This window comes from Lepus europaeus, chromosome 19, assembly GCF_033115175.1.
Source record: "Lepus europaeus isolate LE1 chromosome 19, mLepTim1.pri, whole genome shotgun sequence".
Taxonomy (NCBI): Eukaryota; Metazoa; Chordata; class Mammalia; order Lagomorpha; family Leporidae; genus Lepus; species Lepus europaeus.
In genome coordinates this window covers 62,713,032-63,001,389 of record NC_084845.1, presented here as the reverse complement: position 1 = coordinate 63,001,389, position 288,358 = coordinate 62,713,032, and the positions used below count along the sequence as shown (strand labels likewise).

General features: G+C 45.5%; 1 protein-coding gene and 1 long non-coding RNA gene across 3 annotated transcripts; one reads left to right on the top strand and one right to left on the bottom strand.

The window, feature by feature from the left end:
• The first annotated feature begins 107,894 nt into the window (after window positions 1–107,894).
• On the top strand, window positions 107,895–262,431 carry ADAMTS18 (ADAM metallopeptidase with thrombospondin type 1 motif 18). Of its 2 annotated transcripts, XM_062176570.1 has the most exons (23): window positions 107,895–107,984; window positions 108,084–108,180; window positions 110,943–111,259; window positions 176,233–176,521; window positions 178,879–179,072; window positions 179,320–179,403; window positions 181,244–181,403; window positions 183,794–183,899; window positions 187,105–187,242; window positions 189,494–189,647; window positions 208,368–208,463; window positions 213,749–213,897; window positions 219,863–220,035; window positions 223,459–223,589; window positions 224,666–224,789; window positions 225,468–225,712; window positions 244,941–245,082; window positions 248,054–248,180; window positions 250,825–251,029; window positions 254,067–254,249; window positions 255,902–256,114; window positions 257,709–257,856; window positions 262,316–262,431. In XM_062176570.1, exons 1-23 carry the CDS (start codon window positions 107,895–107,897, stop codon window positions 262,429–262,431), a joined length of 3,681 nt encoding a protein of 1,226 aa, XP_062032554.1. The 2 variants fall into 2 exon arrangements, with proteins under 2 accessions (XP_062032554.1, XP_062032555.1); XM_062176571.1 differs by lacking the exons at window positions 107,895–107,984; window positions 108,084–108,180; window positions 110,943–111,259 and having other exon boundaries at window positions 176,258–176,525.
• LOC133748049 (uncharacterized) lies at window positions 258,440–262,477 on the bottom strand. The gene is made up of 4 exons (XR_009864432.1): window positions 262,261–262,477; window positions 261,627–261,688; window positions 259,783–259,920; window positions 258,440–258,511 (listed from the first exon to the last, which is right to left on the bottom strand). It is a non-coding gene; the product is annotated as an uncharacterized LOC133748049 (long non-coding RNA).
• Between the last annotated feature and the right edge of the window lie 25,881 nt (window positions 262,478–288,358).

Sequence of the window (288,358 nt, the reverse complement as noted above, 5' to 3'; positions counted from 1 at the left end):
GCTGGGGAGACAGGCTCTTGCTTGAGGCATGTTTATCAATTTAAAAATACTTCAGATGCTTTTCGATGCTGCTTATTCTGGTTCAGCGATCAGGGGGAATGCGTGGGGGAGGGGTGGCGTTTCATCCCCTCTGCGAGAGGGAGCAGCTCCTCCGCGGGGCTGCTTGGAAGGCGCTCACTCCCCACGGCCACAGCAACACTGGAGAGCCGTGTCCGGTCTGGCCTGGTGGGTCTTCATCCCATGTTCTGTATATGCCATAAATGCACACTGTGAAATGTCGACACCTCTCTAAGCAAGCAGATGGCTGTAGTTCTTCTTTTCCAATGCGTAGGGGAGGAGGAATGCCAGGACGACCCTCAGAGCCGGGGCTAGGAGTTCATGCCTCCGTGGTGGGCAGCACATTCCTCTTTTTCACTGCTTTTTAGAGACCTCAGGAGCCGCCTGTTTGCTCCCAGTGCTCACGAAGTCGGTGGAGAGTGGAGTTGAAAGCAAGTGTATTTTGGCACAACGCGGTTTGAAGTCCATGCCTGTGAGGATTGTTCAAAAAGTTCTTGCAACATGTGTATCATGAAAAAAAAAAATGGATGGTTTCCAATTATTTTGGCACCAAAATAAACTTAACTTACAAATAGATCATTTGACAGGCAGAGAGAGAGAGAGAGAGAGAGAGAGAGAGAGAGAATCTTTTATCTATTGGTTCACTCTGCAAATGGCCAAAGCCAGGGACCAGGAACTCCCTCCTGGCCTCCCCCATGGGTGGCAGGGACCCAAATACTTGAGCCCTCATCCACTACCTTCCCAGCCAGGGAGCTGGATCAGAAGGGGAGTCGTTATATCTTAATGTTAGCCATCGCAAAGCACACCGGACACCGAGTAAGGGAAAGGGTTTATTGGGGAACACCCTACAGAATGGAGTGAAGGGGCGTCAAAGGAAAAAGAGAGAAAGAGAGTGTAAGAGAGAGAGAGAGACATGAGCCAAGAGAGAGGAGAGAGCGCAGGCGAGAAGAACCAGGAGAGCATGTGTTCAGGAACAGGCCCTGTTAAAACTTCACCTGAGGGCGGGCAGGGAAGCAGGAGTAGCCAATCCCATTAGGATGGGGGTGGAGCCTGGCTCAGGTAGCTGGGCAATGCAGCCACCTGGCTAAAACTGCCCCAGTTTCCTAACAGGAATGGCTGGCACTGAACAAGTGCTTTGATATGGGATGCTGGCATGGCAAGTGGGAGCTTAACCCACTGCACCACAACTCCAACCCCCCCCCCCAAACCTAATGTTCAAGTTCATTCTTTTTTTTTTTTTTTTTAAGATTTTATTTATTTGAGAGTTAGAGTTACAGACAGTGAGAGGGAGAGACAGAAAGGTCTTCTTTCCATTGGTTCACACCCCAAATGGCCGCAATGGCTGGAGCTGCACCAATCCAGAGCCAGGAGCTTCTTCCAGTCTCCCACGTGGGTGCAGGGGCCCAAGGACTTGAGCCATCTTCTGCTTTCCCAGGCCATGGCAGAGAGCTGGATCGGAAAAGGAGCAGCCGGGAGTAGAACTGGCTCCCATATGGGATGCTGGCACCACAGGTGGAGGATTAACCTACTGCGTCACTGCACCGGCCCCTCAAGTTCATTCTTTTCCCGTGAACTTTTTGCTTGGATATCTCTGGCTTATTGATGTTTTTTTTTTTTTTTTTTACAAAATGAAGGAATTTCCTATTTCTGTGCCATATCCAGCATTATACAGTGCAGTGTTCTTCAGAGTATGTCCATGAGGCAGGTGCATGGAAACCCTATGGGAACCTTGTGGAAAATGTCGATTCCTGGACTCTAAATTCGACTCCCAGGTGGGACCAAAGACGAGCCCCACGATTGGTGCAAATTCTCACTGAAGCCTGAGAACGGCTGCACAGGGCAGCAGAGGCAGGACGTAGAGTCAGTTGTGTGGTTTCAGTTCTGGGGCTTTCTAGGTTGGTGATCTCAGCAAATCCAAGCCTCGGCTCTGAAACGGGAGGCTTCTCACGCCTCCTGGTTGCTCCCTCCTCGGGGGTGCTAGGAGGAAGTGCAGGTATGAGCCTGCTCTTGCCGGGCAGTGAGGCTTCTCAGCTCTCAATACGCAGGAGGGGGAAGTCTGTGTCAGGCTAGCGGGTACCGCAGGCTCAGTGCTCCGCATCTGGTGGCAGGAAGCTTGGACGTAACTTTACACAGCTGGACGTCATACTGCGGGGTCGGGATAAGCCCTGGAGGACTTGTGCTACAAGAAAAGGATTAACACGAAACAAGCAAAGCCAGGAGGAATGGTCAGCAGCGCAGGCTGCGAACCAGTCTCTCTCAGCCCCAGCACCACTGATGCTCAGGCCCCACAGCGATGTGTGGTAGAAGTTGTCCTGAGTATGGTGGGACGGTGTCCAGCAGTGTCCCTGCCATCACTGCTAGATGCCAATAGCACCAAAAACGCCTTTGGGCATTGCCAGATGTCTTTGGGGAGAAGAACTGGCCCCTGCTACAGCACCTGCTCAGTTGTTGTTAAGACCTCCCGGAGAAAATATGTATGAAAAGTGTGGCAGAATTCTTGGTTCTGTGTTATGTATGTTTGTGTGTTCCTGAATCTTGGAGATCTGTCACACTTTAAAAACCTGAAAAAAAAAAACTCTTTTTTTCTCCTTTGTGCAGAAAAGGGCTTTTCAAAATTTGCTAATTCTTTTAACTTCAGGTCAGAAGCCATGAGTCACAGATATTTTGGGGGATGGCCCACGGGTGTGATCTGAGCTGAATCAGAGATAAGAGAATACTTTAGAAAGTTCGTGGAAAAAATACCATTACAAGATAAGCTTATTTTTAAGTAAAAACTTTATGGAACCCGTGCATACAAGGAGTCTTCAAAAAGTTCCTGAAAATACCTATCATGCAACGTTATGCATGGATATCAAAATTGTTACACTAGAACACCTTGCGATTTCATTTTACCATGAACTTGTTGAAGCCCCCAGGACCGTATAACGGCTGACACCTGATACTCCATGCAATATAACTCAGACTTAGCCAGATTCAGTTACACAAGCCCCTGAATGAAAGTTGCAGTGTGCTGGGGCTGGGTTTTAGCTCCTGAACAATTTCTTCTAAATTGCACAGAAAATTCTCCTCCCCCTGGCACCTTTGCCACTCGCCTGTGCGCTGGGCTACCATTTTGGACCCGCTTTGGCTGCAAGTGAATAGTCGTTTATCTCCTCTCCATGTGAACTCTCTGGTTGGGCTCATGGACAGAGGTGAGACTGAGGGGGTGTTTGGTTTGGGTCCCCCCTGGCCTGGCTGCTGCAACACGGACTCTGTAGATAGCTGATCCTTCAAGGGAGTGGGAGGTTTCGAACATTTGGGACAAATTAAACAGCTTGACAAAAGCAAAACAGTCCCCCTTTCAAGATGAAGTGCTCCTTAAGTGCCTATATGGTTTCCCGGCCAGCCCTCACACTTCTCCTCCCCGTCTGCTCAGAAGGGCCACTGGAACCCAATGTTTGAGCCCCGTAGCCGGCCACAGTGGCTGTCTGTGGGCCTGGCTCTGCAAGCTGGGATTGGACCACACTAACAGTCACACTTGAGCCTGAACTTGACCTGAACCTGGAGATTTCTGTCTTCCCACCAATACTTCAGATGATTGTGGTGTCCCCCCAGTCTCCCCACGTCCAGTGCTTTGAATATTTTCTCTTCCCCTATTCTCCTGGCCTTAAAACAGCTTGAACCTTTGCTGGCCTGGGCCCGGTTTTCAAGCCACTGAATCTGTCCCCCAAATCCCCTACTCCCGAAGCCTCCGTGTTCAGGGGATGTTGCGCCCTGCCTGCAGTTGGAATGAACATTGCAAGGAATCAAGCTGATGGATGTCTGTTTCCTCGACTTGTAGGACCTTTCCGTTGTAGCTGGTCGCTACTCTTTGATTAAATACTTCCTGGGACATGAAGCTCTTTCTCTGACACAATACTGCACTCCCTTGTGGGATGGAGTCAGCAGCTATTCTCCAGGGTGGCCTGCTTGTATCCTTCCTCACACCTCTCAGCATCCGTAACCGGTGGATTTATTGATTTGCTCACTTGTTGATTTCCTGGGCTTCCACCCCCCCGCCCTGCCCCCGTAGGCTTAACAGAAGTGTTTGGTCTACCTTTGGATCTAGGGTGTTGGCCTTGAATATTAGCCGACTCAAAAGAGGACTTCAAATAGTCCATTACCTGAGCCAGGCATATCTCTGGTGCTCAGAGTTCATGTCTCAGTTTGCATTTTGCCTCCAACAGTTACCCCTCAGCTAAGAGAGAGTGAGTTCCATGATACGGTGGGGAGAACATGGATTGGGGATCAAACCTATGGGAAAACCTCACCTATTCCACTAGGAAGGGCCTCAGGTAATTAGTACGTCTAAAGTGTAAGTCCTTCCCTCTGTAAGGTGAGTTTGAGTGTAGAACAGTACCCAGTTGACTTGCTGTTAGGAAGATTAAGGGAGCTTTTTCTAAATTACTTAGCAGTGCATGAAGTGTAGAAAATATAATTTTAATTGTATTGGAAAGGCCAGATAAGTCTTTGTACAGTCAGCAAACATAAGGGGCAAGGGTGTGGCCCATCTTTCTGTCACTTCGATGTTAGCAGCCTGCAGTGGCCTCTTAATTGGCTCTTGAAAGCCACTTCTTTATGTATCAACAGAAGTCTCCCACAGATGTCTGCCGCAGAGGAGGTGGCATGAGCATAGCAGGACTCCCGCACTTCCGCCAGCGGCCCCCCTCATTTCATAGCCTAATTGATTTCACACAAGCGTTTCTCTTCTTTCCCCTCCAACTGTGGCTGCCTAGTGTTTTAAACTGTTCATTCCCCCAAATGTGCCTGGATTCTGGACGTCTCACAAATAGAGTGCACACACAGACTCTCCAGGATTCGTCTGTCACTGCCCTAAATTAAGAACAAATCACAGTCAGTTTGAGTCTCCCAACTTAATAAACACCAGATCCCCCAAATGTCAGAGAGTCTAGTCTGCTGCAGGATCTTTAACTTGTGGCTCATATTTGAGACCAAGGAAAAAAGTGGTCAGTGACATGGAATACGGAGGAGGGTGATGTAGGAGCAGATGGGTTGCACCCCAGGCCAAGAATGTGAGTTTGGGGCCAGTCTCTACCATGCAGCTGGACCAAGTACAAGCCTTCTGGTCTCTGCTGACTCTGCCAAGGGTCTTGAGTTCTGATTAGGAAGCCTGGGCTTTTGCTCTGTGATGAGCGGTTAGCTATTGAGCAACAGGGATTTTCTCCACAAAGATGTTTCCAGAGTGGGAGGCCTTCCAGTTCACAGCAGGACGTCAGCTTTCCAGGGCCCTAGGAAACCTCATCTGTATCTTCATCTTGCGAAGCTGTATGCAGTGTTGACCGTGGCTGGGATGGTACCAATACCGTGCCTTTATTTCTTGTTGCTGGTAGCATTCCCAGGAAGATTTCTAAAGTATCGGGATTGGTGAGAAAAGCATAGGATCAAGAGTCAATCTCCTATCTGGATCTTCCATAAAATTATAATGGGTCCCAAAAGAGGTGGCCTAGGGCTTCTAGACCCTTATTTTTTCATCCCCGGTCTGAAGAAGACTTCAGATTCACTGATATAATGTTATGGACTGTGCAGCACTGGAAATTGTAGGGCTCCCTCCCTTGTAGCTGTGTTTCAACCAGAGCAACTCGCCACAGAAGGCTAATTGCACCCTGCCCCACTGCCACCCCACGACGTCCACCTCCAGGTCTTGAAACCTGTGAATATGTGACCCTGCATGGCAGAGGGGACTTGGCAGATGTGACTGAGGACCACGGCATGGATAGATTACCTGGAACCATGCACGCATGTTTAGTGTCATCATACAGCTCCTTAAAAGGGGGAGGCAGTGGAGTCAGGGAGGAGGAGATGTGATGGAGAAGCAGAGTGAGAGAGACAGAGGTTCAGACGCTGTGCTGCTGGCTCTGAAGATGAGGGAAGGGGCCGCAAGCCAAGTAGTGCAGGCAGCCTCCAGAAGCAGAAAGGCAGGGAAACAGCTTCTCCCTTAGACGTTCTGGAAGAGGTGCAATCCTCCTGGCCAATGCCTTGACCTTGGGATTTCTGCAAGTGAGACATTATCATTGTTTTCTGCCCCTGAGTTTATGGTGGTTCTTTATGGCAGCCATAGGAAACAGATACAGTCACCTGTGTTTGATTCACACATTGTGACTTTACCTAACATTTCAGCTGAATAAGCATTTCAGTAGTTAAAAATGTATGAAAGGCACTGGGGGAGTTGGTCCCTGGGGTTAATTTCAGTGTGAAATGACTGTGACTCTGTGGACAAAGAATGTGAATATTTGCCTGTGGTCCACGTGGGGAGTCCCACAATGTTCCCAGCAGTCACATCTATGGTCACACCCTTCTTGGTGATGTCTAACAAGTTCTTGAGGAGGTAGGGTCACTTTGCTTGCATTCTCCACAATATCCCCTTCTGCTGGGTCCATTGTAGGTACTTAGTAATGACTTTTTGGACTATGTAAATAAATAAATAAATAAATAACCAACCAACCAACCAACCATTGGGCCTAGTAGGAATGTAGTATGGTCTGGCCACTTTGGGAGACATTTTGACAGTTTCTTACAAAATTAAACATACTCTTGCATGCAGTCAATCTTTATCACTCCTTGGTACTCAGATGCATTTCTTTCTTTCTTCCTTTTTATTTTTTTTTAAAGATTTATTTATTTATTTGAAAGGGCTACACAAAGAAGGAGAGGCAGAGAGAGAGGGAGAGGAAGAGAGAGGGGGAGAGAGGGAGGGAGGGAAAGAGGGAGGTCTTCCATCCGCTGGTTCACTCCCCAATTGGCTGCAACAGCTGGAGCTGCGCTGATCCGAAGCCAGGAGCCAGAAGCTTCTTCTGGGTTTCCCGTGTGGGTGCAGGGGCCCAAGGACTTGGGCCATCTTCTGCTGCTTTCCCAGGCCATAGCAGGGAGCTGGATTGGAAGTGGAGCAGCCGGGACTCAAACTGGCATCTACATGGGATTCTGGCATCGGAGGCGGCAGCTTTTACCCACTACACAGCAGTGCCGGCTCCAGATGCATTTATTTCAAAAGCTTTTGCACCAAAATAAACTTATCTTTTTATTCCACTGCCCATGAACTCTTTTGAAGTATCCTAATTTACCAAACTGAGTTGAAAACTTGTGGCCACACAAGAACTTGCACATGGGTATTCAAAGCAAACTTATTCATAATTGCCCAAACCTGGAAGCAACCAGGACGTCCTCCAGTGAGTGAAAGGATCAACAATGGAATACTACTCAGCCCTGGAAGGAAATCAGCCAACAAGCCATGAAAAGATAAGGAAGAATCTAAATGCACTTTACTAAGTGAGGGATGTCAATCAAAAAGGCTGCACTGTGGGGGTGGGCATTGGCCTAGTGGTTAAGGATTCCTGCATCCCTTACCAGAGTGCCAGGGTTCGAGTCCTGGTCCCACCCCCAATTACAACTTCTGGGGCAATGCACACCCTTTGAGGCAGCACTGATGGCCACGCATGCGAGAGACTCAGATTGAATTCCTGGCTCTTGGCTCTTGGCTCTGAGTCCTGGTGTTGGGGACATTGAGGCAGTAAAGCAGGAGATGGGAGACCCCACTTTGTCGGCCTCACATCTCTCCACCTTGCAGATACGCAAGCAAATACACTAATAACAAAGGGCGGTATTGTGTGTGATTCCAGCGGGGTGACGTTCTGACCGAGACGTAACTGTGGAGGGGGTACACAGTGACCAGAGGTGTGCGCAGAGGGAGAGATGCTTACATGAAGCAGAGAAGGCTTTAGGGCAGTGGAACTCATGTGATGCTGCAGTGATGAATGGGCGTCCGTTAAAAGCCGCTGAGGGTGTGGCCCTGAGAGGGATCCCTGCGGAACCTTGGGTGATGGTGATGCTCTGTCAACACAGGTTCACCTCTTCGGACCTGTGGTACACCAGTGGGGATGTGTTCAAATTTCCTGTGGACCCAGAAATGCTCTACACTCAAGTTTATAGAGGTAATTCCGGTCACTGGCCTAGCTGCAGTTTTCTAGACAGATCGTGCCTTTGGTGCCGCTATGCTTTGCAAGCACCGTGGCCCTAAAAAGAGACTCCCCTTTTCTGTAGCCGTCTCTCAACAGCTCCTCTTTATGCAAGACTTCGCTGAGCTGCCTCCACTACCACCCAGGCTGTCATGCTCTCTGCTCATCCTTAGGGCCTCCCGGGCTAACCTCTGCCCCAGTCCTGGTTTACTGCACTGTCCTTGTCAGTAGCTACTCATGGGGCCGCCTGGGCTGCCAGTCCCTGCAGGGGTGGAGATGTGTTTTGTTTCTGAGTTCCTAAGCTGTGGCATACGTAGCAGGGCTCCATAAACAGCTATTGGCTGAATGATGGAGCTTAAAAGACCTGGATGTGCTTTGTAGCATCTGTTCTGGCTTTGCCAACAGCCCCCTCTCTCTTGTTTTCCAAACTCCTGATTCTCTTCTACAACTATTCCCCTCTTGTTCCTTTCTTTCAATAATGTCCATGTCAGATTGTCTTGGAGTTCTTAGGTGAAAAGTACTAATTCACGTTTTAAAATCAACTTCCGGAGTCTGGAAAACAAAACATTCATTTGGTTCCTTAAAACAGTATTCTGCTGTGGTTCGGGAGTGCAGTGGAGGATGGCCCAAGTGCTTAGGCCCTGCACCGGCATGGGAGACCAGGAGAAGCACCTGGCTCCTAGCTTCGGATCAGCGCGGTGCGCCGGCCACAGCAGCCATTGCAGGGTGAGCCAACAGAAAAAGGAAGCCCTTTCTCTCTGTCTCTCTCTCTCACTGTCCACTCTGCCTGTCAAAAACAAAACAAAACAAAACAAAACAAAAAAAAACAAAAAAAAAAAAACAGTATCTTGAATGTATCAGGATTGAGATAGACATTAATGTTCACTGTTTTCCCAACCAGCAATGGGTTTCTTTCTTTTCTGTATTTTATTTTTGAAGTGTATTTACAGTTATAAAATGTATCCAATCCTCCTGGAATGCCGTAGTAGAAGTCGGGCACATGGGGACACCCAAATGCTATCTGTAGGATGAGTGGTTGGAGGCATTGCATGAGAATAAAAGGCCCCTGCAAAACGGGAGAAGTCCAAGTTTCCCACCCAAATTCCTTCCATAGTTCCCCACCATCGATGGAATGGAAGTCTGACCAAGGGTCCCCTCGCTATAAAAAGTCAGTGGGATGTAGGACTGGGTCCTTAGAAGGGCAGGTGGGCATCCCCTGTGGCTTCTCAGCTCCTGCACCTCTTTCATCCCCGCACAGAAGCTGCACCTGTTATCTCCAGTCTTTCCCCCTTGATGAGAGGTGCTTGTCCTGAGAAGCTCAATGACCGCCAGTCCCTCCCAGCAGCTGGACTGCAATGTGCAGAAGGGTCTTTGAGAGAACAAGTGTGTGTTGGATCCTCAAGAGACGAGGTTGTAAGAGAACTTAAGGAAGCATATTGATTTCCATTCATATTTTTGATGCTAAATTTCCAGAGTTCTATTGAAAAATGGAACCCTTACGTTCCTGTCATTTGGAGGTGTCATGAAATCTGAAAGCTGAAATGTCCTAAGGAATGAGCTTGCACATGGACAGAGTGCCTGGTATTGCCCTTGTCAGATAGGATGTGGCTTCCATTCCACCGATGGTGGGGAACTATGGAAGGAATTTGGGTGGGAAACTTGGAGCACCCCCAGAGGTGAGGACACATATGTACTTGGTCCAGGGGACTCATTGCTGACCCTGGAGGTGGCAGTGAATGGGTGAGTGTGGCCGCAGAAAGCACAACAGCCTAGTGTCAATGGTTAGATGATACGAGGTGCAAGTCCTGATAACAAAAGGCTTCCTGACTCTGGGAGGGTGGTGGGTGCCCATCACTGAAGGCATCCAGGCCAAGGAGGATGGTGTGGGTGAGCAGAAGTTTGCATAGAGACCCCCTGGCAGCTTTTTTAGTTATAGAGAACTGAGCTTCAGCCATGGTCCAGGCAGGTTCCAGAGGGCAGAATTTAAATTCATGTCCAGTAACTGTCCTTTCCTATGACATGCCAGAGGCTTAACTCGTAAGAAACCGAACATACTCCTGGGCCAGGTAAAGCCAATTTCCAATCCTGAATCCTCCTGGTACCATTGCAGGATCTCTGGGGAAACGAAGGCCCAGGAACGCTAATCAGCCTGCCCAGTGTAAAATGGAGACAAGAGAGGGCATGGTGAGATTAACCAGGACAAAGCGAGCAGCGTTCTTGGTGAGCATTAGTCCCTCAAGTGATGCCAGCTTGCTGGTGTGCACCACTCAGCACCGGCTAGGTGCCTGCACTGAGCCAGTCTGTGATCTGCTCACCTAAGCATGTCCTCCTCGGGCCATGGAGGTGACAGGGCTGCATCCTTAATGAGATTGCCCGGGCTGCAGGATCCAAGGTGGGAACCAGTGAGCCATCGTCTCAACCAAGCGCTACAGCCTTCCGCCAGGAGTTCCTTCATTGACGTGGGCAGTGCTCATGCAGCGGTGCTCACCCCCGAGTATCTCAGCGTTAGCTTAATGTCCTTCTGCACATTGCTGATCGCTCTTACTCGCAGACAGCAGGAAGTCGGAAGGACCCTTGGATAATGCTGTACTCTGTTGAGATATGTTTACCTTAATTCTGTTTACCAGGATAGAAAAATAGGGCTACACATTAGAAATCTATTTTCAGCAGAGTAAAGGGTTGATTCTGGTTAACTTAATGGAATTCTTAAGTTGAAAATTTCCATGTCTGTTTGTCTAGCTTTATATCCTGTCTCCCTCACTCCCTTGCCTTATTCCAGAAGTAACAAAAATTGACCCTTCTCATTGCTTTGGGAAGTACACCCTTTCTCTCCATAGCTTGGAAGTAGCTTTCAAATAGGATCTACAAAATGCTGACACAGTTTTTATTTCATTGAAACATTTTGGTTGCTTTGAACTTTGATTCATTATATCAACTTAGCTAAATTTGAGAGCCCCATTTATAAAATGTGTCTTCCACTAGAAACAGAGATATAAATAAATAAATATACTTTTTAATTGTCTCTATGCACATATTAAAATGAATAATGTCTTTATTTCCTAATTTTTTTATAGGAAAATTTGAGGAGGGAACTTTGCTCTCTCTTCTGCCTTTACTTTATTCCATGGCAAACATTCCATCCCACAACACTTGAACTTGAGGAGTTTAAGCTTCTATTTAAATAGCAGTTTCAACTCAACTGCTTATCTTAATAGAGATTTATAAATGAATTGCTTAAAAGACTCTCAGAAAAGGAAGTGATGATCACTAAGAGTGAACCCAGAGTCCGTCCTGTTAAATTGATTCTGCTTTCTGTGTTTTAGAGCAGGACAAGTGAAGAGAGACGGAGCAATGCAGAGACCATAGTGAGAGTATCTTTGGTTTTCAGGAAGGCATATGATAACCATTGAGAAAATCAGAAAAACGTGCCTGGATTACAATACAGTGGGTAAAGAAGTTGATAACCAAAATGAAGTTGGTGGGCCACAAGTAACTAGAGGTGTTTGACCAAAGGCACTCAACTGGAACAGGGTAGAAGGGATTAGAACATCTGATGGGAATTTGGACCAGGTGGGCCTCAAATCTTCCATGCATCCCTAAAACTCCGTGATTCTATGAAAATAAATATTCAGTTCAGGTACCAGAATTCTCATGATCAAAAAAAAAAAAAAAAAAAAAAAAAAAAGGAACTTGACCCTCACAACAACAGCAGTTCTTTAGTCTTTTAGGATTTTATTAGCTTAATTCCAGCCAGTTATTTTTTATAGCTTTCATGAATCTAATTCAAAACACATTGAGAAGCCAAGACTTTGCTGGGCTTGAGAATGTAGCTAATAAAAAGGCAAATACACCAAGGTTGCCAAACACTGCAAAAGAGAAGTATATGACACCAGCTCTAATGTGAGAAATTGTAGAGCCTTATTTTTGTTCTCCTCTTGATAGGAAACATAAGGGTTTTTGTGTGTGTGTGCTCTTGGAGAAAGGCCCTTGCAATACTTAGCAGTGACTTTAAAAATATCATTATTATCCAACGAGAAGAACGCTCGTCTTGTGGCAATGGACTAGGTCTGATCCAGGCGCTGCTCTTGTCTCCAGGGAACCTCCATGTGAGGCAATGCCTCTCAAATTTAATGTCCTTTGGCAGCCAGCAAAAGCGCAAATCCTGTTGAAAAACCAAAAGCTCACGTCGTGGTCTCCAAGGTGATGTTGACATCCTGCAGGTGGCCGCAGGAGAGCGGGCATGGGGACCAGCGTGGGTTGGCTGAGGACAAAGGAACCTGTTCTTCTGTTTGCTGACTGGTGCCTCCTCCTTCCCTGCCTCTTGTCCCTGTCAGTCCACATAGAGGAATGAAACCCAGAGCCCCTTCCCAGAAAACCTATCTGGGAGTCCAGCAGATAGAGCCCCCTGCTCATTCATTTCACAAGACAATGAAAAGTTTTGAAAAGTGAGGGATGGCTAGTCTAGTTTGCCCTTCTACTATGGTTTGACAACAGCTTGAGTGTCCCCCACACCCACTCCCCGCCCACCACCAGGGATTGATGGGTTGAGATTTGATCCCCACTGTGAGGTATTGGAACCTTAACTCAGTCATGTTTGGAGGTGGGGCCTTTGCAAAGCGAGTAGACTGAGATAAGGTCATTAGGGTGGAAACCCCTCCGTTGGATTCGGGTGACCTTATCAGCAGAGGGAGAGAGATGGAGACACGCAAATACTCTCCCTGTATCTCTCATCAGGTCGCACCCTCTGCCATCTCGGGGCTCTGCCAGCGTCAGATGAGACCTCTTGACCTTGCACGTGCAGAATCCTGAGTCACTGTTAACCTCTTTGTGGATAAGCCTGCCTCAACAGCTGTGCTATAGTAATGGACTCCAAAGTGACATCCACTAAGCTTATGCACAGTAGAATTTTCTTTCAAAATAATTCCTGGGTGTAGATTTCAGGGCCGAATAAGCGTGTGTTAGGCAGGGGTTTTTGGCACATTTGCTCCTTCCACCTGCAGTACTCCGCCTCTCCACCTGGCCAACCCCACCATGTTTTTCAGATCTCAGCTGGGGCACCTGTTCTGCATGGGAGCCTCCCCACCCCTCCCTGTCACGTCCACACACCGTGCACTAGGAATACCACTGGCCTCACCTTTTAGAGCACATTAGTGTTGTCCTAACTTTTCACTCATCTGCGTGATAACTGACCAAGATCATCTCTGACATGAAGGCTGCTGTCTTTTCTCTCATACTTCACCTGGCGTTCAGCATGTCCTGAAAACCCGATAAAGCTTTGTAGAATGAGTGAATGAGCAAATGGGGAAATTTGCCCTAAACTTAGCCCTGCTGCCACCATTCAGTGGTTACTGCGCATTTCCCTGGGCTTCATTTTTCTAGAAAATGAGGATAAGTGTACCTAGGCTGACTCCCTTCTAGGGCTTTTATTAATCCTCTGAAATACTGCATAGCATTTGGTGTGTTGTAGGAATTCAAATATTGGCTGAATTCAATAGCTGAGTTTTAAAATGCAGCATCTCACATTCGTGACCCTCCTCATATTTTATATTTTTTCTTCACTTACATAGTATCTCATCCTGGATCATCCTTTCTCTTTTCTCACTAAAGTTTTACTGCATGGTATTTTTCTCTCAAGGTGTTCATGGCTGTTAGGTGTGGCCTTAAGGTAATGATAATATTTTACATTTTGAAGTTTTTATACATTTATGAATTGCTTAGCAATACTATTCATATGTTCCCATCAACAATAGGATGGATTTAAGGGAGTATAGTATGTTCACATAATGGAATATTTTACAACAAGGACAAATGATGAATGTTCCAACAATATGGTTGAATCTAACAAAGTTGAATGAAAGGGACACACAAAAAAGCCCACATGTGTGATTTTCTTCATGTCAAGAAAGAGGCATAGCTTCTTTTGGTTTTAGAGTCCGCACAGTGGCTATGTTCAACAGAGGAAGGGGTTAGAAGGGCGAGGGGGCTGTTGGGCCACACAGTCTCTGATTTGGGAGCCAGTTCCGTATGTACACTCAGTGTGGAAGCTGTGCACTTCTCAGGGACACCCATGTCTGTGTGTGTGCTTGACACGGTTCGCAAACTGCTTTTCCTTACTTAATTTCTACCTCAACACTGAGACTCGACAAGGTAAGATTTTTCCCCCCTAATTTTATAAGAGAGAAAGAGAGAGAGAGAGATCCCATCTGTTGATTATTTCTCCAAAGGCCCACAAGAGTTGGGGGCTGAGCCAGGCCAAGTTCAGGAGCAGGAACCCAATCTGGGTCTCACACACATGTGAGACGGAGTCAACTTCTTGAGTCATCACCACTGCCTCCTAGGGTGCATATTAGCAGGAAGGTCGAATCAGAAATGGCGTGGGACTAGAACCATGGCCCTCTGATACAGGACACTGGTGTCCTAAGCAACAGCCGAACCACTGTGTTCAACACGCACCCCAGGGCAAGCGTTTTTACTTCTCATTGAGGGAAGAAGATGATGATTCTGGGGGAGTAAAGGCTTTCACAAAACTTGGATTTAGAGAACCTAGTAGCTGAGATTGAAACTCCCGTGTCCTTAGTCTAGCAGTCTTCCTACTGGATCATGTTATCCTCAATAAGTTACAAAAGTCTGGTTAAAGGTGCACATGTCATGGAGGTCCATAAGAAGTGGGGTGAGTGATGGAAGCCTTAGGTAATTGCTGAGGGTCTAATCTTGGCTTGGGGAGTCTTTCTGTTACACTCCAAAGCCCACCATATAGACAGTTTTACAGCCCGTCTCATCTAGTTGAAATAGAGCAGAGACACATTTATAAAGGGAGACTCCTCCCCCCGCACCACCTCCCACACCAGCTGCTGATGGCTGTGCAGGGAGATCCAAATGAGTCCCGAGGACCGTGGCAGTGACACCGAGGCTGTGTACTGAACAGGACCCCGTTGAGCAGATGTTAAGCAGCTGGAACCTTGTCTAGAATGTGCTGCCAGGTCCCGGATGAGCCGATCTTGTTTGTATTCTTCAGCTCAGCACCCCACGTGCTAATCCTTGCAATGGGATGGCAGAGCCCTGGCTCGCACCTCATGACAGAGAGCTTAATGGAGGCCACGAGATCGAGCAGAGCTCTTTAAAGACACTAGAGGCTTGGTGGGGGGTGGGAAGGAAAAGAGTTCAGATGGAGGTGCACTGCAGGAGTGGTCCAAATCCACGGGAAAACTGATTTCAGAATACTGTGGCTCTAGAAGGCGTTTGAAGGGAAGAGGCAAGGTAGAGAGAAGGGTGCTTCTGAAGATAGACGATGAACGCAGCTTGAAAACGAGGTTTCATTTTTGTGGTGCAGAACGTGAGTCTATCAACTCCAGGACTGGAATGCAAGTCCTGTTCCAGCTCGGAGCTTTCTGTCTAAAACACCTGCTGTGTGACCTCGAGACAGTCATTCTACCTCTCTGACCAAGAATGTGGCGCTTGTACACCAGACCTCCGGATTCTGCCCCCGGTGGAGTTCGACGATGCATCCTAGCAACCAGAGCCTGTTTGTGGACGAGGAACAGAAAAACAAGCTGGAGGGATCATAAAAATATGTTCCATTGAAGGAAAAATGAACATTCCACACTTTCTTTTGCAAAAACACCAGACATGTACCTCAAAATATTTTACAGATCACATCTAAATAGAATGCTTATTAAAGATAAATGCGTGGCATTCTTTCGACTACCTCTTTTTTGGAATTGAGACGATTTTTATTTGAGTTTGCATTGTTTGATTTTCTTACTGTTTTCTAAAGTTACATTGTGTCACGGGACTTGACTTGGACCCATTTTTTTTTGTGTGTTGGCTTTGTTGAGGAGCAATTTTTTTTTTTTTTTTTTTGGAAAATTGAGGTTTCCTGAAATCTGGTTTTATTTTCCCAATAAAAGCACAAAAATCCATATTTTGATTTTCTTTTCTTATATATCTTTTGGTCCTTCCTGAATGTTAATAAAACATTCCGTTTGTAATGAAGAAAAATGTGCTTATGCCCCTTGCAGAAGTTCACCAATCAGAGTTCATGTTCCTCTCACACAAATATTCCAACCTGCCAGGTTTCCAACGTTTTTAGAGCAGCCCAGCCCATATTTGTGGACATTTATCTTATATTTTGAGTAGAATGCCTTAGTTCTCGTCCTGAAGTCTCACATATCTCAAAGCTTATGTTGTTACCTCTGGATGGCTTCAATCAGCGTGATGGACATGGAGGCATTGGCTGTTGAAAGTGGGTTCTACTCGGGTGGACTACTGCTTATTTTGGCTTTGTCTCTCTCCTGCAATCTCATATTTTATTGACTGCATAATTTCCTATCAGCTTCAGACACCAGAATCACTAACTGAGAAAATGTTGGGAGGCCAGTGTTTGACAGTGGTAAATTTGATTGTGCTTTAAAAAATCCTGAGCAACACACACCATATGCTGCCATCCGAAGGAAGACTTATTTCATGGTTTAAACTTTATGGCCTTAGATTTCAGCGTGACATGAGTGATGTGGAAGGGAAGTACATTTGGATGATAAGATGAGGATAATTTGTACTGGGAAATCATTCACAATTGTGATAAATAATCCCTGGCACACAATAACAGAAAATCTCAACCCTTGAACTGAATTATATATGTTTGTGTCTCATAAACAAGGTAGAAAATACATTTTTTAAACTTCTGTGTTTGCAGAGTTCTTTTACTTCCAAGCTACCCTCGTTAATAATCATAAAGAAGCACATTTCCAAGTTCAAAATCACATTAATCTCCCCCCACGTGACCTGATCATGCACTTTGGGGAGAATGGATGCGAGGCAGTTGCCTCCGTGTGTAACTGTTTTTTTTTTTTTTTTTTTTTCTCGTTTTCCTGGTGGATGGCTTGGAAATACAGAGTCTGGGAGAATGATGGAGAAATCAGTAGGCTAAAAAATTAGTGTCTGAAGAAAATTGAACTTTCTGTAGTTAATCACTAAAACAATGATGGAGTGAAGAGATAAGGTTTTCCTCCTCTTGCTACACTCAGGAGAAGGTGAGAAGGGAATAATGTTTCTGTTCTTCCGCATGAACCTCGCTATCATATCTGGAGAAGTTGATGGGGAGACTTAACAGGACTTTTCACTTGAGAGCCCATGCTTATAAATGTTATAGGCTTGCCTTTTCCAAGAGGGGGAGGTTATCCAAGGGTTGGCGGACAGGGGAATGGCTGTAGTCAAGAAGGAACGAGAGCATTCCTCAAGAACAGGATGGGGAACGGAACAGGGAATGGGAATGCTGTAGAGAAGAGGAAAGACGAGATAAGCGGGCAAGGGAGCCTCTGCCTCCATTCAAAATTGCTCCCTGGAGGACACCGAGCCTGGATGGTGCCAGAATACTAGGTCACACCTGAGGAAGCTGCACACTAGGTTTGGGACCCTCAGGGGAGCCAGGGCTCCCTGGGTCCAAGCTTGTGTTTAGCAGAGTCTCCTGAGAGGGATGTCCCGTTTAAGTAATGCAGGGCCCAACACCGATGCTGGCCAGCGCCCAGTGGTAGTGTGTGTGACCTAACAAAAGGAGAAACAGTGGTAGTGGAAACCACATGGTGCATCACAAATGCTTCAAACCCTGCCAGCCTTCAACCATGGGGAGATGCTGGAGAAGGGATCCTTATAACGAAAACCAAACTTTGAAAGCCGTTGGTTGAGTTTGGTCTCTGTAGTTTCCAGAGACAGGAAATAAGCCCTGAAAGAGTTAGCTCTCAGTCCATGCAGTGAGCAGAGGGAATGTAAAGCTATTGGAAAACCTCCTGTCGATGGGTGGGGGAGTGACATGGCAGGGCCAGTGACAGCATCTTGATTCTTCACAAGTTATCATGGAGATGGAGGGGAGTTAAGACTATGGAATCTCTCAGTAAATAATCAAGCTTTGTAACCTCTGCTGCCTACCTGGTAAGTAAGACTATCCAGTACATACATGAGTATTTCAACCAGTTTGTGTCCAATTTGGATTAAAAGATAAATTTATTTTGGTGCCAAAAAAATTGGCATCCATGCATAAAATTTTCCAAAATACACTTTTTTAAATGAGCTTTTCTTTTAAGGCCTCTCCTATGAGCTTTAACTCAGCCTTATAAAGCTGTGATTAGCTCTATTTCCTAGGGGGGCAAAGGTCAGAGATGTTTGGTGACCTGCTGGGTTTTGATGGGCAATAAGACTAAGCTTTTCAAGACGGGAAGAGCCACGATGCTTTGGAATCAGGCCTGTGCTGGAGTCGTGGCTTTGCCATTTCCATAGGCAATGTATAGAACTGCTTTCAGTCTGTTTTTTGGTGTGTAGAATGAGGGCTATTATCAAAGTTTGCACATGGAGTTTCAAGAATTAAGTCGGAGTCACCAGACAGCTTTGTGAAGCGCTTAGGGACAGGGTCTGGCACGTTTCGGCCTTGAACATATCCTGCAAGAGAGAAGACAAGACAGGTGGAGTAGAGACGGTGTGTTCGCATGGAACTTTGACAAGGAGACGCCACTGTGAGGAACAGACCTCAGCAGACCAGATTGTAGGTGCAGGTCTCCAGTCTTGTCTGCTGCCCGCCGCAGTGACCTTGCGTTTGTCCATGCGCTTTGTGCAGAGTTGCTGAGCTCAGCGCCGTTGATATTTGGGACTGGGTAGATCCGCTGGAGCTTTCGTAGGGGTGGGGCTGTCCGGCGCTTCACAGGCTATTTAGCAACATGGTTGGTCTCTAACTGTTGGACGCTGGTAGCACATTCCTCTTACTTGTGAAAGTCAAAAACGCCTCCAGACGTCGTGGAGCGTCCCCTTGGGAACAAACAGCCCCTGGTGAGGACCGCTGGTCTAACCATTCTACTGCCGGGCTCAGGCTCCCGGGTGAGCATCTTGGCCTGGGCTCTCGCAGCTGGGAATATATAATAACTCTACTGAAAGCTGTCTTCTCCTCCTTAATTCCCATGATTATACAGTGATTCTTTTCAGTTTTCAGCTCTGGGAATTTGTTTTTTTCTCACTTGCCAAAGCCACAGCTCTGAACAACCATCAGAAAGTGATTAACACAGTCTGTCTATGCAGAAGCGATTGAAGAATCACAAGGTCTATATGCCCCCTGGCTCGGTTTGAGCTTATCAGATGACCCCAGTTAATGACAATGTGGTTTATACTTTTTAGTATACGAATTTCGATGGGAATTTTTGTCTTCATTTTGCTTTCTTTTCCAGCTGTTAGGAAAGTTATCATTTTTTTAATCTCCATGCTCCATTGATATTCTCTTTGTGTCTTTCAATACTCATGAGAATTTCTTTGAGGCATAGAGGACATCTTAAGCACGTGGTTGAGATGTGTCTATGTGCGCAATGAGTACAGCCTAGCCCCTACGGCTGTGGGATGTGCCCTTCTAGGTTCTCGGATATTCATCTTAGTTGGAAGGTGTGCGGGCCAGCCGCACCAGTCGAACGGAACCTAAGAGAGGGAGAGGGACTGAAAAGAGGGACAGGAAATCGCAGAGAATGGAGCCAAGACAACAAGGCTGATCAAGGCTCGTTTATTCCAATGTCTCGGTGGTATTTATACATAACCAGCACAAAGAAGCACAAAAGATAACAACATACGTAAGCAACTTATCGGGGCCTCCGGTGGCACAGATAATTTTAACAGAGCATTCTTGATTATTATCCTCCTTCAGGATGGGAGTATGTGACTTTCTTATCCCAAGAACTCCACAAGCCAAGACTGGCCTTGATTTGTCCAAAGGCTGCCTACAGGAAGGAGGACACATGGATATACACTGGAAGAGGAACTGCGGGTTGGGAGGTTAATTAGCACCAAGGTAAGCATTTTGTATCATTGTCTCATTCAACATGACAAAGGTATTATGTGAAACGGAGGGGATCCTACTGATTCTATGGAGAAAATGAATAAGGCTTAGATTGATTTACTGATCCTGTGTCACACATTTTGTAATCTCAGCTGGGATCCAGCCCCAGCTCTCTGATGTCCAAGCTTATACTCTTTGCAGCAGTCAACGGGATGTCCACACACAGGCACCGATGGAGAAACACTTCTGCTTTTTTTGAATCTTAATAACATACAGAGCCTTCAACCTGTGAGCAGATTCCTCTGACAGGGTTGCCCGGGAGGACCAAATTGTAGATTTGGCCAGATCCCAAGAAGCTCACAAGTGCCCGGGCAGGCAGGGCACACCGTGTGTCCCCTTCCTAAACAGAGGACATTGTTTTTCTGGGTTCTAAGTGCCCAGTGCATTCATCGTCAGAAAGCCAAAGAGGCAGGATTTTCTGTCATCTCCATTCTGCAGGTGAGGACACAGGACTAAGATGTGAAACAACTTCTGTGAGGTCCAGCAGCTGAAATCTGGATCTGTCTTCTACATCTGGGCTTAACCTCTCTGCACGAGTGAGCTTGTGAGGACGGTTGGGTGACGAGTCTTACACAAAGACACAAAGTCTGTGGTTTTACTGCCACGGTAGAAGGACACTGAACTATCTTATTCAAAAGAGTAAACCGGCAGGACTTGAGATGAGCTCGGTGAGCTGTGTCCCTCTTGACAGCTTTCTTTGCTTCCGGCTGAGGTTGGAAGACAAGGGCGTCCTGCATCGCTGTCCTTCTTCATCCTCACTCCTCTGCAGAACATACACCTTCCGAAACAGCCCGCATGCATGCTGCTCCCCTGTGCTTCTTCCTCCGTTCTTGCTGGCCAGACCCCTGGCCAGACGGATGCATGCATTTTGCCTGTGGATTTCACTAGTGGGTGATTGAATATAATCTCAAGACAAAGCCCCTACATAAATTTATAACACTGAACAGTTCGGCACTGCAAAATGAAATGAAAGAACTTTTTATTTTAAAGGTGATATGTGCTTATTTTTTATGGTTAAGGTAGGAAAAAAGGGGGGAGGGCAAGAAGGGAATGAAAATTTACTGTAGTCCAACCAATCAGAAATATGCATTATTAATATTTGGGAGTTATCCCACTCCCAACCCCATGATAAGTCTCCTTTCTCCTCCTCCTCCTCCTTCTCCCTCTCTCTCCTCTCTCTCTCCTCTCTCTGTTCTCTCTCTCCTTCTCCCTCTCTCTCCTCTCTCTCTTCTCTCTCTCCTCTCTCTCTCTCTTTTCTCTCTCTCCTCTTTCTCTGTCTCCTTGTATGTGTGTATCAGGTATCTGAACAGTTTTGATTGATATCCTATTATGCAAAACTGGCTTGAATCCTGCTTTCCTCATCCAGTTGTTTACCAATACCAGGTTCTCAGGTTATTAAGTAGTCTCTTAAAACACCCTCTTGGATGGCTACCTGAATAGATGGACTACAATTTTTAAGCTAGCGTTCTGTTTGTTAGATGTCTAGCTTATTTCCCTTGTTTATGCCAAAATAATAAACATTTTTCTACATATGTTTCTGTCTGAGCTTTTTTCCCTTTCTTGTCTGTGTAAATATTTTTGTTACAAAGTACAAAGAGAAATGTAAGTTTCATTTTCATGGGATAGATATATTTGGGGCATGCAAGAGACTGGGTTTCTTAAAAGATTTTATGTATTTTTTTCCCAGATAATTTGTACCAGTTCACAATCTTATGAGAATTAGAGTATCTTCGTATGCTTTATTGCCAAGACTGCTTCAGCTTTTAAAGCTTATTTCATTTAATAAGTTAAAAAAAAATACTCATTTCAATTCTCATTTGTAAAAGTTCCTAGTTAGGTGGTACATTGAGTCATATCATTAGCCCCTTTTTATTTAGATTTCTTGTTCATGATTTAAACTTTTATTTCTTTCATTTTAATTCATTTATTTGAAAGAGAGAGAAAGAAACAGAAATCTCTCATCTGCTTATTCACTCTGCAAATGCCTACAACAGTCACGATGGGGCCAGGCCAACGCTGGGAACCGGGGTTCAGTGGGTCCTCTATGTGAGTGGTGGAGACTATCACCTGCTGCCTGCTTGGGTGCACATTAATAGGAGTTTGAATCAGACACAGAGCTGGGGCTCAAACCCAGGTCTTGTGATAAGGGATGCTATTGATGCAAGGCGCATCTTAGTTACAGAGCCAAAAGCCCAACCATACGGCTTTGTTTCTTACTAGTCATTTGTATGTCTTATGGGAAGTGTCCATACTTGGGTCCCATTTTTTCCATTGAGATTTTGAGGTTTTATTTATCAGTTTTTATTAGAGTGTTTCCTAGTTTCCTTACCTGTTAATTTTATTTATGAATTTTAACATGTTTCCAGAAAGGAAGGTCCACAATGTTGCCTTGTGATGAATTTAAAGATACCTTTGTCTAGGAATAACTTGGTAAAATTTAGAAACAGATAATTTCTTTGTCATCTTTATGAAAATGCTTTGATTTAGTTTTGTAACTCTGGTGTTGATATTCCCATGTAGATCAGGAAATAAATACTGGTTTACACTCCTATAAAAAGGGAATCTGAATATTTTCTCCCATGTTTTCCTGCTCAAGCTATTTCAACTTTTAAAAGTTTAAATTATTTGGTAAACAAAAAAACCTTTATAGTTTTCCTGAGTTTTCATTCACCTTTCTACAGATTTTACTAGGGATGAGAAGTCATTTTTCCAAAAAATTTCCCAAAGCATTTTTAATTTTCTCAGCTCCTTTTAAAAAATGATTATTAGGTTTTCAAATCTCTTGGAAACATTAATAAGAATTGCCTTTTAAAATTATCATCTGGCCGGCGCCGTGGCTCACTAGGCTAATCCTTCGCCTGCAGCACCGACACCCCGGGTTCTAGTCCCAGTTGGGTCGCTGGGTTCTAGTCCCGGTTGCCCCTCTTCCAGGCCAGCTCTCTGCTGTGGCCCGGGAGTGCAGTGGAGGATGGCCCAAGTGCTTAGGTCCCTGCACCTGCATGGGAGACCAGGAGGAAGTACCTGGCTCCTGGCTTTGGATCGGCGCAGCACCAGCCGTAGCGGCCATTAGGGGAGTGAACCAACGGAAGGAAAACCTTCCTCTCTGTCTCTCTCTCACTGTCTAACTCTGCCTGGCAAAAAAGAAAAAAAAAAATTATCATCTTTTCACTGCCTTGTCTCTGTTCTTCTCTATTTGTTGGACACTTAACTATCTGAAGATTCTGTGCAGCAGGTGGTGTTTGTGGATTGAAGAGCTTCGCGTTGGGTAACAGTTGACTGGCCATTCCAATGCTATGATGTGAGCAAGCCAGAAGGTTTGCTGCACAAGGTGCAGGCATCTGTACAAAGAATTCATCACCCGTCCCTCCACTAAACCGCGTCTTAGTCCAACTCTCCATGGTACCTGGCATCCACAGGTCCACACACTCCAGAGGGTTCTGTGGGACTCACAGACTTCCTCCTGTGGGGCACCATTCACACATCTGGGTTGCATCTTCCGCTGTGGCCATCATGGACAGCTGGCGTAGGTTTGGTCTCATTTCACACCGACAGTCTCTCTTCAAGCAAGAGTGAAGTTGTCTCTCAAGTTTTCATACTTTGCAGATGCAAAAAAGTGCAGCTCATCAAGGAAGCCTAGGAGCTGTTGGAAATCAGTCTTCATCAACATCCTCTCCAAAGAGGGATGGACCACTGTGAATGCATTGATGCTTTGCAGTCAGTCCTTGGGCGGTTAACTCATTCTATTCCATGTAAGATCTGGTGGGATGGGTTTTATCCTTATCGGTAACCTTGATAACCTATTTAACAAGCTCAAATGAGCTTCCTTCTTTATCTCCCTCTCTCTGGTCTCATTCCCACTTCCTGGGGTTTTTAACCATTTCAAGCCCTGGTCTCAGGCTTTACTTCGAGAGGAAACACACACAGTTCTTCAATGATTTTTCTTCCATCCGCCCCTTTTCTGAGGACCCCTCTCCTAGTCTCAGGACTGTGAAATTTCACTTAGAGAACAAGTTTATGGTCACTGTGGTGTGCATATAGTAAAGAGAGTTTGAAAACATGCTTTTAAGACTACTGATATTTTCTCTCTGCATTTTAAACAATACTTTCTGCTTTAGAATATTTGCCATTATTCAGCTCCTGTAAGCATAAGATTTATATCAGTTCCTGTAGAGAAAACAAAGATACTTTATATATTTTACCTGACTCAGCAAGTGTTGAATATATCATCATAGTCTCAATGTATTCAAACCATACACGTAGTGGACAAAATTGAGCTCACTGACCTGTTTTATTAAGGGCAGATGTGTTCTATTTGGAACTGTGGTAGTGACGAGGTGTATGGAAGGACTTGTAGACTTGTGTTAGGAAGCAGCCTTCATGCCGGAGTGGATTCTGTTAGGATGTAAAGGGAATTTTCTGATTAGGTAATTTCCAGTAATTCCCATCTGGAAAATGGGTGGGAAAAAGGAAAGATCTAGCTTTCATTTGTAAAGGAATAGAAGTGGCAGGTATAGCCGTTACTTGTAGCAGTTACAGAAGAATGGCCTTGAGATCTGTGATTCCTGGATTCCCTGTTATCGTTGGATCTGGACTTGGTACTTGTTTATATCGTTGCCCGCCGTCATTGTGAAGTAGCACTGATTTTGCCTTGCTCCATCATGGACGTTTCTCATCATGGATTTTCTCAATGTTAGTTTTCTATAAAATTACATTTAACAGGCAACTATTACAGCTTCACCGTGAGTGCTGGCCTCTTCTTATCAATACCAAGTCTTTGCCTATATTGCCCAGCCAGACCTCCACTGCCCACAGGTGCCTTTCTCTTTGTCGACTTTAATCAAAGCTCTTTAGAAACTGTGATGTGACATTATTCCACACAGTTTTACTGGTGCAATGGTCTATGATGGGTATTAACAAGCTCTAGAGTCTACTATGCTTGGGTTCTGAGCCCCAGCTTTGCCCCTTGCTAAATAACTCTATTAAGTTATTTCAAACTATTCCATCCCACTAAACAATGATAAGGTCCTCATAGGAATCCTATGTAATATAACAATTAGTGTAAAGGAATATATGAAGTACCTGGAAGATGAGTTAGTCCCTTATAGGCACACACATGACATACATTCTCTCCCCATCTGTCTTAGTCCATGTTGCATTACTGTAGTGAAACACATGAATCTGGGTAGCTTTATGGAAACCCGAGAGATTGCCTGAGCTCACAGTTCTGGAGGTGCACGAGCATGGTTGGGCTCTGGTGAGGACCTCATGGGGCCTGCAGCGGCAGGAGTGAGATCCCCCTCACCAGACAGGAAGCCAGAGCAGTGGGGAGGGGCGGGCTTATTCTTTTCTAACAAACTGTTTAGGAGAACTAATTCAGGGGTCCCCTAAGAGCTTCCTTAGTCTCTTCTGTTTGGCCCACCTCGGTTGATCTATGAACCCCCTACTAGACCTCACCTCTTAAATAGCCATAGACAGAACCAGTTTCCCAACCCATGTCCCTTGGGAGCCAAACTCAAACCCTGCCACCCTTTTGCTTCTGTCTCGATGAGAACACTCCCCTGAGTAGCCACTGGCCACAGAGGACCTACTTGTGCTTCTGTGGTTGTGAATTCACCCCCTAAAACTCCAGTAAGCATGCTGCTCTTCGTGCACCCCCTCATCTTCCTCTCGTCTTGCTCATGGGGCTGGTTTTCACTCTGACACATAGCTGGAAGGCTGAGGTTTTTTTTTTTTTTAAGACTTAAATCAGATTTGTATTGCATATGAAATGTTTTGGATCAGTTTTTTTTTCTTTTTCTTTAGTAAGCTGGTAATAATTAATCCTGCTGTACTTGCAACAATGGAAAAGTTGATAGAAATTTTAGAAGCTACAAAAATCCAAACACAGTCTCAAGTATTCTCTCAAAATAATGCCGTTGTGACGATCATGTGTTATATTTAACTGTAAGCATCAACTTCTTGGGCCTAAGTCTGGATAATTAAAAAAATGCCGACTTGTTTAGAAAAATGGGTGTGATCCTCCAATTGTGGGATGGAATTTCTGAACAGAGTTCACACAGACACCCAACTTTTCTCTCATGTATGTTTTCATTTGGGCTTCCCTAGAAGCAGAGCCTAAGCAATGATTTAGGTGGAAGCCGTTTACCTGGGAGAGGAGAATGTCTCCAGCAATGGGCTGGGCAGGTGGGACATGCAAGAGCAGGTAATGGATAAAGGACACATTTTCGAGTCATCAACTCCCAACCATTGGTCTTACTCCTGCTGAGAGACCCCAGGAACCAGTGTCAAACAGAATGAGGCGGCTGGGGTTTTATCTGAGGATACTCCCAGGGCACTGAGTTGCCACACTTCTGGTTCACCCCATTCCCAAGTGGGCAGGGAAAGTCATCAGCCAGAGAAGATGTAGAACCCAGCCAGCCCCGAAGTGGTTAAAGCCTATACTTGAGAACCAGTAGCTGAACACAAATTTAGATTTGAGTTACTTGGGTAATACTGTTTGAAGTTTCATATTGCTTCCTCCTTCCAAATTGTTATGTTGAAACCCAGTCATTAATGTGATGGGAACAGAAGGTAGGGCCCTTTGGGAAATGATTAAGTCTTAAGGGTGGGATTCTCAAGAATGGAGTTAGCATCCTTATAAAATTGGCTCAAGGGAGCTCACTCGTTCCTTCCACCACGGGAGGACACAGTGTGACGTCTGCAGCCTGCAGCCTGGGAGAAGGCTCTCACCAGAACCCAACCGCATTAGTACATTGATTTGGAACTTCCAATTTTTATTGTTTACAAGTTACTCATTCAATGGTATTTTGTTGTAATAGCCAGAAATGTCTTTTAAAAAATTTAGTTGTGGGGCCAGCACCATGACGTAGTGTGTGAAGCCACCGTCTGCAGTGCTGGCATTCCATATGGGTGCTGGTTCAAGTCCTGGCTACTCCACTTCTGATCCAGCTCCCTGCTAATGTGCCTGGGAGGGCAGCAGAAGATGGCCCAGGTGCTTGGGCCCATGCACCCATGTGGAAGACCCAGAGGAAGCTCCTAGTTCCAGGCTTCAAATTGGCCCAGCTCTGGCCATTACAGCCATTTGGAGAGTGAACCAGCAGGTGGAAGATCTCTCTCTCTGCCTTTAAAATAAATCAATAACTCTTGAAAAACTTATTTGAAAGGAGCTGGTATTGTGATGCCAGCATCCCATATTTGCACCCCAGTTTAAATCTGAGCTGCTCTGCTTCCAGTCCAGCTCCCAGATGATATGCCTGGGAAAGCAGCAGAAGATAGCCCAAGTGTTTGGGCCATGCTACTCACGTGGGAGGCTGGGATGCAGTTGCTGACTCCTGGCTTCAACTTGGCCAATCCTGGCCATTACTGTCATTTGGTGAGTGCATCAGGATGGAAGATTCATTCTCTCTCTCTCTCTCTGTCTCCCTGCCTCCCTCCCTCCCTCCAATTCTGCCTTTCAAATAAATGAATAGTTCTTTAAAAAATCACTTGGGAGGCAGAGAAAGAGCGAGTCTTTCCTCTCTACTGGTTTATTCCCTAAATGCCCACAAGAGCTGGGGTTAGGCCAGGCTGGAGGAAGGAGCCAGGAACTTAGTCCAGGTCTCCATGTGGGCAGCAGGCACCCAACTACTTGAGCTGTTACCTGTTGTTTCCCAGTTGGCAGCTGAAATCAGGAGCAGAGGTGGTACTTGAACCAGGGACTCTAACATGGGACTCAGACATCTTACCCACTAGACCAATAGTTTGCCCCAGAAGTGCTTTATTTTTAAAGACAAATAGCTTTTCAAGATATGGCTTGATGAGACAGCATAGATTGGTGAGAAAGACATAGGATATAAAATCGGGCTTATTTCCATCTTTTTCATGGTGTCTCCTTTGCTTGTCTTGGGCTCTGGTTCTCTGATACCCTCTGAAGCCAAAGCCAATTCAAATGAGGGTAACACACTCAGTATGGAGTACAGCATTTGGTAGACACTCAAGAAATTGTGATTAGGGTATACATTAGGTGCAGATGCTGAGGTACCACTAGGGATGCCCACAGCCATATTAAGGCACCTGGTTCGAGTTCTGGTTCTGCTTCCAATTCTAGTTTCCTACTAATGTACATCCTGGGAGGGAGCAGACTCAAGTAGTTGGGTCCCTTCATCCACATGGGAAACCCAGACTAAGTACTGGCTGTTATGTTGTGGAAGTGAACCAGAAGATGTAAGATCTTAGGTAGATAAATATACTACTCTAACAGATAAAATGTAAATTAATTTTTAAAAATATGTATTGATTTATTTGAAAGGCTGAGTGGCAGAGAAAGTGAGAGGGAGAGATCTTCCAACTACTGGTTCAGTCTCAGAACCGGTGTCAACCAGAACTTGGCCCAGTGCTGGACCAAGCCAAAGCCCAAAATCCGATCCGAGTCTGTCACACCAGTGCCAGAGGCCCAAGTACTTGGGCCATCTTTTTTTGCCTTCTCAGGTGCCTTAGGAGGAAGCTGGATGGGCCGTGGTGTAGCCAGGACTTGAACGAGTGCTCCAGTACGGGATGCTGGCATTGCAAGAGGCAACGTACATAACCTGCTGTGCTACGATGCTGGCCCCCAACTTTTTAAGAAGTTTATTTATTTTGGAAGTCAGAGTTCCATAGAGAGAGGGAGAGACAGAGAGAAAGAAAGAACTTCCATCTGCTGGTTCAATGCCCAGATGGCCACAAAGGCCACATTCAGGAGCCAAGAGCTTAACCCAGGTCTGCCACGTGAGTGGTAGGGAGGGATCCAACCCCTTGGGCCATCTTCTGCTCCTTTTCCCAGGTCATTAGCAGGGAGCTGACCCGGAAGTGCAGCAGCTGGAATACGAACCAGCACCCGTACGGGATGCCAGCATCATAGATGGTAACTTTACCACAATGCCAGCCCCCAACTTAAAAAAAAATGTAGTGAAATTGTAATTTATTTTTATTTTCTCTCAGTAAAGAAAGTTTATTTGGCCCCACTTGCTTTCAGAAATTTGCTGGGAGAAGATGAAAGTGAAAACAGTTTGAAGCGCTAATTTTCCCCTGTGTTGGTCATGATTGTGCGGTAGCCTGCTCCCTCCCCAGACAATACAGAGAAGGCATCTGGTGCCTGCAGCTGACATGTGTTTTCCTGTCGTCTTCGCTGTCACTGATTCCCGTGCCATGAAGTAGAAGGCATTGGTCATGTGGGGTCCTTTGTTTGTTAGGAGTTTCTGATTGTTGAAACAAAAGAATTTTTTTCTTCCAGTGAAAACTATTCCGATCAAACAGCCACAATGGTAACTTCATATGCACCTGAACTGGAAGATTTACACCCTGGTTGGTCACTGCACACATTTGTTGATGGAGAGTCATTGTCCTCTTTGTTTCCATGCCACTTGGTTGAGAGGTCATTGAGTCTTAGTGCAACAGACAACTTCTACCACTGCCACTCCTGATGTAGTTATTGCTGCTGCTGCCAATACTAGCATTGTGCAACTGAGATGACAATGCTTGTTATGCCTACTGTTACTAATATTTCTACAAGGCTGCTGCTATTCTATAATTACTGCTTTAACACTGCTCCCTGTTACCTCCATTGCTGCTGCTGCTGCTGCTGCCATTACCATTATTGGAACTACTACTGCACCTCATGGCGTTTTTCCATGCAGGTCTCTCACATGGATGACAGGTGCCCAAGCATTGGGCCATCCTTCACTGCCTTCTGGGGTCCATTAGCAGAAATTCTGGATGGGAAGCAGAACAGCTGGGATTTGAACCAGCACCCTGATATGGGATGCCTGTGTCGTAAACCATTGAACCCACTGTGCCCCACGCCAGCCCCTGCTGATGCTCTTATTCCTGCTTCTGTGAAGACTCCTCCTTTCGATGAAGTTGTAGAGAGAGGTTGTGGATCACCTACGCACAGGGTTTGTGGGCTTGGGGTGTTTATCCTCTCTACAACAACGTGAAGCAGGCACCGTTTTATTCCACTTTACAGATGAGGGACTGAGGCTGGAAGAAGTTAACTTCTCCACCATCAAGAGCCAGAATGGAAATTTGATTTTGAATGTGCTTAGCTCCTAACCACTACTCCCGATGACTCCTTTGAGCCCTCCCTCTCCCACTTTCTGCTGTTTGCAGAGGGTCAGGCTGCCCGAGTGCGTGACAAGAGGACCACATCCGCGAAGATGGATGATGGTGGTGTCATTCTATGAAATTTAATGCTCACTTAAGGAACATGAGACTGGGAAATCCACACAGCTTGAAAGAATGGCAAATGCGTGACATGCATTCTCTTGGACAAATCTCTAACCTCTCTGAACCTCAGGTTTCTGGACCTATCATGTTGAAATAGCAACAACACCTAGGCCCAGAGTCATTCTGAGGATCAAAAGGACAATCTGGCCATGAACACTCTTGGTGAACTATAGGCCTCTTCAGTTGTAAGCTATTATTACTCTAATAAATTTTGAGGTTATATGATGATTAGACAAAATATGTTAAGGAAAGTCCATGAATAAAGGCAATTAAGCAGTAGCTTCAAACAGATTATTTTATTATTGCTGCTTTGTTTAGCGTGCCAAGGTCAGTAATCATGTAAAAAATATTTGGGGAGACTACTGTGATTTGATGTTTCTGGTGGTTGTGTGCAATCGTGGTTGATTAAATGAGGCAGGAAAAGTACTGTGTCTCTGTTTCCAACGCCTAGCTTCCTCCATCCCTCCTTTCAACTGGGAGAAATTTTCTAGTCTCACCCAATACCCTGTGCTACTGGATTCTCCCCACTCTGGGAAGAAGGCTTAGGAGTCGAGGTTCAACTTTGTCCTTTCCCAGATTTCTTCATGTTGAGGAATTTTAGAGCTTCAGAAAGACCAGAGGGTGACGAGTCAGTGCTCACAGCATTTCTGGTGCTTTTCGTAACTCAGTTGTGGTTTGTTGAATGAATGAATGCTGTTTGAGTTGTTTCTTTAAGAAGGGACTTAATATCACCCTTCCCATTATTAAAAAAAAAGGAAACTTTTTATGAGCTGCTCAGTGCATATATGGCCCTTGAAGAAGGTATAATATAGACATTTGTTTCCAGTTGGGGTTGTGTCTTCCAATCCCTACAGAATCAGTGATGAGAAGGGTGAGAGAATGGCCCGTGAACTGTCTTCAGCTTGTCCCAACTCCATTCTCCAACGAGCATGGGTGATGCAATCTAGACCTTAGGGCCTCCTTACCCAGCCACACTTTTCACACAGTCAGGCAGGAATTTGGCTTCCAGGTAAGAGTTTGTCCTCCATTTAGATACTTAGGGATCTTCATAGGCTTCTAGCTGGTCAGGAACATGCCGTGTTCCCTCTTCCTCTTCCTTCCTTGGTGACTGAGATCATTTAGTTAGTTTTTCCTCTTCCCAGAATCCCACTCCTGGCATACTGTCCATCATTCTTTTTTACTTTGTAGGGGAAAGGGTTAGAGTGGCAAGTGAGTTCTGTGCCCATCGTCATTTAGGCAGGATCTGGCCAGAATGCCAAGACATAGCTGCATTGAACACATCTGTGTTATCTTTGGGGGCGGGGCAAAGGAATCATTTATGAGCATCCATCTTAGTCACTTGCATTACCTTTTCTTCTATTCCTTGAACCCAGACTATTTTAAATAACAACTACAGTATTAAGCTTGAAATAATGTTGTCAGTAGCACATGGTCAGTATTCAAAAATTACCTTCTCAGGGACGAAGTAACAGTGTAGATGAAACCGTAGCAGAGAGGGTTCAGGACGCCCAGCAGTTTCCATAAAGAGGAGACTTTTCACCCTGTGCTTCCTTCCCTTGGAAGCTTCTTCATCAGCTCAGTCATTGTAATGTGTTTCAGTTATTTGTACTTTGTTGAATTTCAATTGTAAGTAAACAAAATGAAGAAGTGATTTAATATGTCTTAGTATGTTTGACCCCCCCCCCCTTTTTTTTCCCCAAAACATGGAATTCATGTTAGATCTGTGGATAGTGTTGGTCAGGGGTCACACTTGGAGATTTCAGTTTCCTGATCCTCAGCCAAAGAATGATCAGTCACTAGGTAGGATCTGGCCACTACCACTGTTCTTCCCTTGGAGTTCACAGGTTGAACTTGTACATCCCAGAGTGAACTGACAGGAGCGTGAACAGGGCAAATGGCCCAAGGTGCCTCATATACCCATCCCAGAGATGCCTCTCCTAAGATTTTGCTTTGTGATAGAAGGGTAAGTCCAGAGTTTACATCATCACGTTTTGTTACATACATGTCCAAATAAGCAAATTTTTTTTAACCATAGAGGTACATTTATACATGACATTGCTTACTTTCTTGAGACCTATGATGCAACATACTTCAGTGTAATTTGGCAAAATTAGATATATTAAGGAAAGCATTTTTATACTTTCATGTATTCGGACAATTTATAGCCTAATTTAAAAACATTTTCTCAGCTATAATAAATCGTTATGTCCTTAGGTCTTCTAGTTTATAAAAAAATCTTCTTATAGAGAAATTTAAGAGGATATGTAAGAACCTTTAGAATTATGATTAATGGAGGAAACGTTTAACAGAAACATTCCTTGAAAACATGGAAGTTGCTACCTTCTTCCCAAATGTTGAGATCTTGGAGATTCCAATTCTGAAAAGCGGCATGTAAGCCTGCCGTCTGAGGGGGCAGGGGTGTAAGAAACACCCATAGAGTACCGGAATTAGTTTCACAGAGGAACAGTCTCTGTTTCGTGTAGGGTCCTGACATGGTCTCCGGCATGATTTTAGAGCCAGCAGGCAAAGCTACCGTGCACTTTTGCACGTTTGCACTTTTCCCAAGTCTGTCGTGTGCTCTGATGAATTCCTCTGCCACCTCCTCTTGCCCAGCCTCTGCTTTCAGGACACAGAAAAGCCAAGTGTCCTTAGCGCGTGTGGCTGCCCTGTGGTGCTTCCCACTTGGTACTCAGCATCTCACTTCTCCAGCTCCCTCACCCCGAGCGTATAAGCCTGCCCTGCTCTGTGAGGCTGTAAATCACTGATGGAACAGTTAAAAGAACCCGAAGTGGAACACAAGACATTTCTCTCTCCTGGCTACCAATCTGTCTTGTACTTTATTGGGAGATGTGGTGATGGGAAATTCTCTTAAGATGTTGCTCAGCCTTGGGGAGTTGCCACAGGATGCTGACAGGTCTGCCTGCTAAGAGATGGACCAGAGACAGAAGAGCTGCTTTATGATTCAATTCTGCTGAGAATTTAGTGCGTGTGTGTTTGTATGTGTGTGTGTGTGCATGCGTGGCTGGAGGGCGTGTGGGCACTGCTTTCTGAAAGTCCTGTGTATTTCACCAGGTGGGAATTTGGCTTCTGGGTAAGAGTTTGCCTTCCAGTTAGATACTTAGGGATCTTCATAGGCTTCTAGCTGAGACAGTGCTTTCTTAAAAGATGGTTTTCCAAGTTCCAGCCAAACATGGCCAGTGGACAGCTCACCACCCCAGGAGTCCTGAAGAGTGTTGGCTAGTTCTTGGGAATAATTAAACAAGAAACTAACATTTATGGAGTGTCTTTTAAGCCAGTCAGACCTATTTTGCATTTTTCTTTGTGTAAATGACCTCCCCGTGGAGAAAGGACCTCCTGTTACCGCCAATTCACGGAGAAGGACATTGGAGCTCACAGCAGGACATCTGCTGTGCCCCAGGACACACGAAGCTGGGCTTCCGAGAGCACAGCGTCTTGACAATGATGCTTCTTCCCCTGTGTGCGCCAAATGTCTCCTTTTCATACGCTCGTGTCAATCCCGGGTCTTTGTTCCAGGCTTCCCAGAGCAAGCACATTCATCTCTTTTGCTGCTTGCATTTCGTAATGATCTGCTTGTTTGTATCTTATTGAAATTCCTATATCGAAATCCTAACCCCAAAGGCAATGGTATTTGTACATGGGGGCTTTTGGCAGGGGTGATTTCTCATGGAGCAGAGCCGTCGTGGGTGGGATTAGTGCCCAAAGAGCATCCCCACCCCTTCCACCAAGTAAAGACATGACCAGAAGACGCCATCTGTGAACCAGGAAATGGTCTCTCAACAGACACCACATCTCCTGGCACCCTGCTCTCGGGCTTGCCAGTTCCCAGAACTGTGAGAAATAAATTTCTCCTCTTTACAAGCTGTCTAGTTTGGAGCATTTTGTTAGAGCTGTCTTGAAACGTTTCTAGAACATACCTATTCTTGAGCCTCTTAATATAGAATATCTCATATAATTCATGCAGTTATCCTATGAAGTAGGTATACACACTTTCATGTCATAGAAAAATAACTTGAAAGACTTCCCGTAACCCTATTTCTGGTCAGAGATGACCAACGGCTCTTCCGACCCACTCTTCAGTCAACCTAAGGGAAGAACCAGCTTTAGCACATTTAGACAATTCCATTGTCCTATCTTCATTTGTTAAGCGTTTTATTTCTTGTCTGGACAACCTGTGATAAGACCTTGGCTAATCATCTCAGAGTTGCTTAGTTTTTTTCAGACACTTAGTATATTATTCCTTTGGCACTTAATATACAGAGATATGCTTTTGCCAAGAACTGAACATGGAAGACAGAGGGAACACCTGATTCCTTTCTATGTGATGGTTTATAATATCCCAAGGTGTTAAATCATTGTGTCTTGGGGAATGCAAATCTGGTCATCTAGAGGTGTCTTTGATTAAGAGCAAAATGAAAAAGCTGGAGTTCATTTTCTACCCCTGTCTCCTCTTTGTCACTGCCAGGAGTTCATTTGAACTTTGCTGCCGAATCACTCATATTCTCCCACTTCTCCTCACTAGCAGTGAAGTATCTGTACAAGTTTCAGGTCAGCAGTCAGAGGTAGTAAGTCATTTTCCCTACTGCTTTTCTTGGATTCCCCCAGCAGGCCAAGCAAGAGGAATTCCCCCAGAATGTGTAATTTACAATCTTCTCACAGATGATGGATTTAACAGTTTTGTGATGAAAATGGAGCTATGGTCCCAGCTACCATTTATTTGGCTGTTGTATTTTGGGGGAAAAAATGCATTTAACATTATCTTAAAGTTGTATTGAGCCTCACTTTGAGTTTCAGGGATTATAAATTACTTCCTTTGCATTACTGGATTAACAAACTGCTAATATTTTAAATATTTGATAACAGTTTCACTGTGTTAAAGAGAGACTATTGAAATGTGGGGAGTCTGTTGGAAAGTCTCTTTTCACAGGGCATGGTAGTAAAAAAAATCTTAAGAATATACTTTGATCTTAAAGTTTAAAAATCTTGTTAGTGTATACAGCGTTTTAGATGAGTTTCCACTTTGATGTTTCTTGTCATTAATTGAGTTGTGTTTATTTTTCCTGTGTTTTTCATGAGATCAGAATAGTCCATATGTTCATGAGCATTTCATAAAACCTGCACAGAGTGGATAATTCATTATTTAATATTCAAAAATACTAGAAAGAAAGCTGTAAAGAGACTTCAGATAGCTGAAGTTCGTATTTCTATTTTCTACACATATGAGGGGCAGTCCTATCAAAATATTACAAGACTGAGACAGGTGTTTGGTGTAGCAGTTGAGAAGCTTCTTGGATGCCCATATCCCACATTGGAATGAATATCTGGGTTCAGGTCCCTGCTCACTCTTGACTCCTGATTCATGGTAAAGCACACCCTCGAAGGCAGCCAATGATGGCTCAAGTGCATGGGCCCTGCCACCCACTGGGGGACCTAGCTTAAGGATTTCCAGGCTGCTGTCTTGGGCCTAGCCTAGCACTGGTTTTTGTGGGCATTTGGGGAATGAACCAGCAAATGGAAGATGTCTATTTTCCTCTCCATTAGAAATAAATAAAAAAATAAAAACATACATGTTACCTCCTTTGCAAAAATTCTGAGACCTTTTCTCATTCTACCACCCAGTTCTGATAGGCAAAGCATATCCTAAGGTTGGAAACAGCTCATCCCAGAGAATGCTAAATTATCTTGTATTTTGGAAAGAGCAGTCCATATTCTGTGCTTTGTCTTGTCACCCTAATAACAATTGTTCTAAGGGTTTCTCAGCCTCAGCACTAGTGACAATATTGGTCAGATAATTATTCTTCATTGGTGGCTATCCTATACAGTGTAGGATGTTCAGTAGCATTCTTAATCTCTATCCACTAAATGACATTAGAATATCCCCTTCTTGAGTTATGACAACCAACATGTCCCCAGACATTACCAAATGTCCCTACAAGTGCAAAGTTATCCTTAATGGAGGTTCGTTGACCTAAGCTCTTGTTTCCTCCACCATTTAGAGTTACTGAGACAACAGAAGAACCTTGTTTGTTGGGGATGCTGCTCAGGTGGACTTCTGTGCTAAGGGTCCCTGTGTCCATTATCTCTCTTAGGCAATTGCTGATCAGAAAAAGGCAGTGCAGTTTAGTGGAAACAGTTCTGTCTTTGGAGGCAGCATCACCGTATTTTAGTTGTAAAGTCTCTAGCAGTTTTCTTTTCTTAAAGTTTTATTTATTTGAGAGGTAGAGTTACAGATAGTGAGAGGGAGATACAGAGAGAAAGGTCTTCCTTCCATTGGTTCACTCCCAAAATGGCTGCAATGGCCGGAGCTGCGCCGATCCAAAGCCAGGAACCAGGAGCTTCCTCCAGGTCTCCCACACGGGTGCAGGGGCCCAAGGATTTGGGCCATCTTCTACTGCTTTCCCAGGCCACAGCAGAGAGCTGGATTGGAAGAGGAGCAGCCGGGACTAGAACTGGTGCCCATATGGGATGCCGATGCTGCAGGTGGAGGATTAACTTACTGCGCCACAGTGCCAGCCCCTCTAGCCGTTTTCTAACCTTTTTGAGACCATACTTTCTTTTCAGTAACTGGCCTATCCTGGCTCGTCTTTCTGTAAACATGGCACATAATGCATATAAAGCCTTTTCAAACTCTAAGGGATTGTGCCAAGGTCTCTTCCCCAGCAATATAATGTTAGGTTGTTAAAGCACAGGAGACGGTATTTGTACACTGTCTCATCTCTTCTGGCGAGGCCATGTAGTAATTGTTCACACGTACAAATCTGCTAGAGTTTCATTGTAGCTCACAAACGGGCTTGTTTGTGTGACTGCTTATGATTTGATGAATATATAACTTGGGTGAGTGTTTTAAACATTGAAAAGAAAGCTAATTGGTAAATGTTGAATTTATTAGTTCATTTCAGAAGGTCCTCACATTTTTTTTTTTTTGAAAGAGTTACAGAGAGAGGTAGAGACAAAGAGAGAGAGAGAGAGGTCTTCCATCTACTGGTTCACTCCCCAAATGGCCACAATGGCCAGAGCTGAGCCGATCATCCAAAGCCAGGAGCCAGGAGCCTCCTCCAGGCCTCCCATGTGGGTACAAGAACCCAAAGACTTGGGCCATCTTCCACTGCTTTCCCAGGCCACAGCAGAGAGCTGGATTGGGAGACAAGCAGCTGGGACTTGACCCGGCGACCATATAGAATGGCAGCGCCTCAGTCCAGGGCTTTAACTGGCTGCATCACAGCGCTGCCCCCTCACATTACGTTTAGATATCTAACATTAAGGAAAATGTATTGGCAATTTCTACACCAGAGTGAGCTTCCAGAACTGGAAAATACACCTGCACTGAGATGCAGGAACTCTGAGTAAGTACTTTGTGGACCTCTGTGAGGTCATTTATAGATTGAGTCATGATAATTTGGGTTATTTCTCATCACAATGACCAGCTTTTGTAAAGGTAAGGAAGAGATAGCACATCCATTTCCCAGATTAGAGAACAGATGTGTAGAAAAGCCAAATGCCTTGCAATTTGAGTGTAGTGTGCATAGTTGGTACTTGATACAAGGCTTCTTCAAATTGATTCTACCCCATCCTCCTTAAAGAATTGAAAGAAAAATCGCCTAGATTTTGGCATTCTTCAGTTCATTTAAAACTGCTGGGATGGCATTCATTGTTCAGTGCTCAGATAAGTAGGAAGTACAGTAATCCTAGGGGGGCAAATATGTAGATATTTTTAAACATTTTGCCATAATTTCACAGTTTTTTGCATTTTTACCTGATGTCGTCATTTCTTATAATAAAACCTTTCTAATTGAAAAAAAAACCTGCTGGGGTAATTTCTTGGTAGGGATAATTAAGAGTATGAATGAATACTTGCTATTTCACATGTGTTATCATTTCGGTTTCTTGAAATGCTCTTTTTCCTCATATAAACCTGTCGAATTCCTAGTCATTCTTCGAAGCAAACCTTGGACATCACCTCCTGAAGGAGATCATTTCCATCTGCTTTGGCTCCCAGAGTGCCTTTACTCCTCCCTGTGTGACAGCCCATGTTTTACTGCAAATTCAGGGTAATCAGCCTTTAAAAAGCAGACTGGCATAGACCAACAAGTCAACAAATGAAAGCACAGGAGGGTTAATGAATACAGAGGGCTAGCCTAAGGCGTTTTGCACTGTTGACTTGATCAACTTAAAGTAGATGGGTTGAAGCTAATTGGTGGGCAGATACATCAACTGACTTTGAAAGGGTTTAAGTAGACTCAGAGAAGGCATGTCATTTTCATGTTCATGTGCCTTTAAGAGAACTAGTCAGTGCAACCCACAGCAACAAGGATGCTAATTAACTCTGATTAGAGAATTTATTTTCAGTACTTTGTAGAGGGATAGATAATTGTAATGTTTGTAGTGAACAAATTACTTATTATCTCTTTGAGGCATTCCCACTTGGCCAAGAGCTCTTTGATCATGGGACATACACACACAGGCGATCATGTATTAGTTTTACATATGAAAGCCTTGAGTTCCTTTAATCCTTATGGGACAGCAAGATTTATCAGTGGAAAACAGATCTGAACTCTCCTGACCTCACCTTGACACAGAAATCCTTAATTCGGGTATAACGACAGGCTGGAAAGAGCAAATGCTTTTAACTAACGTCAACATACTCTGGCACTCTTTGTAATTAATCAGGGCAGAAAATTTGCAGACAAGAGAGTAACATAGGCTGCTGCAAGTCATATTCCTGTCTAATCAGCAATAGCACACACTTTTTCTTCACTCCACTTGGCGTTTCAAAAGGACCATCATTTGAAAATGACAACTGCTATTGTTGGGAATCATTGGAAACTTGGTCAGCCTTTGAAGACCCAGTGTTTATTGTTGCAGGCAAGGAATGGTAATGTGCTTTGGTTTCAATTAGTTATCCCAAATAATTCCCCCCTAGAAACCACTAAATCCACCCCTCTTACTGGGACAAAGTCTGTCTCTATTAAATCTATGTATTATTTTATAATAAGGGAGGGTAAGAGCATGAACAATGATGGTTGAGGATGTAAATAAAAAATACAAGTGTAAGAGTGGGAGTGTGGAAAACTGAATGATTTTATTAGTGCTGTGCACACAGGAGGTGACTTCACATTCCCAGCACGTGGGATCACAGCCCCCTTGTAGAAAGATGCAATCAAGCTCTCGCAGAAGTCCCTGGACAGGTTCATATTTATACTGGTAAACACTTAAAATGGCATCTTAAAATGAAAAGTGCTTTCTTTTTTAAATTAACTGGAACAGTTAAGAATAATGCTCATGTTTTTAATAGGTAATTTATTTTTAAATCACTTTCATTACACAAAACAGGAAAGATAGCAGGCATTGTAGAAGAACTCAAACTGAAAAGGGCTCAGATGTCGGCATGAAGGAAGAGACTGGCCCCTCAGAGCCTCAGGCTATTCATGTGCAAAATGAGGACCAAAATGCCTGCTAGGTAGGTTTATTTGGGGAATCAAGTGAAACTGTGCCCATAGAGAGGCAGAATGTAGTAGGGATGTTGTGCCTTTAGGTTCTTTATGACTGTGCCCAGAAAGGGAATATAAGGAAATGGTTACTGGGAAATTAAATGTCTTCTAAAACATTTCTGTAGAAAGTGATGGTATTTAAGCTGTTTAACAACTGGTATGATGTTGATACCAATCCCAGTGGGTAAAGGCCAGGTCTCTGGGTCTGAGCATGGGGACCAGCTGTGCCAAGCTTTAACTCTTTGGTTGCTGGATCATGTGGAGGTGTTGGTTGGGGCCATTGGGGAAGATAGAGGATCAGTGGGATAGAGAAAGCCCTGGGGAGAAATGGCTATGTATTAGGATGATAGGTTTTCTTCACATATGGAAGCATTTCAGTACTTATATAATTGCCACAGCTGCACTGATGCCTATCTGTGTTGTCTGTAGAGAAACTGGTGGAAATACTGCCACTTGGAGAGGCAGAATCGTGTGCCATGTGATGGCTTAGTGCTGTACAAACACCATTCGGTGCAGAGAGGGCTCACGGAGGCAGGGCTGGAACTCCATTCATCTGGGACCATCCACATAGCGCCAACTTCTGCCCCGAACAAGGCCAGATCTGACTCTCCAGAGTCAAATAAAGCCAGACCTTTCCTCTGCTTTACTTCCTTTGTCTTTATAGGGGCCTTAAAAATCCCGATACCCTAGGGCTTCAGCCCGTGTGCAGCGCCACCTTCAGGAATGCCAGTGAAGAGGACCCAAGTGCATCCTTCGCAGTTCTGCTTAGTTCTGCTTCCTCTTGCAGTCATCTCTCCTGCATGTTAGCAGCTTTCTCTTAACTGCTCTGTGGGGGCCTGTGTGTACATTGTGTGTGTGCATTGTGTGTGTGTTTGTGTGTACATTGTGTGTGTGCATTGTGTTTATATGTACATTGTATATGCACATTGTGTGTACATTGTGTTTATGTGCACATTGTGTGTGTACATTGTGTGTGTGTACATTGTGTGTCTGTACATTGTGTGTGTACATTGTGTGTGTTTGTGTGTACTCAAGTGAATGCATGTGTCCTAAGGAAAAGTCTTGCACTCACCATTATTTTTTCTTTTCTTATCTTTCAACGCTTTATTGTTTAATTCAGATTGACCTCGGCTGGTCCAGAAAGAAAGGAAGAGAACCCTGGGCTGATAGTCAAAGTGTTTTTTCTGGATAATTGGGTGGAAAATAAAAGACAAGGCCCCACATGTATAAAATACCTGGTTTTTACATACGAAATGGAGAATTGCGGTTCAGTGATCACTTAGTATCTTTTGTATCAAAGATTATAATCCATATTCTCAAAGAGATAATACAATAAAAAATAAATGGAGAATTGTACAAAATCATCATGCATTGAGAAATTCAGTATTGAATCTCTCCAATTTATACCACTGCTCCCACTCCTAACTGGTTTCTAGATTCTATGCAGTCCCAGTCACTTTCCCAGCAGGATTTTTTGAAAAAAAAAATTTTTTTTTTGAGAAATTCTCAAGCCGTGTTTATAATTTTTATTTCATGAAAACCTAAAATACCCTTAATAGCCAATGTGAGTTTTGATAAGGAGCAGAGCTGGCTGGCTTACATTAGATTATTTCAAGAACCGCTGAAAAGCTGTAGTGACGAAGACAATATGCTATAAGTATAAGGATAGATGTAAATACATTAACCAAATAGAATGATGAGTCGCAAGTAGATCTACACAATTAAAAAACTAAAGGTAATTCAATGAAGAAAAGATAAACTTTTTGAAAAATGATAAGACTACTCCATTTATTGTTAGATGAGTATATCACTTGGGGAAAATTTCTTGATTTTGACCTTACATTACAAGAATTAACCAGAATCATAGAATTAAATACAAAACATAAAATTAGGAGAAAAAACATGGAAAATCTTTGTGACTTGAGAACAAATAAAGATATTATATAAGGAATAAAAAGCACAAAGTTTAAAATTTTTAAGACAGTTGAATTTTGTTAGCATTACAAATGTTTACTTTTTAAAAGGCACCATTCAGATTAGAGAAAAACAAAGCCACAGCCTTTGGAAAAAAGTTGTATGTACGTTTGACAAAGGACTACAGACCAGAATATTTAGAAACTCTTACAACCCAGTAATGATTACATGAATAACCTTAATAAAAATCAACATAATATTTGAACTATCACCTCCACAAAAGACGATATGAACAGCTAAGCATATATAAAGATGACCAGCATTTCTAGTCATTAGGAAAATGCAAACTAAAACCCAAATGAGACCTAATTACTCACCTACCAAATGTGAGATCCGGGAGTGAACCAGCGGATAGAGGAGTTTCTTCTCTCTCTCTCTCATTCTCGTTCTTTCTCCCCCTCCTTTCTTCTTTTTCTCTTTCTGACTCTGCCTTTCTCTGTAACTCTGCCTTTCAAATAAATAAATGACCTTAAAAAAAAGTACAGCAAGTGTTGGCAAACATATGAAGCCATTGGGATACTCAGGCGCTGCTGGTAGGAGTATAAAATGCTGCCACCACTTTTGAAAATTGTTTGGCAGTTTCTTCAAAAGTGGGACATATACTTCCCATGTAACTCAGAAATCCTAGGTATTTGCCCAAGAAAAATGAAAGCATGTATGTTTACACAAAGATTTATGCACAAATGTTCATAGCAGCTGTATTCCTAATAGCCCAAGGCTAGAAACAGTACCTCCATAGATAAATGAATAAACAAAATGTAGAATATCTGTACAATAGAATATTATTCAGAAGAGTGAAAGAGAAATACTGAGATATGTTACAGTGTGGAGGAAGCCGAAAACCCCATGCTCAGTGCAAATAGCTACCTATTGTTGAATTACACTGATGTGAGGAGTCTAGAAAAGTCACATTTATAGAGAAAGAAAACTAGTGATTTCCTGAAGGTGAAGATTAAGAGTTGACTGTAAATGGGAGTTTGGAAGCTTTTACAGCCGTAGAGATGTTCTATATCCTTATTGTTCTGATGATAACCCACAAGGATAAACTCCTGTGACTCTGCTTCTTATTGTGTGTAAATGATGAGCATATCATAAAGTTGAACTGAAATATTTGAACATTAAGGAAAGTAAAACTTAGCATTGTTGGTTATTGAATGAAGCCACATCTGCGTACCTAGCAAATACCTGGAAAATACAAGTTGAGCATGCCTAATCCAAACATCTGAAATGTGAAAATACTCCAAAACCTGAAATTTTTTGAGTATCAGAATCTCAGATTTTTGAGCATTTTGGATTAGGGATGCTCAGTTGGTAGTCTATGCAAATACTTTAAAACCTGAGAAATTCTGAAACCTGAAATACCTCTGGTCCCAAGTGTTTCAGATAAGAGACATTCAGCTTGGAGTAGGCTGTGGACTTTTCTGTAGCTCCATCTTATGGCCTCCCTCCCTCCCTTGCTCCCTTTTTTCCCTCGGTCTCTCCATCCTGCTTTCTCCCTGACAGGTCACGGTGCTAACCTTTGCGAAGGTGTGAACGGCTGTAGTGTGTCACTGTGTGGTTGCTCTCAGGGGTCTCCTAATGAGGGTCTCTTGAGATAGTCCATTTGAGGACTTTGTGAGCGATTGGTCCATGGGGACAGAATTTTTTCTGAGCAGTAGACTTTGAAAGAGAGCTGTTATTAATTAGCCCCATGTATTGTTGTCTGGGGAAATGCCGTAGCCATTTGTTTCATAGAAAAACAAACATCAATCTCCAGATAGGCACTCTGTATTAGACAGACAAGTGGAATTTCAAGGTTTATTTCTCATGTTTAGTCTTTGTGGTAACAGGAGGCAGGGTGGCATTTGTGGATAGAGCGTCATCTTTTAAAGTGCTACAGACCTCAGCTTGAATGATAACACCACTTGTTAGCTGTGTGACAGGGAGCTCCTAACCTTAAATTCTTACTACAGTTGGATGTTAGGAAAGGAGGCATTATAGAGAGAAATGTGCCAGACACACAGACGCCCCAATCCTGCAATCAACGCAGGATGAGGTGGGGGGAGTGCAGGGACACCAGCATCTCTGAACAGGGTGGTGGGGGCTGAAGTTTCAACCTCCTGCACGAAACTGGACGTTTCCGTTGAGAGCTCTACCTACCCAGAGACATCAGCTATTCTCCCCCAGTGGTATCTGTGATCTGCTCTTATTTGAATGTCTATTCCATTCTTCAGTGAGCGGAGGAACGCAGACACAATCAAAAATGAATTTTGGGTTAAGTAACTCTCTGGTTAGTTGCTTTGGGGTCCAGTTGCCTGAACTGATGGCTGGAACTAAAGATCCAGGATGCCAGAAATTGTCACATGTGGCATTTTAAAGCACCATTTGATCCTTTTGAAGATGCACCTGCAGGTGTTCACCTGCGTGACTGTCACAAAGGCCTGTGGGGAGGAGGAAGTCTCAAGATTTTTCTCTTCTGTGCTTTAAAGGCAAAGAAACAGAAGCCTAGCTATGTTGAGCAATTGTTCAAGATGCATAGCTGGGGGTGGGCGTTGAGCATGGTGGTTAGATGTTACCTGGAACATCCACATCACGTCTGAGAGTTCCCGGATGTAAGTTTTGACTCTGCTCCCAGTTCCAGCTCCTTGATAATGCACACCCTGGGATACAGCAGATGACTCAAGCATTCAGTGCCCTGCCGCAGGTGGGAGACCCATACTGAGTTTCTAACTTCTGGGTTCAGCCTGGCCCAGGCCTGGCGTTTGTGGGCATTTGAGGAAATCAACCAGCAAATAGATCTCTCATTGTCTCTCTGCCTTTCAAAGAAACAAAAGGTAGGGGGTAGAGTTCATAGCTGCTAGTGGAAAAGGATGGCCCATAAAGAGGCCTTGAGTCACAATTGCTTATCTGTTCCACTCAGAATGTGATTCTCTCTTCACCCTTGTGTTGGTCCGTCGGTACCATCTGTGGCCCTTTGGGCAATATGGGACATTTACAGATCTGAGTGGTGTGTGCGGCATCAGGTCATCTTAGTTTTCAGATGCAGCAGCATCTTTGTGGATGGCACAAGTCAGTTTTCGTGGAGGAAGCCCAGTGTGTTGGAAAGTGTATGGGTGTACAGAGATCATCTGTTAATGATGTTCTCTGGTCAACTGTTTTGTAAGCTTCTTATCATCACCAAGTCTCCATTTCCTCATTGTTGAAAAGGATTTCCTACGTGAAAGGGAATGTCAGACGCACAATGCTGGACCTGTGCTAATCACCAGAAAATGATGACTCATCTTTTCCTCTTCCATTCCTGTCTACTTGTGGTCCAGCTTCAGATTACAAGGAAAGCAATAGTCCGGAGAGACGGCTAGTGAAGTCAACAGAGGCACCAACAAGAAAACAGAAACCTACTCCTGCCTCCTCTTCCGGTGTTATGAAAGAGAGCTTTCTAGCTTATTATGGGTAATTTTCGACCTCTGCATATAGGTTTGAGGGACTTTTAAAACCCAGGAATATACTCTAGTTCTCCAAGCAGAGACAGGATTTGACCATTGGCTTAGCTGCAGCTCTTGATCAAAATATAGCCTCACTCACTCTTGTTCTGTCTGAGGAAATCCCTTCTTCCTCTGGTCAGATAAACTTCAAAATTTAGCTCTAGCTTTCTCCCCAGGGAGACCCTGCCAGGGTTCCTGAGGGCCTGGGGTGTATGGGTGAGTGAGCTCGTAAACTGGGAGATGCTTCCAAGCTTATGCAGCACAATCCTTTCATTCCACACACGGAGAAGTTGCAGCTCCAGAAATGGAGAACCCAGCATAACCTTTTGGATCTCCTGTAGGTACGCTCACTGTGACACCTCAGAGAGCGTGAACATTCCAGGGCGATCATTTTTTACATTCTCCCTTAGCCCTCTGAGTTACTTCATCAAAATGGAAACCTTGTGCTGCTCTTTTCAAAACAAGAATGAGGGACTGGTGTTCTGGTGCAGTGAGTTAAGCCGAAGCCTATGATGCCCGCGTTCCATACCTGAGTACCAGTTCAAGTCCTAGATCCTCCACTTCCGATCCAGCTTCCTACTAATGTGCCTGGGAAACCAGCAAAAGATGGCCCCAGTACTTGGGCCCCTGCCACCCATGTGGGAGACCTGAGTGGAGTTCCAGGCTCCTGGATTTTGGCCTGGCCTAGACCCGACATTCTTGGCCATTTGGGGAGTAAACCAGCAAGCAGAAGGTCCCTCTGTCTCTATCTCTCTCTGTCACTCTGTCTTTCAAATAAAGAGAATAATCTCTTTAAAAAAAAAAAAGACAAACAGAACAAATACATCATAATGTATGATAGAATTTCAATGAGTCTGTGGAAAAGTGAAATTATAAGAGAAGCTTATTTTTTAGCACAACGTTCTGAAACCTATGCATAGTTTTCTGATAATATACAGTTTCCAGGAACTTTTTGAAATTCTCTCATGCTTTGGGAATATTAATCCACAGACATATGGGCATTTAATATTGTTACCAGTGGTGATTAAAGTTATGAAAAACAAGATGGACAAGATATATTTTCTTGTTTTAAATTTTTTTGACAGGATATATTTTCATGCTACCATTAGGATGATAACTTTGCATCTTATCCCCTGCCATTCACCAGCACTCACCATGGACAGGGTGCAGGGGGTATAAGGACAATTCCACTTGTCCTACCTTCAATTCAGTGGCTGTTAGACACATGTTTAATTTGTTTTTAAATTTTTATTCATTTATTTTTATTTTTAAATTTGAAAAGCTGAGAGACAGATCTTCCATCTGTTGGTTCATTCTCCAAATGCCTACTACAGCAAGGGCTGAGTCAGCCAAAGCCAGGAGCCCAAAACTCAACCCAGGTCTCCCACATGGATGGTAGGGAACAGAGTAGCTGAGCCGTCACCTGCTGCCTCTCAGTGTGTGCACTGGCTGGAAGCTGGACTGGAAGTGGCATAGCTGGGACCTGAACCGAGGCATCCTGCAATAGGACGAAGGCTTCTCAAGCAGCAATTTGTTCTATCCATAGCCTACACCTATTTACACATTTGGGAACAGACTAGCTATTTAGGTTTCTAATGTCTGTAATGTAATTGAGATTTCTTATGTAAAATTTTGAAAAAAAAAGTTTCAAGTAGAAGAAAAAATAGAGGGGTTGCGGCGGGGCGGGGGGGGGGAGATCTACTGGCCCACTCTCTAAATGCCCACAGCAGCCAGGCCTGGGCCAGGTTGAAGCCAGAAGCTAGGAGCTCCACCTGGTTCTCCCACATGGGTGGCAGGCACTGAACTATTTGGGCCATCATTTGCTGTCTCCCATAATACATCAGCAAGAAACTGGGGTAGAAGTGGAGTGGTCAGAACTTGAACCAGGCACTCCAGTACAGGATGCTGTGGTCCCAAGCAGTGACCTAAGCCACTGAACCACAGTCTTAGCCAACCCTCCATAGGAGGTCTTTGGGCCAAAGCGGGTACTAACACAGAGCTCACCTTTACCGGGAGAGAGTTGCAGCCCTCCCCCGTGTGGAACGTCAGCCCCTCGGCTCCGGTCCTCAGGAGGAAAGGGAATCCTTTCTGTTACGGAGCAGATGGGAGAAGTCGGACCCAGGAGGGTGAAACGCCAGGAAGAGCCCTGACCCAGAGCACGTGCTCTGCTGCCATAACCAGGCCCGTCCCACAACCGCTGGGGCCCCTGCTTCCCTCTCAGCTCACCTCCTACTCCTCTGCTGTCCTCTCCCACTCATCCCCATGGCACTACTTCCAGCACGCTCCTTCTCAGGGCTAGGACTTCACGCCTGTGTTGTGTTTGACCACACTGCCTCCCCCTTCCAGTTATTCCTGGCTAACTCCAGAATGTTTTTATTTATTTATTTATTTTGACAGGCAGAGAGAGAGAGAGAGACAGAGAGAAAGGTCTTCCTTTTTGCCGTTGGTTCACCCTCCAATGGCCACTTCGGCGGGCACATCGTGCTGATCCAAAGCCAGGAGCCAGGTGCTTCTCCTGGTCTCCCATGCGGGTGCAGGGCCCAAGCACTTGGGCCATCTTCCACTACTCTCCCAGGCTCATCAGCAGGGAGCTTTATTGGAAGTGGAACAGCTGGAACTCTAACCAGTACCCATATTGGATGCTGACACTGCAGGCAGTGGCTTAACCTGCTATATGCCACAGTGCCAGCCCTGTAAATGTTCAGTTTAATATAAATATTAAGTGTTTGCATGGAATGAGAGGCAAAAGCTTTAAAGAGTATATTTCAGTCTCCATAGGGACAAAAAGAAAAACAAGATCCTTAAATGTGGGCATTATGAAAGCCACCAAGAGCTTTATAAAAGTGAGCTCCACTTCCCAAGTGCCCACAGACTGTGCTGTACATAGATTGTGTCATTAATTCTCCCAGTCAGTTTGTAAGGTAGGAATTGTGTCTTCCTTGTATTCATGAGAAAACAGTTGTATGAAGGGTACATGACTGTCCCAGGGCCACAAGAGTTGTAGACTAAGATTTCAATCCTTGTTTGTCTAGTTCACTATTTCAGAAGAGTGACTTGTACCAGTCCCCACTTGTGCCCCAAGGAACCTGTGGGTGGTATGTGAAGACATTCATCATTGTCGCAACCTGGACATGAGAGAGTGACTGTGTGTGTGGAGGCCAGCGATGCTGCTCAGTGCTGTAACGTGGAGTGCAGCCTTTGCCTTGAAAAATCGCCCACTGCTAAATGTCAGTTGTGCCGGTTCAGTTTCACTGCATCAGGGTTTCCTCCTTTCATCCCAAAGATAAAATGACGTTTTGTTCATCTGGGTTTGATGGTATGGAGCCATCCGAAAGGCCTTGGTACCAGTATGCTCTGTACCCCACAACTAGTGATGGAATTAAAGTGGCCACTAGAGATTAGGCATCGAACAGCCCTTTAGAACTCGGGGTTGTGTATGGTTCAGGAGTCTCAGATACAGGAGGGACATGGGAGGCTGGAACAAGGAGCGTTGCAGGGGATCTGCCCCATGCACCCCTCAGTAGCACTGGTTGTCCTTGGGACGTCTAACATCTCTCAGGATTCACTTGCTGCATCTGATCAGAAGAGACATTAACACCAGGGTCAAAATGCTGCAGGAAAAGTCTCTGACATCAGAAAACACGGCGTTTAGTAAAGGGTGTGGTGCATGGTAGGTGTTCACTGTTAGCCTTGGATGTGCCTTCCCTTTGAAAGTGCTTGGTTTGCTTTGCCCTCAGCACATAAATTGCAGAGACTGGATTCACACCCAAAGCCGACTGTGAAGCCTGAGCTCTCCTGCCTCTCCTTTCAGCCTTCCTTTGGCTGATAGCCTCGGGGCCTCTGGAATTCTTGATGCCAACGTTTCCATCCCCATCCCCCTCGATGCAGTGGTGACAAACAATGCTTCATGGCTAACGATCCCTCACATTCTTGTTGCCTGTTGGCCCCTCTCACAGTCTTTCCCCAACCTGCTAGGCAGAAACTCTTCAGTTACAACACAGCAGAGTAGGGCCACCAGAGAAAAGATGCTGATGGCATTTGGTCTCTGTCGTGGGACCCAACAAGATATCCTGTATGTGTTAGTTAAATGAGTAATTCATACAATAATACTCTAGTATGGCCCTCATACCTGTACCATACAGTCTCAAAGATGCTAAGCAACATGTTTAAGGCTATACAGAAACTATGGGAAAAGAAGCTCTACCAGGACCCTGGTTGGTTGTCCACATTCAGGACAAAATATTGATGCATAATGGACAAGAGATGGCACACATTTGCCAGGGCGTTCTGGTAGGAGTCATTCCCAGAGTGCTGGTTGTAAGTCCATCCCACTTTGTCAGAGTGGAGGCATCTCCCTAACACTCTTGCTTACTCAACTTCCTGAATTTCTCTGTGTTCCAGGTCTTGTGCTGGTCTGGACAAGAGTAAGAAAAATAGACTGAAACTCCTTCCTACAGATAGTTCCATACCAACAAAGAAACAACTGCTGAGTGTTGCCAAGGAGATGGTGGGCACCCAGGTATTTAAGCAGAGACCCTAGAGGATTAGCAGTGAGCAAAGCTAAGGGTCTGGGAAGTATGTCCCAGGTTGAGAAGTGAGGGCAAGGAGCTTCAGGCTGGAAAGACCTGGCATGTATAAACAAGTGAACGGATCCTTGCATGCCTGAGTGATGGACGAAGGAGACAGAACAAATGCATGCAGAAGGAATGATTCTAATTTCCCTTTGACTACAATAGGTTCAGGACAGTTACAATGCTCTCTAACTCAGGCACTTAACCATTCACCACTGCTGTGCCTTGAATTGCACCCATGTAGAAGATCTGCTCAATTCCTAACTCCTGGAAGCTGGGATGTGACTGTGTTTGGAAATGGGTCTTTGCAAATGCAGTTGGGATGGGAGTTAAGATGAGGTCATCCTGGAATAGCATAGAACCTTTGTCCAGTTTGGTATGGATGATGTCTTCATAGGGGTAAGAGAAGAGACTGACACACGGACACAAGGAGAATATCACGTGATGACAGACGCAGAGGGAAGACAGCCGTACAGTGACAGAGGCAGAGAGTAGATTTATGCATTCACAAGTCCAGGAACATCAAGGATTGTTTCAGTTACCAGAAGCTAGGAGAGAGACATGATTCGACTGACACAAACTACTTCTGGCCTCCAGGACTGTGGTTTAAGGGAATGTGGTCTGTTGTAGTTTGGGAGGGCAACCCCAGAAAACTAACACAGTAAATCAGTATTTGCAGTGCCCCTTGCAACCCATCACATGCATTCATTCTTGCAGAACCCTAATGATCCTTCCCCAAATTGGATTTGGTAGAAGGCAAGTTACCTTGCAGAATGACAGCCGTGCTTCCTAAGAGCTACAAAAGCAGTGGGCACGCCCATATTTGCAGCCTGGCCTTGATCCTGAATGTAGTGTGAACTGAGGACTTGGTTATATCTCTTGGCCCAGCGAAAGGCATTCTCTCTGCCTAAGCTTGTTGGCATAATGTCTTCCTTTGCTCCAAAAGAATGAGTGACCAGGGTCACTCCCAGGTCCTCGTATCTCCTGCAGTTGGAGAAAGGGGGGAATGGGGTTATGCAGACGGCATCCTCTCTGTGGGGAGGTTTGGATTACCCCAATATGGACGTCAAATAATTAAGGAGAAAAATAAAGTTTCATTTGCCCCAGAGTGCTTCTCTGCTTGAACAAGTGTTCCTCGTTAACCAAACAAGGGCGGGTTTTTTTTTTTTTTTTTCCATTTCTTCCTCTGAGTGGCGATTGCTCTTCTTACTAGCACAGAGGTATTTTTTTTCTGAAGAAGTGTTTTGAATAATTCAAAGAGAATGTATTTTAAGAGTGATGGTGGTGATGGTGAGTTCACTGGTGGCAGGAGATAGAGGGAGTCCTCCAGGACTGGTTATGACAGTCATAGGTTCAAATAGAGTTGGGTACCTGCCCTGTGACCTTCATGAGTTAGTGACCTTTCTAAAAGCAATATTTCTTTGTTTATTTTAAATATCTATTTATTTGCTATGAGTGAGAGAGGAGGAAGAGGAGGAGGAGGGGGAGGAGGAGAGAGAAAGAGAGAGAGAGAGAATCTTTCACCTGCTGGTTCACTCTCCCAATGCTTGCAACAGCCAGAGCTGGGCCAGGCTGCAACCAGGAATCCAGAATGCAATCCAGGTCTCCCACATGGGTGGCAAGGACTCATGTACTTGAGCCCTCACTTGCTGCCTTCCAGGGTGCACATTCACAGGAAGTTGGATCAAAAGCAGAGTGGAATCCTGAACCCAGGGACTCAAATGTGGAATGTGGGTATCCCAAGCAGCAATTTAACTTCCGTGCCAAATATCTCCCCCAATAGTCATTTGTAGAGCTATTGTCAATATTTAATGAAATAATGTACATGAGGTTCTCAGAAGTATCTGCCTTTCCTTTTTCTAAAAAGATTTATTTGTTTATTTGAAAGTCAGTTACAGGGGCTGGCAATGTGGCGTAGTAGGTAAAGCCGCTGCCTGTAGTGCTGGCATCCCGTATGGACACTGGTTCGAGTCCTGGCTGCTCTACTTCCAACCCAGCTCTCTTCTATGGCCTGGGAAAGCAGTAACAGATGGCTCAAGTCCTTGGGCCCCTGCACTCATGTGGGAGACTGGGAAGAAGCTCCTGACTCCTGGCTTCAGATCTGCGCAGCTCTGGCCTCTGTGGTCAATTGGGAAGTGAACCAGCAGATGGAAGACCTCTCTCTCTCTCTCTCTCTCTCTCTCTCTCTCTCTCTCTCTCTCTCTCTCTATCTATCTCGCCTTCTCTCTTTATGTAACTCTGAATTTCAAATAAATAAAATAAATATTAAATAAAGAGAGTTACAGAGAGAGAGAACTAAAGCCGGGAGCTTCATCTGGATCCCCCACAAGTTGGAAAGGGCCCAAACTCTTGAGTCATCATCTGTGGCTTTTCCAAGCCATTAGAAGGAAGCTGGATGGTACGTGGAGCAGCTTGGACTTTAACCAGCACGCATATGGGATGCCTGTGTCGCAGGCAGCAGCTTCACCCGCTATGCCAGAAAACCAGCCCCAGTATCTGCCTGTCTGAAGTTCAACATTGTTACTCTGTCTTGGTGCCCTCACTGGATAGCTACAGCAGCCCAGGGCATGGTTATGTTAATTCAGGAATTGGGCTGTGGGAAGAAGGACTTGGTGGTAGCTACGCTATTTCCTGGGTTGTGTCACCCAAGGATGCACAACAGGACCTGAACACTAAGAGTGCCCCTCAAGGGCACTTGGACTTTGCTTTGGTACCAGAAGACAAGTAGGAAGATACTTGTCTGGACTTTGCTGTCCGTTTCCCCTTTACTCAGGAAGCTGGTTGGGGGCGGGGCGGGGGGGGGGGAGGCTGAGATTTGACCTTCCTTCGAGCTAACAAGTTTGTCTCTCAAGGTTGCCTGGATATTGGCAGAAGATATGGAACTCCAGGTCAGCAAGAAAGGACTTCATTACTCACAGCACAGCTGGTAGCTCCAGCCTTGTGTTTGTTCAGTTCCCCTTACTCTGTCTCCCCTAGGGCAGTGCCATAGCAGAGGAGCCACAAGCTTAGAGAACTTGAATCTTTTATACTGGACAGTAAGCATGCCTGCCCGTTGCTCTGCAGGGAGATGCTCTCTCCACAATTTACACCTGCTTGCTAACGCATCCTTAAACAGTGCAAAAAAAAAAAAAAAAAAAAAGTCATTCAGTGCCTCCACTCACAAGCTGTGCAAAAATGTGTAAGAGTCATAGTAAATTGTCTCCAAACAGTCCTATCACTTTCTGGATTTTGTTAGAAGTTTAAAGCAGCACTAGCAGCTTAGAAAATACCCTGTGCCACTGTTTCTCTTCCCTTTTTTTCTCAGCTCTCTTGCTTTTATTTCAGACACAGGGCTATGGTGGAAAGAGTGCAGCCCCTGGAACTTGGTGTATCTGGGCTTGCTGGTACTACATCCTTGATCTGCTTTTGATACATTGTGAAAATTTGAGCCTTAATGTTAATCTGAGAACCAGGGATAAGAATGCCTACCTTACAGGTCAAAGTAAGTTTGTGCATAATAAGTGCTTAAAGAATATTGCCTCTATTTATTACTGGAATTGGCAGTGGCTGTAAGGTAACGGGAGCAGAAACATGGAGTGTTGTGTCTCTGCCTATAGGGTGTCAGGGTTCAGGCTGGCCCCAGGCTGAATTGACAAACTTTGAGCAAAGTTGTACAAACAGAAATTTGCCTTCCTTGAGATGCCCTGTGAGCTTCTTGAAGGAAGAAGGGTCTCATGCTGTCCTGGTGGGAGGTTCTTGAGCAGGCCAACTTCTCCTCAAGCTGAAATAAGGCAATTTCTTTCTTATTTTGAGGAGCCCATAGCCTATGATCCCTGTGCACTCCTTGTGTTTTCCATTTTCAACCCTGTTCTAACACAAAACAACCTGCACACCGCGGCCCCCTTCCTCCCTAGCCCAGTTGCTGCAGCATCCTCACCTCCCGGGGGGGGGGGGGGAGGGGGAGCTGTCACTCACTGTCAGCGCCTCCTCCAGCTTCCTGCCCCATCGTTGGCTTTCTTCACTCCAAGACCTTGGCCAGCCTTGGAGGAGTGGAATCCAATTCGCTCCTCCATGCTTAGTTCTCAGACCGTAGGTAGCTGAGTTCCTCCTGGTGGAGTCACGTCTGTTTTTCTCATTTCTATTGTTTTTCATTTCTCATGGCTTGTGAAGAGATCCAGTGTCAAGGAGGGTGAGAGGGCTGCTTGGAACCAGGGCTCTGATCACATGTGTGAGCTGTGATGAGGGGTGAACCTGTCCCCTGAGAATAGCACCTGTCTCCTCACAGTCCTCATTGCTTTTCTGCTTCCTGGCTACACACGGAGAGGCTAACACACTTACCTGTGCCAGGGTCTCTGTTTTGATATTTAGCTGTTCTGTAGTGTCAGAGCCCTTTGCAAGATAGCTTCTAAGTCCTGGTATTGGTGGAGAAAGAAAATATCAGTTCATTCAAAAAAACTAATGATTGATCATCTTGACCACTTGTCCATCTATCCATTTGTGCATCTAACTATATAATTATCATTTTACCTGCTTCCCCTGCAGTGGCTCTTCTGTTTCAGGTGACCTAAATATTACTGATTAAAGCTGTGGCATTGAGGATGAATATATATTCTGTTTGTATGGTTTTTTCTGATGAGGTCTGCCTGCATGTTCCAAAGTTTTGCGGGCATTCATTAGTTTCTCACTTCTAGAAAATTCTTGCGTCTGTGTGTTTTCTATTCCATTACACACACAAAATTTCTGTTTTATATGTTTATATCAACACTGGCCACTACTCTGACCATTTAGGGTCTCACTATTGGTATAATTTCAGAAGTCACACTCAGAAATGTTTATTAAGTGGACACTTTCCTTTCCCACTTTAGGAAGAAGAATTAATTTTTGTTTCAGGAAATCATTCACAGCTGCTTTGAGGCTAAGGTGTCTCCCCATTCTCCATGGGAGCAGGGGACGTGAGACATTCACATCACCGTGTTTTCCCATAAGAGGAGGAAATTCCAGAAAATTCCAGAAGGCTCCAAGCCACAGAGAGCCTCCAACAACAAGCAGGGGGACCCAGTGCCAAAGCAGAACAGGAAAACAGGGTCATGGTCACAGTGCTGAGGGGCTTGCCTTGATCAGAACAGGACCAAGAAGTGGGTGCTGGGGTGCTGGGTCACAGAGCAAACGGGGAAACCTCATTTTCCAAGTGGCGTCTCTGGGAAGACTGTGATCCTGAAGTATAGGGCTAATGTCTCCTTGAATCCCTCTCGCAGTGAGTCCAGAATGTTCCTGGATCCTGGGGTGGGCTCAGTGGCCTCAGTTACACAGAGGGAAAGGATGTGAGGGACCGAGATGCCCATGGGGTCTAACCTGAGGTTCTGCACACTGTGTACCTCTCCTTTATTAAATAACGTAAGAAACATTATTTTTAGCTCCAGACACAGAACTCAAGGAGTCATCAGTGACTTAGTGAAATGTTGTATTTCTTTAGAATTTCCATATGAGAGGTTGAGAGAGTTGTTTAGGCTGGGCGTTTTACCTGACCCTAAAGGGCCGGCAGACACAGCGAGACTCGCTGAACGAATGAACAGCATCAGCCATGGGAGAATTTGTCACCATCACTGACCTAGTATTGCTTCAGTCCAGTGAATCTTCATGATCTGGGTCACTTGGCTCCACTTCCTCTTTCTGATTCTTCATCCCGTCGCTTCTTTTGCTGAGAACTGTCCTCGAAAATGAAGAATTTCTGGTCACTCTCAGCGTGACGGGGAGTGACCAAGTCTGCAGCCTCAGGTCCACGTACCCTGCTTCCCACTCCTGGACCAAAGGCTGATTCCCAATGAATATCGAGGGCCATGATGGAGAAGGGAACCGGGGTGGGGGGTTGCTGCTGACCAAGAGTTAGCAAGAAACAGAGACATCTTCCCGGTTCTCCTGAAGTACTATGCCTTTTCCGCTTGCCCTCAGACGCTTCTGTGAGTCCAAACTTTCCCCTTTGCCAAATGTGTTAACAAATCAGCCTCAGATGGCTTCAGAGAACAACGTGGAAAAAGCTGAACAAGTCTGTAAGGAGAGTACCTCATATAGTGCAAGAAATGGCGTGCGATACATGCTGAGAATGGTAGTTATTGATATTGCTGTTTTTATTATCACCATCCATACTGGAGGCTAGGCCACAAGGACAGAAGTAGTCCTAGGCTTTCTACACCATATTAAATTTCAATGCCTTAGAAAAGACTTGTTTCCACCGCAGTGAGCTGCTTGTGCATTGGAGATCACACATCAAGTGTGACCATCACGTAGGTCTGTGCTTGAACACTCACAGAGGACCTTGGCAGTCAGGCGATCCCTTTCAGAGCGCCAGTGACAGTATGAAGAGATATCAGCCAGGATGTCCCGACAATGAGGAAGCAATCCTGACCAGGCAGGGAAATTCACACTTGGGGAGCCCGCCTTGGAAATGTGAAGATGATATTTTCCACCCTGAGTTTCATGGCTAGCTCTTCTGAGGACAGATGTATCCAATTCAGGCTGGGATTCCAAGAGCCTCCTGAGTTCTCTGAAGTGTCGGGGATGGGGGGGTGGGTGTGGTGGGGGTGGTCAGGTTTCTCATTTCTGGGTGGGCGTGTTGGAACTTCTCCCCAGCTGTGGGTCGGCCGGGTCCTGCAAACATTCCTGCTAAGAATTGGGCAGCCTAAAGCTCAGTGGGCGCCCCCGTGAGTGGAAAGGAAAGAGGCAGGTGAGGGAGGAACAGCTTGGGAGCGGTGGAGGAGGCCTCCTGCCTCCCTGGAGATGATTCTCACTGCGGCGCTGCTCACAGGTGTTGCTGATAAACTACTGGGTGCCAGCCTCGCCCTGGGGACATGGCAATGAGGCAGACAGCAGGCCGCCAAGGCGCTCAGAGTCCAGGAAGATAGTTGCATTCACAATTACAATAGGTGCTACACGTCATTCAAGGGTCCTGGAAGCAGTGCGTGTCACTGCTGAGGGTTCTTCAGACTTGGTGATTTGATTTGATTTCTCATGACAAGGAACTGGGGACCACTTCTGGCCAACAGCCATCTAGGAACTGGGGCCTTTGATCCAACACTTCTCCTGGAGCTGAATTCTACCAACAGCCGCCTCCCTTGGCGGGCAATGCTTCCCAGTTGAACTTTCAATTGAGAACCCAGACCTGGCTGGCATCTTCGTTGCAGCCTTGGAAGAAACCTAGAAGCAGAGGGCCCAGTCCCACCGGGTCTGTATTCCTTATCCAGAGAAACTGTGGCATAATGATTGTGTGTTCTTCCAAGTCACTACATTTGGGGTCATTCGCTCTGCGGCAATGGCTAAGTGATGAGTTGAAGTACCAAAGTCCACTGAGGCAGGAAGGAGAACGCGGAGTGGAAGAGAAACCCCGGTGTGGCTGACTCACTGGCCAGCTGCTGCTTGGAGAGCTGGGCCTGGTAAGGTGCTGGGTGCTACTCTGCTCTGAGGTTGGCACAGATCCGCTGAGGACAGCTCTGGTTTTGTGGAACCTGGGGAAGAAGCTTCCCCTAGGAGGAGCCAGTGTGTCCAACTCCTTGCTGCAATCCTCAGAATCTTTCACAGGAGCACTCTGGAATCTTCTGGGAGCACAGCAAAATGGAAGAGCCTCCTCCTGGTCCAGAAAATATTGCAAAGAGCAGCCGCTGTCCACACAGGCCTGGAGAGCCTACTCCAGGGCTTGGCAGGCCAGAGAAAAGAAGAGGTTTAGGAACAACAGAGTAGAGCCCATTTAGAAAATCTACTTTTTGCTGAATGTTTTTGGGGACTGAGAGAGGCTAATGACAAATGACATAATTGGCAGCCGTCTCTTTTTCTTTCTCTTTCTGTTCTGTTCTGCTTCTGAATCAGTGAGGATTCAGCCAGCTGTATTGTACACAGGGAGCATCCATGGAAACCAATAACCTCATGAATGTCTGCATGTCAAATCTTCCTTCTTAGTTCTTCCTTAATGCACTTCTGAACGTGCAAAAAATATTGTGATCCTTTCTCCAGCTCATGTTTAGTTGATATTTTAACATTTTAGTTGAGATTTACTTAGAGTTGTTATGTTTGAATTTTGCTCCAGGTAAGCCATTTGAATCTAAAGTTGTGCTTTAGGGGTTCTTCAAATGCTGGGGACGTTACTGCCAAGTTGCCACATATTTAGTTGTTTTTATCTGTTTTATATATTAGGGTTCTGGGTAGGATTACATTTGAAAAGCACAAAAGAAACCCAGTGAAAAACAACAATAAAAATTTTTTTAGTGTCCCAAAAACCATGGCTATTAAGCATCTGCTAAAGATGTTGACCATCTGAATCATAATAGATTATATTCACTTTTCATATTTAAAATATATATGGTGATATAATTTATCGAAGGCTTTGCTTGTTACGTGCACCTTGATAAATTCATTTCAGATATTACATGTCATTCATTCACTGTGAATACATTCCTGAGCCCTGGCAGGGGATGGAATGGCCTCCCAACTGAAGCAGCCGAGACATCTTGACACCTGCCATGGGTGATCCACTGGTGATGCAGCTGAGGTTCAGCGGCCACTGTGAATGTGACCCAAGGTGCAGTGTGACCCAATTTGCCAGGCACTTTCCCTGCCACCAGGAATAATTCCAAACACTCCTTTAAGTTTTCAAAAAGTTTGCGAGGCTTAATATTGTCCAGCAGGCGTGCCAGAAGTCCCATGTGTGTGAACCGAAGCATTTTTGGGTACAATTTGATCACCTTTTCTACTTCTGCTTAATGTACATAAAATGTTACCATCAACATTTATCAGTGTAGTTTAGATATTGGTAGGTTAGGTCCATCCTGGAGAACTGCTGTATTATAAATTATTGGCGATTGGTCTTGACCACTCTGTAAAATTAGGTTGTTTTACCGAGGTCAAGGGAAAGGTCTCCTTAGTTGGCTCACGTCTTTTAACTCTGACAGTTTCCCAGTTGCCATGGATAGTGGTTCATCTGGTGGAAAGCATAAATAGCATAAATTTCCTATATGGATATGATGACTATTGTGAATTTCTGGGGAGGGAGCCTACCACCCACAATGTACATTCCTTCTACTTTTCATTCCTCCAAGGAACAGTTGTGAATCAGAGAATGACTGTATGGAGATCAGAGTTGAAATAGCCTATAAATCACACATGTCATCAATTCCCCACACTGTGGTTGATTTATGACATGTCCTAAGGCCTGACTCCCGTGGCTAAATGATTCTCGTGATATGAAATCACATACACATGCTATTAGGGACGACTTGAAGACTGTACAAGGGAGAAATAAAAACAAAATACAATCAAAATTTGAGAACACCAAGATGCATATGGCATGCAAATATATCACCGGAAGATGTGGGGGGAACTGGAAGTCAGTGTTCACGCAATGAACTGCACAAGGACAATCATTTGGACAACACTGGATTATCTAGGCTAACGGACAAAGGGGGTGTATACAGATGCTTCAACCGTTCCGTGCTGGTCTCTGGATAGGAAGATGTTCCCATGACCTCATGCTCGGGATTTCCAAGTTGGCTGTTTGCTAAGCAGAGGAATAGTCAAGGTTAGGGCCTCTCAGTGCTGGGTGAAGGTTCCTTCGTCACGTGTTAGCAAAATGTGCTAGAGTGAAGGGGAAAAGAGAGAGCATTGTTAAGGGAAAGGAACCCTGGAGAAGGTGGGGCTGAACAGCTGTTCTTGTAGGTCCTTATCCAACAGATTTGGGGAGAAAGCTGAGGAAGTGCCCTGTAGTCATGTCTTCGCAGATTAAAATCTCGGTGCTGAGGGTTAGCTCCCAGGATCTGTTGGCATTACGCTGAGAACGTACTTCCTCTGATGAGTCACTATTTAAGCTTGTTCTCCGTGGAATGTCCCTCATGGAAAAAAAATAATCTGAGTCCGATGTATTCCAGAAATCTGTCTCAGGTTATTTTATAAAATGTTTCAACAAAGGAAGGCAGTCAATGATGATATCACATGAGAAGCTGATGTGAAACCTAGTTGTCCTTCTTTGGGGATGCCATGAGTTGTGTCTCCCTCCAGGGCACGTCTGGAATCAGCTGAAACCCACTGAAGCATGGGGGTAATGGGCAGAGACAGGCAGGGACCTGGGGCGTGCTTGCCGGTTCCAGAGTGGCCCTGAGCCTTCCAGGAGCCTGTCTTTTCCAATTGCTCAGGATCTCGTTGGTGATGGTTCTTGGGAGATGATTTCACACTTGCAGGTCCTCTCCCTTCACAAGTTCTGCTGCTTAATTTGTTTCCTTTTGTCTCATTACTGTCATCACTTTGGGAATTGAGCACAATCTCTGGGTCAAACAGACTTGAGTTTAAGTCCTAGGAAGCATGGGTCTTAGAAGCTCTAAGATGATGATCGGGGCTGGCATGGTGACGCAGCTGGTTAAACTACTGCCTGTGATGCTGGCATCCCATGTGAGTGCCAGTTCAGGTCCCATTCTGTCCACTGCCAATTCAGCTCCCTGTGCCTGGGAAAGCAGTGGAACGTGGCCTGAGTGTTGGAGTCCTGCTCCCTGTGTGGAGTAGCTGAATAGAGCCTCTGGCTCCTGGCTTCCTCCTGGCCTAGCATGACCCATTGTGGCCATTTGGGGAGTGAATCAGCATGTGGAAGATATCACTGTCTCTCTCTCTCCCTGTCTCTCCTCTCTCTCTGCAACTGCCTTTCAAATAAATAAATAAACCTTTTCAAAGAAAGGTGTTCAGTTAACTAAACCCATTACAATTTTTTTATTTATAGAAAGGGACCAGACTTCATGTATTTCATATATACAGTTTTTTTTAAAAGATTTATTTATTGACTTGAAAGCTAGAGTTACGAAGAGGCAGAGACAGAGAGGTCCTCTATTTGCTGGTTCACTCCCAAAATGGCCACAGTGGCTGGAGCTGGGCCGATCTGATGCCAGGAACCAGGAGCCTTTTCCAGGTCTCCCACGTGGGTACAGGGGCCCAAGCATGTGGGCCATGTGCTGCTGCTTTCCCAGGCCCTAGCAGAGAGCTGGATCAGAAGTAGAGCAGCTGAGACTCAAACTGGCGCCCGTATTTTCTTTATAATCACAAGCTTACCCCTCCACTAAATACAGAATTCAACAAGTAGAAAGTAGAAAAGCCACTGTTCCTCAAGAGTGTAGACAAGGGCCATCAGCAACCATCAGATCTCAAACTGTCCATTTGCTCACACACATTACATAACTGAGTCTCAGTATGCTCGCCTGCAAGATGGAGCTCGTCCTAGCTGGATTTTGGGGTACTTACGAGGAGTGAAAACATGGCAGTAGCTAATCACAGTGCCTGACACATAGCAGGCACACAGCATGACCGTTCATGTGTGTGAGTATATTGCTCAGTGTTTCCCAGAAATGGAACCAACAAGAAATAGCTAATTTTAAAGAAGTGGTTCCCAGAATTGTGTACACTTGGGAAATCCAAAATCTGCAAAGCAAGACAGCAGGGTGAAGACCAGGGAAGAAGATGTCTTCTCTGAGCTGGAATCACTTTCTTCACTGTTTCCGTAGAATCCATCATAGAGGTTATCAGGTTGTTGGTGTGAGATCCGGGTCTCTCAGCCCTGGAGTGGTTCTCACCACCGCACAGTGATGGGGGGTCTTCATCTTTACATCTCCAGCATAGATCACAGACAAAAGCAACAAAGACCCTTCATCATCAAAGTTCGGTGGGAAGATGGATAGATGGGTGGAAGGATCCCACAGGAAGATCTCAGAAGCACCAAAGTCAAAATTCCCCTGCTGACTCTGCCAGCGGCTGTCCCTGGTTTTTGTCCTGGGGCACCATGAATGCACCTTTTGGTCAATGGTCAAAACTTCCTGTTTAGATGATCTGTGCTCTCAGCATCCTGCCAGGTTTGGGTGTGGCAAGCATCCTCTCAGCAAAGATTCTTCACTTCTGTGCAGGTTCACCATCCTACAAGCTCACGTCAAGCCGATCTCCCTGCTGGGACTCAAGCCCAGGATTTGCTTTTTGGATGCTGTTCATTTCTTGGTTTGCAGGGTAAGAAAAAGAAACATGAAATTCTTCTTTCTAGAAACCCTACATGTTCTTTTGAGATGACTGACACCACAATCTGAGAGGCAAGTGGAGAAGCCAAAACTAAAGGCTCAAAAGCCAGCAGGCATGGAACAGAAGCTAAATCCTGAGGATCAGAAATACCAGATACTGGTGAAGATGTTGGATTCACCGGAGCCCCTTGGTCAGCAGCATCTTTGCTGCCTGGTCATTCTTTCCCAGCTTAATTTCCCTTGGTGATGGCTGGCTCCCTACCTGCGGAGGCAGTCCATGATCCTGTTAGGAACAGTGAGAAGGAACACCTGTTAAATTATTCTCAAACTCTACTGAATGCTTGTCTAGCTGAGAACAGAAGCAGTTATGATCCCAACTCTTCATTTGTCCCAGCAGTAAGAAATGTGGGTGTTTGGATCAGTTGTATGTTTTCTAATCTTGAGTTGATCCCTTGCTAACAGTGTGACTCTCTCCACGAGACTGAAGCTCTCAGCAAGCTTTTTCACTGAAAAATGGGGCTAATAATAGGACTGACTTCTAGCACATTTGTGAGTTTTACAAGAGATGATGCAAACAAAATGGAAGCCCAGTGACTGGCACAAATTAACAGCATTCATTGGACGCTCGCTACATTAGAAGCACATCAGCTGCCACTATGAGATCTTTGTTTTCTTCCTTCAGCAGTGTGGTAATTGGGACAGACAACAAGATGCGTGCTTGCAGCTCCCAAATTCATGAGAGTCTGGAGAAAGGGGTTGAGCTTGGAATCCTGGTGATCAGTGGCAGGCCACTCGCACTGGTTGGGTCTCCTGTGTAAGTCCCGCCGAGCGTTGGCGTCTGTCCGTGCATGACTTACAACAGGAGCACCTCTTTGATAAGCACAGGTGATCCACTCCCTTGAAAATTTCCAGGTGGATTTACTCGTGTGAATCACACTGACTACAACAAGTAGACTACGTTATGAACAATTTAAATTGCTTGCATGAATTTCCCTTGGTAAAATCTGGGCTATCCTTTCTGTTTTCGACCTTATCTCCAATAGTCAGGCACAAGCAGGCAAAAATCGCTGTTCTGGAAGGTTCCCGAGTTTCATTTCCTCGCCTGAGTTAGCTCATTACCTTCATGAGAACCAGTCAATGAAAGGTACTTCTCAAGAATCATCACGGGTATTTTTGCATATCTAAAACATAGCGAGAAAGCTTTGTTGAAAAAGCACATGGGCATCCCATTTCATAAGCTCTTCCAGTGGTAGACACAAAATGTAAATGACAGCAAACATGAGGCCTGGTGGGTCACACTGGAGATCATATTCATTATCTGAAAAATACTTGTGAGTACACAGAACTATGACGTATTTGTATTATCCACCCTACAAAGGACTGAAAAATCATTAAGCCCACAACACTTGCCCTGCCCCTAGTGTCTTCCCTCCTCCCTCTCTACCCATTCATCGTGGGATCTTTGCCTTCTTATGAGATTCTATTTCCCATCCTGGCCCATCTCGGCCTGGACGCAAACAGGAGCTTTGCGAACACCTGAACAATAGGCTTCCTACCTCCGGTGCCCCTGCGGCTCCATCTCTGCCCCACATTTCCTTGGCCACCACCCTGAGGAGCTGTAAAGGGAGACAATGGCTGTGAGCTCCAGCCAAGCTGTGTCTTTCTGCGATGCAGCTGAATAATCAATTACTGGGTGAGTGTATCTGAACTTCCCTGGCTGCCTTCCACCTGCCTGCCAAACATCAAAGTCTGCAGGGGCGGGGCTGCCCGGCCTTCCTCAGCCCCCCTCCCCAGTCTGTGGCTCACCCTGATGCCGCCTTGGGCAGCTCTTGCCCTGCACCCAAGTCTCCTCCAGCTTCCGTTATCCACCCTTCCTGCAGGGTGTCCAGAGAGAGAAAGACCATCGTTCCCTTCTAGAAGGGAACCAGTTGGAAAGGAGAAAAAATACTGACAGCAGTGCTTGGCAACCTCTCGCTTGGGGTGAGAACCAAGAGCTCTGAGATGGATACTTTAAGCAATTTTGACTTTCATTTTGGTACCTTAAATGGGTGTATTAAAATGAAGCCAGCAGACCCAAACTGTGACCCCTTTCAACGAGACAGCAGACCCCGAATGTCCTCGCTTCCATGGACCCAGGACGCACACCTCTTGAGAGAGAGTCGGTGCCTCTGGGTGTCTGCGGAGCTGACTGTCAGAACAGTCGGGGTATTAAGTGACTCATCAGCGCGACCTTGCCAGCTGGGAGAGCAAGCTGGGAAAGAGTTTAAGGAGCAGAAGAATGCTTGTCTGTGAAGATGTCCAGGTCTTGTGAGTGCTGGTGCCGATATTTATGTCCCTCTGGGGAGCACCGTGGCACAGGTGCAGTCAGTCCACGATAGGAAGATGGCTGAGAGCAGGGTGTGATGGCTCACTTTGAAAACAGGTCTTGTTTATGTCCCAGGTAAGAGTGCCTGGGCTCCAACAAGCCCTGTAAGCACAGCACTGCCTAAGGGCTACGGATTCGTGGTTTTTGCTTTGCCAAAGCTGAGGACTCAGGTCTGGATGGAGCGCATGGGTTAACACTTCTCAAAATCTGCTGCCGAGTGAGGGGGGAGAGGGGCTTGAGTGTTCTCATCTGTGAAATGGGGGTTACAGTGGTCGCCTTCGCAGAGATCTGGAGCGGAGGCAACATGAGATGGTTGCTATCTGCCAGATGTGGTATTTTATTTGTTTATCTTGGGCACCAAGGCAAGGTGATTATAAAGTCTGCCATGTGACAAGCACTGTATTTGGAAAAACCTTTCCCCTGGAGACTGTATGGTGACAACTAATGACCATGGAGTTTCTTTTGTGGAGGCAAAATTTTTGATAATTTTATTGTGGCTGCACAGTCACTCACATATTTAAAAACATTAATTTATATATTGAAATGGGCCAATTTCATGCTTTGGAAATTACATGACAGTGAAGCTATTGAAAGAACAGGAGGCCGGTGCTGTGGCTCACCAGGCTAATCGTCCACCTGCGGCGCCGGTACTCCGGGTTCTAGTCCCAGTAGGGGCACCAGATTCTGTCCCAGCTGCTCCTCTTCCAGTCCAGCTCTCTGCTGTGGCCCGGGAAGGCAGTGGAGGATGGCCCAAGTCCTTGAGCCCTGCACCCGCGTGGGAGACCAGGAGGAAGTACCTGGCTCCTGGCTTCAGATCGGTGCAGTGCACTGGCTGTGGTGGCCATTTGGGGGTGAAACAATGGAAGGAAGACCTTTCTCTCTGTCTCTCTCTCTCACTAATTCTGCCTGTCGAAAAAGAAAGAAAGGAAAGGAAAGGGAAGGGAAAGGGAAGGGATATGAAAGGGCAGTCTAAAACCAAAAAAGGGAAAGAAAACAAACCTAAGGCAAGGCTTAATGTAGGATATACCCTGTCCTCAGGGAGCGTGACGTCTCTGAATGGCCAGGCATCTGCTGACTGGTCAGGTGGCAGAGTAGGATGGAGAAGAAGCGGGAGTGGGCCGTGTGGTGGACACTGGAAATCCATCTCCCTTTGAGCCGCAGCCCTTCCTGAGGTTAGAGACTGCGCTTACAGCATCCTTGCAGCCAGGTTCAGCCTGTGACCCACTTCCGGCCACTGGGTGTGGGCCGAGGTACTGCGTGTCTTTTCCAGTTCGTGTCCTTGTAAAATAAAAATAAACTCTTTGCTTTTCTGCCATTTCCATGGACTGCAGGTGCAGCTTCAGCCTTGTGAATGGGGGTAGCACCTTGTGAATGGTCTCTAGGGAGAGACAGAATATCTGTGTCCTCCCCAGATGTCTCTGTGGAAACTGAATCAGCATTGAGATGGTGTTGGGAGGTACAGCCTTCGGGAAGAGATTAGATTGCGCTGGTTGAGCCGGCACGCGTGGGATTCATGAGGACACAGTGAAAAGGCAACTGTCTCTGAGCCAGAAAGTGGGCCCTCGTCATACAGAGTCTGCTGCAGCCTTGATCTCGGACTTCGAGGCTTCTGAATTGTGAAAAATGAGTCTGTGCTTTAAGCCTCCTGGTCTGTCCCACTGTGGCATAGCAGCCCGAGCAGACTACGGTAGAACCCAGAGAGAAGGAACTGGGTTTCGCCATAGCCTACTGATTGCTCTAGGTGGCCTGACTACTTCTGGTTAGTACATCAGAAAGAAGTGCATGTCTGTTCTGAACGAACCTCTACTTTCTGGTGACTTTTTTAACCTTAACCACGGAAGAAGTTGCATTAGAAAAACTAGGGAAGACATCTCTATAGGGGACATTTAAGGAAAATCAAAGGATAGAAGTGTCCCCATACAGTGTGACAGAAGAGTGATTCCAGGCTGGGGGGACAGCATGTGCAAATGCCCTGTGGTGGGAAAGAGCTTGTTGCATAGCCTACAGAAGTTTCAGAAGGTCAGTATAACCCAAATGAGATCAGTAATGGGGATGGTATAAATTGAATTAAGTAGAGTTGATTTAAATAGAATCCAACTTTATTTATTATTTATTTAATTTGAAAGGTGGAGACATATGGTGGGGAGAGAAACAGAGAGATCACCCATCCACTGGTTCATTCCCTAGATGCCCCAACAGCCAAAGCCAGGCCAGAGCTGGGAGCCAAAAACTCTGGATCTTCCACATGGGGAGCGGTGACTCAACTACTTGAGTCATCATCTTTGGCCTCCCATAATGCACCTCAGCAGGAAGCTGGAATTGGGAGCAGAGCTAGGACTTGCACCCAACACAAGGGACATTACAGCCATTTCACCAAACATGTGCCCCTAGAATCCAGTCACGGTTCTATGAAGATCACTTACTGGGCCGATCCTAGATAATTTTGTTGGTGGTGAACGTAGGGAGTTGTATGTGAAAACAGTAAGAGTAACTGTAAGGCTGTTGGGAGAAGTAATTGTGAGAGATGGTGAGTGGTACCGGCCTGTGCTAGGGTGGGTGGAGGTGGAGTGGAGTGAGCAGGTCTGAGTAGGTTTTGTGTATGAACTTGTTCGTGAACTGCTTGTAAGGGAAGTAGAAAAGTCACAACAGTGTCCGGGTTTCAGGTCCAGATGAACAAGTGAGCGGTGGAGCTGTGAACTGAGATGGGAAAGAAAAGAAGGCCAATTTTTGGTAAGCTGGGAAATTAGGAGTTATATATCTTTTTGACTGAGTGAGACCTTCTGACGGTGTTTCTGGCAAGTAAGCTTAACTTCCGGTTCACTGGTATGGGCAGACATGTGTATGTCAGTAATTGGTTTGCACAGGATTTCTGATCCCAGTTGTCTATTCTTTCTCAGTTGACTGTGTTGGAGCAAGGGCACTTCCCCCCAGGCTTCTCTGGGTTCACAGGACGTCTCCGCTTCTGCCGGAGCTCTGCTGTGTACCTGAGATGCTCGGTGCCATGCAGCTATGTGTTTTCTTGTAATTTTCTTCTGTTTTCTCTCTTGCCATTGGTCTCTCAGTCTTGTGACCTTCAAGGTTTTGAAGGTCACAATCCCTCCCAAGACTTTGCTTTGCCTCAATTTGCTCAGCAAAATGGCAAGCGATCATCTAGTTGATACACCCAGAAATGATTCCTGCATCCTGACTGTTCTTGAACTCAGAGTTTATCATGCTATTTTAGGGGATTCCATTCAAATATCTTTATAGTCAATCACACTGGCTACAAACAGGCGTTTGACTTTGTCCTTTCCTAACCAGATGCCTTTTATTTCTCTCTTGTTTTGTTTTGTTTTGCCTTTGCCTGATGAGACTTAAAGAGACCTCCACCACATGCTAAATAGAAATGGTGACAGCAGGAACTTCGTACTGTTTCTAACCCTAGGAGAAAGTGTTCATTCTTTCACCACTTCATTGGTATTAACTGTACTGTTTTCATTCACAGCCTTTATCAAGTCAGAGAAGTTACTTTGTATACTAATCACTGGCAATTGTTTTTCTTCCAGGAATGAGCATTTTATTTTTTCCAAATGATTTTGTGCATCTGTTGAGACAATCGTATTATTTTACTCTTTAAGTTTTAATATGGTCAATCGCACTTAATGATTTTTATCCCTGGATTGCCTCTCAATTTTTAAAAAAATTTTATTTTTTTTTAAGAGTCAGAAAAATGGAGAGAGAGAAAGAGAGAGATCTTCCAATCTCTGGTTCACTCCCCACATGGCTGCAATGGCCAGGGCTGGGCAAGAAGCCAGGAGCCAGGAGCTTCCTCTGGGTCTTCCATGTAGGTGGAGGAACCAAGGACTTGAGCTATCTTTCTCTGCTTTCCCAGCAGGAAGCTGGATCGTAAGTGGAGCAGCCAGGACTCGAACCAGTGGCCATATGGGATGCCAGCACTGCAGGCGGAGGCTTCACCCTCTATGCCACAGTGCCAACTTCCCTGCATTGTATTTCTTGAATCAGTCCTCTTGATGTATTATATTTTACATTCATTGCTAGATAAAATTGTCTAAATAAGATGATAATATATTGAATCCGTGTTCATGAGTAATGTTGTCCTGCTGCTTTCTTTCCGTGTACAATTTTGGCCTGTTTCTGGGTGTAAGGACAGTGCTGGCCTCAGAACTGGGAAGTAGTTCCTCTTCAGTATACTCCAGGAGTTCGTATATAATCTATGTTACTTATGCCTTCAGTGGCATAAATCACCAGGGAGACTATGAATTGCAGATAAGGAGTCTTGTTTTGTTTTTTACTAAGTTTTAACCTAAAACGGTAGTTCATTTAACTGACACAGAGATATTCAGGTCATCTATATCTTCTTAAGTGAGACTTAGCAGCTTGTATCTTTCAAAGAATGCCAATTATATAAAAGTTATCAGGGCTGGCGCTATGGTGTAGTGAGTGAAGCTGCCACCTGCAGGGCCAGCATCTCATAGGGCGCCGTTTTAAATCCTGGCTGCTCCACTTCCGATCCAGCTCCCTGCCATGGCCTGGGAAAGCAGTAGAAGATGGCCCAGGTCCTTGGGCCTCCAAATCCATGTGGGAGATCCGAGGAAGCTCCTGGTTCCTGGCTTCAGATCAGCACAGCTCCGACCATTGCGGCCATCTGGGGAGTGAACCAGTGATGGAAGACCTCTCTCTGTCTCTTGTTCTCTCTGTCTCTGCCTTTTGTAACTCTGACTTTCAAATAAATAAATCATTTTATAAAGGTATTATAGTGGCTCATAAGGTCCCATTATTAGAATCCATAGTTATATTACTTGCTTTTTCCTGATTATGGGTTGTGTTTGTGTGTGTATTGTATTGTGTTTCTCTGAGTGCAGCTTGATGTTTTCAAAGAACCAGAAATTTTTGGTTTTGTTTTCTTTATTGTTTTTCAATTTCTGTTTCATTGTTTCTCACTTTGATCTTTATTACATCCTTAATGCTTCTTACATTTAAAAAAAAAAAAACTTCACTTCCGAGTATTTCTTAATGTTGGAAGATGAGTAATTGATTTGAGATTTTGATACTTTTTTTAATATGAGTACTTCGTGCTGTGAGATTTCCATTAAGTGTTAGTTTAGCTGCATCTACAAAATGTCCTATGTTGTATTTTCATATCTGTCCACTTCAAAATGCTCTCTTTTGGTTTCAGTTTCTTTGTTAACAATGAGATATTTGTAAATGCTATTTGGTTTTCAAATATTTCAATATATTCTATACATTTTTTTTATAGTTTTTAAAAATTGAATTCACTTTTTTTTCTACTTGAAAGGTAGAGACATGAAAGACAGAAACAGAGAGAGAGAGAGAGAGAGAGATTGAAAGAGAGATTTTCCACCAACTGGTTCAGGCTGGACCAGGTCAAAGCCAGGAGCCAGGAACTCCATCTGGGTCTTCCCCATGGGTGGTAGGGTCTCCAGCATGTGGCCCATCATACGTAGCCTCCCAAGATGCATTAGCAGGAAGCTGGACTAGAAGGGAGGAGTAGCTCCCTTGAGCTTGACTTGAACCAGGCACTCTGATATGAGATGTTAGTATCCCAAGTGGTTGCTTTACCTGCTATAGACATAATGCCTGCTGTTACCCAGATACCCTTCTTTTATTGATTGTAATTTACCTCCACTGTGAACAGACAATATGTTTTATTTGGCTTGAGTCTTTTAAATATGTTCAGATACATTTTATCACCTGTGGTCTAGCTTATTTTGGTAAATGTCCTGTGTGCTTATGAAAGGAATGTATGTGTGCTTTTGATGTACAAGGGCTACCCATGTCAGTAAGGACAAATTGGCTTATAGTGCTGTCAGATCTTCCATATTCATAGTGATCTTTTGGGATTTTATTTTTTTGTTGGTCTATAAATTATTGAGACTAGTAATAGTAAAATCTTCTACAATAATTTTGGATTTGTCTATTTCTCCTTACATTCTCTGAGTTTTTTCCTTATAGATTTGCTTATTCTATTTGAGTTACAGAGAGAGGGAGAGACACATAGAGATCTTTCATCTGTTGACTCACTCCCCTGATGACCTCAATGGCCAGAGCTAGGCCAGGCTAAAGCCTGAAGCTAGTAGCTTCTTCCAGGTCTCCCATAAGGGTAGCAAGAGCCCAAGCATTTGAGTCATATTCTGTTGCTTTCCCAGGCCATTAGCAGGAAACTGGATCAGAAGTGGAACAGCCGGTACTCAGAACAGCTCTCAGATAGGAGGCCAGCATTGCAGGGGCTGGCTTTACCCACATTGCCACATACTGGCCTCTCTGAGATTTGTCTCACATATTTTGGTATTCAACTCTCTTATTAGTCACACGAACAAGTAGGATTATGTCTTGATGGACTGACCCCTTGGCCACTGTCAAATAATCTTTTTTTCCTGGTAATTTTCCATGTCCCAAATTCTTTGATATTAATAGAACCATTCCAGCTTTCTTTTGACTAGTATTAGCACCGCATATGTTTTGCCTTTGTCTGTTTTTCTATATAATGTGATCTTCCTGCAGGTAGCATGTAGTTTTGTCTAGCTTTTTTATTCAGTCTGACAATCTCTGCCTTTTTCTTGAGAGCATTTAGACAATTTATGTTTAATGGATTGTTGATTCTGTTGGATTTAAAGTACATCTTTGCTTGTTTATTTTCTCTTTGTTTCTTTCCTCCTCTTTTCTGCCTTATTTTAAGTTAATCGTCCTTAATAATTCTATTTCAATCCCCTTTGATGGCTTATTAGCCATAAGCCTTGTATATGTAGTGCTCAATTTTAGTTTATAGTATAAATCTGGGACTTATCATAATCTGTCTTCAAGTGATATTATACTGATTTGTCTACAAATAAGTATCTTGACTGTTTTTATTTCTCCCCTTCCAGCATAATGGTAGTTGTCTTACATTTTAACTGTAAATATGCTATAAAATCTATAATTTGTTGTTGCAATTTTTGCTTAAATAAGTATTTCCCGAGTATACTCATCTAATAAGAAAAAAAAAAAACACATGTTTTTGCTCATTAAGTTACCATTTCTGATTCTCTCTGTTCCTTTGTATACATTCATGTTTCCATCTGACGTCATTGTCTTTCTTCCTGAAGAATTTTCTTTAACACTTCCTGTGTTTCTTATGTGCTGGTGGTGAATTCTTTCAGTTTTTGTATATCTGAAAGTGTATTTATCCAGCTTTCACTTTTTGAAAGGTATTTTTCTTTCAGTTCTTTAAAATGTCTTCCTTGTATTGTTTCTGATGAAAAATCTGCTGTCAAACAAACTTTTGTTTTTCTAAATGTAGTACATATTTTCATCCCCCCACTGCTGTTGAGATTTTCTCCTTGTTACTAGTCTTCAGCAAATTTTTGTCATGGTTTGGTTTTTAGCAGGTTTTCGTTGTGGTGTGCCTTTGTGTAGTTTTCTTCACTTCTCTAGTGCTGGGGAGACGTTGGTTTCTTGGACTTGCAGGTAGTTGATTTTCATTAAATTTGTCAAAATAATTCACAACTGCTTCTTCAAATATATTTTTTAACTCCTTCCATCCTCTCCTTCATATTCTCCACTATATATACGACTGTATTAGGCATTGTAAGGGGTCATTTAATTTACTGATATTCTCTTCTTTGCATTGTTTTTCTGAGTTTTCTTTTGGATAGTTTCTATTACTAGACCTCCAAGATCATGACTCTTTTCTTCTGAAATGTCTAATCTGGAATCAATCTCATCCAGTATATTTTTCTTCTTAGACACTGTAGATTTCATCTCTAGATGTTAAATGGGAGTCTTAAAAAGAAACTTTTATGTCTTTTTGAGTCAAAGTTTATTAAGTCAAAACCTAATTCTTCGACATCTGGAAAATACTTATAACAACTGTGTTGATGTACTTGTCTGCTAATTCTAACATCTGTGTCTATGCTGAGTCACTTTTAATGCATTGGTTAGTCTCAGTGTGGGTCATGTTTTCTGGCTTTGACTTGTGCCTGGTAATGCTCGTGTTCTAGCCTTTGTGAATTCACCTCGTTGGGTAATGATTTTTTGCTGTCCCTTTGCTATTTTTCCTATAAATAGTCTTGAGATTTTGGGGGGAGTTCAGTGAAGTCACCGGAGAACAGTCTGATCATGTGAGGTCTTTATATTAATGGTTTCCTAGGTGCACCAGGAGTTGTGCGCCATCTAGGGTTAATTATCCTCCACGGCTGATGAAACAGCTTCCTAAGGGATCTACCTCATGGCCTATAAAGTGTGCGTTATTAGCTTCAGGGGAAAAGGTATTATTCCTGGCCTTGTGTGAGTAACAGACACTGTTCCTTTTAGTGTGTCTGGGTGAGTCTTTGCCTCACTTGAGGGCGTTTCCTCTCGTGCACATGCAGATGAGTGCAGGACAACCTGATGATCTTTGGTGCTAAGAGCAGCTCTTTCCTCCCAAACTCTGCCATGAATACTCTTAGCCACTTTGGTTCCTGGATACTCAGCTCAATTCTTCAACTCAAAGAGTTTTCCAGGTTCTACCCAGGTTCCCCCTCCTCACACCAAGGACTGCAAACCGTCTCCAAGAAGCAAGTTGGGGCCATTGGTTGTGCTTTCTTACCCACCTTGCAGGAATCACTGTCTTTTTTAGGTTGAAGTGTAAAATCTTGACGACGATGTTGCTATATATTTTGTCTCTTTTTGTTTGATGGTTTATTTCCATTGGGAAGACAAATCTTAGTCATTTATCTAGTGTGGAATCAGAAGGCTCTCCAAGGATCTATCTCCTCTTAACAAGGAGGCTTTGAAATAGTTAACCTTACTTCCATTTTACAGGGGAGTGAGGAGAGGTTGAGAGGAGACTTGTAGTCGGTACAACCCACATGTCTTCCCGTATTTGTCTCTTGGAAATGGTTGTGTGATTTCCTCTGTTCTCTGTTCCCTTCACCTAACATGCTCTAGAGGGGTTAGGAACTGGGGAGGACTAGGGTTGAGAACAGAGCCACAGAGTGCTCTTCAGAACCACTTCAAGCCAGTTCCCTGGCCCTTTGGGAGGTGAAAATTAAGTAAGGGTGGAAATTTGAACATATGGTGCCGATATAGGGACCACACCAGTCAGAACCATTTTTTCCTTCTTAATAGCAATCATACTGTGCCAAATTAGAAACATTGTTGAGGATCTTCTAGTTCAGTGGGTCTCAAAGTATAAAAAACAAACAAACAAATTCTTCATGGGGGAGGACATGCATAAAAGTCTGAGTTTATGGAACACAATAAAACAGAGCAAATGCAGAAGAGATTGAAGAACATTCAATTCCCATGCTTTCATTCTGACATAGGCTTCATGCAAGCACCCCTGATATGTAGGTACAAATTCCTCAACACAGAAAATTCTGTGCTCTGAGTAAACATATACAGGTATTTGCTTTTCCTTTCAACACCCCCTTTTCTGTGGATATGCTCCAGTCTGTAATGTGGGCCAATGAGACAAGGATAGGTATAATACAGACCCAGCCATGTTTCTCCAGCCATGCCAATTGGCCCAGCATTTCATTCCATGCCCCATGCTGGATCTTTCGAAGTTCTTCTCCAGGTCTTAGTTCATGTAGAGCTGAAATAAAAGGGATTTTGAATTTTGGAACATAGAATTGGAAGGTATGAATCAAGGTGATCTGCAAGCGTGTACACATGTGCAGTACAGAATAAGATGAAACACAAGAGAAACAGCCCAAGAAGTGGGAGACACTGGGGATGGGGCACCTGCATCAGAGAAAAAGGATACCTTTCAGGGTTTGGTCATTTATCATATCCAGATGCAATAGTGCCTGAAGTTAGCACCCAACATTCTCAGCGCTGTGATTCAATCAATCCTATTATGCTAACATTGAGTGTCGGTTGGGTTTCAGTCACTGATAATCCGAAGAGTTCTGATCAATATAGAGGAAAGCATTTACTCAATATTAAGATCTTGCATTCATAGCAGAGCTGGCATGGGAATCCTCCCCATTCTACTTCAAGTGCACCGGGCAAAGGAGGGAATTTAGGGCTCCATTCTCCACCTTGGGGTGAGCAAAGGCTGCTCAAGAAGTGCTGACATTTTTGTTTGTTTGTTTTCATTGGCATACGCATATCAAAACCATAAAAGCTTAGCTCCTGGCATATTCTGAGGGTGTACTGTATGACCTTTCCCCAACCCCTGAAGAAGATCTTGTTATAATCTCCCTTTTGAAGATAAGGGAATGGAGCTTGAAGAGTTTGAGCAACACACCTGAAATCTCACATCCTGGTGTGGATGCCAGGGTCCCGGTGGTGCTCTTCATCCCGGGGCTGTCCTGCCCTGCCTGGGCGTCAGGTGTCCACAGTCGCTGATGGCACAGCCTCCATGCACTGTCACTCAGATTTTTCGCTGGAGAGTGAAAGAGCAGATGGAAGCCGCTTTTTAGGAGAGAGGAAGAGAAAGAGAACAGGACGGCTCCCCGTCTTGTAAATCTGTCTTCTCAACAGTTCCTCATCCAAATGACTTCTCATTTCCTGTTTGCTCCAGTTAAGAGCATTCATTGAGATGCCAAGGGGCAAACCCTGGTGCCCAAGATTCTGTTCTGAATACAAGTTTCTCTGTAGATTCCCTGTCCCATGACAGGTGGCCTTCTTACATAGCTCCCGCTGAACACAGTGAATCTGTCTTACAAACTAGTGTTTTCCTTTTCCTGATACCAAAGCACTTGATTTTTCTGAATTCAACCTTACCCTGATCACAGACTGGAAAAAGAAAACCAAAAGGGTAAGAACTCCAAGGCAGGGCAGTGTGGGCGAGTTTTGGTTTCCGGGTATACCTCATCTGCAACTCTGCAGCGTGCGTGGCACCGTGGGTGGACAGGTGCCTGTTTGGACAAGGGAAGCCGGGAAATGATTTTCCTATGGCAATTTATTTTTCACATGAAACTATTGCTGTTGTTGTTAAGAAGTGAGTAGATCTTCAACTATGAGTGACACCAAACCTAGTAAACATGATGACACACACACCTCTGGCATTTGTTACCACGGCTTTTGGCTTTTACCAGCAGTTGGGTTCAGTAAAGTTTTGCTGGGATGACTGAGGGGAACTCGGTAGGGGCTGCGTGTTTAGACAGGGTGGGGCTGGGAAGCAAGCAGAGGAGTCCCACCCTGGGTCTAGGCAGTGGGAACAGTAAACACTGGGTAGTCCCCTACGTCGCAGGAAGGAAGAGCTCATCGCTAAGCTCCCTGGAAGAAAGGAACAGCAGGGTCTCCTGTGGCTCTGGACTGGTGTGGGCTCATCCCCGAGGTCATCATTGCGCTTGTCTTTCTCACACACCAGATGGTCTCTGCCTTGCAGTTGGCAAGCTGAGGCTCCTCTTGTCCCACTTGGCCAATACCTACCGGCTAGAATTGGCAGGGTGAGAGTACGTTTGGAAGTGGGGAAGAGTGAAATATGCCCCAGATTGCTTGGGCAGCTTCACTCAGCAGATGGGGGACAGGGAGCCTTGGGCCCTTATATTGGCTCTGCCACTTGCCAGGTCTGTGAATTTGGGCAAATTCCATTACCTCTCTGAGCCCCTGTTTATCCAAGAGGTGAGCAGCTACAACTTGAAGAGACCTTAGAGATCATTTAATGAAAGCAAGCTATGACTCTACAAATGAAGGGAATGTCCTCAGGGACCTACATTGCCTTTGGGTTTTTTGGCCATATTTGTTCTTCATCCTCAGGTTGGAAATAAAGGGATGAAAAAAACAAATTTACAGACATACTGAACCCCTGACAAAAATATCTGAATCCCCCAGCACACATGTGAAAGACCCTGTGTACTCACATTTCTTTAATATTTATGTTTAAGCCAAATTATCTTTCCTCTCCAGAGGAAATACATGAAGGGAATCTTTTTTTATAAAAGGGAATCTTTATATCATTTGCCACAATAAGAATTTTAAAACTTTGTATTATTTTCATTGTTTTTTTTTTTCCAATTACTTTCTAATTAGATCCTGTCACTTGCCAAAGGTTCTAGCCTGGAGCCTGTTCTCTCTTTAATTCTTGCTAATCTCCCCTTTTAACAGAGAAGTATTAAAGATACCCTTGGCCTGAGCCAAAACAGAACTTCTCCTTGATGTTATCAGCAAGTGAGAAAGTGAGTTCCTATTCAGTTATGTTCAGCCTCTGAGATTTCATTCTTAGTTTGTTCATGCATTTCTGAAAATCATCTCCAGCCCTGCCAGTGGGCGCTGGCCTACATTTTCTGCAGCAGGGCACAGAAAACCAGAAGCCCAATTAAGCAGTTTTTCCCTTGATGGGCTGAAATCAGTCCTGGCCATTGGACAGATTTCCTTGACAAACACAGAACCATGCACTTTCATTATTATTTGCTTTAGTGCAAGCTTCCTACATATCCTCCCAAAAAGGGGTAAGTTGTTTGGCAAGAACACTAGTCCTACCTGGTACTTCCTGGAGAGCCAACGGAGCAGAAGCATCTGGAACTAGTAGCAAGCATTGCACAAGCCTCCTCTCTCCTGCATTGGAAGTCCCACTTCTTGTGAAGTGAGAAGTTCAGATTTGGACATGGACAGTTACAGAGGTCAAGCTCTGCCTAGCCACATAAAACATCCCTTAGCAGGTCTGCATACATTTGGTAGGTATTAATGATGATGATGATAAAAGTAGGCAACAGTGGTAAACTTAAAGTGCAGAGGGACTTGGTAGAAAAATCTGTGTTTTTCTTCTTACAAGGTAAATTTGAATATGCACTGTGCATGGGCACTTGGGAAGGAGGATAGTCATAGCTGTTTTGCAGCAGCAGGAAAAGCCACTGAGAGTTGATGGATTGCATAAAATAGTGACTCCTCAAAACCTGGATCACGTGTTTTCTCCAGGACTGTGTCTGCTCCCAGATTCTAGAGTTAGCTTCCAGGAAGGGGGTCCCAGTTATGGGGCTGTGTAGACCCCATTATCAACAAATTGCTCCATTAACTTTATCAGGGAGGAAATGGGGCGGGGGTGGGTAGGGGAGAATTGCCTAATTTGCCTCCTGAGTTCATGAGAGATTTTCGTCACTGTCCCGTTTAACCCTTACTATGATCAGATTATGCAGGTCCAATGACTCTGCTTTTACAACAAAGACTCTGAGACTCCAAGAGATTAAAGATGCCCATGGTTACAGAGCGAGAGCCTCTTGGGATCTGAGGAGGTGGGAGCCCAGCCTGCAGAGGCAGGTCTGGCTCCACCAGGCTGCACCTGCCCGTTATTCTTTGCTGCATGTGCTTGGATTCTGTGGGAAACTCAGCTGGAGCATCTGCAAAGCAGAAAGCAAAGATTAAAAGGCATTTGTTGCATGAAGTTTGGATATCTTAAATAAAAGGTTTCTAGATTTAAAAAAAGATATTTGTATGTTACACACACACACACACACACACACACCCCTCTACCTCTAGATACAGTCAGAGGAGGAAGTTTACCAGAATTCCTTAGTGGAGCCTTGAATACATTGCATGGGTTGTTTTTCTCTCCATAGTAACTCAAAGAAATATGTGCCAGGTTGAAGAAGCGCTTGTGTTTAAAAAAAAAATTATCTTTGCTGGAGAGTGCCAATTAAAGATGGAAAAAGAAAGTTCCTCCATATTTAAATAGAGGTTTTGGTGTTCCATGTGAAGTTAAATTGCTATCATTTGTCATGATGCACTAGCAGTTATGCTAATCGATCTTTACTATTTGCAATCTTTATAACACCCTTTAATGCATTTTTATTGAGAACCTACCGTGCACAATGTTGTGCGAGGGGTACCGTTCTGAAGGAGCATTATGAAAAAGGCACAGCCTGTGGCTGGAGCCTTTGACAAGGAGCTTCAGCTGGTCCAGGATTCTGAAAAAGCTTCCTAAAATATATGATTTTAAAGCTTGCTTCCAAGAAGGAATAGTTCAGAAGCCCCCAAATTGGAGACATTTTCATGTATACAACAGTGTTTTTAGGGATCTGTGATTTCCCTCACTAAGGGAAAAACTTTGTGAGCAATAGATTCTCTGTGCAGTGTTTTATTCATGTTTGTGTTTGCTGGACATGGCACATAGTAAGTGATAAATGCTCTGTTAGATTCATGTAATAATTGATAGGTGTTTTGAGTCAATGCATTCATTCACTGTACAAACATTATTTAAAGATCATACTGATATTCCTCCAAACCACACTAGAAATAAATTCAAGAAGGAAAAACAAACCTCCTAAATATAGCACCAGTTATTTCAAATATTGATAATAGAAGTTTTACCTGGGAAAAGATAAAATGGTGTCATAACTCATTCACATTCATTTAAAGTTTAAAAAACATTCTTCTAGTAAAATATTAATATAACATAAAACTTACTGTTTTGGCCCATTTTAAGTGTAGAATTCAGGGACATGAATTACATTCACAGTGTTGTCCCCCTCTCTCCACTACTTCCCAAAACGTTTTTGTGACCCCAGACAGAAACTCTAACCATGAAGGGATCACTCCCTACTACCAACTTCTCTCAGCCTCTCTCTGTATTTTCTGTATCTGTGGGTTTTCCTATCATGGGCATTTCCTATTAGTGGAATCACACAATGTTTTCCTTTCACTGAGCATACAGTTCGCAAGGTTCATCCACGTCACAGTATCAGAACTCACTTCCTCTTCACAGCTGAGTATCATGCTGTTGTATGGAACTGCTGTGCTGTGTTTGTCCATTCTTTGGCAGGTCCTTGGGCGTTTCTACCTTTTGGCTACTGTCAATATTGTTGCAATGCACACTGGTGTACGAGTACCTGTTTTAGTCCCCGTTTTCAGTTCTTGCAGGTATATAAGAGTGCAATTCTTGGTCATGTGGTAATTCCATATGCAGCTTTTTGAGGAATCCAGACTATTTTCCAGAGCAATGACACCATTTTACATTCCCACCAGCAACACACAGAGATTCTAGTTTCTCCACATCCTCACTGACACTTATTCTCTGCCCCCTCTTTTTTTTTTTCTTTGAGTATAGCCACCCTGGTGCGTGTAGAATAGTATCTCACTGTGGTTTTGATTGGCACTTCCCTAATGACCAATGTGAATGAGCACCTTCCCATGTGCCTGTTGGCCATCCACGTATCTTATTTGGAGAAATGTCTATTCAAGTCCTTTGCCTATTTTTCACTTGTGCTGTTGGTCTTTTTGTCATTGAGTAATAGTTTTTGGATATTTCAGATCTTAAATCCTTATGATTTGAGCTGTTTTTCCCACTCCACAGGCCATCTTTTAACTGTCTTGATAATGTCTTTTGGTGTTCCAGCATGTGAATACTGTTGAAGTGCAGCCTATCGGTTTTCCTAATTGCTGGTACTTGCACCTGGGGTGTTATACCTAACAGTCCATTGCCATATCCCATTCATTTCACTTGGCTTTCAACAAACTGTTTTTTTCTTTTTATCGCTTACCCTAAGCCTGACAATGTACCAGCCACTAAAAAAAGGCAGAAAAAACTGCTGTTCTCCTGAAGCTTACGTTCTTATTAAAGGATGCAGGAAATAAACAAACAGGGTAATGTCAGCAACAAGTTCTATCATGAAAGATAAAATAAACATAAATAGTAAGGGAATATCAGAATGTGAGTGTAATGGGATAGGGACTGGGGGAAGAAAGGAGTGCTGAAATCAAATGTTTGGGAGCACTCTTTCTCTGAGAAGCTGACATCTGATTGACAAACGAGACCTGTGATTTTAGGATCTAGAAGAAGACTGAAACTCACTGCAGGAAAAGCACACTCTTGGGCCCACCCTATTTGCTCTTAGTGACAGAGTCCAGATTTGCACCCCAGTCTCCCAACTTCCTCTTTAAGCCAATTGTGTTATGTATTTCAAGATTAATCAGCAAAGTTGAATGACTTAATAGTTTAACATTACTGGGAGAAAAGGTAAAACTGAACAAAGGGTTGCAGTTTATATTTCCTTATGTATCAAATTTATAGACTACTTGGCAGACATGAGTGGGTAATCAAGTAACATATTCATGTGACCAGTATTTTGACAAGTTGTCCTGGAATGTAGGCTCCCAGAATTACCCAAGATCAATAAACAATGTTGCTCACAGGCTAAGGCAGCAGGCACCCTGACCAGCTATCCTGGAAAGGAATGCAAAGCAGACATTCCATTCTCCAGATCCTGGACTAACCAGATTTCTAGGTGATGGAGAAGAAACAGGACCATGCAAACCCTTGGTCTTTGGTAGACTTGCCAGACAAAGACCAGAACGACAGGTTTTCTTGCACAGTCCCTCATGCTGAATGGCAAAACCTAGGAGACGTAGTGGTTCCAGGTCCAAGTCACATCCCATGTCTTCAGGAGTCTGAGGAACCCAGCCCAGTTCCCAGCATCCTGCACCCCAGACCACACTCACCCTCCTGGGAAAGCACCACCCAAATGCAAACACACCCCAAACACACAGTATTCTCCCACAGCACAACTCCCAAATAGTTGCATTTCTCAGCACAATCTCTGTTTTTCAAAAACAAAGAGTAAGCGAAGACCCTTCTCTAGGGAGAAGAGCTGATTTCTGATTCCCCAAGAATTAACCTTATTTGGCACTATTTTCTTATGAGCAGCAGAAAAATGTCTCTTTGGGGTTTTGATAAGTCTTAATCACTCTGAACTCCACTACCCCTGACAGCCATGAGCAGGGAACTTTAAATCCCTAATTCATTTCTCTAGCCTCTAAGTGCCCATGCCATTTTCCACATTCTGCCTCCTATTTCTGTGGGGTTTTTGGTTTGGTTTGTTTTTTCAAGATTCCCTTTATTATCCCTCAGCAGTTATGTATCTCTGGACAGAACAGCCCTGTCTTACTCATCTTTGCCTCTGCCCACAGGAGCAATCATAGCAATCGTGTTTGGCATAAATTCTCTCTCTGTTTTTTAATGTGTGGACAAATTTGGTGAATTTTGAAAACCGACTACTTTGCATGCATTGCTACAGAGTTTGGAGCTGCCATTTTTAGATTTTTACATGGCTGCAATGAAATTGCCATCATAAGCAACTCTTCGATAATTGTAGTACCTAGGAGTGGGGAAAAATAATGTACAGTTGCCACCTCACAAGATCTAATTGCACTATTTTAAAAAAAAAGAGATATAAAAATAAATAAAATTATTTTCTTTTTATCACTGGGAAAAGGAATGTATCAAGTGTCACAACTTGTATACTATCTAAGTATATACAAGCCACCAATGTTAAGGCTTGGCATGACGAATTCAAAAGATCAAGGTCTGTACTCAGACAGGATACTTGGGAGCAGGCATTCAGCACAGTGGTTGAGACAAAGCTTAGGGTGCCCACATCGCCTATCAGAGTGCCTTGTACAAGTCCCATCTACTCTGCTTCTGATCCAGCTCCCTGCTAGTGCACCTGGGAGTTGCAGGTGACAACATAATGTTTGAATTGCTGCCACCCACATGGGAGACCCATATAGAGTACATGGCTCCTGGCTTAAGTCTGGTCCAGTCCTCTCTGTCAAATAAAGAAAGAAATCTTTTATAAAAATCTACTTTATAGTCCAGCAATGGATATATGGAAACCAACTAAAATCTTATCTCTAGACTACATAAAAGCCCAAAAAGGGTATATTTTTGATAGTCAAAATATAAACTGTCTGTGATTACAAATTGGCAAAATGTGAATCCACATAAACAAAGACTGATTTCTTTTTGTTACTGTGCTGAGATGAGGCTATTAAGGAAATGTGTGGAAATGTAAAAATTTTAAAACATCTCCTTAGCCATATTTGTCCATTTGAAACTTAACAAAGAAACTAGAAATGATGAGCGGGAGAAGAATAAAGAGCTAAGGGCTGCCGGGTGAAAGAACAAGGTAGTGCTATTCGCTTTCCTTCCTCACCCTATCTGAAAGGGCGCTGCGTGGCTTAGTCTGCTCCCAGCGAAGATCAAATACATTTTTGCGAAGCAGAAAGTATACAGTAGAAAGGAAAGAAGATAATGATCACAGGCATAAAACAGCTCTCTCGCTTCAGGGCCTGTGAAAACAGTTCCAGGAGCTAAGATTCATGAGGGTGATTTTCTGTAACTCTGCAGTCTTATTAAAGGGGAGGAAGGATGCCTTGGGACGAGCAATGCTTAGTAATGTTCTCACATGCAGGCTGTCTGTGTAAGTGCCTCTGGAAGCCCAAGAATTGATTTCCCCTTTCTTGTAGAAAGCTGTCTTCCCCACGGGGCTTGATGTCGATGCTGCCATGGCTGAGCCTGTGTGACCGTTGGAGTGTGGATAGTAACGCAGTTCACGTTTTTGTGTTAAGATGGCTCTACAACAGATAGAGCTGGTTTTGTTCCGAGGCTGGTAGACCAGCAGCCCCATGCGTCTTGTTTTCAGAGGAGCGTTTGATGGTTTTCCTGGTGGCCGCGTGTGCAGACCGAGGACGTGGGAAGTGGAAGGGAGGACCGCTGCTGGACGCGACCATGACCGGCTGAGCCCCTCTGGCCAGCCAGGGTTGATTAATGACTGTTCCCCAGCTTGGTGGGAGGTCTGCGGCCCGGTGACATGGCGGGGGATCACTCCCCGGCCTGGTCCTGGGTGTCATTTTTTTTTTTTTTTTTTATCAGTGCCATGGGTTGTAAATGTGTTTATCACATTTCCAAAACTGCCGCAAAGGAGGCAGGGGTCGCTAGGAACACAGTTGTCAGAACCAAGACACGGTGAGACCAGCAGCAGGGAACAGGGACCGAAAACTAGAAAACAGAATGCAGCAGGGGGAGAAGGTATTCTTACATTGGAGGTTAATAGAAAAATCGTTAAGTTTAACACAGGAGACTTGAAACTTCCTTAGGAGGCAGGAAAAAGGGACCTGACTTTGTCAAAGTCCATTTTCAGGGCCAATGTAGGGTTTTGGAATGATGACAACATTTAAATTAAAAAATCAGTGTTTATGTCCTTTGCCTCTGAGGACACCTGGCATACTGTGTCTAGATAGGAGTCTCACATTTCAAGAGAGTTATAAAAATATTAGCGGGAAATCAGCAACAGGGGCGACGGGCAAAGCAAACCAGCATGTTGGAGGCACTTGCTTTGCGCTTGGCACAGTGTCAGGCTGGGGACTTCATATTTGTTCTCACAAACCTGTGGCATGGGACCCTGGATCCATCAACCTGTATGTGAAAGGACTAGGACTCATTACTTAAGAAACTTGCCCAAAGATTAACAGCCCCAAAGGGCCAACCCGAGGTCGGAGTCCAGGACAGGCAGTTGTCTGAGGCCAAGCTCTTCAGAGACACCATCCAAATTTACAGTGGACATGAGCATTGCCTTCATAGATCTGAAACATTTTCACATTTTCATCTGAAAGCCATAATTATGTGGGTCTCCAAATGCGAGAACTAGGGGCAGGGGTGCAGTTTCCTAGGGCAGCCGGTTTCTGCTTGACTTAAGGAAGAAGGAACGAGTAGTTAGCCAACAAGGCAGTGATCTGTTCACATACATCTTGGATTTCTTCTTAGTAGGCAGAGAATAGAAGGTCATCTATCGGCTGGCGCCGCGGCTCACCAGGCCAATCCTCCGCCTGCGGCGCCGGCACACCGCGTTCTAGTCCTGGTTGGGGTGCCGGATTCTGTACCGGTTGCTACTCTTTCAGCCCAGCTCTCTGCTATGGCCCGGGAAGGCAGTGGAGGATGGCCCAAGTGCTTGGGCCCTGCACCCGCATGGGAGACCAGGAGAAGCACCTGGCTCCTTGCTTCGGATTGGCGCAATGGTGCCGGCTGCTACGGCCTCTTGGGGGAGGTGAACCAATGGAAAAGGAAGACCTTTCTCTCTCTCTCTGTCTCACTATCTAACTTTGCCTGTCAAAAAAAAAAAAAAAAATTCATGTATTGCAGATTTGTGGAAAAGATTCTTCGCTCTTTCTGTTGCTGAGACAGAGGTTAAACCCCAAGTCCTGTCTCATCACTCACAGCACCAAAATTCTGTCTGAAAGCCAAGGCCACCAGAAATTCAACTTTGTTCAGAAAGAACCCATTTGCCAATTGCTCTGCCTCGGGACGTTTGACTTCCTGCTGTGTAGTCCCACATGGCGTTCCAGATTGCTCCGGTTCAGCTTCCAGCATTCAGCTTGCTAACTCTGTGTCCGTAGCAGCTCCCCTCTCTAGCCTCAGTTTTCCCCTGTGCAAAATGGGGACATTCATGACACCATCTTCAAGCTGTTGAGCAAACACTGGATGAAGCATTCCCTAAAGAATGCTAAGCACAGTTTCCAGACTACAACAAAATTACCATAAAGGGTAACGATCCACAGTACTAGTGTGTGACTGTGGCTGCGATGCACAGAGCGACTGGGCGCGTCTTCCATTTTTCTCGCCTTTTGCTTTGTCCTACCTGCCTGCCTGCCTCTTGTGTTTTAAGATTTCAGGCTGTTTGGCAACACAGTTTGAGCCTTGGTTGAGCCGGGATTTCTGAAGCACACTCTTTGTGGTGCCAACAGTCCTGGGGGACAGATGACACAGGCTGTGAATTCTAGTCGGTTCCTCTTGCTTCAGGATGCAAATCAGGACCAAGGACTCCTCCCAAGGACAGGTTTTATCGTGTTTTCAGTTTTAAACTTCTTTTTAACCTATATGAAGGCCTGTTCGTTTGAAGATACCCCATTCAGAAGTGTTGAAGTACATCAACTACTAAATGGGAATCTTCCATTGCCCCACGTACTGACATCCACCCCGGCCAACACATTCTTCTACACTTTACAAATCGCAGCCTCCTCCCCAGACAGAGCCAGGTTGAGAGCTTGGTGTGTATCCTTGGACGAGCACTCACTTCACCATGCTGTTTCAGTCCTCGGTGGTCAGGTGAAGTATTTCCATTGTACATTTGATGCGTGTAGGCCTCAAGGGTGTAAAGTGAGTGGCACCTTCGACCGTAGGCAGCAAGTAGCATCAGGGTTGGAATTCTGACCTCGCCATCTAAATGAGTTCTCTCTTTTTTTAAAGATGTATTTATTTATTTGAAAGGCAGAGTGACAGAGATAGAGAGGGAGAGACAGACATGCATCGTTCATCTGTTGGTTCACTCCTCCAATGCCCTCAGCAGCTAGGGCCAGGCCAGGCCAAAGCCAGAAGCCAGGAACTCCATCCAGTACTCCCATGTGCATGGCAGGAACCTGAGTACTTGGCCCATCGTCTATCACCTCACAGGCACATTTGCAGGATTGGAAGCATGGGCTACCCAGGAGTGGAGCCAGGCACTCTGATGTGGGACCCAGGTGTTCCAAGCAGGGACTTACCCTGCAGTGCAACAACGCCAGCCCCAACCATGCAGTTCTTATTCCACTACCAAGCCGCCTTGAGACTGTGTAAACCGGCTTCTGAATGACAGTACAAAGACTCACGAAATAAAAAATTTGTAAAATCAAAATTGAATTCATTAGCAAGAGGGTACTTCAAAAAGTTTGTGAAAAGTGAAAAGTTTACTTTAGAGTGAAAAGATTTTGAAATCCATGCATAGTTTGATTACAGCACACATTTTCCATGCATGTTTTGAAAACCCCTAATATGCATGTATTTCAAAAACTTTAAAAGTATTTTTTGGAAATACAAAGAGAGAGAGAGAGAGACAGTCAGAAATAGACAGAGATCTTTCAAACACTGCCTCCTTCCCCCAGATGGCCACAGGGCCAGGGCTGGGTCAGGTGGAAGCCAGGAGTACGGAACGCCGTCTGGGTCTCCCATGTGGGTGGCAGGGACCCAAATACTTGGGTCATCTACTGCTTTCCTGAGCACATCAGCAGAACACTGGATTGCAGGCAGAGCAACCGGGACTTGAACAGGCATTCTGATACTGGATGCTGGATGCTGGTGTTGCATACATGGGCTTAACACACTGCACAAAAATGCAGGCTTCTATTTCAAATTTGCCCCAGAATAAACTTCTCTTTCACTTCCACTTGGCACATACTTTTTGAGGTGCCTTCCTGTTAGCTTTTGAAGCTTTCGGATGTAAGGGAAAAAAGCTGGATAAAACTGTGTAAAGGAGTACACAGTTTAACTCAAACCTCTACCATCCAAGAATATGTCATAATTATTTGCTGTAAAATGAGAGACAAAGCAAATAGCACCCCTACATTTTTAAGAGGTGATTTATCCATTTTCATATCTGCTGTTTGAAATAAAATCTGACTTGACGGATACTCAATTTCCAGCTTTTAGTCTTTTTTTACCAGCAACTCAGGGGAGGAGTTCAAAATGCTGTAATTTGGGGGCAGAAAATGTTTATCTTTCTCCATAACACTTCCTGTTTGGGGAGTTGCTTATTTCCTAATCAGAATCAGATATTTTACTGCAGGTTTGGCAAGTGGCTACCGGTTCGAGATCCATTCTGCTTTGATTAATTGGACCACAGAGAAGATAGGGGAACAGAACCGAAGAGCTGTTTCCATTTCACTGCCTTTGTCTGTTTGTTTGTTTTGCCTGCGTGCATGAGAGCCCAGTGCTCCATGTTTTGAAATCCACCCGTTGAGTTAAGGACATTCCGCGTTTGATTTTGTGACACCTTCCCTTCCTGATGAGTAACTGAGTTTAAATTCGGAGCTCGGAGAACATGAAGTGTGCAGACCGGGGTGACATGCCCATGACAGGCCTATGGCGTGGCTAACAGGCCCTTCCATATGTCACAGGATGACATGTGGTCAGGTTATACAGACCAGAGTTTCCCAGGCAACCTACTCCGGCCCTATGGGGATTCCTTGGAGTTGAAAAAAAAGATGCGGTAGATGAGAGGTCTGGAGCCGCTGGGTCTCCAAGCCATTGTTTGCTTTCTTTTGTCTTCTTCCTTGCATTCCCCACCATTCTTACCGGAGTCTCCAGTGTGGAGCGTGCATTCCAGGTCCGGCACTGCAGAAGGTTCAAGGGGGATGCAGAAGTTTTTAGAATTTCTGTAGTTTAATGCTTTAAACTGTTGACTCAGTTGAATTAGATAGCAGCAGTTTAGTTTGTAGAGTGAGTCAGGTTATATTAAAAATAGTTTGAATGTCCAAGTTGTATTTAGATTTGGCAAAAAAACAAAAAACTGAGATTGACACACAATGGGACTCAGTTTCCAAAAGTTTTATCATTCCAGTTTTTTCTATTTATTTTATTTCTCTTGTTCCTTAGCAACAACAGCAGTTAATAATATCTCACATTTCATTTTTTTAACTGACAAAATTCACATCCTTTTGTCTAAGGATGTGACTACATGATGTTTCTTGACTATTTTTTACAATAAAAAAGAAGTTATTATTCCTTGGTTGGAGGGAGAGACCTGTAGAACGGTCTCCTGGTTCCTCTTGCAAGCCAAGTCTGGAGCCAGAAAAGCCTTTTTCTGAATCCCAGCTTCATCATTCAGTACTCAAGGGGCCTTCAATAGGTAACGATGGACTGTTTGACCTCAGTTTCTTTCTCTGTAAAATGGGGGCAAACAATGGTATCTTTCTCTTCCTATGATAATGCAGAGAGATGCTTAGGATTTCTCCAGCACAAAGCGAGCAGCCAGTACGTTCTAGTGATTGTTCCTCTGCGTCATCGCCGTGTTTCAAAGATGCTGTTAATTGTGCGACACCTTATTCCACAGTGGTTACAACGTGAAGAGAGGCGTGTTGCAGGATGATGGTGCCTGATGTCTCTCTAGGGAGGCTTTTGGAGTCCCCACAAACACTCCATCTGGTTGCACTGTTCATTAGGATGAGCCCCTTGTAATATATATAATATCTCAGGTTCCGTGACTTCCTTCAAGCTAGAACCATCTCGGTTTTTTTTTTTTTTTTTTTTTTTTTTTTTTTTTTTTTTTTTTTTTTTGGCTGGGAGCACCTCTTGAGTTACTAATCCTGAAGTCATTTTTTTTTAAGACACAGAATTCACAACATGCTGCTTGCTCTTACATTCTCAGAGGGTCCAGCAGAGAGAAAACAAAAGTTCTTGAAGCAGTTCTGAGGATATATGTATACTTACTGAGAGATGTATTCGTGCCATTAGCCAATTTTTATAAAACATAATGACAGCAGGTTCGACAGTCACTCCCATTATTATTATGATGATAAAATGAATGTTAGGGATACAGCACTGGTGGTGCAGCAGCTTAAACCAACACTTGCAAAGCTGACATTCTATATCAGAGTGCCAGTTGCAGTCCCAGCTGCTCTGCTTAGAATCCAGCCCCCTGCTAACGTGCCAGGGAAAACAGTGCAAGTTGGCCAAAGTACTTGGGCCCCTACTATCCATGTGGAAGACATGGCTGGGGTTCCACACTTCTGGTTTTAGCCTGAACCAGCCTCAGCTGTTGTGGCCATTTGGGGAGTGAACCAGCGAATGGGAGATTTTTTTTTCTTTCTCTCTCTGAGTGTCACACATGGGTGGCAGGAACCAAAGTCTTGAGCCATGGTCTGCTACTTCCAGGGTATGTATTAACAGCAAAGTGGAGCAGAAGTGGAGGTGGGATCTAAAGCCAGGCGCTCCTGCATGAATATGGATGTCTGAAATAGCAGCTTATCCCCTTGTACCACAATACCTGCTCAAATAAATTGTTTTAAAAATCAACCTTGCCTATTTTATTTAAGTAACTTAAATAGGTGGTACTGATACAAATGGGTTTATGTCTGATTAATAATATTCGTGACCTGAAGACACGTCTGTGAGAACAAGGGCCATGTCTCCTTTCACTTAGCATCACGTCCTCCTGCACTGAGTGTAGGGCGTGGCATGTAGTAGTACTTGAAGAGATATTTGAGGGGGAGACGTTGTGGCATAGGGGTTAAGACGCTGGGGCCTGCAATGCTGGCATCCCATACGAGTGTCATTTAGAGTCCCGGCTGCTCTGCTTCAGATCTAACTCCCTGCTAATGTGCCAGGGAGAGCAGTGGAAGAGGGTAAGCCCTTGGGCACCTGCTATGCACATGGAGACCCAGAAGAAGCTCCAGGCTTCTGGTTTTGGTCTGACCCATCCCTAGCTATTGTGGGCCATTTGGGGAGTGGACCAGTGGAAGGAAGATCTCTCCCTGTCTCTCCCTTTCTCTCTGTAACTCTGCCTTTCAAATAAATAAGTGAATCTTTAAAAAAATATTTGAACAAATACACTGTGGTAAGGCATGTTAGGACTGTTATGTAATTAAGCAAACTGTTTTATATTCTGGCTATTTGTGAAACAAGCCTTTGTCACAGGGATTCTCAAGCCTTGGTGGGGATCAGAGTCACCAGGTGAGCTTGTTAAAACAGATACTGCATCCCCCCGCCTCGCCCACCGCCACCAAGCTCTTCCTTCAGGAGGTGTGGGTGTGTCGCCAATCTGCAGTTCTCTTGAGTTTCCTGGTAACTTGGCTACTGCCGGTCTGGGCACCCCACTTTGAGAACTACTGTGTTAGCCCACATGCAGGCTGGAAGACAGCTCTTAGATCTCTGTGCGCCGGACATGTTTCAGAAACCCTCTTTCCCTCTTTCCCTCCCTTAGGCGAGTCTTGGACACTAGACAAGATGAATAGGTTTGCGCTTTCGTTGGTTTGTAGACCCGAGACAAGCTTCAGTATTTCAACAGCTATGCCTGGCATTGCTGGGAGATTCAGTTTCCAGAAGTGACTGTCGTACCAGCCAGACTCTCCTGTTCTCAACGGGGACAAGTGCCTGCAACTAAATATAAAATGCGGAGGGAGGCTAGGGAGGCTTAGGTTTCAAACATCTTTCACTGGGGAATTAATGTTAAAGAGACACAGAATAATGAAGCACGGACCGAGCCCAGACACCGTCACTCAGGGCAAGCTTACCCCCCGAAACTGGCACCCTGCCAGCTCGAAGCCAGGTGGCTCTCCTGGATCTGAGTCAAGTGCCCTGCGGCCACCTACACAGCCCTCAGGTAGGATCCCGAGAGCGCCTCACCTCTGCCCTGCCTGATTGCTCTCTCAGGTCTGACCAGAGGACTCCCAGCTGGCTGGCCTGTGTCCAGCAGCTGAGGCACACCCCTCCCACCATCCATAGCGCTGTGAGGAAGACAGGTAGGGTCCATCGGAATAAAAGAAAGACGATGAAGCAGCTTCCTTTGCTTAGAGCTCATCTCAGACAGGTGCTGTTTACACACGATCGCAGTGCTTGTTATCCCGGGACTGCTGACTGCAGGAACAAACAGGAGGACCAGACAATCAAAGCTGAGATCCAGGTTTTACTATGAAGCAAGAGGAAAGAATAGGTCGCTGAGGGTGAGGGGTGGGGAAGGAGATCAACTGTACACAGGGCATTTGCGGCATGCCCTGGAAGCAGATGAGCTCACTGGTTTTAAGCTATTACCACAAAGTGATGCCCAGGTGCCATTCAGAGGGCAGGCAGGTGGCACAGCATTTGCCCGGAGGGCATGTGTTTGAGTGCGTGCCTGTTTGGTTGAATCGGAGGCAGAGCATTCGTCTATGTTTCAACAGTGAAAAGCACCAGTGTGGTGGCCATGCAAACGCATCTCAGAAATATCCAACTACAAGGAGGGAGATGGCATTGAGTTCCTTTCCTGCATTTGTGTCTAATCCACACTTCTAGTGGGCTGCTCCGAGCCAGTGAGTGGGCATAGCAGGTCCTTATGCTGCACCGAGTTAGAAGTCCGATTCCGAGCTGAGTCTAAGTCTGTGGGTCTACTCAACCCTCTTTCTTTCCCTGGGGTCACAGCAGCACCAGGGTCTGGTGGGTTTCCCGGCTCCCCAGCTGTTTCTCCATTCCTACTTAAAGGTATTTTCCCAAGATCCTGACCTTCGCAGAGGATCCTGGTATAACAAATGCATGCAAAGTTCTTGTGTGAAAAAAGTTAAACATTTACTATAAAGGAGTAGACGGAGATTCCAAGAAATTCCATTTTGCTATTTGTCCAGGCTCTCGATAATACCATCTCCCCGGATTCTCTGTTTTCTGTACTCCATTAAGTTCCCTCCTCCCCAGCACAGACAGACAGATCACACAGACACACAGACAAACACAGACACACACACACACACACACATTCTCTCTCTCTCTCTCCTGCCAAGGGTCTTCAAGAAAGGCTCTTCACCCCTGGGGGATAATTTGGCCTTCTAGACCCCTGTAATCATGGCCCCTTCTCAGATTCCCTGTCTCCCCTGTCCACTGAAGTGATGAGCTTACATCTCCACAGCCACCCACCACAGCAAAGGTCATTCTGAGATTATAGGCTGGGAGTCTGTTATCACTAGACCAGCCCTCTGATGCAGATCCTGGGGTTCCCAGTGGCTTTTAACTGGTTGGCAGTTGTGTATGGTGGTTAGGAATCAGGAAAACTAAGTCAGATGTTGAGTTGTCTTAAGAAGATTACTCAACTTTCCCTGAGAGTCCACCGTGTCATTTGTTTAAATAGAAAAGAGGTAGAGGTGACAGTGGTGTCACAGATTAATGTGGAGAGGACTTAACATGACATCACATACATGAAGGACTTAGCACAGCACCCTGGGCCTCTTCATGCTCACTGAGTGTTTACTGCAGCTGAGTACCCCTTATCCAAAGTGCTTAGCAACAGGCACGTTTCTGCCTTGGGATTTTTTAATTTCAAATTGAGAGGACACCCATGTCTAGACACAGAATTCCCGTATGCCTCACATGCATCGTACACACACAACCGGAAGGGAATTTTAGACAAGGTTTTCTGTGTGCCTGCATTTTGAGCATGATGTATCACATGAGGACTGATGGGGGATCTTCCTCTTGTGGCATCCAAAAGTTTCCGATGTTGGATCATTTTGGATCTTGGATTTCCACACTCGGGATGTTCAGTCTGTATTGTTACCATAAAAACAGTTAAAGAATCAGGCACAAGGCATTTCTGATCCTTTGCACCAGGTGTGGTGAATAGATAGTACTTATTCAAAATTTGCTAAATAAATAGCTTTAATATTAAGGTTTTTCCAACTCAGCAATATTCACATTTGGGGCCAGGTAACCTTTTCCTGTGAGGGTTCTGAGCACTGCTGTGTGGAGATTGTTCTTGGCCGTGCACACCGGATGCCAGCAGCACCCTCCACCTCGTTGTGATCATCAGAGTCTCTCTCCAGATATGGTCCTTCATCCCCCTGGGGACACGCACCCTGGCTGAGAACCATTAAAGAGACCCAGGGTCCCCGAGTTTCCAAGTCCAGGAAGGAAGTCATCTTACGTTATTTTAACTCTTGGTTTAATTTTCTATATCCTTTGGCAGAGTCAAATGCTGGATGTTTAACCAGCAGAGGGGAGGGACATCAATCTGCATTGGAGGCATTGGGATGGCTTGGAAGCCTTTCCACGGAGAAGAAGCTCAGACGGGGGCCAAACTGAGCGCTGCTCCCAATTAGGACTGGTTGGGCTGACCTGCCATTGGCTATTATTATAAAGGGACCCATCAGGTGGATCCGGACCCACAAAGAGAAAACTGGGCTTATATTCGTGCCCAGCCTTGGGCTGAAAGCATCTATTCCAGCTTCTATATTTTAGAAACTACAACAGCAATGATTTTTTTTTTCCTGTTTTTGGTTCATCTTAAGCCTAAAATGACAATGAATGGTTCTGGCTGCTGCAAAATGGTGTTCGTCATCGCCATCAGGAAATTCTCTTCCCGTCTCCTTTTCCCTGGTGGAAACTGGGTGAGCAGACAGGGGGCCTGCAGTCCCCTGTGCCATTATGCTCTTCTACTGAAGAGTGGGTGACGACTAAACAGCATTTTAAAAAGTCTTCAGACAATTCACGGAAGACGCCTATCACAAAAAGACTATGCACTAACTCCAAGCAAGTTGCTTTTTCACCAAAACAAACTTCCAATTCCATTTTACATCAACTTTTTGAAGCGTCTTCATCCTTCTGCAGAGCACACTGCTGAGCTGTTTGATTCACAAAGGCCTGCACTTGGGTGGAGGTGGTGCTGGGTGTTGGTGTTGGGAAGGGGTAGAAAGACTCCCAGGGAGGGGAGTCTCGGGGAGCTCAGAAAGCTGGTGTGTGGCCCAGTGACTGGCAGGAACACGAGATCTGATATTCACCGTGCATGGTACATGGCTTTGCTCCTGTGTGATGTGAAGCCCCTCTGATGGCCGTGACGGCTGCTCAGCGCTGAGAATGCACTTCCTGCCCCTGCGCTGTACAATTTTAAATAGCTGAAATGGTCAGTTTTATGTGATGTGTATTTTCCCACAATCAAAGCCTCTAAACTTTAGTACTAGCTGCTGCACTCACAGATACACACACACACACACGTATAAACACGCACCTGTGCATGCCTTCCTTGAAGGGATTGACACAAACAAAAGCAGCTCCATTCCATGTCTGCGTAGGTGCAGGACAAAGGAGAGGGCAGTGAAAATGTAGGCGTGCATAACTGAGAATTCAGTGGGAACCAGGGGAAACGTGAGGAAGCAGATCCCTAGGAAGTACTCCAGTCATTGCAGGGACCCTAGATTTTCTGCAGTACCTGGGATTTAGGGATCACATGGGTGTGTTCATGTGCTTGAAAAAATGTATTTATTTGGAAGAGAGGGAGAGAGAGATCTTCCATCAGCTGGTTCGCTCCTCAGATGCCCTCAGCAGTGAAGGCTGGAACAACCTAAGCCAGGAGCTTGGGACTCCGCACCTGTCATCAGGAACTGAAGTTCTTGAGCCATCACCTGCTGCCTCCCAGAGTGTGCACCAGCAGGAAGCTGGAAAGGAAGTGTAGGTTGGCTTTGAGCCAGGAACTGATGGGGGATGCAGCTTCCCAAGTAGTATCTTAACCACTGCGCCAAACGCCCACCCTGGGTGCATTCTCATTTTGAGAAATGGGGTGAGCTCAGCTGTCACCTGGCTTACATAGAACTAGCAAAAACTGATTTTAAAATACTAATGTGTGATCTGGCTTAGAACTCGGCAATTGCTGCTTACATTACCTGTCTTGGTGCTGTTGTAACGGTCAAGTTTAATAAAGACCAGTTTTTATTATCTGATGCTAACTTCTCACACACTGTTCTCTCTCTCTCCCCCCTCTCCCTCCCTCTCCCTCTCCCTATTAAATAATTTACTTGACGTTATACTGCATCTCTTTGATAGTTACTATTTGTTTTCTAAGTTTGTTTTTTTCCCTAAATTTCCTTCTCTCTCTAGCATGTCCTGGTTTTAGCCTGCCTCAACTCATTTTTGCTGTGAGCACACAAATGCTAATGGAGATTGGCCAGTGTTGTGATGTTGCAGGTTAAGCCACTGCCTGTGACACCAGCATTCCATATTTGAGTGCCAGTTCAAGTCCCAGCTCTTCCACTTCCAATCCAGCTCACTGCTAATGCATATGGGAAAGGAGTGGAAGATGACCCAAGTACTTGATGCCTGTCATCTTTGTGGGAGACCCAGGTAAAGTTCCAGGCTCCTGACTTCAGCCGGCCCTATCCATTGCAGCCATTTGGGGAGTAAACCAGGGGATGGATGATCTCTCTCTCTCTCTCTCCCTCCCTCCCTCTTTCTCTCTCTCTCCCTCCCTCCCTCCCCCCTCCTCCCTCCCTCCTCCCTCCTTCCCCCTTTACTCCCCTCCCCACCCCACCCCCACCACCCTCTGTCACTCTGCCTTTAAATTAATAAAACAAATTTTTGAAAAAGAAACAATAGTTAAGGTCCTGCCTGTGCCTTGCTTGGGTGACAATTCTGATACCCAGGGAAAGCCCAGGTGAACTATAAAGATCTTTTTTTGGTATAATCCTAAATGCTGGGTGAGAAATCCAAACACAGCACCAAACCCTAGCTAAGGTCTCATCTGGTCAAGACCTCGTTGGTGACTCTAGAGGGAACCTCTGTGGAACCTGAAGTTACTGGAACGGCGGAGCTGGTCACACTCACAGCCCGACACTTCACACTGCACAAGGAAGACTGGTGGGAGGAGCCTCACAGGCGCAGTTTCAAATTCTGCTTTTGCCCCTTATCCAGATGATACCAGCTGGTAATTCTTTAACTTCTTTGTGTATTAGATGTTCCTTCATTTTCCAGGTTAGAAAACCATTTGGATGCTGATTTTCTTTAAATGATCTTGGTGTTTGGCTCAGTTCCAAGCAAACAGTAGCTCAGTAAGTGGCAGGAAGTTTCTTCGTTGTTGTTACTGTCTCTGTCTACTACAGCAGAACTTCCTGAGATGCATTTATGCCTTGTCTTGCTCCTGTTCTCCGGATACTCTGTTACCAACTAAACCTAAGCCTTCCTTCACAGCTAAAGAATTCTAAACCAGTTGCATCACCTGCTCTGTGAGTGATAGCACCCTGAAATCTTGGTAGAATAAAAAGCATTTGGGCAATTTGTATTCACGGAGCACCTGACGTCGGTAAGAATATGGGCAAATAACAGTTTGACTCTAAACTGCTTTTTTGAGTAGACCATTTTGTGTCTACAAATAGAAAAAGAGTAAAAATGAGGGGAGACTCTGACAGCCTTGGGTTTTCATTCTGACTCTGGCCCACTGCCCTGTGACCTTGGCCAGTGACCTTACCCACCCATGAATCCCAGCTGTCTTAACTCTTATAAGGTATTAGTGATACCCCCTCACTGTGTTGTTGCAGGAGGGGATGAGCTACCCCACGGAAGGCTCCATTCACAGTGTTTGGTCCACAGTACTCAAGAAGCCTTAGTCCGGGCTGATGCTGTGGTACAGCCGAGGAGGCTGCCATCCGCAGCGCCGGCATCCCACATGGGCACCAGTTTGAGTCCCAACTGCTCCACTTCCGATCCTGCTCCCTGCTAATGCACCTAGGAAAGCAGCAGAGGATGGCCCAAGTGCTTGGGCCCCTGCACCCACATGGAAGACCTAGATGAAGCCCCTGGCTCCTGACTTTGTCTAGGCCTAGCCCTGTCATTGTGGCCATTTGGGGGAGTGAGCCCGCAGGTGGAAGATCTCTCTCCTCTCTCTATCTCTTCCTCTCTCGCTGTAACTCTGACTTTCAAATAAATAAATACATCTTTAAGAGAAAGAATAAAATGAGACAGCGGTCCCCAGAGCCTTCCCCATTGCATGGTACAAATGTTCTTATTGCTGCTGTTATTTATCATAGTTCAGCTGTCCCACATCAGGGGGGGCTTCCAAATGTGTGCCGAGGGCTTTAGGTTGTGCTCCTTTGATGGCGTGTACCCCATGCATTACAGCCATGGCTGATGGTGCAACAAGCTTCCTATGTAGTCCTGGTCAAGGAAGGGAGGCCACAAGCGTATATGCAGTGCAAACTCAGCTCCCTAAAACAGTGCTGAGCGGAGCAAGACAAACCTCACCACATTCACTGTGGTTCTCTCTGAAGAATGGATGCCGAATGATTCTTATCCTCTCATTAACTTGTCTATATGTTCCTAGGCGTGCAAGAAGAGCTTGTATTGGTTTTGTCATCCTAAAAATTAAATACTTCTTCCTATTTTTAAAATCTGCAAACCCTTCTTAGTTCTACGATGCATGTGACAACTGATCCGCTTTCTTCAGGATGGGGCACTGTTTTTGTTTTTGTTTTGTTTTAATTGTACTCCTGTCTTCTTGATGTGCTTTTAAACCAAGTGTTTCCTAATGAAAGCAGTGTGCTCAGGGCTTTCATTTGCTACCCAGTTAACTCACTGAGCAAAGCAGTATTTAGGCAATTCTGAAGAGTGTGTGTGTGTGTGTGTGTGTCTGTTTGAAGAGGGAGGAGGCAGGAGGCAGGCATTTCAGCTGTAATGATTTTCCTCTGTGTCATTTAGCAGTTTTCCAGGGCTTTGTCATTATGGTAGCACTGGGCCATTTGAGGTACCCACTCTCTAATCAGCACTGGCTCACTTCCAGTCCGCCTGGGCGGAACTCACTAGGCACAGGGTTTAATTGGGGCCACCCACCATGGAGGCGCTTCCCGTCTTTGTCCAGGGAGATGGAAGCTCTTAATGTAGTGCACATAAAAATGTCCAGCACTGAGGGCAGGCGCAAGCTGGCTCTGATGTCCCCAGGCTGTCCCTGTGTCCCAGCTCAGTGTTAGCCTCGCCGGCTCTTCGGAGGGCTCCGCTGTTTTCACCAGACACTCCATCCCATCACAGGGCCAATGGACCTGTCCGTAAGGAGAGTGATACATGGTCTTAGATGGCTGTCTGTACATCACCCCTGTTCACAGCCTTTCTGAATACAGCCCAGACTGCTTTCAAAAGAAGCCCCGGGCTCCTGCCTGCCCCCCATCCCTTCCGCTATTATCCTCTGGCACCTTGGATTTCTTAAATTAATTCCTTGCGAGAGCTGGTTGAGTCCCAACATTTGGTTTTCAATGCTCTGCCTCTTGAAGCTGGGCCCTGCAGTCTTGTGGACATGCCAGCCTGACGCGTGGTGGGGCCAAGTCCTCGTGCAGCTTCTGGAAACAAACTGCCTGTGTGTCAGGGTGCAGCTCCCACATGATGCGCTCAGCAGGATGGTGATTGTGCAACTGGGTAGACAGGGTGTCTGGAAGACCAGACCACCGTGGGTGGGTGTTTGGGGTGATGCTGATAAGTCAAGGGAGCTGTGGCCTTTTTTGCAAGCTTGAAACTGGAAATGTTGAATTTGGGTGTGAATATGGCTGCTGCAAGCCTCCTATTGGCTGTGCTTCCCTGGGATGACACAGCCAGCCCAGCCTCCAGGGAGCGAAGGGGAATCTTGCTCTGACAGCTCCCCTACCATTGCAGGCTGAAGGAGGAGGAGGAGGGAGAGGAAGGAGAGGAGAGGAAGCACCGTAATGAGGCTGCCACTTGTTGAGTGGTGGACCCTGGCACTCACCCTGATGGTTGTAATGATCACTTTCACTATGCCTTACATCCATGTGAGATGGTACTATCATTCAACACCTTGTAGGTGTAGAAATTGAGGCTTACGGAGGCCAAAAGACTGCAAGTTCTACCCCAGGCAATGTCAAAGTCATGACTGTTAAACTCTACAGCAGCGCTTCTGCAAACTTCACGCGCACAGTCGTCTGAGGATGGGGCACTAACATCGGTGGGCTGCAGAAGGTCTGGGGGCAGAGCCTGAGACTCTTCCTTCTAACCTGCTCCCAGGGCTCCAGGGCTGGGAACACTGACTGCACACACAGCGGACAAGCTGCCTGTCAGATTCACCTGGGGCCAGGGGGTTGACAGCAGCTCCACTCTGCGTTCAGGCCCGTTGGCTCAGTCTCTTGAGATGGTTGAGACTGGGCCAGTGTGCACCAAGGTTGAGACCATCTGCTGAGCTGTGAAATTGTGTGGCTGAAAAGGCCAGGGTAAGTCTCCAGGCACTTGGATTTATTCGCACGACAATAACAACATGCAGGCTTTGTGAGGAAGCAGGGGGGTGGGGAGGTGGAGGGGAGACCACTGTGCATTGGAGGATGAAAGAGGGAATAAAATCAAGGAAAACCTGAGGAATGGAGGAAGGAGCAAAGGTGCGGAATCTGCTAGGCTGTGGATATGGTCCCTTCCAGGGTGCGACGGTAACAGCTGGGGTGGCTGAGAGGTGACGTAAAGGGCTTGTCTCAGCAGTCCGGACTGTTTTTCTTCTGGGCAATGAGGTTTCCATTCAATGCTTTATCAAACATGTCTGCGCTAGCCCCGTTTTGGTACTGGAAAGAAAGATGACAGTGACACCCTCCCTGCTCTCAACAGCCGATGAGGCAGTTGTGGTTGGGGTGGGGGTCATGGCTCCTATTGCCCTGAGCTGACAGAGGCATGGGGGAATGGTGGGTTTTTGTGTGAACGCTGGCACGTGTGCTGTGTCCAGGCTTGCCCAGCCTGGGCCATGGGGGACTCTGCCAGAACGGGAAACCTTCTTTTCTAAGTCTTAAACCATGGCACATGCTAGTGGCCTGCAATAAAGCATTTGTAATAAAGACGGAGAGGGACGACTAGCCTGTGTCTCCTCCTCTTCGCTTTACATATCCAAGGATGGCTTCCAAACTTCCCAGCTTTGGAATCTGGGCAGAAGTCCCAATGACTTATGCTCCACACCTTGACGCCCTTAAGGTATCTCCAATGCATCCTGTAAACAATACCCCCTGTCAGTGGAGCCTGGGACAGAGACTCAGGCTGGAAGGGCAGATCTGGGGGCCAGCAGTGCATGGTGGGAATGGAGAAAATTATTTTATAAGAAAAGAGACAAGGACAGAAGCACCAATACTCAAGAGACACAAAAGGGAAATAAATTATTATTAATTAATAAGTAAAAATCGAGCAAGAAGGAAAAAAAAAACAAAACAAAGTCAGGGCAAAGTGATGGAGAGGGTTTGAGAAGGAGGAGTGATCATTAGTTTGAAATGCTACAGCTATTTAAACACTAAGGGCCCACATCCTCCTCCTCCTCTAAAGCATTTTTAATGGTTCTGAGTGCAAGGAGCAGGGTCTACCTCTTTCTTTTCACATTTATTTATTCATTCATTTATAAATTTTGTTGCAGTTAAAACTTTTATTTTCTTTAAAAGGCAAAGAAACAGGGGCTGGCACTGTGGTGCAGTGGGTTAACACCCTGGTTGGAAGCACCAGCATCCCATATGGGTGCTGGTTTGAGTCCCGGCTGCTCCAGTTCCTATCTGGCTCTCTGCTATGGCCTGGGAAAGCAGTAGAAGATGGACCAGGTCCTTGGGCCTCTGCACCTGCATGAGAGACCTGGAGGAGGCTTCTGGCTCCTGACTTCAGATCAGCACAGTCTGGCCGTTGCGGCCAACTGGGGAGTGAACCATCGGATAGAGGACCTCTCTCTCTCTCTCTCTATGCCTCTCCTCTCTGTGTAACTATGACTCTCAAACAAATGAATCTTAAAAAAAAAAAAAAAGGCAAACATAGAGACAGACAGACTCAGAGATAGATATCCTGTTCTCTTGTTCACTCCCAGAAGCCCACACCAGCTGGGGATAGACCAGGTAGAAGGCAGGAGCTGGGAACTCAGTCCACATTTCCCATGTGGGCAGCAGGGACCCAAATACTGGAGCCATCACTTGCTGCCTCCCAGGGTACACTTGAACCCAGGCACTCTGGTATAGGTATGGGCATGTAGATGGCACTGTGTAGATATGGGCATCTCAAGCAAGGTCTTAACTAGTGCACCAAACCCCCACCCCTGTCCTATTGAGAAGACACATGTCAGGGAGCAGACACATTTCAGGGTGTTGAGAAGTAAAGGGTGAGTGACCACGGCTGTAATGTCTTGACCTTCCCCTTCAGAGCCCGCGTTTGAAGGAGTGCCCCAAGAGAGTACAAGCGCAGAGCAAAGATGCTAACTTAATCAAGGGCAACGATGGGATAGCAACACACTTCATAGCAGCGGATGGGATGCAGTTTTTTTTTTTTTTTAACAGATAGAGTTAGACAATGAGAAAGTGAGACAGAAAGGTCTTCCTTCTGTTGGTTCACCCCCCAAATGGCCACTACGGCCGGCGCTGTGCCCATCCGAAGCCAGGAGCCAGGTGCTCCCTCCTGGTCTCCCACACGGGTGCAGGTGCCCAAGTTGGGCCATCCTCCACTGCCTTCCTGGGCCACAGCAGAGAGCTGGACTGGGAGAGGAGCAGCCAGGACTAGAACCTGGAGCCCATGTGGGATGCTGGCACCACAGGCGGAAGATTAGCCAATTGGGCCACAGCGCTGGCCCCAATGGATGCAGTTTTGCTTCTAGTTAGTGCCCAAATCGAAGATCAGAAAAGGCCTAAAAGGAGCTTGCAACCCACACTGGGCACTCTGAATGGCTGGGCTCTGCCTTGGGTCCATGGAAATGAAATACAGTAGGCTCTCAAGATTCTAAGTTGTGTCCTCCAAGCCACCATTTGCCTTGGGGGTGCTCTTGTCCTAATTTTCATAGCTTCCATTTTTGATGACTCTCATGTGTCTGTGTAGAAGGGAGCACCATTGCTAATGCGCACCCCGCTTCTGAATCTGAAGACTGCCACTCTGGAATTAAATGGCAAGAATCAGGGTCCAGACTGGAGTTCGGGTGAAAAATCACTCCATGGGCATCCACCTCTCTGCAAGTGCTCACATCCTTAGAAAGTAGATTGGCCAGGGCACCAAGATGCAAAAAAAGGTCCAGGAAGGCAGAGGGACTACCATTGTTCAGCACCACTGATTCTGGGTTTTGCGTCTGACGCTTTATGTATGTTGCCTTAGAGTCCCCTTAGGAAAGTTAAAAAAAAATCAAATGAGGTAGGAATTGCTGCCCCTGTGTGAGATGACCACATGAAGACCTTGTGTTCAAGGTCACACAGCAAACAACAAACACTAAAAGTGACAGAAATCCAAGCAGACTAACTCAAAGTGGAGGAGAATGAGGAATGGAGAGAGATTTCTTGGTTTAAGTAATGGTGATTTCATGGACCAAGGCAGAAGGGGCAGGACCTCTGACTTTGGTCTGGAACTGGAGCGTTTCCCCCACATCTTCCTCCTCCTATGTGGATGTCCTTTGGGCAGAACAGGAGGTTGGATGCTGACAGCTTCAGGCTTTACTCACACGATGATTTGTCAAAATTGAACTTATAATATATATGAGCAGGGGCCGGTGCCATGGCTCACTTGGTTAATCCTCTGCCTGAGGCGCTGGCATCCCATATTGGGTGCTAGATTGTGTCCCGGTTGCTCCTCTTCCAGTCCAGCTCTCTGTTGTGGCCCAGGAGGGCAGTGGAGGATGGCCCAAGTGCTTGGGCCCCTGTACCCCCCTGGGAGACCTGGAGGAAGTACCTGGCTCCTGGCTTCGGATCGGCGCAGCGCCGGCCTTGGCGGCCATTTGGGGTGTGAACCAACGGAAGGAAAACCTTTCTGTCTCTCTCACTGTCTAACTCTACCTGTCAAATAATACACACACACACACACACATATACATATATATATGTGTGTATATATATGTATATATATATATGTGTGTGTATATATATATATATATATATATGCAGACCAAGATCATGGATTGAATCCAGGAGAAAATGGAGTGGGTAAATCATCCAGTCACCACAAAAACCAATCCAACAACAAATACAGATACATGTCTCACACTCCTAGAGCAAGCATTTCTTCCCAGGCCTGCAAAAAGAAAACAAAACAAAACAAAAAACAAACTTTGGAAATCCATGTACAGCATATTCATAATACACATTTCCCAGTGAACTTGTTAAAGACCTCTCATACTTGGCTCTGTCTGTAAGTAAGTAACGGGACAAAGTTAGCCCAGAATCTTTAAACCCCACTGATGAGGAAGTCATGTGGTATCCAAGTGGAAGCGTAAGTAGAGTGGACCACAATAATGACTTGCTTGTATATGTTTAGTTATATCAGAAATCCAGACTCACTCAACAAGAATATTCATAGGGATGCCCAAGGATGTGCACGTCTAACAACTTTCCAGGTGATTCCGATTAGCTGTTGTTGCCCATCCTGGTTTTCCCAGGTCCAAGGCTTAAGGGGACCTGAATCTGAGCCTCTGTGCCCGGTGGGGTCGTCCACAGTGGTGGAGAAGGAAGAAAGAAGACCTCACGAATACAAAAGTCATTTGTCTTCCTGGGAAACCTGATATTTTCCAGAATTTTTGTAAAGTATATGTTCCACTCTTCCACTGTGCAGAGAGAGCTCAGAACTTGGCCTTGAACTCATTTGTGGAAATAAATAGTCTAGTTTTAATACTACCTCTTGGACCTCTGGCAAACAAGCTACTTGTAATAGCAGGGCTTGGGAAAAGACTAAAAATAGCACAGGGGAAGCCAGCCGCATGGAGCTGAGGAAAGCTAGCTGGGGAGAGAAAACCTTATCACCCAGATGACCCAGACAAGCTCAGGTTCTAAAGGGAAGGAGTCAATGCCAGCGTTCTAAGAGATGCAAGAGAGCGGGTGTTGACTCTGCACCAAACCCGTGGTTCAGGCGAGAGGTTCTGTTTCCTGTGTTGTTGCAAATAGATGTGGTTTGAAAGGCTATTATCTGTCACTCATTTGAATCGCATTCTTGATTTTGTATGGTATATACTTACCTTTCAGGATGGTTCTCTCTGAAGAAGACAGAAAGTGTTAGGGCCTGCAGCTCTGTCACCTTCCACCTGGTCCCTGTCCCCTCCCTGCAGATGCTGATAGCTGTGTTGCTGTCTGTGCCTCATTGCTGAGACACTGGGCAGAGGACATTTTTCGGCCGGCGCTGTGGCTTAACAGGCTAATCCTCCGCCTTACAGCGCCGGCACACCAGGTTCTAGTCCCGGTTGGGGCGCCGGATTCTATCCCGGTTGCCCCTCTTCCAGACCAGCTCTCTGCTGTGGCCCGGGAAGGCAGTGGAGGATGGCCCAAGTCCTTGGGCCCTGCACCCGCATGGGAGACCAGGAGAAGCACCTGGCTCCTGCCTTTGGATCAGCGAGATGCGCTGGCTGCAGCGGCCATTGGAGGGTGAACCAACGGCAAAAAGGAAGACCTTTCTCTCTGTCTCTCTCTCACTATCCACAAAAAAAAAAAAAAAAAAAAAAAAAAAAACCAAACAAACAAAAAAAAAAACATTTTTCTCGGAAGTCTTCAGTGAGGCCAGCCCATCGCCATCTCCTTATTCTGCCTTTTGGCTACTGTGTAGGAGTAGGTTCAGCCCTGTGTTCTACTTTACTCTTCTAGGTTTGGATGTACAACTTTGCACGTGAAAATACCTCCTGTAGGGAACAGCCAGACACCTGCTCAACAAAACCTGACAAGCCATGTGACGCTGCCTGGGAGGGAGAGGACGGTTTGGACTGGGTCACAGCACAGGAAGTCAGCTGAGCTGGTGAACGTGTGTTACTGTCTGGGGGGGAGGGGTGTGTGCCTCTTGCCAGGAGGAGGTAAGTGACTGAAGGTATTTTGTTTTGACAAAAATAGAAGAAAAACAAAACAAGTAAGCAAGGAGAGCCAGTGCCTAGAACCGTGCCATTGCTTTTAGAGGAGAGGAAGAGGTGATGGGGCTGAGGGAGTGGGAGGGTTGCTAGCAGAGGGTGAAATTGTGGCATCCCGCTGTATCTCACGTATCCCTACTATTTGCTCCCTGCCTCCCAGCATTTTCAATGCCTGCTGTTTTTGTCATGTTCTGAGCAAAGCTAGGCAGAATACAACAAATCAGCACTCCCTGCCCACCACCACATTGGGTTACTGTCACCTTTAGGTGGTCATTAAGGTGTCTTAGATGTTTGGTTTTAAAATCAGCTAAGACTTCTATTTCCAAGTAACTTAGAAGCGGGTGCTAGCTGCTTTGTAATCCACTCTTTAGAAGGTTAGACCGGGTGCTCCTGACTCTTGTCACCATCTAGAGACAATTTGTACATATTGCAGGGCCAGTTCCTGGGAATTGGAACCTGTAAAATCACCCCGGACGTTTTGGCTTTGGGAGGGTCTGTGTCTTTTCTCCAGGACAGCAAATGGACCCTGTCATCTGCAAATGAATGGAACTGGAAGTTCTGATCCCTGCATCTATGGTATGTAAGAGGTGAGTCTTGGTTTCTGTACCACCGTGGAGGACCAAGATCTATAGAGAGTCAAGAGTTACTCCGGTGTGGGAGCAGAGCTGGACGATCAGGAGGAAGGAACCACCTATATCAGGTGCAAGGGGAGCCTCCGGTCCCCTTGAGGCAGGCACTCGGCAAATAAAAAGTCTGGGTGAACGATGATTCATGTAGACAGGAAGTTGTCACAGAAGAGGACTGGGATGTGGACTGTTCACCCTGGTTCGCATCTGGGGCAGTTTTGTCTCCCAATATTTTGTCACAGCTGTGGGGGTGCCACTGTCATCTGGCCAGCAGAGGTCACAGAGGCTGCTCCACATCCTATGGGAATGAGGCTGAGAAATGCCACAGTCTAGCAGCACATTGGCCGTTCTCCGGACCCCCAGCCCTACCGGTGCTGAGTAACCAACATTGCTGACTGCAAATGAGGAAAATCAGAGTGCTGTGGACGATTTCCTGCCAACGCATCTTGAAGAAGAGGCACGAATCAGGTATACGATTATTTTCAGCCAAGGGCGGGTAAACCACGGAGTCCTCCAGCTGCCTTCTGTGTTGCATGTGATGGTATGACCTGTAGCCTGTCGATCCCAATCTCCCTTTATATTCAGTCCACTGCTTGCAGGCACAATTTATAGCGCTGTGTATACCTCCTGTCTTTCATTTGATACATAAAGTTGGTACATATTTATGGGTACATGTGCTGTGTTTCAGTACATGTATACATTGTAGAATGGTCAAATCAGTGTAAACATAGCTACCTCTGTAAACATGTATCATTTCTTTAAAATGAAAACATTCAAAGTTACTCAGGCTTTAAAAAAAAATAGAGAGGGGGATGGAGTTGTGGTGCAACAGATTAAGCCACTGCTTATAAATCTGGCATCCTGTTGGAGCACTGGATCAAGTCCCAGCTGCTCCACTTCCAATCTAGCTCCCCACTAAAGTACTTGGGGAAGCAGCAGACAAGATGATGATCCAAGTACTTGGGTTCCTGCCACCCTCGAGGCAGATCCAGATGGAGTTCCTGGCTCCTGGCTTCAGCCTGGCCAGGTCTGGTTTTTCCAGCCATTTGGGGAGTGAACCAGTGGAGGGAAGGTCCTCTGTCTCTCCTCTCTCTGACACTCTTTCAAATCAATACGTCTTTGAAAAAGCATACAGTGTATTATCACCCTCTGTAGACACACCACATGTCTTCAGCCTCCCGGTTCCTTCTGTGTCCAGTGCTTCACTGAAGTCACATAAATCACTTGGGTCTCCTATGTCAGAATCACCTGCAGGCGACTCACACTTGGGCCTTACACTGAGTGTACTGAATGAGAATTTCAAGTGCCTATCACCCAGGAATCTGCATTTTAATCCAGCATCCCAGGGCAGTTGTTTGCATATTAAAACATGACACAGGATGCATGAAGTCACAGAAACATGGTGTCATGTGCACCTGCATGTAAAACTCACTTATAAAGGGCTCGGAAAACATATTCATTCTTTTGATGGGTTAGATGGATTCCTGTTTTAGGGATTAGAAAACAGAGTCCGCAGGGCCTTACAAATATTGCTCAGGGTAACCCAAGCGCCGCACTGATTTTCTCACTGGGAGACGTTGCCTCATTCCCCCAGGCCTATGTTGTGCCCCCTTCTCTGCCTCTCTAGCCTGACCTGTACCTCTTCCCCACTGCACCCAACCACAGACTGTGTATGCTGAGCTGTCGCTTATTCTCAGCTGGGCTTGGAGCTCTCGTTAGCCCTCTGGGTACCCCTCGGTATCCCATCTACTTCCGCTGCCACCTCCTGGTGCCAGACTTCGTGCTATCAAGAGCGGCCTCACGTGTCCCTCTCTGGCCCTTCACGACCACTCCCTGGCCATGTGCACACTGAACCCTGGTCCACATCATGTTTTATACTGCAGGCGATACTGCTGCCCACACACATGAATACAAAACAACTTCACATAAACCTAGTGGTTTCCTGCATGCCTCGCCCCAGTCTACAAGGTCCTCCTGGCCTGGCCACCTGCCGTTTCTGTCTCTCCTGTAACTCTTCCATCGTGGTGCACACTTGCCCTAACAAGAGCTTCATTTATGTCATGGTTTTTTAAAAAAAGATTTATTTATTTGAAAACAGAGAGACAGAGATCAGTCTCCATAGGCAGGTTCAAATGGCCGCAATGACAGGGGCTGGACCCTGAAGAAGCCAGGAACCTGAAACTCTATTTAGGTCTCCCACATGGGTGACAAGGGTGAGGCCATCTTCCACTGCTCTCCAGGTGTATCAGCAGGGATCTGGGTGGGAAGTGGAGCACCCAGGACACACATCGGTGTTCATATGTGATGCTGGTCTCCCAGGCAGCAGGGGCACCTGCTATTTCACAGCACCAGCTCCCATGCTCCCCTCTGCTCTTAGAAAACTGACCCGCACTCTTGGGCATTATTTAAAATATTTCCTAATAGGTGCTTTACTCGTGTCTGTACACACCCACACGTATGGACATCTTAGGAACGTCACTGTTTTCCTTGGTACCACCTTTGGTCATTGTGATTGTCACTGTTGCTGGGTTATCTAACACGGGGTCCTTTCCACAGGGCTCAAAGGATCAGTACGCTCCTACGTGGGCTGAACAATAGAGCAAGCACACTATCAGGTGTCTGGGGAGAGGAGGAAAAAGACCCAAACCTTGCAGCTGTCCCCCATTTGCTCTTTCTGGCGGGACTGCTCTTTGTGAGGTGACCTTGAGCGCACCTGAGCCTCAGTTGCCTTATCAGGGGTTAATCCTTCCCACCTTACAGGGAACGGGCCCGAGGCAGACGGCCAAAGACGGGAGGGGATCGCTCCAGGCATTCAGGGGTGTGGGGAGAACGGCCAACATCTCCACTCAGGCCGGACAGACTTGTCCAGGAGAAGCCCGCACGGGCTGCGAGAGAAGTGGGGCCGCTTACCTGAGCCTCCCCCTTCTCAGCTCATCTCGGGGGAGCTGAAATTACGTTTTCCCAGCCTGACCCAGGGCGCACCCCTCCCTCTCGGCGCCGCCGGCCCCTCCCTCCCCCTCACTCCCACCCGCTTCGCCCCCTCCCTCGGAGCCGGAGCCCGGAATCCCACGCCCTTGCACCAGCCCGGGGGCTCGGACGAGCCCGGGAGCCGCTGGTCGCCAATCACCGCGCGCTGGAGAGGCGGGCGCTCGGCTCCGGCGCGCTGGGGAGCCAGCTGGCGCTGCTCTCCCCGGAGCCTCAGACGCTCCCACCGACACAGACAGACGCACAGACTGGCGGGCGGGCGGGCAGGCACCGACAGAGTCTCCCAGCCCTTTGCGCTGCAGCCCCGGCCCGCGGAGCCGCGAGCGAGCGCCGGGAGAAGGGAGGGCGCGCGGGCGGCCCGCGGAGCGGAGGCCCCGGGGCGCCCGCCCTGCGTGCGATGTGAACCGCGGCGGCTCCCACCTGGCGCCGCACCTGGGGCGCTGTGCTCCGGGCCGGCGGGGAGAATGCGCGCCGCTCGTGCGCTCCGCCCGCCGCGTCCGCCCGCCCGCACCTGACCATGGAGTGCGCCCTTCTGCTCGCGTGCGCCCTCGCCGCCGCGGGTTCCGGTCCTCCGTGGGGCCCGGCGGGGCTGGGGCGCTTGGCCAAGGCAGGTGCCGCTGGGGGCGCGCGGAGAGCGGGTGGCAGGGGGCACCCGGCGGCAGCCCCAGCGCGCCCCTCACGCGCTCTGTCACCTTTTTTCTTGCAGGCGCTCCAGCTGTGCTGCCTCGGCTGTGTGTGGCTCACCGCAGCTTTAGCCAGTGACAGCAGCGGCGGCGGCGGCGGCGGCGGCGGCTTAAACGACGGTTCGTATTTGCGCTCCATCCCTAAGGGTCTCTGCAGCCACCTTGTCCTCCCCTAACACCTAAGAGAGACAAGACAGAAAAGCGTCCCCCTAACCCGGCAGATGTGTGCGGGGTTGGAACGGCTTGGTGTTTGCAGGGGTCGGGGGCGGTGCGGCCAAGGCTCTCAATTCAGCAGAAGAGTCGATGCCTCAGGCTACCAGTAGCATAAAGGAGAAAAGTCTTTGCCCACTTCACGGCTTGCTGAGAAAAAGTATTCGCACCTGCAATAAGCAATCCGACAGGAAGTGGGTATTGGCTGCAGGATTAATAATCAGCGGGCTCCTGGCATGTCCTTCCTCCCTGGGAAGTCCACCGAAACCAGTGCTTGGTGGGGGAGAGGATGCGAGCCCCTTCCTCGCTCCACCTCTGCTCCCTTCCTGCCTTCGCCTTCTCCTGTCCCGGATTGCCCAGCACTGTTTTGCACAGAGGAAAGCAGGTAGCACCAGCACCCCCGGTCCTTTTATCCCGGCCCAGGTTCCCCAGCCAGAAGCTTCCAGTGGCGCTGGCAAGGGAAAGCCTTGTTTCCCCCAGCTGCAGGGGAGCAGCCAACTCCTGACCCAAGGTGTCCAGCAGAACCTTGCTGTCCAGCCCGGAATTCCTCGAGGCCTTGGAATTTCAGCTTTGCAGGGTTTTCTCCTTGTCAGAGCCCTAGGGGTCATTTGGGGGAGTGGGGGGATGGTGGCCTCCTGGCGGACTGCCAGGGAATGAATCAGAGCAGGACGGGAGCGTCCCAGCAATGAGCTCCTGGGAGATTCACACGCTTTGTCCAGCCAGAGAGGCCACAGTTGTACAAACCACTCCGCAGTTGTCAGGATCCAGCGACTGGAGACCCCTCCTGCCCCAGCCATCACCAGCGAGGGCCCCGTCGTTAGCTAGTTTTGGAGCCAGTGGATCGGATCCCTCTTGGCAGGGGGCTCTGGCTGCACCTGTGTCCATGGAGGGCTGAAGGCCCAGCAGCCTGCCCGCCCAGCAGCCTGCCCATTCATCCCTGGGGAACTAATAGCAGGTGTCTGGGGGTGAGGACTTGGCATGCCGATTCCATGGAAGGCAGCCTGGAATGCACCTTCCCCTCCCCACTCCTTCCCAAGTAAGAGCAGGCAGAATTTGAGATGATTTGGGACACGCAGGTAAGAAACAAGTTAGTGCAGAGACTCTGGGGGTTACATCAAGGATAGTTTGCCTAAGTTAAGTTTTAGTTTGCTGGAGGGAGGAGGTGGGTTTGCTCTAAGAAAACCTGGGTTTAATCAAGAGCCGCACACCTGTAAAACAACACACCGGTGATGTTTCAGAGCAGGGAACTAGGACACCTTCTGCTTAGACGTTTAAAAGGGAAAACTTTTTTTCCCACAATTATTTTAACAATATGGGCGCTGATGTCGAAGCCGTCTAGTTGAAGGAGAAAACGGGAGAGGTAGGTTTGAAAGCAGCTGAGAGAGCCGCCCAAGCAGTTGGTCACAGACGGCTCAGGTGCAGAAGGAAGCAGGTGAAAACTGTGGCATTGAAATTGTTTTCAAACCAGGTGAGCCTACTCGATATATTGTTGCTTATTAATCCCTGTTAGCTGCCTTATGGTTGGTTGGTCTGTTCCCCCCTTAGCTTTTCCTGGAGGGTGCAGCTGGTGGGCTGGGGTGGGGGTGATTGTTGATTTTTGGGGGAAAATGAAAATTGTTCTACCTTTTCCTGGAGGATCCAAGTGACCCTGTGCTCTTGTTGAGTTATTCGGAATCTTTCTAAACGCTTCCTAAATCGGTTTGCGATAGTGTGACACCAGCATGGAAATACAGAGTTAATGAGCAGAGAGCATCTTGCGAATCATTTGAAGGGATGACCCTTTTTGGTCTTGGTGTTATATGAACGAAAACTCTGCGTGCTGGCTTTGCCTTTCAAACAGAAAATTGTTCTGGAGCCCCTCTTCTCTGGAACATGCAGCAATTAGTGCTGCTGCAGGGAGCCAGGGGGAAGGTATTTCGAAACACGCTTTTCCAGGTCTGCTCTGGTCGGGCACTCCCCCCCAGCAACATGTCTGAGCAGTTCCAAACCTCAGACTCTCTCGAGGATGGTTCTGGCAGTTTGGGAGGCATTTGTATACCAAAGGTCTCTTTTATGCCTCCAGTTAATGGGATTGTCCCTGTGAATGCTTTCGGTAGAATTCTAAAGATGTTAACAGAGTGGGAGTTTTGTTATCAGGCACAAAGGTGTTGGATATGGGAAGCTGGCGTGGTTCTATTCGTTATCTGTGCGATCATCTGAAATGACTCAAGACTGTGAGTTAACACTGGAAGTTTTACCTCTGCCAGAGAAATCGGTTCCCAATTCAGTTTCAACATGACATTCTTCCATCTCCTGGATTAAAATAGCCCCATTTATTGACATTTATGGCTCAAAATTAATTTGGAAATATAAAATCACTTTTTATATATTGATGACTCTGTGGTTAATAGATTAAAAAAAAAAAAAGTCTGCCTCTGCAGGCCACACGAGTTGTGACATTACCCCCTCCACCATCTTGACACGGATCAAAAGTGTGCCAGACTTTGAGATACTGGAGCCCACGGTAGGGACCACAGGGGCCTTCCTCCTCCTCTCCGTGAGCTGCTTCAGTTGCCTGAGATCTGGGTGCAGGGCAGTAGGAACAAAGATACCGTTGAGCTGTGTCGTGCTCTCTGTCCACCTGTGGGCGTGACGGGCGCTGGGCGCTGACGGCTGAACTTTTCCCATTGCAGGTTACGTCTTTGTCACACCCGTAGAAGTGGACTCGGGCGGCTCGTATATCTCACACGACATTTTGCACAGCGGCAGGAGAAAGCGATCGGCACAGGGTGCCAGGAGCTCCCTGCACTACCGATTTTCAGCATTTGGACAGGAACTCCACTTGGAACTTGAGCCCTCGGCAATTTTGAGCAGTCACTTTATTGTCCAGGTACTTGGAAGAGATGGTGCTTCGGAGACTCGGGAACCTGCAGTGCAGCCATGTTTCTATCAGGGATTCATCAGAAATGACAGCTCCTCCTCTGTGGCGGTGTCTACGTGTGCCGGCTTGGTGAGTACAGCCCAGGCCGAGTGCATGTCTCCCCGTGGCGTTTGGTGTAACTGGAACTAACAGATGTCTGCAGTGTTACATGTTCCTCGGGCCAGCTCCACACATTGACACTGTCAGCTTTGATATGCCTAATATTCGCAATTGAATTAATCTAATCTCCCAGAGAAAGGAAATAGAATAGAACTTTAATTACCATTTAGAACATGCTTTTGATGTTTAATGGTCTGGGCCTTTTCATTCTCTGTGTTTGAGAGGATCCCCAAGGAAATTAACTTGATGAATGCCATTCGCTTTGTGAAGTCTTGGGAGACCAGGCGTTCTATAAATCTAACAAGCTGCGTGTGTCTACGTGGCTTTGAAATGGGAAAACTGTTTCAAGGCAAAAAAATTGTATTTAGCAGCCCTGGACAGCCCAGCCTTCAGCTTGACTGAACCCGGGCCTTTGGTTGTCTTTTACCTGGCTGATGGTGTTGCCTGTTCATGTAAGACATCCTTTGAGAATATGGTGTGCTCCTGTTGGAGTGCTGGCAGGATTATGTGTGGCATCCAGGGAGACAGGACGCTGCAAAGAGCTTGGGACAAAGTGTTGTTTCCTCTTGGTGTAATCCTCATCTATCAACGTAAATGATACCTGTCTGAGGGCTCAGGCTGATGCACAAGGCAGTAAGTGGTGTTCTGGGTTGATTTCCTTCTGTGTTGCAATCAACAAGTGTCTTGAACAGACAGCAGAGCGTATGAGTTGAGACGTGTGGTGATCACGCTGTGGCTTGGCCAGCAGGTGGAAAGTGTGAGAAAGCGCACTTGAGGTTGTTAGAATGGAGCCGGCGCACTGGTGCGAGAACAAGCCGGGGTGGCTCAGGTGCAGGATTCTTGTGTTCTTTGCTAGTTAAAACTTTCAGTGAAAAACATTTTTTTTAGCATGCCTGAAATTTAGCCAAGTGTTATCACCCCAGCTTCAGTCACGATATCCATGGGTCTATTGGAAGGGTAAAGCAAAGACTGAACTCTGCCCAGCTCAACTTCATCCATTCAAATGATGAATGTGGTTCATTGATGACCTTTGTATTACAACATGGCTACACACATACATGTTCTGCACACACACACACGTGTGTATGTACCCACATGAAAATATGACTCGATTTTTTTGTTTTTTTGTTTGTGGTTAATCTCCTAGTGTTTATTTTATTTAAATAGCATTGCTCCTGTGATTCTTTCTCTTGCTTCTCTTGTTATCCTGAATTCTCCAGGAGTTCACATACCACATCAACATGGCTTAAACTCCCAAACCACATACCAGTGGTTCCAAACAGTCTCCCTGGGTTTGAATTCTCATACCAACACTTCCTCCTAGGGCCTTCGACAAGTTGCACAGCTTCAGCGTGCGTTGGTTTGTTCATCTCTAAGATGGGATTAACAAGAGAAGTTAGTCCAGGGGACGGCGGAGGTTAAATGGAAAGTGCTGCGGCGGTTCCTGGCAGGGAAGACGGGCTTCGCAGCTGTTGTGTTTCCAGCAAAACTCGGCCTCATTGTGTGCAGCTCTCTGAGGAGTCCGCCCTCCAGGAGTGGTTGGAAATCTGATCAGCTGTCTCCTCTTGCTGTGTATCAGGTTATGTCTCCTAAGGAAGAGATTCGCTTTTGCGCAGGGAACAAGTGATCACTCAGCACATGAAAATAGAATAGGTTAAAGCTCTCCAGCATTGTGATGGGTGTGAAAGTAGTAGTTGACAACTGGATTGGCCTGTGTGGCAGCCTGCAGGAAACTGGAATGCTGAGACTCCGCTTGTGTCTACCTTACAGCAAGCCAGTTGCAAGTCCTGAGCTAATTACCCTTAGCTCTCTAGGTCTCAGGTTGCTCCCCTGAGCCATGTAAGATGATTTCTAGGATCTCTGCCATCTCAAAGATTGTTACTGTGGTTCTCCAGTTGGTTGGCCCTCACAGAGTCCGCCTGCTGAGGTGTAGAGAGAGACACCAGCATAACTGTCTGTTAGCATGTCCATGCTCCACCAAACGGCCACAAAATGCAAACCCCTACACCCATACTCTCGAGAAAAGCAGACAAAACAAGAACAAGGACAGAACCACAACTAGCAAGATGAGACTTTGTATAAATCTTGTTCCCTTGCATTGATGTGTAATGTATATTCAAAAACATAAAATGCACAGTCAGCATCTATATCCATGGGTCATTCAACACACTGCAGATCAAAATTGTTTTTAAAAATATTATCTGTGATGAACAAACACTTTTTTAAACATGATTCCCTAAATGGTACAGTACAATATCTATTTACAGAGTCCACATTGTGTTAGGTATTAAGTGATAGAGGCATGACTGGATGTGCACAGATCATATGGAAGTACTGCGTTTTATACAAGGAACCTGAGCATCCATTGATTTTGATATTTGTCAGGGGTCCTGGAAGCAATCACCCTAAGATACTAAGGGGTGACTCTATAGAGAAATTGCTGAAATCCTGAGTACTGCTTAATGCATTTCCACAACATGCACACCCATGTATCACCAACCAGATCAAGGAGGACACTGTACACGTTCCAGAAGACTCCTGCTTCATTCCCATCCCCATCACTACCCACCAGAGGGAACCACCAAACTCTCTTGTAACCTAGTTTAATTTTGCGTCTTTCAAATTTTTGCATAATTGGAATCATAAGGTATTTATTATGCAAATAGAATGTTAAAGTATTTCTCTGTGTGAAGCTTCCACAGTGTTTCTATCAAGTTTGCTTCCAGTTGGAATCAAAGAATCGGTAAACATTATTATACTTGCTTTATGGTGAGCTTACAGACATAGTGTGACTTTGTGGGTACTGGAATGTTCAGCTTTAGTAGGTATCCTGGATGGGCTTTTCAACATGGTTGCAATAATTTATACTCAGTGCCCATTAATGAGAATTCCAGGTACTTGACCTCCTCCCCAACACTTGCTAGTGTCTGCTAGCCATTCTGATGGGTGGATATGACGTGGCACCACCCTGTGGGTTTAGTCTGCATTGTTGGGATGGTCAGTGACACTGAGTACCTTTTCTTAGGCTTGCTGACTCTCGCTACCCTGTATTGTCATCTGTCTGTCTCAAATAGTGGATATAATCAAGAAAGAGTATAAATGTTGCAACCTAAATTGTGGTGTTGATTCCTTTCTCTTATTAGCAGGAATTGTGAGCAAAGACACTCGCTAACTTAACATCTTTGTTATTAGAGCTGTGCATCTCTAGCGGTGCATCTATTCTGTTATGGAAAAGTCTCAAGCAGAAATAATGAGTCCTGTGAGGTTCTCTGAGGTGCTGTGAGGAGACACTTCACTGGGGACATGGAGAGACGGGGATGGAGAAGTAACTGCATGAGGAGGAAGGGTTGGTTTTTCTGGTTACTCATCAACATTGTTCAGCGTCTTTGACCAAGCAGGGGTTCCTAAGTTGTCTGAAGTTAATTGGCAGCTACGACAATAGATTCAGAATAGTGGCTGGTTCAGAAGAGAGGAGAGGAACGAGACTGGGAGATAAACTTCTTTACTTCTAGTGTCTACATCGGGGTTCCTCTCAGAGTGGGGCTGCACCACCAGCCTCGGGATTGCTTCAATTGGGGTAGCAGTCTCCTCGGGTGCGTGCAGCGTGCATTAGGAAAGTAGTAAGTCAACTGTAAAGGCCTTGGCAAAGCACAGTAGTAAAGCTAACCATTATCCTGGCTGCTAGGGAAACCGCAGGAGAAAGTGCAGAGAGCTAGCAGGGCTGCAGCAGTGCGCACAGCGCTTCTTGCACATGCATGCAGGCAGGGGATTTCCCTTAATTCAGAGATAGCTATGCTTGAAATAGGTGTCGTGTTTTCTTGAAGTGCACCCCATCCCTCTGCTCAGCCGACAGGCCCCACTTTATCTGTTGCTTGCTTAGAATCATTGGTCAAACAAGAGCTGTAAGCTTTCCACAGTGAATCCTGCCTATCCTTTTCATTTGAGGGTGACTTTTTAAAATGTGACCTAGACAAGGTCACGAGACCCCACTACACCAGGTAGTGTTACACTCTATGGAGTGTTTGGGTTTGTACCCTTTGTCCTGGAATCTTGGGATTACAGATTAACTTAATAGAACCACTCTCTGTCATCTATGTCCTTTTAACTACATCCAGTCTCCCCCTGACCATGACCCTGAAGAGAAAGTCCTTGTGTCCAGCATGTTCATGCTGTTGGAACCAACTTTCTTATGAATTTGACCTGTCTTACTTGATTTTGTTATCTATTTTTTTTCTATTTTGTACCCCTCCAACAGATTTTTTTAAAGATTTATTTATTTGGAAGATGGCGAGACATAGAAGGAGAGCTAGAAAGAGATCTTCTATCCATTGGTGCATTGCCCAACTGTCCCCAAGAGTCAGGGATAGCCAAGACTGAAACTGGGAGCATCTAGGAACTCCTGAAACCAGGAGCTCCATCCGGGTCACACATGGGGATGCAATGGTCTCAAGGACTTGGGCCATCAGCGGCTGCCTCACAGGCATGTTAGCAAGACAGTGGATTGGAAGACAATGATAGGAGACATGGGCATCCCAAGTGGTAGTTTAACCTGCTGTGCCACATCCCCTGTCTCCTTTATTAAAAAAAAAAAATTACTTAATGTGAAAGGCAGAGACAGAGAAACAGATCTTCCTTGTGCCAGTTTGCTCCTCAAATGACTTCAATAAGCAGGGCTGGGCCAGGCTGAAGCCAGGAGCCTGGAACTCCATCTGGGTCTCTCCGTGCAGACAGATGACAGAGACCTCCCAGGGTGAGCGTTAGCCAGAAGGTGGAGGCCATAAGCAGAGCCAGGATTTGAACTCGGACACTTCAGTATGGGATAGGGGCTTCCCAAGCAACTGCTGCACCGGGTGCCTGCCCTCCCTTAATTTTCTTTTCTGGCAGAACACATCTGTATGTTTCTTCCTGTGTACTCAAAGTTCTAGAAGACTTTCCTGCAAAGAGTACTCCACCCTGGCAACCCTTTCTTGATAGGACAGTGATTGCACAGTGCGAGCAGCAGCTCCAGCCTCATGGGAGGTGCTCAGACGGTGAAGTCCTTCACCCACAGCAGAGTCGGGGGCTGGACTCAGAAATGCATATTTTTATTTTATTTTATTTTTTTTGTCAGGCAGAGTTAGAGAGTTATAGACATTGAGAAAGAGACAGAGAGAAAGGTCTTCCTCCATTGGTTCACTCCCCTAATGGCTGCCATGGATGGCGCTGCTCTAATCCGAAACCAGGAGCCAGGTGCTTCCTCCCAGTCTCCCATGCGGGTGCAGGGCCAAGCACTTGGGCCATCCTCCACTGCGCTCCCGGGCCACAGCAGAGAGCTGGACTGGAAGAGGAACAGCTGGTACAGAATCTGGCGCCCCAACTGGGAGACTAGAACCCAGGGTGCGGGGGCCGCAGGTGGAGGATTAGTCAAGTGAGCCACAGCACCGGCCAGAAATACATATTTTTAATTCTCTAGGTGATGGTGATACCTATCAATACTTGAGAGTCGTATAATGGAGATGCTCAGGTTTTTGGAATTTACTGGAAGGATACATTGAATTTTTCTTTCAAGAACTATTTAGCAGCCTCTGTGTATCGGGCACTGTGTATAGCATGGCAGACAATGATGTAAATAAGATGGGTGCTGGAACCAGGTCACAGAGCGTCCAGCCTGGAGAAGATGGAGCGGTAGTTGTAGACCTGCAGAAGGCTGCTCTATTGTGAAACCAAGCTGTGACTCGGGAGAACTCTGGAACAAGGAGTTCACAGGTCTAGTTTGAGAAATGCTGGTGCTGATGAAATTGTGCCAAACGTGACCTCTGAGAGCCTTCAAAGGCTCATCCATCGGTGAGGGGGCTTCAAAAAGTTCATAGAAAATGTGCGTTATGAAAACACGATGCATGGATTGCAACTTTGCTTGCACTAAAAATAAACTTGAAATATTCTGTTTCCATTTCCTGGAGAAGCGGCGTTGGTGGGGTGGCAAGAGGGAGCATTTTCTATCCAGGGACCACTCCCCAAATACCTGCAATGAAGCCAGCAGCTGAACTCAGTCCAGGTTTCCCAGGTGACGGAAACCCAACTATCGGAGCCATCACGGCCGCTTCCTGGTGTCTGCCATTAAGGAAGACTGGAGCCAGGGCCAGGACTCCTGCTGTGGCACTCTAGTGTAGTATGTGGGCATCCCAAGCAGCATCTTAACTGTTCTGCCAGATGCCCAACCCATTCTCCCTTTTTTTAAACCACAGATTTCTTAACGTCTTGTACCTGGGCTCTGCGGTTCACCATAAAAGAGCAAATCCTAGGTCTAAGATGATTTGGCCATTGTTAGTACCCAGCATGACTGACAGCCATGTGCCCCAGTTCAGAACACACCTCTTGCTTAGCAAACCCTAACCTGGACTGCATTCTTTGTGTGAAGATCAAGTGGAAAGGCACGTGAAAGGTGTCACTTACTTTGCACTTCTGCCTGGCTCTGTACACGTGGGCACGTAAGCTCAGTAGGGCAGAGCTGCAGAGAGTGGTAAACTTTTGGTGTCCTGTGAGATCTTCTGCCCCATGTCCACCCAGCTCATTGCTGTGTCAGACCGTAGGTGGAACGTGTTCCAGCATCGAGGCTACCCTGAGGATCCCCTCCAGCCCCCATTCCTGATGCACCATCCAATTTCGTCACTTGGTTTTCCTGCATTTCCTTTTTCTTTGTCTCCCACAATTAAGCCGCAAGTGGCATTTCTCCGTTATGGTTGGCTGCCCTAATGTCTCCATTGTATCTTTCTTTGGTGGTGCACTTTTTAGACTCCAACTGCAGGGACCCATTCTCCAGAGAGCCTGGGTCCCCGAAAGGAGCTTTGGAAGCAATTGTTTTTCAATAAGCGGCATGGATGCTTTGATCTCCCCTTTTCAAAAGTATTTTATGACTCAGAAAACTCGGTCATTGAGTTGTCTGTTGCTGGCCACTGCCTGCCAAGTAGTCTTTAGAAAGCTGATTTCCATTCATAAAAGGGCTGAAGTGAAATGACCTTAGTCCCAGGCAGGCAGAAAGAGACTAGCTGTGTTGCTCTGGAGGCTTGTGTGAGCCAGCGGGGTTTGTGGAATTACATACACCCCCTTGGAACTTTCCGGTCACTTGAGAGGATCATGTGAAATTAAGGATTAGGTTGGGTCATATTTACATGTTTTTGATACAAGCTGACCCAAATCAGAGCTGTTTTCTTAGGCTGTTGCCCAATTCATCAAGAGTAAAAAGACTCCCCCCCCCCCCCCCCCTTTTGGCTCCTTTCCTCTAGTTGTCTTCAGACATAATTTAGGAAATTACTCACTTAGAGCAACACTTTGAGCAAAACACCAGGCCAAACTCTTTGTTTAAAAAAAAAAAAATCCAAGGTTCTTGGCCAAGAGCTGGACCCCTTGGTGACTAAGGGCAGGTTGAGGTGTCTCACAAGGGAGTCAGAAAGGCCCGCTTTCTCCCCATGCTGCCTGCCTGTGGGCACACTGCTGTCCCCACCGCCCTGTGCTGGGAGGATTGGGCTTCCTGTGTCTGTGCCTCTCAGCTGTCGAGGGACAAATGGTCAAGTTCTCTCAGAGGATTCTGAAAGCTTCTATCCATTGGCAGCTGGACTCCCCGTCGGAGCTCGTTTGTGATTGTTCTGGTCTTAGAACTAGGAGAGGCTCTGGGAAGGAAATGGCCACTGAATTGAGGACCACCCCCCCACCCCCCACCTTGGAGTATCTGAGCCCCTTGAACCAGGAGGAAAACACTTGGGTCTTGGCCATCATCCAGGTGGCAATGTTGGTGGGTTTTGGTGGGGGATAGCATCTACTTTATCAATTATGAAGAAATAAAATGAGAGAATCAAAGAGGAGAATCAACAAGTAGATAATGGTTTAGGTCAAGGATAATGAGAGTAGCTTCTGCAGGGGGTTTGCGGATGCTCGATTGAAAGAAAAATTCTCAATGTGCAGGCTGAACAGAGTTCACAATGTGAATTACCACTAGTCATGATATTGTATTAATTGCCATTATAATATAACTTCTTCCATATAGGACTTTGCAGAAGTAACTGAGGCCAATCCTTACCACCCAGACAGGAGTGAGTGTTAGCCCAGACCAGATAAAAATAATTGCTAATATTTACCAAGCACATAAAGCGGTTAAAGTTGGAGACACAGGAAGTAGGCCGTTTAGCCAGCTATCTGAGGAACAAGGCCTGTTTTGGATACCCATGTCCCACATCAGAGTTCTGGGTTCTGTCCTCTCTGACTCCTGACTCCAGTTTCCTGCTGATGTGTGCTCTAGGAGGCAACAGGTGATGGCTCAAGAATTTAGGTTCCTGTTCTCTATGTGGGAGATGCCTGTTGAGTTCTTACCTCCAACTTTGGTCCCAGCTGGGCCATTGTGGGCTTTTGGGGAGTGATCCAGTGGATAGGCCCATGTGTGTGTGTGTGCGTGCTCTCTCTTTCACTACCTCTCAAATAACTTTATTTTTTTTTTGGCAGGCAGAGTTAGACAGTGTGAGAGAGAGACAGAGAGAAAGGTCTTCCTTTTTGCCGTTGGTTCACCCTCCAATGGCCGCTGCGGCCGGCGCACCGTACTGATCCGAAGCCAGGAGCCAGGTGCTTCTCCTGGTCTCCCATGCGGGTGCAGGGCCCAAGCACTTGGGCCATCTTCCACTGCCTTCCCAGGCCATAGCAGAGAGCTGGCCTGGAAGAGGGGCAACTGGGATAGAATCCAGCACCCCAACCGGGACTAGAACCTGGTGTGCCGGCGCTGCAAGGCGGAGGATTAGCTTGTTAAGCCATGGCGCTGGCCTCAAATAACTTTAAAACCTGGAAATCCAAAGCTATATTTTTATAATACTTAACTACCAGATGGTATATTGATATATAAGGTGTAAAGTAGCTTGTGTTTTCCCTACCAAGCACTTCAAAAAGACCTGGGCGCTCAGGAACACAAGTACCTTTGTTCAGGCCCTACCACTGAAACTCCAGCATGCATCCCAGTAGGGTCTGGGTGCTGATGTTTAATGAGGGAGACTCACAGAAGTGGGCTCCCTGTCTTGAAGGTGTGTGAGAAGAACCTTCTCGGTGGAAAGCCAGGACCACTGGAGAGTAGCTTTCAGCCATGTGAGAAGCGTCTGTGATGATTCACACACACACACACACACACACGTTACCCAGGATGGGTGCTCTCATGGTCACTGTTGGCTTGATTGTACTAAACAAGCTGAGTGACTGAGAACCCACCCTTTGCATCCGTGCTCTCCACGAGCCTAAGACAGTGGCTTAGCAGAGTTCCCTTCTGCAGAGCCTATGCTTTGGTCAAATCGCATGGTTTCCCACCACCAGCCGTAAACAGTTGAAGAGAAAATGGTACTGATTAATTCCTGAAGGCCAAATATAAACAGGCCTAATGATAGCACTGCACATTAAAACTTCCAGGACCAAAAATATTTGCCTGGACTTCATACACATCGCTGTCCACAAACCCAGGAGTTCCTCTTCAGTAACATCAAGTTATTTTTCCCTGGAAGCCCGTTCCCACGGTTTTTCTATCCAATTACAGGGCAGAACACACTAAATACCATAATACAAGTCTGGTGAGAGTGTTCTGTCTGGACGGCATGTGCACCTCTCCTGAAGGGAGACCTTTGATGTATCTCAGGATTTTACTTTCAGCTGAATTCCTTTGATTACTTATTCATTACACTGAGCTTTGCAATATTTCTTCTGCCCTTATTATAACTGCAAGTCAAGGGGGCCTGCTTGCTGACATAAATTATAAATTACAGAGCACACATCACTCATTGGCTAGGAGTGCACTCTGGGCTCCCCCTCACTGGAAAGACAGTCCTTAGGAGGGATTGAGATAAGCTGGTGAAGGAGATTATCTCTGCTGGTTGACCAAGCCCTGGAGCTTCAGAACTCGGTGCGTTTGTGTGGCTGTGGGTTCACCCTGGGATTCGGCAATTCCTCATCTTACTGTTCCATTTCACTTTGCCACTTCCAGCAGTCAAATGTAGAATTACCTAAAGTTAATTGCTCTGTGGGTAGGTCATGAAGGCAGGTTTTTTTTTTTTCTTTCTTTTTTTTAAATGATCGAGTCTAGGTTGATTTTACCCAGATCAGAGATGTGACGGAAGTGGTATTGAAATGCCCCGTCGCCCTCTCAATAAGCTAACGTCTAGTTCTACAGGTTAGTGTTCCATAGTCTGCCTTTCCCAGTGAAATGCCTGGATGTAGGATGAATCCCATCCCTACAAAATACTTCCCTTTGTGTGTGAAATAAATGCCAGCCTCTGTCTCAAATTACATATTTAATTCTGTTATTGGTGACTTAAAAATAAATGTGGAACAATGATTCATAGTGCAGGAAGCTTAAAAAAAAGAAAAATCGCAGACACTCATGCGCTGGTCCCACCCAGATCGAGGAACACAGTGTCTGAGGCCGGGGCTGGTGTGCGTGTGTCTCTGAAGACTCTCCGGCTGGTGCTCGTGGACAGTGAAGGGAGAGGATCCATGGGCCAGGTGAACATCAGGCGTGGGAGAGACGTGCTGACATCAGAAGTGCCATGTGCAGTAGAGACACAGGATGGGGTGTCCAGCTGTCTGGGATTTCAGTAGCTCAATCTCATTCGCTAGTGATGTGGTCTTGCAGAAATTATTCTTTGGGAAAACCTTTTATTTTGAAATAATTTAGGCTCACCAGAAGATAGAAAAAAATGATCCTGAGAGTTCCCATGTATCCTTTCTCCAGTTTTGAGAAATTATCGAATTATCTAAGAATAGCTTCCTTGTCTGTAGAGATTTAAAAAAAAAAAAAAAAAAAAACTTCAAAGGGCTGCAGTGAGAATTAAATGAGATAATGTATAAAAAATGTAGGAGGCGGAATTCCAAATTGCCCTCCAAGATTCCAGGATTCTGGTGTGCATACCACCCTTAGTTACTGTATCAGCAGCTGGTCTACCACTGCTGGGAGGGGTTGTTGCTGAGGCAGGTAGGATTCCCGTCAGTTGGCTTTGAGATGGAGAGGTTTTCCAGGTACACCTGGCTTCAGCACACGAGACCTTTACACTGCTGTGTGTCTGGAGGTCAGAGACCGGAGAAGTTAGACGATCAGAGCTAGGGGGGTTCGCCATGGGACAGATTCTCCCCAGAGCACTCTGGGCACAGGAGGGGCCGTGCTACCAGGAATGGGCAGGCTTGCCCTGAGTAGCCTTTAACTGACAGCAAGGAAACGGGGCCTCTGTCCCTCTACGGGAAGCAGCTGAATTCTGACAGCAGCCTCAATGAGCCTGGCGGTGGATTCTTTCCCAGAGCTCCCAGAAAGGGATGCAGCCTGGCTGACGTCCTGATCTTGGCCTTAGGAAACCCTCACGGAGAATGCACACACAGCTGTGAGTTAGTAGTCGGGTATTTTTAAGCTGCTAAATGTGCACTCATCTGTTAAGCAGCAAGAGAAAACAAATGTAGAAAATGCCTGTAGGGCTCACCCTGCAGCCGCTAGTCAAGGCTGTGTGGGCCCTTTCCCGTTTCAGGTTGGTGGTAAGCTCAAACCATCGGGTCAGCTGCTCTTCGTACCTGAGACAGGTGAGGCAGTGTGTCCAAGGAAAAGCAGCAAGTGTCCGTCGGTTGCTTAGGGAACAGTCCGGTTTAGTATGGAGGTTTTGAGTGCATATTATTGCTATGTTAGGATGGATACTTCTTTCCTGCTGGGGCTGCTTGTGGGCTGTTAAGCAGCTTGGCTGGTTTCTACCCATTAGATGCCAGTGGAGCCCTCAGTTGTAGCAACCAAAAATGCCTTTTGGAGGGCCCTGTGGTCCCCAGTTGAGAGCCATTGACCTTACAGTCCAAGATAGCTTTTAAATAAGAGGCATTTCTCAAAGTTTTCCCCCTAGACTGTACATGCTATTGATTTTGGTGTCATTAAGAATAATGGTTGCTGCCACCAGAGACTCTGAGAGCATCCCATTTGGGCAGTGGTTCCTGTCGTAGCTGCTCCACTTCTGATCCAAGTCCCTGCTAATGGCCTGGGAAAGGCAGTAGAAGATGGCCCAGGTGCTTGGACCCCGCACCCTCGTGGGAGAAATGGACGAAGTTCCTGACCTCTGGCTCAACCTGGCTTAGCCCTGGCCATTGTAGCCATCTGGGGGGTAAACCAGGGGATTGAAGATTCTCCCTCTCTCTTTACCTTCGTCCCTTTCTCTCTGGTACTCAGCTTTCAAATAAATAAATAAACCTTTAAGGAAAGAATAATGATTGCAGAAATTACACCCAACTTTGAGAAACTTGGCTGTTGAGACTGTGAATGGTGTATGGGAACTGGGAGTAGATTGAATGGCAGCTGGAAAATCATCTGGGAATGTTTTAAAAGATGTGTATTTGCTCTTGAATCTCACAGCATGCCAACCCAGACTACTGAAAATAATTGGATCTGTAAAAAAAAGATATATTTATAATAAAGCTTACTCTTAAATTCTTAAGAGGAAAGGGGCTTAACCATACGGACATATATTAGAAATGTGGATTCTATTCTGGATTGTCAGTTGACCTCAGATCAAAGTGAGATGCCTTTTAGATTCTCCTGACCTCTACAAATGGGGGCTATGGGCAAATCCGGGAATGAAATCAGAAGTTTTTCTTGATTTATCCATGCAGGCTCCTGTCTGAGAACCTTGTAAAGGAATACTTAGTTTTTTTATTGCATGTGGTTGGATCATTTTCATACTTATTTTAAAATGGCCACTCTGCTTGAAGAGGCCAGGAGCTTTGTTTTAATTGGAATGTTAGACATGGACCCCAGTTTTGCCTTTTCTATGGATTCAACAACTGACACTTCTCAGGTATCCCTTCCTTTAATGAGCCCATCAGCAAATGGGGATTAGTTCACTGGGATTAATATTATTAGCTTTCTATAAGTTATTTAATCTCCTTGTAAATATACCAAGTGCTTTGCAAGTCCTCTTGTATTTTCCTCTATGCAATCCACCCACCCTTCTAACCCAAAACATTGATTTCCAACCTCATATGTGCCCTTCATATTATAGTATACTAAGGAATAACAAAAACTACAGCTCCTAAATTCTAGGACAGTCCAGTGTCAGGGTGGGCATTAATGATGTCATGAATGTAGATTCATGAGGACAGGGAAACAGACATTATATTACAGTTGTTTCAAGTCCCACTGAGCACATGCAAAGAAGTGATGGAACTAAACTTTAATATGGTGGGTAAGCAATATGAGTGGTTGCATTTGCTCTCAAGAATGTACACGCGCACGCACACACACACACACATCAGATGACCCTACGTAAGTCCATGAAGGTTTCATTGCTCACAGGCCATTTCAAAATAGGCCCAATTCTGACCACTCTTTGTCACCTCCACTGCCGCACTGGGGTCTGCATTCCTCTCTCTCGCCTGGATGCCTGTGACAGCTTTAGCTGATGAGTGTCCTGTGTATTCCTCCCACAGCAGCTGGATCACTGAACTTTCTTCCGCTCTGGCAGCTAGTGGCTTTCCACGGTTCGGGGTCTGTAGTCCAGATTCCGTGCCAGGGCTTAGAAGACCTTCAACCTGACTTTGCATCTCTAACCTCACTGTACACTGGACCCCCACCCTTGTGGCCTCACTGTGGTCCAGTGCCCCCCAATGCCCCTGCTTCAGTGGTTTGCATTTCGAACGCTCTCCTCCTGGGTGTCCGTCTTTACTTGCTTTGGTTCTTTGAGCAAAGGCCATCCTTGCAGAAAGTTCTGCCTCACCCCTCTGTCACTTCTCATCCTGTTGTATTTTTCTTCATGCTCCTCGTCACTCATCACCTGACTGACTTATTCATTGTCCCGTGTATGTAGTCCTCCCCTCTGCTGTACCTGTTGTGTGAGATCTGGGGCTTTATTTCTGCTGTTCATTACTGTAGTTCACGTGGCTAGAATACTTCCTGGAAAATGAAGGATACTCAGTTCCCATTGGCTGTATGAATGTATTTAATCATTATCCTAGCGATTTAGAAATAGGTTGGTCCTATGTTTGGAAGACACCATGCATTGAATATTTCTCATTCAGGAAAAAGCATTAGTTGAATGTCTTCGATGTACAAGCTAGATTTGGGGATTCGGAAATGGGAGTAGCTACTTAGAATTTTTATTTATTTATTTAAAAGATGACGTTACAGAGAAAGAGGGAGAGACCGAGGAGATGGATCATTCATCTGCTGGTTTGCTCCCCGTAGGGCCACAACGGCCACAGCTGGGCCAGTCTGAAGCCAGGAGCTTCTTCCAGGGTGCAGCAGCCCAAGGTCTTGGGCCATCTTCTGCTGCTTTCCCAGGCACATTAGCAGGGAGCTGGATCAGAAGTGGAGCAGCTTGGAATTGAACCAGCACCTGTATGGGATGCTGGTACCCCAAGAGGTGGCTTTAGCTGCTACACCACAGTGCTGGCCCCTACTTATACTTGATCTTAGCCAAAAGGCCAAGAAGCGATTGGCTGCTACTTATAACTTCTTATAACCTGCCCCAAATCCATCTTCCTATTCTGTTGATGAAACATTACAGATTGCTTTGGGGGCCGACCATCCCCTGCCTCAGGAACTGGTGGGGAGGGAGAAGGGTGGAGGTGACACGTTGTGTGCATAGAGAGAGAACACCTGATAGCGTCGTCCAGTGAGAGGTTGAGGGATACACATGTAACAGGAACAGAGCCACTAACATGAAATTCTGGTACTTGAAGGGGTAGCAAAGAGGCTAAGAGGTGAGCCCAGGGCTGCAAGTGCCCATTGCGCCAGCTGAGAATAGGGTCGTCACAGCCCTGATGTCTAGCTGTGCCTCACTTCCAAGTACACTGGGATTTCTACACAAAGGAATCATAAACCCTTTTCTTTTGTTAATCTACTTTTAGTTTAGTGGCTGTCACTTTGAGGTAAAAATCCAAACTATAACAGAAATGATTTATAGACACACTACAGAGAGCTCATGGTCTCGTAAGGGAAACAAGAAAGCATAAGACAACTAGGACATCGAACAGAGTGGCTGACGGGTAAACGCAGTGAGCGATTTGCCTGCATGCTCCATAATTCACTATTTATTGGGTTCACTGCCCATATCACAGAGTATTAAGCATCTAGCATTGTCAGTATTTGTTCGTAATAGTGCATCTTGGATACATTATCTGTCTTGTTGATTCACTACTTTGTATGTCGACTGTCCCGTGAGCACACATCTCTCCGTGGCGTGCAGATGGCGTTAGAGCAGTAAGTGCACGTGAGCACCCTCTGTGCCTGGCAGCGAACAGCTGGAGGAAACAGCGGCTTTGTGGCTGGCTTGAAGGATGACTTCACACCTGGCAACCACTTCTAATTGATGTCTTTGGAGAGTGGCGTGTGGGGCCATGTTGTAAACCAAGAAGGCTTATCGATGGATTGCATTACTCAACATGCATATGCAGTTCGTTTGTATCTTTGAAAATGTTTATTTTAATGCATCTAATTTTAGTGAGCACCAGATTTGTATTTCCAATTAATGATAGCATAACCCGTTTTTGTTCCCTATGGAAACTCTTTTTTTCTTTCTCTTTCTCTTTTTTTTTTTTTTTTTTTTTTTGTTTTGTTTCATGCCTGGAGCCCCACTTCCTCTTTGATCTAGCGCAGTGCTGTCCAGTAGAAACAAAACACAGGCCAACATATATAATTTTAAGTTTTCTAGTAGCCACATTTTAAAAAAGAGGAAAAAGAAATGAGTAAAATGTGTTACATTTTATTTAATCTACTGTATGAGAAATATCTCACAATATAATCGAGGCAGTGATAGAGATATTTTGCTTTATTTGTCTCATGAGTCATCAGAATCCAGTGTGTATTTTATAGTTACCGAACATTCAGTTCAGACCAGCTACATCAGGAACCTGGTAAGTGGCGACCAGCCAGGACGGAACAGATAGAAAATCTCCAATCCAGAAGTTCCATAGCATCTGCAATGAAAGCAGAAAGGCAAGAGAGGGCCCCTTTTTATTGCTTAGTATATTAGCACTGTCTTCCAAACAGTAATTTTAGAGGATACTCAGTTTTCAGTCATGTGCTGTTTTGTGTTGAAAGGGTGATATTTTGGTTTGGATGCACTTGGTCATTATACAATTACATAGAAAATTATACAGTTCTAATGGTGAAAACCAGATTTAAAATAAGGATACTGAGTTAAATAGTTCCCTTGATAATAAGGGAAAGATATTTTGTTTCAAAAAATTTCAGAATTTACATGCCGAATTTCTTATAAATTTCTTCTGAATTTGGTCAAAGTTTACTAGTTAAGTTAACTTGAGTTTTGTTTGTTTTTTTTTTTTTTTTTTTTTTTTTTGCTGTAAATGGAAACTTCCTTATTAAATCTCAGCTTTATGGTTGGTCTTCATAACTTCCCTGGTTATATGCATAACGTATTTAGGGGGCCGGCATTGTGGTACAGCAGGTTAAAGCCCTGGCCTGAAGCACTGGCATCCCACATGGGCACTGGTTCTAGTCCCAGCTTCTCCTCTTCCGCTCCAGCTCTCTGCTATGGCCTGGGATCGTAGTGGAAGATGGCCCAACTCCTTGGGCCCCTGCACCCACATGGGGGACCTGGAAGAAGCTCCTGGCTCCTGACTTTGGATCAGCGCAGCTCCGGCCATTGCAGCCAACTGGGGAGTGAACCAGTGGATGGAGGACCTCTCTCTCTGTCTCTACCTCTCTCTGTAACTCTGTCTTTCAAACAAAGGAAATAAATTAAAAAAAAAAAAAAACTTTGGAAGCAAAGCAGAACACCTGCATCATTTTAAAAGGATCTACAGTCAAGAAAATAGAAGCTAATGTCACACTGTTGTAAATTTCCTTCCCTAGGAGAAGAATCCAGTGACAGAAGTACTCCATGGTAGTGTACATTCACGTACACATCGTATCTGACTTGGGATACATTTAATGTCTCAGAAAACTTAGTGATCTTGATCTGTGTCTGCTCAGATAGATCATTTGGCAAAGTTCTGTTACTGCCAGCAGTGGCAACTGAAGCAGGCAGGTTCCCTGGAAGGGCGGGCAAAGTCAGCCTGATAGACTCGTTTCTCCACGCTCTGCAGAAAATGTGGCTTCGCCCATCCCTGGAGAGTGCGAGTCTGACCCTGGTTCTGGTGTTGTGTTCCTGTGTGGAGTCCCGGATTCCTTACAGGAGCAAAGCGAGAGTTTGCTCAGAAATGCTTGAAAGTGAAAGCTTCACAGGAGTGGGGGCTCTGGCAGGTGTCTCTTTTTATTCTTGCTGGTGGGCTGAGCACAAGAGGGCCAGGGTTGTGCAGAGAGCAGTAGGTTCATAGACTGATGGAAAATGAGTATTATGTAAAAATATCGCTGGATTTCTAAACATTTTTGCACCAGAATAAACTGTAATTTTGTTTTTCCGTGAACTGTGTGAAGCACCCTCATACATATGAATGTAGGTACCTGTGTTCTGGCTTCAACAGATTGGATAAGGCTCATTCACACTGGGGAAGGCCACCTTCTTTATTCAGTTTAGTGATTCATACATTAATTTCATCTGGAAACAGCTCACAGGCACACCCCAAATGATATTTAAACATGTGGGCATCCTGTGCCCCACCCCACCCCCCAGAGTGGAGTATGATAGTAGCTGTTTCGGGTTTTTTCACCATTCTTTGCTAAGGCTGACTTTTAATCTTTTTTTTGGATACTCCACTTGTCCCTTTTACTTGGTAATGTGATTATTGCAATGTCTGCTCCCGTACTAGGTGACTGGTGTTACGAGGGCATGAAAGTCACAGCGATATATTAATGTCACCAGCTACGACTTAAAATATAGAAACAGTTCCAGTCAGCTCATTTGCACGTGAATGGAGATCGACTGTCATCCAGCAGGTGCGATGCTGTCTCAGGATTCAGTGTAGCCTGGTAGCACTGGACAGGGGCATTGGTGTGAGAATGCATCCAGTGTGGGGTCTTCGTTATTGGGTGATCAGGAGAGTCCTCAGTGCTGAGTTCCCCTTGGGACAAGGACCTGAGGACAGACACAAGGGAGGCAATGGTGGGGCCATGCTCGGGGAAAGCACCCCGGGGGAGACCCTGTAGCAGGAAATGACTGGTGCGTTCCAGAAGCCCCAGTTGCTCCATAGCTTCTACCATCACAGTAAGTCACTGCTGTCATGCTCCCTCCTACTGTTCATTACCTGAAACAGGCAGGAAATACTGGTGCTTCACGGGACTTCGCAGGAAAATGGGGGTTTCAGTTGCAATAAATGAGTCAGATTGCAATCCAAAACTGCTGGACAACAAATGGATTATGTGCAAAGTCCACGATATGATATTTCTGGCCACGCTTTGAGGTTGGATAATGAAAAGGAAGGTTCTGGAAATACTGCTTGCACTGGATGTGTTCTGTTGCCTTGTTGACTGGCAGGAAGAAGGTGTTCTCAGCTACCTGTACTCACCCTGCGGTTTGCATCCGCCCAGCTTTGAAGAGGGAGCTCCAGCGTTATTTGTTGCTCTTCCTCCTCTCTGATGCTCAGTTGTCTTTAACGTTTTATTTGAGAGACAGGCTCATGCATGTGCGCGTGCACATAAACACACACAGCTTCCATCTGCTGCTTCACTCTCCAATGACCAGGGCTGGGCTGGGTCGGGACAGAACTGGGAGCTCAGAATTCAGTACAAGTCTCCCATGTTGGGGCAGGAACCCAAGGACTTCGCCTTCCCCGTCACCACTGTCTCTCATGCTGTGCGATGGCAGGAAGCGGCAGTCAGGGGCCAGAGCCGGTGATCAAACTTAGACACTGTGATGTGGGATGCAGGCTCCTTAGTCATTAGGCTAAATGCACGCTCAGCTTGATTGTTGATGAGACATCACTTTCTCGACTGGGGTTAAACCAAGGGGCCAAGGTTGTTGTCTCTCTGCCAGGCTGCTGTGGGAGTTGAGAGACCTGAGTTTAATCCAAAACTGAGCAAATGCGATGTCCGGGTGCAGAACACTTCCTTCTTTGGCCTCAGTGTCCTCATCTGTAAAGGGAAAGATGGAAGGGGTTACGCACTTCTCCAGCTGTCATCGTCGCTATACCTGTATGGGCGTCGCTGGCATGCTTGGTAACTGTTCAGATTCCTGGGCCCTGTTCCAGCCCTATTGAATCATCGTCTTTGGATTAGGGAACCCTGGAATCTGCACTCTGAATAGGTAACCTAGATGACATTCATGCCCAGAAAATTTTGACAGCAAAATTTAAAAAGAGGTATCATGGGTCACACATTATTAAAAATGCTGCTTCATCAAAGAAAATTTATCTTTCAAATTTTGACTTGAAATCAATTCATACATCACTAATCAATTCATTTGGTTATGACTAACGTTCTTAAGTAAATATTAGAGAGGGGCATAAAATAGAGTAGGTAATATCTAATTATACAATATCTAAAAGGAGTAGTTCCTGAGATATTGCAGTATGGATGTGCCTGTGTTCAGTGAGCCGTGTTATGAAATATGTGTGTATTTTTTTTTTTACCATGGATTTTAAAGGTCTGAGAGAGTGTTATAAAGCATGCCTATCTAAAGGAGATATATATATATATATATATATATATATATATATATATATATATATATAGTGCCGTCTGCGCAGTCATCCTTCAAGAAAGCGGTATTGTCTGAGCCTCTTAGATCCAACCCAGACAAATGCTGAGCAGTCTTCCGGGGTAACGTTAGCAGGCGGTATGGAGTCATTGAATAAATAAGTCTTTTCTAACCCTGCTAGGTCTCAAGGATTATGTACATCTCTATACATTGGTGCCTTTTTTTGTCTTTACCCCCCAAAGCCCCGGCCAGCTTTCCATTAAGTATTTGAACAGAAGTGGGGCGTTTTTTTCCCTCTCTTGTTAGCGAATGCTTTGCCTTTGATAGCCTAGCTTTTAGCCGAGCTGGGATTCAAGACAAGGCTTGTTTGATGAAGCAGTGCTGTCAGAGTGCTTCACCATAAATGCCATAAACCTGTTGATTTAAGGGTTTCAGTGTACACTGTAGGTCATCAAGCTCCAAACAGAGCACATGGTTTTTGATCTGAGGATTCAGTTCTGCATTGTAAATCTGTCAGCCTTGGCTGTTGAGTCAGCTACTGAGAGCCGAATGTCTGTGATACTATTTATCCTGTCATATCAGCTTAGGAGAACAGTTTTTTTGTTACTCTCTGTGGAATAAGCCAGTCCCCCGCTAAATGCTACTTTTGACTCTAATGCAGTTTCTTATCTCTGCTTTCTCCAGTGACTGTCTCAGTAGGACAAAGGCTTCGGGCAGTGCAGCTGTAATCGAAAAGTTTTTGCCCAAAAACATGTCCACTCAGTTTAAGAGATGCTCCTGAAATCTTGCATAGTGGCTACCGTTCTTCAAAGAATGTTTCAGTTTCTTCTTGAAAAATAATAACCGACGTAGTAATTAATACACATAGAAAGAGACACAGCTCAACTAAGTTTTCAAAGTGACCACACTCTTGTAACCACCGATAGGTCACTGTACAAAGTGTCATGAGCGCCCCAGAGGCCCGTCTGTGGCCTTCTCCCCAAATGCTAATTATGTCACTGCGCAAGCGTGATCACCCCACGACTTCTGTCGCTGATGATCAGTCTCGCCTGGTTTTGCACTTTGCGTAGTCAACAGAGCGCCCTTACTTGACTAGGCTCTTTATTCAGCAGTGTGTTCACAAGGGCTGTAGTTCATCCTCATTTCTTGAAATCATCCCGACATAAATAGACACAAATATATGCATCTAGTCTGCTGTTGACAGACATCCTGGGTTGTTTCTAGTTGGACATTACCAGTACTGCTATGTATATTCTTTATGCAAGTCCTCAGATTCAGGGTGCATTTGTTTCTTTGGAAATAAAATTTCTGCATCGTAAAGTGTGCAAATTCAGCTACAGTAGAAAGTGGCAATTTTCCAAAGTGGTTCTACCAGCTGACATTCCCACAAACCTTACATGGGTTTCATTTGCTCTCAGTTCTTGCCAAAAAATGTATCTTGGTCTTTTTCACTTCACCTAATGTGGAATGTGTTTAGTAGATTATGATTTTGAGTTTCCCTGATGGCTAAAGAAATTAAGGAAGTTTGTTTGCTACAAATTTGGATATTCTTTTTTCTTTTTCATCAGCCTAAGTGTAGTTGGGTGTTTTTTTTTTGCAATTTTCCTACTGGATTAAATAGATTGAGGATTTTTTTGATATATCTATTTTCTTTGACTTTCTGGTTTGTCTTTTCACACCTTCAGTGATTTCTTTTGATAAATAACATTTTTTTATTAAACTTTTATTTAATGAATATAAATTTCCAAAGTATAGCTTATGGGTTACAATGGCTTCCCCCCTCCCATAACTTCCCTCCCGCCCGCAACTCTCCCCTTTCCCGCTCCCTTTCCCCTTCCATTCATGTAAAGATTCATTTTCAATTCTCTTTGTATACAGAAGATCAGTTTAGGATATATTAGGTAAAGATTTCAACATTTTGCCCATATAGCAACATAAAGTGAAAAAACTACCATTGGATTACTAATTATAGCATTAAATAGCAATGTACAGCACATTAAAGACAGAGATCCTACATAATTTTTTTTTCAAATTAATTTTCTATGCCATTTCCATTTTAACACCAGGTTTTTTTTTTTTCATTTCCAATTCTCTTTATATACAGAAGATCACTTCAGTATATAATTAGTAAAGACCTCATCAGTTTGTGCCCACACAGAAATGCAAAGTATAAAAATACTGTTTCAGTACTAGTTATAGCATCACTTGGCTTTAGACGACACATTAGGGACAGATCCCACATGGGGTGTAAGTACACAGTGACTCCTGTTGCTGATTTAACAATTTGACACTCCTGTTCATGGCGTCAGTCATCTCCCTAGGCTCTAGTCATGAGTTGCCAGGGCTATGGAAGCCTTTAGGGTTCGCTGACTTTGATCTTATTCTGATAGGGTCATAGTCAAAGTGGAAGTTCTCTCCTCCCTTCGGAGAAGGGTACCTCCTTCTTTGATGGCCCCGTTCTTTCCACTGGGATCTCACTCACAGAAATCATTCATTTAGGTCTTTTTTTTTTTTTCCATGATATCTTGGCTTTCCATGCCTGCTATACTCTCATGGGCTCTTCCGCCAGATCTGAATGCCTTGAGGGCTGATTCTGAGGCCAGAGTGTTGTTTAGGACATCTGCCATTCTGTGAGTCTGCTGTGTATCCCACTTCCCATGTTGGATCTTTCTCTCCCTTTTTGATTCTATCAGTTAGTATTAGCAGATACTTGTCTTGTTTGTGTGATCTCTTTGACTCTTAGACCTATCAGAGCTATCAATTGTGAGCTGAAATTGATCACTTGGACTAGTGCGATGGCATTGGTACATGCCATCTTGATGGGATTGTGTTGGAATCCCCTGGCACGTTTCTAACTCCACCATTTGTGGCCAGTCCGATTGAGCATGTTCCAAATTGTTCATCTCCTCCCTCTCTTTTTCCACTCTTAGATTTAACAGGGATCACTTTTCAGTTAAAATTTAAACACCTAAGAATAATTGTGTGTTAATTACTGAGTTCAACCAATAGTACTAGAACAACAACAACAACAACAAATACTAAAAAGGATAAAGTATTACATTGTACATCTAAAGTCAGGACAGGAGCTGATCAGTTCATTGTTGCTTATAGTGTCCATTTCACTTAACAGGTTTCCCCTTTGGCGCTCAGTTGTCACCGATCAGGGAAAACAAATGATATTTTTCTCTTTGGGACTGGCTTAATTCACTCAGCATGATGTTTTCCAGATTGCTCCATCTTGTTGCAAATGACTGGGTTTCGTTGTTTCTTACTGCTGTATAGTATTCTATGGAGTACATGTCCCATAATTTCTTTATCCAGTCTACTGTTGATGGGCATTTGGGTTGGTTCCAGGTCTTAGCTATTGTGAATTGAGCTGCAATAAACATTAATGTGCAGATGGCTTTTTTATTTGCCAAATTAATTTCCTTTGGGTAAATTCCAAGGAGTGGGATGGCTGGGTTGTATGGTAGGGTTATGTTCAGGTTTCTGAGGAGTCTCCAGACAGACTTCCATAGTGGCTTAACCAGTTTGCATTCCCACCAACAGTGGGTTAGTGTCCCTTTTTCCCCACATCCTCTCCAGCATCTGTTGTTGGTAGATTTCTGAATATGAGCCATTCTCACCGGGGTGAGATGGAACCTCATTGTGGTTATGATTTGCGTTTCTCTGATTGCTAGTGATCTTGAACATTTTTTCATGTGTCTGTTGGCCATTTGGATTTCCTCTTTCGAAAAATGTCTATTGAGGTCCTTGGCCCATCTCTTCAGTGGGTTGTTTGTTTTGTTGTTGTGGATTTTCTTGATTTCTTTGTAGATTCTGGTTATCAATCCTTTATCTGTAGTATAGTTTGCGAATATTTTTTCCCATTCTGTTGGTTGCCTCTTCACTTTCCTGACTGTTTCTTTTGAAGTACAGAAACTTCTCAATTTGATGTAATCCCAAATGTTAATTTTGGTTTTGACTGCCTGTGCTGTTGGAGTATTTTCCAGGAAGTCTTAGCCTGTGCCTATATCTTGCAGGGTTTCTCCAATGCTCTCTAATAATTTGATGGTTTCGGGTCGTAGATTTAAGTCTTTAATCCATGTTGAGTGAATTTTTGTGTAAGGTGATAGGTATGGGTCTTGCTTCAAGCTTCTGCACGTGGAAATCCAATTTTCCCAGCACCATTTATTGAATAGACTGTCCTTATTCCAGGGATTAGATTTGGATCTTTGGTCAAATATAAGTTGGCTGTAGATGTTTGGATTGATTTCTGGTGTTTCTATTCTGTTCCATTGGTCTATCCATCTGTTTCTGTACCAGTACCATGCTGTTTTGATAAATAACATTCTTAACGTTAGCATCTCCCAATTTGATGATCCTTGGCATGTGTGTTAAAACATGGCCTTATACTCAAGGTCATGAACATTTCACAGTGTATAAGTCTGAAAGTCATGTTTATTTACCTTTATAGTCTAAAATCTATTTGGAAGTGACTTTTTGAATGGTATGAAGTGTAGACCAAGGGAATAAGCATTTCGGTATCTAACTCATCCAGCATCGTTTATTGGAAAGGTGTTTCTTTCGAGCACTTCACATTGCAGTGTTACTGTTGTCATGCATCAGGTGATGGTGTATGAGCTTTCTATTTCTAAAAATTATTTTTGTTCTAATACCACACTATTAATTACTATATAACTCTGTAATACACTTATTAATATTGTCAAGTAAATCCTTTGTTTTTGTGCTTTAAGATTGTAATCTACATTGCGTTGTTTGCATTTTCATGTACACTTTTGGGTCACTTGGCCACTTTCTACCAAATTCCAGCTAGGATGCTTAGTCGGACTGCATTAATTTTTAAGATAACCTTTACAATATTGTTTTTCAATCAGTGAATTTGATTTGTCAGTTAAGTTTTTAAATTATTTCATCAGTGCTTTGCAGCTTTCGTTATGGAGATCATACTTAGTCCCCGCTGTTTTTCTTGACTGATTTTGATGCTATTTCAAATGGAATAATTGCATTTATGTCATTTTCAGTCATTCTTTTTGCTATTGCTACGTGGAAATGAAGTTGATTTTTGTGTAGTCTCTTAACTAGAAAGCTTTCACTTACTTGTTCTAGAAGTTTAATTATAAATTCTTTTAAAATCTCTGTACACAATCATGCCCTCCATGGATGAGGACAATATCCAGCCTCCTCCTCCATGTCTGGACTGTTTTTTTGCCTCCTTTCTTCAGTTTAATCTCTTGTGCCATCAAAGACTTGAGTGTGATGATGGTTACAAGCGATGATAACAAACATCTGTGTTGGAGTCCTGGTCTCGGGTGCAACACTGTCCTATCTCACCCTGCCGTATGATGTTAGCTGTAGGTTTCTTTGAACACAGTAGTCCTTTGTCAGACCAATGGCTTTGCCCTTTAGGTATAGTTTGCTAATAATTTTATATTGAAAAGTGTTTTCTTCACCATTTATAGTTACCTTATTAATTTTCTACTTTTTCCTCAGTAAACAGATTAATTTTTCAGTTGTTAAGCCAACAGTGCCGCCTGGCATAAACCTTACTTGATCAAGTTGTATTACTATTTTCAGTCATAGTTGGATTTGTAAATATTTGTTCAGGAGTTACCATGTTATGTTTGTGGGGAAAAATTTATCTACAATTTTATTCTCTTATTACATCCTTGTCAGGTTTGTCATTGAAGGTCAACTCTCATTATTGAGTGAATTGAAAAATGTGGCATTTTTTTTTGCCTGTTTTTTTCTGTGAGCTTAATGTTACATTTTTTTTTTTACGTAGAGTCTTACATCATCTCTTCAATTCTTCAACGTTTTTGTTCTCAATATATGCTTTTAAGACTAAACATGTCTATGTATGCATTACTTTAGCAGCACAGCACAAATTTTGGTATGCCAACTTTATTTCAACTTGGAACAATTTAGACTTTATTTTGAATTTCTTTTTTTAACTGAAGGATTATTTAGAATGAATTGGTTAATTAGAGTACATTTGTGAATACCTTATGCCTCATTATCTTTTTAATTTTGATTTCTAGCTTAATTTCACAATGGTAAAATAATATCAATTAAATGTTTTCAACCCTTTGAAATGTGTTGAGTCCTGCTTTCTGGCCTAAGATGTGGTTAGGATCGGTGTTTCATGTGCCCTTGAATGTACGGCCATGCATTGTTCAGTAGTTCATACATGAATTTTACCACAATTAATTGTGCTGCTTAGATCATTTTTGCCCTTCTTGATTTTTCTGGCTGCCTGATCTATCAAGTGTTGAGAGATACAAAGTCTCCCATTCTGATTGACAGCTTGTTTGCTGTTTTGCTTTAGTTTCATTAATTTTGCTTTATTTATTTGAAGTTCTGCTATAGACCTATACAGATAAGCTTCCTGGCCAGTTAACCTCTTTTACTATAGGAAATTTCTCTCTTAATTTCTAGTAATGCTTCTGGTGTTTTTAAATACTTATTTTTATCTGTTTCAAAAAATGACAGGGTAAGAGAACTTCCGTCTACTACTTCCTTTCCCTAATGCCTGCCAGATGACTGGGGATGGGCCACGCTGAATCCAGTCACGAACTCCATGTGGTATTCCATGTGGCTGGCAGGGGTCTAAGTACGTGGGCCATCGTCCACTGCCTTCCTACGCACATTAGCAGGGAGCTAGATCAGAAACAGAGGAGCCTGGACTCCAACCAGTGCTCCAGTAGGGCTGCCAGCACTGTAGGAGGCAGCTGAACCTGTGGTGCCACAACACCAGCCCCAGTGCTTCTTGCCTTTAGGTCCATTTTGATTAGAATAGGAGGTTTTATTTTCGTTCATGTTAACATGGTGTATGTGTGTTTCATCTTTTTAACTTTGAATTTTCCTTTCCTTGGTTGTGAGGTGCACCATTTATAAAGTCTGTTGAATTATGGAATTTTAAAAATCCATTTGGAAAATCTTTGCGTTTTTAAGAGAGCATTTTGTTTTTATACTCTTGTGGGTATAAAATTTTTTTAAAGATTTTACTTATTTATTTTAGATGTTGAGTTACAGACAGTGAGAGGGAGAAACAGAGAAAGGTCTTCCTTCCATTGGTTCATGCTGCAAATGGCCGCAATGATCTGAAGCCAGGAGCCAGGTGCTTCTTCCTGGTCTCCCATGCAGGAGCAGGGGCCCAAGCACTAGGGCCATCTTCCCCTGCTTTCCCAGACCATAGCAGAGAGCTGAACTGGAAGAGGAGCAGCCGGGACTAGAACTGGCACCCATTTGGGATGCCAGTGCCACAGGCGGAGGATTAACCCACTGTGCCGTGGCGCCGACCCCCCTGTGGGTATCATATTAAGCTCTACTTATTTGTTTTCAAATTGTCTCACTTTCTGTTTTATCATTTTCATATTTTGAATTATTTGTATGGCTACTGTATTTTCCCTCTTTGAGCTTGATAATTATGAGTTTAAAAAAAAAATTCTTGTAGTAATTGTCCTAAAGGCGTCAAAATGCATCTTTGATCTCCCAACACTTACAGATCTCTTTTTTGTTCTTGCTTTTGCTTCCGTTTTTCCCTTGTGGAGAGTATGTGTGTGTGTGTGTGTGTGTATATGTGTATGTATGTTCACCCATATATATTCTTCCTGAAGTTTCTCATTATTATTTACTTAAGTGTACCTCTGATAGTGACAAAAATTCCGTTTTCCTTTATTTGGAAATATCTGACTTTTCTTCATCTTCACTAGGTTGGACCTTATTTTTTTCTTTCTCCAGCTCTTTAATGGTGTTAATCCATTGTCTTCTGGCTTTGGTCAAGTTTTTGCAAAGTAGTCCACTGTTATTCTTGGTGTTAATTCTTTTAAGGTATTAGATCTTTTTAAAAGATTCTTCTCCTTCAGATGTCTTGAAGTTTGAGTCGTTGTTGCTGTTTTTCATTTTTTACCTCTTTGATTTGAAGCAATATTTCTGTGCCTAGGAATGTTTTTCTCTCTTGAATGAATTCAGAGTTTATAATGCATCTTGAATATGTGACTTGAAATCACTTCAAGTTTGGAAAATTCTTGCACAGTATCTTTTCAAAGATTGCATCTGTCTTGTCTCATTTCTGAAACTCCAATTATGTAAATATTTTCAAAAACCAGACACATGTACAATATACATTTTCTACTGAGCTGTTTTCTAAAACAATAATCTCCTCTTCAGCTGTGTTTAAATTTTTCTTAAACCCATATATTGAGTGCTTGATTTCCATTATTGTAACTCCCAGTCTAATATTTAATGTTTAAAATAAATATTGGCATTCTAGTGAAATTTTCTCACTTGCTACTTATTTTCCTGAACATCCCAGTTACATTAAAGTTTGTGGCTAACAGCACTAATATTTGCATCACTTGTGAGTCTCTGATTTGAGGTTTTGTCCCCTTTTAGTCCTGTTTTATATTACTTTGTGATTTTAATTAAATAATAAAGATTATTCATGAAAAACTAGTGATTGGCAATGAACCTTTTAGCTTCTTGAGGAATCTGGCTAAATATGGAATCTACTAGGCAGCCTGAATTAAACCAAAAACAGAACTTTAGCCTTTGCAATGTCTGATCTTTTCAGGTTTCTGTTTCTCCTAGGATGTACGTCTTAAGGTGTTGAAACTCATGACCTGAGATGTTTCCTTGTTCAATGGAAATGGAGCTCATTTTAACCTCTCCCTTGAAACTGCCAAGGCCTTAGTTGGGCTGCCTCCCACTTTGGTTTCTCATATTCTGCTTGGCTTCTCTAAACCAGCTACATCCTCAGAGGATGAGCATTTCAAATGTGGATTCGCTTGTTGGTGCTAGGCTTTTTGAGGGATTGTTGACTCTTTAAACCCTGGATATTTTGTTAGTCTCAAATAAGGTATTTTTTTCCCTAGCTTTTTTTAATCAGATAACTAACTTTACTGATGGTTTGAGCAGTTGATTTAGCCTCCTGTTTTTACTCCTCATTGAATGAATTGAAAAGAATTCTAGTGCCAAGTCACCTTATTTTGTTTCGTTTCCCTCTGGACTCCTGCCCCTGTGATCTGAGATGTCCTGATAGTTATTTAATATCTTTTAACAGATTTGGGTGTGAGTATGGAAATATCAGGAAGTTGATTTAGTTATTCGCAGTGCAAAGGTGGCCCACAAAATAGTCTTGATTTCTACCGTCCTTGTTTTGCTATTGAATTATTGAGGACCCTGAAAGAAAAGTAAAACTTGGGGATGACGGCAACAGGAAATAGAAACTTCTGTTGCTCACCAGCTTTGTGGCTACCACTGTGAGGAACAGAGAGACATAAAGAGGAGTAATCATTTTATGGCCAAGGCTAATTTATTTTATAGAAACAGTTAAGAAGGCAGAACACTTCATTCCCTTACCAGATTTTCTTGTACATGGAGAAAGTTAAATCTAAAATATTTTTCTTGGTCCAATTTTTAAATTTCATTAATATTTTTAGTATAATTGCAAGTTGAAATGACATGTTGGACATTTGGGGCTAAATAAAATCTATTATTACAATTGAATTTTCCTGTTTCCTTTTGTTTTTATTAAAAAAAAAAGAATTTATAGATTGGTTTACTTATTTGAAAGTCAGAGTTACAGAGAGACAGACAGAGATAGAGACCTTGTATCCCCTGGTTCATTCCCCAAATGGGCCCTACGCCTGGGGCTGGGGCTGGGGCTGGGACTGGGCCAGACTGGAGCCAAGAGCTCCTTTCAGGTCTGCCACATGGGAAGCAGGGGCCTAAGTACTTGGGCCATCTTCTGCTACTTTTTCCAGGCCACTAGTAGGAAGCTGAATTGGAAGCAGAGCAGCCAAGAGTCGACTGGCACCCATATAGGACGCTGGCAGTACAGGCAGCTTTACCCACTACACCACAGCGCTGGACCCAATTTTTAAATTATAATTTTATTAGTTTTTAACAGACTTAATGTGATTTGTAGATATAACTCTGAGAACATAATGATACTCCCTTCCTCCCTCTCTCTGTCCCTCCTCTCTGTCCATCCTACACTGCTTCCTTCCCCCTTTGTTTCTCTTTTTTTTAGTTTTTGATATGACATTTTACAATATAAAGGCTTAATACTTAACAAGTTTAACAAGTTAAAAGCAGCAGGACCCTAGTTTAATGGGAATATAGACAGACTATTAAGTGCTTAATCATTCATATAAGACTTGTGATTACATTCAAGAGGTTATCTTATCACCACTGTTGCACAGAAGACCCTTAAGAGGTAGTATCCCCACCATGCCCTCTACCCCCAATTCTTGTATTGAAGCCCTAAACCCCCAGTGTGACTGTATTTTGGAGATAGAAATGGTGAGGGGAAAATGAAGGTCAAGGGAGGTCAAGGGGGAGGGTCCCTAATCTGACTGGTGCCTTGATAAGAAGAGAGAGAGGCCACAGATAGATTTCACCCCTGAACCCCCAATGTGAGGACACGCTGGGAAGGTGACCATTTGCAGGCTGGGAAAAGAGCCTTCCGCCAAGGACCGAAGTGGCTGACACCTTAATCCTGGAGGTCCTAGACTCCACAATGGTGAGAAAATAAATTTCTGATGTCGAAGACCCCGATCTTTGGTATTCTGTGATGGCAGCATAGAAGGCGATCATCCAAGGTATCTTACCTGGTGAGGCAGAGAAATAGCCTTTGAAGGCATAATACTGGTTTCTTCTTTATGAAAAGTTGTTCCGAGGATCACCCTGAGGGGGGCAGGCATTGTGGTACGGGAGGTGACCCTGCCACCGCTCGGAATGCCTGCATCCCATGTTGGAGCGTCTGGTTAGATTCAGCTTCCTGCTAAGGCACCTGCTAGGCAGCAGGTGATGACCCAAGTCCTTGGGTTCCTACCCTCTGTGTGAGAGACTGGATGGAGTGCTGAAGTCCTGGCTTGGGCTGGGCCCAGCCCTGGCTGTTGTGGGCACTAGGGGAGGCGAACCAGAGAATGGAGGATACCTTTCTCTTGGCCTCTCAGTCTCTCTTGCCATTCTGCTGTTCAAATATAATACATACGGGTTTTTTGTTTATTTGTTTTGTCTTGGTTTGGCTTGTTTTGCAAAGGACACACTGGTGGGATTCATTTCCTAAGCAGCATTTCTTCAACATTAAATGGATTTGAAACCTGACCACCGTCTGGTGACTCACTTAGAGCTTCGCAGCAAATCTCTTCTATTCAAATCAGAGCTACTCTGGATGGGGCTCTACAAGATGTGCTCCCAAGTGGGATGGAGAGGTGTTCCAGAAATTGAAAAATAATTGATTGCTTCACTTTGATTTGATTTTTTTGATCAGGATTGAAAAACTGTTCAATGCATTTGGCCAAGAGCTGCTTGTCTGGACTTGAGTTTGGATCCCCTTAGCTGTCAACACGCCATAGAGGAATCCAGGTTTTCTCTCCCAGGCCCAGCACTCGGGTGGCCAAACACTGCTTCAAGACAAACACTCCCTTTGTCTGCAAGTTCATGTCACCTTTAGTCAGAGCTGATCTGCCCAAAATCATTCTGAATTTTCTCTTCACCAGTGGCTGAGGTAATTAACAGCAATGCTAAACACATTTTTTTTCCAGGGGCTTTGGCCTTGGTCTTTCAGTGAGACCCTGTTCAACCATGCTTTTTGGTGAAAAACCTTCTCCAGTCCTCCCAGGCCGGGTTTGAGCTCTGGGGGCTTACCTGTACCACCGAGCTGTGCTGCAGTGGCCAGTGGCTTGGCCATCTGCCCTGCAAGATCGATAGCTCTTTTGATTAGGACATCGTCAGAATCGTCTTCACAACCTCTGAACCTGGCACCAAGTAAGGCTCATTCTCTGCAGAGGATCACAACGTAAACTATGTGAGAAGCACTTGGGGAAAGTAGGCAGGCAGTGAGCTGGAGCGGGCTTGGCAAGTTCTGGTCTTCCATTAGACCAACAGAACCAACACGCACGACGTTTCAGTCTCACTTCCTGTCACGGCTTACATGTGGTGGAGAATCGGTCATGTTTATTCTCATTTCCAGCGTTTTAATGGTATTCAGCCACAAAGCATTTACAGTGGATTTTTTATGACTGCATTTCTTCTTTCTTTGTAATTATATTCCTGTCACTGGTGCTTTTATTGTAGTCTGTGGGATACAATCGTGTGATGGAATTGAGTTTCACACTCAAAATGTATTTCTTCCCAAACCCAGTTTTTCATGGCCCTCAAAATTCATGTCCCTAATCGTGCATCTTTGTGTCATCTGAGAAGTTCTGCCTTCTCTTGGGTCACAGGCATCTGTTGCCTCATGGAGTCCTGTGATTGCTTTAGCAGAAATGCAGGAGTCAGTTCAAGTGTTGATTTATTTATTCCCACTTTCCGCTCTTTTGCTTTGTCCTCTTCCTCCTACTAGCAGATTGAGTCATCTTTAGGGGCCAGGGCTTTGGATTATTAGAGGCAGCGCCTAGAGAACTCTAAGAGATCAGACTCCGGAGAAAGCTTCTTCCAGATGTATCTGCAGTTGTGTGCCAAGGTCACATGCTGGGCAAAGCCTTCCCTGCCATCCAGCCCTCTCCCCAAACTGGATTCACTCAAGTCCTTTTGTTTTACACCATTGTAGCATCATTCTTCTTCCTTTCAAAATACTTACCTCTGTTTATATTTCAACTTCATTGCATGATTCTTGGGTTACTGCATATTACCCCAGACTAGTACGTATTGAGATGCAGAAATATGACCAATGTTTCTCACCATTTGATGTATCTAGGCACTCGACATAAAATTTTAATGAATGACAGTGCTGCAATCTCCCCTAATAAATAATAATTTGATTAACACATGATCATTTAACCATTGTTCTGAGGACCCGACTCATAGCATCAGACTGTATTCCAGATGGAGATATCCAGACATGCAGAGGCCAGGAAAGTATTGACTAGCCCCCTCCCCTCCCCTCCCCTCCCCTCCCCTCCCCTCCCCTCCCCTCCCCTCCCCTCCCCTCCCCTCCCTTCCCTTCCCTTCCCTTCCCTTCCCTTCCCTTCCCTTCCCTTCCCTTCCCTTCCCTTCCCTTCCCTTCCCTCTATATCCCCCTCCCTCTGTTGGAAAGAGAAGCAGGTTGGGCAGGGGACACATATAAGCAGTCTCCCATCTACTGGATCACTTCCCACTTGTGCTCAGGATGGTAGACTCTGGTTCCAACCAGAGCCAGGAGCTAGGAACTCTCTCTGGGTCCCCTTTCTTGCCTGGCAGGCTCTTTATTACTTGAGCCATCTCTGCTGCCTCCCAGGGTCTGCATTAGCAGGAAACTGAAACCAGGAGCCACAGCTTGGTCTTTGGATGCTGGCGTCTTAAACAGGATCTTAAACACTAGCCTGAGTGCCCTGCCAGACTGTTGACCTTGAACTGTGTCAGACTCTAACCCCTCCTACTACCCATTTCTCACCTTGCATTGTCACAGTATTGTGACACAGTAGGAGATTCTTGGGTTAAAGTAGGTTGGAAGTGCAGGCTCTGAGGATACAGCCTTGAGGTCCAGTCTTCATTTTGGCACTTCATAGAGTGATGCCATTGGGGAAGCTGTTTAAACCTTCATACTGCTTAACCCCAAATACGATTTTATGAATCAAGTGAGGTAACTCCAAAAGCATGCTCAATAAATTCTATTAATAATAATAATTAATGGTTTTAAAAAGTCTGTCTGGACCTACGTCTGTTACTCCACCTCTTGATGGTATCAGTGTCCTCTAATGAGAAGCTCTTGTCTTTCCCACCTATCATCTATGTGGCCTTGGGCAAGTTATTGGGCCTTTGTGCATCAGTTGCCTTAGCTGTAATGTCGGCATTGTTATCATCCATTGCATAGTGACTATGAAATTGAACTGATACATGTGTAAAGGTTTAAATAGTACTTGGCACATAATAAGCAGTTAACAGAGCAGCTATTTGTTATAATTTAAAGTAATAATGATAAAAATAATTATTAACACACCATCATAGGATTGTTGCCCACTGATGGCTTATGTGTTTGATAGAGTTGGGTTTCTATGATATTGCGGACATTTCCCATGAGGAAGCAGGGCTTAGAGGTAAGGAATTTAGGACTTTGAACTATGGCAGCAGTTCTTGGTCTTGAACCAGGCATCTCTCAAAAGTGCAGAGAGTTAGGATAACTCTAAGAAGAAGAACTGGAAAGTCAAGACTTTGTTTTGGGGGGACCTACAGTGCTGATCCAACCTTTTTATTTGTTTTGTGAGAATTTATTTTTGGTTACTAGTCTTTAGGTATTACCCATGTTGATCCAATGTGGGTTTGTATATCAAGGAGAAAGGAAGGGACATAAACAGTTTCTTACTTAAAGTTGATTTTTTTCAAGTTGTTTACATTCTGCTTAATTCTGGGTCTTAAGTAGCCGTGTTAGCCTGCCCTGGAAAGTGGGCTCAGTTCTCTACTCCCCAGGCTCAATTGCTCCAGGCCACACTCAAGGACTGCAAGAACCTGGAAGGAAATGCCTCCTCTGTGTTCAAGTGTCTGCGTTCTGAAAGGTGCTCCCAGGGCTGTCCTGAGACCAGACACTGCTGGTTCCTGGCTGCCTCCTGAAGAGGGAGAGGAGTGATGAGAGGCGGCAGGACCGGCTATCTGCTGCTAGAATCTTCTTGTGATGGAACAGGAAACTAAGGAACTTGAACATCTCATTATGTAAGCACCAGACTTCTACACCTGTGTGTCTACAGCTGTTCTAAGAGCTATGTATTGGTTAGGGTTCTCTAGACACACAGAACTGATAAAATACATAAGTAGCTAGAAATACAGATATATAGAAAGGTAAATAGAAGGACAGGTGGATTAAAGGAGGATGTTTTATGCGATTTGGCTCATAAATTATGGAGGCTGAGATACCCCCAGATAGGATGCCTGTCAGGTGGAGAACCAGGAAGCCAATGATAGAACTGAGTCTGAGTTGAAGAGGTTGGGATCCCACGGAGCCAGTGATGTAGCTCTCAGTACAGACTGAAGACCAAAAGCCCCAGGGGAGTCGGGGGAGGTGAGTGCTGACTTAAGTCCCAGACTCTGAAGAGTGAACTTGCCGTTTCTCCTCCTCTGTGTTTGCTCTAGGCCTCAGTGGTTTGGATGTCACGCACCCATATTGCTGTGGGTTGGTCTTCTTTGCTCAGTCTGCTGATTCAAACACCCTCCCAGACTCACCCAGAAATAGTTTTACCGGCTACCTGGGCACCCCTTAACCCAGTCAAGTTGACACAGTTTGCAAATGGCGGTCTCAGGCAAGGGCGGTATATCACAGGGACTAAGACTCTGGGGCCAGAATGGGCTCAAAGGCTGCCTCCGTCATTTGGTTGTTGTAGGGTCTGGGCCAGTTAGTTAAATGCTGTGTGTCTCACTTCCTGTCTCTCAAGTAGGAACAAAAATGTCACCTACTTCAAAGGATTGATGGACTTACTTAAGTAAAGCTCTAAAAATGACATCTGATACATGATAAACATGTTTGCTATATATTGCCTTGGATTGTTGGATGTTGATTTATGTCTAGGTTTGTTTTTTTTTCCAAAGCAGAACCCAAGAGAAGGATTTGGGTACAGGTAGCTTATTTGGGAAGTTATGCCAGGAAGCAGAAGTGAGAAGGTGATAAGGAAGGCCATGTAGCAGTAGTAGGGTGCTTCCTAGATTCTTCTGAGGGCATAGTGAGCTTCATTCTCCCAAGGCCTTTTAGGAAGCATTTGGAATGTCCCATGGAATTCTCCCTGAAGGGCAACCTTCATTGAATCCCATCTTCCAGTAGTTGAGGGCTGCCCTGAGACTGGGAACTGACTATACCCCTAGTGGTGAGTTGGAGATCCAGTGGACTCAGGCATAGGAAAAGCCCTGGAGACGGTGCGGGAAGATGCACACCTTGGTCTGAGGGGCGTATGGCCAACTAGAGTCTAGGCTGAGCCCATGCTGAGCCCAGGCTAATGGCAGTGGGTTGAAATCAGAGGGCAACTTTAGGGCATGTGTACAAGCACACCTCCATGACAAAACGAACCAGGGGGTACACTTGGAGTTATCCTATTTCTGAGATGCCATTGTAAATTTTCCTGGCTTATTTGTGAGATCTGGCTATGGGACATGGATTTATTCTAATAAATGCCACTATACTTGCATACTTCTAGGTAACAAAGTTCTTACTTGGAGAGAGCCATGCCTGAAAAGGTGTTTATGTAAACGATTCTGTTCCTACACATAGACCCATGTAGGACTCCTGTTAGCAGACAGAGAAGCTGTTTGTTATACTTGCTGAAATTACCGTTATCATTATTGTGCTTATTTGTTGCAGTAGCCAAAGTCACAGTGATAATGGAGTCGGAGTTGCATATTGAATACTGTCTATCATTGATAGGTGTGCAGTGTGTGTAGGGGTGTTGTGTGCTCAGCAGCATTATCGTACTTGCTGCCCAAGACAGCTCTGTGAAGTGGACGTTGTTTTCTTCCCCACTTCATGGCTGAAAGAACGAATGGTCAGGGAGATGAAGCAACTTTCTGAGCTCCTAACATCAGCAAGTCGAAGGATATTTTATTCAGAAGAAGCAACAGGCATCATTTAGTTCTGGTTTCTTTGAGAAAAAAGGGGGCGTGAAGGCTTGAGAGCTTCTCTGGCTTCCCTGAGGTTTTCATTCCAAGAGGTGAAATCTTGGGAGCTAGCATTAGGTGCTGGGGACTGAGATTCCCATGTCCCACGTTGGAGTACGTGGGTTCAGGTCCTGGCTCCTGCTATTGACCCCAGCTTCCTGCAGCTGCTGGCCTTAGGAGGGAGCAGTGATGTCTCAGGTAATTCCCACTCCCCGCTTGGGAGACCAGGTTTGTGTTTCCAGCTCCCAGCTTCAACTGCAGCCCAACCTTGGCTGGTGTGAGTGTTTGCCGAGTGAACCAAGGAATGGGAGAGCTGGGGCACGCTCTAGCTCCCTTTCTCTCTCTGTCTTTACCCTCCTTCCTTCTTCCCCCCTCTTTTTTTTTCTCCCACTTGAATACATTTTTTGGGGGGGGGACAGGCAGAGTGGACAGTAGAGGGAGACAGAGAGAAAGGTCTTCCTTTTTGCCATTGGTTCACCCTCCAATGGCCGCCGCTGTAGGCGCGCTGCGGCCGGCGCACCGCGCTGATCCGAAGCCAGGAGCCAGGGGCTTCTCCTGGTCTCCCATGGGGTGCAGGGCCCAAGCACCTGGGCCATCCTCCACTGCACTCCCTGGCCACAGCAGAGAGCTGGCCTGGAAGAGGGGCAACCGGGACAGGATCGGTGCCCCGACCGGGACTAGAACCCGGTGTGCCGGCGCCGCAAGGCGGAGGATTAGCCTAGTGAGCCGCGGGGCCGGGCCTTGAATACATTTTTTACAAGAAATCTGACAAGGCTTTTGTCCCTGTAGTGACGTGAGAAGGAAGGCGTGGACTGATTGAGGGGGACTCGGGTGCTACACAGTGTCATCAGGACTTGGTGTCTGCATCCCAGGCGGTCCACTTTCTTCTAAGCTGGCTTCATTTCTTGGTGCCCTCCAACCCCCAAAGTGGTGGCGAGGATGACCGTAAGCAATTCTACCCTGGCTTCCTACCAGCTCACAGTTTCAGCTAAAGACAGCAAAGTACGTGAGGTAGACCCAGTAGCCAGGATGGATGTGGGCTCCTGTCTAAGCTTGAGTGAAGGGGAAACCTCCAAGCCGGCAGTGTGTCTGGTTGCTGCCTGAGCCATACTGATGTGGGTAGGGGTCGTGTTCCAGCAAAGATGAGTTCCTTCAGGTGTGGAAGATGGTGTGCTGGGCAGGGCAGGATGCCAATGGCCAGGTGCAGGCTCCTATATCCTCTCTATTTTTAAGTATAGAAGTAAACTATTTTTGTATGGCCATTCTGTGACTCCTTTTCCTCTTCACACCAACCATCTGTACATCCCTGCCTCTCCTTGGGTCTTAAATATCCACTTGATAACCAGAATCCTTGTTTTCTACCTGGAACGGCAGTACTCAACCGTGGGCAGTTTTTCTTCCCAGGGTCTGGGTTTCTTATTCTCTTTGAACTTCTTCCTGGTTTCTTACCCTTACGTTCCTTATAGTTGGTGTTCAAAATTCAAATCCTGGGGCCGGACAATGTATGTGAGGAAATACAGCAATCTTGATGTGATAAGAAAGCACAGAGGAGCCAGGGGAGGGGGGAGGAGGAAACAGGAAGAGGAGTTCTGTCTCAAGAGGAAGTTGCTTTCTGCCTGGTTTCTTAGGGCCAGGCTTCATTGTTGGCCAGCTTCTCTGAATTTTCCAGATAAGCCATTCATTTGAATCTTAGATCTTCTTATGTTCAACCAGGGCAACTTACTCAACATTTTTGCAAGCTCTGTGTTCACAGCAAAGCACGCCTTTATTTTACCCATTTGCAACCACATCCACATTAAGTATCTGCCTTCTCTGATTTGATGAGCCTCTTTTTTCTTCCCAAGCCCCGTATAGTGGGCAAGCATATCCGTTTCTTGGAATAGATTAATGTCCACTGCTTGTGAGTGCAAATTCTACAAGGTCTACACGTGTAGTCAAGGTGAGACCTTTATCCTTGGCAAAGAGAAAGCCATGTTCTTTGGAACACAGTCGTTCATGTGAGTGTCATGTCTGCTGGATGACAGTGATGGTGCAAATGATTGCAAGGGTCAACTTGATGTAGTGCACTCATACTCCAGGGAGAGCACTGGGCAGTGTGACGTTCTCTTACATTGTTACTTAGGAAAGTTGAAAACCAAGGGCTCTCACCTTCTTTGGTATAAGAAAGTAATTGAAAGAGTTTGTGTGTGTGTGTGTGGGGGGGGGGGGGATGGAATTAAAAGGTGTGCCTATTTTAGTGCCTGAAGATAAAGCCTTACTAATTTGATGTAAGGACAGAATGTGCTACTTGAGAATCATTGAGCACTCTTTTCTGGAGTCATTTAGGCAAAGACCCCGTTGTATATTACATGTATTATACGCATTTTCCAAGATCTCCTTGAAGTATCCTGATATATTTCACTTATGTAAGAATGAGCACTCCAATGTCTCTCATTCTGAAAAATTTATTTTTCTTCTTTCTCGTGTCTAAATCAGATTCTAAAGCTATTTTTCTTACTGTACATGTAGAAATAATAGTGTTAGATTGGAAGCAGTGTGGATGTCTTTACAAAGCAAGGCAAACTGGCACATGTTTAGTGAACAAAGCTGGGAGATCCTTTAATGTGAAATTCTCTGAAAGCAGTAATGTTTTTGGAGTCCACCTGGTCTCTGATTTTGGTTTACAAAATAACCAATCCACATTTCTTACAGGCTTTCCTGGAATCTTGATTTCCCCTGTGTACTGGAATTTAGAACTTCCTCATGGCCGATTTTCTCTTGACCAATTGTCTTGCTTTCAACGTTTGTTTTTCGATTAAGATTTTTACCTTCAAATATTTCCTGCGGTTTTGGTCTAAAATGATTTTTCAACCTTGTGGTTCTGATAACAACTTCCTTCAAAAATTGTACTAATCATGCGAAGCTGGTTCATAACCCATATGGTGTCTGGAAATAGTTATTTTTAAATGACTTTATGCTGAAGTGTAGTCATATTTTTGTAGAAAGGCCGCAATCTGTTTTTAATTTACAGCAGTTTGAAGCCATATTGGCTTTTTTCTTTTTTCTGCTGATATTTCAGATTTCCCTTTATGGCAAATGCAGTAAGTTGATTAACCTCTTGGCTTCCCTTGCTGTCGAGTGGCAAAAGCTTTATTTCCCTGATTGTCTAGAGGTAAGGAGCCCTTTGATTCTAGGAAAAATGGGCAGATGGTGGTAGAAAGTTAGAGGTGGTTGCCACTTAGTGATAGCGTTGATAATGAGTGAGCATTCTGGCTTTCCCATCCCAGCTGGGTGGCCAAGGACATGCTGCTTAAGTATTTTTGAGACTTGGTTTCCTCATGTACAAGATTGTAATGATAGTTTGCCTACCCTAGAGTGCTGTTAGGAGAACTAAGTGAGATTTCTCTTCTTGGCACCCTTTCCAACTCGGAGTGGTATGAGCTTCATAAATGTTAGAATGACCCACGACCACCCCATCCTGTAACAACAGTGATCCAACGCCAGTACCCACCCCTGTCCTGTAGTGACAGTGGTAGCAATGCTAACAGTAAGCATATACCACGCCCATGCTCTCCTGTAACAACAGTGGGGGTAATACTAGTGGTGACCATACTTCATGAGCACCCGTGTCCTGTGCTAAGAGTAATAGTAGTACTAATGGTGGTGCACGTCTGTCACATTTTTCTAGAGTGGATCTGAAATTGTCAGAAGACTTTTCCAATTTGAATTTTTCCAGAATCTTGTGACCACTTTCCTTTCCATCGTTAGATTAAATTTTTGAACAGCTACTCAGTGTCAGGGCCTGTGGTAGGTGCTGGAGAAGAAATAGTTGGTTTTGTGGAAGGTGTGACCCTGGCCTTTCTGGATTAGATGGCTTGCATCTTTGTCAGGGTGGAGTTCTGGAGATGCACAGTTAGGGGCTGAGAGAGTGCATCAAAAGAAGGGTGTGCCGTGGTGGGGGGGCTCACTTGGAGGATGCCGAAAACGAGGGTTCAGTTGATTTGCAGCTGAATTTCACTAAGCCTCCCTAGATGTCTTCCCACCGGGGATGTGGCTCGCTCTCCTCCCTCAGAGAGAAGGTTGCTGTGAGGCTCTGCTGCCAAGGGGGAGGTGATCTGTAGTCTCCACAGCCGCAGGTAGATGCAACTCAAAGTGCCCCTCAGTGTCTGTGCATTGAGACCAGGGGGACATGGTGGAAGGAAGGGGGTTGTGCAGCTTACGTGCTGGTGGTCATCTTCTCTAAGGCTCTTGTGTCTACCTGAGCGTGAGGACCACTGGGGTGGTTTACCTGTGGATCTTGTAAAAGCGCAGATGCTAAAGGAACACCCCAGGCCTGATGAATCAGTGATGCTTAATGAGAAGAATAAGAAATAATTATATGCAGCATGTGTGTGTGTGCATATCTAATATCCATACACACATACACACACACACATACACCTGTTCTCCCCTTATGGTGATGAAATGTATATTTTATTTTTGGAAATGATTTTAATAGAAAATAGTAGCTGGAGGTTTCTAGTGACTATTCTTAGGGAACATAAAGCTGGCAATCCTGTATTAGCATTTATTAGTTTTCCTTTGCATTTTCAAATCCTAGAATTCCAGCAAGTTAAGAAGTCTCTTTTTATGCTAGGTATTTTCTAGAAAATGTCCTCGTACATCACACTTTGGTGATGTTACGTTATTCTTTCCCACCAGGTAATTTCTGGTGAAGTTTGTCTTAGTCCCAGATAGATCGGCCACCTGTTCCAATGCACTAAAGTCTATTAAAATATTGACCAGCTCCTAATTTCTGATGCTGATATTACATTTCCTTTATCCTAAAACTTTCTTATCCAGTCACACTAGTGGGTAACATTTTTGTGTGTAATAGGTACTAGACAAATATCTGATTTTCACATCAGTCCCCAAACAAAGGTGTTTTTAAAAATCTTTTAGAAGCTCAGAGGAGCTAAGTTACCTGGAAAATGTCACTCAGCTAGTGACCAGGATTGAAAACTGGGCCTCGGTCTTTGCCTGTTCTGTGACTACCAACTGTCTCTAGACTTAAGGCAATGAATCATCTCTAAACAAACATTTAAATGCAGAAGACTGTATTGACAAAGGGGAAAAGCCTTTGGAAGTAGTATCGTTATTTTCCCCATTGCCACTCCACCAAATGAGTGCTAAGGATGGATTTTAATATCATTGTTACTAAGTTTAATGAGTTCTGGGGGAATAACTCTGTATAATGAGTTTGCTCCTGAAAAACAAAATCATCAATGGCATGAAGGCCTCTTAATTTGAGTGACATAGCTCTGCAATAAGAATCCCAGTGGGCCACAGCCAACAGAAAAGGGTGCTGAGTAGGCTTAATGATACCTGCTAGATGGACTTGAGCCCCATGTTTGTGCTATGTTTTCCAGAGGATGTTTGACGGAAGAATAGACCTAGAATGGGAGCTGCATTGTAGAGCCCTGGACTGTAACGGGCCCATCCTGTGGAGTTGTTCTGCTTGGCTGGGGCCTCAGTCTGTTTAGGATGCTATAACGGAATTTCATGAACCGGGTCACTTATAAACAACACAAATTTACTTCTCACCATTGTGGATGCTGGAGCTTAAGGGGCCAGCATGGTCAGTTTGTTGAAGGCCCTATGATGGATTGCATACTGCCAAGTTCTCACAGTGGCTTCACTTGGTGTAAGGGGCATGGGACCTATTTTATAGGACCGTGACTGCCTTTACTTACCTTGTGACCTAATCCCCTCCTTAAGGGCCCTCTCAGGACCTCTTAAAACTACCTTAGTGACTACATTTCAATAGACGATTTTGGACACACACAAATATTCAGATCACAGCAGGTGCTTTTCATACCAGCTCAGGGTTTAGAACACTGTCCACTAGGCTCCTCAAGGTGTCCGTCCAAGCCACATGATCCCTGCCAGCTCACATCTCCTTGACTTCCTGCCTTGGGTGCATGAATTACATACCACCAGGCAGGTTTTAATTTTGAGACCTTTGTATTAGGCCAGTGGTACATAGAAGACTGCACTGTGCTGAGAGACATTCTCAGGTGGTTGTACATTGGCTTCCAGGAAGAACATGATCAGTCCATGACCAAGATCAGGTCATGTCCTGATGTGGACAGTCACTGTGACCTCCATGGTGTTCAAATAGTCATTGTGAGCCATTTGGTTTTCAAGAGTGTTACATCTGTAAAACTGTGGCTGACTTATGGAGAAATTTTGCCCTTGATGCTGGCCGCTGATTGTGGGTTCTGGGTCCTTTGCTTCCTGTAGCAATGACTTTTGCTTGCCCTTTCAGGTACTTGTCTAGCATTGACCTCTGCCAGTCCACTCATCAAAGTGGCATAGAAAGGGAATAGGTGGTTGCCACTTGAACCTTCTGATGTAATACTCGATTAAACTTGATAGTAAATGAAATGCATTCTTGTTACCACATCAAAAGGATGTATTTTTAGTACTTGACAGTTTTGCACAGGGGTCTGCCATTTAGGATGTGTGTTTGGACAAAGGCACGCATTCATTCAACCGATATTCATGCTGCCAACCCCATGCCAGGAACTGGGGAAACCACTGGAAATGCAGCAGTCTGCAAAGTGAGGTGCCTGCCTCCTGGAGTCTACTTGCGAAGGGGAGGACATGGGGCACAAGCAAAGGCCTTTGTAGTTTATCAGAGGGTCAGGTGTTACAAAGCCAAGTAAAGCAGGGGACAGACCTGGGGAATGTGGCAGTTGGGATTTCAAACAGGTGCTCAAGGAAGTTCGCGGTGAGAGTGACACAGGAGTAGGAGGAAATGAAAGCCCGAGCCAAGTTGGGAAAAGTATTCTGGGCAGAATTAACAAGACTGACAAAGGCCCCATACCGGGGCATCCTACTTGGCATATTTCAAAGTCATTCAACTGGCTAAAGTGTAAGACTATTATGAAAAATTTATGGAAAAAATGGGATTAGAAGATGTTTATTTTGGTGCCAAATTTTTTTTGAAGCCCAAGCATAGCATAGAGCTCTTTTTTTTCCCCTCATGAAAAACAGTTTCCATGAACTTTTTGAAGGCTCCCTTATATGGTTGATGCTGTAGTTGATGAGAGCTTAGCCCTGGGAAATGAAGTCATGCCAATCATGAAACTATCGTGAAGTCTCCATGCAGATCATGATGAGAGTAGAAGATTTTGCTCTGAGCTGGACAGGAGTCACCCGAGGGGTCTGAGCAGAGGAGTGATAGCACTTGACTTCGACTGTCTTCTTCCCCCTCATATTTGCAACTCTGCCTGTTGTATAACATGGTCAACAATTGGATTAAGTGATTCTCTTTAATCCTTTTGTTCAATTTCCTGTCTAGTGACTGGACACCTCCATGTGAGGAAGGACTGTTTTTCTGATCCCAAAGTTTCTGTGAAGCTAGGCAGTCACTTTTTAAAAAAAAATGTTTGTTTTATTTTGAATTTTTTAAGGAATATAAATTTCTAAAGTATAACTTTAGGAATATAGTTATTCTTTGTACCATACCCACCCTCCCATCCCTCCTTCTCCTCCCTCTCCCATTCCCACTCCCATTCTACATTAAGATTTGTTTTCAATTAACTTTGTACACAGAAGACCAACTCTATATTAAGTAAAGATTTCAACAGTTTGCACCCACACACACATGCAACATAAAAGTACAGTTTGAAAACAAGTTTTACAGTTAATTCTTGTAGTACAACTCATTAAGAACAAAGGTCCTACAAGGGGGGGGGGCAAGTATACAGTGACACCTGTTGTTGATTTAACAATTGACACTCTTATTTATGATGTCAGTGATCACCCAAGGTTCTTAACATGAGCTGCCAAGGCTATAGAAACCTTTTGAGTCCACAGATTCCATCAGTATTTAGACAGGGCCATCAGCAAAGTGGAAGTGCTCTCCTCCCTTCAGAGAAAAGCACATCCTTCTTTGATGGCCACTTCTTTCCAATGGGGTCTCACTCACAGAGACCCTTCCTGTAGAACATTTTTTGCCACAGTGTCTTGGCTTTCCATGCCTGCAAGATCTCTCGGGCTTTTCAGACTGACCAGGAAGCCTTAAGGGCTGATTCTGAGAACAGAGTGCTATTTAAAGCAATTGTCACTGTGTGGACTGCTTCCCATGTTGGAACATTCTCTCCTTTTTAATTATTATGACACTTGATCCTATTTATATGATCACTTTAACACTTAATCCTATCTATATATTCATGTCAACGCTTAATATCACCCTAACATTACTTTTTAAAAATGGAAGTAAAAATATATTTCTCAAGATCAGGACACTTCTGTCCAGTTCATGATGCCACCCTTTTTCCATAGTGTGGGTGAATGCCTTGTTGATGCTCTTTGGGAACTCAGAAAGTGAAGTTGTCGGTTGATCCTGATTGAATTCTTGCAAGGGGAAAGCAAGTTGTAGTTTTTGCTCTTGTTTTCCAATATTGCAGTTCTATCGTTTCTAATCCTATCAGATTATAGGTTGTCCATAAAGGCCTTAGCAGTTACTAAAAAGGAGATACTGAATCCCTTTATAGAGAATCTCTTGTCTCTTGGAACACACAGATAATTGGGAGTTGACATTGCTTTTTAGCCCCATGCCTCTTTTAGTCTTGTTTAACACTGAAGATTTAGGAAGGCATTGTTTCTACATCTGCCACTTATTTCTTCCAAAACGTTTCTGCAGTGGCATTTATTTATGCTTACAGGTGGATGAATTTTCCTGTTTTAAAAAATATTTATTTGTATTAGAAAGGCAAAGAGCATTGACAGATCTTCTATCATTTGGTTCTCTCCCCAAATGCCTGCAATAACTGGTGCTAGCCCATGGGCAGGAAAGTCAGTGTAGGTCTCCTGCACAGGTGGAGGAACCCAAGTACTTGAGCTGTCGCACCTTGCCTCCCTGCATGCATGTCAGCAGGAAGCTGTGATCAGGAGTGGAGCTGGCACATGACCCCAGGCAGTCTGACATGGGAAGCAGGGGCATCCCAAGCAGCATCGTAACCAGAAGGCTAAGTGTCTGCCCAGGTTCCTGTTTCTAAGAGTATCTGGACATCTTCACAATTAAAAGGGAAAACAGAATGTACACTTGTGGGGTCATGGGACGGTTGGTAGATACATTTGATGGGGGGATGGCGGCACAGTGTGTGGCAGCATCATGATCATCGTAGCTGGCGAGCACTTGATGCAGTACTGTGCGAGAGAACTTTCTGTGCTATGCAGAATGGTAGCTGTTGGCCACGTGGGACTGTGGCACTAGTGCAGTGCAGACAGTAAGCTTTGGCTTCCTTGAATTATAATGCGTTAAATACATTTTATTTTTCAGAACTTATACATTTATTTAAAAGGCAGAGTTACAGAGAGAGGCAGAGAGAGAGAGAGAAAGAGATCGATCGATTGATCTTCCATCCACTGGTTCATACCTCAAATGGTGACAACAGCTGGAACTGAGCCACTCTAAAACCAGTAGATTCTTCTGGGTCTCCCACCTGAGTGCAGGGGTCCTAGGATTTGAACCATTTTCCGCTGCTTTCCCAGGTGAATTAGCAGTGAGCTGGATCAGAAGTGGAGCAGCCAGGACTTGAACTGGTGCCAATATGGGATGTCAGCATTGAAAGTGGCAGCTTTGCCTGGTTTGCCACAGCGCTGGCTCCAGTGACTTAAATTTCAAAAGCTTCATGTGATCCGTGACTATGGTGCTGGAGAGTTCACACTTAACGAGTTGAAGGGGTTGGTTAGAGAAAGTCAGTAGGGCTGAGTTATTGTTTTCAGGTCATAAAAAAAATGAGACCAAACTGTTTTCTTCTTGGGTTTACCAAGTTGTCTGCAAAAGAGACCTGAGTATGCTCCTTACATTGTCTCCTCTGACCATTGCCTGTAATTAAATGGTTATAAATCTGGTCTTTTTTTTAATGTTAGCATTTGTTCGCTCCATGTTAACCCTCACAGCTTGGTCTCCATCGCTGTTCCCTCTTGCCGAGGCCCAGGCATTGGTGCCTGACAGGTATCCTAGCATCGGCTCTTGTCTGCCTTTGATCCACCCTCCACGCGGCAGCCACAGCCATTACCCTCTTTACAATTCCTGCTGAATCTGTGTGTTTTTTTTAGAATGAAACCTAAAGTCCTTCTCCTGAAAAACACAGCAGCTTTTGTGGATTTTGTCCAAGTTGTAGAATTCTGCTTATTTAAGGTCAGCTGTATGTAGGTTTTGCCAGTAATGTTATTTTTGTTTTGAATCATACATGGCTTTACATTATCTTTTAGACGTTTAAGGTTTCCAAAAAATTTTTCCACTGCTAGTAGCAGGTGCGCGCAGGTGTACACAGAGCCGTTCTATGCTTGAAAAATCAAATAACTGCGGGTGACTGAGCTCCCCTCTCCTTTGACCTCTGTTCCTTCACCTGGAGAGTCTTAGCCCCACTCACGACTTGTTTGTCTGGCTAACTCTAGTCCCGTTAAGGACCAAGTCTGGGTACCTCTTCTTCTAAGAAATCTTGCTGAGAATTGGTTAAGTGCCTCTTCTGTGGTTTCTCAGGCTCCTGGGTGGGAGTGGGTAGGGCAGAAGGCAGCTGACTCCTTGTGGCATCTGTTTAGGTGCTGATCCACTTGGTCAGAACCCAGGCACCTGAGAGATGGCGGCCAGTCCTGCTTCATCCCTTACTCCCAGGGCGTCCGTCGGTGTCCTGTTCACTATACATACTCAGGATGTGTTGAATGAGTTAATCTGAGAGTCACACACTGTCAGGAAAGAAGCTTTCCAGACTACCTCACCCCACGAAGAGAGATAACAAAACAACAAAAGCGAGGCCCTCAGAAAGCTGTGATCTTACATCCGCTGTGGGGGACTGGATAATGCAAAGGGTGGGTGAGTCTTGTTTTTATTTGTCCCATCACATGCCTGATTCTCCACCTGGGAACTTCATCTCGTTGACTGCTGTCAGCTTGGTAGAAACTGCCGCCTTGTCATTGAACACATTTGGACATTATTACCTCCATCAACACTTTCTCATTCAGAATCAGTCATGCATCAGCCAGTCGCTTGTGGTGCTGGGAAACGGGACAAAAAAAAAAAAAGGACCAGAACATACAGAACATACAAGACTTTTTTCCCCTTTAAAAAGTTTATGGGAAAAAAATCAAAGTAAAAGACAAGTTTATTCTGCTATGAAACATTGTTCAAATCCATGCATGGCTTTTTCATGGCACGCGTTTGCGATGCAGTTGTTGAGACCTCGTGTGCAGGATTCTCCTCTCTGCCTCCCTGGAGTGCTGGCGGGGCAAGATAGCAACCTGCCAATCAAGGACCGGATGTTTTCAGGGAAGCAGCGGAAGAGACAGGCCAGCCGAGCCCTGACATTGTGCGGCAGGCGCTCTACTGTGTGGTTTACTTTTACCGGTGACCTTGATGCTCAGAGCAAGCCTGCGTGTTGTGCTTGCTCTCACTTGATGTCAATGAAGCTGGTGAGAAGCCCTTGGAGCACTGGAGTCAGGATGTGAACCCAGCCATTCCATCTGAGTCTTTGCACTGGCCACGGTGCTCTCTGAAACTAGGAAGTAATGAGGAATGTTTCTGATGAGGCAGTCAAGAGCGAGCTTTGTGCTAAGGTGAACCCAGCCTTGCAGGGAGCACAGAGTTTATAGTGTTTGTGCGAGACAGAGCGAGAAACAGGTTCTGTAAGTTTGCATAGGCCTGCGTGCCCGGGTGCCGTGGTGGGAGGTAAAGCCAGACACATAATACAAGGGCCCCATCTTTTTCACTCAGCCAACAGATGAGTGCAGCATCCGAACGAGTGTGGTGATCTTCAATTAAATAAACTCCTGGATAGGAAGGGCCAGTTGTATCCACAGCCTTGATGGTTGGTGGACAGATTTACAACTTTGGCTGTCATCTCAGTTCACGTGTTATCTCAGCCATGGCGGGACAATCAGATAAAACTCTGGGCTTTTGGCAGAAGCTGAAGGTCTCGGCATCCTGCTGCTGATTGTCTTACTGTGATCACGATAAGCCCCAGGTAGCCTGTGATCTCTCCTTTAAAAGAGAGTCATGATAGCAGAAGCAATTCTCAGTAAAAATGCTTTATGTGAAAACCCAGGAACGGACGTGGAGTGAAGGCGTGGACAGCCAGAGTCACGAAGGAGCTGCCTGTGTGTGTCTGCCTTTGAGCTGGGTGTTCTGAGATGGCTTCCAAGAACCTGGCTGTCTGTTTTTCTTAGTAACCTGGAAGCTTAGACCTACCTATGGTTTATTGAAACATAACTTGTCGCATGATGGTGGCGATGGCCTGAGCTGCCTTACGTCTTGAACACATCCACAGCCTGAGACACTTTGATACGTGACTGTCCGACGTGAGATAGGAATGAGTCAAGGTTTGGCCACAAACTCGCTTCTTGCCTTGCTGCTTCTCTTTGCTTGCAGCAGGAAAAGAATGTGCAAGACTGTCCAGCAAGCCAGAAAAAGCTACCAGAGTGTGAGGAACAACTGGGGACTCCCCCCATGATCTGTTAGCAAGGTAGCAGCATATGGACTTGGCCCATGTCTTCTCCTACTTACTTGTGTCCGAAGCGTAGCCTGGGTGGAGCGTGTTTGTCTAACTTCACACACACAGCCCTTTGCTGTGTCTGCCCCCAGGCTCCCCTTGCTCATCGCCAGCATCTGTCTGGAGTGGCGTTTTGGATGCTGCAGAAGGCAGGCGTAATTCACACAGCAGAAATGTTTGCAGCTTCTGTGTTCGCTTCTGCATGAAGGCATCAAGAATTTGCAAACGCGCAGACTTCACAAGGTTAAATAAACCATGCCTTTTTTTTCCCCCCTTTCCCAGCCTTCTAAGAAAGCTGTGTTGATCTGCCCGCCTCATGTTAACAGTGACCTTCATTGATTGCTTAACGCAGGTCCTTTACCTAGCAACGTACTTTTCAGACTGCATAAAAGCAATGCTAACAGGAGAATTCCATGTTCTTCTCAGTTTACAAAAGAGGAAACTGAGACGGAGGGGTTAGGCAGATGGTCCCAAGTCGCAAAGATTTTAAGGAGCGGAGCCAGAATTGGAATCTATGTCCAGAGTCAAAATCTCACTTGAGTTTCCCTTTCCCCACGATAGATTCTTCACACACCCCCAAAGATATTTTTTCTTTTTCTCTAATAATTACATTTGCATGTGACAACTCTGGAGTTCGCTTTCTGCTGAGCGATCTGGGCAACATGAAAAAAGGCAAACAAAATGCCTCAGCTAGCAAGATACGGCTTGTGCAAGGGAGGTGTGTCCAGTACGGGGTCAGTTAGGGCAGGGTCACAGAGGCAGACACCCACAGGCACCGGACTGCTAATGAGCCAGATGGGAGGAGTGACGACTTCAGTGGACTAGGAAACGTGTGCCACGTCCTCATGGGACAGCCACTCATAGCTGCTGCCCCAAAATTGCACTTAGGAAAGAGAATTTCTGGCTTACGTAGGGAAAAAGAAAAAAGCTAACCCAGGGAGAAACAAACAAGTAAAACCTACCCAGGGCTGGGTGAGCCCTGCAGGTTGAAGTCTGGATCCTGTATCAGAAGAGATTGATTTTTCAAGCCCTAGAAATATGCATTCCGAAAGTCTCTGCTCGGTACAGGTGCTTGCGTCTTCAAGCCTGGTGTTCGGCCAGGTGGAAGATGGGCTGTCAGTTTGTCAGTTGGGCTCTGACTGTACAAAGCACCATCAATGTTTTAATCAGTGTGTGCCAAGCTCACAAGGAGGCTTGCTCTCTTGAGCAGAAATTGTATGTTTCATCATAACAGAATTTTAGGTGTAGAAGGATGCTGACATCATCAAGTCCAGTCTTTCCTTTAAGTTGACAAGAAAACTGAATGCCAGGCAACAGTGTTCCACCGTTTGTCAGTTTTGAGACTTTGGACGATTCTTTTTCTCTCTGGCTCCTGTTTCTCTCCTCGGTAGTATAAGGGGGTGGACTCCACAACTACTAACATCCCATAATCCCATGATTATTTTCCTTGGTTTTGCCTTAAGGCAGGGGGCGAGGAAGGACAAGAGAAGATAAATAACTGAGGGAAATTAGGACCAGCCGCTTCCAACATGGTGGCCGGATCAGGTTCTTGCACACTACCCCTGAGTGAGCTTGGACATCTGGTCAGTGATGCACCTGCCCCGATTATTAAACCAATGGGCTGATGCCTCGTGACTACTTCATCACAACTTTAGCCATTGGTTATTGGTCTGGCTTCCAGCTCAGCTGTCTGTTTAACAAGTGAATGCTGTCAGTTCCAAGAGAAGCAGGACAGGGCGGGATAGAGAGCTTGACATACCCATGGCCATTGCAGAAACAAGTGAAAACACATGTCTTCCTGCTGGGAAGCATCGGTGTCGGCAGCCTTGGGATTGGATGGGAATCGGCTACTCCAGAAACGACTGCTTCCACTGTTGTGCGAGTTCCTCACAGTCCAAACTGAGAAACCAGGTGCATCAGAGCGGTCAGATACGAATGATCTTTTGCTGATTGATTGTCAGGTGGCAAGGAGTTAGAGCTTTGAGAGGGATACTAATCTATGTCAGAACATTCATCTGAATTGATTTGCTATTGAGAGTTTGGATTTCAACACTTGAATACTTTTATGTGTATTTGATATTTTATACCTTTAAAAAATATTTATTGTGATCTACTTGAAAGGAAGAAGGACAGAGAGAAAGGGAGGAAGGAAGGTCTCCAAATGGGGACCACAACAGCTGGACCTAGACCAGGCTGTGTCCAGGAACCAGGAACTCCATCATGGTCTCTGACTTGGACAGTAATGGCCCAAGCACTCAAGCCATCTTCCACTGCCTCTCAAGATGCATCAGCAGGAAGATGGATAAGAAACCGAGCAACCAGGGCTTGAGTTGGCACTCCACTGTGGAATGCAAGCATCCGTGGTTGCAGCTTGATCCACTGTGTCACAATGCCCTTTCCATATTTAGGTTTCTAAAAAGAAAATCTGAAACAAAAATGGCGTGATCAGTAGCATGGGTAAGCTAGATATTAGGTAATGTGTACTCATTATATAAGTTTAGATTCTTGCCTAATGTTTTGTCTTATTTCACAGTAGTACCAGAGTGGATAATAAGTGTTAAATTGGTATGTCCTGGAGTTGAGTGTTTGGAGCTATGGTCAAGGTGGTACTTGATATGCTCATATCCCACACTGGAGTTCCTGGGTTCAAGTTCCAGCTCTACTTCCAAATCCAGCTTCCTGCTATTAGACACTCTGGGGGCAACAGTTGATGGCTGCAGTATTTGGGTCCCACCGACCCATGTGGAACACTTGGATGAAGTTCCATGTTCCTGGCTTCGGCCTGGCTCATCCCTGAGTGTTAGGGTCATTTGGAGAGTGAACCCAGTAGAGAGAAGATCTCTCTCTCTCTCTGCCCTTCAAATAAATGAAAATAAATAAGACATATAATACATCCTTTGCTGCTAACAGAAGGCAGAGAATCCCTGCATCTGGGTTGTCAGCCAGAGTTTTCCCTAATGCAGAGGGGTTCTTAAGACTTCTCAAACTCTTCAGTATTCCTCACTTCAAGAGTTCCAGCATCATCCTTGTAGGTGGTCGGCCTGAACTTTGCACTCCTGCTTAGTTTTTCCGTGTTCCCTCTTTGATTCAGCATGACTTGGGTGTCTTGCCAATGCTATCAGAGTTCTAAGGGCACAAAATTAAATTCAAAGTTACCTCTCCTTTTCCAGGGGTTTCCATGACAAGGAAAGGGGGAGAGAATATGGAAGTATTCACTGCTTTGATAAGTGTATGATATATTGCAGGATGTATGCAAACCTGTGGGAGGGGCATGAATCAGGATTTTATGTATGTATGTATGTATGTGTCTGTCGGCTGTGTTTGTCTTCCACAGTAGAATTCCCTAAATGTAGGAATGAATGTACTGCTCATTTTCATATCTGCCTTAGTACTACTATTGTAGTTTAATGAATTCTACAAGTATTTACAGAACACCTGCTGTATGCCAGATACTGGACATTCAAAGATGAGTCAGATAGACACAGTGCCCAGCTCTAGTGGAGGTAATAGGAGCAATGGACAGTAAACCCAGAAGCAAAGGGCTGCGTGATTGACCACCGAGTTACCATAAGGGCTGTTGGAGAAAAGTAAAGCTGTCTGAGATGGAAAACAAGGACTGTTTCATCTTGATAGGGTGGTTTGGAGAGGTGGCCTTTGGGCAAAACCATAGATGAAGTGAGGTTTCTGGGTGGGGGGTAGCAGTCTAGGCATAGGATAGGGCTGATGCAAAGATTCCGAGGTGGGAATTGGGCTTCCCTGCCGGTGGGACAGCAACGGAGCCAGCTGAGCTAGAGCTGAGTAGGGAATCATAAGAGTGTAACAAAGAGGTACAAGGGACTAGAGGGGATTTGAATTGGCCTGGACTGCACAGTGGCATGAAATCCCTGTGCTGACTGAGATTTCTTGTAACAGAGCATGATGATGTGGGGGGAAAAAAAAAGAACTCTGGAGCAAGAGAGTTTGGGAATAGAGCGATAAGATCAGAGGCCACTGCTTTGTTCTAAGCCCTGGGCAATGCAGGACTAAATGGGTGTGAGATCCCAGGGTTCACAGAGGTGGGGACTGGAGAGATCCATCGCATATTAAAACTTGTCAAGTTTTTAACCACACAGATGCCCTTTTAATAGGATATGCTTTGTTGCACAGGGGAATTAGAGGTAGGAGTACAAGTCTGGATCTTGAAATCAACATGAAAAAACACAACTTAGGAGTGAGCCTTTGACACAGCAGTTAAGTCGCCATTTGGCAGGCTGCCAATCTGTCTTGCAGAGTCACTAGTTCTGAGTCCCCGTTCGGCTTCCTTTCCTGCTTCCTGCTCATGTGCATCTGAGGAGGCTGAAGTGATGGCTGAAGTGTGTGGGAGACCAGGATGGAGTTGCAGATCCCTGGCTTGGGCCTGGCTCAGCCCCAGCTTCTGTGGCTATTTGGGGAAGTAACCAGCGGATGGAAGAACTCTCTTTCTCTCTCTACCTTTCGATTAGGCAAACAAATAAAAGGAGGAGCATGATTTTGGTGAATATGGGGGGAGGACCATCTCTTTGCAAACATCAAGGCCCCCTCTTCCCAGGGCATAGCTAATGCATGAAGAGGGGAGAAGCTTTCTCAGTGTCACCATTGAGCGTAGTGATAGTCTCCTTTCATATCTTTTTTCTTTTAAAAAAAGATTTATTTTATTTGAAAGAGCTACACAGAGAGAAGAAAGGCAGAGAGAGAGGTCTTCCATCCATTGGTTCACTCCCCAAATGTCCGTAGCAGCTGGAACTGTGCCGATCTGAAGCCAGGAGCCAGGAGCTTCTTTCTTGTCTCCCATGTGGGTGCAGGGGCCCAAGGACTTGGGCCATCTTCTGCTTTCCCAGGCCACGGCAGAGAGCTGGATTAGAAGTGGAGCAGCTGGGACACACACTGGCAGCCACATGGGATGCCGGCACTGCAGGCTTTACCTGCTATTCCACAACGCTGGTACCTCCTTTCCTGTCTTCAGAATGAAAATTGAGAGGCTGATCTGATTTTAATGTACCTTGACCTCAGCCTTCATTGCTAAGGAAGACTTGATTGTCCCTGTGTCCTGTTGTCTTCTGAGCTGTCCAAAGTGGTGAGAGGAACAGCACAGAGCCGGCAGGAGACGGTAGCTTACCTTACACCAGCCCCAGAGAGGTTTGTTCCAAGAGCGACACCTGCAGAGTCTGGTATCCTTGTGTTCCTGACCCCACAAAGTCACATCCTGGATCCTCTACTGAACCCCTAAGATGTGTGCTTAAAAATGAGAGAAGGCTGTGAACTCGGGCACCCTATGAGACTCAGAGGAGCTAATGAAAGTCTCCACCGAATGGAACTGCACTGAGAGTCAGCTGAGATTTTGCAGATCAGCTGTTGGTGCAGTGCCTGGTAAGTGCTGACATCAGGGAAGGCACAGAGGAGACAGAGGGACTCTTCTGTATCTATTGATCAAGATTACACTACTTGGCCAGCGCTGCGGCTCACTAGGCTAATCCTCCACCTGCGGTGCTGGCACCCCGGGTTCTAGTCCCGGTCGGGGTGCCAGATTCTGTCCCGGTTGCCCCTCTTCTAGTCCAGCTCTCTGCTGTGGCCCGGGAAGGCAGTGGAGGATGGCCCAAGTGCTTGGGCCCTGCACCCGCTGGGAGACTAGGAGGAAGCACCTGGCTCCTGGCTTTATCCACGCAGCGCGTCTGCCATAGTGGCTATTTATGGGGGTAAACCAACGGAAGGAAGACTTTTTCTCTCTCCCTCTCTCTCACTGTCTAACTCTGCCTATCAAAAAAATAAATAAAAAGATTACACTACTTGATTTAATTTGGAAACATTGAGACACAGGTGGTGACTGCTTATAAAAATAGATGCATTTATGAGCATGTATACACTTAAAAGTTTGAAATTAATATTATTTGAAAAGTAGAGGCAGAGTTAGAGCCATCTCCCATCTACCAGTTCACTCCCCAAATGCCTTACAAGAGCAGGGCCCAGGCCCGGCTGAAGTGAGGAGCCCAGACTCAATCCGGGTCTCCCACAGGGGTGCAGGGACCCAGGAGTTTAAGTTGTCATCTCCTGCCTGCCAGGATGTGCGTTAGCAGGAGCTGGAGTTGGGAGCAGAGCTGAGACCCAGACCCAGGCACTTTGATATGGGATGCTGGCATCCCAAGCCATCCCAAGGAGCCTCGTAACTGCTGTGCCGAGCATCCATCTCTAAAATTGATGCTATCAGTTATGACAAATCTGTCAACCATTTGGATGTTAATACATAGTTTAAAAAAGAACAGTTTTTATGGGTGTATACCCTTCAGAGAAGAGACAAACTCATACTTTGGACTGAATATGCTTACACCTCCCAAACCAATGTTGAGTTATGAACCGCTATATTCTGATCTCACGGGATTTGGGCTGCTGAAGTCATTAATGCTTATTCCAATAGAAATATTAACTAAATAAATTTCAGCAGCATGTTAGTCTGTCAAGAGCTGTAGAGGCCATAATCTATATCGGTGTCACGGTTGCAATTTAAGTGTTTGAGAAGAGAGATTGAATCTATTCATCTTAGTGTCATAGGTCAAAGCCACGTTAGCTAATCTGGTTTTTAACTGGATTTGGTTAGAGATGGGAGAAGAAAGGATAACTCATTCTGAGCTTCATGGAGTGTTTGCAATAACTGAACAGTCCAAGTGAGGGTGTACAGAGACTCTGCCTGCTTCCCCGAGGCCAGGGGTCACCTGGATGAATCACTTTGGCGCATGGTGCAGCTGCGTGAACCATAGGCAGAGTCCTCGGTGAACCTCTGTGGATGGGCCTTGGAGCGAAGGGGTTGCCCCTCACCTGTTCCATCCAGCTGATGGACAGCTTATGACAGGAGCTCCAGTTCATGGTCATTACACTCCATTCTGCCGTCTTCTCCAGCAAGTCCCTGGCTTTGTTTCTCCCTGCAGTAACCATCCGTTTAGTTTTTGAGGCTGGTCCAAAGCAGCCCTTTCAAAATGAAACAAACACACACACACACACACAATGAATATAATTGAAGCATAGAAGACGTTGAAATCCTACAGTGTGCTAGAGGACATTATGTTAAATGAAACAAGCCAGGCACAGAAAGACAAATACTGGATTTTCCCACCATCTGTAGAAGCTCAAATAAGTTGATTTTTCTAGAAGCAGAGAATAGAATAATGGCCATGAGAGGGTAGAAAGGATGGCAGTGGTGGAGGGGAGGGCACAGGGAGATTGACTGATGGATCCCTAAATGCAGTCATAGGAGGAGTGCGTTCCGTGATCTCCAGGGTCACTACTTCATAGCAGCCTATTAATAAGCCTTATCAAGAACTCCAGGAGAGTAGTTTACATGTTTCAGCACAAAGAAATGATAAATGTTTAAGTGTATGAAAGTGACAATTTCCCTGATTTGATTATACATGTAATAAATTTTCACATTGTACCCCCTAAAATGTACCATTGTCATGTCAACAGGAAATTTGAAAAGTAAGCCATCCTTTCCCCCACAGTGGCGGCCACACTGAAAGCGACTCCCTGCCTCTTTAAGTCGGATAGACAGATGAGAGTCCGGGGCTTCAGAATGGAAAAGCTGGGATTAGGGGGATCAGGTGTTGGAATCTAGGAGCTTTATGGGAGCAGAGTAACAGGCCCAAGAAAGGGGCCCGTGAGAGCAGCAGCCTGGCAATTTCCTGTGCACCTGGGGCCCCTGTTTCCCGTCCCCACTAAAGCCTGTGATCGTGGGTGAAGCAACTCGTGATTTCCCCTATCAGCTCTGTCTGTAACAGTTGCATGGCTGTGTTTCTCATTGATGCCCCTGCCCAGTGTTTTAGGTCCAGGTGAAGGGACGATTTGTGACATAAACACACTGTTAGACAAGATGGGGCTGGCATTTGGTGCAGCAGTTAAGACCCACGTGGATCCACGTCGTACGTCGGTGCGCCTGGGTTCAAGTCCTGCCTCTGCTCCTGATTCCAGCATCCTGCTCACGTGCACCTTGGCAGGAAGCAGGCGAGGGTGTGAGTACTTGGGTCCTTGCCACCCAAGTGGGAGAACTGGATTGAGTTCCAGGCTCCCTGTTTTGGCCTGGCCCAGCCCTGGCTATTAGAGCATCTGGGAAATGAGCCAACAAATAGAAGTTCTCTCCTTCCTCCCACCTCTCTTTCCAACTGTTTCCCTTTTAAATAAAATGAAAATAAATAACAACTTAAAATATTTTTTAAAGGGAAAGGCTGACCTCTCTGCTTTGGTTCCTTGAAGTAATTAAATGTAATACATGTGTATTGAGTGTTTTCTCTTTGCCAAGCACTGGTTTAGCTCTTTAAAAGTATTAACTTGGGGGCCGGCGCCATAGCTCAATAGGCTAACCCTCTGCCTTGCGGCGCGAGCACACCGGGTTCTAGTCCCGGTTGGGGCACCGGATTCTGTCCCGGTTGCCCCTCTTCCAGGCCAGCTCTCTGCTATGGCCCGGGAGTGCAGTGGAGGATGGCCCAAGTGCTTAGGCCCTGCACCCCATGGGAGACCAGGAGAAGCACCTGGCTCCTGCCTTCGGATCAGCGCGGTGTGCCAGCTGTGGCGGCCATTGGAGGGTGAACCAACGGCAAAGGAAGACCTTTCTCTCTGTCTCTCTCTCTCTCTGTCCACTCTGCCTGTAAAAAATATAAAAATAAAAGGTATTAACTTGGGGCCAGTGATAAGGCACAGCGGGTTAAGCCACTGCCTGTGATGTCAGCATCCCATACGGGTGCTGGTTCATGTCCCAGCTGCTCCACTTCTGATCCTGCTCCGTGCTTGTGGCCTGGGAAAGCAGCAGAAGATGGCCCCAGCGTTTGGGCCCCTGCCATCCACATGGGAGACTGGGAAGAGGCTTCTGGCCTCAGCATGGCCCAGCACTGGGCCATTGTAGCTATCTGGGGAATGAACTAGTGAATGGAAGAGTGCCGGTACGCTCGCTCTTGCTCTCTTGAGTGCTCGCTCTCTCTGTCTCTCTCTAAGTCTGACTTGCAAAATATATCTTTAGAAACAAAATCTTAGCGCCCTTAATGCTCTAAAACTCCTCCAAGGCAAGTGCTTTGTTAGTCCCATCCTATAGATCATGACCTGAAGATGATAGAGGTTTGGGAACTCGGCGGGGAGGTGGGGACGCAGCGGGAGGGCATTGCAGCACCACAGAACGAGCGCTTTGTGCGTCTGGCCCACTCGGAGCACCGCCGGCCCTGCTCCCGCTGGGGCTCACCGCACTGGCCAGCGTTCTGCAGGAACTTCACTGTGTCTCCGACTCTGCAGACATCCGTCCCCACTACGTGGCATTGGTGTAGGAAGTCCTGTGCCTGGTGAGATTTGTACTGTGGGGGATGAGTGGCAAGTGCCAAAAAGTGAGAGATGTTTTTTGTCCCTGTGACAGTAAAAGGCAATCTGGATCACCCATTTATTTCCAGAGCGGGTGTCCCTGTTTCAGAGCCTTCCAGGTTGTCCGTGAACCCTCTGTGCACCTGCAGGTGGTGATGCCCACACACCCCTGTTTCTGTGTGTGAAGCTCAAGCCCTCTCTGAGAGCTGCGAGCTTGTGGCTGGCCCCCGGGAGGATGACACTGGTTTTGTGCCCTCCACCCGATGAGTGATGTCAGTGCCTCCTCCTGCTCTCACCTGGGACTTGGTAAGCAGCTGTGGAGCATCTCAGGTTGCTGATTTTCTTTGTAAAAGCCCCTCTGGCTGTGTTTGTCAGTGTGAAGATTTTCTGGGACATTCACAACTCAACACCTTGATGGATAAAAACCACTTAACCTTTGGAAAACCCAGGTTAGGATATTTCTATTCTTGTTTCACAGATGGGAAAAAAAAAAAAAAGTTCAGAAGTCTTGAGCCCAGCTAGCGGGCAGCAAAATTAAAATTTTCCTCCCAGGCGGCTCCCTCCCTGTTAAGCATTTCCCTTAATGCTTTGCGCCATTCCATTGTACAATGGTGATTTTTCTTTTTTAAAAAATTTTGTTTTCATTTTTACTGAAAGGCAGAGAGAGATCTTCCGTCTTCTGGTTCACTCCCCAGGGAGGACTGGGCCAGGTCAGAGCCGGAAGCGCAGTCTGGGTCTTCCTCACAGGTGGCAGGGACCCACAGGCTCGAGCCATCCCTCGCTGCCTCCCAGGGTCTGCTGGGCAGGAGGTGGGTGGGAACCAGTCCCTCCCCTGTGGGCTGCAAGTGTCCCAAGTGGCATCCGGAGAATGGTGCCCGGTGCTCACGACGCCTGCGTCTACCCCATGCAATCCTGAAACGTCCTTCTGCGTTGGTTTTCCTCACATGACATCTCGCGCAGCTTTTACTTCTTAGCCTTCGGTGTCTCTGGTTTCTGTCCTCCCCGCACTCACCCTGTGCCGCCGGTTTCTGTTTCCTGTTGCCTACATCTTCTGAATCCTTGTGCTGATTCTGAGCTGAGCTTTGTCCTTGCAGCGTGTTCCTTACAACTTTGTGTGTCAAGCGACCAATCAATGATGTGTTCTTCAGTGTTACTGTTGGGATTCAATAGCATTATAGCATTTTTAAAAAGGATTTTCACTGATAATAATTGCATTTTTAAGTTGTAGATTTTAAAAAGTAAAATATCATTTCCTTAAGATTACTGTAAACATATGCCTTTGCCAGTATTTTTTAGCCAGCCTACTGGGGATTACTTTGTTGTACCTGTGACTGTTTACCAAAAATAAAAATTGAATAATGCTCTTTTTATTATTCTTATTTCAAGAAATTTCCTTTATTTATTGATGCAATTCCATTTGAAGTCCTGTTGAATTGTATAGGACCATTAAGCCTCTTTTTTTGGATTATATAATAGATGTAAGTATTGGGATCATATCCTTTGAGGCAAGATTCTTCCCTTCGGGTAGCTTGTATCTTCCTCTAATTATCATTGATCTTTGAGGTTGTCCACATTGAACCTTTTTTAATATTTGAGAGGCAGAGTTACAGTGAGACGGGGGGGGGGGGGTGTCTTCCATCTGCTGGTTCACTCCCCAGATGGCTGCAATGGCTGGAGCTGTTCTGATCTGGAGCCAGGAGCTTCTGGGTCTCCTATGTGGATGCAAGGGACCAAGGACTTGGGCCATCTTCCACTGCTTTCCTAGGCCATAGCAGAGAGCTGGATTGGAAGAGGAGCAGTGGGGACCAGAACCGGCACCCATATGGGATGGATGAACCCACTGCACCACAGCGCCGGCCCCCACATTGAACTTTTTTAAATGAATTGTGCCTCACTTCTTGGCCTTTTGGCTAAGATCAAGTGCATAAAAATGAATTGTGCACTCAGGCCACCGCTGAATTTGTCAGGTATTTCTGAAAACTTCCATCTCTCTTTTCCAGTTAAATCTAAGGTTTTCGTTGAAATGGAAATATGACTTAAAGGGAGGACCCTTTTAAAGGAAAATTAAGTGGCATTGCATCAAGTATGTTTTCCATTTGATGAGAGTCCTTTGAGAATTACTTCTGCCATTGAAATCCAAAATAGGAAAAATACTGCTAACCAATAAGACATTTTCTCTTTTAGAATGTAAAATCATAAAATATCTGAAAAGAAAATTGACTCTTGTCGAACATCTATTTTGTTTCTAAGGTTAGTAGCTAAATCATATCACTCAGTTTCCTAGTCTTTAAAACTGAGAAAGATGGAATATTAATGAGGGAAGATTCCTTGTGAGCCAGCCCTTCTGCACAGCGTCCTGTAGGGGGCACCATACAGGTCTGTATCCCTGGCTTAAGGGAAAGGGGAGTTGGGGGCAGCTGCTCCACTGTCCACATCTCATCACATCCATTTTGGTGGACGTGGAGACATTCCTCTTCTCTATGGGAACACAAAGATGGTCTCAAATTTCTTCTGCTTTTTTTTTCTAAAGATTTATTATTTATTTCTTTGAAAGGCAGAGTTAGAACAAAGAAAAGAGAGAGAAAAAGGGATCTCTCATCCACTGGTTCACTCTCCAAACGGCTGTAGTGGCCAGGGTTGGGCCAGTCCAAAGCCAGGAGCCAGGACCTTCTTGCAGGTCTCCCACATGGGTGCAGGGGCCCAAGTTCTTGGTCATCTGCTGCTTTGCCAGGCCACCAACAAGGAGCTGGAAAGGAAGTGGAGCAGCCAGGACTCAAACCAGTGCCCATATGGGATCCTGGCTCTGAAAATGGCGTCTTAACCTGCTGCATTAGAGCCAGCCCTGTCTTCTGCTTCTACAAGAGTCTGGGCTTTGTTTCAACTCCTGCCATCTTTTCTCCTCCTTAATTCTGAGCCATCGTTTTCCAAGCTCCGTCTAGGCTTCCCCTGCAGGAACCAGGAGCAGACTTCTAGTCTCAGTGAATGTGCTTGTCCTGTGTTCCGTGACCGTGCACTGACTTTGCCTACTTTGGTTACTGTCTCCTGTTTGAACGCCGACCTGTGTCTTCATACCATGTCTGCTCCCACGTGTGAGCCTGACTTGCTCCATCCCCGCTGCCCCCTTTTAACGGGAGGCCACACTGGAGCACAGCCTCATGGGATTCGGCCAAGAGCTGCACGTGTCTGGCAGCTCACAACGTTTCACGCACGCCGTGGATAAACAGATGGCTGCTTTTGGATGCACTGGGTTTTATTTTTAAGCTATAAAACGTATTCATTCTGTCAGATTCCAGGGTTTTTCATCAACTGAAACCAGGAAAAGAAAACTTTGTCTCGGTGAAATCTAGCGCCATCAAGTTCTTGTTTTGCTACAGATGATTGTTCTAGATGTTTGTCCTTCTGTGAACGGTGAGACAGGGCGGTATGGGGCCAGAGTGTTTGCACCCACAGGGGATGAGCATTAGTTTCTCCATTGCTTTCTCAATACTGAAGCTTCCACCAGGTGTTGGGAAGCCTGAAGTTTTGATGAAACAGTGAGAAAACAGAGAATTTGCAAACCTGTTCATCTGGTTAGTTGAGCTCAGTGAGGAAGTTAATAAGGCTGGAGGGCTTTCAAGACTAATTCACTACTTTCTCTGTGGGAGCCTGCAAATAGGTGTCTATTGTCTGCATGCAGTTTTTTAAATTTTATTTATTCCCATTTCATTTTCTAAGGAAGAGAGACAGGTAGGACTGTTATGTCCACTGTTGGACTCCCCAGATCCCCACGTAACAGCCATGGGTGGGCCAGGCCCCAGCCAGGAGCCTGGAGCTGGATCCAGGTCTCCCTCGTCCTTGGCAGGAAACCAAGGACTGCAGCGTCGCCACCCAGGATGTGCATCAGGGAGGAAGCTGGAAGGGAGCAGTGGAGCCAGGATGGAAATCAGGCGCTCGTGTCCCGGGGGGCAACTTGGCCACTGTGCCAGATGCCCACCCCCAACCCCAGTTCTGTCTGTTCTTCCAGCCAGGATTGCCTGACAGGTAGCTATGAAGTCCTGCTTGGAATACTTGTGACTTCACGTGTGAAACCGGCCACCTTGAACTTGTCCCCTCCAGACTCTGTTTTCAGCTCTGATGCTGGCCAGCCCCCAGCACCCCTCGGTCCTGCTGTGTGTATAGACTGAGGCAGATACGAGGTGGCACGTGCCAAGATGCCAGTGTAGCCCCTGCCCTCCAAGAGTGTGCATTGCAATTGTATGTCTGAGGTGGTGGGAGGAGAGGGTTGCTTCTTGTTTTTCCTTTTTTTTTTTCCTTTCTTAAAGATATACTTATTTGAAAGAGTTACACAGAGAGAGAAGGAGAGGCAGAGAGAGAGAGAGATACTCCATCTGCTGGTTCACTTCCTAATTGGCCGCAGTGGCTGGAGCTGTGCCAGTCTGGAGCCAAGAGCTTCTTTTGGGTCTCCCACGTGGGTGCAGAGGTCCAAAGACTTGGGCCATCTTCTACTGCTTTCCCAGGCCATAGCAGAGAGCTGGATCGGAAGTGGAGCAGCTGGGACACAAACTGGCAGCTACGTGGGATGCCGGCATTGCAGGCTTTACCAGCTATGCCACAGTGCCAGCCCCTGTTTTCCCTTCTATGGAGATAGGCATGAAGCCAACACACTGTGGCCCATGAGCATTGTGAAACGGGGAAGGGGAGTTTGCCGTGGGTGCTGAGCAGGTGCGATTTCAGCTGAGACATCGGCGCCGAGTGCCCGCAAAGCCAAGCAAGCTGGTGGGAGGCGCCTTCAGGCAAAAGGAGCAGCCTGTGCCGGAGTCTGCAAGGACGGAGGTTCACAAAGTGGGTGCAGCATCTTGTTGGGCGTGGTGTCGGGGGGCAGAGGGGAAACCGGTAAATCTGGCAGGGTCAGCAGGGAGCGGGTTATACAGGGATTTGAGGGCCAGGAAGAGAGACGAACACCAGAGTGCATAGTACGAACTTACTTAGGTTGGACAGGGACTCTGGCTGGCAGGGGAGGACTGTGTTGGAGAGGACAGGAGGCGGGTCCCCCGGCATGACCAGGACAGGCTGGGGAAGGTGGGCTCCTCGGAGTTACATCCAGGGGACAGATGGACAGGCTCTCCAGGAATGGTAGAATCTGGACTTTTTTTTTTTTTTAATCTCACCTGTAACTTCTCTTTTTCCATCACTTTCGTGAGCCCATGTGCAGTTTGATTCACCTGCTGTGTACCTTCTGTGTTTACACTGGTGTCTAGGGCAGGTCCAAGACTTGGGGTACACAACATGTGCTTGGTGAACAGGAAAGTCACCTGTTCTTGTGCCCAGGCTCCAGACACCAATGTAGATGTCCATGTCACAGCCGGCAAGATAGTCTCCCAGACAACAGATGCATGCAGCTACAGGAAAATCAGAACCAAACCGTGTGCTCTGGGTCTCCATCCAGGAGTGAGCAAGTGAACCCTGACCTGGAGCTGACATAAGGCCAGAGGAAGCCCCTCCGATGCCGTTCATCCACTTATATTCCCACGGCCTCAACACCCCACTTAGCATTGTGCCCCATCCTGGCAGGTGCCTGGGTCTTCCCAGTGAACCACACACATACACTGGGTGTGTCTCTAGCTCATTGCTCTTGCCTTCCCTGATCTGAGTGCCTGGCTCTCAGCTGAGCCTCCATAAGTACTGAATCAATCATTGCCATCACCAGCCATCTAAATTGCTGTGGTGCAGAGTGTGTGGAGGACTTGAGCAGCGGTTGTGTTGTCTCCCTTGTTAAGGTGCTCAGAGCAGGAAGAAATCTCTCCATTGGAAGAAGCTCTGGCCCAGAGCAGTGGTTCACATGCGTGTTTGTCCATTGTGATAATCCTGGGGGTGGTTAAGAAAGTTTGATGTATCAGCCACATAGAGAGTCTCCTTTTAATGGAATGGGATTCTTCCTGGGGAAGTGTGTGTTTAAGACCCTTGGGTGAATCTAATGTACAACAAAGCTTTTTTTTTTTTTTAAGGATTTATTTGAGAGGCAGAATGACAGAGACAGGGAGAATGGTCTTCCATCTGCTGGCTCACTCACTCCCCAAACAGTCATAATGGCTGGAGCTGTGGTGATGCGAAGCCAGGAGCTTCTTCTGAGTCTCCTAGGCAGGTGCAGGGGCCCAAGCACTGGGCCATTTTCCACTGCTTTCCCAGGCCATTAGCACAGAGGTGAAATGGAAGAGGAGCAGCCAGGACTCACACTGGTGCCCATGTGGGGTCCTGGCACTGCTGGCAGAGGCTTTACCTACTGTGCCACAGTGCGAACCCCACAACAAAGTTTTCAAATACCGGGCTATATCAACAATTCTCAAATTGTAAGAGGCATGCAAGTCTTTGACGGCCTTTAATAGAATGCAGATTCTGATTGTGAGTGAGCTGAAGCCGCTGGTCTGCTGGCCATGCCTTGTAGAGCAGGGCCTGGATGCCCGGGGGCTCTGTGTCCAGAGGTGAGAGAGTACAGTGCGCTGTGTGCAGTGTGCATACAGTGCAGGTACGCGATATCAGACCCCGGCTTAGAGGGAACCCCTCACGCCTTCCTGGCCATCTTTGCTAGTCCTCGGATGTAGGGTTTATGAAATCCAGGTGGACCAACTCTGTTTCACTCGCTACCCTACAAATCCTCCGAGGGTAAGGTGTTTTTACGTTCAGCCATCTGTGCAGTGTTTTCCCAGTGCCTCTGCAGCCGAGTAGAGAAAAACCCTGCTCTTGAAGGGAGAAAACTCTGGGCGCCGCTACCCGCTTTCTCAGTCTCTCGGCCTCAGTCTTCCCTTCTGCAAAATGGGCGTGATGATGACAACAACAGGTAATGGTGCAGGTATGAGCGGGAGGTACATGGGGAGCACTCGGCACAGTGCCTGCACCTGGGAAGTAGTCAGTGCACAGGGCTGTAAATGAGACCTCAACAGTCAGGGGGTGGGAATCCTGAACGCTGTCTCTGTGTTTGGCTTTGTAGTCGGGTCTCATCAGGACGCGACAGAATGAATTCCTCATCTCGCCGTTACCTCAGCTGCTGGCTCAGGAACACAACTACAGCCCCCCAGCAGGCCACCATCCCCATGTGCTGTACAAGAGGACAGCGGAGGAGACGGTCCAGCGCTATCGCGGCCCCCCGGGCTCCAGCTGGAATCGCCCTGGTCACTCCCCAGGTCACGGTCACGGTCCCCACTCCTCTCAGAGTCAAGAAACACGGCACCACCCTCGAAGGCTGCAAAAGCAGCATTTTTGTGGACGACGCAAGAAATGTATGTAAGGAAACTTTCTCTTGTTCTGTTCCGGTGTGGGCCTCGCAGGGCTGTGTCGAGCGCCGTTGGGGGCTCGGCAGGGTAGAACGGGGCCGCCGCAGTCCCCCCGCAGTGGCGTCCTGGAGGTGGATGGGAGCTGTCCCGACAGGCTGATGTGGGAGGAGCTGGTTTTCTGTGTTAAGCTAGGAAAGGCCTCGGCACGGTTTCCTCCGTGGCTCTTTGGGTTCCTGCTGTGTTTAACCACGGGTCCCAGGCTTCATTTCTGTGCACGTGGGCAGAGTATGCAGACTCGTGGCGATTGCGTCTGGGGTCAATACCTGGGTGTCCGGCTGGGTGTTTGGAGCACGTGAAGGCGAGATGCTTCGGAAAGGAGGGGGCAGTGAAGTCCAGAGCCCGTGGGTGTGACTTGGGACCCCGGGCACAGCTGCTGCCTTTGGTAGTCAGAATGCCCAGTGAAAATACAACACAAGCCCCAAATGTAATGTCAAGTTGTTAACAGCCACACCAAAACATGGCTTAAACAAATGGATGGATGAATTTTAATAGCATTTTATTGAAATCAATAGAAAGGAAATAGGATCATTTCAACATGTAATTGATGCAACAAATTATTAGTACAGGCTTTTATATTCTGTTCATGATAAGTTTTGGAAATCTAGAATTTTCTACTTATGGTATAATTTCTTTTTTAAAAAAAAGATTTTATTTTATTTGAGAGTTAGAGTTACAGACAGTGAGAGGGAGAGGCAGAGAGAAAGATCTTCCTTCCATTGGTTCACTCCCCAGATGGCAACAACAGCTGGGGCTGCACCAATCTGGAGCCAGGAGCTTCTTCTGGGTCTCCCACGTGGGTGCAGGGGCCCAAGGACTTGGGCCATCTTCTACTGCTTTCCCAGGCCACAGCAGAGAGCTGGATGGGAAGTGGAGCAGCCAGGATTAGAACCAGTGTCCATATGGGATGCCAGTGCCACAGGCGGAAGATTAATCTACTGCGCCCCGGCGCCAGCCCCTACTTACAGTACAATTTCAATTCACGTGATAAGTTTTCATCGGGAAGACTGATCTGTGTCTAGATTTTGTACAACTTAAGATCGAAGAATTCGATTTACATACTCACATCGTCTCAGGCACACTCGTAAGGTCTTCACTAACTGTATTAACGACTGCTGTTTAAAAAGTAAAATGAAAACCTCCTTCCTCCTGTTGTCTCAGACGTGCTCTGCAGACTGCGTAGACGTGAGTGGCAGGTGCCTCCCCGCCCGGACAGCACAGGCTAAGGAGGGCTCTCGTGGAGAAGGAGGATCCGGGCCCCTGTCCTGTTAATCAGGAGAAACAGGGAAAGACTGTGTTTCAGAAACTGATGTGTGTGCGCGTTTTTGGTGCTGTTGAAATGTCCTCATTAGGGTACTCCATTTGACAGGTGTATATAATAGTACATGGTTTTGGTGGTAAGGATATCTATTGAATGTGAGATGTCAAAGCTCGTTTTGAGAGCCACCTTGTAACTAAGTGTCGCGGTCTTTCCAGGGGTAACGAAACCGAGACTCAAGGTCACAAGCCAGATACCTGGCCGGCTGGAGTTTTTAAACCTAACTCCGAGTGCTGTGGCCTTCTCCTTGTGCTCTGTAGGGAGCTGGCATTACAGTTGTACCGGTGGCTACGGTCCTGGAGTCTTCCTGTCCTAGTTAGTGTGCAGGTACTTTCGAGAGCTTTCCAAATGCCCTTTTCCTTCCCAGGACCCTTTGGACTTGCTCTGTCCCCTGGCTAACAGTGTCCTGCGGGGCTCCCTGACCTCTGTCAAAGGCTGTGGCCAGTTGCATTCTGTTCGGTTGGCGCCCACTCCTTACCAGTTATAGAAAGTGCTTAATAGAGTTTTCATGTCATCCCTAACTACACCGTACTCTGATAACGACATCAGTGTCAGATGCGAGAGTCCTTTTTGCGCACTGGGTAGGGCTATGTTTAAGTTTGTGATGGTGAGAAAACGGCATAGGGCTTGGGCAGTGTTGTGCAGGAGTTAGACTGAACATAAAAATCAAGTGTTAAAGACCCTCCCTAGAATTGTGTTTTGTTGACCTACTCTACCAAATGGATTGTTCTCTTTTACTCTTCAGAGCATCTTTGAGTTACGGAATCCATCCACCCACCCATCCATCCAAACATGTATCAAACAATCTCTCACCTGTGTACTAGGTGCAGAGTACTAAGTCTGGCCACGTATGAGCACTTAGTAATGGATTAGCAAACTGTGGGTTGCATAGCTCCTCTCCTCCCTGGGTTCAGATTGCTGTCTCTCCCTAACCTAGACTTTATCTATTGATGGCCCTTCCTTCTAAATGCTCTTACGGTCCTTGTAGACGCCCCCAAGCCTCCCACAGAGGACACCTACCTGAGGTTGGACGAGTACGGGAGCTCCGGGCGACCCAGGCGATCCGCTGGGAAGTCACAGAAGGGCCTGAATGTGGAAACCCTGGTGGTAGCAGACAAGAAGATGGTGGAGAAGCACGGCCGGGGGAACGTCACGACGTACATTCTGACGGTCATGAACATGGTGAGCGAGGCTCTCATGAACCCTTCAGGCTCTCCAGGGAAACCGAGAAGCGTAGAATCTCCCTGCATGGGTTGAATTCCAGATGCAGTCACGTGGTCTTCTTGGGAGGGGCCTGAATTTTGAGGAAACTGCTCTGGTGTTTGGTGAAATGGAAACCCATGTATTTACAAATACTCTGTGTCTCATTGCCATGCTCCGTGAAGTTGACAAAATTGTAAAATTTGGTTCTATTCCATTTGTCCAACAGGTTTCCAGTCTATTTAAAGATGGGACCATTGGAAGTGACATCAACATTGTTGTGGTGAGCCTCATTCTTTTGGAACAAGAACCTGTAAGTGACAAACTTCCTTGTTTTCTTTATTCCTGTCACCATTTGGGATACATTCTTTGAGCACCCACTGTGTACCAACCAGTGCTTTAGTCATTACAGATGCAATTTGAAAGGACTCTCTGGAGCACTCCTGATGCAACAATCCAGCATTTCTTAAGCACCAACACAGTGCTGCAAATGGAAAACTTTACACTACATAAGGTAGACTGTAGTGAAAACGCAGGCACAATGAATACACTGTGTAAAGTTAGCTTCAGGCTGTGTGTGTAAGGTATATAGGAAACATAAATGAACTTTGTATTTAGACTTGGATCTCATCTCCAGGATGATCTCATTAGGTGCATGCAAATATTCCAAAGATCAAAAAAAAATTGCAGATCCTCAGCACTTAGGGTCCTAAGCATTTCAGATGAGGAATATTCAACCTGGGCATACTAGTAGGGTTGTGGAATCAAATAGTAAAACTGCAACACCATAAAATAACTTTTGTATATAAATGTATCTGTAGAATTTGCATATGTATCTATATCAATAATAGCACGTAATATTAAACATTTACAGACAAATTTCCCAGTGAAGGATCATTTGCTCACTGATCTCAGAACTAGCTGGATTTTTCAAGTTTGATATGCCGAGTAATTGCAGGCAGATGTAGAAGGATATTCAGAAAACAAAGCAAAAATAAGTCATTAGAAAATTCTTGTCATGAATCTGCTGTCTCCCCAGCATCACCCTAGGAACTATAGAGAATAAAGGAGAAAGATTGAACTGCTCTTGAATTAACTACAGTGAGGTGTGAGATGCAGGCACGGGGCAAACTATAAAACTGGAGCCTGTAATTGAGAGTGATGTTTCATGGCACTTACAGCTTTGTAGTATTTCGATGCTTCAATTGTATTTTTCTGAGGCAGGGTTTACCAATCAATTTTTAAGTCCCCTAGGGCTTGTCCTCTTCATCTGCAATCCCAATAAGGAACACAAAACACAAGGAGTCAAAGGCAAGACAGAAACTGATCTACTTGCCCATGTGTGCAGACTTCAGAGGCCAGCAACTTGTTCAATCATTCTGAGAATTTTAGAAAAATACAAAGAGCATGTGTTGGTTGGGAAACACTTCTGTCTGTAGCCTATCTCTTGTATTCCTACATTGTCCAAGGACAGTGAAGCCAGTGGTACTATAGAGTTATACACAGTGAGAGAGACTATAACTATGGAGTTATAGACAATGAGAGAGAGAGACAGAGAGAAAGATCTTCCTTCCATTGCTTCACTCTCCTAATGGCTGCCATGGCCAGCGCTGCGCCGATCTGAAGCCAGGAGCCAGGTGCTTCCTCCTGGTCTCCTTTGCAGGTGCAGGGACCTAAGCACCTGGACCATCCTCCACTGCCCTCCCGGGCCACAGCAGAGAGCTAGACTGGAAGAGGAGTAACTGGGACTAGTACCCGGCGCCCCAACCGGGACGAGAACCCGGGGTGCCGGCGCCACAGGCGGAGGATTAACCAAGTGAGCCATGGCGCCGGCCTGTTACTATGTTCTAAGAGTTCTAACCATCTTAGATGGTGATAACAGTTGAAGTAAGCAGATACACTACTAACTGATGTCTGATTCTTTCTGTTAGAGGTATACAATTGGTCATAGACTGCACTCTGAAAACTCTGTAGTTGTTTTAAGCAGTGTGAGAAGTTACCTAAAATAGATTGTTTCCCCCCATTGTCTCAAGAGTTTGCAAACATTTTTCCCAAGAAGTGTGACGCTTCTGTGTTTGCCTGTACAGTGGAATGATTCATCGCTCTCACGTTCGTGACAAATTCGCACTCTGACTCATGTGGGTTTTCCATAGGGAGGACTGCTGATCAACCACCATGCAGACCAGTCTCTGAACAGCTTTTGTCAGTGGCAGTCCGCACTCATCGGGAAGAATGGCAAGAGGCACGACCATGCCATCCTCCTCACCGGCTTTGATATTTGTTCCTGGAAGAACGAACCGTGTGACACTTTAGGTATGGTATGAACATACCTTCACGCAAACCTGCTTGATGAAAACATAGTAAGGAAACTTGCTATTGGGTGGGTAGCCATTGGATGGTCTTGAATAAAGACTCTTGTACTATTTAAATTGTGGAGTACTGTCAATATACACTCAATGAATATCGTTGTTTAACGGTATTCATGATTATGTTGGGTGAGATACTTCCTTGTTGAACTAGACAAGTTGTAGTTTATTCCACTGGCATCCGGACCACTGAACTAGACAGCTGGAGAGAAAGGTGCTGAACCCTGCCACCATGTCGCAGTCCCTCCTGGAGAAAGTTGCTTGACAGGTAAATTTCTAGGAGGCAGTGAGGGTATGGATGGTACTGGTTAAATCTCTCCTGCATTTTCTAGTGTATTCCATCGTACCTAGCAGGAATTTAAGGGTTTTTCTCAGGAGCTGATAGTTGAGTAGATCAGAGGTCAGCACAGTTGACTCTAAAAGACCAGATAGTGAAGGTTAGGCTTGACAGTCCCAGGGGCAGCTTTTCAGTTCAGCCGTGGCAGGGCACAGGCAGCTAGAGAGAACACGGGCACACACGAGTGTTCCTGGCTCCTGGCAAAGCAGGACCAGGGAGTGGAAGCCACAGCCGGCTGAGACAGCTCATGGTCCAGACTGCTGGGAGAGTGGGTGGAAGACTGACAGAAGGTGAAGTGACTGAGCCCATCACTCTCTGCCTCAAAAACACTCTCTAGCCCCTTGTGGCATAGCAGATACAGGAAGACTGGAGCTTCCACAGATAATATTTGTGGTGCTTTGCCGATTCTCTATGATGTCTCTATTACGTCTGAGAAGTTTGTTTTAAGAATGGCCCATTAATCACAGTCTTCAGAAAACGCAACCATTTGCAGAGTTGTTCTGTGAGAAGGGATTTATCTCAGGGATGCCAGAACTTCATTCGTGTCCCGAGTTTGGAACGTGCCAGATGGCTTCCAATAAGCCAGAGCACTGTTGATGTTTGAAAAGGTTGAGACAGAGGCAGTTTTTTCAGTCAACCAGGGACCAGCCTGTAAGGAGGGGCTTACCAGAACGAGCATACACCGAGAATCTTCTGAGCTATCCTGTAGCTCACTGACTTTCTTTAAAAGGATTGGTGTATGTATTTCAAAGGCATAGTTACAGAGAGAGGGAAGGAGAGAGAGAGAGATTGTCCCTTGCTGGTACATTCCCTAAATGGCTACAACAGCCAGGACCAGGCCAGGCTGAAGCCAGGAGTCTGAAAATCTATCTAGGTCTCCTATATGGGTGGCAAGGGCCCAAGCACTTAGGCCATCTTCTGCTGGTTTTGCACATTAGAAGGGAGCTGGATTAGAAGTAGAGTAGCCAGGGCTTGAACTGGCATTCATATGGGATGCTGGCATTACAGGTGGCAGCTTAACCCGCTACACCACAACGCTGGCCCCTGGGTCACTTGCTTGAAATACTATGTCCTGATGCAAAGAGCATGGGCTTTAACTTCAGATGTGTCAGTTATTTGATGGCTGAGGCCTTGAGATCTGAAGATCTGAGATCTTGAACAAGTTCGTTGACCTTCATGATTCTCGGTTTCCTTGTCTATTGCTATATTTACACACACAGGAGTGGCGTTTGGCAGCCTCTGCTAAGTAATGAGGATGACGACCATGGTGAGGATGCTGCCACCCTGGGGATGGGATTGCCCAGGTGTCCTCACTTGGAGGGAGGGTGTAACCCAATCACAAGCTTGTATTTAGTGGTAGGTGGGTACTGATCCTTGTTCTCATTATTGGGGCCCAGATAGAGAAAGAAAGACATTCACATACTGTAGGTCATTCAACATAGAATCAAGGGCTAGCTGACATGATTTTATGACTGCTCTTGGAAGGGGGTAGCTTTTGGAATCAGGTGGCATTTGACAGTTTATCACATTTGAGTGACAGTAGAAGGTTGAATTTAATGTGCATGTTTTGTTTAGACACTTGCATATTCTTCTATGTAGTGCTGCTGTTACACATTTGTTACATTGGTTTAACTATCATTGTATCAATTGCTCTATCCCAAGTAATAAACTTAGGTAAAACTTGTACATTTTCTATTGCTTATTACCCTATATGTAAAGTGGGAATAACAGTACTCATATTGATCTCACAGGGTTGCCAGGAGGCTCAGTTGATGACAATATCTAAAACAACACAGTATGCAGTGAGACACTTGAATATTCTCCCTTCACAACAGGGAACTACATGAGTGTGCCCTTGTTGTTGTCTTACAAAAAAAAAAAAATGAAAAACATGAGTGCACTCAACTAAAACAGCGTGAGCATTTTGGGGATACAAAAAACGATCGCGTGTCTGTGTGTTCCCTCTGTGGATTAACATCTGGACTTGATTTTTTCAATAGGGTTTGCTCCCATCAGCGGGATGTGCAGTAAGTACCGAAGTTGTACCATCAACGAAGACACAGGTCTTGGCCTTGCTTTCACCATTGCTCACGAATCGGGGCACAAGTGAGTGGCTTGTTGGTTGACCACTGTACGTGAAGACCGGTTGGGTGATTCTCTGTATTCTTTGAATGACTATTTCTGCAACAGGTGGAATAAATAGGATGCATATCGTGTAAAGCTGAGAAAAGTGCCTGGTTTTAAGAAGGGCTTGGCAAAGGCCAATTATTGTTAATGTCACTCGTATTAAACAATAACTTTTAATAGCTACAAGTATCACATTGTGTATACAAATAGAAAGCAAGTTATTTAACCGATCGTCTGCTTTTTCATGCATTTTTCTGGTGTTTTATTGCAGTGTAGTCTGTTTCAGCTGCTTGTTTATATGAAGGGAATAACCGTGGAGGCATAACTTCCAGAATGCAGTGGGATGCCAGCGTTGAGAAAAGCTTTTGATGCGTGTGCTGAGTAGGTTTTTAGTTGGTGACCTTGCGTATACTTAATATAATTTTAGTTGATGTTAGTCAGTCTGCCTTTGTGAGAATAGAGTTTGAAATGAGGATTGAGAAGCCTGAGCATAGTGAGACAAATTCATTTGCTGAATTTGTCTGATGCAGACACTGCTACAGAGAATCTTCAAGCACTGTTTGAGTAAGTAGCTACATTGGAATAAGCATATTGCTTACTAAATGACTACTTGAGAGAATATAGGAGTCAGTGCATGTGTATACACATGGGTGGGGTTTTGTAACCCGTATCATCCATTCACTGGCTATAATTTATATTTTGATATTTTGGAGTCCTATTATAATTAGGAGCTGAATTTGTTATCGTCAGGGATAACAATGGACCTTTGCTGTTACCTAGCAGTTTCCTAGTGTGCTTTGCACGTCCACACTCTCAGGTGTGGCTGCTTCCTTAGTGGGATGAGAAGCGGCTCGTTTTGTTGTGAACAGAGACCTGAACTGTGCCCATCAGGCAGCAGGCGCCTTTGTATGCAGCAGGAAGTAGCTGTGTGCTCGTCAAACAGAGGTCCAGATGTGTTTCACCAGCGTGGAGTTGAGACGAGCGGGGCTCACTTTTCACAACAATGGCCGTGGAGAACTGTGATCAAACTCGAACATGGCAGCTAGGGAGAAATGAAAACCTGTTCTTGAGATAGCGTGGGGGAAAGAGCCCAGAGGTGAGGAGGAGAACACTAGAAAATGAAACAGACGCTCAAGCTCTAGGTAGGTTTTCAAACAGACTTCCTGAGATTTTGCTAGGACCTTTGGCATAGGCTGAAGAATATACTTATGACCTTCGACTGTTAATGCTGTTAAATTGAGTTTTTTTTAGTAATTTGAGTTCCCCAAATTCAGTTCAGACTTGGTTTTCTCACGCTCAGAAAATTCCAGTGAAGTCCTAGTTAAGAACGACTTCCCCCTGAGTAACGACCTCAATGTCTCCCTGCCCCTTCTCCATTTTGATGATTTTTGTGCCTGAGTGCTTTCTACCTAGATTTCCCTTCTGGTTTTGAGTTTGATAAATATATTTGGAAATGTGTCTCCCAAACACGTCCACTTAGCTTCCTGTTGAGACACAATGCAGAATTTAAGTGGGCATAGCTAAGGATGGAAAAAAAAAATGCTTTTCCTGAATTTATGTTGAGGTTAACAAAGATCTGTTTGTGAATGCTCACCTGCAAACCCCTAGGACTTTCACCGACAGGGTCACAGCATGTCACCGTGCTGCTAGTTCTTGCCTGTTAAACTGGAAGGAGGGCTGGAAAATGGCTGGATTATGGGCATCTGTCTGAATAGTATCCTGCCCATGGAGATGAGCATTGTGGCACAGCAGATGAGGCTGCTGCTTACCAACATCCCCCATCAAAGCACAAGTTCGAGTCCTGTCTGCTCCTCTTCCCATTCAGCTTCCTTGCTAATGCCCCTGGGAAAGTAGCAGATAGTGGTTTAAGTACTGAGTCCCTGCCGTCTACATTGGAGACCAGGAGGGAGTTTCATGACTTTGGCGTGGCCCATCCGCAGATGGTAGGAGCATTTGGGGTGTGAGCCAGTGGATGGGAGATCCGTCTTTCGCTCTGTTTCTCTTGTCTTTGTTGCTCTGCCTTTTGAATAAATAAATGTTAACAGTCTTTAAAAAATCCTATCCATGCTTATGGTATTAATTTGGAAGAGACTACCTTCCAAGACAGCTATGTGAAAGAAATGAAGACGTTGACTTCCTTAGGAATCATATCTGCCTTATAAAAATGCTAAGAGACACAAGTTTACTCTTAACGAGATTAACAGAATTCCAGATGATGTAATTCATGTCTCTTTCTCTCTGTCCTCTGCCTCCTTAAAAGCACAAAATTTTCTTTAATGTAGTACATGTGAAACAAGTCTTTCATGTGTCTGCATTAGATAGCTCCAACCATTATTTTTAAATTTTTTTATTGATTTATTTTGTTTGAGAAGCAAAGAGGCAGAAGACAGAGGAAAGAGCTTGCACCTGGTGGTTCACTCCTCGAACAGCTGTGGTAGCCAGGGAATGGGCCAGGCCAAAGCCAGGAACCTGGGACTCGGCCTGGGTCTCCCAGAGAAGGGATCCAAATACTTGAGCCATCACCTGCTGCCTTCTAGGGTCTGCATGAGCAGGCAGCCAGAACCGGGAGACAACGTGGGACCTGAAGCCAGGTGCTCTGATAGGTGGTGTCCACCTCCCAACCAGTGCGTTAAGTGCTAGGCCAAGTGACTGCCTCTCAACTATTTTGTAAAAACTGTTTTATGATTATAACGGAATTTGTGACTTCAGCTAATAAACTGATTATCAACGTAAGGAAGTTTATATTACATTAACATTACAAATGCATAGTCCAGAAACTTAGTATTTCTTTCTCTACCAATTTTAAGCTTCTTTCTCTATCTCCTACACAATCTGAACTTTCTTACTGCAATTCCACGATTGGTAGCACAGACACTGTTTTTGCTATTTGAAATAAGATAATTTGATTGTCTCATCACTTTGGTGGTTTGGCTTAGAAATCTCGACCAAAGTTTCTAACCCTTAATGTCTGTGTTGGATAGCACCATCCTTTGACTTTGTGGACAAGGCTTAATACCATAAAATCATTCTTCAAAATGTTCTACAGGAATCTGACAACCGTTTATAGTAACAATTTTAAGCATCCTGTCTCTCACTGGGGTCTTGGGTTCGCACTGCGTCTTTTCTTTCTCTGTTACAATCTGGAAAGTGGAGTCACAGAGGGGTGTTGCTATCTTTGCTCCAGCTTTGGCATGGTTCACGATGGAGAAGGCAATCCATGCAGGAAGGCAGAAGGCAACATCATGTCGCCCACACTGACTGGAAACAATGGGGTGTTTTCCTGGTCTTCGTGCAGCCGACAGTATCTGAAGAAATTCCTTAGGTAAGACAGGTTAACACAAGGGGTGTTCCTGGGCTTGGGAGTAGTGACGAGAAATAGTGGCCAAAGTCAGGACAACAAACACCCAGTGGAAATACCCCATGAGTTGTTAACGAGCAGAAAGATTGACATGTTCTGATGCTGCTGCTGCTGTTGAAAATAGATGGCAGGCCAAACACTGTGCTAAGTGCTGTCCACATGTTACTCCATTGGCTTCTCAGAGTAATCCTACAATCAACCCTAATCGAGAATTGAGTCTTTGAGACATTATGTTGTTTAAGGTCCTGGAGTGGCGAGCTGGCGTGGTGCAGATGAAGACTCTGTCCCAGGTCTGTTCAGGCCAAGATCTGTGCTCAGACCTCTGTCCTCTGTGGCCTCCTGGGGCTGTTAGATGAATGGTCCTTCTACTGTAACTGTTTCAGTCTGACCACTTTGTCAGCAAAGTATTAAAATGTTCAAGTGGTTTTGTTTTGTTTCGTTTTTAAATGAATAGATCTTTTTTTTTTTCATTGACTATTTTGTTTGAAATAACAGTTCTGTCTGAAAGACATCCAAAGGATAACAGGTAGGTAAAATCCTTTTGGTAAGTTATGACTCCTAGATAATGTTAATGAAGGTAAGAGTTAGGAATGTAGCACTGTTTGATTCATAGTAAAGAATGAACCTAAATTTGAATTTTATGTATATCATAATATAGATAAATCTTGCTAATCTTTGTTGACCAATAAAACACTCTTGTTGAAATCCCTATCTGTTTGATCAGGTGTTAGTGAAGTTTTTTTGGAATTGGTAGTTTCTTATTTTTATCTGAATCACTGCCTGGTTATTTGCTAACTTTCATAGAATTAGCAAGATACAGGGGCCGGCGCTGTGGCATAAAGGGTAAAGCTGCCACCTGCAGTGCCGGCATCCTATGTGGGCACCGGTTCAAGTTCCAGCTGCTCCACTTCCAATCTAGCTCTCTGCTGTGGCCTGGGAAAGCAGTAGAAGATAGCCCAAGTCCTTGGGCCCTTGCACCCACGTGGGAGATCCGGAAGAAGCTCCTGGCCTGGGATCTGTGCAGCTCTGGCCATTGTGGCCAGTTGGGGAGTGAAATGAACCAGCAGGTGGAAGACAGTCTCCCTTCCTCCCTCCCTCCCTCCCTCCTTCCTTCCCTCCCTCCCTCTCCTTCTCTGTGTAATTCTGACTTGTAAATAAATAAATCTTTAAACAGAGAATTAGCAAGATACAGAAGCAAGTGAGCTTAAACATAAGGGTGTCTATTCAAATGATACCCAAAGTAAAGTAAAAGAATCAACAAATCATTTGCTAATAAGAATATTTGCCATATAAGAGTGGATTTTTATTGGTTTTCAAATTCATGATTTGGGAACTGAGCTTTTCTCTCTCTTTTTTTTTTAAGATTTATTTTATTTATTTGAAAGTCAGAGTTACACAGAGAAGGAAAAGTAGAGATAAGTCTTCCATCCACTGGTTCACTCCCCAGAGAGCCGCAACGGCCACAGCTGGGCCCATCCTGAAACCAGGAACCAGGAGCTGCTTCTGGGTCTACCACGTAGGTGCAGGGGCCCAAGGACTTGGGCCATCCTCTACTGCTTTCCCAGGCCATAGCAGAGAGCTGGATCAGAAGTGGAGTAACCAGGACCCAAACCGGCACCCATAAGGGATGCCAGCATTGCAGGTGGTAGCTCTACCCGCTACACCACAGCACCAGCCCCCAGGAAATTGTTTGTCTCCTGTCCTACTACATCCCTTTGCCCAGTTCTTTGATTAATCTTAATTGTGTTTATTAAGCTTACTGTGGTGAATCACATCTTCCCCAGCTGCCCCATCATTCGTAAATAATACAGCATGATTTAAAGCTCCGTGAAGACAGGTACTATCACTGTCTGGTTTCGTTTGTGCCTTCATTGTTTAGCCTTAAGCTTGCCACAAGAAGGCACTGGCAGTAGATCTGTTGAACAAGTCTGTTGGAATTTTCAAACCTAGTTCCCTTCCCCATCTCCGAGCACATGTCACACTGGAAAAATTGAGACTTGGAGCGCCTTAGGGAACCCTCCAAGGCTGTGTACTTCAGACCCTCCTAAACAAGACTCAGCCTTGGGAATCAACGTCAATTCTAACTTAAAATACTTGCCTGTTTCTTAAGCTCTATTTTGCTTTTATCCGCACGAATGGTTTCGAAGGCATGTTGTTTTCCGTGGACAGATCACAGATCCAGGTGGTAATTAATACGACTGTGTTACCCCTACAGCACACCTCAGGCCGGCTGCCTAGTGGATGAGCCCAAGCAAACAGGACAATATAAATATCCGGACAAGCTGCCAGGGCAGATGTACGACGCCGACACGCAGTGTAAGTGGCAGTTTGGAGCCAAAGCCAAGTTGTGCAGTCTTGGTTTTGTGAAGGTATGTTTGCTTGTGACTTCAGACTCACATTAACATCTTGCAAAGTGTGTGTATGTAACAGAAGTATAAACGTTTGGTTTGCAAAAGCCAAGGGTTACAGTCTGGGTTATCTCCAAAATGTCAGTTGTTTGGAAAGATAAGTAAGTGGCGATTTCACCGTCGGTGAATTCTACAGGCATAATCCCCATAGGCCACGCATGGTTAAATACTCGCGCCACGTGACTGCATCCTTGGAAGAAAAATTCCTCCCTTTGAAATGAGGAATTTATCCCTCTCGGTAAATCCAGAGGCAGTAGCTTTTGCCTCCTGGGGTTCACTGCTCTTCTTCTCTTCATATTCTCCTTTAATGTATGACGTGGAAAATGAGCATCACGGCCCACCCCAACTATATAAAATGCCTTTTACAGTATAGGATAGCCATTATTGGCAGCTCAAAAATCACATCACTTTTAAGTTGGTTTATTCCCAGTATCTAAGGAGGAATATGGAATCTAGGTACCCGGATCAAGGGAAAGCATGAAGGTTTATAGCTCCTGTTTCACCTTCTAGTTCTAAGTTTCCTCTTACTTGCCTTCAACCTCTTGTCCCTATTTGTCTTTATTACCCATCATCAATGCCAATATATTGACCATCAGCTCCAGCCTCCAATAGACCAGTGGCAGCTGATCCACACCCACCCTTGGCCATCCTCCAGCCATCCTATGGTCACTCACAGTCCTCATACCCCATCCATGGCTGCCCCCCATCCCCAACATCACTCACATCCTCTCTCACTACCACTCACCTCGCTCCTCCCACCCCCATCCCCCTGTCATCTACAGAGTTGTCAAGCGAGCCTCTGCTCCACTTCAGGCACTTGACTTAGAGGTTCATTCTACTTGATCTCATTCTTCACAAAAACCATTGCCACGAGGATTGCCACCACGTTTCACCTGGAGCTCAGAGGACGTATTCAACTTTCCCAGAGCCACAGACCTTGTACATGGTAGCATTGATGTGGGGCGAGCCATCCACATTGACACTGCGCTTCCTTCTCCCCATTGATGGATACTGCAGTTTCCTAGCCTTCAGTGATTTTACCATTGTCAGTCACCGCTAACAACTACCCTCATTATTTGGGCTTTGTGTGACTCACTCTCTTCTTGTTTATAAAGCCACTCACTTTCAAAATAGAAACCGAGGCCTAAGGAATAATACGCATCAAATCATAGGTGTGCTTTGGGATTGCTTATTTTTTCTAATACAGGTAAATGCATACTTGCTACAAAAGTTGATATGGAAACCATCCAGTTTTTCTTCTGGTATACCCTCCATGGCATTTGGACCTTGGTTTGGCAAATGCTGGTGCATCCTGTGTAAGAAGCTAGCAAATTCACAGCTGTTTGTATTTGCCTGTTACCTGGATGCTGTGGGCAGAAGTGATAGCCAGTCGTTTGGGTGGAAACATTTGTATCCTAACTCTGCATCTTCTTTATTGCATTCTGAAGGATTCCTTAGTGTACTTCTCATTAATCCAGTAACGAAAATGCGTCTACTGTGCAGCAAATGTGCAGCTGGCAATGAGTGTGCGTTTCTTTAGAAATACAAAGGCGTTTCCTAAAAGGACTGTCAATCCTTCAGGAGCGTAGAATCCACAAACGTTTGTGGAGTGCCTGTTCTGTGTCAGGCATTGTGTAGGGCTTAAACAACCAGGCTTAAATTACAGATCATTGTGGGGAAGCACGCTATATTTTTAAAAGACAGCATCTTGGTCTGAAGGTTTTTCCCTGGGAGGAAGAGCAAAGGAAAATGGAAATTCCAGGCTAGATGAGTTAACAAAATGAGGGAAGATGCAGACACTGGGCCACGTGGAAGCTTGTGGAGACTTACCTAAGGGAGAGATGTTTTATGATGATTGTGAGCTAAGATGAGAAGATAGGTGGGGTTGATGGATGCAGGCATACAAAATGTTCTTCCCCATAGCCTAGCTTTTGGTATTCCTAATGCTACTTATGACCTGAACCATGGCCGCACTTCCAAGGATCCTAAGCAATGCTGTACCAAGCAGGTGTTTTCAAAACAACACAGTTTCTTCTTGGTCCCGCTCAGTTTGAACTGTGTTGATTGATTGGTTGTAGCAGCGCTGGGAAAAGATGAAGATCATCGCCAGGGTCTTCATAGTCCAGCCATTCCTTTATCTTTCTAACTTCTTTTCTCCCTCATCCTTCTTGCGTCTCCTTCCCCTCCTCCTCTCCTGCCCCATCGCCCTGCTCTTTGTCCTCCTTGTATCTTTAACCCCATCACCAGCATCACACCTGACTTGTTTCAGAGCACCTGCCTTGTCAAAGGTATGAATGTGCCTCATTTTGAATCACTTGTCCCCAGCTTACCGTCATCTTCCAGCCTCATGTTTTCTATGTCTTTGGCATATCAGCCTTGGTCTCTCTCTTCTTCCAAAGTATTCCTGCTAGTGGGTTGTCTGTCTGACATGTTGGCCCACAGTATTTGGAGAGTTCTGAAGGAGTGACAACTCCATGCAACTGGGGAGAATGTCCATTCGATTGTCAAATACTTAGAAAGATGCTTCAAAAACCCAGGGAAAATGAAATTAAAGAACAAGCTAATTTTGATGTGAAAATCTTAAAATCCATGACTACGAGTACATCTTCAGAAAGTTCATGAAAAATGTATATTAGGAAAAGCAATGCATGGATTAGATGAAGTTAGATGCTCTCTGCTAGAAGATTCCAAGCACTGTAAGAGATTCCAATTATTTTTTCCTTGCTGGATTTATTGAATTATAAATGAGCAGTCAAATGGATCCTTGCTTGGTTGACTATGAACCTCAGCAGACTACAAAGTGACTGTCTCATGGCAGGGACTCAGGACACACTCAGGACCTCTTAGGGTGTTGGAATTGCATCAAAGTTGCAGAAAAGTATTTTAATCCTAGGAAATATCCTCAGGCCAGTCATCTAGAAGAAAATTTACTTTGAAGGACATAAGGATAAGGGTGTATTTCTTCTTTTAAAGCATTTGACATATGGATTAAGCAATGCTGAATAAGTAGACACTCCTAGAATTGAATTATATCCCTCTTTGTAGTAGACCCAATTTACTATGTCACACTTCAACTTCTATGAACTTTCCCTATGTACTATTGTCCCAACAGGATAGATATTCTTGTATGGTTTTCAAATAATTCCTCTCTTGTGTCCACATGCATGTAGTGAATGTATATATGAATATATACACATATATAACCTGCATACAGATAGTTTATTTGTATAGAATTACATAGAATGCTGCAAGACTATCTGATAAATGCTTTATCATTTTTTATTGTTAAAGATTCAACTTGGGATTAAGATGGCAGAATAGGGAGGGAGCTTGATGCTCTAGTCTAGGAGAAGATAGTTTTTAAAAAGTGGAAAGAGTGGAGTCTCAGGAAAGAGGAAGAAAACAGCAGAGGAAACTCTACACAAATTGCAGGGACACAGTGGACCTACTTGGAGGGCATGGACATACACTGAGAACCTCTGCACCAGTGTTGGAGAGTGAGGTGAGAGCAGACCAGAGCAGGCACCATTTTGGACATATAGAACAGCTGCGTCAGCTCATGTCTGTGCCCAGCAACCAGCCAAGTAGAGACTCCTGAGTCTGATGGGAGACACAGGGGGCTGGGTGCTCATCACTCTGGGAGGCTTGTTGCTTAGGCACTGGTCTCCTTTGAAGAGAGGAGCTAAGCTGAATCTTAGACAAACTCAAACCTCCACTCTGATTAAAAAAAAAAAAAAACATATTTACCATGCCAAACCTGGATGTGTCTCCTAAGCTGGGTGTGTCACCTCAGACACGCCCTTCACCCAGGGCAACTGAATAGAGCTCCTTGGCCACACACAGCACACGCCTCTAGGTATTGACAGAAGCAGACACTCCACTAATCTACAGAGGCATAGTCCAAAGATAAAAGTGGTCACATATGTCAAGTGTTTTTTCAACAAAGAACCAACAAGTATCTCCACAAATACCAAACAACAAATGTACCAATTCAAGAAACAAGAATAAGGAAGACAACATGACGCCCCCCAAAAACAAAACACTCCAATACTAGATTGTGAAGATGATGATATTGTAGAAATGCCAGAAATGGAAATAAAAAAAAATTGATCATACGATTACATGGAATTAATCAGAAGCAAATGCACAAACTAATGAAATCTGTACATGACATGAAAGAAGATTTCTCCCACAAAATTGAGATCTTAAAAATCAAAATGAAATCTTGGAAATAAAAAATTACATAGAACAAATAAAAAATTCAGTGGAGAGCCTTAACAAACAGAATTGGTGAAGCAAAAGGAAGAATATTCAATTTAAAAGACAAAGCACAGGAAATTATACAGTCAGACCAAACACAAGAAGAAGAAATTAGAAAACTAAAAAACCCTGTTGGAAATCTACAGGATACTATCAAATGGCCCAATATATGGGTTCTAGAAGTACTATGAGTTCCTGAAGGTGTAGAAAGAGAAAAAGGATTATAAGGCCTTTTCAGTGAAATAATAATAGGAAATTTCCCTAATTTGAAGAAAGAAAGGTACATCCAAGTACAAAAAGCACATAGAACACCTAATAGACATGACTGGAAAAGATCTTCACCATGACACATTGTAATCAAACTCTTCACAGTAAAACATAAAGAAAAGATTTTAAAGTGTGCATGAGAAAAATGCCAGATTGCTTTGAAAGGATCTCCAATTAGAATCAAATTGAATTCTCAACAGAAATCCTACAGGCTAGGAGAGAATGGCGAGATATATTCCAATTCTTAAAAAAAAAGAAAAGCTGTCAAACCAGAATACTGTATCCTGCAAAGCTCTCATTTATGAATGAAGGTGAAATAAAGACCTTCCATGACAATCAGAAATTAAAAGAATTTGTCACCACCTGTCCAGCCCTGCAGAAGATGCTAATGGAGGTGCTGCACACAGAAACATGGTTATCACTATGAAAGAAGGTAAAGGAAGAAGAGCTCCCAGTAAAAGTACAAAGGAAATCCAAAGTAAAAAAAAAAATAGGAATATTGATGGAAAAATGGCAGGGCTAAGTCATTATTTATCAGTAGATACCTTGAATGTAAATGGCCACTAACTCTCCAGTTAAAAGATACAGACCAGCTGACTGGATTAAAAAACAAAACCTATCAAAATTTGCTGCCTACAAGAAACATATCTCACTAACACAGATGCACACAGACTGAAAAGTGAAAGGTTGTAAAAAGATATTCCATGCTAACAGAAAACAAAAGATCTCATGTAGCTATCCAAATATCAGGCAAAATAAACTTTAACACTAAAACTGTTAAAAGAGACAAGGATATTATGTAATGATTAAGGAATCAATTCAACAAGAAGATGTAACTATTACAAATGTATATGCCCTAATTACAGGGTACCTGGCTACTTAAAAGAAATGCTAAAAGATCTAAAGGGAGACATAGACTCAATGCAGTAATAATGGAGGATTTTAATACCCCACTTTCAGTAATGGACAGATCAACCAGATATAAAATCAGCAAGGAAACATCAGAGTTAATTGACACTATAGACCAAATAGACCTAACAGATATCTACAGAACTTTTCATCCTACAGTTGCAGAATATACATTCTTCTCAACAGTGAATGGCAACTTTCTCTAGGACTAACCACATGCTAGGCCATAAAGCAAAGCTCAGCAAATTCAAAAAAAGCCTAAATCATACCATGCAATTCTCAGACCACAATACAATGAATCTGAAAATCAGCAATTGAGGAATCTCTAGAAGATATACAAACACATGGCAACTGAGCAGCATGCTCCTGAATGAACAGTGGGTCCTAGAAGAAATCAAAATAGAAATAAAAAAATTTCTGGAGGCTGGTGCCGTGGCTCAACAGGCTAATCCTCTGCCTTGCGGTGCCGGCACACCGGGTTCTAGTCCCAGTCGGGGCACCAGATTCTGTCCCAGTTGCCCCTCTTCCAGGCCAGCTCTCTGCTATGGCCCGGGAGTACAGTGGAGGATGGCCCAAGTGCTTGGGTCCTGCACCCCATGGGAGACCAGGAGAAGCACCTGGCTCCTGGCTTTGGATCAGCGTGGTGTGCCAGCTGCAGCGCGGCTGCCATTGGAGGGTGAACCAATGGCAAAAGGAAGACCTTTCTCTCTCTCTCTCTCTCACTATCCACTCTGCCTGTCAAAAAAAAAAAAATTCTGGAAACAAATGAAGATGACAACACAACATATCAAAACTTATAGGATACAGCAAAAGCAGTGTTAAGAGGGAAGTTTATAGCAATTGGTGCCTACATTAAGAAATTGGAAAGGCACCAAATAAATGAGCTATCAGTATATCTCAAGGATCTTTAAAAACAAAAACAAAGCAAACCCAGAACTAGTAGGAGAAAAGAAATAATTAAAATTAGAGAAAAAATTAATAAAATTGAAACAAAAAAATAAAACTCAGCAAAACAAAGAGCTGGTTTGCTGAAAATATAAGCACAATTGACACAGCATTGGCCCAACTAACCAGAAAAAGAGAGAAGGCCCAAATCAATAAAATTGGACGTGGAAAAGGAAATGTAACAACCAACACCACAGAAATTTTAAAATGAGAAATTACTACAGAGAGCTGTATGCCAACAAAATGGGAAACCTAGAACAAATGGATAGATTCCTGGACACTTACTAGCTACCTAAATTGAACCATGAAGACATAGAACATCTAAACAGACCCATTACTAAGATGGAAATTGAATCAGTATTAAGGGCCCTCCCTCCCTCCAAAAAAAGCCCAAGACAAGGTGGCTTCACTCCTGAATAATACCAGACATTTAAAGAATTAACTCCAATTCTTCTCAAGTTATTCAAAACAATTGAAATGGAGGTAATCCTCCCAGATTCTTTATATGAAGCCAACATCACCATAATTCCTAAACCTGAAAAAGTTGCAATAGAGAAAGAGAACTACAGATCATTTCCTTGATGAACATAGATGCAAAAATCCCTAGCAAAATTCTGGCCAATCGAATCCAACAGCACATTAGAAAGATCATTCACCTGGACCAAGAGGGATTTATCCCTGGTATGCAGGGATGGTTCAACATTTGCAAATCAGTCAATGTGATACATCACATTAACAAACTGAAGAACAAAAACTGTATGATTATCTCAGTAGATGCAGATAAAGCATTTGATAAAATACAACACCATTTCATGATGAAAACTCTAAGCAAATTGAGTATTGAAGGAACATTCCTCAACACAATCAAGGCAATTTATGACAAACTCACAGCCAACATCCTATTGATTGGGGAAAAGTTGGAAGCATTCCAAATGAGATCTGGAAACAGACAAGGATGCCCGCTGTCACCACCACTATTCATTATAGTCCTGGAAGTTTTAGCCAGAGCCATTAGGCAAGAAAAGAAGTCAAAGGGCAGGGCTGGTGCTGTGGCACAGCACCTGGCCTGAAGTGCATATGGGCACCGGTTCTAGTCCCAGCTGCTCCTCTTCCGATCCAGCTTTCTGCTATGTCCTGGGATATTAGTAAAAGATGGCCCAAGCCCTTGGGCCCCTGCACCCATGTGGGAGACCTGGAAGAAGCTCCAGGCTCCTGGCTTTGGATCAGCGTAGCTCTGGCCATTGCGGCCAACTGGGGAGTGAACCACAGATGGAAGACCTCTCTCTGTGTCTCTACCTGTCTCTGTAACTCTGTCTTTCAAATAAATAAAATAAATCTTTAAAAAAAAAAGTCAAAGGGATACAAATTGGGAAAAAGGAAGTCAAACTATTCCTATTTACAGATGACATGATTCTATATATAGGGGATCCAAAAGACTCCACCAAGAGACTATGGAACTCATAGAAGAGTTTGGTAAAGTAATAGGATATAAAATAAGTACACAGAAATCAACAACCTTTGTATATGCAGTGGCATGGTTGGAAAAGAACTTCTAAGGTCAATTCCATTCACAATAGCTACAATAAAAATAAAATACCTTGGAATAAATTTAACCATGGATATCAAAGATCTCTATGGTGAGAATTAGAAAACATTAAAGAAATAGAAGAGGATACAAAAAAAAATGGAAAAGTCTTCTATGTTCATGGATTCAAAGAGTCAACATCATCAAAATGTCCATTCTTCTGAAAGCAATTTCCAGATTCAGTGCAATACCAATCAAAAGACCAAAGATATTCTTCTCAGATCTAAAAAAAAAAATGAAGCTGAAATTCATATGGAAACACAGGAGACCTCGAACATCTAAAATAGTGTTAAACAACAAAAACAAAGCTGGAAGCATCACAATACCAAATTTTGAGAAATACTACAAGGCAGTTATAATCAAAATAGCCTGGTACTGGTACAAAACAAATGAATAGACCAACGGCATCAAGTAGTAATGCCAGAAATCAATCCAAGCATCTGCAACCAACTTACATTTGACCAAGAAGCTAAAACCAATCCCTGGAGCAAGGACAGTCTCTTCACCAAATGGTGCTCAGAAAACGATTTCCACATGCAGAAGTATGAAGCAGGACCCCTGTCTTACACCTTAAACTAAAATCCATTCAAAATGGATTAAAGATCTAAATATATGACCCAATACCATCAAAGTGTTAGAGAACATTTGGGAAACCCTGCAAGACATTGGCACAGGCAGAGTTCTGGGAAATGACCCCAGAGGCATAAGCAATCAAAGCCAAAATTAACAAATGGGATTACATCAAATTGAGAAGTTTCTGTACTGTAAAAGAAACATTCAGGAAAGTGAAGAGACACCCAACAGAATGGGAGAAATCATTTGCCAACTATGCAGCTGATAAAGCATTAATAACCAGAATATATAAAGAGTTCAAGAAACTCCATAACAACAAAACAAACAACCCAGTTAAGAAATGGGAAAGCACTTAGACATTTTTTAAGAGAGGAAATCTAAATGGCCAACAGACACATGAAAAATGTTCAGGATCACTAGCTGTCAGGGAAATACAAGTCAAAACCACAATGAGGTTTCACCTCACCCCAGTTAGAATGGCTTTCATACAGAAATCAGCAAATAACAAATGCTGGCAAGGATGTGGGGAAAAAAGGTACCCTAATCCACTGTTGGTGGGGATGTAAACTGGAAAAACCACAATGGAAGACAGTATGGAAACACCTCAGAAATCTCAATATAGACTTAACGGATGACCCAGCCATCCCACTCCTGGGAATTTATTCAAGGGAAATGAAATCATAAACAAAAGAGTTATCTACTCCCCAGCATTTATTGCAGCTCAGTTCACAGTAGCTAAGACATGGAATCAACCTAAATGCCCATCAAATAAAGACTGAATAAAGAAATTATGGGATATGTATTCTATGGAATACTACACAGTGGTAAAAAAAAATTAAATCCTGTCATTTGCAACAAAATGGATGAATCTGGAAAGCATCATACTTAGTGAAATATGCTAGTCCCAAAGGGACAAATACTGTATGTTTTCCCTGATCTGTGATAACTAATAGAGTACCTAAAAGGAAATCTGTAGAAGTGACATTGATACTTTGAGAAGCAATGACTTGAACAGCCCTTGTCTTGACTGTCGAGAAAGTTTTTTTCTTAATCATACTATTTGTTGAACTCCTTACTTAACGTAGAGTTAATCATATGTGTATAAATTCAATTGAAAATAGATCTCAGCAAAAAATAAGAGTTGGAATAAGAGGGAGGAAGAACTTTGTAAAGCTGTATAGTTCTGCATACATTCCTATGTATTTACTTCTAATTTACAGTTTAAAAACTTGTCATGGGACTTCAAATCCCATTAAGCTGAGTGGTAAAAATGCCATCTTAATTGTTAAAGTGATCATATGAAGTGTTAAAATGATCATATAGATAGGATTGCGTTAATGGGACCATATAAATAAGATCAAGTGTCTGGTAATAATAAATAGAATTAAAAAGGAGAGAATGTTCCAACATGGGAAACAGTCCACACAGCAGATTCGTAGAATGACAATTACTTTAAATAGCACTCTGATCTCAGAATCAGCCCTTAAGGCATCTGTCTGGCTTAAAAGCCCATGAGAGCATTTCTGGCATGGAAAGCCAAGACTCTGTGGAAAAAAAATGTTCTACATGAAGGATCTCTGTGACTGAGACCCCAGTGGATAGAAGGGGCCATCAAAGAAAGATGAACTTTTCTCTGAAGGAAGGAGAGAACTTCTGCTTTGCTTATGGCCTTGTCTAAATACTGACAGAGATTGTGGATTCAAAAGGCTTTCAAAGCCTCGGCAGCTTATGTCAATAGCCTTGGGTGATCACTGATGTGATACTTAAGAGTGTTAATTGTTAAATTAATAACAGGAGTCACTGTGCACTTCCCATGTAGGACTTCTGTCCTCAGTGGGTTGTATTACGAGAATTAACTGTAAAACTTGTTCTCATACTGTGTGTGTGTGTATGTATGTGTGTATGTTGTGCAAGTTGTTGAAATCTTTACTTAGTATAGAGTTGGTCTTCTGTGTATAATTAAATGAAAATGACTCTTAATGGAGAGTGGATGGGAAAGGGAGAGGGAGGAAGAAATGGGGTGGGAGTGTGGGTAGGAAGAATCACTATATTCCTAAAGGTGTACTTAAGAAATTTATACTCCTTAAATAAAAGGTATCTTTGGGGAAAAAGAAAGATTCAACACAACTGTTACACTTCTTTTTTTTCCCAAATGATTTTCAAGCAATGCTTTTCTTTTTGGGTTCCATTTCTGCCTTATGTGTCACTCTGATAAACTGCAATACTGTATTATAAACAGTTATTTAATTCATTTATTTAAAAGGCAGAGTTTAAGAGAGCAAAGGAGAGACAGAGATCTTACACCCATTTGTTCACTCCCCAAGCAGCCACAATGGCCGGAGATGGGCCAATATGAGGCCAGGAGCCAGGACTTCATCTGGGTCTTCCATGTGGGTACAGAGGCTCAAGTACTTGAGCCATCTGCTGCTGCTTCACCCAGGCCGATAGCAGGGAGCTGTATTGGAAATGGAGCATCCAGGACTGGAATTGGAGCACATGGCGACGCTGGCACTGTATGTGTCAGCTTTACTCACTACACCATAGCGCCAGCCCCATTATAAATGTTTCTGCATGTCTAGTCCCGGGTTCTTAGCATATGCACAACCTAGTGTATGCTAATGTAGTAACAAGCAATTGGTAATTAATTGCTGGCATTCCAGTGATAAAGGAGACTAATATTTGAGTTTCCTCCTAGTGAAATTAGAGGGCTTTGCATGGTTTTGAGTAGAAAAGTGACTGGAATTCTCTTACTTGATTCGGAAGTCTCCCAAACACAGTACCATCCAGTACAATTTTCTGTAATGATGAAAATTTTCTTTGTCAATCAGTATGGTAGCCGCTCATGACATCTGTCTCCTTGCAAGGTGGAGTGTGACTTGTGGAAGTAAGCTTTAAATGTAATTACTGTGTTGAGGAAAAACTGAGTTGGGGTGGGGGAAGGCAGAAGCAAGACTTGTGACAAGGGTATGGCAGTAAGCTGTGTGTGAGATGCCTTGAAACAGGGTGATAAGTGTTAAGATTCTAGAAACAATTTAAAGGTAAAGCTAATATGATTTCATGATATAGTCTAAGATTTCCTGGTAGAACGTGAGACGAAAGAGTCAAAGATTTGGGACTTGAACTTCTGGAAGAATCGGGTGAGGAAGGCTCAGCATAGAAAAGGTTTTAGGGGAGACATGAGAAATTTTAGTTTTGATAGTTTAAGTTTTTTGTTGTAATTTACACATGAAAATTGCATACTTAAAGTATACCATGTGATGTTTCTATACACGTGTACATTGTATAATGTCTACTCAGGGTCTCATGGTAAACATATTTCTTTATGGTTAAAACATTCAAAGTTCCTTTTCCTAGTTTTTATTTTAGGGAAATAAACATTTCACAACCTATAGTAACCACTCTGGGAATAGTATATCTGAACTTTTTGCTCCTATCTAACTATAACTTAGTCCAATTACTCTAACTTTTCCCATCGTTCCCTCCCCTCTTCTTCCTTCCAGCCTATGCTAACCAGTCTTCTACTCCCAACTTCTGTGAGATAAGCATGGCTATTCCTGCTTTATTTTGTGTGCTATTTGTATAAAATATCTTTTCCCATCCTTTCACGTTCATTCCATATGTGTTCTTAGAAGTAAACTGAATTGTGTGTAAGCAGCCTATATTTGGCGCCTTTTGTTTTTCAGTTTGATCACTGTTTACTTACAGAATTTAACCTATTTACATTTAAGGTAATTTTTGATAGATAGGAATTTACTGTTACTTTCTAGCCTTATGGTAGTCTTTATTTCTTTTCCCTTCTCTTAAAATCTTTTGTGGTGCTTGAATGACTTTGATTCTCTGTTATTTTTTTAAGTCCGTTATCCATTTAGGCTTGGTACTTACCATGAGGCTTACAAAAGCATGTTTTGGTGGTATCAAGCTGTAATAGCAACTTGACAATCATTTTGAAAGCAGAAAAAGAAATAGAAAGAGATAAGATATAGTAATAAGGCATTCTACTGTTGTACTTTATTCCTCCCTACCTGTTGGTTTTTTGATCTTCTAATTTATGTCTTTCCATATTGCCTATATTAATATGAGTGTAGTTCTAATTAATTTTAGTAACTTTGGTTTTTAGTCTTCATAATAAAGATGTAGAAGGTTTACTCACCTTGTATTCTGTGTTGGAGCATTCTGAATTTAACGATGTAAGTTGCTCAGGTTGCACGTCTTCCATGTTGAAGCATTCTGAATTTGTATGACTGTGCTTATCAGTGTTTACTTTCTTCTCATACCTTCTTACTGGTATCTTTTCTGTTTCAGCTTGAAGAAGTCCTTTTAGAATTTGTTGTAAAGTAGCTCTGGTGTTGATAAATTTTCTTAGATTTTGTTTGTATGAGAACATTTTCCTCCATGTCTAAAGTATAGCTTTTCTGGGAACAGTGTTCTTTGCTGGAAGTTTATTTCTTTCACTACTCTGAAAGCTTCGTCCCATTCCCTCCTGACATGTAAGCTGTTTGGCTGAGAAGTCTGCAATAAGGTAAATTGGGGTTCCTTTCTGTGTTAATTGTTTCTTCCTCTTGCAACTTGGAGAATCCTCTCTTTAGCTTTGGAGAGCTTATCATGTCTCGGTGTGGACTTGGATGATTTGAGTCTGATTGATGACCTCTGGCCTTCGTTGTTGCTGGATAATTGTATCTTTCTTTAGCTCTGGAAAGTGTTTTGTTACTATGTTTTTGAATAGGCTTCCTACTTGTATGCCATCCCCAAGATGTCTTGAGCAGCATTAACTTGCATATTTGCTCTTTTCACATTCTCTCTAAAGTAAGCTTTCTTCACTCCTCTTGATTTAAAAACTTGTTTTCTCTTTCAACTGTATATTTTCAAATAACCTTCAAGCTCACTTATTCTTTCTTCTGTTTGGTCTATGTTGCTATCTGTGCCTTCTTTCATATTTATAATTTCATTTAATAATAAGTTGGAAAATTTGTTTAATTGTTTAAAAAATACCTTCATCTCTATATCACATCTCTCTCTCTCTTTTTTAAAGATTACCTATTAATTTAAATTTCAGAATTACAGACAAAATAAGAGACAGAGAGAGATATTCTATCCACTGGTTCACTCCCCTCCATGGCCACAATGGCCAGGGCTGGGACAGGCCAAAGCCAGGAGCTTCATCCTGGTCTCCCACATGCGTGCTGGGACCCAAGCCCCTGGGCCATTTCCCACTGCTTTCTCAGGCACCGTAGCAGGGAACTGGATCAGAAGTGGAGCAGCTGGGACGTGAACCAGCGCCCATATGGGATGCTGGTGCTGCAGACTACAACTTAACTCGCTGTGCCACATTGCCAGTCCTGTCAAATCTCTTTATTAGAGTATTGAATTATTTGTCTGCCTTCTCAGAAAGTTTGTTGGGTTTCCCTAAGATAGCCCTTTTAAGTTCTTCATCTGAACATTTGCCAATGTCGGCTCCTAGGTGAGTGGCTTCTGGCACCTCATTTTGTGAGTTGGATGTGAGGTCTTGGTTCGTGACACCTGTTGGCATATGTCATCATCTGCGTATTGAAGAATGAGTTGCTGTTTTCCAGCTTCTGTAATCCAGCTTCACTCGTGGCTCTCTTTCCAGGAATTCTAAGCAGTTATTTTCTCTGAGCCTGTGGACACTTGAGCTCCTTCAGCAGTGGGTGGCACCCAGAACAGAGGCTTTCAGAAAATCTGCCAGTGTGCTGACTCTGCTCCAGGGATGCCCTGAGCTTAGAGTAGTCTGAAATCCGCAACTGGTGTGCCATCCAGAATGAAATGAGATGTCCAAAAAGAGGTAGTCCATCCCTGTGAGCTCCCCCTGAGGCTGAGGAAGGCCTGTATGCCCAGTCCCGCAGCCACCAATGCCACAAAGCCAGATCACACCCAGCACCCACAGCGTACCCAGACCAGTAGGGTTAGGACCAAATCCCACAGCGCTGTGGTCAGTCTGCTGCTGAGACAGACTTAGAGATTAAGGCTTCTAGAACTGTCCACCAGTGATGCTTCCTGGAATGTAAGTCTGATCAAGTGTAGCCACAGGACTTCTCTTGGCACAAGGGCAGGTCCACAGGCTCCTCTTGTGGGTGGAGAACATTAGGATCTGCCCTGTGTTGGGTTTTACCAATCCAGTGCTATGACCCAAGGCACAGTCTTGGGTTCCTTGCTTACTGTCCGAGGTTGGGGAGGGGTTATAAGGACAACGCTTTGGCTGTCAGGATGGCACTAAGCTGTGTCTCACAGTCACCAGACTTTGTATAACCACAAGAGTGCCCCTCGCCTTGGTTGCATGTGGAACCAGTGGTGCTGCACGCCAAGGCAAGTGCATCTCACAAGGGTATCAGTGCCTGATGCTGGCACGGCTCTGCAGGCCCCCCCTGCAGGTGCTGGCCTGGAGCTGGGGGACCTTGGGCTTTATCAGTGCTGATTGGCACAGCTGCAGCCTGGCGCTGAGCTCCAAGGCAAGATTCTGAGTTCTCTTTCTTGACCTTTTCCCCAGCAGCTGGAGGCTTGCTTACTGTCCCCTGAAGGTTGGTGCAAAGGAGGCGTCAATGCTCCCTTAGCTGCCTGGCTGCAGAGGACCCAAAGTCTCAGTTTTCACGTACAGACCTGTGGGCAGACACCCTGGGGCCCTGCTGGACTGTAGTTTTTAACATGACAGGCCGGTACTGGGTTTCAAGTCCAAGATCTGAGCTTAATTCACTTTGGTTTTCCCAAGTGGGAGGTGAGGTGTCTCTCTCCCTGCTGAGCTGTTGGGAGCTGGGAGAGGATTGACATGCGTGGACAGCTCATTCTTTCCTGCTCTTTAGAATGTATCTTTTCTTCTTGCTACACTAAAACCAGGCACTGAGGCCTCGCACCTGGCTTCTGTAGCTCCTGTGTGGGTAGGTGACTCGGCGCGGGAATAACTGTTGGAGCTGGCGTCTCAGTGGGCAGGTGCTCGCAAGTGTCTCACTCGGCTGCCATCTTGCTCCAGCTCCTGATGTGTCAGAAGTTTGAGATGCTTTAGAAAACACAATCATCAGGCCGGCGCCGTGGCTCACTAGGCTAATCCTCCGCCTTGCGGCGCCGGCACACCGGGTTCTAGTCCCGGTCGGGGCGCCGGATTCTGTCCCGGTTGCCCCTCTTCCAGGCCAGCTCTCTGCTGTGGCCAGGGAGTGCAGTGGAGGATGGCCCAAGTGCTTGGGTCCTGCACCCACCTGGCTCCTGGCTTCAGATCAGTGTGGTGCGCTGGCTGCAGTGCGGCAGCCATTGGAGGGTGAACCAACGGCAAAGGAAGACCTTTCTGTCTGTCTGCCTCTCACTGTCCACTCTGCCTGTCAAAAAAAAAAAAAAAAAGAAAGAAAACACAATCATCAGAATCGTTTGCATTTCCAGCATGTCAGGCTTTACCGACAGCGCGTACCTCCTCTGGAACACAGCTGGAGAACGTGAACACAGCAGTGGATGGTGTTGAGACACTTCCATATTACTGTTGTCTAGTTCAGAAAATCCTATCCAGGCAACGTGAGACCTGGGGGATCTCTGTGGCTGTTTCTGTTCCCCTTAAATTATGACTTAAGTCCAGGTAATTATAGATGAGGAAGAATTGGTTGGACATGCTGGGGGAAAAAAGGGAGAGGCACAAGCAAAAAAGTTCCAGCTTCCTTTGCTGTTGCCTTGGAAAGGGAGCTGTCTCAGAGGGCATTCGTTGTCGCCAGAGCGTACAGTTGGCTGTAATTACGTTTGACTTCTGCGCTTCCCCACAGAACAAATACCACGTTCAGGCAGCCAGTCTTGTTTCACTGTGGAGTCCCTGTGTCCTTAGGCTTTGTTTTCCTGGTCCCCTCCGGCTGCCCCTTGTCTCAGCCCTGTGGCCTGGCCTTGCTTATGGCATCTGGGCCCCCTTTTCTTGGGTTAGCCCAAGGGTCATTTTGGTGGCTGCCGCATAGACTACGGGTGTGGCTTATGGGTGTCCCCTGGCCATGAGAGAGGAAGCACATGAACTTGAAAGCTTCCTAAGTGAGCCTTTGCTTCAGCCGCTGTCTCCTGTTCCTCTGCTTTGATGCAGGCTGCTGCTTTTGCCGCATGAATTGCATCCCCCCAGCCCTTGATAGGAAAGTGTGCGAAGATGGTGAACCTCGTCCAGGTTTTTCTGGGAGGCTGCTTCATGCTTTCTGCTCTCGTGAGCTCACGAGAGGAAGTTTGAGTATGTATGAAGGAGTCTTCCAAACGTTCATGGAAACTATGGGCTGCGAAAAAATGACGCGTGCATTTCAAAAGCTTTTTGTGCCAACGTAAACTTAGCTCTTCATTCTCTTTTCCCATAAGCCTTTGGAAGTGACCTCTTAGATATTTTGTGGAGTGAGCTCTCTTGAGATGGGGAGATGGTGTGTGTGCCCGTGTCTCGGGCCTTTGGGTGGTGGTGATGTTGCTAAGCGGTGAATCGAGTAGTCTCCCATTCTCTGCTGCAGTGAAAATTTCGTAGGCCACAGAGCCAGAATCGCCACATACACCTCTGGTTTCCCTGTTTTCTTTTTGCAGTCCTGTGGAAAGTTGTTTTTTGTTTGTTTGTTTTACTTTTTTTGGTGAAATATTTGGAAGCGTGTTGTCGTATTTTCTAGTTATGAACTCTATGGTAAGGGAAATATTTGGGGAGTTGGGTCATTGAAAAATTGAATTCTCAGGGTTAAGACTGGTGAGCACCAAAACTGTTTTGTTTTCTTGCTGATGGTGGGTTTCCCTCAATGTGTGTGTTCACCTCGCTGCCTTTGGAATATGGCAAACCAAATGGAATCGTGCGAATACTTACTGGTAATCATTAGTGATGTAATTCTGGACAGCAACTTTGAACTGGCAGAAGTCTGGTTTAATCCTTTCCTTTAGGGATAGGGAACTGAGGCTGGGGCAATGGAGGTCTCTAACAATAATTAACGTCAGCTCCAGGTCCAGAGACAGGTTGAGAGTCAGGCGGATCTGAGGTCTGTCTTTGCCGCTTGGCTGCTTTGTGACGTTACTGGCTTCAGAAGCATCTACCGGCGGCTTGCTCGGTGTCATCAGCTAAGTGAGCTTAGATGAGGAAATAGTTTCTGCCTCCAAATGGTAGTGTTGGTGCTGTAGTACATTTCCGTGAATTCAGTGTGACTTACGAGAACACGCTTTTAGTATATTATAGTTCTGGATGTGGACATTTGCAGTGGCTAAAATCAAGGTGTCAGCAGGGTCCTGTTGCTTTTGGAATTTGTGTGAGAGAGGCCCTTCTCTGCCTTCGACAGCTTCCAGGGACCACCTGCGTGCCCAGACTCCTGGCCTCTTTCTCCATCTTCAAAGCCAGAACATTGTCCGGCTGCCATTTCTTGGTTCTGTCATGTCTTGTCCTTCCCCATTGGAAGATCCTTGCAACTGTGTCAAGCCTGCCTGGGACATTGAGGCCAGTGTGTCCATCAGGATCAGTTGGTTCGCATTCTCAGTCCCATCAGCAGCTTTACTACTTCTTTGCTAGTTCCTGGGGTCAGGACGTGAACCTCTCTGGAGGCCATTATTCTGCCTTCCTCAGTCTAGTGTGAGAATCATTTCAGACGACTGAGGTGAGAGTTAAATGAAGAACATAACAGTGATGACAACAGCCAATGTTTTGGAGAATTGCATGTACTGTGCATACTAACTGCTTTGACTGTATTACCTCTGTGGTCCCTGAGAACAACCTGGAAGAGTCTAGAACTAAGTTCTCCACTATTTTATAGGATAGGGAGCTGCTGAGGGAAACCGTGTAACACGTCCAACGGGCATACAACTCGGAATGACACACTGAATCAGACTTGCTGTATTCCAATTTTGTTCTGTTCCACTACCCTCGTTATTAATTACCGTTGTCATTGGAAGCTAGCCAGCACGAATGTCCTCTAGATGAGCCGTTGCTGCCTCTTAGTCACACCTAACTACACATGAAGGTTCAGGTACTGCCGACACTTCCTGCATACATTGTCACTAGGCCGTGTTGTCTTGCTGCTACCAGCCAACTTCACTTGTTCCTGCTTTCAGACTAACTCGTCTGATCTCAGCCACCCCAAAATATGGGATGAGTATGTTGTCTGCAGAAGCTCTGCGTGCTTTCATGTTGATTGTGCCATCGCCCTCACTGGCCCTTTCTTTCCTTGCAGGACATTTGCAAATCCCTCTGGTGCCACCGAGTGGGCCACAGGTGTGAGACCAAGTTTATGCCTGCCGCGGAAGGGACCGTTTGTGGCTTGAGTATGGTAAACTGCATACTTGTTAGTTTGTAGCTGCAGACACTTGCTAAGGCATGGAACCCCCAGTGTGTGTGTGGTGACCCTAGAGTGGAATACCTCTGCTGCATGTGTGTTCTGTTTCTCCTTAACCTGCATCATTCACAGTGATGAGAAAACTTAATGCTAATATCGCCCAAGTAGTTCAATTGCTTAACAGTTTTTTTTTCTTTTTTTTAAACTTTTATTTAGTAAATATTTTCCAAAGTATAGTTTATGGATTACAATGGCTTTTTCCCCCATAACTTCCCCTCCCACCCGCACGCTTCCTGTCTCCTGTTCCCTCTCCCATTCCATTCACATCAAGGTTCATTTTCAATTATCTTTGTATACAGAAGATCGATTTAGTATATATTAAGTAAAGATTTTTTTTTTCTTTACTGCATTTGTTTTCTGTTTTTACCTGGTGGCTTGGGTCCGAATCACTGTTTCAGTGAGCTGGTGGGTTTTATGGCACACCATGGGCCTTTCAACCTTGATGTGTTATATAAATGCCTCATATAAAGCATGTAAAAAGTACCAGTCAACAGCCCAGACTTGGGGAACTCGTTTGAAAACCCGGGCTAGAGGAGCTCCCGGGAGCAGAGGACAAAACATTGCTGGTTTTCATATCTCTGTTGCTGGCTCTCACAAGCCTGCTGGGGGATTGGCCATTTAGAGTGGACTCCATTCTACAGTCATTAATGACCAGATTCCAGGGACAGGAGACCCGGGGGAGACAGAGGAGAATAAAACTCCTTGCCGCCCGAGAAGAAGTTGTATCACCGCGGGAAAACTCCAAGAGAAGCCACCGGCTCGAGCTCCCTTTCAGTGCTCTTCTCTAAGTGCCAGCTACGGGCAGGGCCCAGCTGAGTGCGCGAAGTGAGCCTTGCTTGGGATGAGGAGTGCCCTCGGAGCCAGCTGCAGCCAGTGGGTGCAGAGGGTGGACGGTGCAGTCCTTCTCTCGGACAGGAAAAGGAGCAACTTGGCAGCGAGCAACCATCAGTGAGCAACGGAAGCAAAGCTCGGCCAGGCCAAAGCAAACGGGGGCTCAGCAGCACTGCCGTGTTCAAAATACGTAGTAGAGCAGTGCTCAGTGCCTCTTAAATGTGCTGCAATGTTTTAGAGAAAGTGCTTGAAATGGAAGACTAATGTGCAGTTTCTGATCAGATATACTTATCCTGGGACGTCCCAATAAGGATTCTCATTAAATTTTTTAACATTGGATTTCAGGATAATTTTACATTTATAAAACAAAACATAATGGTAGTGTTGTAGCCGTGGTGCTACAAAGCAATGAATTGACTGAATAATTGGATATACAGATATTGCCCATTTTTATTTTGAAGCATCCAGCTTTAGAAATTGCAACATGAGGAATAATGAGCCTTTTGAAATTTAAAAGCAACAGAGTTAAATGTGATGATATCACTTCTTGGCCTTTTGGCTAAGATCAAGTGTAATGTGATGCTATCCCAGAAAAGAGTGATAGAATTCGGAGGATCTCCAAAAAGTTCATGGAAGGTGCATCTTATGTAAAAACTATGCATGGATTTTTAAGGTTTTTTGACACCAAAACAAAATTTATCTTTTTTTGTTTTTTGAAGATTTATTTTATTTGTTTCAAAGTCTGAATTAGAGAGAGAGAGAGAGACAGACAGACATCCTGCACTGCTTCCCCAGGCCATTAGCAGGCAGCTGGATCAGAAGTGGAGCAGCCGGGACTGGAAGTGGTGCCCATGTGGGATGCTGGCATCACAGTTGGCAGCTTCACCTGCAGCAGCACAACGCTGGCTCCCAAAATTTATCTTTTAATTCCATTTTCCACCAACTCTTTGAAGTCCTTTCATAAATGACAAAGTGGTCTATAGCGTAGGTCTAAAAATAACTAAATACAAATGAGCCAGGGATCTGAGTTCCGTGGGAGCCCAATTGCATGTGGATTAGAGGTCAGTAAATCAAGGCAGAAGTTAGTAAACCCGTGTGCTGATAGCTCTCCTGCCCTGATCTGCCAGCTATTTTAAAATCCCAGGCCATGGTTACGTCCGTGGGAGGAGCCCTCGAATGTCAGTCACATTGGGAAGAGTGCATGTCCGTCAGTCCCACCCAGCATCACTCCACTTTAATCTTTGCCGCCTCGCTAGGTGTCCCTCTGACAGGGGATGTGATTTTCCGTTTGTGGGACAGCACACTGCTTGAGGACCAGGCCCATGACTTACTCTGGCTTTCTGCAGGAGGTTCTGGCACAGAGTAGCAGTTGCTTCGTGTTTTGTTTATTTCTTTGTAACCAAAACCCAATGTATCCTTGCTGTTCTTTCTCCAGTGCCCTGCCCTTTGTAGTAGAAATGCTCAGTGTGTGAGAATGTGAAAGCACTATGCTTTTATCTAGGGACGTGTCTGCAAGCAAGGAGGCTCATGTGAGCCATCTGTTAAAAGGGTAAGAAGTCCCGGCTGCTCCACTTCTGGTCCAGCTCCCTGCTCATGGCCTGGGAAAGCAGCAGAGGATGGCCCAGATGCTTGGACCCCTGCACCTGTGTGAGTGGGAGTCCCAGGTGAAGCTCCTGGCTTCCACCTGTCCTAACCCTGGCCATTGCAGCCATTTGAGGAGTGAACCAATAGATTAAAAATCCATTCTCTCTCTTCCTGTGCCTCTCCATCTCTGCAACTCTGACTTTCAAATAAATAAATCTTTTAAAAAAAAAAAAAAGTTCATGGATAAGGGGTATAAGAAAAAACTATTCAAGGATTTTTTTTTTAATTGCACCAAAATAAACTACCATTAAAAAAAATTGAGACCGAAGGCTGGAGGGAGGCAAATAGAGACAGAGAGCTTCCTTGTGCTGGTTCACTCTCGAAGACCCTCTAAAGTTAAGGCTGGGCAAAGAACAAAGTCCGGAGCCAAGAATTCAATCCAGGTCTCCCATGTGGGTGACAAGAACCCAATAACAAGGACACTCACCGCTGCCTCCCAGAGTCTGCATTAAGAGAAACCTGAAGTCGAAAGCCCGGGCCAGATATCAAACCCAAATATTCCAGTACAGCATACAGGAATCTCAGCTAGCATCTCAACTGCTAGGCGCAAGGCCCACTCCTCCACAGCTTTCAGTTCCGTTTGCCAGGAACTTTGTGAAGTCATTGCCGTTCCGTTTGAAATTAAAAGTAGCACCAGAAAGGTGTGCGTACAGGTGGGATGAAATTATGTATGTATATAGAATTTGATTGATAGGTGATGAAGATGTTTGCGCGCCTTTGTGTACATTCCCATATTTTCCCACTTTTTTGAATTTTTTTTAGTGATTTATATCATTTATTTGAAAGGTAGAAAAACAAAGAGTGATCTCCCATCTGCTGCGTCACTCCTCAAATACCCCCAGGAGCCAGTCCTGGGCCAGGCCAAGGAGGGGAGTCAGAAACTGAATCCAGGTCCCCTCCATGGGTGATGGGGGGACCCAGCCACTGGAGTCGATCAATACCTCTGCCTCCCAGAGTACTCATTAGCAGGAAGCTGATCAAGAGTGAAGCCAGGACTCGGATGCTCACTGTGGAACGCAGGCGTCTCAGTCTCTACGGCAATGCCTGCCCCTCTCTGCTTTCTGTGCTTCTTGGAAAGTCAGAGAGATGCCTTCGGTCAGCAGCCTAACCAGTGCTAGGACGAGTGCGGAAATAACAGCAAGGTGAATTAATGGCCTGAGTAGGAGAAATCTAAAAAAGCATGCTTCCAGAAGTGAAATTGGAATGAAGGCACATTGGTCAGTGATGTGTCTCCAAGCTGCGAGGTGCAGTGTGTCCCATTTGGGCTCTTTGGCTTCTGAATTAAATTTGGTCGCTGCTACTGGTGTAGCTATTTGGGCATCTGTGGGACTCAGCAAGTTGAAATTGCTTTGATAAATTTCCCTCATTTGGAAGAGTTTTAAATTCCTGTGTCCTTTGCATGCATCACAGGAGCTTCTACATGTGACATTCTCCCGACCACGTTTGGCACAGAGAAGCGACCGCATCAGCTGTAGCTGTAGCTGTAGCTGCTGCTGTTGCTTGCTCTGAATCCAACAGAGCCCCAGCAATCCCCGTGGGGGAGATGGATACATACTTACAGTAGATGGAATCCTCAGATGACCGAAGGCTTTCGCCTGAGAAAGTGCTCAACAATGTTATATGATTTCATGCGAACTCCAAAATGGCAATTAACCCAAGGGAAACAAAAATTAAAAACAGAAGAATTCATCAGCCCATGGCAAGAATTTGAAGAGAGGAAGCAATATCTTAACGTAGACAAAGTGTATTAGCAACGAAGCCACACAATAAACAGTGGCTATGCCAAGTGGATCACAGGGAAAGAGTGAAGATGTGGAAGTCAAACAACCTCTCCTCAGAGGCTGAAACCGAAGCCCAGTCCACAACAGAACCTGGCATGGTCTAAACCCAGCATTTTGGGTCTGATTGTAGAGGCTCTTAGGCGAGGGTGCAGTTAGACTAACTCATGCAGAACCTTGCTCATAATAAAAACACCATGGGAGCCAGGGTGGGGAGACACAACAGAAGGCGCCACCAAGGAGAGAGAATCCCCCAAGGAGAGAGATGACTCGGAGGCCTGCAGGTTGTCCCAAAGGAGAGCTGAAATGGAGAGATGAGCACATAAAGCAGCTCTCACCCTCACTTGCCTAAGTCCATGGACAGCAAAACATCCAGAGTTCTTTTGTCAAAGGCGTGGAAGATCAGCTGTGAGAGGATGCTAAGCAGGGACCATGTGTGTAGGGGGAAAAAAAAAAGACAAAGCACTGTGTCTAAACAGTACTGTTTGTGCAGTCTGGAAGCTACTCCAATGCATAAGGATTGAAATCGGGAAAAACACAATGTGGGAATAATTGCCTGTGCTTTTACTGTGAGTTAATCATTCAAGTGTGCATCCTTGGTTATGTCTTAGAAACGCTTTCTGACTGAGTGGACAATCCGAAATCGTTTCTTTAGGTAGCGTGCTGTCTCGGAGGCGAGGGAGGCGCCCTTGGAATTTTGTCTGTGTGGACTCCGATCGCTCACAGAGCACGGGGCCCTCAGCCTGTGGGTGAGCAGTGCCATTTCTGTCTGGATGGCTCATGCGGTCAGCACATGAATGTTTATAAAGTACACAGGGAGGAGAGGAATCTACCAAGGTGTCATCTTTTTTTTTTTTTTCCTTTCTGCCACCAGACCTGTTTTTCCGGTTTCTGTGCAGGTGTGTGCATCCCCCTGTGCTTTCCCAGGCGATTGCCAACAAACCATGTCCTGCTTTGATTTCACAGTGGTGCCGGCAAGGCCAGTGTGTGAAGTTCGGGGAGCTCGGGCCACGGCCCATCCATGGCCAGTGGTCGTCCTGGTCCAAGTGGTCCGAATGTTCTCGGACGTGTGGAGGAGGAGTCAGACTTCAGGAGAGACACTGCAATAACCCCAAGTAAGTCTGCAGCGTTCACCCAGGCCTTCTATGGCATTGACCTTCGGCCTGGAATGCACTGTCCTAGGTATGATTTTCCTCTCTCATTAACTGCTATCAACCAGCATTTCTCTGTACGTAAAGGCTATATGCATTGGACAATATATGGTGGGAAAAACTGAATAAAAAGCAGAATTGTTCGATGACAGCCCTTTAGATGCATGGAAATACAGATTTAAAAGTCAAAGGTTGTTTTGATGCAAAAAAAATTTTTTTTGGTCCAATGAAGATACGTAGTATGAAAAAATCATGCATGGGTTTCAAAAGATTTTGCAGCAAAATAATCTCAGAGTTTTAATTGCATTTTTTCCTGTTAACCTTGGAAGTCCCCTCACAGAGGAGCTTGTGCTGAGTGGGAACACCATAGTAGTCCAAGCTGCTTTCTTCATTCAGACGAGGGCTACACATTGTAGGCTGCTCGTACCCACAGTCCTGCAGGAGGCAGGAGCTTGGGCAGGGGGGTGAGACAGCCATTCAAAGAGGTGAGCTGTGGGAAGTTGGCTCAGCTTTGCCCTGCAGGAATGTACATCATCACGTGTTGACATATCTACCTGACATTTTAAGAGCAAGCAGAAAAAAAAGTAGTGCATGCAAATAAATTTCACAATGTTAAAGCAGTGGTGATAAAATTGATTCCTTTAGAAAAAAAACCCACTGTGAGGACTAAGGAGATCATCTTTGCCTTGGGACTGGCCTTGGTCACTGGCAGGTACCCCTGTCTAGGCCTGCAGCAGTCTGTGGTGCATGGCAATGAAGCAGTTACGAGTGCTGTCAGACCCTCTGTCTCCTCCAAGAAACACGATGAGCCGTGTGTTTCCCCATTGGCACAGCAGTGGAGAAGGAGCCAGGCTCTGTTGGCCACTTTCTTAGGGTGTGGCTTTGGGGAAGTCACCTAACATGGAGCTAACACCTGCCTCCAAGGCTGGGGGGTGAGGGAGAGGAGGATTAGAAATTACTTTGTCAAATGCATCCAGTGAGCATTCAACACAGAGTCCCAGGGGTCCCCAGGGGTCACAGAAGACCAGGCCACAGAGGCCACAGCAAGAAGCAGAGCCCTTCCTGCTGCTAGCGGACTCAGGAGAACGTGGTGGGTTGGGAAGAACACGATGGGGTGTGGAAAGTAGTGGATGTAACTGTACGGCGGAGTTGGAGTGGTTTGGAGGCGCTAGAGGACGCGGACTGAAGCCTGGCAGCAAGAGTTTCCATCGTGGTGCTGCCGCGCGTGGCCGCTCTGTGGCTGTACACAGCCAGCTCTCCTTCTCCCAGAATCCACCCTGGTAAAAGTGGGCTAACTGTAGCACCAGCGGCAGCTGGGCTCGGAGTTTAAAGTGCTCTTAGAAAGTGCCTGGCGTGTCACCGCACTGCATAAATGTTTGGTAAAGTGAGAATTAAAATAAATAGGGAAATTAGAGCCAAAGGAAATTTTTCAAGAGGCAAATGGGACTCCCTCGGACTCAGCAAAACCTAGGCTCCATAAAAAGGCTGGTTTTCTCTGTCATCGGAGGTGGCGGCTTCGGAGATACTTTGCTTAGGAATTTGTTAGGTGCTGTGTGGATCCTCTTAGGGTAATCAGGGGCGTTTCTGCTTTGGTGGTGTTGACCCTGTGGGTCCTTGGCACTGTGGGTCCTTTGTCCTGCAGGCAAGAAGTGCTGGGCAGCATCCTGGTCTCCAGCCACCAGGTGCCAGGAGGAGGAACCCCTGTAGAGAATGAGAGGGGAGCTTAGGATGCATTTACAGCTGAACTCCACTTGGTCAGAACCACCCTTCTGATGTGGCCCGTGCCTTGGACAGAGTGGTTAGGAGCATTCTGTTACTTGACATTTTTGAAGCATATTTCATGGATCTGGTTTTCATACATCACAACATTTTACAATCCCGATACTCTCCCAAGAAAGAAAGAGATTACCTAATTTAATAGCTCTGCTGGTGAAGCGCATGAATGATACCCCTGAGGCTTCCATTAAAAGCACTCTCATATCTGTGGGATTGAGCGGCCTCATTATAATAGGGCATTTTTCATGGAAAGATCCTATTGTAATTTTAGAGATGCCTAATAAAAGGATTAATCACCAAAGTGTTTCCACTCCATGCAGCCTTATCATTTGAAAGATCATCGAGATGCTGTTTGTGTAACTCTGCATGAAGTCACAAATAAAAGGAGATGATATCCTCTCCCCAGGCAGCTGAATTAATTATTCTTTCTCTGTTCTCATTTCTCTTGGTTTCCCTGTGGCTCATTGCTCTCCCTGTTTCAAGACACTGATATCCTCCTCTGCCTCAGTGTGAGCATGTGTTCTGCACACACCACTCAGCCCCATCGCTTGGGCTTTCTGCTCTGAGAAATAGGGTGAGGTTTCTGTTTCATGCAGTGATGTTGTTCCCGGAACATACTTTGTTTCATGAAATATATATATATATATATATATATATATATATATATATATATATATATATATAAAATTATCCGTGGCTGATCTGTGAATTTATCAAGTGTCTTGAGCCTAAAAAGAGTTTACAGGTTATCTGATTCTCAAATGGCCAGTGCCAGGGAGCTGTGGCCACCTCCTTTTTCTCAGGCCTATGGCATTGATCCAACTGCTGCATTGTCTCTTGATCTCTTTTTTTCTTTAATTTATTCATTAGAGAGAGAGGGAGAGAGATCTGCATCGCCTCATTCGCTCCACATGCCGGCCACAGCCCTGGGTGAGCCAGGCTGAAGCCAAGAGCTGGGGTCTCAGTGTGAGTCCCCCTTGTGGGTGGCAGGGGCCCTACAACTTGGGTAATCGTCATCGGCTTCCCAGGGTGCCTTGAGCGCGAAGCTGGTTTGGAGAGGGAAGCTGGGATTCGAATACAGGCACTTCCAGATGGGATGCGGGCACCCAAGCAGTGGCTTAACCACTGTGCCAAGCGTGCCCCTCTGAAGCCTGATCTCTCTAGAGGAGGACGATGCTCCAGGCCGTGGCTCCCATCGGGTTAGCACTGACGGATGAGTTGAAACCCTTGTGCTCAGTCCGTTACAGGAGGGCAGCTGGGGGAGGCAGAGGGTCCTCTTCACAGAAGCCTCCGTGCCCTGGTCACCCCCGTGGAAGTGGCAGAGTCGTTTTCAGGCCCTGCAGGGTTAATTCTTCAGTTTTCCTGACTCCCTGTGAAATGACCACATTGTCAGAGTGCCTAGGCAATTTCCTCTAAACTCTGCTCAAGAAAATGAATACTGACGTGCTACGGTGTTCTAGAACTTTCCTGAAACCGGACTGACTCTGAGAAGGAATCATTTATCACTTGAGCTAATGCAGCTTAGCAAATGGAGTTAGGAGGAAAGTCATGAATCGAATCACATCTGTGACCCATTTTCCAGCTGACGTTTTCTAGGTTCAGCTGATTCTCAGAATCACCAGATGCACTTTTCAAAACATGGTCGTTTCTGAATCTTCCGTGTCTGAGAAAGTCCGTGGCGGGGTCCAGGAATACACACACACAAACGTATGTGTGTGCGTATATGACAGGGCCTTCAAAAAGTTCGTGGAAAATACGAATGAAGGAAATGCTGCACAGATTGCAAAATACTTTGCACCAAAATAAAGTTTCAATTCTGTTTTTCCATGAACTCTCTGAATTCTCTTGAATGGTTATTTCACAGAGCTCCCATTGGATTCTGATGACCATCCAACCACCCAGTGTTAGAACCAGCAGTAGCCTGAACCACGCAGAAGCAAGTATAGGTATATGGTCCAGCAGTCCAACAGAAGGGCATAGTGTGCGCCCAGGCTGGTGCTCTCTATTTCTGTATTTGGCTTTTGTCATAAAGATACTATTACTGCGAGGGAGAGCGTGATGCAATTATCTATTAATGAATCCTGACATACTCGTTTAAAGGTGCAGAAAACTAAACCTGCATTGGAAGATTTCGTAGAAAAGCTCAAATTCTTACAAGTGATTACTTTCGGCCACTTTGACCTTATCCCGTAGTAGAAGACGAAATATCCGAGTCTATAGAAAGCAGACAGCGTAAGATATAGAACCCTGGGGACACAGGAAGCAACAGTAAAGAGCATTTAAAAGTAGTAACGATGCGTTTCTGCTCACCCTGCCCTAAATCCTTTACAGGCGTTGTGTCCCTTGTCAAACCTGTCCCCATCTTACAGCTGAGGACATTAAATAAAACTGCCGAGGTCAGGGTGGGAAGAGGTGGAGACGTGGACAAGGCCAGCCCCCTAAGCCGTGTGGGTCCTGCATTTCCCACTCCCCCTGCCTGTGGCCTCCCTCAGTCTGGCAAACTCAGCAGAGTAGGAGAGGAATCCTGGACATTGCCCCCAGCTGGGGGGCTGAGCGCTGCCCTGCCCCTTTCTAACCGTGGGAACCTTGTTCAGCTCCTTTCGTGAGCTCGCGCGGTCATTTTTCACCTTGTGAAAAGAGAAGGCAGTAGGAGATTGGAGGTCTTCCACATTACAGCTCCACGAGTTGAAAAAGTAACACGTTGTGATGTCTTTCACCTCATTAACTGTGAAGAGCCGAAATGAGGGTTATTTGTTCAGTCTCCGACAGAAAGTCTTAAACGGAGGAATTAGCTTTAAATATGGCTTATAAAGATGGCCTGGGGTCTTGAGGCTCTGATACAGTACTTTGGGTTTGCTCAGTGCTTTTTAGGTAATAATTTAGAGAGTCTTCGGGGATTTGATGTAGCGCAAAGGCTGCTACATGTTTGAGTAGTTGCTGCAGAATGTTTTGAAAGAGCATAAAAATCTCCTCTGGCAGTGTGACACTTCGTGCTGCTGTTGAATCCATTGCAGCACACACGGTTACAGGACTCCATAAAATCGGCTCAGGCACATCCAAGGCTGTTTCATCACATCCTGGTGCTGCCTAGGAAGACAAGGAATTTTAATCACGTGAATTTATTGACCTGCAGCCTCCTTGTATGTTACGTGTTGGCGTGAGTTCTTATATAACCACAGTGATCCACAGTTAAGTTGTAACCTTTGGAGAAAGCTACAAAAAAGGAGAGGTAAAAAAAAAACTAGCCATTGAGTAAGGTGGTACTGATAGTTTTCAGTGTGGCCTTTTTTTCCCCCTCTCCTTTATTTTGCTTTCCGGTTTTTGCAGCTCCAGAGTCGGCCCATCCAGGTCTTACAGAGCTTGCCATTAGATCATCATTATTTATGTTCTAATGGGATTCCCTAATCTGGAAATCCATTTCCCACTCTGCTTGGCAGGAAGAGCAGGCCACCTGCGAAGCTGCAAAGTGATTAAGCAGATGAAACCAGGAAGGTTTTCTCGCAGAGTTTGAAATCCGTTAGAATAAGGCACCCAGAGTGAGACATGAATGCGAATAGCATCTCCAGGATGGACACAGCTGGATTGGAGAGCGAGGGATACAGGATTTGCTGTCCCTTCTACCTGGTACCTTAACGCTCCACATAGCAGCAGGTGCTTGGGAGAGCAAAAGACAATAATGAGAGAGTTAAGAAATGGGAGAAAAGCCTGAGACACAAGTTGGATCCAGACATAAGGTGCTTTTGATGCCATCTCTGTGTGTAGCAAATCGATTTGGAGTAAGGAAGAGTACTGTGGGTATCACATTGGGAAAGATGATGAGGCCAGCTTAGGCTTTTGCAAAAGACTATATTAATAAATGTTATTTATAGTATTTAACGTAAACATATATACATAGATACATAAATCCGTTGATTACCTAGGTGATTAGTTATGTCTGCCATGATTACCAGAAGGGATTTGTTGACTCAAATGCTACACATTTGCATTTCTCTAATACATTGTATGCAGCTGTACAGACTATGACCACCTGTATCACTTCTGTTGTCCTTCCTTTCTGCCAAAATTCACCAATAGTGAATTTTATTGTTAGTGCATATGACTAAGAGGGAATCCTCTGAAAACCTGCGTAAAAGCTCTTTGATTTTACTTTCAGGCCTCAGTACGGTGGCAAGTTCTGCCCAGGTTCTAGCCGTGTTTACCAGCTGTGCAACATTAACCCTTGTAATGAAAATAGCTTGGATTTTCGAGCTCAGCAGTGTGCAGAATATAACAGCAAACCTTTCCGCGGCTGGTTCTACCAGTGGAAACCCTACACGAAAGTGGAAGGTAATTCAGTCTCTGTGACCCCCGAATGAACATGTCTCTCTGTGGAGGTTAATGTGAATGCACACACAGGAGAAATCAGTGCCTGTGAAAGAGTTCACTGTTTACCTTTCATTCCCCAGACCCGTGCGGGCTCAGTGTTTCCTTGAGTTGCAAAGATGGTGTTTATTTTTCCACACCCTTTTTTCCACAAGACACCCATTGTCTCCCACATCTGTAAGTGAAAGGGTTCATGTGCTTGGAACACACTTAGGTTTCTAAATTTACCTTAGACTTTTCAGCAATTAAGTCTCCCAGGGATGTTAATGGAAATTGGTATGAATTATCCAGACGAAAAAAACTTGTGAAACCGTATCTACCCCACAGAGACCCCATACTCAGTAACTGACCTGTCAGAGGGACACACACATGGGAAGGAAGGCCTATTTGTCAGGTGCATGTATGCACACAGACACGAGACCCCTGATGCAAGTTATCTGCAAGCTAGGTTCTTAGTACTTACAATGCAAAGATGTGGCTTCAGTTTCATTTCTTCAGTTAATTTCCTTTCGTGTTGGCTAATGATGAAACATTTGTTTCTGTTAAAATGTGAAAATTTAATATAGCTCCTATCACCTTTGTGGAATAATCTGTCACTGTTCTAGTTTCCTTTCCGTTATTTTCCTTCTCTGGATTTATCACAACTCATCTGTGTTCCCTTGCGAAGGAGATGAGTGAAATGTGTGACTCATGATGGCAGGTGTAGAGATGGAACTAGATTTCCTGAGCCTTCCTAGGCTGTTCCTGTGCAAAAGCTCAAGGTGAACCCGTGTTGCCCGTTAGTGTCAGGAAGTTAGTGCAATCAGAGACAGCACGCTAGCAGAAGAGCCTCCCCAACGAGGGACGACTGTGCCACGAGGCTCTGTGCCGGCCTGGCCGTTTCAGGAGCATTGATTGGGTTTGAGATGTGGCCATTTTTCTAAAAGCACAGAGAGAGGTGAACATTCTGAAAGCTGTGTCTTAAGAGGATCCAATGAGGTTCCTCTAGATGTTTACTATCAAAAAATCACATGAAAAATTTGAAGAACCCTTGAGTAGGAGGGGTTTTAGACTGAGTTGAACTTGTATCAGAGGACAAATTAATTCAAGGGCTAAGAGTGTCCTAGCTATAATGCATCTCAGAGAGAATTTCTTGGCCAGTTTATCTAGAATATTCTTCCTTCATCTCATTCGCTGGATGCTTTACCCTTCACAGCCCTTATCAGTGCAGGCATTTACTTGTTATCTAGTCACTTATCTATCATCTTTCTCCCCATAGGAATTGAGTTTCCACAGAGACTAAGCCTTTGGTGTGAACATGCTTGTAACTTTAGCATTGAAGAATACCATTTATCATACCAGGGTACTTCAAAGAGTTCATGGAAAGTTAGAATCAAAGATAAGCTTATTTTGGTGAAAACATTTTAAAATCCATACATGATTTTTTTATAACATGGATCTCATAAACTTTGTTTGCAGACTTCTTGGTTGTTTATGTAATGGCTGTAGTAACTTTTGAAATGAGGGAGTGAATAAACAGATATCGATTGTCCAAAATACAAATCCATTTCTTCTGTAAATAGTAAGTTCCCCATTAGTAGAGGCATTCTACTAGAACTGAGTAGTCACCGAGGGAAGATGCTCTCCAGCTCAAAGTTCTTCCACTTCCAGTATCTGAAGGCTGATTTTCTGTAGGCTGCCTGCTCCTGCAGACCAGTGTTTGTCATCGACAGTTCTCTCTCTAAGACTCTTCTGTCCCACTTTTGCTTCCTGGGTTCTCCTTAGCCTATCCCCACATTATGGCTTTGATTTAAAGGGAGTGTTTCTGGAATCTGTTGTGTCATCACCCTTTAAATAGGTTATACATTGGTTATGTCAAGAGAAAGTTAAACACATACATTTGTAACTTGGAAAATGCATTTTGGTTTCCAAGTTTGGTAATTATAGTTTGCACCATGTAAAAAGTGTGCAATTTCATTGGTTCCCTCTTTCAGAAGATGTTTACTGAGCAATTTTTTGGGTTGGGGACAGTTCTAGAAGCACCAGAGAATATGTTGAATCAAACATCATCCCCAGCCTTAAGATCTCACATCCCAGTGTAGGAACACAGAAAAGTTGAGGTCTTCTGGCTCCTCCTCCTCCTGACACGTCAGAAGGGGCCAAGACACCGCTGTAGTGTGGGAAGAACGAGGGATCACGCTCCACAAAGGTGACAGTCTTCGTCCTACAGTAGTGAGCTTGTCTTTTCTTCTTTTTCTGTGTTTCTAATGGATTCCTTCATAAACTTGCCCAGAAATCTATGCTGGAAGCACCAGGCTTTTCCAAACTTGTTAATTCCTGAAGATGATATAGAACAGCGAGTGTGTGTGTGCCTGCCAACTTCTGAATCTCATATGCAGAAATTAGGAAATATTAAATACAGCTGCTATTAAAATTAAAAAAAAAATTTGTAGAGGAGAGAGCAGTGTTTAATCCTCCCACACATCTGCATATCTGAACAACAAGAATTTAGCTTCTTTCACATTTAACTTTTGACTTCGTGCTCTATTGAGGGGTTTTCCGGAAGAGAACTCTGCACACTGTTTACATGTGTGTTGTAAGGCTGTTGTTAAGGATATCGCTCGAGGTCACCCACGTAGGGTCTCATGTGAGAAACGGCATCTGGACTTCCTGGCCAAGAAGAGCTTTTTCTGTTGGAGAAATTGGCAGAGTAACTCCTTTCTGATAACAAGAGCTCTGTAAACCTGACGGATTTCCCTCTCGCCTGGGACACAGTAGGATCTCAGAGACACAGTGGTTCATGGACGCCACTTTGTGAAACTTCAGGATCAGTTTCTCTACGTCCTCTTCCTTTTCATGATGGGTTTTACTCTATATTTTAAGAACATTATTGATGGTTTACCTTAAAATTTCCCCTTATCAGACTGATTAACTGCCAAGTAGCCCATGTCCTAAATCAGGGTCATTGAACGATGGCCCGTAGGGCAAGTCTGACCTTCTTTTAAGAAATAAAATAAAGTTTTATTGAAACACAGCAGCACCCCCTTATGTACATATTGCTGGTGAGTGAGTATAGAACCTACAAGGCCTCCAGTGCTTATGGGGAGGTCGGGAGGGCCTATCTATGCAGCCTGCCAGTCTTGAATGGTGACTGTCACTGGGGATTAGGAAATACATTGTTATGTGTTTGTATGAAATGAGTTTTCTGTGGCGGATTGTCAAATGGGATTTCTGTTTGTGAGGGCCACATGCATATGTGCTGAGATGTTTGCACACATACATGCAAAACAGTGTATCATTCTCCAGTTTGATTATGCTAGGTAACTGTAACCCCTCCTTCCAGCGGTCATCTCACGTTTCCTACAATCTCCTCTTGACTGTGTCCTACCTTGATGTCTTTGCTTCCAGAGGAAGACCGGTGTAAACTGTACTGCAAGGCTGAGAACTTCGAGTTTTTTTTTGCAATGTCCAGCAAGGTGAAAGACGGAACTCCTTGCTCCCCGAACAAAAATGATGTTTGTATTGATGGGATTTGTGAAGTAAGAGAACACTTCTGCTTTGGGGTGCATGGTCGTGCTTGTGTTTCCTCATATCCAGTGTCTCCCCTGAGGAGTGGCGCAGGAGATTCTGCGTAGGTGGCGCAGGGGGAAGGGCAAATATTTAACTGGGATGCGAACCCCTTCTCTAAACTCCCCTCTTGCTGTGTGAACCCCATTCAGTTATTTTAGTTTGTCTTTCACCCCATTTCTGTGATATATCCTGCTTTGCATAGTAGTTATAGGAATTAAGTTAGAATGGAATTAATGGTAAATTTTATTGCATCTTTAAGTACATTCACTGCACCGCTGGAAACTCACCAATGTTTTTTAGAAATACTGCTGTTTGTTTCGGTTATTTTCCCCTTCTCTTTGAGTACTTTCTCTTTCATTTTGATCGTAGACTATTTGATACTTTAAAGTATGTAGATATAAGAGGGTTTTGAATTGTCCAGCTTTTTTCTAAGAAATGTGTTTGTGTATTTGAAAGGCAGAACTACAGAGAGGGGAAAGGGAGAGGGAAAAAAAGATCTTCCATCTGCAAGTTCACTCTCCAGATGGCCACAATGGCTGGAGCTGGGCCAGGTCTAAGCCAGGAGCCATGAACTGCCTCTCGGTCTATCCAGGTCTCTCATGTGGGTGGCCGGAGCCCAAATATTTGAACCATTTTCAGCTGCCTTCCCAGGCATATTAACAGGAAGCTGAATTGAGAGTGGAGTCGCTGAGACTCAAGCTGCCACTCTGATAACGAGATGCCCGCATTGCAAGTGGTGTTTTCACGTTTTTTCATAGACCTGGCCTGAATATGCTCACCTGACGCATGTAGCAGTGGGGATGTTCTATTCTGTTTTCAGAGATGAAGGCCTAACCTTTAGAAAAGTCTTGTAATGGGCCTATTTCTGCATCTAATAATAGGTGAGGCAGTGGTTGAATCCCAAACTCGAGACTGTGCCTTGAATCCTAAAATGTTACTGCCTTCCTAATGGTCTGTGAATACCAAAAAAGCATGTGCCTGTTAGTTCTTGGCCACTGGCTTCTCTAATCTTTACTTTTCTCACTTGTTGTTGTTGTTGTTCCAGCCAGTTGGATGTGATCATGAACTTGGCTCTAAAGCAGTTTCAGATGCATGTGGTGTCTGCAAAGGTGATAATTCGACTTGCAAGTTTTATAAAGGCCTATACCTCAACCAGCATAAAGCAAACGGTGAGATGCTGCTGACTCGCTGTTACCACTGGTGAGATACATCTGTGACGCGAAACGTGGTTGAGCCTCTTACTAGCTCACCTGACAAACTGAGGACGATGGTCTTTGTCACTTGTCTTGGAACAAGGAGGTATAGATGGTTTTAGCATGAGGAGTTTGGGCAGTAGGTTAGGTGAATACCTTCCCACTCTGAGTTATAATTGGCTGTCCAAGTTGTTGTATGCTACAGGTGTGTTCCTGAAATAAAGAAACTTACTATGAAACTTACATGATGTTAAATGAATCGTTGAAGCAATTCTTCAAGCATCTGGAGTAAAAAATCAATTTCAGAGCCATGTTTCTGAGTATCACTATTGAGAATACATTGCTCTGTGTTGCAACAAAGACAGTATTCTTGGATCTTGTGAACTCTGATCCGGAAAGGAGAAGGGTGTATCACCTGTCATCAAAACCGCGCTCAGCAAGTCTTTGGGAAACTACATACATTGTATTCCTCTGGTGTCTCCACCACTTGGAAAATGAAATGATTGTGCAAATGAAATCGTTTGTACCTGGTAAAGAAGGAATGAATGCCAGCTAGGCTCTGCTCTATACAGATGGTCTCTGTACATCTCTGGGCGCTTGCAGTTCATTCTTCGTGCACACAGTATACAGAAATCCTCTCTTCTTTCCCTTTAGAGTATTACCCCGTGGTCATCGTTCCCGCTGGGGCCCGAAGCATCGAAATCCAGGAGCTGCAGATTTCCTCCAGTTACCTTGCCGTTCGAAGCCTCAGTCATAAGTATTACCTCACGGGAAGCTGGAGCATCGACTGGCCCGGAGAGTTCTCCTTCGCGGGGACCACGTTTGAGTATCAGCGCTCCTTTAACCGACCAGAGCGTCTGTATGCTCCGGGACCCACAAATGAGACACTGGTCTTTGAAGTAAGTCCCTTTCATTGGTTGAGTTCCCAATGCTTCCTGCTATGGTTAGAGCGTGACCCCAGCTCGAGCTAGTTTAGGGAACGCCAATTGTCCTGGTCCAGAATCTGTTTCCTAATAGGCTTAGTTTCCAAGTACAGAGAGAAGGCAGCTCACGGTTCCGTTTTTATAAGAGGAGAGGAATCCAGTGACAGCCAAGTGAATAGATTGCTTTTCACATGGAGGTATCAACTTTTCACCATGACATGCGGTTTTTGCAGATGCCCAGGTAGATAATAGGTTTATGTAGATGATCCTAGCTTGTCGGTGTCTGCCATCGGGTAACCCATCGTAGCCATTCATGACATGGGTCAGCTGGCCTGGGAGGAGGATAGTACAACAGCAACAACGCCTGCATGAACCTCTGCAGATCTTTAGTCGTATTAAACCGCCATCATTTTATAGGCTGTAATTTCCCCAGAGAAGAAGAAAAAAAAAAAACAAAAACCAACTAACTTAGCTGCCTGTGTATTTGCGAGACTGTGTGTTCATTTCCCTTCGTGTTAAGTCTCTAGGTTGGTTTCTGTTCCTCTTTGTAAGTTGGGGCTGTTTGCTCATGCGGCACAGTGATTTGTATCCTGTGTGTAGAAATTACAGGCATTTGCACAGACACTGCACTGGCTACCAGTCTTTGAGCTTCAATTCTTTACCTGCAAAATTAGGACACCAAAGTTTCCTCACTTACTTGCCAGAAAAATGAGAGATTAAGTGTGCAAAAAGGCTGAGATACTTGCCTAACTCATACCACTAGGAAAAAGCAGAGGTGAACTTGAGGCCAAAGCTTCGCTGTTCAATGGGGTGATATCTGTTCTCAGTATGAGGCCTACTCTCTGCTCTCAGCAAATAAAGAAAACAAGATGCATGCAACAGTTACAGTTATTCAGACTGAAATACAGTAAGTCTTCCTATGTTTAGCATTGCCAATTGTATACATTAGGTTTATCATTATTATTATTATTATTATTATTATTATTATTTGAAAAGTAGGATCACAGAGAGAGATCCTCCATCTGTTTGTTACTCCCCAAATGGCCACAACAGCCAGGGCTGGGCCGGATGAATCCAGGAGCCAGGAACTCCATCCCGGTCTCCCACCTAAGTGCAAGAGCCCAAGTAGTTGGACTGATTTCCACTGCTTTCCTAGGCTCATCAGCAGGAAGCTAGATTGGAAGTGGAGCATCTGGGACTCCAACTGGTGCCCATATGGGATGCTGGCTATTCAGGCTGTGTCTCAACCTGCTGTGTCACATAGCTAAACACCATTAGTTGTTTTTTTTTTTTAATTTATTTAATTAATTGCAAGGCAAAATTAGAGACAGAACAAGAGATAGTTAAAGAGAGAGAGAGAGAGAGAGAGAGAGAATATCAATCTTCCATCCACTGGCTGATTCTCCAAATGGCCAGACAGCCAAGACTGGGCCAGACTGAATCCAGGAGCCAGAAACTCTATCTGGGTCTCCTATGCATATGGCAGGGACTCAAGTACTTGAGTCATCTTCTGCTGCTTTCCCAGGTGCATTAGCCGGGAGCTAGATCAGAAGTAGAGAGGCCAGTACCGTAACCAGTGCTTTGATAAAGGAGGCCTGTGACACAGTGGCAGCCTAATCCACTGTGCCACAATGCTGGCCCCTTGTCTGTTGATTTTGCTTAAAATTCTTTCTTTCTGTCTTACATATATTGATTAATTCACGTAAAGCCATGTGTGTTCACTACGTTCTGGATGCTAAGCAAGGGGACACTGTGTGTGTAACTGAGGCGTGTGGCATTCTGTGTCTTCAGTCTTAACAGGGACTGTTGCTCAGATGTGTAATTAATTAAACAACGTTCAGAGACATGTATTTTGTTGGATGAAACTGAAGCACTCAATTTATTTTCTTCTCCGGTCCCATGCGCGGGGCACTGAACAAATACCATGCTACTGTGATACTTGTGATGACCTTTTGCAGCTCCTGACATTGCAGTAGAAATGAACTTCCCTTAGTGTGTGTGAAGGAGTGTGGAGTCCCTGTGTGTTGAGTTACTTGGGGTAAATTTAGATGACATCTTAAAGTTTCCCTAATGGATTCTTAGACTTGCCAGAACTTTAGAAAGAGAAGTGAAAATACACAGGCGTTCTATTGTGTTCCACACTGACAGTAAATTAGGTATACAGTTAAGGATAAAAAATCCCCCTGCTATTATCAAATTTAGAGTGTTGGAGGGTACAGTGTAGCATTACACAAATACGTATTGAATTATAGATTGTGGTAAGTTCTTTGGAGGAAAACAACTGTAAATTAAGAACAGAGAAGGAGGTCATGTGTAGACTACTGGGTTGGTGAAGAATTCTCAGAGGAGCCCCATCTGGGGTGAAACTTAACATGTGAGAAGAACCAGCAAGGCGAGGAATAGCAGATACGCAGGTAAAGGAAGCAGCCATGGAAGATCTCATGCTGAGAATGAACTACAAAGAAAAGGTCCTATCTAGCTGTAGAATGGTGAGGAATGGGTATAACGGGGTGTGAGATGGGTGTAATAGGGATAACAGGCAAGAGATACATCACCTGTGGTAAGGAGTTTGGATTTCATGCTAAGAACAGCCTCAGGGTTTTAAGAAAGTGAATGTTCTGAAAACTCGCTCTGGCTGCTAAGTAGGTAAGGGATGACAAGGACAAGAAGTGAATAGGGGAATTGGAACATGGTTCTGCTAGAACCGCAGGTCCGCAGTGATAGGAGCGGAAATTGGCGTGGTGACTGTGAAGGAGACGGAAGTGGAGAGTGGGAAGTTGTTAGGGACCTTACTGATGGTGTCTGAGGGAGAAGGACACCCTGAGGAAGAGTCTCCAGCTATGATCTGACCACTAGAATCATCTTGGGAATAATTGGAAATAGCCATAGGAGTGGGGAAAAATACCACTTAAATCCCTTTGTATTAAGATGCATCTTGGAAATTCATGGGTATCTATTGAATATGTGTTTAAAATGTCTCAAAAAAAAACCCAACACACTTAGAGTGTATGATGGAAGTTGATGGAAACATCTAACCACATAGCGGTCTGTCGTTTGCTCACTGAATACAGCCCTGAAGTCCAAGTTCTATTTGCTAAGCTGCCTGTTGGGAGTAGCCAAAGAGTTGCCTATCAAGAATATGGGCCGGCGCTGTGGCTCAACAGGCTAATCCTCCGCCTAGCGGCGCCAGCACACCAGGTTCTAGTCCCAGTCGGGGCGCCGGATTCTGTCCCGGCTGCCCCTCTTCCAGGCCAGCTCTCTGCTGTGGCCAGGGAGTGCAGTGGAGGATGGCCCAAGTGCTTGGGCCCTGCACCCCATGGGAGACCAGGAGAAGCACCTGGCTCCTCCCTTCGGAACAGCACGGTGCGCCAGCTGCAGTGTGCCAGCGGCGGCGGCCATTGGAGGGTGAACCAACAGCACAAGGAAGACCTTTCTCTCTGTCTGTCTCTCTCACTGTCCACTCTGCCTGTCAAAAATTAAAAAAAAAAAAAATATATGCCTTGACGAGAACAGTTGAACCTGGGTTAATAGCACCAATAAAAAGTTACCCACCCCTGGTGTGGACAGGTGTGCTTATGGCTGGAAACAGGACTCTCACAGGTGTTAGAGAATTGTGTGTGGGAGCATAGCTCCTCCTGCCTTGATTTGTCGTTTGTTTCTGCCCTGTCCCTGAGCAGCTACAGATAGAAGAAAGAGATGTCCTTGTTTATGGCAATGGGAATGTCAGCATAGCTGTTTTGTACATTATTGCCATATGTTTCCTTCCAGATTTTAAGGTGTTTAAAATTCCTGTCAGAATCCCATACTCAGAAGCTATACAAGTTCATTTTAGGGTGTGCTTACCAGGTTTCCCCTTGGAGGGAACCAGAGAAACCTATTAATCATCAGTGTCACGGTTGCAAGATCATGCAGTATTTTCTTCCAATTTTAAAAGCTCAGCACTTTCTAGCAGGTTAAGGGGCTGTGTGTAGGTGGTAGAGAGGGTTTCTTCTAGGCCCCAGTGGTACAGAATGACAGACCCCTCGTCACATCATGGTTAGCGAGTAGCACCAGCCTTCAGCATTTACAAGGAAGATGCACAGAAGACAACAGAAAAGGAATCAGACACAACGTCACACGAAAGGTGTTTCCACCACGCATGGTGTGGTCAAGGGTGCAGACATGTAATTCGTTACACCAGTTTCTGGATCTCTGTGTTTCCTAGTGTTCATTTCTGTAAAACAAGCCAACAGTACTCACTGTTAGGACTGTTAGAGAGATATTAAGATAATTTCAGTGCTTACAAAGTACTTAACATAGAATGTTACTGTCATTATTTTGCCTCCTCAAATGGGGAGAGTGTGTATTCTTTAATTAAACATTTTTCCATAGATAGCAGATTTTTCACCAGGGGCCACATCTAGCTCCCAGAGCTGCATAATATTACAACAAAACAGGGCCATGTGTTAATAGCAGATAGTTTTTTACTTTTTTATAAAAATTTGCACTTTTAAATCTCTTAAGGAAAAAGAAATTTTGACCCCATAGATGTTTGAGTTTGTAACCAGGCTCACAGACCTCGCTCAAGAGTGAATGTCCCATTATGCCCCAGTATTGAAGTGGAAGGTCCCAACCCTGTGTCAGTGATGGAAAAATCCCTCAGGGACCTCACAACGCCTGTGTGATGGAGGTGCTCACTAGCGGTGTTCCTCTGACCCTCTCAGTTCTTGCATTTAGAGGAAAAGACTAGGAGTTCTAAATCGAATTGAACTAAAGCCAAGATACTTTGAAATTGAACAAGGCAACTAGCCCTTGAAATTTTAATTAACCCAAGCTATAGGAGTTAGTTCTCTGGTTACTGGGTGTCTTCCCTCCCTCCCTCCCTCCCTCCCATCTGTTTCTTTTCCATGAAGTGTCTGAGCAGCAAACTTCCTTTCTTAGGAGAGATATTGGGTTCTTTATTTTTTTTTAAAAGATTTATGATTTGAAAGGCAGAGTTACAGAGGAAGAGGGAGAAACAGATCTTCCATTTACTGGTTCTCTTCCCAAAATGGCCACAATAGCTAGAGCTGGGCCTCTTTGAAGCCAGGAGCCAGGAGCTTCTTCCGGGTCTCCCGTGTGGGTTCAGGGGCCCAAGCATTTGGGTCATCTTCTGTTGCTTTCTTAGGAGCATTACCTGGGAGCCAGATCGGGACTGGAGCAGTCAGGTCTTGCAGCAGCAGTCATATATGGAGCTGGCACCGCAGGCAGCGGCTTTACCTCCTACGCCACAGTGAGGTATTGCGTTCTGAGCATCCCAGTGACTTCATCCGTTTTGCTGAGAGTCCGTTGATCCGTATCTAAGCAAATGTACACAGACCAGGTTCCATGGCTGGACAAATAAAATTCAGGTATTGGAGTTGGATGGCTCTCAGCTTCTGCCGAGGAGTCAGAACAAAGTACATATCATTCCTGAGGAGAAATAACATTTTAAAAAAAGATTTATTTATTTATTTGAAAGGCAGAGCCACGTAGAGGCAGAAACAGCGGCAGTGGCAGAGAGAAAGAGAGGTCTTTCATCCACTGGTTCACTCCCCAAATGGCCGCTCTTGCCAGAGCTGGGCCAGTCTGTAGCCAAGAGCCAGGAGTTTCTTCCATGTCTCCCACATAGGTGCAGGGGCCCAAGGACTCAGGCCATCCTCCACTGCCCTCCCAGGCCATCACAGAGAGCTGGATCGGAAGTGGAGCAGCCAGGATCTGAACCGGCGCCCACGTGCGATGCCAGCACTGCAGGCGGTGGCCCCACCTGCTACCCCACAGCACCAGCCCCTGAGAAATAACTTTTCTGTGACTTCATGACAAGCAACCATTTCTGTGTTGTTGTTTCTCTCCCCAGTTTTGTTCATAAACTAGACTGTCCCACCAGGTTGTCATAGTCTTGTTTGTAATTTAAGCCTTTGTTCTTAAACATAAATGATGTGCAGGAAAACCACAACAAAGAGAAACACAAGAGATGATGGAAAGTGCAAGCAGGATGACGGGGCCCTTACTTTGATATCTAACACCTGGAGTCTCCACTACTGTCTGCGTTGGTCAGATTCGCCAGACAGTTGACAGGCTGTCACCAGGCATCGTATCAGCTCCAAGCTGAGCCTTCTTCGGGCTTTCTTGAATCTAGGCAGAGCTCCCCAGCTCGCTCACCTGCATTTTTTAGCCCTGACAGAAACTGAACCTTTGGATTGCTCACCAAGAACAAGGCGCTCCCAATATTTTGAAGTGGTTTTTGAGAGATGGGAAGGATGACCTCAGTGGGAAATGGAGTTTTCTAAAATTGGTCAGTTCGGGTCATCACTATCTCTTTGTAAAGACAACTCCTTAAACAAAATAATAATTATAATGATGATAATATGTAAGGGGAAATCATGAGTAGGTACAAATGAAATCATAGGAACATAAGGCAATCCCCGGCTTCCACTGGCCACGTGTAATATGTTCTTAAATAATTTTTTTTTTTGACAGGCAGAGTGGACAGTGAGAGAGAGAGACAGAGAGAAAGGTCTTCCTTTTGCCGTTGGTTCACCTTCCAATGGCCGCTGCAGCCAGCGCGCTGCAGCTGGCGCACCGTGCTGATCCGAAGCCAGGAGCCAGGTGCTTATCCTGGTCTTTCATGGGGTGCAGGGCCCAAGGACTTGGGCCATCCTCCACTGCACTCCCGGGCCACAGCAGAGAGCTGGCCTGGAAGAGGGGCAACTGGGAGAGAATCCGGCGCCCCAACCGGAACTAGAACCCAGTGCGCTGGCAACGCAAGGCGGAGGATTAGCCTATTGAGCCGAGGCACCAGCCTTAAATAATTTCTTTACTTTGTAAGGAGAATAAGAAATCAAGTAAACTCTGTAGGAGAACAAAATTATAGTTTCACCATGTTGGAGAAAGATCACGCTTCCTTGGTTTCTGTCTGCTGAAATCTTGCTTTATGTACTTGCATTTTCCCTAAAGATTCATTGATGGCTTATATTAATGCCCGGGGAATGTGCCCTATCTGAGAATAATCGTGGTGCAAATTTAGGATTGATTAGACTTGCCTTGCTTGTCTTTCTAAGGGAGTTACAGTTTCATTCAAAACTTTCAAATATGTTTGAATCCAGCAAAGAGATGAAATCCAGTGATACAGTATTCTATCTATTTTATCTTTTAAAAGAATTTGGGTTAGTGCCTTTTATATTTAAATTTATTCTCAGGAGAACATCATCAGATTGCTGGTCATTTTTAATCACACATTAACATCTCCCCAACATTGATGGAACAGAGTTATTGTAAAAACTTAAAATTACAATAAGTAGTAAATTACATTTTCCCAAAGCTAGAATGTATACTGATAGCCAAGTGATCCCTGGTTGTATCCTTTAAAGGGAGTTAAAGAGAGTTCATGTGCCTTTCCATACGACAACTATGGATTGAACTGAAATGAACACTTTTGGAGCCAAAAATATGTTCACTTCAATATAAAAATGTTGACTGTGTTTTACAGTCCTGTGGGATGCTGAAATCAGAGTGTGGGAAACAGCTTAAATGAAGAGCGCTGTTCCGTCCACAGAAAGTGTAGGCCTGTGAACTAAAGCGCTTTGTCTTTTGGCCACTGAATGTTACTGCATGATTTCAGATTTCCTAGACAAGGATGGAAAATCTGGCCGAAGGGTAGTTTGGCCAAAAGACATGAAGATGGCTGCATGAGAAATGGAGGCAGTATGATGCAACATCACACACACACACACACACACATACAAATCCCTCCCCCCATAAGCCGTGATCCTCTTCTTCAACCACTTGGGCATGCGTTGATTCTTAAAGTGAATCTCTTCTGTTTGCACCTTCTCAGTGTCTGATTAAAACAAACAAAAAGTAAACCTTTTTTGGGTACTGCTGCAGTGCCAGTTGTGAGCTAGATACAGGAGATGCGAAGCATAAATTAAAACATGAATCATGTCAGCAAGACTGTACAGGGTCAGGTCTTGAACGATTGTCAAGAGCAGGCAGTGATACGTGTAGCCCGCTCTTCTTGGAAGCCCCCAGGGTTAAACAGAGACCATGGGTCTGAGAGGTCGGTGATCAGGGCTGCTCTGCTACTATATGATTTTGGATCAATCACTTAAATTATGTGGGCCTCAGTTTCCTCACTGGGGAAATGATTTCCCCGGGCTGAGCTAATGTCTTCCACCGTTGGCTCCAGCACTGTCCTGAGATGCTGTTTATGGCCCCAGAAACCCTCTGTCACCCCATGACTTACTCAGCTTTGTAGATGGCATCAAATGTAGAACATCATAGAATGCTCCTTAGGAAAAAAAAAAAATTGAAAGAGTGACATCCAATGGTAAAATTCATTCAAAAATGTGCTTTCAAAGCACGAACTCTTACATGGAGGCAGAAGATAAAGCCGATGAAAGCAGAGCTCTCTCTCACCGAAGTCACAGCAAAGGGAACCCAGGCCAACCTCTCCTGACCCCATTTCAACCTTTAAATCCTCAGAGGAGCCCCCAGCGGCTGGAGGACAAGTTTAAAAAAAAAAAAAAAATCCAAAAACCACTGTATCTGATCATCTCTTAAGGCTGGCCTTAGAACCACAGTTTCCAGTGAAGTGCAGTGAGCAGCATTTACATGAGCAAAACTTGATCTCCTAAAATGCATTTGCGGAACCCATATGTTTCCTCAAGTGCTTGCTTTCCCCTGAGGGAGTAATTTACACAGAGGCATTCTCCGATGCCTTAGTTCATGGAAGACTCACCTCAGTCTGGGAGAGCAGCACTTTGCCCTCCCAGGGCGGTGGACTTGGCAGATCCTTCCAGCACTTGTGAGTGTTCCCTGCTGCAAGGCAGGAGTAACCCAGTCCTGGGAATAACTGGCTGCTGTCAGTTAACCCCGAGAAATCAGTGCATGGCCTGATACCAAATAAAAGTGTCCTCTGCTTCTGGTTATCTTTATATGTCAGAACTTTATAGAATGCCTTCATGGGAGGCTCAAGGTTTCAAGTAAATGGAAAACAGACCTTGCATTTTTATCACTCAGCCATGAGTCAGCCTCCTTTTTAAGTGCAGTCTCTCTTACAGACCTTCTCCTTGGCTCCGGATAGCTTCAGCATTTGCAGCAGGTGGATGTCAGTTTCAACACTGCTGGCCTGTTGATTTCCTCCTTGGCCAGGGGCAACTCCTAGGGGTAATCAAGGATTTTTAGGATTGTCTTAGGCCTCAAATCTTCAGGCATTCTTTAAGTCCATCGATCAGGTCTTTATTTTGACATATGTGCACTCTCACACGTACCCGTAAATGACTTGGAGAAAAAGAGCTAATTTTCATGACCATGTATTATGTTTCTTGCTGCCCTGGAGGATAAAAGCTGCTAATGTACACGGACCCCCTGACACAAAAAGAAAGAAATATTGATTTGGCAATCACAGACTTCCTGAGGTCACTACAGATGCAGTTGTTATAAAACTAGTAATTTCCATGTATTTCAAGTTACTCCCTACCACCTAAAGCTGGCATAAAAACTAAGGAGTCTCTCATTGTACCTATTAGTAACTGGGAAGGTTAAAAGCCAGCTTATATTTCAGTAATGTTTAAGATATTATGAAAAGAGACAAACTGAACTAGTTCTGTATCCATAGATAGCTGAATATGCTGTGTGTGTGTGTGTGTGTGTGTGATATAAAGAATTTGGAAGTGACAAGGTGAAAACTAAAGATCAGGGTGAAATTTATAAATAATTTTGTTGAGAAACATCAATTTCATCTGACATAGATGAATAGGACACTTCAAAAATGCCTGGAAATGGCATTAAGACTAAGTTTATTTTGGTGCAAAGAAGAAATCTATGCCTACAATGGGTCTTCACTATTCATAGAAAGTACGTATTTTGAAGAAACTCTGCATGGACTTCAAAAAAGAAAAGTTTACACCAAAGTAAACTGAACTTAATTACATTTTCCCACAATTTTTACATTTTTTATTATAAAGAATAAATTTTATGCATTCCGTAGGTACTTTCAAGAAAACACTTCCCTCATTCCCCTGCTTCCCCTCTAATCACCCACCCTCTCCTCTTCATCAGTTTTTGCAGACATAATTTTAATCCATTCTGTATTCACAGACTTAATTTACCACTAATCATAAAATTCAACGAGTGAAAAGTGGGAAGACCACAGTTCTACAGGAGTATAAACAAGGGCTAAAAACAGCAGTCATAGCACAAAATGTTCATTGCATCCCTATAGACGTTTTTGATTCTATATTAACTGTCTTTTTGAGACTGGCATATTTCACTGAGCATAATGGTTTCTGGTTGCATCCATTTTGTTGCACAAGACAGGATTTCATTCTCTTATGGCTGCATAGTACTCCATAGTGTATATATGCCCCATTTTCTTTACCCAGTCATCCGCTGATGGACATCTGGGCTGATTGCACATCTTAGCTGTTGTGAGTTGAGCCCCAGGAAGCATGAGAAAGTGAGTAGCTCTTGAAGCTGCTGACTGCAGTTCCTCTGGGTAATTCCCCAGGAGTGGGATGGCTCGGTCAAAGGTGGTTGAAGCTCCGTCGTCTATGAAGTTCTTTCTGATGATGGCTGAAAACGCAGTGTTTTTCCATTGTAAAGTTGAGATGTAGGTAATAGAAATCTAGGGTCACTGGCTTTGTTCTTTGTTTCAGAACGGTGGAAAAGGCTTGCCTACTGTATTATCGTAAGAAGTCTTGGCAATGGAGGTTAAAACGTAGAGATTGGTTTTTGCTAAGATGTGCACTTAGGAAGTGCTAAGTTCTTTAGAAGGGACTACAGATGACCTTTTCCTGGTAGGTCTTGCCTTCCCTCTGCTGCTGCTGCTGCTGCTGCTGCTATTCATTCTGTCTGCCTGCCCCTCTCTCTCTCTCTCCCTCTCTCTCTCTCACACACACACACACACACACACACCTGTGTGCGCACACACCACATGAGTCATCTTCTCTGGGCGACTGGCATGCAGTTGGAGAGGAGGTGAGGAAAGCGTCGTGAGTGTTTCATTAGAAGGTAACTTCATCCCCGTCTGATGGAGGGCGTGATTCAGGATGACATGATGACACAGGTTGCTGTCATGTGGCTGAAATCCGATCACCTGTGTTTTTACAGCATTCCCCTCTGTAGAAGCCTTAAACAAATGAAAGGCTCCTCTTTCTATGAGGGGTGGGTTTTCTCCTCTTTGTCAGACAGCCGAAGGGTGTGTTTAACTCTTTGGAACCCCATTCTTTGAGTCAGTAGCAAGGACGAATCCCGCAGCTGAAAGGAGGCAGCAGCCTTTGGAATGGCAGTAGGTGAGAAATAGGTTAACCAGAGGCTGGTTTCTCGGCAGGAAAAGACATCTAAAGAAAATTACTATAATAAACAACTTCCTCCACTCTCTGGCAAAAGGAGATGAAGGGGTGGCTGGGAAGCAGGTGGACAGGCACATTGATCACTGAGATGACAGAGCGTGAGCACAGGGGATGAAGCATGAATTACCCTCCAGGGTGGCCCCTTCCTCAGGCCTCCGGGCCTCTGTGGCCGTGGGCACCCCGAGGGGAAGGGGCTGAAATGAGTCAAGATGGGCTTCCAGATAAAAGCAGTGTAAGGGAGAAGCCAGGCCAGGGAGCACGCGCCGAGTGAGGACACCAAGTACAGGAGGGGTAGAGACGTAATGGAGAAATAATTGAGAACAGATGATGTCGAGCCCACGTCAGAGGAGGACCCAGGGGCACTTGGGCGATGGCACGTCGTTTGTCCAGAGGCCGCCCTGTGCTATTTGAAGTGGGCCCCCGTTAACTTGCCGCACATACTTTTGTGACGGGATGGGGGACGTTGATGGCTTGAGTTAGAACAGGATTCGAGGTTTGGTGTGTCAGTCCACAGCTGTGAAGCTGCCTAGCAGATGCGTTTCCATGTCCCCAGGGAGGGTCTTTGTGTTAGCGTCTCTCTGTCAGATGCGACTCACTCACACCTAATAGTGAGGATGAGAGTTCTTCAAGCTTGGAGGCAAACAATAAGGCAGTGAAAACTGGCTGATGTTCACATCACAAGGTTTTCTGAAAATCATGGGAACTGACAAGAATACAAATTTGCACCTCAAAACCATCCCCTCTGTGAGACCATGATGCAATTTGAGACTCAGCACGGAAAGACCAGTCTATGAAGTCTAATCTGTGTCTCCTGTGAAGACAAGGATTCCGGAAACATTTGATTAAGTGCAGGGGAAAGTGGATGGGGGGATCCAGAATCACATGTACTGGGCTGGTGGCATGGTGCGCAGGATCTAGCCATCACCTGCCGGGCCAACATCCCAGCAGGGATGTTCTGCTTCCAATCCAACTCCCTGCTCCCGCACCTGGGAAAGTGACAGAAGATGGTCCTAGGGCTTGGGCCCCTGCATCCATGGGGGAGGTGCAGATGGAGTTCCAAACTCCTTGGCCTTGCCTAGACCTGGGTATCACAGCCAATGAGGAGTGAACCAGCAGATAGAAGACCTTTCTCCCTCTCTCGCTCTCACGTTCTCTCTCTCTGTGTGTCTTTCAAATAAAATAAATCTTTGTACATGAAAAACAAATCACATATTCTGAAATGAGATCGTTGTGTGTTCCAGAAGCAAAATGGCCAAGCTTGAACCCTGGATCCCAAAGTGACTCTTTGAACATGCTGTTGCATCCCAGTGACTAAAGTGTTCCGTGAACAGTAGTACAGTTTGTACATTTTTAGTTTATAATCCTGGACATTGTGTTTGCGAGCTGGAGAGACAGCTGTCGGGAGGGTTAAAAAGCCCCATGGTCTCATTGTTAGTAGTGAAGAGCTCAGGGCCAGTGTTACTGCTTCATGCTGGCTGTGTCACATCGGGGCTGGGATATCTACCTACACTATTGGAATATTATAGCGTTCTTTTGTAATGTTGTTAGCAATGTTTAAACATTGCATTATTTTTAAAAATTTGTGTCTAAGAGAGAAGGTTAGGAAGACATTCTCTCTCTCTGCTTCTCCTCTCTCTGTGTAAATAAAACTTAAAAGAGTAAGAAGGTTATATAGAGAAGGAGCACCTGTCCACTGGTTCGCTTCTAAAATGCTCTCGACGTCCAGGACTGGGCCAGGCCAGCGCTTGGAGTGGGAACTCAGTCCTGGCCTGCAGTGTGGCCAGTCCGCGAAGCCAGCCTCGCTGCCTTGCAGGTCAGTGACAGCAGGAAGCTGAGCACCAGGGTGGAGCCCGTGTCCTCTGATACTGGGTGTTGGTGTCTTAGCCGGTGCCTGGCCGCTTTCTGTTTTAAGTGAGAGCACAGTGAGTTTCCTGGCACACAGAGAACGTTCAGCAGGTATTGTTAGTACTGTTTTTAAGCTGACACGTGGATTATTAAGGACTAATCCACCAATCTTCTAGCGGGAATCAAATAGACAGCTGGTCTGCACAGTCTATCTATAAACGTGATTTTTCTGAGAAAATTACATGAACTTCTTAACTTAAAAAAAATGAAAAAAAAATTACAACAAAACTAGTTAGAGGAATTTGTGGCTTTCATGTTAAAAATTGAAAGTGAGAGCAAGCAAAAAACGTTTGTGCAAGATGATTCCAAGTGTCCTTTGTTTTAACCTGAGTGCCCCAAGCAGAAGCTGCGCCCCCTTCCTTCTGAGGGCTGTGGTAGATTCCAGCTCCGCCCCTCACCCTCACTCAGGATCCCCCGCCCCACCCCGACAGTCTGTGGTTTTCCAACGTGAGAAGCTGTAAATTTGATAACTCGGCAGCCGTGGTCCAGAGCTGCTGAGTGTTGTGTCTGGAGTCAGGTGGTTCCTGTGTTAAAGGTAGACATTGAACAGTTCTCCCGAGGCCCTGGAAGCGGTTAAGGGGGGTGCTGCACAGCTGGGAGGGAGACTCCATGCCAGTTGGCTGGGAAATTCTCTGGACTAAGTCCAGTTAAGTAGACGGAGCTCCTGGCGGTCTTTCCAAACGTGTGCATGTAACAGCTCAGCTGTGCCGTCTGACATGTGGCACGGGGTGGCTCGGAAGTGGCAGTGCTGTGACGTTGTCCCATTGTTGAGAGCAGTACAGTGCTTCTGAGACCTGGGGGGTGTTCGAGGTCTTCCCTCGTGCCGAAAATGGCAACGGACTACTCTTGCTGTGGTCACTGACATGTTGTAAAGTAGGTGTGAATGATGGGAGCTCTGATTTGCAAATCGGGTAGCACCTGAGACCTGTGCCACAGCATTCAGAGAGGAAGCGAGGCCCTCAGCTGTGTGCTGTGCAGGCATCTCCCCAAGCCGCTCCTGCGTCCCAGGGGAGAAGCTGTCTGCCGCTAAGGTGATGGTGATGGTCCCACCGGGTACTGGGGTATAAATAAGGCCACCCAATGGGGTGCTGCCATCCTCATCTACGAAGACAGGAAGAAGTCATTGTCAGAACACAGAGCCAGTGGGAATTTGAAAAGAAAACTAATTGTCTCTTAGAACTGATCCAGGTGAGAAACCCTGGACCTTCAGTTTGGGCCAGGCTGGCTTTGTGGGTGTGGGACCTGCAGTGGTAGGAGACTTGGTGCTCAGGAGGATTCTGGGTTTGGTTAAATGCGCCATTACTGCTGTCTTGAAATTCTCAACTTTTCTTACATAAGGGACCTTGTACCTTGATGTTGCACAAATTTATACCAATTATGTAGCTTTCCTGAGAGCAGAATTGATTTCTTAAACGTAGTTCAGCCTTTTTTTTTGAGAAGAGGGATGAAGGTGAGGTGTGCAGAAATGCTACTCACGGGTCTATTTCCATAGGATTAACCCTGCTCGGGCATCAGTTAGGAAGAGATAGGATGACTGCTGTGTGCATGGTTGGTAATTTTTCTCCTCAATATAGGAAAAAGAATGCAAGGTTTTCATGATTGAGAAGTAAATAATACAGTATGATAACTGACACATCCTCATCTTTGGTATGGATGGTCTTGGCTGGCCTATTTGTTTAACTTCTTACTTCCTTTAAGAGGCCTTTATGAGTTGATGTGAGAGTAAATTCTAAGCTTGCTGCCGGTTTCTATAAATATTCTCTTTCAGCCTGCACAATTACACATATAAAACCATGTGTGAATATATAGCTACAAAGACGTGAAAGTCAGCTTTGAGTTATTTGGCTTTGTGAAGCTGAGAGCCTAGATTCCCTTATGCATTTAGTGAGTGTGCAGCAAATAAAATATAAACTGCGTGCTGTATATGCCACTGGCTGTAAAACTGTATTGGTCACACACACATAAACACAAATAACTAGCTACTATGCATTTTATGAGTTTGTAATTTAAAATTGCATGTTCCTGTGAACATTTACAGTAAATTCCGTCAGTTACTTTTCTTCTTGTTTTTGGCTGTAGACGTGGTTTTTTTTTTTTATTACTTTGAAAATGGGAAGTGGATTTGTTCACCCTTAGTACTATTAAATATTCTATTCAGTGCTTTTCCGACTTGCAGCATTTTCTGTTCTGTGAATCTTTGCGTGTTTTCATGTCAATTGTAGGGAAGGAAAGGAAGACAATAGAAGAGGTTTTTCCTGCAGAGGAAAGACAAATCTTCAAGGAAAACTCGAATTCTCTTTGTTGGTTTTGTGGCTTCTTGCATGTGTGCCGGACCACGTGACAGCCACAGAGGGCTTTCTGTGGTCGTGCGGTGCTCCTCCTCCGTTTCCACGGAAGCCTTTGCCTTCCCTCTGCCCGTTTCGCAGCGCTGTTTAACCTGCTCAGCAACTGTCACTGTGTTGTCTTCTCCTGCAGGTCCCCCGTTGTCACCTCTGATGGGCAGCTGTTCGCCCCCCTCCAGAGTTGCCAGGGCCTTGACCCAGGGAAGCAGAAGACAGATGAGGGCACATCAGCACAGCAGTACAGGTGCTCAGACGGGAGGCAGGCCCAGATGAAACGGAGTGACGACGTTTCCTGGCCAGAAGTTTGGGGTGGCTCTGTGGTTCTGTTTGGGCCAGGACAGCTCAGCGGACAGGTTGCCTTTTCATGAGATAGGGCTGCGGAGCTGACTTTGTGGGGACACGGAAGACCGTGACTGGTTCAGTGGAGATGTTGATAGTGGTCTTTTAAATATTCAAATAGAGATGGTGAGTTGGATACGTGAATATGGAGGCTGGGGTTCATCACAGCTCTGCATCTCCGTGTGGTAGCCGTTAGCTGTGCATGGTTACTTATGTCTGCATTTCAGTGAAATTCAGTTTTGTGTTTTGGTCACACTTAGCACGGCTCAGGTGCTTGCTGGGCACATGTGGCTCTTGTCTACCGTACGCGGCAGCACAGAACGGTGGTGTGTGAGCCCACTGCAAAAAGTCCTCCTGGAGAGTGCTAAGGCAGAGTTGGGACTCTGGCAGTGGCCCCCACGTACGCTGAACTTCAACCACAGGCCTAGCTGACAGCACCTGCTGGAGTGGGTGTAGGTAAACAGGAACTGCTGAGCGGTTGGACTTAGCTGGTACTGAAGAGGGGACAAGGAGCATTCAACAAAAGACGCCAGAAGCTAAAAGCAAGGAGGTTGGAAAAAACTGGAGGAGATAGATTTCTGGTAGGGAAAAAGTGATCAGCTATGTCTAATGGTGGTGACTCGTTGAGTAAGATGAGGACTGCTAGCTAAAAGAGCAGTTCCCAGGATGTCCAAGGAGCACCTTATTGGGAGGAGTGAATGAAGAAACGTGGAAACAGGGCAACTCTTAGAGGACTTTTTGTTAGAAGTAGGAAAATGAGACTTCATCTGCAGGACGTGTGGATCTAATTCTTTAGAAGTAGATACATGACAGCATGTTGGGATGTTAATGGGGAGGACCAATTGGACAGGGGCATTTCAGAGAGGCTCCTGAGATGGTGGCAGCCATGCTGGTGATGTGCTGGAGTAGGTGAGAGATGGAGTCCGTGTGTAGGGAAGGAGATGACTTGGACAGGAGCCGGAAAGTGGCACGCTTGGTATCAGAAGGGGAGGAGGAGCCCACGAGTACAGATGTAGACATGGCCTTGACAGTGGGTGACTATGCATGCTGCCCACTTACTACAGTCCAATATGCAACCATGCCCACCCCCAAAAGTGTTAGTTTCAGATACTGCTTGAATTGAAGCGGAAATGAAGTGGAAATATCAAGCAGCATCAAGAGTATCTTCTGGTCACAAGAGTTCTCTCAAAATTCTACTTTGACTATTAATAAAGCTTTGGTTTCTATGTTTACTTAGTATCACATAACACACTAACAGAAACACTGGAGAAATTCCAAGTAAGAAAAGTGTAACACTGATTCAGAATGAATGAAATGCTGTGTAAAGTTGAACACAGGATTCCAAGAACCAGTTGTAGGAAAAGCAAAGTCCCAAAAGATCTTCAAAGACTCCCACCAGGACTTTGAGAATCTTTCATTGGCAACTCCTGAAAACTCAGTATTTGTTGAAGTGGTACTGTTCTGTTTTGTTTTGATTGTGTTTTGGAGGGGGAGTAGGGGATGCAGATCCATCCATGAACATGTTGATTGTTCCTGGGGAGCACCTCCGTTGATTTTCTTGGCACCTTGAAATAACATCCATGCTCTGGAAACTCAAAAGTGAGCCAGAATTTTTCTGGAGGCGCTTAAGCTAATAGCAAAGTGGAAACCATTTGGTAGCATCCTAAAGAGAGATGGGATATAACGGAGGTCCTTGAACAGTTCCCACTCTCTCCACTGTAATTGAGGTGGGATCCCACCAGACAGATAGAGCCAGGGGTTCCTATTTTTAACTGGCAATCAACTTTGTGTCTTGAGCATGAATGCCCAGTTCTGGTGGTAAAGAATTTCCACAAGACTCATGGGGTGGGGGAGAAGAAGAAAAAAAACAGTTATTTATATCCATGGTTTGAGCTGGAAAGAAAAAAGAAAAAAAATCAGTTAAGAAAAGAGGGCATCAAGGAGACAAACGCTTTGTGTTTGCCCACATAAAAAACAAGGTGATACACTGCGTTGTTGAGGCTCATTTTTGTTGAGCTGTTAATTAAACTCATTCTCTAGGCACTTGAGTGATCTTACCCAAATTCTCTGTCCTCATTTTTTCTTTCACTGAAAAATTAGGCAGCTACATGACAGAGTTGCTAGAGGAATATTTTTACCCAGTGCATGGAAAATGCCCAGTGGAGGGCCTGGCACCTGGAAGGTGTCCAATAAGTGACTGCTCTTATTTTAGTGGTAAGACCTCATAGGATTGAACTGATTGCACTATATGTCTTACCAATCCCTGGTTCTGGTCATATTTCTTTTTACTTACCTGCATATCTAGGACATAGTGGGTAGACACATTCTCTTTGGATGAATTATCATTGGAAGAATTCTTGGAAGCCCACTGGGATTCTAGCGTTGATGGTAGTCACCTCCAAGTGGGGCACTCTGCGGTGTTGGGAGTGCTCCTCTTGTGCCCCTGCTTCTCCTGGTACCCAGGATGGAGCTTATAAGATGTGACTCAGGATAGATCATCAGTATGTATTTACGTGGATTCAGGCTTAACTACTGTCTATGGCGTAGCACTATGTGTGCCATACTAGGCTTTTAGGTTAAGATTGAGATCCAGGCCGGCGCCGTGGCTCACTAGGCTAATCCTCCGCCTGCGGCGCCGGCACCCCGGGTTCTTGTCCTGGTTAGGGTGCAAGGTTCTAGTCCTGCTTGCTCCTCTTCTAGTCCAGCTCTCTGCTGTGGCCCAGGAAGGCAGTGGAGGATGGCCCAAGTGCTTGGGCCCTGCACCCGCATGGGAGACCAGGAGGAAGCTCCTGGCTTCAGATCGGCACAGCGCCAGCCGTAGAGGCCATTTAGGGGGTGAACCAACGGAAAGAAGACCTTTCTCTCTGTCTCTCTGTCTCTCTGTCTCTCTCTCTCTCTCTCTCTCACTAACTCTGCCTGTTTAAAAAAAAAAAAGATTGATAATTATTGTTCCTCCCTTTTAGTATGTATATGGCTTTATTAATAGGATACCTAGAGTTGAAAGTTGTGGACTTAGGGTACTACTTAGGTGCTACTTTTTAGCAACTATCTAAATCATGGTTTTGACCATAGGAAAATATGCATTTTAAGGTGTCATGGGAAAGAATAAAAAAACAAAAAACAGAAAACATACTTGGAAATAGTGAAGTAAACCGACTGAAGGTCCAAATGTCATCATGCTTATATCTTGAAAATGTTCAACAACATTTTTGGAATTCCAGGGTCTGACCTGTACCTTGATCTCTGATTTTATTTTATACTGCCCAGATTCTGATGCAAGGCAAAAACCCAGGGATAGCTTGGAAGTATGCACTTCCCAAGACGGTGAATGGAACGCAGCAAGCCACAAAAAGACACCACCACGCCTGGAGCACCGTGCACTCAGATTGCTCCGTCTCCTGCGGCGGAGGTAGCTGATTTGCTAATTCTGTCTTCCAAGTGTCCCTCTCTTCTTAAAACAGATTCTTTCCCTCCAGCTGCGTGGAGGATGGTTTAAATAAGCCACCAAAGCACTGTCTTTAATAGGAACCAGCACTGTAAGAAGCCAGGGCCACCATACCGCTGGAGGACGTTCCTATGTAGATAGGAACCAATTCTCACAGAGTTCCAGTCAACCACAGCCAGGGTTCAAAAAGTACACATATGAAACTTATGAGAAAAATGTACAAAATACATTCATTTATAGATCGGACAGTACATCAAAAAGCTCCTGAAGAATTGAATTAGAAGACAAGTTTCTGTTGGTGCAAAACATTTTGAAACCCCGGCATCCTTTTTCCATATGTGTTTTTTCCATGAAATTTTTAAAGACCCCTTGTCTAAAACAGATTGGCAAGTGTGTGTGTGTGTGTGTGTATATATATATATATATAGGCAAGTATACACACACACACACACACACACGTATATATAAACTTCTGGTTTACTGCTGTTGTTAATAAACCTCCCACTGGGACTTAGAGAAAGTAGGGCCACGCCAAGTGAGAACATAGAGAACACAAACTTGAAACAGCCATCAATAACACAGTGGATACCGCGTGGCCCCATCTCCCCGGGAGAAGGGCAGCGGAGTCTCTCAGTAGGGAAATCGATTAAGACTGAGAAATTGCGGGCCGCTCCACAACAGAAAGAGAGCGTTTTGGATGGCAGACACAGCACGTATTGTCGGGGGAGTCCGTCATCGCCCCAGTTATTCTTTTGGGAGGAAGAATGAAAGTCCAGGAACAGGTCCAAGAAGGCCAAGCGTGATGTTTACTCATTGGCTGTTTTTCAGAGCGCCCTGGGGCCAGGGGGTCTTGCTAATGGGTCTGCCCCGCTGAACAAAATGAGCCCTGTTGGAATCAGAGACAGCAGAGGTAGAAAGAGAGGAAGAAATTCTTGTCTCGAAGGCCCATCTTACGGTGCTCATGGTAACTAATAAAGTAGGAGGCAGTGGTTTTAAAATATGCACACGTATGGAAAGCAACATTAATGTGCTTTAGTTAATGGATATTTGAAAAGTAGTCCTGGCAAACTATATAGCAGCAGTCAATGTTAATTCTTCATAGCATTCTATTTTATCCTATCCATAAGAAACATGTGTGTTTGACACAGTTAAGAATCCCTTTGTAGGCCGGCGCTGTGGCTTAACAGGCTAATCCTCTGCCTTGTGGCGCTGGCACACCGGGTTCTAGTCCCGGTTGGGGTGCCAGATTCTATCCCGGTTGTCCCTTTTCCAGGCCAGCTCTCTGCTGTGGCCCGGGAAGGCAGTGGAGGATGGCCCATGTCTTTGGGCCCTGCACCCCATGGGAGTCCAGGAGAAGCACCTGGCTCCTGCCTTCGGATCAGCGAGATGCGCTGTCCGCAGTGGCCATTGGAGGGTGAACCAACGACAAAAAGGAAGACCTTTCTCTCTGTCTCTCTCTCTCTCTCACTATCCACTCTGCCTGTCAAAAAAAAAAAAAAAAGAATCCCTTTGTATTGATTGGGAGTGAACAGAAATCCTGCTACGGACAGTGTAGCTCTGCCTTCTCCTCTTTTCCGTTCAGTCTTAGATTGTGAGCAGCTTTTCCCAAGAACATCTCCAATAGCTGGCTGCTTGCTGTTCCTGGGAGAGCGCGGTGCCTTGGGAAGCAGAAGCACACATTCATTTTCCATTGATGGGGGATGAATCCAGCCAAGGGGAGGATGAGGGGGAAGTATGTTGGGGAGTTGCCCCCAGGCCTTGATTTAGCCATCCCTACCCACAAGTCACCGTCAGTGATACTTACTAGGTATGAGAGAAGACAAGTCTAAGGAGGAAGTTCTATGGAGCACCCTATTGACTGTTGGAATTTTTTTTTTTAATTTATGTGTTTGAAAGAGTTACAGAGATAAATGGAGACAGACAGAGAGGGGTCTTCCATCCGCTGGTTCACTCCCCATATGGTCTCAACAGCCGGTGCTCACCTGATTTGAAGTCAGGAGCTTCCTCCAGGTCTTCCATGTGGGTGCATTGCCCCAAGGACTTGGCCATCTTCTTCTGCTTTCCCAGGCTACAGCAGAGAGCTGGATCAGAAGAGGAGCAGCCGGGACTGGAACTGGTGCCCATAAGGGATGCTGGCGCTTCAGGCCGGGACATTATCCCACTGTGCCACAGTGCCGGCTCCTGGAATTTCAATGTGACTTTGATGAAGCAAACCTGTTACAACCCATAGAGTTGGTCTGACTGCTAACAGTCACAGCAGAACTCACTTTTTGGTCACCTTTCAAGTTGCATTTTAAAGGAGAATATCATCTAAACAGAAACAAAAGAGTTGCAGCATTCGTCTGTAAGAAGCTGAAAAATAAAATAATTTACAAAAGAAACTATATTTCTGCTCAGTGCCAAAATGAAAATTGACAATAAGGCAGTGGGGTGCCGCTCCACAAACAAAGCAGAGAGTCATGGCCGCCAGGCATGAGTAGGTATTCAGTGAAGTCAACTTTGTGCATCACGCACTCCCTTCTGGAAAGAGGCTTCCTGGCAAATGCATCCCTAGGATTTTCCACCCCTGATGTGCCAGTGGTTTTTTCTTTTGAGAACATTTTGGGTCAGATGTGTGCAGTGTAGTTGTAGCTTATTGAAAGGTGCTCCTTTACCATCCCTCTTTTTGCAAGAGATTGGAGTTATCAACGTATGGCCACTGAACGTGCCTGCACTAAGAATCTGCATGTTGAAATCATTAAAATGCAAAAATTTTTTATCAAAAATGGAATTCACCCTACAGACTTTATGAAAATGAGCTGTTTTCACAGACTATTAGGAATTTTTGTCTCTTCAGTAAAACAGTAGACTGCAGGTAGATTCAAAGCTAAACTTGCAAAGCAAATGGAATTGGGTCTCTGCAATGTTCACGTTGTCGTTTCTGATGTCTTCCCAGGGTACATAACTGTAAAAGCCATTTGCTTACGAGATCAAAATACCCAAGTCAATTCCTCGTTCTGCAATGCAAAAACCAAGCCAGCAACTGAACCCAAACCTTGCAACGCTTTCTCCTGCCCAGCCTAGTAAGTCCCATGGAAGTCTCTTTGTTTTTCTGTGTATCCTTGTGTGCCTTTCTTACTGGTGTGAGATAATGAAAATCCACATCAACACTACTTCGTGATGGAAAGTGATCCAAAGGGAGCTCCAACACCTAAAATAGTCATAGAGGAAAAAAGATAGTTGAGGTGGAAACATCTGATTTGAAAACACAAATTTGGGCCAAACACGCACTTAGGCTATTGCAAACCCAACCTTGGGGTATTTTAAAAATCCTTCACATAGAGATCTCTCCTCCTGAACGTAATCACATATTTAAATGATAAAGAATCCTATTATAGTTCAATGTACGCAGGGTTGTATGCTTAACTTTTCATACAAGACATCCAAGCATTTAAAAATGAGAACGCTATGCAGACCGTGAAACCCCAAAGACAAATTACACAGTAGCAAGACACAAAATAAAAGGAGGAGAATGCCAAGTGGTGACACCCCCCCCCCCCCAGTGATGTCCTGATGGGGTTTGTTCTTGGATTGATTTCAGCCACATTGTTGTCTGGACACTAATTTTAAGTCATCTGCCCCACCAAATGGAGTCTATTCTTCCGCCAAACATGTTTATAAAGAACGGCCAGATTCCTTTTAGGCCAGTGTTAAGTTCGCCAGTGCTTCAGAGCATCTTAATAAGTGGTGTTTGGTTTGTGGCGATGCCATCATGTTACACCGTCTTTTTTTTTTTTTTTTTTATGTATACAGACTTTTTCCTTGTAACTAATCACGTATTTGTCATCATCGTTTGGGGTTTCAGCAAGCCCGCAGTCTCAGAGGCCCAGCTGCCAACCAGTTTTTGTCTTAAGGTCTGGAATCGGCTCCATCCTGAACAGAGAGGAGAAGATGAAGCAGACATTGTCCTTTTCTGCTAGGAAATATCTGGTTTTTAAAAATGCCAGTGGCTCTGAAATGTGATGGGCAAAAACTGTTACTGACCTTTGTGGAATACCATAGCCTTTAGGTGGCGGTGGTGTGAGAGTATGTGTGTGTGTGTGTGTGCGCTTATGTACGTGTCGGGGAATCAGTACGCTGGATCGGTGAGTTGGGATTTTCCAAATTTGGAGTCTCATGCCCATCGGTGGTTATTCCAGCAAACCAAAGAAAGGGGCAGCATGACATGCTCACGTGTACATCCCTGAGAAGGGAGACAGTGGAGGCCACGCCAGGCTCCTCCAACTGACGAGTACAGAAACGGTGTTTTGAGCTATCGGGAAGCAGAACAGCCCCCTTGCGATGTCCCTCTAGCACGGGAGTGGTGACGTGGGAAGATCTGCTCCTTGTTCTCCCGCTGGCGACTGAGTTCTCAGCATGTTCTGCAGGAGTAATGGGCCCTTGTAGAGCCTCGTCTCTCCACCGATGGGCTCGAAAGAAAGCTTTGGCTCTCAGAGTATTAGAGCCCAAGGATACAGTAACTGTGTTACTTTCTCAGGTCATAGTCTTGTCGTAAGTATTTACCATAGGCCAGTGCTGAGCTGAGAACTGGAGGACACAGCTGAGTAGCTGTCAGTTCCTGCCATCAAGGGTAGGGGTAGATTATCAAGAAATAGTGGAGATGCAGTGTCATGTTTTTATATTTAGAAAAAAAGTGGGGCCGGCGCCATGGCGCACTAGGTAATCCTCCACCTGCAGCACCGGCATCCCATGATGCCATGTGGGTGCCGGTTCTAGTCCCGGTTGCTCTTCTTCCAGTTCAGCTCTCTGCTGTGACCCGGGAGGGCAGTGGAGCATGGCCCAAGTGCTTGGGCCCTGCACCTGCATGGAAGACCAGGAAGAAGCACCTGGCTCTTGGCTTTGGATTGGCACAGCTCCACCCATTGTGGCCATTTGGAAAGTGAGCCATCAGAGGGAAGACCTTTGTCTATTCCTCTCAGTGTCTGTCAAATAAATAAATAAAAATCTTAAAAAGTAAGGGGTCAAATGGAGAGCGTAGGGATCTGGAATGTGAGGTGTAGGGGTGGGTAAAGACGAAGCTAGATGAAGAGTTAGCCTGGAGCTCAGTGTGCAGGGCCACACATGTCAGGCCAAACCTCTGTGCTGGGCTTCCTGTAGTACAAGTTTATCAAATGTGTCACATAAATAAGAGAAAAAATTTCAGTTTGGTAGACAGAATTTATTTATTTATTTACTTGAAAGTTACACAGAGAAGGAGAGGTAGAGAGGTAGAGAGAGAGAGAGGTCTTCCATCCGATAGTTTGCTCCCCAGCTGGCCACAATGGCTGGGGCTGCGCCAATCCAAAGCCAGGAGCCAGGAGCTTCTTCCAGGTCTCCCACATGGGTGCAGGGGCCCAAGGACCTGGGCCATCTTCTACTGCTTTCCCAGGCCATAGCGGAGAGCTGGATCAGAAGTGGAGTAGCCAGGACTCAAACTAGCACCCATATGGGATGCCGGCACCATAGGCAGAAGCTTCACCTACTGCACCATGATGCTGGCCCCTATTGAAGCCATTTTAGTGCGGGCTTCAGAGTCTATAAAGGAACAGTTAGTATGAGTCGTTCTTAGTGGTGCTAAGGTGGAGCTAGGGCTTTCATGGGGTGGGTAACCTTTGGTAGCAGCTGCCCCGGGACTGACAACACAAAGTCTCCGCCTCTCTGAAGGTGATGTTCTCTTCTGCCTGACAGCTGGATGCCGGGCGAGTGGAGCGTCTGCAGCAAGTCCTGCGCGGGCGGCCAGCAGAGCCGAAAGGTCCAGTGCGTGCAGAAGAAGCCCTTCCAGAAGGAGGAGGCCGTGCTGCATTCCCTCTGCCCAGTGAGCACACCCACTCAGGTTCAAGTCTGCAACAGCCAGGCCTGCCCTCCCGAGTGGAGCCCCGGGCCCTGGTCCCAGGTAATCGAAAGGACGGACGCGGAGTCCTGGCCTCATTCGCTGTTCCCAGGTGAAGGTGCTGAACGTGGAGGTGTGGGTCCTGCCTACCAGGCCCTCGGCTGTTGGTCTTCCTGGGATTTGCACAGTGCTAGCGTGATACCTAGGCATCTGCATTTGCCGAGTGTTTTTAGTGATTTCTTATGAGAACTGAAGCTTGGGAGCCCCTGTGGGAGAGCTTAGCTTAGCTTCCTCCTCAGAGGCTGCCGCTCAGAGCCTGGAGGCCATTACGGCTGGGAAGGATTGGATGGTGTGAGGACAGGTGTCTAACCCGGCTACTGAACTCTCCAAAATCAATGAAAAACACAAAGAATGATGCATAGGAAGTGTTTAATTCTTGTTCCAATGAGAAAGAGAGTGAGAAGAATTGGGCATAAAGTTGGCTTTTCCAGAGCCTCCTACTGCAAGGCGTGATGCAGTGCAGGTAGGAGCGGTGTGAATCCACCTGTCATTCCCAGCTGTAGTGACCCATGCAGATGGTAGCTCGCCCTCTGAGAAGCCAGGGAGGGTGAGCAAGGGCTAGTAGAGCCAGAAAAAGAAAAAAATGAAGAAGTCGTCATTGGAATGAGGAAACCACGTTTCAGCCATGCTTTTCTTTAGGTACATGATGTTCTGAAAGGTGCTGAATTCTGAGGTCAGCAATGCACTGGCTCATCCGCCACAGAGGTCAAAGGAGGGCTTTTTTTAAAAAAAGATATTTTATTTGGGAGGGGAAAAGAGAGAACAGCTTTCATCCACTGGTTTGGCCTCCAGATGGCCACAAAGCTTCAGGCTAGGCCCAGCAGAAGCCAGGTGTTTCTTGTATCCAAGTCTTAGCCTTTGCTTTCCCGGGTGCATATGCAGGGAGCTGGATTGGAAGCAGAGTATCCAGGACTTGAACTGGTGGTCTGATGTGGGATGCTGGCATTGCAAGCAGTGGCTTCACCTGCTACACCCCAACGCTGGTCCCTAGACTGTACTGTACTTCTTAAAAAAAAAAAAACAAAAAAACTATTTATTTATTTGAAAGTCAGAGTTACACAGAGAGAGAGGGAGAGGCAGAGAAAGAGGTCTTCCATCCAATGGTTCACTCCCCAATTGGCCGCAATGGGCGGAGCTGCACCAATCCAAAGCCAGGAGCCACTTCCAGGTCTCCCATGTGAGTGCAGGGGCCCAAGGACTTGGGCCATTTTCCACTGCTTTCCTAGGTCGTAGCAGAGAGCTGGATCAGAAGTGTAGTAGCTGGGACTTGAACTGGCACCCATATGGGATGCTGGCACTGCAGGCAGTGGCTTTATTTGTTATGCCACAGCGCCAGCCCCTGTACTTTTAAAAAAAATGTCAGGACTGTTTCTCTTAGGGGAATAAGAATAGGAGTGGGAAAGGATCTTGGAGCATGTTGAGCATTATGTTCAAATGAGAATATACACATCTCCGGTAGATGCAGTGTAGTGTGTAGTATTGAGTCTGATCTCTGTTTGCAATAAGGAATTGTGATTTACAAATTGAGGATTCAAAGGATTGTTTCAGCCAACTGCAAATGGTGAGCATGGCTGTAGGGAGACAGGTGGATTCCCTATGGCCCTCATGAAAGGAGACCTCATTTCCTTCAAGAAGTTTACCCCAAATTTCCAATAAAATATTTGGAGGGTTTTGTTATGACTTCAAATCAAATGTGTCCTTTTGAGAACCTGTTCGCAAGGAACATTGAGAAAACACACTTTGGCTGTGAACATGTTGAAGTCCCTGCAAATGCCAGGGTTCCCACAGTGCTCGTTCTACAAGAGCCCATACCTCTAGGAAGCATCTGGAAATCAGTGCAGATGTCACATAAGAATTTCATTAAATGAGAGTTAGCTGTTTAGAAATTTTGTCCATGAACGAGCCATGAGGTATTCGATGATGTGTTTCTGTGGTCTGGGGTCAGACTAACTTGTCTGTTCCGCTCTATGCCTTGGCTGCCGTGTGATTGCTCTCGGCCAAGAGGCTTCGGCCCTGGGATTCCGAGTGGCTTCTTCCGTAAATCGGGGTTGAGTGTGCGGAGGGTCACGGCCCTGCTCTGGGTGCTGAGGTGCGTCAGTGTACAGAGGGCAGTAAATCAGTATCCTCTGCTGTGCTGGTTGCTAAGTTACAAAAACGTCACCATTGTCACCACCCCTCCCAGTCTCCCTTAGGAACAGAAAGACAATTCACACTGTTCCTCTGAGCAGGCTTAGAGCCGCGCCCAGCTGACTGCCTTGTGACGAGGTGGCCACCTCTCCTATGCCCCTTCTGGGAGGGGAAAGACTGTGGAGGCCAGCATGGGGCCAAGGCTCAAGCCCAGGTGTTGTAAGCCACTTCGGCAAGTTGCTAACTCCTCTGTTGGAAGCGAGGAGATTGCTTGCTGCCTTCCGATTCCGCCGAGCTGCTGTGATGGACAAGAAATCCGGGAGAGAATAAGGTGCCCAGGAGGAAGGCTCGCCTTATGCGTGTTGACTGACAAACTTTGGGTGAATACTTGAGCAGTCTGCCCTAGTTCCAGTCTAGAGCAAGCAGGTGTTGGGAAATCAGGCCTGAGCCCCCAGCCGGCCTGAATTACTCATGGTAGTAGATGAGTGGATCCCTAGTTACTCTCCTTGTTGGAGACACACAGGTCCATTCGGTACCAAACACCGGCTCAACTCTGCCTTGTGCCAGACAGTGAGACACGCTTCCCCCAAGATCACCTTCTGCAAATTGGTTGCCATGGGTGCTCTCAGGAGCAGACCTCTGCCTCACCATGAATACACCTGATCCCATCACCTCTGGGAGGCGAAGCAATGTCTGCAGATTGAAGGCGTTGAAGGTGAACAGTTACTGGGGACAAGTTACACGGTTGTCTGGGCCTGTGGGTGGATTCCCCCTGCTCCAGTGGACTAAACGGGGACTCTGGGTGAAGTGATTAAAAAGTGGTATGGATGTCTTGTTAATATATTCTCAGCGCCCACCTGGGACAAAGTCATCTAGTAATGGGCATGGAAAACAACTCTTCTCCGTCCTCTAGTGCTCCAAGACCTGTGGGCGAGGAATGAGGAGGCGAGAGCTCGTGTGCAGAAGCTCGGCTGCCGAGACCCTCCCCGAGGCCCTGTGTGCCAGCGCCCCCCGACCAGAAGTGCAGGAGGGCTGCGTGCTAGGACGATGTCCCAAGAACACCCGGCTGCAGTGGGTCGCCTCTTCGTGGAGCGAGGTATGAGTGTAGACGGACGATTGGGGATTTTGTGAATGCACGGCTCGCCCACCCGCATCTAGACGCAACGTACGGGAGGTGCCTGCTGGTCGCTGGTCCTGCCCTTCTGATTTGTTTAGCACATGTTGATCAGGCCTCTGCGGGGGCAGTGGGGGCACAGGATGTCATGAAGCAACCAGGAAGCATGGGGAGGAATGCAAAATGCTGTGCTGGAAGCCTGTAGTTACGTAGGGAGCTCAAGGTGCAGCCCAGCCAGACCTCAGGCACAGCCCTGGCCGGAAGAAAATTTCAGGGGAGCCTGAGCTTGAGCGGTGAGTAGGAACCAAGGATGAGCTGGAGGGGCAGGGTCAGCCAGCCTTCAGAATTGTGGCGCCAAAATTCAACTTATCTTTTAATTCCATTTTCAGTGAACTTCTAGAGAGACCTTGTAGGAGCCCCTGGGAATGTTAAATAAAGGCAAACCGTCAGATTTCATTTGGGGAGGGGGATTGTTGTAAACCGGCAAAGGCTCTCGTGTGGCCACTGCTGTCATTAAGATAAGGCGATTCTGGCCCTGCGAGAAAAAGTGTCTTTGAGCCCCGAAGAGCCCAGGTGGTGTGTGCGAGCCTATGGGGGCAGGGAGGGGGAGAGGGAGGAGGAGGGGAAGGTGCCTCCTGAATTTCTTGTCGATGGAATTGGAGCTACACGCAGCATAGGATCTAAATAACGTGGCTCCTGTGGGGAAGCGCACAGGCCAAAGGTCCATGTTTGGAGTGGGCCTGTTCACCAGTGGAGGGGCGGCCATGCCAGCCGCCGCTGGAGCGGTGTGCTCTGCTCCCTTGATGCTCCTTTCATTCTGGCCAAGGCCTGTGTCCCTCCCTTGCGTGCAAATGGTGTGGCATTGTGCTGCTCTCCTGCCCTGTTTGCTCTAAAGAGATGTTACGATCTAATGGCTGAAGGCTTGGGTTTCAAACCGACTGCACCCAGTTTCCCCGTCTCCATCAGCCTTTGCTGGTTACTGTGGCCATGACTTCGGGCTACTTGACGTGGCTCAGCCCTGCTCTCCTCCCCTCTGCTGTGGGGCCAGCAGTGTCAAGTGTACGAAGCAGTGTCCTCCTCTCTTCTGCACGACGGAAACACTGATGCCAGTTTCTGGTTCGGTTTCTCAGGACTCCACACAATTCCCCCCCAGTAATGTTTAAACGGCAGCTCTCATACTCGGTTCATCAGCTGCCTCCCAGGGTTTTAGCCCAGCGAGAGGTCGGTAAATACAAAGAACAGTTACTTAGTAGACAGTGGGTCTTCCCACTCGGCTGTCTCTTAACCCCTTCCCATGTCTTCAGAGAGGCCTGAGGTTGTCCCAGACACCCAGAAGCTGCACCCTAACCCTGGACATCCACGTGGACGCCACCCAGAGCCCCTGCCCTCTTCCTCCTCCTGGTGTTGGGCTCTATGTCACACCCACGGGGTACCTCCCAGTCTCTGCCCATGAGCCCCGTGACTGACTTGGGGTTTCCTTACCTCCAGCATCATGATTTGGAAGTGTGTGTGCTTGATCTCCCCCAGTTCTCTCTGTGCATGTCCCCACGGAGGCTGTGGCCTTCTGTAGGAACACCCTGGCTCGGCAGCTTTCCCTCCCGAGCCCTGAACACCTTCCCTTTCTCGGCTCCTAGTGCTCTGCGACCTGTGGTGTGGGTGTGAGGAAGCGGCAGCTGACGTGCAGCGAGAAGACCTTGCAGGGAAAACTCCTAACTTTCCCAGAGCGAAGGTGCCGCAATATTAAGAAGCCCGCACTGGACCTGGAAGAGATGTGCAGCCAAAGGCCTTGTCCCTCCCGTCCAGTGTACAACTCAGCGGCTGGATGGTACTCGTCACCCTGGCAGCAGGTACGGGCACACAGTCTTTGGAAGGTGCAGTGGGCTCAAACTCTGCAACCTCTTGAGGTCTTCCACCTGCTCCGTCAGTGCTGTGACTCGGGGCAGGTCCCCTAATCTGTAAACCTGGTTCACACCCAGAATATCATTGTAGGCATATTTGGTAGAGGGACTTTTGCCTGCCAAAAAACGATTGGCTATGGTTGCTCCTATCGCTACAATGGTCAGCTGTCGTTGGGGCTTTGGTTGTTAAATCACCGAGCTAAGATGGGAGGAACCCGTTCTGGGCACTGTGCTAAGTGCCTGACATGCATTCTCTATCCTCTCACCCAATGTGTGGGTATCACCGCTATGTTTTGGTCCAGCAGCTCAGAGTGTTTCGGGCAGTGCAGCCTAGGGGAGTAGATGCTTAGCACCCTCTCTGGTGGAGCTGCTTCGCATGAATGCCTGGCCGCATCTTCTTGGCTACAGCCCGTGTGGGTCACTAAGTCTGTAAAAACAGATCCTTGTGCCATCACAGCCCCCAAGGTTGCAGCGCTGAGTCCTTCAGTGGACTTGGGTGTGGGGACGTGTGCAAGCACACACCTAGAGGGTTCTTCTGAGTCCATGCAAAGTTTTTATTAGGAAAGAAAATACATGACTTTAATTTCTCTGTGCCCAAAACAGCTGTAAATTCCATTTCCCCTCCAAACTTCTTTCTTTGGTTGGAAACTAAGACAGAAGGAAATGGGTATCTTAAGGGGCCCAGGTATTATTCCTGTGCATTCTTTTAAAAATCTGCAATTTAAATCGGGGGCCAGCAGGACTCATCTGCTCTCCCAAACCCCTTCCTATAAATGTATTTTGGGAACACAGCCTCGCTGATTCACTTCCATGTTGACCATAGCTGCTTTTGTCCAACAGTGTGCAATGGTAAAGCCAAGAATATTTGCCAGTTCTTTGGTCAGGTGATTTGTTGACCATTGTATGGGTATACAGGAAAGTGGGGCCGATTCCAATACTCTTACCCTACATACCCCAATGTAGCTTTTCCTCCCCGCACCAGGCCATAGAGTGGTACTCAGGAAGGAGGAAGCCCTCATGTGCAATAAAATCAGACCTGCATTTCCCCTGATATTTTTTGTTCTAAAATATTGTCTTTAAAACCAAAGGTGACAAGCCCTAGCTGCCAGTTTTAGGGTTTTTTGAAGGGCACTGTGGATTCATTGACTTTAAGGAACCACAGTGACTCTGGCTGGGCCTGGAGAGTCTAATTCCAGAGCCGTCTCTGATGCTCATTTCTGTCTGTCCTAGTTGGGAACTAACGCCTCCACAGAGGCGCTCAGGCAGCCTGTAAGCACTGTGATGAGTTCCCTCCATGGGTCTGTATTTGTTTCTGTGTTCTTATGGCAGCTTCTGCAGTTCTGGAACCCACTGCTTTCTGAGTCACTTAGCTGCAAGACGTGGGCTCCGGGGCTCGCTAGCCAGCCTTTGCCTGAGGCCCTTCGAAGCACACTCAGTGGCTCTCACGTGTTGGGGGAGCTGCAGACAAGCCATCTTGGTTAGGGCGTGAAGCAAGGGGTTCCTTGTCCTTGGTGACGCTGACCTTGGCTTCCTCCTGCTGCAGTGCACGGTGACCTGCGGAGGAGGGGTCCAGACGCGCTCAGTGCACTGTGTGCACCAAGGCCGGCCTTCTGCAAGTTGTCTGCTCCGGCAGAAGCCTCCCGTGCTACGAGCCTGCAACACGAACTTCTGTCCGGCTCCTGAAAAGAAAGGTAAAGGACCCATGTGCTGTCCGTGTGATTTGTTCTCAAGAGAGCTTTAGTGGGCTTCTGCCAGAGTGGTCTGGGCAGCACCTCGCTGTGGTGCAGCCACTCACATCAAAATGTCAGGAATGGTGCTCCCTAGACGCTGGGCTGGTTCCTGCCCAAATGATCGTGTTTGCATGGGTCTGATGGCAACCTTTAATGCTAGGTGATGGCTAAAGGCTTTTTAGCCATTCCTTGGTTGAAAGGCAGACAGGGCCATCTTGTAAGCACTGTTCAGTAAATAAATGCCAAAGTCAGCCCTTTGTGCCCGAGATGAGTGAACAAGAAGTGCCCTCCAGGAGCTTAGATTTTAATCGATGAGGCATGATAGATGTAACTATCCCAGTAGTATCTTAACTACTTCTGTAGTTAGAGTTCAAGTGAAGGGATGGGCAAATACTGACACCAGCCGTGGTCCTCAGACTGCTTCACAGTAACTTTTTCAGCCTAACCAGATTCCAGTGTGCTAAGGTGTCACTTGCTAGCACAAAAGTGCTCTAGCTTTTCCAAGACTGTCCCATCTATTACCTTACTTCTCCAGGTGGTATCTCTGGGCTGAGGTCATCAATGTTCAGTTGTTGTAGCTGAGGCTTGCACACAATTTGTGGACAGTGGTGGGTTTCTGCAGGGAGAAGAAATGGGTATTTTTGAGCACATGGACACATTATTCCAGGCCGTCTCCTCCTTTGTTTACCATCAGTGATTTCTCATTTCCCTCCTGGTAGACAAAGACTGGGTCTACAGGCCAAAATGACAGTGGCTCAGTGAACGGATCCAGATGCGTATACGGTCCTAGGACAGAGGGAGGCCATGGGTTTAGGAAGTGCTTGGAGTACCAGGAAGCCCTCTGCTTCCTTCGGTGGACAGTAAGTACCTACTGTCCATCTCCCGGACTAAAGAAAAACTCAAGGTCTTTGAGACCCATGGAGCTTAGTGTGTCAGAGGACATGTGCTTATTGGGAATGATTAATAGGGGTGGTGGGATATTAGCAGTGTTGCAGTGGTGGTCAGTTGTACTGGCATGGTAAGAATAAAGTAGCTTTCTCCAAAGAGTGACAGTAAAAAGAGGACGATCAGACATTTGCTTTATGTGAATGGGTTGGGGTCTCTCTACCTCTCCTAAAGAAGGAAATGGCAGAACAGGGAGTGTGTTGTCCCATAACCACTTCCCTGTCAGTCATCTTCCTTGCAGTCTGAGTTTTCAGAAGACAAGGGTTGGGCTCCTTGAGTTTCGGCCCTAGAGAAGACCCTTCTGCCGAGGTTGCTGCCATCCATTCTTCTAGTATAGGCAAGAAAGCTGACCATCCCTCGGGCCCCCACGGATGCTCACAGCCGGTCTGGGGCTGTGGAGTGCCTCACCTGGCTGGATTTCAGCCTTGTGACCTTTACATTGTATACAGTTCTGTCTAAACTCTATTAATAGACTAGGAAACATGTTGGGCTAAGTGGTTAACTCACCCACATCCCATACTGGAGTGCCTGGATTCAAGCACTAGCTCCACTCCCAGCTTTCTGTTCCTGGAGACCCCAGGAGACAGTGGCGATGACTCAGGTGGTGGGGTCTTTGCCACCCATGGGAGGGTGAGGTTGCTGAAGTCCAAGCTTCAGCAACCCCATCTTGGATGATGTAGGCATTTAAACCCACGAAACTCACTCTCTCCAAGTAAAAATGTAAGAGAGGGAGCAGGTGACACTACCCTGTCAGTAGCTGGAAGATGACCAGTGGAGTAATAAGCTGCACCTTTCTCTTTAGATGGGAGCAAGGACGGTACGTTGTGTTTAGGAATCAGACCCAGAGCTGCTGTTTAACTGTGGATACCACAGTGGAACACCATTCCCACAGGGTAGTTGCTGGCAGCTACACGAGAAGAGTAGAGAGGGAGGAGGACTCACCTGCTCTGTCGAGAAGCGGCTGCTGCCGTCCCTGAGCAATGGATGAGGTGCCACTGGAGCAGTGGTGGCCATGAAGAGATGCTGGCATAGTTCAAGATGGAACCAGGCTCCTGTGTTGATTATTTGCAAGAACAGTGTCTGGCAAAGAAAGTGGCAACAAAATATCTCAGAATTTCAAGTCACTCTCACCTAGTCAGAGTACTAACACTGTGATGGCACGCCGCTAATCCGCACTTCCGGAGCAGCAGGTACCTGCTGGAATGCCATTCTCACTCAGGAGGGCTACAGGTTTTTAACAGAGCAAAAACTTAGGGCATGGTTTTGGGGGTCTACTTTTAGCCCTCAGTACTTGTACTGCATGAGGTTCAGGCAAAACGTGTGTGATGGAATTTTGTACCAAAATAAATACTATGTAGTCTATTTTCCCATGGACTCCTTAAAGTTCCCTTGTCCAGCTATCTCATAAAAATATTTTAACTCGCCGCAACTCAATTGGCTGATCCTCTGCCTGTGGCGCCGGCACCCCAGGTTCTAGTCCCGGTTGCTCCTCTCCCAGTCCAGCTCTCTGCTTGTGGCCCAGGAGTGCAGGGCCCAAGGACTCACTTGGGAGACCAAGAGGAAGCACCTGGCTCCTGCCTTCGAATTGGCTTATCTCTGGCTCTAGCAGCCACTTGGGGGGTGAACCAACGGCAAAGGAAGACCTTTCTCTCTGTCTCTCTCTCACTGTCCACTCTGCCTGTCAAAAAAATATTGTAACTCGAAGACGTAGACTTCATCTTAGTATGTTTTCTCAAACCAACTTCCGGGTTACTGCACCTCCACCCAGGTAGGAGTTCTCATTCCCTGCTTTTCTTTTCCCTCTGTTATACCGAATGTGCCAGCAAATTCTCTAGGCTGTACCTTCAGAATCTACCAAGGAATTCCTGGAAGGAAAAGAGTAACCCCATTTCATCTTTATACCTAAGCTGAGAATCAGCAGGTTTGAATTAAAGAGAACTGCTCTTAACAAATACTGGCTTTGTGACAAAAACTATTTGAAGTGCGGAGTTAAAGCAGTTAGAAGAGCAAAGACATTGCTCTCGAGAAGTTTGTTGTTCATCTGGCCTCTAGAAAGCAAACACATAGTCTGTTGCATGCTAATACGGGCAAGGTACAGAACTAGGGATACCTCTTGGGAGGCCAAGGAACTTGCTGTTTTTATATACTCAGGGAAGGTCTTACTGATAATGACCTTGGAATTGGACTTCCATGCTGCACAAAAGAAGCCTTCCAGTGCCTTGGGGAAAAGTGTTTTTAGCAGAGAAACAGGGGAACCCAGTGCATGTCTGGGAGGACCGGAGCATCCTAAGAGATCCAGTTCAGCTGGATTGGGAAAAAAAGGGGAGGCAAGAGGAAGGGCAGAGAGGGAGCCAGGCCTGTAACCACCGACTCTTTGATTGCAGTGGGGTGGAAGAGTTGGGAATGCAGGCCTGCTCACCAAGGGGCTTAGGCTTTCAAGGGATCGCTGCGGGTATAGAAAAGGGAACTTTATGTGGAACCATCAAGGCTGGGGGAAGGAACTATAAGCAGTCTTGAGTCACAGGTAGCAAGCAGGAGGGCTGAGATGCGGCCAGTCACGCACAAGGGCACAGCCGAGAGGCCCATGTGTGCTTGTGTGACGCCCGTGGCAGCACCTTTGCAGATTCATTAGGAGTGGATCCCTTGCGGGTGCAGGGGGTTTAGCGGACTCAAGGATTACACAATTCCAGCTGCAAATGAGAATGGTGAAGAAGTCCACCTTACTACACTAGAATGAATCCCAGCTTCTAAAACCTGCGTTGACGTTCACAGGAGATTTTACTTACCATGTCTCCTGAGGCCCTTCTCTGTAAGAATCTGCTTCCAATGGGTCATCTTACTCGAGCAGCTGAAAAAATTAGAAAGGACTGGGCTTGACTTACATTTGCTTATTTGCAAAATGACTACGAGATGTATCCTACACAGAATACTGGAGCTGGGTCAGAAATCCAGGTTCCTGACTCCAAGTATATTTCCCCTCCTGCTTGCTAAAGCAGATGGTTCAAGGTCCAGCAGCAGGGAGCACTCCCTGAGGGTCCATGGAAGAGACTTAAGCAAATTCATGCAAAGTGTGAAAAAGGTGCATGGATTCCAAAAACTGTTGACACCCTAATTATCTGTTCACGCTACTCTCCCATGAACTTTCTGAAGTAGCCTCACCAAATTAAAGCGACTAGTTAACGAGCTCCCCGGGGAATTCCTGATGCATGGCTCTGGGGTGCTTTCCTGATATCTTTCAGGTCATGGGAGGAGAACCAGACATGGATCTCTGACCTAAAAATAAAATCTGCTTCCATTTTGCTCCTGGCCATGGTCCCTTTTGGTACCGTATTCTGCCCCTACCTCCCTCCTACCCTTTAATGGGAAGACCATACAGAAAGGCCCCTGGGAGATGAACCCCCTTTCTTTCCAGATTCTCACCTTAAAAAAAAGGCTGGAGAACCAGGCTAATGTCCTTGCTGTATTTTCCTTGCAGAGGATCCATCCTGTGTGGATTTCTTCAGTTGGTGTCACCTGGTGCCCCAGCATGGCGTCTGCAACCACAAATTCTACGGCCAGCAGTGCTGCAGGTCGTGCACGAGGAAGAGCTGAGCGGCCCGGCCCGTCTTCCCCAGGGCCTGCCCGGTCCATCGCTGGAGACAGCAGCCGCCTGGTGGAGCCGGAGCGGAGCCTCTCCAACCATCTCCAGCCACAGCGTCCAAACCTCAGTCCTTCTTCCGTTCCCTGAAGCACGTGGTACTCCAAAGCACTTGAAAATCGGAAGCGATGACAAATCTGCATTACAAAAACACAACAGAACCCAGTCCAGTGTTTGGATTTGCACTGCTATGGTAAAGAAGTGAGGAATCGGCACCAAGATACGTCAGATTTTCCTTCTGACAACCTAACACTCTCAAGCAGCTTCACAACGGACTTCTCCCCGCATCCTTTGAACTCCAAGGGCTTCTGTGTTGCAACGGTCCTTTGAGACTTCAGGGCAGAGACGGTGACTTGGAGCGGTCACACACAGGTGCATTGGCGCGCATCCCTGTTCACAATTGGCGGCTTGACTGGAACGGTCAGCAGCCCCATCCGAGTTCCACACGAGAAGCCCCACGGCGCTTGCTGCTGGACAAGCAAGCTTCCTGTTCTGTTTAGTTAGTGTGTGGTGTTTATTATTTTGTTTAAAGTATATTCTGCTTAGAGTCTCCAAGACTACAATTAATAACTTGAAAAGTGTTCCCAGGAATATTGGACATAAGGCAACATGGACTGTTGAAGATCTCCATGCGACTGAAATTCACACTCGGGAGGAAAGAAACTGATGCTCTTCCCGTGTCAACCTTGTACCTTGTGGTGCTTACTGAACAAGTCCTTGGGAGGCCCGAGGCTGCTGCTGGGGAATGAGAACCCGCGAGATGTTCATTTCTAATCCAACTCCAGGAGGAGCCCAGAGGCAGAGCCGCAGTATTGGGAGGGCGAGGAAGCCATCCTTTCTAATGCCCCGCACCTATGAGCAGAGCTGCTTGCAAAGTCAGAGCCCACTGGGGGCTCTTTGCTACCAACTGACGTGTCTAAATTTGGCCTAGGATTTAAGGAACAGGAGGAAAAAGATGGCCATAAACACCCATTTGTCTTGGTGCTACATGAATGTTAATAAATCGTAATATGCCCAGGCCCTTCAGTGAACGAGTGGTTCAGCCCTCCAGCTGAAATTCCACTCATCAGAAGCCAGCTGCTGGTAGGCATTAATGAGTTTTAAATTGTTCTCAATTGGAAAAGCACCACACAGTGTTTTGCCAAAACCAAAGTAACTTACAAGATTGTATCCTTCTGTAGTTATTTGGAAAGTGGTTAGACAGAGCATGTTTATACAATTCGGCTCTGTTCCCCAACTCCTTTGAAGAATGTGACCCAATTTTACTGCTATACCAAACATCTCAATTCAATGCAGGATTCGCCAGCTCAGCATCACCGGCCAGACAGTGGTTTGTTAAATTTAGTAGCATCCCTTTTTCCCACTCTAATTAAAATCATGAGTCCTTCAACCTCAGAGAAGTAATGATTAGGCACTTTTCTCAATCCATGCGGCTTGGCCTCCAGTACTGAACATTTGATCATCAGAAAAAGCAAATGGTGCCATCACATGCTTTGCCCTCTGAAAAGTAACTAGCTATGTGTTTCTTTATATAATTATCATTTTATTTTATGGAAAAATTAATTTATTAATAGCCTATTCCTATGTGTTTCCACTTGCTTCTAAGTGATATTAATTCTGAGGAAGAAAATGTTGAATAAAACCCTGGATTATAGAGAAAGGTCAAAATATATGTGTAATATTTAATTATTTTATAAGTTTTATAATAAAGTATTCTGTTTCTTTATCTTTGAAATTTGTGAACCGACTTCTCACTTACGCAAGAGCTTATTTCTGAGCTCGCTGACCTGTCGAGCTCTTCATCAGGAACCCGAGAGGCCCGGGCTGTGGTGCAGAGGTTACGTGAAGCCTGCAGTGCCGGCATCACACATGGCTGCAGGTGCAGTCCCAGCTGCTCTGCTTCCAATCCAGCTCCCTGCTCATGCGCCTGGGCAAGCAGTGGAAGATGGCCCAAGTGCTTGGGCCCCCGCATCCATGGGGGAGACCAGGAAGAAGCTCCCGGCTTCGGTCTGGCCCAACCCTGGGCACTGAAGCCATTTGGGAAATGAACCAGCAGATGGAAGGTCTCCAACTCTGTTTCAAACAAAAAATCTCAGAAAAATCACTTCCCAGCGGGGAGGAAACTATTCAGTAATTAGATTTTTCCCTTGTGCGCATTACAGAATTGGGTGCTGTCAAATTCTGCCACGAAGAGGTGGCGCACTCGGCACCCTGGGCAGAGGCAGAGATGCTGTGCTCTCGTGTAATGGACATGCAAGCACCTGTCCATGACATCGCCTAAGAGAAAGCTGCCGTCCATGGGCGTCTTCCACGTGAAAGCACTCTGACAGAACGAGGGGAGGAGTGGAAGGATGTGGGAGAGAGGAGAAAACACAGAACACGAAAAGCCGTTGTTAGGTTTTGCCAGTTTTGCATCACCAGACAAATGGCCAATAGCTACCAGGGCAAAGTGAGTGCCACTGACCTAACTACACAGTATTTTCCCCACACCTGGGCTTCTACCTGTATACACATTCACAGAGGCACCTGGCAGTTATTTCCATTAGCTAACATAAGAAATAAGAATGCAAAACAGAACAGATGGCAGAGAAAATAAGGCATCTCTGAGTCGTTTGGCAACAAAACACTAGAAGCCACCCTGTATTAGTGTTGAACGGGTGCCAGGTACTGCTAAAGGCACATGTATTGTCTCAGGCCTCCCACCAGCCTACTTAGGAAGCAGTTACCCTTTGGTTACAGATAACGACTCTGGGATTCAGAGACTCTACATTGGGCCCAAGGGCACACAGTCAGAGTGATGGGGTCAGTACAGGACTCTCACAGGTTCACTGGGGTTCTCCTGTCCCTGTGCTAACCCATCCTGGGAGAGAGAGAACATAGAACTCTCCTGCCATGGCCCAAGAGAGCCACATGAACAGAGTTTGGCAGTACATGATTTCATGATGAATTAGGCAGGGAATTTAAATCCCCACTTTAGAACAAAGGCTACGTAAAGACTGTCGCGTACCAAAGTCTGTCGCCTAATAACTGCTTCTCTCTGGGGTGATAGCATTTCCTAGGAAACAGCACTACAGTGCCTGGAGCCTGCAACCCCAAGTCCCTTAGGATGCAGTAAGAACCCTCTGCATGAGGTCTATGCTATGGATAGGGAAAGAGGATCCCACAGCAGTGTAGAGTGTGCAAGGAATAATTTATGGGATTAATAGCACAAAATCATTATTAAATGTGATCTGGAAAAGGTCGCTAACTTATGTGTCATTCCAGTTCATCTTAGAAAATGTAAAACACGGGGGCTGGCATGGTAGCACAGGAGGTAAAGCCACCACCTGCGACACTGGCATCCCCTATGGGCTCCAGTGTGTGTTCCAGCTGCTCCATTTCTGATCCAGCTCACTACTAATGGCCTCAGAAAAGCAGTGGAAGATGGCCCTAGAGTTTGGGCCCTTGCACCCATGTGGGAGACCTGAAAGAAGCTCCTGGCTTCGGCCTGGTTCAGCACTGGCCATAGTGGCTGCCTGGGAAGTGAACCAGCAGATGGCAGATCTCTGTGTGTGTGTGTGTCTCCCTCTCTCACAGTAACTCCTTCAAATAAATAGGTGTTTAAAAAATGTAAAAGTATGCCAAGAACCCTATGCTTTGACCCCCTTACCTTACGTTGTTTTCCCTTGGATTTTAATTCCTTGACCCTCTCTGTTGTCTCCACTGATGCTGGTGCTGATGCTGATGCCCGAGTTATCGCTCATCGTCACCCCTGGATCTGAGTGGCAGCTACCTTCCTCCTCCAGAGAGGATCACAGTCTTTGTCATGGTGATTCTGGAACTACTGTCACTCGTTTACCATCCTCACCAGTTTCCCATAAGCACCTCTGTCACCTCTACTAATTTCTGATTGGTATTAAATTAAAAAAAAAATAGCTTTCTGTAAAGAAACCATTGAGAAAGAAAGCTTTATGGAACTCCTTTATATGGAGAATCTCTCAAAGCTGCAAGAGAAAAACACACACCACCTAAGGGACTGCCTAGCCACCTGACTGCTGACTTCGCAGCAGAAACCTTAGAGGCCAGGAGGGGAATGAGTGAAGGGAGAAAACCGCCAACCAAGATGACCCATACAAGCTGTATTTCAGCTGGAAGGAGTGACCGGTTCCCAGACTAACTCAAGCTTGGGCAATAAGGATCACCAGACCCCGCCTACACGGTCTACGGTCAACGGGTCTAGTGCTGCGGGTGCCCAGAAGCCATCCTGGAGTTCTGGGTTTGCAATCTACCTCTGGCTCCTGACTGTGGCTCCCTTCTAGAGCCCCTGGGAGGCAGTGGTGATGACTGACGTAGCTGGGTTCCTGCCGCACACCTAGGAGACCCACGCTGAGTTTCCATCTCCCAATCCCAAGCCAAGCCCAGCCCAGGCACTGCAGGCATCAGGAGAAGGAACCAGTAGCTGGGTCTTCCCCCCACTCTTCCTCCCTCCCAAATAAATTTTTTTTAATGTAAAAACAAAAAAAGATACACTGATGGGAATTCCTCAGACAAGGAAAAGACACTATGCAGGAAAAATATCAGAAGGTAGAAAACTCACTGAATTAGAGATCCCAGAAGTAAAGATGCACATCGACAGCAAATGATCTTCAACCAGCTTGCTCAAAGTGTGCACTGGAGAAGCCACAGTTTTTCAGTAAGCAGTGCTGGAGAAACTGGGAGTCCACATATGGAAGAGCAAAACTAGACTTCCACTCCTCTCTTTCCTCATAGACAAAATCAACTCCAAATCGATTCAAGACCTAAATGTAGGGGCAGGTGCTGTGGCATAGCGGGTCAAGCTGCCCCCGGCAGCGCCGGTATCCCATGTGGGCACCAGTTCAAGTCCCAGCTGCTCCACTTCCGATCCAGCTCTCTGCTATGGCCTGGGAAAGCAGAAGATGGCCCAAGTCCTTGGGCCCCTGCGCCCACATGGGAGACCCAGAAGAACCTACTGGTTCCTGGCTTTGAATCAGCAAAGATCCAGCCATTGTAGCCAACTAGGGAGACCTCTCTCTCTCTCTCTCTGCTTCTGTAACTCTGCCTTTCAAATAAATAAAGTCTTGTGGAAAAAAAAAAAAAAACTAAATATAAGACCAGACACTGTAAAACCATCAGAAAAAAACATAGGTAAAATGCCTCAGAACATTGCAATGATAAGAGGTTTTATGTCTAGGGTACTAAAAGCATAGGAAACAAAAGTAAAAACAGACATGTGGAATTTCAAACTAAAAAGCTTCTACATAGCAAAGAAAACAGTCCACGAAACAGACAGCCTGCAGAATGGGAGAAAGTATTCCCAAACTATGTAACTGACAAGGGGTTAATAACCAGAATACATAAAGAACCCAACTCAGTAGAACAGAAAGATAATCCAATTTAAAAATGGGCAACAGATCTGAAAAGGCATTTTGAAAAGGAGGAAAAGAATGGCCAACAGCTGCACGAAGAAAACCCCCAGTGTCACTAATCACCAGGTAAATAAAAAGACTATAATGAAACACCACACTGTCCAGTTAGAATAGTCACCGTCGTCAAGACAACAGAGGGACCAGTGCTGTGGCGTAGTGGGTAAAGCTGCCGCCTGCAGTGCCAGCATCCCCTATGGACACCATTTTGAGACCTGGCTACTCCACTTCTGATCCAGCTCGGTACTGTGGAGTGGGAAGGCCAAGTGTTTGGCCCCTGCAACCCACGTTGGGGACCCTGAAGAAGCTCCCAGCTACTGGCTCTGGATTGGCCTAGCTCTGGTCATTGCGGCCATTTGGGGAGAGAACCAGTGAATGGAAGACTTCTCTTTCTCTCTCTTTCTCTGCCTCTACCTCTCTGTAACTCTGCCTTTCAAATACATAAATAAGTCTTTTTTTCTTATTAAAAAAAAAAGGACAAGAGAATTGCTGAAGATATGAAGATTAGAGAATCCTTTACACACTGTCAGCTGGAATGTAAATTATTACATCCTCTGTGGAAAACAGTATGCAGGTTTCTCAAAAAACCAGAACTGAAACTACAATAGGACCCAGCAATTACTGAGTATTTATCCAAAGATAATGCATTCAGTATATGATAAGTATATGAAAAGATCAGGAAAGGTTAATAGGTTCTATGTTACAGTTGGACAGCATAAAGAAATTCTGGAATTCTATGACATAGTAGGACAACTATAGAGGACAACAGTATACTCCGTGTTTATTTTATATATATACATATATATAAAATAGACTCATTATGTATATTATATATATATGATTTTTTTCACCAAAGCCTGTGATAAATGTTTGAGGAGGTAGCTATGTTTACCCCTAGCACTGCACAATGTACTCCTGTATTGAGACATCACATGGTACCCCATAAGTATGTACAACTATTAGTTAATAAAAATTTAATGACACAGAAAATCTCCACTACATGGCTTAAGGAGATAGCCATCAAAAAGCCACCCTGATAAACATTAACATTTTAATTATTCATGTCAAAACATAAAACTGTCACCTGAACTGGTTTACAGAATTCATACTTGAACAAAAGATTCCTTAGTGGGAAGGAGATTAGGTGATTAAGTCCTTCATAGCATCATTAAGTTGAGACCACAGGTGGAATTTTCGGTCAACAAGACTATCTGAATCCCAATTCCAACAAGCACAGAGAAAGAGCACATCCTATCCATTAAATGTACCCTTGCGGACAGAGCTCTCACTGAGACACGATGTAGGTGGCTTTTGTAACTTCCTGTTAGAGAAGACAGCAGCAGCAACGTCCACGGGTTGGGTTTCCCTGAATGTCCCCAGCAATCTGTCAGTTTCTCCAAGATAATAGCCCACTTCCTTGCCCATCACACGTGTCCATCTTGTTTGAACAGCAGAGAGACTCTTGCAAAGAATCCCTAGGTATTCTCCTATACGGTCTCTAACGAGGGACAGAACCGAGCTCATCAGCTGGTCATTCCACACGGAATCGTTGGCTTTGATGGCCAAGCGAAGGCTGGGGTGCTTCCCTCCATCGCACGGAGATGAGGCAGAGGCAGTGGTGTTCCAAGAGGGGAATCCCGAATGGCCACCTTTCCCTCCACTCCGCTTTTTCTTTCTGTACCTGTTCTCTCTAACGAAGCCTTCGTGTCCCCATACAGGTTAGGCTCTCGCCCGACGTGTCCTGGTGTTAACACGGCAGTGCCCACCCCACACCCTGGAAAGCACCGTCTTACGTAACATCACTTGGAACCTCTCACCCATCCGTCTGCATAAGTTACAGACTTTGTAAACCAGAGGGCAGTACAATGCATGCACCTTTGCTGTGATGTTCTCAGAGCCCTTGGGGAGACGGTCTTTGAAGGTGAACCAGGGCCAGGGGCTGTTCCTTCTCCCCTCTTTCATGTGGCTGGGGTACAGGAAGGCCCAGGCCGGCCCGCCCTGGGCACGAGCTTTATCGCTTCTACTGTTCTTATCCGCACCCCTCAGTTCCTGCACACCCACTTCTCGCCCTGGGGGCCAAGTGCTCTGTCTTCCCAAGCGCTTCCTCTCTCCTGCCACAGTGCCCTTGGAAAGCCAGGTTGGATCCAAAGTCCCAGGATGACAGTTTCCAAATAGATGGTTGCATCGCAATCACCTAAGGGCATTTCATAGGAAAACTTCCCATGCCTCTTTCAAGAAATTGAATTCATGAAGACTGAGGGTGGCATCTGGGAATTCATGCTTAAACAGCATCCAGGTTTCCTGACCAACAGTTTTGGAACCCAGGTCTAGGGAAGAAGAAGCAAACAACTTGGGTCTGTCTTCCTAGGTAGACAAAGGGGTCCGCTTGGAACCCTGGCACGGCTCTGCAGTGGGTGGTCCACATTCAGTTAATGAAATGGGGGTTCCCTTTGCTTCCTCTATTTTTATCCACGTGTGTCTCACCCAGAAACCCTTGGTTTCTCATGGAATGTCCTGGTCACCTGTCTGTTTCTTTACCAGCCCAAGCTCATCAGTTGCTTAGGCCCCAGCTTGGGTGGACGACAGCCGTAGTACTGAGGACCACTGACCATTTCTTTCGGCTAAACACCCACGGGCCAGAAGGTATTTCTGTGTTTCTTAAAAAGGTGTGCAACAGGAAAGCCAGTGAAATTCCCTTGTGGAACTGGGCTTCGGCAAATGGCTCTTAGGGCCTCGGCGGTTCGCATGTACGAAGAAACCTATAGTGAGTGCGTGGAAACAGATGTAATCCCCAGAGCCGGAATCAAGACAGAGTGCAGGAAGCTGTCCTGCTTCCTGCCGGCCCACCCGGTTCCAAGACATGAATTAACCATCTTCACACATGGTGCCAAATGTCATCTTCCTATCTGGTCACTAAAAACACACTGGCCACGTGGCCGACTGGACTGAATCAAGTAACTTAGCTTCGGTACACCGGAAACAGACAGACAGACGGACCAATCTGCCATCGGGAGGAGCTGTGAGGATGCTCTTGGGGGCAAACTACACTAGAAACAAGTTTTTTTTTCTTGGTGGCTGCTCTTCTGGGCCCCTGCTCTCTCTAATGCCTAATTTTGTTAACTCACAGTTTACTGTTTTCTTTCCAAAAAAGATTGGTTTCAGATATTTAAAAATGAAAATGTTGTCTATTTAGACAGCTGCACAGTGCAAACCCAATAAAGGAACCACTGCTATTGTATTCAGCAAATTTCTTTTTTCTGATGCCCATGTCATTCAAGGCTTTTAGAACCTGCAGGCATGTCTCCTGAAGGGACGGGCGCTTCCCATTTGTTAGCATTTGTATTTGTTTCCCTGCTAAAATCCCTCCCACATCGATAACGACTCTTTTATAGTTTTTATAAAAGAAATTCACTCTTGTTTGAACTGCCCCAACTACAGTTTTTGTACATTTTTGCTAACTAAAACACATTCGTTCTCTTAACAACCAATCAAGGAGAAATCGGAGCACAACAAAATAATACTTTGCTCCTGACCCAGAGGGACTTCTACCTGAAAACACAGAATGCTTATCCACACAACAATCAGGCAATGTTCCAAGGTCACAGAGCCGCAATGTTTTTCTAAAATCCTGTCACATCCATCCTAGTCAACACCTGATAATGTATGATATTGCTGATATTATTTATGTAAGGGCCATGTAAAGTGTTTTCAACCCCCTTTAAACTCATATAATTGTAAAGTGTAATAGTGGGGCCGGTGCTGTGGCACAGTGGGCTACAGCCCTCGCCTGCAGCACTGTCACCCCATATGGGCACTGGTTCTAGTCCCGGCTGCTCCACTTCTGATCCAGCTCTCTGCTATGGCCTGGGAAAGCAGTAGAAGATGGCCCAAGTACTTGGATCCCTGCACCTGTGTGGGAGACCCAGAGAAAGCTCCTGGCTCCTGGCTTCGGATCAGCTCACCTCTGGCCTTTGTGGCCATTTGGGGAGTGAACCAGAGGATGGGAGACCTCTCTCTCTCTCTGTCTCTCCCTCTCTCTGTAACTCTGTCTTTCAAATAAATAAAATGAATACTTAAAACAAACAAACAAAAAGGATAGTAGTAATTACAGAGTGCTCCACTTGCACGCTGATGTATCAAAACTGAGAACTAGCAAAGACTGTAGGGATTGTTCCTTGTTCCCATTTCACAGATCTACAAACTGAGGCCCAAACTTTTCAGAGTCTTTCCTAACTATGTAATGAGTTCATGGGAAGGTCAGGTCAGTCACGGTGACTCGAGACAAGGATGCTTCTCATTGTTTTATAAATATTTGACTTTTACTTGACAGGAAAACACTTTTGTTAAGTTCAAGGGTAAGTTTAATGATTAGTAAGTTTCAAATTGACACCTCGCAAGGTCATTACTGCATTGATAAAATATACATGATATCCATCTAAGTTCCTCTCTTCCAGAAGAAATGCTCCCGGATCGCAGAAAACAGAACGACGTCACCATCTTCCCTTTGGGTAGGGACAAGGTCACTGTCCTGGGGACCGAGTTTTAAAGCTGTCAGACCTCTGCCCTTTCCAAAACTCTGTCTGCAGGAGACTGTTCACTGCTCTGCCCCCAGCCGTGCCTTAGAACAACGGCACACAATCCCATGCGTATACTGAAGCTACTGGGATGATGCTTTTCCTGAGTGGGTTTTATGGTATGCGCATCTCAGGAAAGACATTGAAATGAGTGCAACATGCTGGAAATGAGGCTGCCTGTGCTCACCCCAGCTGTGATGCCGCCAAGATAGGAGGCCAGTTTTTGCTGGACAAGAGTAGGGTAGGAAGCATGGCAGAATTCTACACTCTGCTCACAGCAGCAATGACAGCCTAACACCTTACTCATTCATAGCTCTGATGACCTTGGCAAGAGCAGCTACCCTTGCATTTGAAGCCAACTGCCTCCCTAAAGTATGTGTGTGTGCGCACGCATGTCTGGGGGCAGGACGGGGCAGGTGGGTTTCCCTGAGACCGATGGCACTGGCTAGAGAGAGCAAGATAGCAAACAATCTCCTGCTCGTGCTCCCTTCTAACCCCCAAAGAGAAACTATGTGGGGGGAAGGAACTGGGCACACGGTGTTCTGGAATACCTCGAGGCTTTCCTAGAACAGATTCTGTAAAACCTCCTTAGAAGAATCATCTGGTAAAATGTTAATGTTTCATATATTATCATAAAATTTTCCCAGGACCAGCTGTGAAACTGAGAATAGCCATGTGATAATACACTACAAGACTTCCTGAAGACCAGCAATAGGAATGGGCAGAACAGGAAGAAGCAAAGATAATACATGATTATGATGTGAGCCACTGACACTCATGTCCACGTGTGCCACATGTATGAAATATACTGTGCCTTTTCCAAGTCTTCGTCTGCCTTTCTCCAACTGTACGAATCTTAAAACAGCATGTGGCCAGTGCCGCGGCTCAATAGGCTAATCCTCCGCCTGCAGCACCAGCACACCAGGTTCTAGTCCCGGTCGGGGCACCGGATTCTGTCCCGGTTGCCCCTCTTCCAGGCCAGCTCTCTGCTGTGGCCCGGGAGTGCAGTGGAGGATGGCCCAAGTGCTTGGGCCCTGCACCCGCAAGGGAGACCAGGAGAAGCACCTGGCTCTTGGCTTCGAATCAGTGCGGTGCACCAGCCATAGTGCGCCGACCGCGGAGGCCATTGGAGGGTGAACCAACCGCAAAAGGAAGACCTTTCTCTCTGTCTCTCTCACTGTCCACTCTGCCTGTCAAAAAACAAAACAAAACAAAAAAACAGCATGTGACGTGATTTCTAGCTCTTCTAATTCTGGTATAAACCAAGTCACAGACATTTCATACAACGGCACTAGATTCCTGGAGACACCATCTGTCACTTAAGAGCAATAATTTTGTATCCACATCAACATCAAGTTCATATCCTGAGTTGCCCCCAAAAATTCATCTGGCCAATAGCAGTGGCTCTCTTGGAGTCTTAACTCCTTCATCTAGAGGCAGGCATTTAATCATTTATTCAACAGAAGTTAGCATCGCTTGTGATGCAATTCCACACCAGGTTGGAGACACAGAAACAGCTTCTGCCTCCACTGGGCTCATGACCCGTGCATGCAGAGAGCTATTCACTGAGGCATTGCACAAAAACAACCTTACAAATCCATTCAAAGCAAGCTGCAAAAAACTGTCATTGCAGCAGGAGCTAACACACTGCCAGACTCCCATCCGCCCAGGTAGCTAAGCCGCTTTCTTGCACAACTGCCCGCGGAGAAGTTTCACTCCCCAAGATGGACCTGCATTTCTTTTTCCAAGGGTGCGATGGTGCTGCCAGCGCTCGCTTTGCCTGGAGCACAGAAAACCCCGAGAGCCTGAAAACTTCCTCAAACTTCCTCTTCTGCCCAATACTGCACAGATTGCCAAGCGACGCATCATTCCCTTGTGAGTGAACTGGCCATGAGTAACTGCTGTGATTAGGATTCTTCTGAATGTTTTCTAAGGAACCGTTCACTGAAGGGCACTAGCTGTCACACCGCGATTCTCATCAGGGCAGCTACGAAGACGGCAGTCAAAGAAATGAGAACACAACAGGGAGGATGGTAACAAACGATGAGTGTTCGCGGCTTTGAAAAAGTCTGTACCGAAACAAACACATCTTACTACTCCGTTTCTCTGAGCTGTCTCAAGTAGCTTTATATGAAAAGAATGCCCACAGCTTAATAGCAAAAATCCACGTGATTGTGAAACTGGTACAGGCCTGCAATAGGCATTTCTCTAAAGATGGCAAACAGGCCTCGACATCCCAGCACATCAGCAGAATGCAAATCAAAACCACGAGGAGACGTCACTTCACACCTGTTGGAATGGCTGGCGTCCAAAAGATCCAAGGTGTGACCGAGGATGAAGCGAACAGGAAATCCACCCACACTACTGGTAGGAATGTCAACCAGCAGAGCCACCGTGGTGGAAAGTACGCAAGTTCTCGGGGGAAAAACAAACACTAAGAAGAGAACTACCAAGTGATCCAGCAGTTCTACTCCTGGTCACCCACCCAAAGGGAACAGAATCAGTATGCCGAAGAGATATCTGCTCCCGTGGTCATTACAGGAAAATTATGAAGTCTACCTACTGAGAAATCAACACAGAAAATATGTAGGTATGCATGTGTCCACCAAAGACAAAAGCCTCTGCTATTCTAGCCCAAAAGAGAGAGAAAATCAGAATTTATCCCTTACCCCTGAATCTCAATTCATGCCATTGTCGTCACCCCACCCCATCCCCACCCCTTTATCCTTCCCCAAATTCAGAAGCAGGGGCCTGGGAAAGAGGAGGGGGGACGCAACTTGAAAGATTTGTATGGAGGAATTCACGTCCACCTGCTGTCCCCTACCCTCACCCAACCCCACCCCACACCACTAAGATATAAAAAGGCCCAGCCCCTGGTGTTGGGGCCTCTACCATGCACTGTGTCCAGGCTGGGCACCCCAGCAGTTGCTCTCCCACCTTTTGGGCCCCTGCCATGTGTTTAGTCAAAGTGCACACCGGTGGCTGGTCACCCACCTCTGTGGATTTATTTGCTCTGAATAAATGTGGTCTGGCTGCATGTTCATACCCTGCATCCTCTCGGATCCATGCTCCTTTTCTCTTACATTCGGTGCCTGTTTGGGGAGGCACCAATTTGCACTCTTTACCTTACAGTGTGTGTGTGTGTGTGCATACACACATAGACACACATAGACACTATTATACACATGTGTTTATATGATGTGGCATTACTCACTCCTAAAAAAGGAAATCTTGCCATTTGCAACCAAATGGGTGAACATGAAAAACATTACGCTAAGTGAAATAAGCCAAAGCCAGCCAGACAGGTAGACTACATGGTCTGATTTATATGTGAACTTTAAAATACTGAAGCTCATGGCAGAGTCAAATGCTGTTTTCCAGGAGTGGGGGGGTGGGGAAATGTTCCAAGTGTGTAGGTTCAGTTATAAAATAAAGTCTGGAGGCCGGCATTGTGGTGCAGCAGGTTAAAGCCCTGGTCTTCAGTGCTGGCATCCCATATGAGTGCTGGATCGAGCCCCGGCTGCTCCTCTTCTAATCCAGCTCTCTGCTATGGCCTGGGAAAGCAGGAGAAGATGGCCCAAGTCCTTGGGGCCCTGTGCCTGCGTGGGAGACCCAGAAGAAGCTCCTGGCTCCTGGCTTCAGATCGGTGTAGCTCCAGCTGTTGCGGCCATCTGGGGAGTGAACCAGAAGATGGAAGACCCTCTCTGTCTGTCTGTCTCTCCCTCTCTCTGTAACTCTTTCAAATAAATAAGTCTTAAAAAAAAAATAACATAAAATCTGGGGATCCAACATACTGCACGGTGGCAATAGTCAACAATACCACAAACCTGAAATGTGCTACGACAGGAGGCACTATTTTCATGCCTCAAAAGTAAAAAACAGACAGACAATGTTAACTACGGGAGGTGACAGATACATTCATTTTCCTGATGGCGATGGTAGTTTCACAATGTGTATTTATCCCAAAAGATCAAGTCATAGACAGTAAATACATTTAGTTGTGATTTGTCGATCACACCTCAAAAAGAAAAGCTAGGAAAAGGGCGTTAGGCCTTTGAGGCTTTCCAGGAAGGTAACCTAGGTAAGCAGGTTCATTCACAGTCACAAAGTGGCCCAGCGCTGGACCACGTGACCTCAGCTGCGCGCCTCCTGGCACAGGTGCATGGCCGGGGTCCCCCAAGGCCCGAGAGCTGGCAGCCGGGGAGCCAGCAGCTGCCAAGCCAAGCTTTTCCCCAGAGTGGAAGGAAGTCAATTCCTTTGTGATCATTAACTAAATCCTGACTGGGTGGGCACTTGTAACGTCTTTCTCAATGCCATCGTCTTACTGGCAGAGTTTATAACTGAACTGCAGCCAGACTCACTTAAGGAACAGGAAAGAACCTTTGGCTGGGGCCAAAGCGCTTGTTCTCCATCCAAAAGTAGTGGCCCAGGTAGAGGTCTCGGCTGGAGGTCAGGCTGTGATTCTCAACGGATCAATTGTTTTCACCCATCTGCCCTCCCCAGGGTCCGGAAGACTCGCACTAGGACTTGGGGCGAGATGAATGTGCCGCCTTCACATTGTCTATCCGGAAGGCACACTCTGGGTATTGTCTGCTAGCACAAAGAGTCTTTCAGAGTTACCTTGTCAAGGATTGCTTTTGGGGAGATTAGTGTCTCGGGATCCCCAGGACAAAGTAGCAGGGAGATTTAGCAGTGGATCGAGATAATCTTATCAACCCAGATAATGCAGACCTTGGTTTCACTGCCTTCAAATGCAGTAGCCAAACAGTCACCAGCAAGTTCAACTCCTCTCTACAAGAAAAGTGGGCTGCCACGGACTAAGCCCCAGTCATGTGCCAGATACCTTCACGGGCACTTGATCTGCTCTCTCATGGTTCTCACATCAAACCCCTTATCGTTTCCTCCCTTTCAAGGAGCAGGAAGCTACGGTTCAATAAAGCTAAGTAGTTTTCTTAAGTCATGCAGCACAAATGATGGAGCTGAGCTTACAACACAGGTTTGTTTCAGGGGGAAAGAGGGTTTTTTCTACTTAGGAAACATAAGTCAACTTATTAAAAACAAGCTAGAAGTAAGCTACATTCATAAATTACCCTGCGGCTTCTCCTTATAATTTGCTGAAGTCTCTTAGAGGCCATCTCTTGAACAGCCAAACTCTAGACAAAATATGGAAAACAAGTGCTTGGAGATTCTGAAAGTTAATATTACCAGGTCCACTGTGCCAAAGACAATGCAGGAAACAAATAGCAACCTTGTAAATGTATTTTCTTCTCTCTCCACTTTGACTTAAGACTTTAACTTAAGGCTATAGATACACAGCAGCATCTACCTGAGAATTCTGATACAGCTTCTGGATGGAAGAGCCAGAAAAAGGAACCCCTAGATGTCATGAATGGTAGCCAGAAAATAAGAGCGGAATCCTGAATGCAAGATACCCAAGGAAGGGCAATTCCTAATGCCGAGTATGAATGCCCTAGGACTCTGATCTGAAGCATAGCATAGGCACGTGGCAACTGCTCACATCACCATTATAAATAATTGAACGGAAATGTGAGCTGACAGCACCAATAGGTAACACAGAATTTATATTTTGAGTCTGATCTACTGGCCTACTATCTGCTAACAAGCCAAAAACAAAACATCAGTCCATCAGTCTTGGAGGAAGGTAGGGGAATTCTGAACTCAGAGTCTCTACAACATAATATTCTCTACACCCAGGATACAACCCAAAATTATCAACAGAGAACTATTAAATATTAATGCCCCTTCCTACCAAGAAATATTATTAATGTGTCAATCTAAAAATGACTCAGTTATGGAAAGAATCTGGCATTTTAAGTTACATGAGAACTTTAAAGGAGATATGTCTATCCTCAATGACGACAAGAACACACACTCAAAATTAAGATAGAAAACAACAGCAGATAAATATAAAACATAACACACACACACACACACACACTAAATGGGGGCCAGCCCTGTGGTAAAACCGCTTAAGCTGCTAGCTGCAACACCAGCATCCCTTATGGATGCCAGTTCCAGTCCTGGCTGCTCCACTTCCAATCCAGCTCCCTACTAATGCACCTGAGGAAGAAGAAGTTGGACCAAGTGTTTGGGTCCCTGCACCCTCATGGGAGATCCAGATGGAGCTTCTGGCTCCTGGCTTCAGCCTGGTCTAGCCCTGGCTGTTACGGCCATTGGGGGAGGGTACCGGTGGGTAAAAGATTGATCTCTCTCTCTCTCTCCCCCCCCCCTCTACATAACTCTGCCTTTCAAATAAATATATATATTTTTTAAAAAAAACTAACTGGAAATGTTTGAACCGAGAAGCATCATACTTTAAATAAAAGTTCACTGCCTGGGCTTAATGGGAGAATGGATGTAACAACAGAGAAGCCGGAATGTGCAGACAGAGCAACAGAAAATAAGCAATTGAAAAGATAAATGATGGGATGAAAAGGAAGAGCCAAGGTGATGGTAAAGATATCAGAAAATCATCTTCTGCCTAAGAGCACTGCAAACATCTGAAAAAAATATTCAGATTCAACCTTTCAGAACTCTGCAAATAAGCCAAGACCTGCAGCAACCTTGAGGGGGCTTCAGTTCGCAAAAAGACAGCTCGGTATCTGTAAGAACAGCAAGCCTGGGAGAGCTCTGCTTTGCTTTATTCCCATTCTTCTCTCTAGCACCGAGGCAGATTGAGAGTCTATGATAAAACCAATGATCTGGCAGCTGGGGCCAACCAAGTGCGGCAAAGGCTCCTTCAAGACACAAATCCCAGACAACTGGCATTATTACCCTGTCTGGTGGCACCTTGGAAAATTCTGCTCACCAGGCTTGTCTCTAACTGACCAACTCGGAGGTCATCCTACGTGAACAGTCTTTCCCTTTGGCGGGACTTGTCAGAACAATCAGAGTCTGGTTACCATTGCGGCTGCCAGAGGTGGTGGCTAACACCTGGGGAAAGAAATTGGCTAACCACAAGGCTCACAAGAAGATTCTGGAGGATGAGATGTCCATAGGAGGCTTTGAAAAACTGACAACATTCTCGGATTCTGCAAGGCCATGCCTATGAGGACTACGGCCATGCCCAGAGCTGTGCACCTGTTCAAAATGCCTGAAACTGCATACCTAACCTGACTTGGAGGCTCTGAGCAAACAGCAAGCAGAGCTTAAGGCACAATGGTAAACTATCATCCTGACTCAGCAAGGGAGGCTTGCAGCAGCATGCAAACAGAGCCCTTGGGGGCCGGCACTGTGGCATAGCGGGTAAAGCCACCACCTGCAGTGCCGGCATCCCATATGGGCACCGGTTCAAGAACCAGCTGCTCCTCTTTCGATCCAGCTCTCTATTGTGGCCTGGGAAAGCAGTAGAAGATGGCCAAAGTCCTTGGGCCCCTGCACCCACGTGAGAGACCTGGAAGAAGCTCCTGGCTCCTGGCTTCAGATTGGCATAGCTCTCGCCATTGTGGCCAACTGGGGAGTGAACTGACAGATGGAAGACCTCTCTCTGCCTCTCCTTCTGTCTATAAATAAATCTTTAAAACAACAACAAAACAGAGTCCTTGGTGGACTGATGTGAAACCATCCAGCAGTATCAGTAATTTTCAATATGTAGATTCTTGCTATCTAGTCAGAGAATTCTGAATACTGCCTCAGGGCCGAAGCCAAAGGGCCCCGCGCCCCGAAGGCACAGGGCAACAAGGGCACAACAAGGGAAGGGCCCACCATGTTGCAGGCCTTTCAATTACTCCCAGCAGGGGAGTGGGTACATTGATTGACAGGTGGGCATACACCTGGGGTCAGGTAGGGGCATGAGATCACAAAGTGGGCGTGGTCTTCCAGCTCACAAATCTAACAGATTTTATCCTATCTGCCTGCCTACATCGTGTGCACCTGCCGTTTCCATGTATACAAGGAAATGCGTGCCATCCTGAGCTGACCACTAAGCTCACAACGCAGCGAGCTCTGTAGAGAATTAGTTCAAGAAAGTCAACCAACAGCAGCCGCAGCAAGGCCAGCCACCACAACAGAGCAGAAAGCAGAGATGAACCTGTTTTCCACAACATTTATTTTTTATGTTGTACTTTCTCCAAAAACTACAAGACATGCAAAGAAACAAAAACATATGGTTGTTGAATTGTCACTATAAACTATTCAACAAGGAATTCCCACAAGGAAGCCCAGATATTAGACTTAATAAAGACTTCAGATCAACGATTTTAAACATTTCAGGAATGAAAGAAAATTTTATCTTAAAATCTAAAGTATGAGAATGACAGTATAGTAATTATGTCTGACCAAATACACAATACCAGTCGAGAGATCAAAAATTATTTTTAAAATTCCACTGAGATTGGAATGTGAAATCACACAACCATTTTGGACAACAGTTTGGCATTAAAAAAAAATGAAACATACAGTTCCCACACAACCCTGTGTTTTATTCCTGGCTATCTACACAAGAGTATGGAAAATATAAGTACACACTAACAATAGCACAAAATTCAGTGGCGTACGTAATACAGAGTCATCAACACATACCCCAGGACTGTCATGGTGGTGGGGAAAGCAATGTTATCTCTGATACGGGGATGAAAAGGCCACATTATTACAACAGCTCTAGCTAAAAAAGTAAGAGATAGAAACAAGAAAATGATATAAATTTTGACACCAAAAACAAAAGGTGAGGATGGGGAGCAAAGCTGTAGAGTCATTGTTAGGAAAATGGCACAGTTTTAGCCAGGTGGCCACATGGCCCAGCTACCTGAGCCAGGCTCCACCCCCATCCTAATGGGATTCACTGCTCCTGCTTCCCTGCCCGCCCTCAGGCGAAGTTTTAAAAGGGCCTGTTCCTGCACACGTGCTCTCTTGGCTCTGCTCTCCTCTTCTCTGCTCTATCTTCTCTCCTTGCTGGCTCCTCTCCTCTGTTTCTCTCTTATATTCTCTTTTTCCTTCGCCACCCCTTCACTCTGGTCTGTAGGGTGTTCCCCAATAAACCCTTTCCCTTACTCCGGTGTCCGGTGTGTTTTGCGATGGCTAACATTAATATATAACAGTCATGGTATGTGATCACAGTTGTGTTAGCTTTCCATAACCTTTACGAGTGGATTTTTTTTTTTTTTTTTAATGTCAGCCTTGGGGTAACTACAAAGCAAACATCTACAGTAAGTGCAGCACAGTATTCCAAGCATCCGACTAAAGAAAAGCATCAAACCACACAAGGCAGACATCAAGAGGACAACAGAAACCAAGCATCTACAAAATAACCAAAAAATTAATTATGAAAAGGCCAGGATTAAGTCCTTATCAATCAGGGATTACTTTGAGGGAGTGACTGTTCAGCCTACTGATTCAGACACCTCTCTCCCACCGCCTGACAACGCAGACCCTGGGGGCCCATGACGACAACCCAAGTAACTGGGTTCTTGCCAATCACATTGGAGACCTTAACTGAGTTTATGTCGCCCAGCTTTTGCCCAGCCCTGTCCTGCCTGTTGGAAGCAATCAGGGCGTAATTAGCAGGTGAGAGTTCTGTCTCTGTCTCCCTGCCTCTTACATATATTAAGAATTCTAAAAAATAGTTACATTGAATGTAAGTGGATTCAATTCTCCATTAAGAAGACATGGAATGGCAGAATGGATTTAAAAAAAAAAAGTCCTAACTACACACTGACTACAAAAGACTCTTATTATTTTTACACACACGTGTAGAATCCAAGGGAAGTGATAGAAAAAGATACCCCATGGGGCCGGCGCTGTGGCACAGCGGGTTAAAGCCCTGGCCTGAAGTGCTGGCATCCCATATGGGCACGGGTTCTAGTCCTGGCTGCTCCTCTTCCCATCCAGCTCTCTGCTATGGCCTGGGAAAGCAGTACAAGATGGCCTTGGGCCCCTACACCAACATGGGGGACCCGGAGAGGGCTCCTGGCTTCGGATCAGTGTAGCTCCGGCCATTACAGCCATCTGGAGAGTGAACCAGCGGATGGAAGACCTCTCTCTCTCTCTGGCTCTACCTCTCTAACTCTTTCAAATAAATAAAATAAATCTAAAAAAAAAAAAAGATACCCCATGCAAGTAAAAACCAAAATGAAGCACAGGTAGTCGATGGTTATAGCATAAAAATAGAGAAATCAAAAACTATAAACAAAAGCAAAGAAAGGCATTATATACTCATAAATGAGGCAGTTCATTAGGAGGATCTAACAATTGTAAATATGTATGCACCTAACATAAAAGAAATATACAAAGCAAATAGTAAAAGACGTGAAGGGGGAGAGGAGATAGACTGCAATACAATAATTGAAGTGGACTTCAATACTCTACTTCCAACAATGGGCAGATGATCCAAACTACTATAAGGAAACACTGAATTTAAGCTGTAGTTGATTCAAATGGCCCTAACAAATAAATAGAACATTCTACCCAACATCAAGAGAAAACACACGCTTCTCAAGCACATGTGAAACTTTCTCCAGGATACAATATGTGCTAGTTCACAAAAAAAAGTCTAAGTTTTAGAGGACTGAAATTTTATCAGATATCTTTTCCCATCATACGGTATGAAAGTAAAAATCCACAACAGGAGAAATATTGGAAATTTTTCAAAGAAAAGAGAAATAAAAATATTGAGGCAAATGAAAATGGGAACACAACATACCAAAACTTAGATGCAGCAAAAGCACTTCTAGAAGAAAATTTCTAATACCACATGCCTGTATCAAAAAAGAAGACAATCCTCAAAGAAGCTAACAGCATACAGCAAGGAACTAGAAAAAAGAAAGAATCTCAGAATGGTAGAAGGAAAGAGGCAAAGCACAGAAATAAAACAAACTAGAAAAACAAGAGAAAAAAAAATCAATGAAAGCGTTGGTTTTTGTTCACAGAATTGGTTGTTCCAAAAAGATATACTGGAAAATCGTTAGACTTACTGAAAACAAAGAAAAGACTCCAATACAATGAGAAGTGAAAGAGGAGGCATAACAACCAGTATCAGAGAGAAGCCTAGGAACTGATGGCTTCATGGGTGAATTCTACTGGTATTTAAAGAACTATACCAGGAGCAGGTGTTTGGTGCAACATAATAAGCCACCACTGGGCAGCCCTGCATCCCATACAGGAGTGACTGGGACCCAGTCCGGCCTCCACTGTGGATCCAGCTTCCTGCTGATGGGCACCCTGGGAGGCAGCAAATGGTGGCTCAAAGATTTAGGTCCCTGCCACCCTCACGGGAGGGGTTCCAGGTTCCTGGCTGCAGCCTGGTCCAGCCCTGACTGTTGTGGGCATTTGAGGAATAAAGCAGCAGATGGAAGATTTCTAATTTTTTTCCTCCCTTTTCTCCCCTCCACTTATATATGTACCTCTTTGTGTTGCTCTACCTCTCCCAAAAAAAAAAAAAAAAAAAAAAAAAACACACTTAAATAGAAAAACTATACCAATCCTTTTTAAACTATTCCAAAAAAATTGGAGAATACTTCCAAACTCATTTGACAAGAAGGCATTTCCATGACACCAAAGCCAAACAAGGATATTAAAAAAAAAAAAGACAATTACAAGCCAAAACCCTTTATCAACATAGATGCTAAAATCCTCAAAATACCAACAAATCAGTTTCACAAAACTTTAAAAGGATAATTCACCATATTCAAATGGGTTCTAACCCTGGGACTCAAGGATAGTTCCACATACTCAAATCAATAAATGTGGTAGATCACATTAGCAGAACAAACAAACACCACAGGATCACTTCAGTAGATGCAGAAAACGCATTCAACAGTAATTCCCATACCCTCTTGGAGCTCTAGATCTCATTATATTTTATGAGCCTCCACCCTGAATGCACATTATCACAACCTGGACAGAATATAAAAATTATGCCCATGCCCCACCTCCAGAGATTCTGATTCCATCAATTTGGGATAGAGATGTAAGTTTCCTAAGTTATTCTAATATACAGCAGGGCTGGGAATCATTGATTTGGTCCCAATAATATCATAGATGAGTCATTTAAGGGCTCTTCCAAACTCTTGATTCTTCCACGATTTTACGATAGTTTCCATTCTCACTGAAAATCTAAGAATGACTTCAGCCTATTGTGTAAGTAGCCTCAAAGTGCAATTGCTAAAGCAATATATTTATCAGTCTTGGGTGGGTGCAACAAGCAGAGATTGAAAACATCTGTGCTGAGTGCTGGCTGCTGCAGTGACACGGGACACAGTGAGGTTTGGGGGGACAGGTCCCCAGGGAGTGTGTTGTTGCAAACCCAAATCAAACATTTCAGATGCCTGCCACTGTTGCTATGCTAGCAGCAAATGCCCTGCCCATAACTGTGTGTGTGTGTGTGTGGGGGGGGGGGGGGGGGGTTGGGAACCATGGGGCTGGGCACAGAACTGCCTTGATCCAGATACATTCTTTTCTTTTCTTTTTTCTTTTTTGACAGGCAGAGTGGGGGGGGGGGGGGAGAAGGGGAGAGGGGGAGAGGGGGAGAGGGGGAGAGAGAGAAAGGGCTTCCTTTTGCTGTTGGTTCAACCCCCCCCCCCCCCTCCCAGTGGCTGCTGCAGCCAGTGCACCGTGCTGATCTCAAGCCAGGAGCCAGGTACTTCTCCTGGTCTCCCATGCAGGTGCAGGGCCCAGGGACTTGGGCCATCCTCCACTGCACTCCCAGGCCACAGCAGAGAGCTGGACTGGAAGAGGGGCAACCGGGACAGAATCCGGTGCCTCGACCGGGACTAGAACCCAGTGTGCCAGCGCCGCAGGCGGAGGATCAGCCTATTGAGCCGTGGTGCCGGCCACATGATTTTTCTCTCCTCACTCGGGAACATCTCTGGCTGATCCTGCCTAACTGATGATGACAACTGAGCATATGGATGCAGGATGGGTGAGGGTCTCAGACAATCAGACAGAGGCTGACATGAGCCCTGTCCTACACAAATAAGAAGCACAACTTAAATTCAAGACTGCATTTGAAAAAGGCACCATTCTCTCTGCCCCCCTTTCCAATTCCCTCTATTTCTGGCTCCTAAAAGGACGTTGGTTTTATTACTGAATGTTGATCGTCAGAACCTCACAAAGGGATTACATTTATTTTTCCTACTCCAGAGAATATGAATCTCTGGACTTCACAGTCCTCCATGGAGACAGAGATCACTAAAGACCAAGAAGCAAATGAGGCCTCTATTGAATTTGGTTTTTTCAAAGAAAGTTTTAGATCTCTTGATCTCCTGTCTACCTATGCCTGGTGCCAAACGCCTGCACCTTCCCTTAATGTGTTGAAGCTAGTGTCTGCCTGCCTTATCACTTTTGCCTCCACTCATATCATTCATTCTGCATTGTTGTTCTTCAAGGAATCTTTAGGGAAATGAGACTAGAGGTGTGAGATTATCAAAGTGATAAAGTGATAGAAACACAGTCTACTTAAGCTATCGAATTATTTTCTTGTTGTCCTTAGGTAACCCCCTATTCTGGTTTATGCTATGAAAAATCTGTTAAATGAGACTTAGTTTTCCCCATTTGCTAAAGGACAACTTTACCCAACACGATTTCCAGGGGATTTTCCTTCTTTCCGAGTTGTAATTTCCTTTTTGGCGCATGTTTTCCATACATAAAATTGTTTCCTATTACAAATTTTACTTGGGCTTAGGGCTTAGATTTTAAATATGTTGCTTTATGCCTTGTACTCCTAGGTGTTTTGTTGCATTTTACTTTTCAATAGAATTACATTCAGCCCTTGAAACGAGGTTAGAGATGATGAAATGAGATCAACGCACTGAAACATTCAACAAGCACCCATTATTTGTGAAAACATTTTAAAAATTCTAGGTAAGCAATGACCTTTACGTTTATACACCTCTTGGTGTCTTTTTCTAAGCAGTAACACAGTAGGATGACCAAGCAGCTATGCAAAGATGGAGAAGAAAACCATTAGCTTGGATTCAGAGATGACTGCCACAGAGCTAGCAGCATATCAGATATCTAGAAATATGGTTAGGGAGGGACAGGTGGCAAGGAGTCAAGGAAATTGAAGTAGAAGGGGAAGCATGTTCAAAGTCATGGGCATGACCACCAACTCCAAAATCCCCCAGTGATCTCTGTCTCCTGGTATCCATGCCTGTCTGTAGTCTCCCGCACTCTGAAGACAGCTTCTGTGTCGTTTCCAAGGCTAGGCTATAAAAGACATTGCCGCTTTGGCCTTGCATTCTGCCCTCTGCAGGAAGCCAGTTTCCACGTTCTGCGGAGTTCAAGCCGCCTACCCAGAAACTCCCAGGAGGAGGATCTGAGGCCTCCTGACCATGGCCAGACAACCTCAAAGAACCATTTTGAAACAGATTTCCCATCTCAGCCCGGGCAAACATTCAGGTACCTGCAGGCTCAGAACCACACAGCTTACCACTTGTGGATTCCAAGGCAACATTAAATCACTTACTGAGGTAACCCACTACGGTCTGGCTTCATACAACCATAGACAGCTAAGGTAGGCGGCATCCAAGTTCATGTCATACTCTTAGATAAGAAATTTTAAGGGATGGGGTCTCAAGTAAAAGGGGAAAAATCAGATTGGAAAGACTGTGTCGTCAGGATGGATCAGAGGACATTATTATTGGTTTTAACAATTAGATGATTCAACAGTGTTTATGACTTGGAAACTTAATGCCTAGACAAATAAACATGATCCGAAGACAAGTGTTGGCAGATGCGCTATTAGGCAAGAATTAGATTTTTTCTACTCGGTCGTCTTATTAGAGGTTGACTTTCAGAGTTGCAAGACAACTCATCATTCCTTCCTTGTTCCCTTTTCAGGACGGTCACGTGCAGCCTACTTGAAAGACGGCTTCCCCACTTCAGTTTTATTATGTGCACGGATGAGGAGCTCAACCCATGCTGAAACAGCCACCGATCTGTTGAGTAGAAGGGCTTCACTGTGCCCTATAATTCTGTCCAACTGAATAGACTTGATTTTAGGCTTGTCTCTTACAGTAAACAACTGGTGACACACGGGCTACAATTTTTAGGATTAATGTAAACTGGGATGGAGTTCAAAATGCTGGTGCCTGCCACACCAGTCTGCTCATGCTCTTAAGAAAATCATCTTTCTGGGGGCTAGCGCCATGGTGCAGTAGGTTAATCCTCCACCTGCGGCGCCGGCATCCCATATGGGCGCCAGTTCTAGTCCCGGCTGCCCCTCTTCCAATCCAACTCTCTGCTGTGGCCTGGGAAAGCAGTAGAAGATAGCCCAAGGGCTTGGGCCCCTGCACCCGCATGGGAGACCAGGAAGAAGCACGTGGTTACTAGCTTTGGACTGTCATAGCTCTGGCAGTTGTGGCCATCTGGGGAGTGAACCAAAGGAAGGAAGACCTTTCTCTGTCTTTCGCTCTCACTGTAACTCTACCTCTGGAAAAAAAAAGAAAAAGAAAAAGAAAAAAGAAAATCATCTTTATTACATCAGTAATAATGCAATTATTCTAAGCTGCACTACCAAAATACTAGCTCCAGATTGGGGTCTGAAAAGTCAAACAATTGAATTTTATCCTTACCATTTCTAGATCTAGGCTTTACCAAATTGAGCAACATAAACATCTTAACCCATACCACTGTTTCTACTTAGCACCTTATTTACAGATTTTTTTAAAAAAAGATTTATTTGAAAATCAGAGTTACAGAGAAGGAAAGGCAAAGGTAGAAAGAGAGAGAGAGATCTTTCATCTGCCGGTTCACTCCCCAAATGTCCGCCACAGCCGGGGCTGGGCCAGGCCAAGGCCAGGAGCTTCAACAGAGTCTCCCACATGGGCAGGGGCCCAAGCACTAGGGTCACCTTCTTCTGCTTTTGCAGGAGCATCAGCAGGGAGGCAGGTTCCAAGTGGAGCCGCTGGGACTCGAACTGGTGCCCGTAT

Bases quoted from the DNA above. Each gene is read 5' to 3' on its own strand.
- ADAMTS18 (XM_062176570.1), top strand. From the start codon at position 107,895: ATGGAGTGCGCCCTTCTGCTCGCGTGCGCCCTCGCCGCCGCGGGTTCC. The intron at 179,404-181,243 runs GTAAGTGACAAA...GGTTTTCCATAG, and splicing joins TTCTTTTGGAACAAGAACCT to GGAGGACTGCTGATCAACCA. The intron at 189,648-208,367 runs GTATGTTTGCTT...CTTTCCTTGCAG, and splicing joins GCAGTCTTGGTTTTGTGAAG to GACATTTGCAAATCCCTCTG.